The 288,358-nt window shown below is 43.7% G+C and overlaps 5 protein-coding genes across 6 annotated transcripts in view; 3 read left to right on the top strand and 2 right to left on the bottom strand.

The window, feature by feature from the left end:
• Positions 1–8,358, bottom strand: part of GNB4 (G protein subunit beta 4) — a 153,837-nt gene extending 145,479 nt beyond the window's left edge. Inside the window, exon 1 of one of the 2 annotated variants that reach the window (XM_077487924.1) lies at positions 8,230–8,358. The gene's annotated coding sequence lies outside the window, so the exon portion shown is untranslated. The remainder of the gene's footprint in view (positions 1–8,229) is intronic. The other variant, XM_077487926.1, reaches the window with a different exon arrangement.
• Positions 8,359–87,049: 78,691 nt separating this feature from the next.
• LOC143988391 (actin-like protein 6A) lies at positions 87,050–106,728 on the top strand. Its single transcript, XM_077487922.1, has 14 exons — positions 87,050–87,207; positions 92,182–92,258; positions 92,488–92,662; positions 93,321–93,421; positions 93,502–93,599; positions 95,946–96,040; positions 98,144–98,250; positions 98,336–98,425; positions 98,507–98,568; positions 98,731–98,845; positions 100,032–100,112; positions 101,848–101,943; positions 105,252–105,338; positions 106,240–106,728. The coding sequence occupies exons 1-14, from the start codon at positions 87,183–87,185 to the stop codon at positions 106,318–106,320; spliced, it is 1,290 nt and encodes a 429-aa protein (XP_077344048.1). The 5' UTR covers positions 87,050–87,182; the 3' UTR covers positions 106,321–106,728.
• Positions 106,729–129,038: 22,310 nt separating this feature from the next.
• LOC143988388 (actin-like protein 6A) lies at positions 129,039–203,305 on the top strand. The gene is made up of 14 exons (XM_077487919.1): positions 129,039–129,196; positions 141,004–141,080; positions 149,900–150,035; positions 158,140–158,237; positions 160,977–161,074; positions 169,236–169,330; positions 173,812–173,918; positions 180,940–181,029; positions 181,122–181,183; positions 181,362–181,476; positions 189,901–189,981; positions 193,821–193,916; positions 200,316–200,405; positions 203,220–203,305. The coding sequence occupies exons 1-14, from the start codon at positions 129,181–129,183 to the stop codon at positions 203,298–203,300; spliced, it is 1,242 nt and encodes a 413-aa protein (XP_077344045.1). The 5' UTR covers positions 129,039–129,180; the 3' UTR covers positions 203,301–203,305.
• Positions 203,306–204,521: 1,216 nt separating this feature from the next.
• On the bottom strand, positions 204,522–234,696 carry MRPL47 (mitochondrial ribosomal protein L47). The gene is made up of 7 exons (XM_077487920.1): positions 234,548–234,696; positions 228,626–228,771; positions 225,561–225,621; positions 225,386–225,482; positions 209,487–209,617; positions 207,988–208,083; positions 204,522–204,686 (listed from the first exon to the last, which is right to left on the bottom strand). Exons 1-7 carry the CDS (start codon positions 234,637–234,639, stop codon positions 204,578–204,580), a joined length of 732 nt encoding a protein of 243 aa, XP_077344046.1. The 5' UTR covers positions 234,640–234,696; the 3' UTR covers positions 204,522–204,577.
• Positions 234,697–234,884: 188 nt separating this feature from the next.
• NDUFB5 (NADH:ubiquinone oxidoreductase subunit B5) lies at positions 234,885–259,878 on the top strand. Its single transcript, XM_077487921.1, has 6 exons — positions 234,885–235,053; positions 238,563–238,648; positions 248,809–248,875; positions 252,008–252,069; positions 254,915–255,021; positions 259,628–259,878. The coding sequence occupies exons 1-6, from the start codon at positions 234,936–234,938 to the stop codon at positions 259,746–259,748; spliced, it is 561 nt and encodes a 186-aa protein (XP_077344047.1). The 5' UTR covers positions 234,885–234,935; the 3' UTR covers positions 259,749–259,878.
• The last annotated feature ends 28,480 nt before the right edge of the window (positions 259,879–288,358 follow it).

The raw sequence follows: 288,358 nt of genomic DNA, 5'->3' as shown, positions 1-288,358 counted from the left end.
AAAACCAATAAAATACTTTGACATAAATAAGGAGTGGCTACATAAAGAAACAAGCTTCTCTACACAGTAGAAGAACGCACACTTTTTAAAATGTTGTTATGTTCAATGCCTTGTCTCTCATAAAGTATGCAAACTGTGGTTTCTTAGAAAGCCATTATAATTACTAGCGGTCCTAAAGCATTCATGATTTCTCAAAACCTGGAGTCAAAGATTAAGCTCATTGGATGCTGTAAACCACAGTAAATTACATGTAAGATTTCAAAATTTATGCTACAGAGCCATTGAACTACTTAAACTTAGGAATCCGTTCCGTTGCACCACATAGATATCTTTATTTGGCAGATGACATAATTGTAGAACAAAAGGTTAAAATTAGAACTGAAGGCAAAACTGCCCCCAACAATTTTAGATATAATTTGGGAGGGTTGTAATCCATGTCAGGTTTTGTTTGCTGCCTGTGTCCCATTCGGGAGACTTCCCTTCACTTCCTGTCCCATAGCTAGAACAATAAATCCATCCAAAAAGAGGGAATCCACCTAGGGGCCCCCCTCAATTCCCGTTCAGATGACAACCTAAAATTAGGGATTTTCTTTCACCATCAGGATAATGGTAAACTTTCATGATAATTGTAAACATGACAAATAGGGTGAATCTTCCCAACAGGGACCAGTCTCCAAAAAAATTCTTATATATCAACACTTCTAAATGGCTACCAGACAACTACCCAATCTAATAATTGGAGAGTTGATTAGTAGATTTTCAATGGAATATTTTTTTAAAGCTTCAGTAGTTCCACATTAGAGCCATCCTAAGTCCTGGCTTAGGACTTACTAATAAACTCTCCAATTTTACATTAATGTATATAAGATGTGTAAACTTTGTTATATATAATATTCAGATATGCGAGTGGAGTTTGGGCAGCTGGTTGCTTTTAATACAATTGTGTTATTCCAGTTGTCTATGTGTATGAAGTTATGTATTTTTAAAGAATAAAGATATTGGTATACTTTTTCCAATTGGGAGCTGTCACTATCCATTACATTATATGTCCCTTTCTGGATAATATATTTTTTGAGACAGGTATAACTGATGGGGTTGAGCACATATCCATTTGTTCTTGGGTTTGTTATTATGTGCAGGTTGTGGAGGGGCCCCCCCCCCCCACCGGTTTGTATAATACAGAATAGGATGTGTTTTTTTTTTTTTTTCTCCTTTCATATCTTCCTAATGCTAGCCATACACTATATGAAAAAATGGCCAAAATTCAGTCAGACAGTTCGTTCGCTTTTCGGCCAGTTAATGGGCACAAATCGGTAATCGATTGGGACATTTGAGCCGAAATAACGAAGAACAAGTTTGGAAATTTTCTACTAAATGAACGATAAATTAAAAAGGTTAATGTGTTTCCCATCCATTTATGTCTATTGAATGATTTATTGTTCATTACATGATGGCACTATCGTTTGCTCTCACGGCCGAATGTTCATTTTTCAAAAATGGGTTCAAACGATTTTTTGTATAGTGTTTGGCCAGCATTACAGGGGCACAGAAAGAAATAAAAACCGACAGGTGTTCTAATCCCTCTCCACCCTGTATAAAAAAAAAAAAAAAAAATGCCTTAAAAAGTACACCCATGGTCAGCTTATCATAGGCTGATCAGATACAGCGAGTGACAGATGTGTAGGAATGATCCAAGTGCCCTCATACATTTGTGGTGGCAACTAGATCTTTTGGCCAGGTTCACACTGGTATGACACGACAGTCATGCCACTTCAATGAACAGGGATCCAACTCTGATCCCCAACAATACCAGGCACTGTGTCTGGTATGGATCTTTAGGGGGGAACAGCATGCACAATGCAACCCCCCCCCCCCCCCCCCCACACACACACACACACCACGCCATGGATTCCCCCTCCAAGAGCATACCAGGCTCATACGGTGTTGGGGTCCCCCCCAAAATTCATACCAGACCCTTTATCCGAGCACACAGACCAGCAGGTCAGGAAAGGGGGTGGGGACGAGCAAGGGCCTGTGCCCCCCCACCCCAAAGCACCTTGTCCCCATGTTGATGAGGACAAGGGCCCCTTCCTGACAATCCTGGCCGTTGGTTGTCGGGGTCTGTGGGAAAGATGCTTATCTGAATCCGGAAGCCCCCTTTAACAAGGGGGCCCCCAGATTCCGGCCCTCCACCCTATGTGAATGAGTATCAGGTAAATTGTACCCCTACCCAAAAAAGTGTCAAAAATAAAACAAAATTACTTTGAGAACATGTGTAATGTATTAAGGCAGCTCCTTTGTCTCTTCCGATCTCTTCTCCTCACTCCGGCTCTGCTGTGTCCTCTGCTGACGTCTTCTGCCTCCACCGGTTCTTCTCCACTCTCTCTCTCTCTCCGCTTATTCTCCCTCTGTCTTCTGCCGGGTCTCCTCCGCTATATTCTCGCTCTTTTGCCCAATCTTCTTTGCCGTCTTCTCCCTCTGTACTTCTTCCGATGTTGACTCAACGCTCTCTCCTGCTCGAATGCCAGGTGCACGGTGTGCCACTATTTATATTGGCATGGGGCGGGGTCACCGTGTGACATCCAGAAGCCCCGTCCCTTATGACCGTGAAGAAGACCAGGCAAAAGAGCGAGAAGATAGTGAAGGAGACCCGACAGAGGGAGAAGAAACAACAGAGAGAAGATGTCAGCAGAGGAGGCAGAAGAGCCAGAGAGGGGAGAAGAGATCAGTGAGAAGCCTGCCTAATAATTTTCTTTAAAAACATGTGTAATGTATTTTATTTTTGACACTTTTTTTTTTGGGTTAAATGGGTAAGGGTACAATTCCCATTAGGGGGGCAAGATCTTGGGCCCCCCTTGTTAAAGGGGGCTTCCGGATTCTGATAAGCCCCTGCCCGCAGCCCCTAACAACCAATGGCCAGGGTTGTCGGGAAAAGGCCCTTGTCCTCATCAACATGGGTACAAGGTGCTCGCTCATCCCCACCTCCTTTCCTGACCTGCCAGCTGTGTGCTTGGATAAGAGTCTGGTATGGATTTGGGGGGGGGGGACCGCAGCGTGGGGGTTCCCCTTAAAATCCATACCAGACTGACGTGCCTGGTATGCTCTTGGAGGGGGGGACCCATGTCATTTTTTTTTTCCTTTTCAATTTGGTGAGGCGTTACCCTTCAAGATCATCAGAGCACAAGTCACACGCCAAAGTCAGGTCAGTTAAGACGGCGATCTGACTTTAGTGATATTCAATGGGCTTAAGTAGGGCCAAAGTCGGACCAAAAGTAGTGCAGGGAGCATTTTCAAAGTCGCACCGACTTGTGTCGGACCAGTTAGGACGGCTCCCATAGGGAAACATTGATTTTCACACATCATGCGACATGAGCTCCCAATGTCGTACCAGTGTGAACCCGGCCTTTAACATGAATGGAAACCTCTAGAACTGGCCTTTAAAAAGGAGAAAAATACAAGTTAAAGGACAGTTTTTTTTTGTTTTGTTTTTCTTGTCTGATCATTATCTTCCACAATGAGCCTCAGCTGGTCTCAGTGGATGCCTCACAGACAGGCAATTTTATCCTAGTCCTGTTTTTGAGCCAAATTTGCACACGGTCTACGGTTCATGGATACTTATTGCGAAACTAACAGCATACAATATACAGACAGCCCATATCAAGTGCTACCAACCTCTACCTGCGTATAAAAAGAGTCTATACTGCTTGTCAAACTTGTCTACTTTCTGGGAAAGCCAAATGCTTATCATCTCACTGGCTAGGTCGAACAGCTGTTGTTTGTTCGACCAATGACCACCAGATGGCAAGATTCACATGGTACCCATGTTCTCCGTGATGTGTGTTGGACAACCTGATCCAGGTCACCATGCTGACATCAGAGAACATGGCAGCTTTCAGAGTCATTTTCTTTACAGCTGTGGCAACCAGCCCTTGGGAAACCTTTGATGATATCTAAAAAGCAGGATATGTTAAAGTTCCAGTTCCAGATCCATATGTTAAATATCCAGATCTGGATATAGGACTGCTTTAAATGGATCAATAGCACAAGAAAAAAAAATAGCTACCTAATTTGGTCTATTCGTTTCTCACAAGAAGTAGATTGTATACGTTGTATATTTATTATTCTGCAAATAAATTTTGAGAAAATGCATATAAATATCCGTCATTAAATTACCTTTGGGGGAAAGGAATCCTCCCTTAGAGTGGGGCTGCCCCCCACAGTGCAAGGGTTTTAATGCTCATTTATGTCTGGGGTACCAGAAAAAGCCATTTTGCTTACCCGATCCCCTGTCAGACCCATATTCTCCCTTACGCTTCTGCCTGTGGACTGTCCTTTTGGTGTCCTCATGTCCAATGTAGGCTCTGCATTGTACTTGATGACATCAGAGGGCCTGTGACTGCTGAACACTAGGGTAGAAGAGGCTGCATGCACTGGTTTTACAGCCTGGAGAGCAAGGGATCAGGCACGAAAAAGTGCTTTTATGATTTTATTTTTTTGGGCTGGAGCTCTTTTTTAAAAGGCAATATTCACATTGGCTTTAGTTATCTTGAGTTACGGAGAACTGGTCAACCTCTGTTCATCGCATTCCAACAAGCCCAGCATTTTTTTCAATACTGTCTGCCATACTTAAACACTCATCCGAGAAGGGCCTACATATTTTATGACTGGCTTTTATATAGCGCCAACCATTTTTGAACGGTGTAAATATATTTCAAATATGCATCAGTCCATGCTCTCAATGAACTTAAAATCTAAAGGTCACTATCACACATGCATACATACAGGTTACGGCCAATTTTAGACAGGAGCTAATTAACTTACCAGCATGTTTTCAGAGAGTGGGATGAAACCTGAAAGAAACCCAGCAAGAACAGAGAGAACATGCAAACTCCATGCAGGTAGCATGCTGGTTGGGATTTGGACATGGGGCCCTAGTGCTGCTAGGAAGGAGGGCCAACCACTAAGCCACTGTGCTGCCCTTTAATCTCATTTATATAGCTCCTACAAGAACATGACTACTCATATTAGCCCTCCAAAAAACATACAGTCTTATACCTTACCACACCCAAATACAGTCAGCGTGGTGATAAACCTTTCAACCTACCACCATGTGGAAAGAGCAAAATCTTAGCACCCAGAGGAAACCCCAAAAAATGTAAATACTAAATATGCAGACAACATCTCTGGTAGATATCAGTCCAGGGCCTCAGTGCTTCAAGACAAGAGTCTTACCTACTGTACTTAGCCCCCATGGTGCAGTACAGAAAAAAAAAAAAAAGCAAAATATCTTGTACATACAGTGGAAAAATTAAATAACCTTCACATTCTCCGAGGAATTCTCCTGCTTTCCGGTAACAACATAACTCTTACCATTAAATATTAATTCCTGGTAATGGCTATAGTATAATGCATTTAGCTAACAAACAGCGTTAAGTGATTTTAACTGGTTCATCTTTTATTATCTAGGTTTTTAAATGTACACCCAATTAAAATGTATGTAAACGCAAACAAATTTCCCTTATTTGCTCTGTTAAATGTGCCATTAAAGAAAAAAAAAAAAAAAAAAAAAAAGTGTTAATTTGAGTTGGTAACTTGTACTCACTGCCCCCTGAATGGTTTTCCTACTATCTTCATGGACTACAAAACAACCCCCCCCCCCCCCCATTGAATAAGAGAGGGAGATGTAGTCCTACCATACTCCCTGTCTTGGGGCAACACCACTGATCAGTACAGTGGTCACCCTAGGAAAAGAAGTGCATTAAAACGGCAGGATTACCAGGGTAAAATAAAGGAAAGAAAAGCGTAAAAAAAAAAAAAAAAAAAATACAGCCACCACATCCAAGAACTAGTAAGCTGCAGTAATATCAGATTTTATTTTTTGTTTTTAGATATACTTTAGGTTGGGTACACACTTGATTCGCATGTGGCTCACAGCAGGGGTCCGGCGCACCCCTGTTCCCCATTTCAGGGGCAAGTCAGGCCTGAATTTGGACATGAAACAGAGCCAAAGACGCACAGGACCCCTGTGAAATTCGCTCCGCAGCCGCCTTCAGATGTGTGAACCGGCTCCATTGAGGGCAAGTCGCAGTCTTCTGTCATGCCAATTGGATGCGTAGAAACCTGCATCCAATTCGCATAATAAGCGTGAACCAAGCCTAAAGTAGAATTCTGGGCTTTTCCAAACAACTTTTGAAGACACTCTCTTCCCCCCTCCTTCTGGCCATAAATGGATTGAAATTAGTCCAGTTCAGCAGGGACTGGCTGAAGTTTGATCCATCTATGGCTGGTCCTGTTCGACAGCAGTTGATCTACTGCTCAGGAACGGGCTTACTGGAAAGCATTAGTTCAATCAGCACTGCAGCAAATAGACTGCAGTGCTGATCAGTGTATTATGACAGCAGAGGAGTCTAGATGACTCCTCCCTTCTCAGAATACACTGACACAAAGGATTTATGCATTCACCTCAAATGTGTGGATTGGGAAATCAGTTCAGTTTTTCTGAACAAAAAAAAAAAAAAAAAAAAAAAAAAAAAAAACTGAGCTAGGTGTGGCCAGCTTAAGAAAGATCTGTGTATGTGGCTATTTTTAGCCCGCTCTGGTCTGGTCCGATAATCTCCCCTGTGTAAGCAGCTGCAGGGGAGAGGAACAACAGGTGGTTATGCCTGGGAGACGTGACATCACCCTTAGGCTCCTATGGCCCATCCATTGTTGGTAGCTCCCTCCTCTCCCTTGCAGCCGCTGCTGGCTGACACAAGGGCGCTGATCATGTGACCCGAGCAGTTAGAGTTGCCACTTCATCCCTTTAAACCTGAACACCTTTGAAATACAAAGGTTCTGAGACTAATTAAATACAGATAAGGCACCAAGTGAGTTTAATTACCACCTTAATCAGCCACAGAACCTGTGTAATTAATATGTGTTTGGGATTAAATGGACGAGGTGGCAACCATAAGACCAGAGCTGGCTAAAAATAGGCAGGTATACAGATCACGTGACCTGACCAGGCTTGCTTAAAAATAGGCAGGTATACAGATCACGTGACCTGACTAGGCTGGCTTAAAAATAGGCAGGTATATAGATCACGTAATCAGGCTGGCTTAAAAATAGGCAAGTATACAGAAAAGGGGAAGCTTTGCTTGTTCGCACCCTCCACTGCCACATTTGGCACTTTTATTATGGGGGATGGGGAGCGGGTACCACCTGGTTTTGACAGGTACCCGCTCCCACTTCCTAGTAAGAATGCCCCGGCAATCTATGAGCATTTCTGGCCCCTCCTCCTTTACTTGTCGCCTTCTGGGTTACACGCAGGTCCCAGAAGACCATTGAGAAAACGCAGCATGACTTGCGCATGTGCAGTAGCAAACCCGTGTGAATCCTGAAGGCTTCACAGCTGGTTTCCCTTACTCACAATGCCAGCGCCTGCACCTGAAGCAGATTGACAAATCAGCTCGGGTTGCTGACATCGCAGGATCCCTGGACAAGTAATTGTCCTAATATTAAGTCAGCGGCTACAAATACTGTAGCTGCTGACTTCATTTTTTTTTTTTTCCCAGACTGGAGCATTACCAGTCTTCCCCCTTCCTGCTGGCCATAAATGGATTGAAATTTATTGTGTGTGTGTGTGTGTGTGTATATACAAAAAGGAACTAAGTTATGAATATAATATTTTGCACCAAATGGCAAATAAATAACATGCATCACCAATAATATGGTTATCGTGAACCATAAAGCGTAACCTATTTAGTGCTTAGTTAGCCTGGCAACAAAAAGGATAAGCGTATGACTCAATATGGATCTCACATTCAGGGATGTGTTCCAGCCTCCTAAAGTGGCACCATCCACATAAGGCACACCCACAGCGACACACAAATATAGAGCATCTTCATGTTACTGTGATAAGCAGCAGGAAAGATTTCTCCCCCCCCCTGTGAGGATATCCTCCCCATTACATAAATCAAACCCAGCATTGCAGTCCCTCCCTGTAGAACATATCCTATAGCCTCAATGCAATCAATAGTATTACTGTGTAATCTGAATATCAGTAATAAGGCGGAGATGGGGGGGGAGCATAAGAAATGCATATATGTTTACAGACTATAATGGATCAGATGAAATACACATAAATGCTAATCATATAACATGATCAGTAAATGGTTGATTTATTAGCACCAGTGGATTTAAAAAATGTAAGAGGATTGTAAAGGAAAGCAGTGCAATGAAAACACTTACCTACAGGCTAAATGATGGGCTGTGGATCGCATGTAATTGTATTTTTTCCAGCTGAGATCCTTTTGTCCTCTCTCCCTGTCTGCTGAAGGGAAGCTGATGGAGGGAGGCTGTGGCTGGGGATGCTTTCATTCTTCAACCCACCCATGCTGCAAAGGATGCTGGTCTTTGTAGTTTCAAGACACACCATTCTGAATCTACATGGGTTTTCTTCACAAAGGCTGCACAAAATTCCTAGTACATTACCTTCATCTTCCAACTCTGGATTGTGAAATATATTGCAATCATCCAACTCATAACATTCTCAAAAGATATGGGCTCTCTGTCACGACACATCAATAAAACCCTGAGGTCCTATCGCCAGGGTTGCCAATAGGGTTGCCACCTTTTCATCAAGTCAAACCCGAACACTTTAGCGGCGCACAGCAATTATTATTTTTTTATATTATAAACAATATATATATTTTGTTATTAAATAACATTTCTAATGATATGTAATTAATAAGGGCCGGTTCACACTGCGGCGCGAGGCGAGGCGACACGGCTCGCCTCGCCTCGCTCCCGCAAGTCGTCCCCATTGAGTACAATGGAACCGTTCTGAGAGGAGCGACTCGAGTCGCTCCGACTCAGAAAAAAGGTTCCTGTACTACTTCGGGGCGACTTCGGGGGCGACTTGCATTGACTTCTATGCAGAAGTCCTCTGCAAGTCGCCCCTGACCCCCCCTGCAAGTCGCGGCGAGGAAGTCGGAGACGCCTCGCCGCGGCTCGCAGTGTGAACCGGCCCTAACAAGAGCCCCCTTTACATCAGAGTCCGCAGAGTTCCCCTTTTTACATCTGAACTCGTAGAGTTTCTTTTCACTGTAAGGGGGGACTCTGCAGACTCTGATGATAAGGAGAACTCTGATTTAAGGAGGAACACTGAGAACTCTGATGTATGGAGAGGAAACACTGTGGCCTCTGGTGTAAAGGGGAAATCTGATGTAAGGGGTGCTCTGAGAACCATGATATACCTTAGTGTACTCTCTCAGAGGCAGGAGAGAGAAGGGGGAGACTGGGATGGATGGTGAGCTCACTCACCCCTTGGCAATCAGCACCTCTCATCCAGATGTATCTGAGGCTTCTGGACTTCAAATTTCCAGCCCCCACTTTCCTTTTCTGAAGTACAGTGCCTGGGATTGGAGTGTGGGCAGACACAGAGGGGCAGGGGGTGGGGGGGGGGGGGGAGGTGCAGATCGAGCCCTCTCTCCTCTCCTGTCTGTGTGCGTGTTTGGGGGGATTGTTAGTGCTGGCTTTGTGCAGCGTGAAAGAATGTAAAAGTCACTCTCAGCTTAGACAACTGCAGCCAGCAACCCTGCTGGGAAGCCATAGTCCAATCTGAATAATGTGTCCGGGTTTCAGGCAGTCTGAAACCCGGACGCATGGTTCCAAACCCGAACTGTCCGGGTGAATCCTGGACAGGTGGCAACCCTAGTTGCCAACCTTCCGCAGCATTTTTTTACTGACAAAACATGGGGAATTTACTGACAGAGCACATTTTTTAACTGATAACCTGAGAAATGACAGAACTCCTATTAAAAACGAACACCGTGAATGTTTGAACAGTATAAACATGATATGGAAACAATGACAGAACCCATAACACAGGTGCTTGATTTACACTTAAGTCAACACAGCATGAAATTATCAATTAAAATCAAAATTAACCTGATATTTACTGGTAGTTGTAAAAAAAAAAAATCAAAAATTTATGCAAACTGTCAGTAAATTTAGTGGCAGTTGGCAACCCCGCCTATCGCTTCTCTACACTACTCAAAACAAACATTGTAGCTGGAGTTCCGCTTTAAATTAAATATTAATTTAACCACATGTACTTGGATTACTTATTGTTATAACACTACATTTTGTTTTAAATCTTCCCTTGCAGTGGAGCCCCCTGCAATAAAAGTACTTCTAAAGGCTCTACATTCTTACATTAACCCCTTGGAGCCCAGCCTCCCAGCCCTTTTAAGGGGTTTCAGATGCCACAAGGTGGGTCAGGGTTTATGATTATGTGACTGCTGTGAGTGGTGGTCACAGCAGTCACATGATCAAAAAACTCCAGATCGCTGGCAGCGATCAGGAGCTTTCCTTTAGCCATCGGCAACCATGCGCGCTCCCTTGGCATAGTTGTTTTTGCAATATTGCACGCATATTTGTTTGCTGTCAGCACCAAGAGGGTAAATTGGTTATAAACCTCAGACATGAAATAACAACAAAGCATATCCCTCTTTAGCAGGGATATGCAATTAGCGGACTCCAGCTGCTGCAAAACTACAAGTCCCATCATGCCTCTGCCTCTGGGTGTCATGCTTGTGGCTGTCAGAGTCTTGCTTTGCCTGGTGAGACTTGTAGATCTGCAACAGCTGGAGTTCTGCTAAGTGCATATCCCTGCTCTATAGTGTGTACTTTTCTCTATTAAGAGCGTTCATTTTAAAGCGGGGTTCCACCCTAAAGTGGAACTTCCGCTGATCGGATCCCTCCCACCCTCCGGTGTCACAATTGACACCTTTCAGGGGGGAGGGGGGTGGAGATACCTGTCAAAGACAGGTATTTACACCCACTTCCGGGCATAGACTCCCATGGGAGTCTACGCCATTTCCTGTCCTGCCGCGCTGTCTGCTGGGACACACACGGGTCCCAGTGACAGCGCGGAGATTTCCTATTGCGCTGCGCTACTCGCGCATGTGCAGTAGGGAACCGGGAAGTGAAGCCGATTCGCTTCACTTCCTGATTCCCTCACCTAGAATGGTGGCGGCAGCAGCCGAGCGATCGATCGGCCTCGGCTGCCGGCATCGCTGGAACCCGGGACAGGTAAGTGTCCATTTATTAAAAGTCAGCAGCTGTAGTATTTATAGCTGCTGGCTTTTAATATTTTTTTTTTTTGGTGGAATCCCTCTTTAATTTCTCTCTGCTGCGTCATTCCTCTGCTATCTGCATGAGTCACTTCTGACAAATTTGTCTGACACCAGGAAAAAAATGGTGACAGGGGAGGGACCTCCAGCAGATTTCTGTGATGTGTGGCGGGGGTCTCTTCTCTCCAATCAGCTCTCAGTGCTCTCCTCACTGAGCTCTGCAGAGTTTAACTTCAGCTCTCCACCAAATCTCAGAAAATATTAAAAATTTGTCACATTGAATGGATGTAGAGAAGAGAAGGCTGCAGATAGACAGGTACAACTTATGTAGCAGGATTTGTTTTATCTCTGTGTATCACCCGAAGCAAGTCACTTCACTGGGTATATGTAAGGGTTCACAACCACTTTAACTGCTTCCCGACCACCCGCCGCAGTTATACTGCAGCAGGGTGGCTGGATAACATGAATCGTCATAGGTGTTTGTCAGTCTGTGCATGTGATATAGCGGGAGCGCGCCCGTGGATCTGGCGGACTCTATGTCCACCGGCAACACATGATCGCAGTATAGAGGCAGATCCTAAACAAGGTGGGTCCCCCGTTCTGACCGGGGACATCATGGAGATCTGTTGTTCCCAGTGATTGGGAACAGGGATCTCTGTGGTGTTCCAGGCAGCCCATCCCCCCTACAGTTAGAACACACCTAGGAAATTTAACCCCTTGATCCCCCCTAATGTTAACCCCTTCCCTGCCAGTGTCATTTATATATTGACTAGTGCATTTTTATAGCACTGATCAATGTAATAATGTCACTGGTCCCCAAAAAGGGTAATTTAGTGTCAGATTTGTCCGCCGCAATATCGTAGTCCTGCTAAAAATTGCAGATCGCCACCATTACTAGTAAAATCAATAAAAAATAAAATAAAAGTCCCTAAATCTATCCCATAGTTTGTAGACGTGATAACTTTTGCACAAACCAATCAATATACGCCTATTGCGATTTTATTTATTTTTTACCAAAAATAGAAGAATATATATTGGCCTAAGCTGATGAATACACTTTTTTTTTTAAATAAATTTTTATGGATATGTATTATAGTAAAAAAAAAAGTAAAAAAAATTATTTTCTTTTGAAAAAAATCACATTTTTTTTGTTTATAGCGCAAAAAATAAAAACCACAGAGGTGATCAAATACCACCAAAAGAAAGCTCTATTTGTGGGGAAAAAGGGACATCAATTTTGTTTGGGTAAAGTGTTGCACGACAGCGCAATTGTCAGTTAAAGCAACGCATTGCCGTATCGCAAAAAATAGCCTCGTCGGGAAGTGGGTAAATCCTTCTAGGGCTGAAGTAAATAAAGCGGTATTAAGCCCAAAACCAAAATTGTAATATATTGCAGCTTACCAATCAATAGATGTGGTGGCTGCATTCGTTTTCTTTTTCCTCTCTATTTTTACCTGGTGATCTGACGAGTAACACAACTCCTGTATGCGTGCCCCCATTCTGACATAAAGGCTCACAGGGGCACCTTGGATAGGCGCATTGTCAGGATGGAAGAAGGGGAATGCTAGATGTACTAGCAGATTAAAATACACTAACAAATTGAAGCCAAACTCCAGTTCAGATTGCAGTTACACAAGCAGTCACAGCAACAGTTTTGTTCCTTTTAGGTTTTAACATAAATAAATAAAAACTGATCATTGTAAGCACCCTTGTCGGTAGTAAATGGTTTGTATTAACTCTCTAACTGATTTGAAGGAGAGCTTGTTCTTTTGGAAAAACAATAGACTTATTGGCCGCATCACCATGTAAAAATCAAGGAAAAACCTTAAAAAAAAAACCACCATATCTAAGAAATGGTAAGCTGCCTTATAATAAGTATTTGCTTTTGGGTTTAATACCAATGTGAAGAGACATACTATGTCTTTTCTACATTAACATTTTACCAGCCTGTCCGCACTGTACAGGAAGGTTCATTTTGCATAGAGCAGGGGAGGGTTAAAGCCACTGCCTGATTTTTCTTCAGTGTCCCATTGCAGAGATTTCCCTTTACTTCCTGTCCCAAAGCTAAACAGTAAATGAGTGGAAATCCCTGCAAATTAGGGACATTCCTTAGAGACCCCCTAGTCACCAGAACTAGTGTCCCCATTGGAAGATTTCCTCTCTATTAATTTTCTGGAGACAACCCAAAATTTGGGATTTTCTTTTACTTTCACTATGATTGATAATGGTAAACAGGACAAATAGAGATGAGGAATCTCCTTAAAGAGGAAGTAAGCACTGGCTCTTTTTTTAATTTTTTTTTTTGTGACCTGCAAAGTAAAGGCATACAGCCAAGACCAAAAGTTTTGAGAATTACACAAATAATATTTTTCACAAAGTCTGCTGCCTCAATTTTTATGATGGCAATTTGCATATACTCCAGAAAGTTGAAGAGTGATCAGATTAATTGCAAAGTCCCTCTTTACCATGAAAATGAACTTAATTTCATAAAAAAAACATTTCCACTGCATTTGTGATGAAGGCTTCAGGGCGCCCAAGAAAGTCCAGCAAGCGCCTGGACCTTCTCCTACAGTTGATTCAGCTGCGGGACCGGGGCACCACCAGTGCAGAGCTTGCTCAGGAACGACAGCAGGCAGGTGTGAGTGCATCTGCACACACAGTGAGGCGAATACATTTGGAGGATGGCCTGGTGTCAAGAAGGGCAGCAAATAAGCCACTTCTCTCCTGGAAAAACATCAGGAACAGACTGATATTCTGAAAATCGGACTGCAGAGGACTTGGGTAAAGTAATTTATTCTGATTAATCCCCCTTAGGATTGTTTGGGATATCTGGAAAACAATCTTGTCTAGAGAAGAAATGTTGAACGCTACCATCAGTCCTGTGTCATGCCAACAGTAAAGCATCCTGAGACCATTCATGTGTGGGGTTGCTTCTCAGCCAAGGGAGTGGGCTCACTCACCATTTTGCCTAAGAACACAGCCATGAATAAAAAATGGTCCAAGAGCTGTTTGGTGAGGAACAATGCTGTAGTGCCCTGCTCCTAATGAGCAGACGCTATTGTTTTTGTAAATTTAAGTTGTCTGAAGCTGCAGTTTGGCTCAGACTAATTATTTCAAAGTTCTGGTTTCTGTACCAATTCAGCTGGGTTGTGCTAGATCCATTTGACCGTATGTGTCACTGTCACCACCGGTAAGTGTTGGAAATGCAACAGGCTGAATGCATTGAATACCCATTTTACTCGGAAATAGCCCAGTGGGAGTGGTTCACCCGCTGTGCATTCTGGGTGGGGGTACTTAAGGTACTGACGCCACTTTGAGAGGTTATTTTTTGGGGTTCGTTATCCCAACCTCATGGCCCTCCTGGCCTGAGGTGTGTGCTGCCTGTTTCTGTGTCTCTGGGCCAGCTGGCCCGAGGCTTTGTAACTAAAAGGGTAGGCCCAGAAGTCTTGGGGTCTACTGATCCAGGGGTGATCCTGTGCTGTTATGCCTGCGGGGAGAAGCCAAGCGACTGGAGGATCCAGGGGAGGACTTTTTCAGCAGAGGACCGAGCAACAAGGCTGGTATCTCTGGAAGAGCCTGGAGACTTAGTTGGAGGACGCATCCCAGGTCACCTACCACACAGTATCGCCGGATCGGCAGAAGGAAACTGGTACTGTGTGACAATTCTTTAATTTCTTATCAAGTTGCTGGTTGTGCTTTCCTGTGGCAGAGGATTGTACAACGATTTAATTTAAATTGACAAGTCTGTGGCAGAGACTTTGTTTGAGCATCCCACCGGCTGCTAGATCAGTGAGAGGGGCCTATCCTGTGTTTCCTGGATCCAGTCTGTGGAGCTGTTTGTCCTTTGGATCAAGGAAATACCTCTAACCCGCAATTACAAGGTACCTGAATTTCCTTTAACCCTCTATTGCAAAACTTTATGTTTATCTCAAATAAATCTTTGGAAAGGGGACTAAGTGTCAGAGCTAACATTCTTTAATTCACTCTACAATGGGACCCCTAAGAAGGACACAGTGAGCAGGTGAGGTAACGGTAAGCCCAATAAAAATTCAGCAGCTCCTTCGGGGGTTAGTGCTACAATGCCTTTTTCAGCATGATGGAGCACCTTGCCATAAGGCAAAAGTGATACCTAAGTGGCTTGGGGGAAAAAAAATCAAAATTTTGGGTCCATGGCCAGGAAACTCCCCAGACCTTAATCCCATTGAGAACTTGTGGCCAATCCTCAAGAGGCAGGCGAACAAAAAAAAAACACAAATTCTGACAAACTCCAAGTATTGATTATGCAAGATGTCAGGATGTGGCCCGGAAGTTGATTGACAGCATGTTAGGGCGATTTGCAGAGCTCTAGAAAAAAAAGGGTCAACACTGCAAATATTGATTCTTTGCATAAATGTAATGTAATGTAATTGTCAATAAAAGTCTTTGAAACTTATGAATTGCTTGCAATTCCACTTTAGTATACCATAGTAACATCTGACAAAAAGATCTAAAAACACTGAAGCAGCAGACTTTGTGAAAATGAATATCTTTGTCATTCTCAAAACTTTTGGCCTTGGCTTTAATGTGCTAGTATGCATCGCATACTAGCAAATCATGTGAAATTTACCTGCAAATGAAGCCCTCGTCGTTGATCCTGGAGGCTGGATCTATCTTTGCCTGTCTTCTTGCCAGGTTTGCGGACCCGCCGGAGCCTTGTGACGTCACCCCCGCGCTTGTGCGTGACGGTCACAGCACATGGGTCTAAAGAAACAGAACAGACGGCCGTTCCTTCAGAGCACATGCGCCAATGATGTCATCGGCAAGGTACAAGTAAATATCTCATAAACTGTGCATGTTTAGGAGATATTTACAGTACCTGTAGGCAGGGCCGTCTTTAATTTTGATTGGGCCCTGGGCAAACATTTTATTGGGGCCCCCCTCCATTCTGAGACATACAAAAAATAGCAGGTAGACTCAAAATCATTTTACTGCAGCAGATCACGCAGTGATTGCAATTGTTTGCCAGAGGTTACAGCCTATCCTTACTGCTCATCGGGTGGTTGCTAGAGGTTACAACACATAATTTCTGCTTGCCGATTGGTTGCTAAAGGTTAATGCACATCATTACCACTTACTGATTGGCTGCTAGAGATTAAAGCAGATCACTACTGTTGGCTGATTGGTTGCTACAGGCTAATTCACATCATTACCTCTCACTGAGCAGTGGAGCAATCCTAAATAATTGAGCAAGTAAAGGGGCACATTAATGCACATACTACAGGAGAGTGTCAGAGAGTGCAGACATACTGCAGGAGAGGTTCAGAGACTGCAGACATACTACAGGAGACAATCAGAGACTGCGGACATACTGCAGGAGACAATCAGAGACTGGCGACATACTGCAGGAGACAATCAGAGACTGGCGACATACTGCAGGAGACAGAGACTGGGGACATACTACAGGAGACAATCAGAGACTGCGAATATACTGCAGGAGACAATCAGAGACTGGCGACATACTGCAGGAGACAATCAGAGACTGGCGACATACTGCAGGAGACAATCAGAGACTGCGGACATACTGCAGGAGACAATCAGAGACTGCGGACATACTGCAGGAGACAATCAGAGACTGCGGACATACTGCAGGAGACAATCAGAGACTGGCGACATACTGCAGGAGACAATCAGAGACTGCGTACATGCTACAGGTGATGGTCAGAGAACTTTTAGCAACGCACAGCTTGACAGTTGAATAACACAGCTCAGGGTTTAAGCAGTCAGGCATTTTATGGGTGCAAGGACATACCTGAGCAGCCAAACACACTACATACATTTAGAGGTATGTGGGCGGGGCTTCCATTCTCTGATCTCACTACAACACTGATGCTCCACTGATGCTTTGTAGGGGGGCCCCATTACCCGTGAATTGGGGCCCCAAATGAAGGTTTTGCAGAGTGCACAGAGGACACGGGAGGTTGTATTCCCGCGCTAGCCAGCTGAGAGGGGGCGGGGCCGGGAGCTCCACTGAGGCTCTGACCCCGCCCCCGTGCAGCCTGTATGCTCGGAACAGAGCGGCTGTAGTGAGAGCCAGTGATCGGAGTGGGAGCGTCAGTGGAGCTCCCGCCCCCTCTATACTGGCTGGGGAATACAGAGGTCCGGGGCGGGGCCGGGAGCTCCACTGACGCTCCCACTCCGATCACTGGCTCTCACTTCAGCCGCTCTGTTCTGAGCATACAGGCTGTACGGGAGCGGGGTCAGAGCATCAGTGGAGCTCCCGGCCCCGCCCCCTCTCAGCTGGCTAGCACGGGAATACAGCCTCCCGTGTCCTCTGTGCACTCTGCAAAACCTTCATCGGGGCCCCAATTCACGGGTAGCAGTGCGGGCCCCCCTACAAACATTGGGCCCAGGGCAAGTGCCCCGTTTGCCCTGCGCTAAAGACGGCCCTGCCTGTAGGTTAACCTTATTATAGGCTTACCTATAGGTTTAAAAATTAGAGGGAAGTTTACTTCCTCTTTACCAGGGGCACAGACAGCAATAAAAACTGACAAGAGTTCAACTACCTCTCCACGATATCCACAACTAAAAAAAACTTTCTTTCTGAAGAAGTAGAGACGAGACATCGCTGGACGTGGCAGCAGAGGAGGAATTAACTGGACTCTTTTTGGATATCACATATGGGCTTGAGAGCTGGAATCGCATGAAGGCTGATTTAAAGGCATAGTACCCCTGTAGGGGTGTATCTCTCAGAAGAACTATATCGCATATGGGCTTGAGAATTGGAATCGCATAAAGGCTGATCTAAAGGCACAGTACCCCTGTAGGGGTGTATCTTTCTGGTGAGTGGGGAAGCACGCATTCACCTGAAGAATATATTTCAAGCACCTTTTTTCTGCTGGATTTGCACAACTGAGGATTTTTTGATTTTTTTATCTAATTTTTTATTTTTCACTTGTGGACACTAAAGACTGCTTGCTTTTTCTCTCTAATTTTGTTTTATTTTCCATTTTTTTTGTTATTTTTTTATTTTTTATGCACATAATTATTGATATATTTCTTTGTTTATAATATAACAAAAGTTGTTTGATATATATCCCACACATATACATCCATATGGGATTTTTGTGATTTTGCACTATTATATATAGGAGGTTTGGAGTATATGGTTATAGATTCTATAGCCATACCGTGTTTTTTATATGTTTGCACTTTAATTTGATTATTTGATTGTTTGTAGTTTATTAGCGTTGAAAAATTCAACACATAATATGATTCGTGTGATTTTAAACGTCAGTCGCATTAAGTATCATATTTTGCACTTATTTTTGCACAAAAGCACTTCATATGGGCATTTATAGGCCTTTTTCAATAATTTATTGAATTTATATTGTGATAATTAGAACACTCTTAACTAACACAGAAATTGAGGTGACACTTGGTTTGTTGGAAACAACGGTGTTCCTCCTCTTTAACATTAGGTAGTGCCGGATACCCCATTTTTTGAGATTATTAACCACTTGTGAAAACCCCCTGTGGGGATTTCTTGGCTGGGGGGCTGCAACCTATATATACATATATATATATATATATATATTGTTTTATTTTGTTGTTTTTTTCTATTTCCTTTACTACATAAGCGCGGCTGTGTCCAATATTAATAACACTGTTCATTGATGCTGCGTTTGTATCGCAGCACTCGATTCCGCTGCAGCTGCGTGACACTCCACTTGCCATTGAGGCTCTTGACGGGAGACCTCTACAGCCTGCCCATGTGACTCAAGAGACGGTTCCGTGGTCCATGGGCTCTTTACTATGAGATAATCTAATTCCAAGTTATTTCTTGGTTACAGAGGCACAATCCTTCTTTTCATTGGCTCCGTCCTGAAGGTCTCTCCTGGTCACCACAATGCAGTGAGACATGCTTCCAGAAGGTAGCCAAGGTCCTGTGCACCTTTGACTCTCCTCCCTGCCAGAGGAGTACCGCGATTTTAGAGATGTCTTTGACAACGGTTGAGCCGGCGGTTTGCCTCCACACTGGCCTAATAATTGCGCAAATTGACCTTTAACCTGGTGCCATACCCCCTCGTGGCCGGGTTTACCCTTTGTCAGTTTTGGAGGATAAGGCTATGGAGGAGTATGTTGCAGACGCACTTTCTCAAGGTTTCATCTGCAAATCCTTGTCTCCTGCTGGTGCTGGTTAGGGATGAGCTTGGTGTTCAAGTCGAACATACGATCGACTCGAACATCGGCTGTTCGCACGTTTGGCGAATAACGAACGTTATGGGCCATTCGCCCCAAATTCGTGTGGCGCTCACGGCCCCCAATGCACTGTGCCATCGCAGTGCATTGCTGGTTCATGATTGGCCAAGCATGCACTGTGACCCCGCATGCTTGGCCAATCATAGTGCCGGCAGCGAGGAGAGCCATGATTGGCCACAGGCAGGATGCCTGTGGCCAATCATAGCTCAGGCTGTGTAGTACACGCCCCACACTATATAAGGCCGCCAGCGCGGCGGCCTTGTGTAGTATGTTGGCGGCTGTAGGAGTTAGTGGGTGTTCTCTGTGTACCTTCAACACAGTATACACCGTTCGTTATCGACCGATTTAGCGTTCTTGCTCTTGTGTAATTGAGCTTTCAGCCATCTGCAGGACATTGTGGGTGTTGTCTGTGTGCCCTGAGCGGCGCAGTATACACCATTATCCACCGATTTAGTGTTCTTGCTCTTCTGTAATTGAGCTTTCAGTCAGCTGTAGGAGATTGTGGGTGTTGTCTGCATGCACTGACCGCAGTATACACCATTATCCACCTATATAGCTAGCTATATTGCTCTTCTGTAATTGAGATTTCAGCCAGCTGTAGGAGATTGTGGGTGTTGTGTGCGTGCCCTGACCGCAGTATACACCATTATCCACCTATATAGCTAGCTATATTGCTCTTCTGTAATTGAGCTTTCAGTCAGCTGTAGGAGATTGTGGGTGTTGTCTGCGTGCCCTGACCACAGTATACACCATTATCCACCTATATAGCTAGCTATATTGCTCTTCTGTAATTGAGCTTTCAGTCAGCTGTAGGAGATTGTGGGTGTTGTCTGCATGCCCTGACCGCAGTATACACCATTATCCACCTATATAGCTAGCTATATTGCTCTTCTGTAATTGAGATTTCAGCCAGCTGTAGGAGATTGTGGGTGTTGTGTGCGTGCCCTGACCGCAGTATACACCATTATCCACCTATATAGCTAGCTATATTGCTCTTCTGTAATTGAGCTTTCAGTCAGCTGTAGGAGATTGTGGGTGTTGTCTGCGTGCCCTGACCACAGTATACACCATTATCCACCTATATAGCTAGCTATATTGCTCTTCTGTAATTGAGCTTTCAGTCAGCTGTAGGAGATTGTGGGTGTTGTCTGCATGCCCTGACCGCAGTATACACCATTATCCACCTATATAGCTAGCTATATTGCTCTTCTGTAATTGAGCTTTCAGTCAGCTGTAGGAGATTGTGGGTGTTGTCTGCATGCCCTGACCGCAGTATACACCATTATCCACCTATATAACTAGCTATATTGCTCTTCTGTAATAGAGCTTTCAGTCAGCTGTAGGAGATTGTGGGTGTTGTCTGCGTGCCCTGACCGCAGTATACACCCTTATCCACCTATATAGTTAGCTATATTGCTCTTCTGTAATTGAGCTTTCAGTCAACTGTAGGAGATTGTGGGTGTTGTCTGCATGCCCTGACCGCAGTATACATCATTATCCACCTATATAGCTAGCTATATTGCTTTTCTGTAATTGAGCTTTCAGTCAGCTGTAGGAGATTGTGGGTGTTGTCTGCGTGCCCTGACCGCAGTATACACCATTATCCACCTATATAGCTAGCTATATTGCTCTTCTGTAATTGAGCTTTCAGTCAGCTGTTGGAGATTGTGGGTGTTGTCTGCGTCTGTCTGTTCCTCAGTGGCAGGTCCCCAAACGCCACTTTTTCTCACGGAAGGCGATTCTGGCTCTTTACCGGCATGGGGAAGGCAATGTCCTTGCCTCGCTGGACAGGGTGGTTAGCGGTAAGGTGCATATTACCGCTGACTCATGGTCCAGCAGGCATGGACAGGGACGTTACCTGTCTTTTACGGCCCATTGGGTCACTCTTCTGGCAGCTGGGAAGGATGCAGGACAAGGTGCAGTAGCGTTGGAGGTTGTTCCACCACCACGCCTCCAAAATACTACTACTGGTTGTGACACACCTCTCTCCTCCACCCCTCCTCTTCTTCTTCCTCCATGGCCTCTTCCAGTGCTCTGTCCTCAGAACCAGCGGTGCTCCGTAGGCGTTGAAAGGGGCTATGCAAGTAGGCAGGCAAAACTATGCCATGCCGTGCTTGCGCTGGTTTGTTTGGGGGACAGGAGCCACACTGGGGCAGATATTTTGTCAGCTCTGCAAGGGCAGGCCAATAGGTGGATTGGTGGTTTGCGACAATGGCACCAACCTCCTCTCCGCCCTCTGACAGGGACAACTGACCCATGTGCCCTGTGTGGCTCACGTCCTTAACCTGGTGGTGCAGCGTTTCTTGGGCAGATACCCGGGCCTACAGGATGTCCTTAAGCAGGCCAGGAAAGTCTGTGTGCATTTCCGCCGATCATTTAATGCCTGTGCACGGCTGGCTGAGCTCCAAAAGGAGTTGAAGCTGCCCAAGAACCGCCTTATATGTGACATGCCCACCAGGTGGAACTCAACGTTGGCCATGCTGCAGCGGCTGCACATGCAGCAGAGGGCCATCAATGAGTACCTGTGCGACTACGGCACCAGGACAGGGTCAGGGGAGCTCGGTTTTTTCTCACCACGCCAGTGGGGCATGATCAGGGATGCATGCACTGTCCTGTCACCGTTTGAGGAGGCCACAAGGATGGTGAGCAGTGACAGTGCATGCATCAGTGACACTGTACCTCTTGTCCACCTGTTGGAGAATACGCTGCATGAAATAATGGACAGGACACTTGAGGCAGAACAGAGTCAGGGAGAGGAGGACTTCTTACCTCTCAAGGCCCCCTTTATCCAGACAGTGTTCCTGCTGTCCCACCCATCACACAGGAGGAGGAGGAGGAGGAGGATTATTGTGTCAGCATGGAGGTGGAGGCTGGCACTAAGCACCAGCAGCAGCACCAGTCTTGTAGGGCTGATTTACAGTCCCAAGAAACCCGTGGACTTGTACGTGGCTGGGAGGAGGTAGCTGCGGATCATGTTGTCCTTAGTGACCCAGAGGACTCCGGACCGAATGCCTCAGCTAACCTACGTTGCATGGCCTCCCTGATCCTGCAAAGCCTGCGGAAGGATTATCGTATTCTTTGGATCAAGAAGAGGGACCATTTCTGGCTGGCCACTCTCCTTGATCCACGGTACAAGGGTAAGGTTGCCGACCTTATCTTGCCGTCACAGAGGGAGCAGAGGATGAGACATCTCTGGGAGGCCTTGCAGAAAGGTCTGTGCAACGCGTTCCCAGAGACTGGGAGGTTACAAACTCCTGGTCCTGGACAACGTGTTGCTGAGGCATCAGTCAAAAGGAGCGGTGGAGAAGGTGGCCGTCTGACCGATGCGTTCAGACAATTTTTTAGTCCGCAGCCCCAAGGTATGATCGGTTCCAGCAACCATCGCCAGTGTCTGATTTACATGGTACAGGAATACCTAGGGGCAAGATCAGACTTGGACACCTTTCCCACTGAAAATCCTCTGGCTTACTGGGTCTTGAGGATGGATCACTGGCCAGAGCTTGCACAGTATGCAATTGAGCTACTGCCCTGTCCTGCATCCAGCGTTCTTTCGGAACGCACCTTCAATGCTGCTGGTGGCTTTGTTACCAATTACAGGGTGCGCCTGTCCACCGACTCGGTTGATCGACTGACCTTCATAAAGATGAATCAGTCTTGGATCACCCACAGCTACCAAGCAGCTGAAGCTGATGTAACCGAATAATTTTTTTTTTTTTAAATATCACATCCCTTCAAGACTGCCTATGCTGATGCTGAGTGACTTTCCTGTTATGTTGATTGTCTATCCTCTTCCTCCTCCGCTGATATGTTGGAAGAACATTTTTGGTTCTGGGTGATGCCACCAGCCCAATTTTTCAGCCCCTGTTTAACAGGGGGGTTTAATTACAATTTTTGATGCAATGCTTTGCAGCAGGGCTCATTCCTGCACCACAAATAGAGTATATGGGCGAGGTTGCAGTGTCGTGGCACCAGCACCAGTGCCTAAGGCCAAATTTTTCAGCCCCTGTTTAACAGGGGCGTGTAATTACAATTCTTGATATAATATTTCACAGCAGGCCCCGTTCCTGTGCCCACCAAGAGTAACTGTGAGGACTTATAGTGTTGTTGCACCAGCATCAGCACCACAACCACCAAAGGCCAAATTTTTCTACCACTGTTCAACAATGGCATGTAATTACAATTCTTGATATAATCATTCGCAGCAGGGCGCTCCAGCGCCCACCAAGTCACTTTGAGGGCTTACAACGTTGTGGCAACACCAACACCTTGTTCCGCCATTTCTGCAGAGCATATAGGGGAGGCCCATACTTTCAAACATCCAACTTACAAACGTCTGCTACTTGCAAACGGAAGGAGACAACAGGAAGGGAGATGAAAAAAGACGGATGGCAAAACAAATTATACAGGGGTGATAACCCTTCCCTATGTTTTCCAAAAAGCTTAAAAATTGATTTTTTGACTGGAGCTACAGTTTAAAAATGTATCAGTTGAAAATTACAAACAGATTCTACTTAACACAATAAACCTATACAGTCCCTGTCTTGTTTGCACCGCCTGTATACTGCTGTTCTGAGTATATAGGGCCTGGGGGCCCCACATCTTTCCTTTTTTTAATATGGGTACGGGGTTCTCCTTAATATCCGTACAAGACCCAAAGGGGCTGGTAATGGGCAGGGGGGGGGCTACCCATGCCATTTTTCTCAATGATTTTCATCCATATTGCCGGAACCAGATATTACATTACATTTGTGCAGGGACTGTTCTAAACACGGGAAACACGTGGCACTTCACAGGCATACTATAGACACCCCCCAGGCACGATATTTAAAGGAATATTTCACTTTTTTTTCACTTTAATCGTCATTAAAATCAGTGCTCCCGCAAAAACGGCCATTTTTAAAAACATTTTAGCCATTGACCCATGTCCCCTGGGGCAGGAGCCAGGTCCCCAGCCCCTTTTTAGGACAGTATCTTGCATATTAGCCATTAAAATTAGCACTTTTAATTTCGAACGTTCGAGTCCCATAGACTTCAATGGGGGTTCTAAAGTTCGTACGAATTTGCGGTCCGTTCGAAAAATTCTGATGCGAACCGAACCGGGGGGTGTTCGGCTCATCTCTAGTGCTGTTTTTTTCTTTGTGAAGAAGAGCGGTGAACTGAGACCTTGTATTGATTATAGGGGCCTCAATCGTTTTACGATTAAGAATGCCTACCCGATTCCGTTTACAGAGTTATTTGACCGCCTCAAGGGAGCAACAGTTTTCATGAAGCTTGATTTGATAGGGGCATACAATCTCGCACAGATTAAGGAGGGCGACGAGTGGAAAACTGCGTTTAATACCAGAATAGGCTAATTTGAGTACCTCATAATGCCTTTTGGGCTTTGTAATGCCCAGGCAGTTTTCCAGGAATGTATTAACGATGTCCTCGGAGTCATTGCAGTTATGCGTGGTGGTTTATGTCGATGATATCCTCATATTTTCCAAGTCCCTGGCGAGGCACCACACAGATGTCTGTCGTGTGCTTCAGAAACTAAGGCCGCGTACACACGCGGGGACTGTTCGCTCAACTTTGTCCGTCAAACAGTTTCAGCGGACAGTCCGCTCAAAATTAGCATGGACGGACTTGCCCACACACGACGAACGAACAGTCCGCTGAAACCGTGCGCGATGACGTGAACGGCACGTACGACGGGACTAGAAAACGACGTCCTATACACTGCAATGCAAACTTCGGCGTGTAAATCCTTTCTGAGCATGCGCGGAACTTAGTTTGACGAACAAGCCTACACACGAGGGGACTGTTCGCTGAAACCAAGTTTCAGCGGACAGTTTTTCGGAATTTCCGAAAAACTTTGTTCAGCAGACTGTCCGCTGAAACTGTCCGCTGAAAGCCCACACACGAGCGGACTGTCCGCCGAAACACTGTTCAGCGGACAAAGTTGAGCGAACAGTCCCCGCGTGTGTACGCGGCCTAAGAAAGAACAATCTCTATTGTAAACTGGAGAAATGCGAGTTAAATCGTGAACAGGTTAAATTCCATGTCATTTCCACTGCTGGTTATACGATGGACCCAGAGACAGTGACTGATATGACCAGAAAGGACGGTAACCCACAGAGTTGGTCTCCGGCGTCCATTAAGGCCTTTAAAAGTCTCAAGGCTGCCTTTGTTTCTGCTCCTGTGTTGGCACATCCTGATCCTACGTTGCCTTTTATCCTAGAAGTTAATGCTTCTCAGACTGGAATTGGTGCCCTTCTGTCTCAACGGCCTAACTCTGAGTGCTATGCATCCGTGTGGCTACTTTTCCAAGAAATTGTCACCTCCAGAGTGCAATTACGAGATTGGTGACAGAGAGCTGTTGGCGATCATTTTGGCCCTGAAAGAATGGAGACATTTCCTTGAAGGTATCACTGTGCCTGTTCTCATTCTTACTGACCGTAAGAATCTCACATTCTTGTTTGAGACTAAGCGCCTATCTCCCAGATGGGCGAGATGGGCTTTTTCTTGTCGAGTTTTAATTACATTGTCTCATTCTTACCCGGTACTAAGAATTTAAGGGCTGATGCCTTGTCACAACAATTTTTCTCCACTTCCAAGTTGGAGTTGGTTCTGGTTCCTGTGATTCCTCCTGATCATATTCTGGCTAGGGTTTGCACCAGTCTTCCTTCTCCTTTGGGTGACAAAATTCTTGCTGCACAGGTCCATGCTCCTCCTGAGAAACCTTGTGACCGCTGCTTTGTGCCAGAGAGCCTCTATACCGCCGTGCTCCAGACTTACCATTCTCCCAAGGCAGCTGGCCACCCTGGGAAGAATCAACTAGTTTGGGCCATTTTTCAACAATTCTAGTAGCCTAGTCTACAGGCTGATGTAACTGCCTTCGTAGCTGCCTGTTCCTTGTGTGCTCAGAGTAATGCCCTATACACACATGGCCGGACATTCCGACCACAAAATCCGTCTGATTTTTTCAGTCGGATTTTGGCTGAAACTTGTGTTGCATACACATGGTCGGACAAAGTTGTCGGAAAATCCGATCGTTCGTCATGAGGTGACATTTGTTCCGTATGACGGGACTACATAGAGGCTAGTAGCCAATAGCTTTGGTCTCGTAATTTAATCTGAGCATGCGTGACATTTTGTCCATCGGAATTCTCTACAAACGATCGGAAAAAGGCTGATCAGATTTTGTTGTTGGAAAATTTTAATCCAGCTTTCAAACTTTTTCCGTCCGAATTTCCAATGGAAAAAGTCAGATAGAGCCCACATATGATCGGATTTTCCGACAACATAATCCGATTAGACCTTTTCCGTCCAAATTTTTTCTACCATGTGTACAGGGCATAAGACTCCTCAACGCCTTCCAGTGGGCCTCCTACAACCCATACCGAATGGAGAGAGGCCCTGGACCCACCTGTCTATGGATTTCATTGTGGAGTTACTGTCAGAAACCATGAATCAGACCGAGACAGAAGTACAATTAAATCACATTTGTTTATTAAATAAAAATAAAAAGGTAAATAGAAAAAGCATAGTCAAAGCATAGCCAGAGTCCAGTAACCAGATAGAGTAGTCAGCCAGGCCAGAGTTCAATAACCAGATCGGGTAGTCAGCCAGGCCAGAAGTCAGGGATCCAAGTAGAGCAACATGAAGTTTTACAGAAAATCGTTTTTTCAACACAAAATAAATAAAGTATTATTGAAGGCAATTTTGTATTTAAAATAAAGTACCAAACATGTTATAATCATCTGATCTGTGCAATGGTATCTTCTCCTGCCCCCCCCCCCGACACCCTTGGCTCCTCCTCCTCTGTGTTTGCCCCATAGCAAGCACTTTCTATAGGGGCAGATGTGCAGGCACGCTCCCAAGTAGCCCCACCCCCTGCTCCCTCCTCACAGTATTTGATTGATTGTTGCCTCTGTGCCTATGAGGAGATCCAGCACATTGCTGGATCGAAAGAGGAGCCAGATAAGTATTTAAGGGGCATGGGGGAGCTGATACTGTTTTTTTTTTACCTTAAAGTCATTGTAAAGTCTTGTTTGTTTTTGTATAAAAATAACAAACATGTTATACTTGCCTGTCCTTTGTAATAGTTTTTCACAGATCAGCCCCGATCCTCCTCTTTTCTGGTCCCTCTTCTGTGCTCCTGGCCCCTCCCTCCTGTTCAGTGCCCCCACAGCAAGCAGCTTGCTATGTGTGCACCCGAGCTGAGTCACAGCTCCCTCTGTCCATTCAGACACTGAGACCCGTCCTGCCTTGCCCCCTCTCTCTCCTGCTTGGCTAGCTGACTTTGACAGCAAAAGTCTTCTGTGTGCAGCAGATCCCCTAATACTTACCTGAGGTCCATCTCTGTCCAGGGATGTCCACGGGTGTCTCAGCCACCCGAAATTTTCCCTCCTGATTGGCTGAGACACAGCAGCGGCACCATTGGCTGCTGCTGCTGTGTCTCAGCCAATCAGGAGGGAGAATCTCAGATGGCTGAGACACTCGTAGACATCCCTGGACAGAGATTGACCTCAGGAAAGTATTAGGCCGCGTACACACGGGCGGACTGTCTGACGGACTTGGTCCGCTGAAACGTGTTTCAGCGGACAGTCCACTCGTGTGTGGGCTTCAGCTGACTTTTTCAGCGGACAGTCTGGCGGACTAAGTCTTTCGGAATTTCCGTAATACAGTCCGTCCAACTTTGGTTTCAGCGGACAGTCCGCTCGTGAGTAGGCTAGTTGGACGGACTAAGTATGGCGCATGCTCAGAAAGGATTTACACGGCAGAAGGTTGCATTGCAGTGTATTGGACGTAGTATTTCTAGTCCCGTCATACGTGCTGTACACGTCATCGCGCAAGCTTTCAGCGGACTGTCTGTTCATAGTGTGTGGTCAAGTCCATTCATTCAAAAGTAGGACGGACTGTCTGTCGGATTGTCTGACGGACTTAGTTGGCCAGACAGTCCGCCCGTGTGTACGCGGCCTTAGTGGGGCTGCTGCACATAGAATGCATGAAGATAAAAAAACCTTCTGCCTTTACAACCACTTTAATGCATAGAATGCATTAGGCCTCATGTACACTATTTATCAAAAACTCTGCTTTTAAGGGCGGTTAACTTTTTTTTTTCCTGCCTCTAAACACCCCTCCATGCAGAAATAGGCATTTACAGGCATTTAGAGGCAGAAAAAAAAACAGGGTCAGCACATTTAGGAGAGGAGCATTTCACTGTAAAAAACACTTGACTTGCCAAAATGCGTGAAAACACATCTAAACATGCTTCAGCACTAGGTGCGTGTAGTGCTTGGTCATTCATTCTTTCCAGTGGCCAGAATCTGGCTAATGAAATTAATGAATGTCCAGTCACTTGTGAGCCTAAACGTATTTACAAAATGAGGCTTTAGGCACATTTTTTTTTTTTTACTAACTTTTTTATTAGAAAATTACAAAAGGTGGTACAAAGAGATCAACGGTAATAATAGCAAGTAATGTGGTGCTTACTAAAAATCAATGAATAATTAATAAAAATATAAAAAAAAAAAAATCAATGAATAATAATCAACTAAATGCTTAATTCTCCAGGTGCATGTGGTAAGTGCAAGAAAATATATATAATAATATTATTTATGTGCAAAATAACAATAAAAAGTGCTAATGATAATCAAATATATAAAATAAATCGATAAACATATATCCTATAACAATGCAAAAAATCTTGATAAACAATGTGTATCCATGACAAAATTTTCATGTGAATTGTTGCAAACAACAAATAAACCTATATAGTTTATATATTTAAAAAAATAAAAATATATACAGTTGAGCAAAAAAGTATTTAGTCAGCCACCAATTGAAACAAATCCAGACAATCACAGTGGTCAAACGTTTTCTGTAAGTCTTCACAAGGTTTTCAAACACTGTTGCTGGTATGTTGGCCAATTCCTCCATGCAGATCTCCTCTAGAGCAGTGATGTTTTGGGGCTGTCGCTGGGCAACACACACTTTCAACTCCCTCCAAAGGTTTTCTATGGGGTTGAGATCTGTAGACTGGCTAGGCCACTCCAGGACCTTGAAATGCTTCTTACGAAGTTACTCCTTCATTGACCAGGTGGTGTGTTTGGGATCATTGTCATGCTGAAAGACCCAGCCACGTTTCATCTTCAATGCTGATGGGAGGAGGTTTGCACTCAAAATCTCATAATACATGGCCCCATTCATTCTTTCATGTACACGGATCAGTCGTCCTGTTCCCTTTGCAGAGAAACAGCCTCAAAGCATGATGTTGCTTAAGCAGGGGGACACATGTGTCACTGCAGGATCTGAGTCCCTGGCGGCATAGTGTGTTACTGATGGTAGCCTTTGTTAGGTTGGTCCTAGATCTCTGCAGGTCATTCACTAGGTCCCACTGTGTGGTGCTGGGATTTTTGCTCACCGTTTTTGTGATAATTTTGACCCCACGGGGTGAATCTTGCCTGGAGCCCCAGATTGAAGGAGATTATCAGTGGTCTTGTATGTCTTCCATTTTCTAATTATTGCTCCCACAGTTGATTTCTTCACACCAAGCTGCTTGCCTGTTGCAGATTCAGTCTTCCCAGCCTGGTGCAGGTCTACAATTTTGTTTCTGGTGTCCTTCAACAGCTCTTTGGTCTTCACCATGGTGGAATTTGGAGTGTAAGGCCGCGTACACACGGGCGGATTGTCTGCCCAACTAAGTTCGGCAGACAATCCGACAGACAGTCCGTTCAAAATTAGCATGAACGGACTTGACCACACACGATGAGCAGACAGTCCGCTGAAAGCGTGCGTGATGACGTGTACAGCACGTACGACGGGACTAGAAAAACGACGTCCTATACACTGCAATGCAACCTTCGGCCGTGTAAATCCTTTCTGAGCATGCGCCATACTTAGTCTATCCAACTTGCCTACACACGAGCGGACTGTCCGCTGAAACCAAGTTTGGACGGACTGTCTTACAGAAATTCCGTAAGACTTTGTTCGTCAGACTGTCCGCTGAAAAAGTCCGCTGAAGCCCACACACGAGCGGATTGTCTGCTGAAACACTGTTCAGCGGACTAAGTTGGACAGACAATCCGCCCGTGTGTACACGGCCTGACTGTTTGAGGTTGTGGACAGGTGTCTTTTATACTGATAACAAGTTCAAACTGGTGCTATTAATATAGGTAATGAGTGTAGGACAGAGGAGCCTCTTAACCACTTCAGCCCCGGACCAATAAACACCTTAAGGACCAGAGGTCTTTTTCCAATTTCGCACTGCGCTGCTTTAACTGGTAATTGCGCGGTCATGCAATATTGCACCCAAACGAAATTTGCGTCATTTTCTTCCCACAAATAGAGCTTTCTTTTGATGGTATTTGATTGCCTCTGCGATTTTTTTTTGCGATATAAATGGAAAAAGAGCGAAAATTTTGGAAAAAAAAAGATATTTTCTTCTTTTTGTTATAAGAAAAATCGAATAAACTAAATTTTAGTCATACATTGAGGGCAAAATTTATTCAGCCACATGTCTTTAGTAAAAAAAATGTCAATAAACGTATATTTTTTGGTTTGCGCAAAAGTTATAGCGTCTACCAACTAGAGTACATTTTCTGGAATTTACACAGCTTTTAATTTATGACTGCCGATCTCATTTCTTGAGGTGCTAAAATGGCAGGGCAGTACAAACCCCCCCCAAATGACCCCATTTTGGAAAGTAGACACCCCAAGAAAATTGCTGATGGGTATGTTGAGCCCATTGAATATTATTTTTTTTTGTCCTAAGGGATTGAATAATGACTAAAAAAAAAAAAAAAATTTTTACAAAAAGTTGTCACTAAATGATATATTGCTCACACATGCCATGGTTATATGTGGAATTGCACCCCAAAATATATTCCGCTACTTCTCCCGAGTATGGGGATACCACTTGTGTGGGGCTTTTTGGGAGTCTAGTTGCGCACGGCACCCCGAAAACCAATCACCACCTTCAGGATTTCTAAGGGTGCAAATTTTTGATTTCACTCCTCATTACCTATCACAGTTTCGAAGGCCATAAAATGCCAAAATAGCACAAAACCCCCCAAAATGACCCCATTTTGGAAAGAAGACACCCCAAGCTATTTACTGAAAGTCCATGGAATATTTTATATTTTGCCACAAGTTGCGGGAATATTACAAACTTTTTTTTTTGCACAAAGTTGTCACTAAATGATATATTGCTCACACATGCTATGGGCATATGTGAAATGACACCCCAAAATACATTCTGCTGCTTCTCCTGAGTACGGGGATACCACATGTGTGGGACTTTTTGGGAGCCTAGCCGCGTACGGGACCCCGAAATCCAAGCACCGCCTTCAGGATTTCTAAGGGCATACATTTTTTATTTTACTCCTCACTACCTATCACTACCTATCACAGTTTTGAAGGCCATAAAATGCCAAGATGGCACAAAACCCCCCCAAATGACCCCATTTTGGAAAGTAGACACCCCAAGCTATTTGCTGAGGGCCATGTTGAGACCATTGAATATTTTTTTTGTCCCAAGGGATTGAATAATGACAAAAAATAAAAATAAATTTTTTTTTTTACAAAAAGTTGTCACTAAATGATATATTGCTCACACATGCCATGGTTATATGTGGAATTGCACCCCAAAATATATTCCGCTAGTTCTCCCGAGTATGGGGATACCACATGTGTGGGACTTTTTGGGAGTCCATTCGCGCACGGCACCCCGAAAACCAATCACCACCTTCAGGATTTCTAAGGGTGCAAATTTTTGATTTAACTCCTCACTACCTATCACAGTTTCGAAGGCCATAAAATGCCAAAATAGCACAAAACCCCCCAAAATGACCCCATTTTGGAAAGTAGACACCCCAAGCTATTTACTGAGAGGCATGTTGAGTCCATGGAATATTTTATATTTTGCCAAAAGTTGCGGGAATATTACAAACTTTTTTTTTTGCACAAAGTTGTCACTAAATGATATATTGCTCACACATGCTATGGGCATAAGTCAAATTACACCCCAAAATAAATTCTGCTGCTTCTCCCGAGTACGGGGATACCACATGTGGGGGACTTTTTGGGAGCCTAGCCACGTACGGGACCCCGAAAACCAAGCACTGCCTTCCGGATTTAAATATAAAATGCTACCAAAAAAACTGTTAGCGATCGCAGGGATCAGGCCTGACTCTGCGATCGCTGCAGTTATGTGTTTAGTGTTTTGTATGTGACAGTGATCGATCGATACTGCACTTGGGTGGGCTGGGCAGAGGGGCAAAACGCAGGTGCTAACAGGTATGTGGGCTGATCCCGCTAACAATGCGTTTTTTTGGAACCCTGAACTGCTGGGGACGCTAGTATAGATCTGATCAGATCAGATATTGATCTGTTCAGATTCTATACCACTACGGGAGGTGTATGCTTTGCGCGTGGGTGTTAGCGGTACTGGCACTAACCTAGCGCTGCCTGGGGCGACGCAGACCCTGACCCTAAAACCTAATTGATATCACCCGCCGGGAGATCAGGGGTTAAACCTTTATTGGGTAATAAATGGTGGGTGCCCTGATGCTATAAAAAGCAAACTAACCAGAGTCACCCGTAACACTTATACGGTGATCAGTGGTGAAAGGGTTAACTAGGGGCAATCAGGGGGTTCAAATTTTTATTAGGTAGTATATGGGGGTCCCTGGCGCTATATAAAAACCTGACGGGGAACCTAAATAACTAACTGGCTAACCAGCGTCACCAGTGACACTTATACTGTGATCGCTGGTGAAAGGGTTAACTAGGGGCAATCAGGGGGTTAAAACCATTATTGGGTAGTATATCGGGGTACCTAGCGATATAAAAACCTGGCGGTGAACCTAAAAAAATAACTAGCTACCTAGCGACAGTAGCGACACTAATGCAGCGATCAGAAAAATTATCGCTTAGTGACAGTGGCAAAAGGGGGTGAAAGGGTTAACTAGGGGCAATCAGGGGGTTAAAACCATTATTGGGTAGTATATCGGGGTACCTAGCGCTATAAAAACCTGGCGGTGAACCTTAAAAAATAACTAGCTATCTAGCGACAGTAGCGACACTGATGCAGCGATCAGAAAAATGATCGCTTAGTGACACTGGCAAAAGGGGGTGAAACGGTTAACTAGGGGCAATCAGGATGTTAAAACCATTATTGGGTAGTATATCGGGGTACCTAGCGCTATAAAAACCTAGCGGTGAACCTAAAAAAATAACTAGCTACCTAGCGACAGTAGCGACACTGATGCAGCGATCAGAAAAATGATCGCTTAGTGACATTGGCAAAAGGGGGTGAAAGGGTTAACTAGGGGCAATCAGGATGTTAAAACCATTATTGGGTAGTATATCGGGGTACCTAGTGATATAAAAACCTGGCAGTGAACCTATAAAAATAACTAGCTACCTAGCGACAGTAGCAACACTAATGCAGCGATCAGAAAAATGATCGCTTAGTGACAGTGGCAAAAGGGGGTGAAAGGGTTAACTAGGGGCAATCAGGATGTTAAAACCATTATTGGGTAGTATATCGGGGTACCTAGCGATATAAAAACCTGGCGGTGAACCTAAAAAAATAACTAGCTACCTAGCGACACTGATGCAACGATCAGAAAAATTATTGCTTAGTGACACTGGCAAAAGGGGGTGAAAGGGTTAACTCTAGGGGCAATCAGGGGGTTAAATCTTTATTGGGGGGGGGGTGATAGGGGGCTACCCTGGACCTAACACTAACTGCCCTGACAGTTTTTACTTTTACAACTGACACTGAATGCATTGATCAGTAAAGAAATGATCAATGCAATCAGTGACACTGTGACTGGGGGGGGGGGGGGGGCGGGGGGGATCGGGGGCGATCGGGGGGGGGATCGGGGGGGGTTTGTGTACCTATGTGTACCTATGTGTCAGTGTAGTGTTTTGGTGCACTTACTTTTAGTCTTCTCCTCGTAGTCCGGTCAAAAAGACCGCCCCGAGGAGAATGACATCACTTCCTCCTTCCTGTGTAAACAATACACAGTGGGAGGAAGTTCGTCATTGGCCAGGAGCGATCGAGAGGGGGTGGCCAGAAAACAACGGCCATCCCCTCATCACAGATCGCTCCCGGAGGGAAACGGACCGCCGTATCCAGCGGGAGGGGGTCCGATCGGACCCCCCACCCGCTGGAAGGCAGGCACGTACATGTACGTGCTTGTGCCTGCCTGTGCCATTGTGATGACGTAAAATGGCAATACGGCGGTCCTTAAGTGGTTAAAGAAAAAGATACAGGTCTGTGAGAGCCAGAAATCTTGCTTGTTTGTAGATGACCAATTACTTATTTTCCACCATAATTTGCAAATAAATTCTTTAAAAAATCAGACAATGTGATTGTCTGGATTTGTTTCGAAATTTTGTCTCTCATAATTATATAGAGGTATACCTATGATAACAATTACAGGCCTCTCATCTTTTTAAGTGGGAGAACTTGCACAATTGGTGGCTGACTAAAAACTTTTTTGCCCCACTGTATTGCTGCCAAAGTCTTAAAAAATCCAATGTGCAAAAAAGTGCAGATAATCATCAAACAATGTCTTTAAATCGTGAAGTAAAAAAAAAACATAAGCGTGCAAAGAAAATCCACATGAATAGTAAATCCACACTGTGTAGTTCGAATCATCAATGGTAAAGTGCAAGTGCCAATATCCAGGTAGTTACCACCATTCAATGTGCATCGCACTATTTCCCCCAGCCTCTCACCTCCTGTAGCAAGATATTAAGCCTCTCTGTAGATTCCCACACTGGTCGATCGATTCCCAAAAAAACACTCCTCAGCGTAGTAACACTCACAAGGCAATAGGTGTACACTCCAAAATGCATCTCAGGACATGTATATCTTATTATGCTTCCTTACATGACACGGGGGGGGTGCTGGGGGAAATAGTGTGAGGCACATTGAATAGTGGAAACTACCTGGATATTGGTACTTGCACTTTACCACTGATGATTCAAACTATTTTTACATTTTTATCAACTATGTAGGTTTATTTGTTGTTTGCAAAAATTCACATAAAAAATGTTGTCTTGGATACACATTGTTTATCAAGATTTTTTGCATTGTTATAGGATATATGTTTATCAATTTATCATATTGATTTGATTATCATTAGCATTTTTGATTGTTATTTTGCATGTAAATAATATTATTATGTATATTTTCTTGCACTTAGCACATGCACCTGGAGAATTAAGCATTTGATTGTTTATTATTCACTGATTATTAGTAAGCGCCACATTATTTGCTATTATTACCATTCATGTTTAGTGTAAGAACACCTTTATGTTGGCAGCTACTTTTGATAGGCTTATACAATCTTGTACCCTTGTGGTTTGCACATTAGTATTTCCTTTCTACAAAGAGATCAACACTTTGCAATATCAACATAATTTTTAGTACAGTCATTTGTCAAAAATTATAGAACATAGCTATAACAATACAATAATTGACAGCATAGAAAATTCAATGTGAAATGGGACCAATGATGTTAGTGATACCTATAGTGCAAAGTAGAGAATAAATGAATATAACATAATAGTGTAGGTGGAGTTCTGAATAGCCTATGACAAACATTCAAAAATTGTGCAATGGCTGGACCAAGGAGACCATTTCTTTCATTAAAAGGGGTAGTGTGGTAAAGGGTATGAAAATCTTTTTCCACCCTACTTATGGAGTCTATCTTAAGTTTTACTTGCAAGAGAGATATTAATTGAGTTTTCCAGTGCAGAGCAACTACTCACTGGATAGCCACACAAAGTGTGTGAATTAGTCTCATCTGTAACATTGGTAACCTTTGTGATTGGAGCAAATAATAAACAATGTGATGAAGTGAGACAGAGCTTAGCACCCACTATTTTGGAGGCCAAGAGGTTCAGTTTTCTCCAAATCAGTCACAAGAGAGCATTCCCAGAAGATATGTAGAAATGTACCAAGGGAGTGACAACCTCTAAAGCAGGGGTGAGCAACCTACGCAACCGGCCTGCCGCCACTAAATGTTTGGCCCATAAGTGCACATGATGAATTCACATGCACCCGGCCTGTGGACATTGTAACCCCTTCACGCTGACCGTACGCAAATATGCGGGCTCGGTTTGAAGGGGTTTGAAGCCTTTTTTTAGAGCCAGCGGTTGACTTTGTTGGGATAACAACCGATGGGGCTAAGAAGCCTCTCGGCTGTTATCCCAAGCAGCAGGAGGGGATGTCCCCCCCCCCTCCCACCACTTCCCCACTTACTCTCCAGGAGGCCTGAGTGACCAACCAGCACGTCCGCCGGCTGGCCGTAGATCTGAACGAAGCCAGAATTGGCTTAGATCAGATCTCGGATCTAGTAACCCGGAAGCGATTTCATAACATCAATTCCAGTTTACGGAAGACTTAAAGGTGGCAAATTAAAAAAAAATACAGTATTGGCGTTTGGAATGCTTTTAAGTGCAAAGGAGGGATTTGGGGTCTTTTAGACTCCAGATTCCTCCATAAAGATTACCTCTTACTGCCTATTACTGTCACAAGGGATGTAAAGGGGGGCCAGAGATGCAGGAACTGTGTAATGTAAAGGGGGCAAGAGGTGCATTCACATACATTAAATCCGGCCCTTAAGTGGAAAAAATTTTGCTGACCCCTGCTCTAAAGCATAGTGGTGACACTGGGGGAAAGATAGAATGGATTTTAACTTGGGTCTGGTACCATCTTGTATGGAGTTTAAGAGTTGGTTCTCTCATATTAAGAGACCTTGTACAATTCTTTAAATTGTCTAAAGGGACATTCCAGATACCATGCTCCAAGGAGCACTCAGTTTCCCATTTAACTCTGTAAGGAAGGGAATCTGAAGTGTTTTGATTGTTCAGGTCAGTATAAATTTCAGAAATGAGTCCTTATTAGGCAATTTTAACGCTGCTTTTTTATTTCATGAATGTCCAGTGTGCATGAGGCCTTAACTTGTTACTAAACCCTGGACCCTGCATTCACTATATCTGGTCTCCCACAGTACACAAATCATGGAACTGCAATAGTTTTAGTAAATATGCTAAATACCTTTTCTCATCAGCAGTTAGAGGAGTCTGATGACTTCTATCAGTATCTGGTTAAAGCTTGTAGGAGGTGTTTTCATTCTCCTCTGACTATCCTGAGGCTGCAGGAACCCTGACCCATCTGTCTGGACAGTGCACTCTCCCAAGAAAAAGAAACCTTCTAGCAATACACACCAAACTAAGCATGTGTAGCTTCCCCCCAAGGCTCTGTTCTATCAGGAGATGGTTTGGGTACTGTGGAAGAAGGGGAGGATCAGAGAAGAGAGGATCAAACAGCCTTCTTACACAATGCAGAGGATTAACTACTTAGGTTCCACAATGAGTATAACAAGCATGCTTTACTGCATATATACACTGATTTTACTATTGTGGGACCAGTAACATTTTAAGGTAAAAAAAAAAAAAAAAACCTTAAAGAGGAACTGCAGTCTGCTCACATAATTTGTAATAAAAACATTTTTTCCATTGTGAAGCTTCCCTCCAACCACTTTGCATATTATTTTACATATACTGTGATTCTGTACTTGCCAAATATGCTGCAGAAATCTCCCTCCACTCAGTCTGGCTGCATTGATTTTAACTGTGGGCAGCTGAAGCTGCTGCCTGTTCACTTCCTGGATTTACACACACAGGGGCATACCCTCCAGCTCTGCAGCTCTCATTGGCCCTCTTATGACTCACCCCCCTCCTTTCCTGGCAAACTCTCAGGAGAGTGAGGGAGAGAGCTGTGCATGATGTCATAAGCCTAGACTTTTTACCAGACAAGAAACAGGAAGTGGGCTGCATAAGGTATTTACTGTCAGAAAAAAAAACATGTTTTACTTGCCAAAGTTAAAACAGCAAGGGCAGAAGATTTAATAGATGGAAATATGAAAAAATTACTGAAGTCCCGCTTTAAGCCTTTAGAACCACTTTAATAATCCGAAGCACACAAGCAAGTCCACCAAGGAATGGCTCAAAAATAAAAAATGGAGGGGGTATTATGGACTGGTCTGGTCAAAGTCATGATTTGAATCCAATAAAATTATATGTAGGGATTGAAAATAAACAGCTCATGCAAAGAAACAAACAGATATCATGTAGTTAGCTGATGTTAGAGACTACTGGACAGTTATGCAAAACAGCTACAAGAAGTTGTCCTTAACAAAGGTGCAATACCTTCTTTCTTTAACTCAGAACATCATTCATTTATATTGATATTTTTATTAAATAAAAAATTGATGTAGCACTAACCCCCGAAGGATCTTCTGAATTTTTCTGGGCTTACCGATTACCTCCGCCAGCTCGCACTCATTGTTCTTGTCTAGTTGTTCCCAGGGTTGATTACCCAGTAACTGTAGAGACCGACACTTGCATTCCTTGTTAGGATTTTTATTTTGCATAAAACAGTTGAACAAACTCAGTCTCTAAGTTGGGAATAAAGTGTATCAGGGTAAAGTTTAGGTCAGGTGCTTGGAACTGCTGACTTCAAGAAAAGTTTCTGTATACAATTCAAGGAATAGCCACTCTCAACTGGATTCTTTAACTGTTGGATAAATCCTTAAGTTTTGGGTCTAGCAGCCAACAGGTAATTCTAGCTCACTAGTCTCTAGTCTCTCACACATACTTGGTTGGAAACTTAAGCCGCGTACACACGGGCGGACTGTCTGGCCTACTTAGTCCGCCGAAACACATTTCAGCGGACAGTCCGCTCGTGTGTGGGCTTCAGCGGACTTTTTCAGCGTGCAGTCTGGCGGACTAAGTATTTCGGAATGTTGGAAATACTGTCCGCTGGACTCGCATTTCGGCGGACAATCCGCCCGTGTGTGTGCCAGTCCGCCGTACTTTTGAAATGAGCGGACTTTTCCCGCCCGGAGAAAAGTCCGCTCATTTCGAGCGGGTATCCAGGTAGGCGGGGCCCGCGACGGAGACGTCGCTGGCCCCGCCGCCTGGTATGGACTTAAAGGGGAACTCCAACGCCGAAAAAAATCGGCGTGGGGGTCCCCCCCAAGTCCACAACAGACCCTTGTCCGAGCACGCTACCCGGCCGGCCAGGAAAGGGGGGCGAGCGAGCGCCCCCCCTCCTGAGCCGTACCAGGCCGCGTGCCCTCAACATGGGGGGGTGGACTATTGCACAGCTCCGGGGGTCTTCCGTCTTCGGGGGTCTTCTCGCCGGACTCCTCCGCTATCTTCCTGTAGCTCTTTTGCTAGCGGAGGAGTCCGGCTTTCTTCCTCGCCGCCGGCCTCTTCTCCCGACTTCGGGGGTCTTGTCCCCCTCTTCGGTTCTTCGACGGAAGACCCCTGGAGCTGTGCAATAAAATATTTTAACCCTGTGTTGTGTTTTTTTTTGTACTTTTTTTCACAGGTGAATGGGTAGGGGTACATTGTACCCCATACTCATTCACATAGGGTGGGGGGCCGGTATCCGGGGGCCCCCTTATTAAAGGGGGCTCCCGGATTCCGATAAGCCCCCCGCCCGCAGACCCCGACAACCAACGGCCAGGGTTGTCGGGAAGAGGCCCTTGTCCTCATCAACATGGGGACAAGGTGCTTTGGGGTGGGGGGGCCACGCGGCCCCCCCTTCCCCAAGGCACCCCCCCCATGTTGAGGGCACGCGGCCTGGTACGGCTCAGAAGGGGGGGCGCTCGCTCGCCCCCCTTTCCTGGCCGGCCGGGTAGCGTGCTCGGACAAGGATCTGTTGTGGACTTGGGGGGGACCCCCACGCCGATTTTTTTCGGCGTTGGGGTTCCCCTTTAAGTCCATACCAGGTGGCGGGGCCAGCGACGTCTCCTTCGCGGGCCCCGCCTACCTGGAGACACGCTCGAAATGAGCGGACTTTCCTCCGCGTGTGTGGGCGAGTCCGTTCATTTCAAAAGTAGGGCAGATAGTATGGCGGACTTAGTCCGCCGTATTAGTCCGCTCAAAAAGTGCCGTGTGTGGGCAAGTCCGTTCATTCGAAAGTATGACGGACTGTCCGTCGGATTGTCTGACGGACTAAGTTGGCCAGACAGTCCGCCACGTGTGTACGCGGCTTTAGTTATAACTGGAAGGATAAAAGTAACGAACCTTTCTTACTGTACCAGAATTTTTCAGCAGGTTTGGCGATACTGTAAGCCATTGTACACACGGTCAGAGAATCTGTCGGAATGAGTCTTATCGGACTGTGTCGTCAGATAATCCGACTGTGTGTGGTATGCATCGGACTGATTCCGTCCGAATCTCCGTCCGACCCAATTTTCCAACATGTTGGAAATATTTCCCGACCAACTGGGCCGGACGGACCTAATCCGATCATGTGTAGAGCATTTTCATCGGACCAAGTGCCACGCATGCTCAGATCAAATTCCTACATCAAAGCTATTGGCTACTAGCCTGAATGTAGTCCCATCGTAACGCAATTACGTCATCACGTTCTGAAAGATCGGATTTTTCGCCAACTTGGCCCGACCGTGTGTATGCAACAGTTTCGGACACAATCCGTCGGACTAAATCTGACGGGCAAAATCCAACGGATTTGGTTGGCAAAATCTCCGACCGTGTGTATGTGGGCTAAGAATTGTGAATTCATTCAATGTCCATGGCAGCTCAGCTTCCAGGCTCTTACTGAGCAGCAAGCCTTGTGCGTGGCTCTCTTACTGAAGGGTCCTCCCCTGGTCAGAAATGGATGGATCCGCACCATAGGCCATGAGGGCCCCTGGGGGCTGGTCAGGAGGACCAGGACCATGTAGTCAGCAACAACTTCTGGACCGGAACCTCGAACCACGTGACTTCGGCACCTTAAGTACCCTTATGCAGTGAGACAAATGCGCCCACTGATTGGCTCCGAGATGAAGATTGGTACCCAATGTGTCCAAACAGACTGCGTTCTAAAGCCTCCCACAGGTGTACAACCCCACCTATGACCAGGCAGAAAATCTATACAGCCCAGCCAAACTGATGCCAAAGTAAAATTTAGCACAATTAACCCCAAAACTTACTATCGTTTTGAGCAAAAACGAAATTTAAATACATAGCGTGTACTCGTTAGGAGTACCGGCACTACATTGATAAGGCATATTTCCCTTGTGTTTGATTGAACATCTATTTGCCTGTTTGAATTTGTTGAACAACAACATCTTCCAAATGGGCGTACCTACTGTCTCTCATGACTGTATACTCACCTACCTCCAGCTATGACAGTTTCAGTATTGTTTTGAATGCTGATAGGTATTCTTCCATGATTTCGGTGCAATGACTTACTACTTCAGGGACCATCTCAAACCCGGTAAGTCCCCCCCTCCAAGAGTTGGCTTCTAGTACAACAAGGGGCCCAGGTTGATCCCAAGCTAATCTACCAGTGGCTTGCAGACAGGGGTGGACTGACAACTCATGGGGCCCCCGGGCAATAGGAGATTATGGGGCCCCCAGGAATCAGAGATTATGGGGCCACACAGTATACACACACACAGTATACAATCACACAGTATACACATACATGTACAAACGGTATACACAGACATGTTTCTATTGGCTGAGAAGGTACTGGAGAGGTGGGGCAGCTATAATCTCGGGATTTTTAGACCAAAAGGATGTCGGTAAGGGACATTTCAGAGACAGATGTAAAAAAAAACAGATTTTTACATACTTTCCCTGGTTTTACTGAGGCTGGCAACCCTGATGGGGCCCCCTAGTAGCATGGGGCCCTCGGGCAGTGCCCGAGTGGACCAATGGTCAGTCCGCCCCTGCTTGCAGACAAACTATTTCACCAGGTTGGAGTACTTTTTCTTAAAAGCTAAGTTTCCACAGTTCCCCCACTTCTCCTTGGGGGACTCCCTAATCCTGTGTGACTCTCTAATAAGCCTGATGCAGCTGAGGGTGAAGGTTCCCTAGAGACACATCATTCTTCATGATCAACAAGTTCTGTTCCCCCCAGGAGGACAACAGAGGCACATGACTGCTAAAGCGTTGAAGGTCTCAGATTTCCCTACTACTGTAGAACCAAAGGTTAAAGCGGTGCTCCACCCAGGGAAGTTCAACTTGTTTGCCTCCTCCCCCCTCCACTGTCACATTTGGCATCTTTCGGGGGGGGGGGGGGAGCAAACACCTGGTTTTGATAGATATCTACTCCCACTCCTGGCTCACGTTGCTGCGGCGACCTCAGCCAGAAGTTCTTCCCCCCTACTCCTTCCCCTGCCACCAAGCCATTCACAAAGTACAGCACGCTTCACGCATGTGCAGTAGGGAACTGGCTGTGAAACCGCAAGGCTTCTACTTGAATGGGAATTCAATCACTGAGTTTGTTTGGGGCAGGTTCTGCGGTCCGTATATATGTACAACCTTCCTGCCTTGTGCTTGTCTCTTATGATTTTTTTTACTGGGCCTAACAGAATAATGTGCATCAATCTCCCATATGTGTTTTCCAGGGAGCAGATTACATGGCTTGGATTGTTCTTCAACAGTGTAATTAGGGGCAATTTTTCCAGACCCCAACTTCAATGTTTGGATTTCTTTGGTCCACACTGTGCTCTGAAGTGTCCTATTTCCCGCAACGATAACATTCCCTTGAGAGAGCGGTTAAGGCTCCCCCACTGTTAGCTGCTAGAGTGGATACAGTCTGTTTTTCATCTTTAGCAGGAACTTTTGCATGTTAGTGTAAGCTCCTGCCATTTGCCCCCCCCCCCCTTGTCTTCTGAGCCTCATAGAAATCTGGCTGTAAAATAATTTGTGCCTGGGCCATCCGAGCTATAATTTAAGTCAAAACATCCATAGAAGTGGAAGGCCCAATTTCCAAGTCAGTCTCTGCATCAGCACTTGCCTGAGTAGGATACATGACCATGCTGAGCTTGTGCCCTTTGAATTTTTGGGGTCTTTAGCTCTTGGCAGCATTAAGGGCTTCTTCCTCTATAATATTATTTATCAGTTTGGAGTTTTTGAGTGGATCATTCTGATCCCTTGCAATAAGCTTAAGCACAATTTAGTCTAAAGGATGTGCATTTTCTGGACTTGCGATAATAGGGCCTTGCATGCGGCCTCTGCTTTTATCCCAGTGTTAATGATGACTTGATGAAGGATCTTATCTACAGTATTTGCATGACAAGAGTACAATGTAACACTTTCTCATTCTATTTCTTATAGGTATGTTCAAAGAGGTAGCCTAAGTCTGTGCAGTTTTCAACTCCCCCATAGATCTCTGAGAGAGCCTCTAGGTATTTGGATGCAGTGCAATCTGGCTTGTCTCATTTCAGGTTCCGAATTAGATCTCAAGCTGGAGCCCATAGGCTCTCAATCACTCTTGGCAGCATCAGCTACTACCCACTCTTCGACTGCCTGCACCACCTGATTGATCCAGGTGTCATTCTCCCCAGAAGGTGTTGCAGTCTTGCCAGAAAATAATCCTAACTTGCTGTAATCATAGCTGGTTGGCAGGACTGTATTCTTTAGAACAATGGTTCTCAACCTCAGTCCTCAAGTACCCACAACAGGCCATGTTTGCAGGTTTTCCTTTATCTTGCACAGGTGCTTTAAATCGGAGTCAATGGCTTGGTATTTTTGGATAGCTATTTTATCTAAGGGAAACTCCCAAAGTATCTTTTGTTTGGGGAACTTGAGGACTGAAGTTGAGAACCACTGAAGACCTTCCACAAGCTTCCAAAAAGACCTCAGAAGACATTTCCGGTGCCGTGGTGACTACTTCTAACCTTGGCCTGTTCAGTTGGATCAGACAAACTTCAACTTCATCAATCAGCTGAAGATTGTCTCCTTGTAGGAGAGCAAGAACTCCTTTTTCCATTCTGTGAGGATGTAGGAATGAAGAGTACTTTGATTTGTCTTCATGTCAAGAATGAATGCTCGCTGTCCCGGGACTAAAGCTACTAGTGTCTGTTGGGCTTGTTCTTCACTCCACTTGCTCCCTGGTATATCAACTACTACACACAGTTTTAGTTGGCTGTTTTGCTCTTGGCACCATTCATAAGCCTCAGTAGGTTCCAAGTTGACTGCTTCTGGCTCGTTGTCTAGGTCACTGACACTCAGAACAGAAGAATCCTGGATGAGCCCCCACATGTAGCATCACCCCCAAAGAAGCCACTGGTTTTGTCAGGTCCTCTGTCCTTACCTTGACCTTGGCATGTGCCTCAGCACCACTTTTTTTGTTAATACCTTAGGGTTCATCCTGAAATGAGACTCAAGATCTTGTAGCAAATAACAAGGTGTACTGACAAGTAAATATCAGTTGAACAAGGAAACAGTGAAAAATGTAATGTCATACACAATATACAATGGGATTCCTGCAATATTTACGGTACTGCAATAAACTCAAATCTGACCAGCATAAACTGTAGCTCTTCTCACTAAATGAGTAGCAAAAGACAACCAAGATAAGTACCAAACAAAGCTATACTGTAGGCTAAGTTGCCAGTTGGCTCTTGTGATGAGGGAGCGAAGGCTAGTCCTTTTGTACAAGCAGATAGCAATGTAACAGTAACTACCCTCATTAGCGACCTATGTACAGTCATTAAATTTAGTCTTCTGATGGCTTTGTTGGGGCCCTTGAAGACATTGGTGTTCTTAATGAAAGATTTGATGTGGGGTATTTCTTCACTTAGTGAAATAGTTTTAGGAAACAATGGATTTCTTGGAACACTGGAGTGGGAAGGGCTAGCAAAGGGGTTAATGTTCTGCGGTATGGATACAGATGTGTACTCTGACCAACAGGACTAATGGTGCCCAGTAGCAGGCAGGTGGGAAGTAACAGTAGAGGTAAAGAACACTAAATCAAACTAATAAATATGCACAAAGTCAAGGAGGTTACTAATGGGTCTGTAACCCGCTTACCAGCTCCACTGTATCTGTTGTAGAAGCCTTTCTTCTGATAAAGGTGGCCCCCTTTAAGATGGTGTTGATTTCAGGCGGCTTCCTGCAGAGATCTGATATTTTTTTAAGAGGTGTTTATTTAGGATTTTGCATATACATATGTAGGGGCTGCTGCATCAGGATTACGGTGCCAAGCTGACCAGGACTCTCATTAAACAGGGACATGGCTGTCAGTTCTGCCAGTTCTGCAAGAGTGATTTCACCCCCCCCCCTCCTTTTCTTCTCACAGACATAACACAGGAGAGACAGCCTACTCCGCCCTTTCCCCTCATTATTTATTGGCAGAATGAACTCAGCCAATCAAGGGAAGACTGTAGGAGGAGAAAGGAAGTGTGGGATATGAAGTCCCAGCACAAAGCAGCCTTACTGACTTTTTAGGTGACAGGACTGCAAATCCTAGGCTGCACTGCAGAGAGTCAAGAGAATTGTGGGAGAGGCTATAAAAAGTGCAGGGCTGACTAGACCCAGGGCTCTTTGTTTCCTGGATCCCCTCATGTGTATGCCATTCTGTTGCTGTGAGAGAGGGATTGCAGCCTACCATTCAGTGTACCACGTTCCAACCTGGGTGAGAGGAGCCTGGCCTTATTTGCTGTTCGTCTGACATCCATCCAGCACCACTCCAGTCGCCTGCCAACCTGTGTACTGAGCTTATGTCAGAAACCATGAAATCAGGCCGAGACAGAAGTACAGTTAAATCACACTTGTTTAATTATAAAAGTAAAAAGAACAACCATAGTCAAAACATAGCCAAAGTTCAGTAACTGGAACGGATAGTCAGCCAAGCCAGAAGTCAGGGATCAATGTAGTGGAACAGCAAGCAGGATCTGCAGCCAGAAGGGATGTCAGCAAAGCAAGTCTTGAACAGGATCGCAGGAGATAGTTTCTGTGATGTGACCAAGACGAAGGCAGAGCTCCTCTGGACTGGATGGCTTAAGTAGGCAGGATATCAACAACAGCTGAGTAACTGTGGAGAGATAGGAGCTGGCAATTAGCCAACAGCTAAGCGGCCAGCTCAGAACAGAAAGGGCTGAGCCCAGCCCTGACAGTACCCCCTCCTCAATGATCCCACCCCCTCGGAGGACCACCAGGCTTGAGGGGAAAACATCTATGAAAATCACGGAGGAGGACAGGGGCATGTACGTCTGAGGATGAGACCCAAGAGCGTTCCTTCTGGACCGTACCATTTCCAATGCACCAGGTACTGTATGCGCCCACAGAACCTACGGGAGTCAACAATGGACTGTACTTTATACTCCTTAATAGTTCTCAAGCTGTACAGTGTGAAGATGTGGCACCGAGGTGGTAAAGCGGTTGCAGACCAAAGGTTTTAATAAGGAGACATGAAATGCATTCGAAATACGCATATTAGAAGGAAGGTCTAATATGTAAGCCACTGGGTTAATCCTGCAAACGGAAAAGCCCAATAAACCCAGGTGCGAACTGCAGTGAGGGAACACAAAGTTGGAGGTTGCAAGATGACAGCCAGACCCTGTCCCCAACCTGGTAGGAAGGCACAGGCAGGCGCCTGCGGTCAGCATGGAGTCTGTACCTATCGTTAGCATGTTGCAAAGCCTCCTGGACTTGTACCCAAGTGGAACAAAGACCACAGATATGCTCCTCTAATGCAGGAATATTCGGAAACAAACGAGTCAGGCAACATGGTAGGTTGCAAACCATAATTCGCCATAAACGGGGACAATCGGGAAGCAGAATTCAAGGCACTGTTGTGAGCAAACTCTGCCCACGGTAATAGGTCTGACCAGTTATTATTATGGTCAGAAATATAGCAACGTAGGAATTGCTCCAAGAACTGACTGGCTCGTTTTGAGGCCCCATTAGACTGTGGGTGAAAATGAGTACTTGAGCACTTCCTTTGCTAGTCCCGGCTACCTGGAGACGCGTTCAAAATGAACGAACTTTCCTCCATGTGTGGGCAAGTCCGTTCATTTAAAAAGTACGGCGGACACCCACCATAGTCCGGCGCACCTAGTCCGCCGGAAAAGTCCGGTTGTGTGTGGGCAGGTCCACTCGTTCGGAAAGTCCGGCGGACCTCCGCTTCAAAGTCCAGCGGTTTGTCCACCGGGCTAAGTCTGCCGGACAGTCTGAATATGTGTATGCGGCACTAGAGTCGATTTTGTGTCTCCTATAGAGGGTTTGCCCAGACAAAGGCTCTCTCAGAAAAGCAAAGATATCACAAAACCTGTCTGTGGGAAATGCCTGGGGCAGCATCTCAATGTACCTGGTTGAGTAACGTGGTTGAGAAACCCTCTGCATTGGACTGGATCGCCAACAAATCGCTGGGGAAGCGGAGCGGAACAGTCATGACTCTTATAGAGGTAATGGTTGAGGCGGGTGCCTGCACATAGACTGGAGCAGCAGCAGGGTCGGCCTGCAACATAGGTTGTACCGGGCAACCACAGTGGGAGATTCCAGGCCGTGCAGCTTAGGAGCATTGTAATGCCATGGCAAACTGAAGTTTATTTTGCATGCAATGGTGCTGGAATCCAAACTACATCTCCCAGCATTCAGTGTCTCATGCTTGAAAGAATCAGGAGCTCAAAGTTCAAGAGAAAGGGGAACTACATTCAGGGAGTGTTAACAATTATAATGCATTAAAAAAGCCTGCATAGTCCAGTGAGAGTGATTCTAGTAACAACCACTTTAGGAGGTAGAATTCCTCCTATATCAGGATCTGCCAGTCAGGACTGGGACAAGAGAGGAGAGAGGAGGCAGAAGAGGCACGTGCCCAAGGCACTTTCTTGAGGTGGGGGTGGGGGGGGGTCCTTTTCAGCCACTTGTCCCATTCCTCACTGATAGGAATGACTGCAGCATTACTCCTGTCAGGAAGAATAAAAGCTAATAGCTGCAGAAGGGAGGATACTTCTCTCTCCTCACTGGAAGTGAGCCAGTGCTGCTAGGGAGTGAGGGCAGACTGCCCTTATTCCTGTCTCCCCTTGTCATGTGATGAATCACATGACTGGAGAGGGGAAGAAGGAGAAGCTAGCTTTATTGTAGAAAGGCTTTGCATTCACTGTGTGATCTGTGAATACAATGGTGAAGGAGGGTTAGAACTGAACCCCAGATCTCCCCTCCTCAGACTCCCTTAGTCTCCTCCCTCTCTTAGGCTAGGTTCACATTTGTTTGTTGCTGGAATGTGTGCAAAATCGTGTGCGTTCCCGCAACACACGAAATGCGCAGCACTTCTGCAGGCGTGTAGTTCTTAATGGCGCCCCCATGTGCTTTGCTAATGTGATTTTTTAAAAAGGGTCATGCAATTTGGTATGATTTTTGATCGTAGGGCAACTCATTGAAATTGATGGTCTGCCCTAAATGTGATGAGCAAAAATGCACACCCTCTTTCTCACCTCATAGGTTTTAACAGATTCTTAGGGCTAGATTACACTTGCAGTAACCCTCTGAAAAGCGATATGAAGTTTGACAAACAGTAAGGAGGCATTATGTCACCTATTGAATGCCTGTTTTAACCCACAAAATCCTGCACCACCACACGAAAACCACGTGCATTGCATACGGTTGTGGAACAGTTGCAGCTCGCCTCATTTCACTTGCATGGGTCGCATTTAACGCATTTGACGGTACTGCCCATCATATATGACGGGAATAATTTTTTGCCAAACTTGAATATCACAATACTGCTGACTTTGTTACTACTCCATCCCAACCGCAAGTGTAGACAAGGCCACAAGGACTTAGAGCTTGTTCACACGGGCGGATGGAGGGTGGCAAAAGCAAGAGGTTGAGGTGAATTTTTAGGCCACCCCCCCCCCCCCCCCCCAACCACCCACCTAAACAAGGAGATGCAGCTGCTCAGGGCTGTACACATGCCATGGCCTGATGCTTTGCTTAGTAGCCACGGCAAAATGAATGGAATGCACATGGCTGTAGCGCAGTGGGATGGCATTTTCATGGGTAAAACAGGCAGCGAGGAGGTGAAATATTGTCTCCTCACCACCTGTCAAATGCCCTCTGAAAAGGTTGTTTTTCAGAGGAGCAATAATATTAGCCGGATGCCTGAACAAGCCCTTGGAAACCTTTCAGTCCCCTTCCACCCTCTGAGCCACTTTATTGCTACCCTTCAGAGCCCACCTCCCCTTCCTTCCTTCTTCCCACTGACAAAGATGCCAATCAGTCCTCCTCAGACTGACCCCAGCAGTGCAGTGGCTTTTTTCTTATTAGGAACACCATCAATGCAGGGATATCTTTCTCCTTAGTGAAAACATTGATGCAGGGCCATTTTCTCCTTCCAGTGACACCACCTACTAAGGGACATTTTTTCCTTCCAGTGACACCACCGACACAGGGACATTTTTTCCTTCCAGTGACGCCACCAACACAGGGACATTTTTTCCTTCCAGTGACGCCACCAACACAGGGACATTTTTTTTTCTTCGTCACTGTTAGCTCCATATTTCTGAATTGATTTTAAACTCTTCAGTTTGCTGCAGTGTACCACAACTATTGTTACATCTATTTCAGCGCATACCGCAGACATTACATACATTTTCTTCTATATGTTATTGCAGATACCTATGTTTTTACATTATGAAAAATGAAGGTAACCGTACATAGTATGAACAGGCCCCAGAGTGCAGAAAAACCCTACAGGGTGCCTTATCCTTCCTAATTCTCTTCAAACCTGAAAAAAAAAAAAAAGTGTTAGCTGGACATATATAAGGGAAGTCTGTCAGGCTGGAAACATGGGAACTGCTATTACTTAGTCCTCCAGAGGCGAAGGGTGAAGAATATCTATCTATCTATCTATCTATCTATCTATCTATCTATCTATCCTAAATATGGACAGTTGTCCAAGAAAAAAAGCACAGCGGAATTTGGGTTGCATAGGAGGGACAGTTATGTGATATGTATCCTACAGATAAAACAATAAAGAAAATGAGTCTGTAACAATAGACTGTAAACAGCGTTGCTATAGTCTTTCATTAGAATAACTTAAATATGCTGCCCTCTTGTGGTCTTCATAGAGCTGTACATACCATCCCACAGTATATTCATACGCTTCTATAAAACGTATAGAACAGGGGTAGGGAATCTTTTTGGCTGAGCCATGAACGCCACATATTTTAAAATGTAATTCCGTGAGAGCCATACAATATGTTTAAAACTAAATAAAAGTAAAAGTGTGCATTTTATGTAAGACCAACACTTTTAAAGTACAATACGTCTCTGAATTAAACAATCAGGTATTCTTTATTAAGGGATAAATCACAGAACAAAGAAATACGGCAAAGTTGCCAAACATGACATGACCTCTGAATTCTTTTTAATAATGTTGTTATACTGTTGCTAACCAATGACGAATAAAGTACTTCTTACCATTAATGCGACTTCTGGTGCTGCATGGTTTTGCTGATGGCTTTGTAGTCTGGTTGATAGGTGGTGAGGTTAAGCTTTATGCAGGCGTTGAGATTTCCATCCATTAAATGTGATCGTAATTTCGATGAATGATAACTGTAATGTCATCATCTCCCCCACTGTAATATCCAAGTCATCTCCCCACTGTAATATCCACATCTCCCCACTGTAATGTCCACATCTCCCCCCACTGCAATGTCCACATCTCCCCCCACTGTAATGTCCACATCTCCCCCCACTGTAATGTCCACATCTCCCCACTGTAATGTCCACATCTCCCCCCACTGCAATCCCCACATCTCCCCACTGTAATATCCACATCCCCTCCACTGTAATGTCCACATCTCCCCCCACTGTAATGTCCACATCTCCCCACTGTAATATCCACATCTCCCCCCACTGTAATATCCACATCTCCCCCCACTGTAATGTCTGCATCTCCCCACTGTAATATCCACATCTCCCCACTGTAATGTCCACATCTCTCCCCACTGTAATGTCCACATCTCCCCCCCCCCCCCACTGTAATCCCCACATCTCCCCCCTGTAATATCCACATCTCCCCCGCCTCCACTGTAATGTCCACATCTCCCCACTGTAATATCCACATTTCCCCACTGTAATGTCCACATCTCCCCCCACTGTAATGTCCACATCTCCCCACTGTAATATCCACATCTCCCCCACTATAATATCCACATCTCCCCACATCTCCCCCACTGTAATATCCAGATCTCCCCTATGACTGTCTGTTTACTTACCAATACACAAGCAGGCAGATCCACGAGCAGTTGAGGCGGGTGATGATGACGTCAGCATGCCACTCACCTAAGCCGCCACCGCCGGGTGTACCAAGATGGCCACCCCTCCGGGGCTAGGCTGAAGCCGCAGCCTTTCCTATGGGCTCACTACGTGGATCAGCACACCACGCGATCCGCGTATTGAGAGGTAAGAGCCAGTTGCGGCCATCAAAAGAGCCACATCTAGCACGTGAGCCATAGGTTCCCGACCCCTGGTATAGAATATATATATATATATATATATATATATATATGTGTAAAATATATATTTTTGTAGGAATATATGTATGTAAGTGTGTATATATATATATATATATATTAGCTTTTTTTCCAAGGTCTCCTGGAGGAGTAGCAGTTCATGATGGATCAAGTTCCAAGATGACAGTTATCACATAAAAGTATGACATAAAACCGTTTATATTCCACTACAGGGGCCAAGGAAGGCAACAGAGGAGGGAACCACAGGGGGGCCAAGGATTAGGGTTGCCACCTCATCCCTTTACACCTGAACACACATGAATTACACAGGTTCTGTGGCTGATTAAGGTGGTAAGTCAACTCACTTGGTGCCTTATCGGCATCAAATTAGCCTCAGAACCTGTGTAATTAATGTGTTTGGGTTTAAAGGGACGAGGTGGTAACCCTACAAGGGATGTCAGTACCAGGACTCAGGCTGTCCCATTAAGGCCTTATGTACACTGAGAATTTTAAACGCTGCTTCTGGAAGAATGGCTTTTTGTTCCTTCCTTTAAACGCCCCTCAATGTTAGCTTATGTGTCCATGTACACATAGATGTTTACAGACAAAAAGAAAAAACCCACTGCCAGCACTTAAGGAGCAGAAGCGTTTTGGCAGAAAAAACACCTGATGCACCTAAATGAGCTTAAATGCTAGGCACATCAAATGCTTTGGTGTTCATTAACCACTTTCAGACCGGACCAATTTGCTGGTCAAAGACCAGACCACTTTTTGCGATTCGGCACTGCGTCGCTTTAACTGACAATTGCGCGGTCGTGCGACGTGGCTCCCAAACAAAATTGACGTCCTTTTTTTCCCACAAATAGAGCTTTCTTTTGGTGGTATTTGATCACCCCTGCGGTTTTTATTTTTTGCGCTATAAACAAAAATAGAGCGACAATTTTGAAAAAAACGCATTATTTTTTACTTTTTGTTATAATAAATATCCCCCAAAAATATATAAAAAAACATTTTTTTCCCTCAGTTTAGGCCGATACGTATTCTTCTACATATTTTTGGTAAAAAAAATCGCAATAAGCGATTATTGATTGGTTTGCGCAAAAGTTATAGCGTTTACAAAATAGGGATAGTTTTATAGCATTTTTATTAATAATTTTTTATTATTTTTTTTTTTACTAGTAATGGCGGCGATCAGCGATTTTTATTGTGACTGCGACATTGTGGGGGACCCATCAGACATTTTTGACACATTTTTGGGACCATTGTCATTTATACAGTAATCACTGCTATATAAATGCAGTGATTCCTGTGTAAATGACACTGGCAGTGAAAGGGTTAACCAGTGGGTGGCAGTGTAGGGGTTAAGTGTTCCTAGGGGAGTGTTACTAACTGTGGGGGGGTTGGGCTTTCATTTAGTGTACACTGATCTCTGCTCCAATCACATGGAGCAGAGATCAGCGTCACTAGTTGCTAGGCAGAATAGACAAATGTTGTTTACACAGCATTTGCTCTATTCGGCCGCTCCGTGAGACGATCGCGGGGATGCCCGCGGCGATCGAGTCCGCAGGTCCCGCGACCGGACTCACGGGGGTCCCGACCAGCGCGGGAGCGCGCCGCCAGCGGCGCGCTCCCGATGGCAGGGCGGCATCGAATATTGGACGTACCTGTACGCCAATATGCCTGCCCGTGCCATTCTGTCGACGTACATCGTCGTGCGCTGGTCGGAAAGTGGTTAATTTCAATGGTCAGAATACATTTATAATTTGGCCATGAAATGAATAAACACCCATGCTTAAGTGCATCTAATACATTTGCAAAAAAGTGGCTTTAGGTGCAATTTTTATCCGATTCTATTTTTATTTTCACTTATTATAAAGCATTACACATAATTAAACAATTTTCAAACATATATATTACATACATAATAATCACATTTATTATTTTATTTCCTCTTCCCTCCCTCCCAAAAAAAAAAAAAAAAACAGAGAGGAGGAAAGGGGGAAAATGTACATCTAACCTCTCCCCCTCCCCCACTTCTCTCTCCTCTCTCCTCCACAGATCCCTCCCTCCCCTTTTTTCCCTCCTAGTTCCTTAATTTTTTACCAATTTCCTATGTTGTCTCCAGGGAGTCCAGACCAGGAGGCACCTTTCTAGGTGCATTTTTTACACAGCTTTTCCCCTGCCAGTAGAAAAGTGTTTAGAAGAGTTGGGCAAATGCCCAGCGTGCATGAGGCTAAAGCCTCGTACACATGATCAGATTTTCGGCAGGGAATTGTGTGATGACAGACTGCCTAAAATCCGACCGTTAGTACGCTTCAACAGCGGCCTTGTTGGGGGTCTTGGGGCTGGTATTGCCATTGACAACCATGCTGGTGTGGTGGGGTTGCTGTGGTGGGTGGGGTGGGTGGGTTGCCTGCGGAGGTTGTGTATGTGGGCCCACAAAATCACACAGGTGGGTGATGACATAGATCTCGTCCGTCGCCCTCTGTTGAGGAGCTTCAGGATTAGCACCTCGCACCTTCTCCTCTGGTTACCGACCACCCCCCCTAACCTATTGGCTGTCACCACGCCAAATACCTTGCACTCATCTGGGTCAGTACGGACAGTAGTAGCCTGGCTCAGGAAGGCAGCTTTGGCCTCATCCAGATTCCTGCTCTTCTGGGACTCTGTCTGGCTGCTGGCCATGGGCTCCTCCTAACTGACACTTTCCTTTGTATGAAAAAGGGACATAATTAAAATCTTTTTTAGGGTTTGGTCACCAATCACACACAATTTTGATCTCCTCACTGTTGCAAATAGAATGTGGAAAATAGCAAAGACTATCAGTCTGACCCCAGCATTTTTTATTCTTGTTCAAATCAGTTTTGGCCATTTTTGGCCACTACTGTCTATTGATATGGAAACCACTTTGTTAAGGCAGAAATATTTTATCATTAACGTTTAGTTATCAAAAAAACTGAGAAAAAAAACACTCACATTGCCTCATACAAAAATATTGGGAACAAAAAAAAAAAGAAGGAATTCAAAAGAAAACGTGTGGTCGGACTTTAAAGGCACAACAAACACTGAAAGTACAATTTTTTTTAACATTTATTGAGAAATACATATAGTATAAAGACCAGAGACATGAAGGAGATAATAAAAAAAACATATACAGATGTGAATCGATAAATGATATGAGCCCTAATGCATATACGCGTTTCATTGTACTTCTTCAGGTCCTGCGTTATGGCTTTATCGACTGTGCGTTATGGCTTTATATACACTGTGCATGCGTCAAACTCCACTCTCAATGCGTCATGACGCTGGGGCGTGACCATCGCTCTTCTGCATGCAACACACACGACGGAACATTTGAGAGGGACAACATCTAGATTTGACTGATTCCAGGCAGCCCCGTGGTGGTGGAGCTCATAGGAGGCATAAAGCAACCCCCATGAGCACACTTGAAGCCAAACATCCTCTCCACATATTACCAAAGTATGTAGTGCATTAACATTCACATGGAGAAGGAAGACATGGAAACACTTTCCTAATAATGTGAATTCTAATTTTTCAGTGTTTTGAAGATTATAAAACCCAAAATTTGAAGGTGCTCCCAAATTATGCCTTAACATTCTTATTTCCCTCATGATCCCATGCCTAAAATGTGTGTATTTCCATACATCTAGTTTGCCAAAAGCCACAAAACACACAGAGGAGGTTATTTACGAAAGGAAAATCCACTTTGCACTGCAAGGGGGCATGCAAGGAAAATAAAAAAAACAGCATTTTAGCTTGCACATGATTGGATGATAAAATCAGCAGAGCTTCCACTCATTTCAGATATACCCCTTAGATTTAGAACGACTGCACTTCCAAGTTCACTTGAAAGTACATGTCCCCCTCGGATCTACAGCGACTTTACTTCCATGTGCACTTTCAAGTGCACTTGCAGTGCAAAGTGGATTTCCTTTAGTAAATAACACCCACTATGTGTTTTCTGGGTTTAGGAAAAAAGTTGTTTGTAACTACAGACATTTGCGGCATTGGGATCATAATGGTAATTTAATTGTTATGCCTCTATGTGTACGTGGCTTCAAATTTGGGATTTTTAAGGGGTTAGATCACCCTATATGAGGAAGGCAACATCCACACAGCCTTGGGATATCAATGTCTCATTTGGCCATTTGGCCTTCACTTTACCAAAATCGAACTTTGTAGGTTCCTGAGTTTGGGATGTGTATCTAATGTTTTCGAACATGCCTGTTTTGCCCCAAAAAAGTGGAAATAATGCAAAATATAGATGTTATACACCAAGATATTGGTTTGTTTTAAAACCTTAAAACACACATGTGAATGTGCTTTGAGTAAATTATTTTTTACTAAACAATGTGTGGCTTATTATTTCAAAGCTCAATACCACTGTATTTGTTAAGTTGTTGTAGTTACAGTGAAAATATGCTCTTAAATGTGGCCTGCAATTTTTCGGTTTTCAAAAAATTATAAGAGTTGAAAAGGCATAATATTTTTGAACTCCATGCATTAGATCCATTAATAACAAAAACATTGTGTGTGTGTAGCAGACCCACAGCACACCATAATAGTTAGCTGAAGAAGATATTGTCACCTCATGTAGCAAATAAGGTGCATTTGCATTATTGGAGCAAGTTGCCAAAATAAAGCCCATTTGTGAACATAAGAATAAGATAAGAAACATAGACAGCAGTAGTTCAAATGAAATATGAGTTTATGATCTCAAAATTATATTAGGCATAACCCAAGCCACTGCTCCTCTAACCTCAAAATAATCAAGGTATTTCTGCCATAAATCTCTGGCAATTTGTGAGGGCAATCCAGCACATTTTCAAGAGCCATCAGTACGCCCACAGATCGCTGAGCTGCAGCCTCTTCAGCTGGGCCTGCCACTACAGGGTCCACGTCATTTGGTAGAAATATGTATAATGAAACAGTATAGGACAACATGGTTGATCTTGTAGAGTGCCAGGTTGATTAGAGTCAAAAACAGCCTGAAATGACTCGATTGGATGCCAAAGGCATTTTCAACCACCCTTCTGGCACGAGAGAGCATGTAATTGAATATTCTCTGCTCTAGCATGAGGTTCTCATAGGAAACAGCTTCATCAGATTTACCCCCAGAGCAAAGGCCTCATCTAAACAAACACAAAATTGAGGCCCTCAACATTTTCCTCAGCAGGTGGCAAGTTTAAGGTGCCATTCTGAAGCCGCTCTGTCTGCATAATCACTCGTTCATCAGAGTTGCGACCATTCTTCCCAAAATCCAGATACAAAAACTCATAGTTGGGAGACACTACAGCTAGAATGACTATGCTGCAAAAGCCCTTATCATTAAAATAATATGAGCCAGAGTTGGGTGGTGGAACAATCTGGACATGCTTGCCATAAATAGCACCACCACAGTTGGGAAAATCCCACTGATGTTGGAACTGGGCCGCAAAATTCTGCCATTGCTGTGGGTTGGAAGGAAACTGTGGATTAAAAAAAGAAAACAAAAGTGAACATAACATTTCATGCAGATTTGACACAAACATACATAGCCAACATAAAGAGAAAACTTAAATGAGTATTTAAAGACAAAAGGTCAACTTATCTGATTAATTTCCCCCGCTGGTGGCCCATTAGCAAAATTTTAGGGGGGGGGGGGGAAATGGGTCGATGTTTAGGTAACCCTCTCCACTTCCATAAGAGCTGTTTGCATATATAATCTGGGATACTTTAGCCAGCCCCCCTTACTTTATTATTATTATTATAAACATGATTTATATAGCGCCAACAGTTTATGGGGACAGCACAATTACAGTACAGTTCAATACAGAAGGGACAGGAGGGCCCTGCTTGTAGAGCTTACATTCTTGTAGAGCTTACAGGGAGGGGATGGTGGTAATAAAGGTAATAGATGCGGGGAATGTTTTGATGGGGGTGGCTCAGGAACAGTTGCTAGGTGGGTGTGGGATAGGCTTCCCTGAATAAGTGGGTTTTCAGGGATCTCCTAAAGATGGACAGGTTAGGGGCTGATTGGATGCACTGGGGCAGGGAGTTCCAGAGGATGGGAGAGGGTCTGGAGAAGTCCTTAAGGCGAGCCTGAGAGGAGGTAACAAGGGAGCTAGAGAGCAGGAGGTCCTGGGAGGAGCAGAGGGGATGAGTTGGGGCGATATCTGCAAATGAGGTTGGTGATGTAGCCGGGGGCGATATTGTGGATGGCCTTGTATGTTCTGGTTAGCATTTTGAATTTTATACGGTGGGGTAGGGGAAGCCAGTGAAGGGATTGGCAGAGAGGGGCAGCAGTCACGGATCGATTACACTATGACTTACACTATTGGCAGCCCAGTGGACAGGTAAGAATTGTCAAAATCTAGAAATTTGGATCCACACTGTCCAAATTGCAGCACATTTTGACATTCAGAAAATAACTATCAATATAACAGGAGACAAAAACTGGCTACGCTACAATTTGTAGGTAATTAGGCAGGCCCTTTCACTACATGGTTGGGTGAATTGATACATACATTTAAACACAAAAGAGGGATAGTGTGTATGGGTTTGGCAAAGTCAGCAGTAGCCTAGCTCTGAGGAAGGGGGTGAACCCCCAAAACGTGCTAGCTGTACCCTGTGTTCTGTGCATGTCCATGAACTGTTTATGACCTTTTTATATAAAAAATTCTTATTATTAAATTATCTTTGGTAATGCACTAGGTGTGTGCTCCTTCCATTTCTGTTTTTCTTAGAGTATTTGTATCTGTTCACTTTTTTCAGGAAGAGGAAGGTTTCCAAATGGGTATGTGCCCCAAAAAATTGTATCTTGCCCTCTGCCTGAATTTGAGGACAACAATAACATTTGTACAAATTTTGGGGGTTGTTCAGGGTAAGCCCCAAAATTTAGCTGACAAAAAACACTGTGGAGTTACTAGGCTAAGTGTGTATGGGCCCAGGATAGCATGCTGGCGAGGTTAGTTATGGAAAATATGCATGGAGGCCAACAAAGGAGCAGGAAAAGCTTACAGCATGCATGAGGACAAAGAGGACATTCACAGCATGTTAAAATATTGATAATTATGTAATCAACATAAACAATTAATATTAATACATAGAATGTGATCTTAAAGCGGAGGTCCACCCTAAAGTGGACCTCTGCTCATCCGAACCCTCCCCCCCTCCGGCACCACAATTGGCACCTTTCAGGGGGGAGGGGGGTGCAGATACCTGTACAGTACAGGTATTCTGCACCCACTTCCGGGATAGCTCTCTGCGGAAAGGGGCGTAGATTACGCCCCTTTCCGCAAGTGCCCGCCCCTTTCCGCAAGTGCCCCACTGCCTGCTGGGAAACACACAGATCCCAGAGGCAGCGGGGTCCGTCCTTATTGCGCAGCGCGATTCGCGCATGCGCAGTAGGGAACCAGGAAATGAAGCCGAAGGCTCCATTTCCTGACTCCCATACCCAAGATGGCGGCGGCAGCACCCGACAAGAGGATCTAGAGATCGGCTTCGGGTGCCGACATCACGGGCGCGCTGGACAGGTAAGTGTCACTATTTTAAAAGTCAGCAGCTCCAGTATTTGTAGCTGCTGGCTTTTAAAAAAAAAAAAAAAACGCGGAGTCCCGGCGGACTCCCGCTTTAAAGGGAAAAACATACCAGAATAAAGTCCTTCTGCAGTACTTAAATAACGGCTGAGCAGGTGTCTGGAACAATGAGTCCCAGAGCCTGGAGGGAGATCCCAGTGGTTAACTTGAGGTCCTGGAGTCTTCTCCCCATCGCCAAGTAACGCAAGGTGGTCTATGAGCCTTTGCTTTGGAGTGATGGCAAACCTCATGCACGTGTCCTGCTTCTTAATATAGGGGGTCACTGATGCCAAAAGTTAGTGAAAGCAGGGGTCCATCATCCAGAGATAATTCTGAAAATCATCTGGATTATTCTCCTGAAGCAAAGGCATATGACATACTTATGGAAGGACATGCAGTGACTAAAACACTGACTAGCGTCTCTATAGAGGTTACATGGAGAGGGCCATGAGTCTCAAGGCATGACTCTATCAGGATATACACAATATATGTGCGAATACTAATAAAATGATTTGCTATTATTTGCTATTCTAGCCATACAATAAGTATTACAAAAAAAGTATAATAATAATAATACACCGGTCCACATAACCATAAAAAGGAATTACAAAAAACAAACAAATATTGATTAAAAGATAGGTACTGTATAACTAGTTAACCAGCTGTGGTGCACAGAAATGAATGATACTGCATTCTGATAATGCAACAAAGTTGGAAGGGAAAAAAAAGTTCATAGTGCAATGTGTTTAAACACTCTTTTTTGCCCACAGTCACCTTCTGAACAAAACCATCCAAGGATGGCCCAAACAAATGCTTGCCCTCAAAGGATGTCATATGGTGTCCTCCAAGGCATCATCTGAGAAACTCAAAGCCCTCAGGAAATCCTCCATGTATTGTCAAATGGGCAGGTCCTTTGTTTGGGCTTCTCTGGAATGAAACATACACTTTGCCCAGACTTAAAGTGCTTGGCAAACATCCACTTCAGCCACCGCCAGCTGCAGCACTGCACCCACCAGAGAGAACGCCTTGAAGAGGGCCTAAAACCCCTTATCTGTAGCATTTTTTAAGTTCAGGCCTTCATTGACTGGGACCACCAGGGTCTTATCCAAATAGGAAATGGCTGGGTCAACAGATGAAGAACCCCATTTTTCTTTAGAAATCCTCTTTCCTGCTGTCCACCCCCTTATCAACCAACTGATGTTCCCCTAACACCTCATTCTCCCACAAAAGGGGGGGGGAGTGTGCTTCTGCTTTCATTTCTGATGTTCCAGCTCAGCGAGAACCCCTGAGAGTGTTCACACAAACCAGAAATGGCTGCTGAAAATGCCTCTGTAAACACAAAGGAACTGAATGACTGTGCCCATGAAACAGTGAAAATAAGAGATAAGGGCATTGATTTAGAATTAAGCTGACCCTTAGAGAGCCATTGCAGGGCAGACTATGCGGAGGGGCTTCTCTACCAGATAGAGGAATTCAGGAGTTCACCCCTCATCCTTCCCTCCCACCACTTTGCCATGGCTTGCTGATGTAATAGATTCATATGCCCCGAAATAGCGGCTAATATAGTGGCCCCCAGCTGAAAATAGTGGCTGGTAAATACCAAGACACCTCAAACCAAACACCACAGTAGGTTTTGTACTTGTGGATCCCTTATCAGCCTCTGTGCCTTTGTGTTGGATGGATTTAAAGCTGCTGTAGGAGAAGATGCTGTACTAAGACACGCTGGAATACACATGTCACACAAACTCAAGATGGTGCCCATGGATGCACAGGTGTGATGGTGTTAGAGAGCTGCTGATGTCTGGTGATTTCCTGACATTTTCAAACACTGTTACTGCTGTATAGCGCTTCATTGAGGGCACAGCCACCCAACAACAGTGTAACGTTTACCAGCCAGCACACATATAGCACCACAGTTACACTACTGCTAGGGTAATTTACCATCTGGCTGCAGGGCCATGTAGAGCCCAAACTTCACACATCACATCATGCTTTAAAGTGCCTTCAGGGACATGATTCCTTTGCAAGCGATTACCACAGTGGACCTGTACAGTACCCTGCCAGTGAGGTTGTCAAATATGCAGTATCCCAGTGATGGCTGCCCTTAAGGTCCAATTACAGGCTGAATCTCCATAGCAGGATCTGGGTACTGTCATTCTGGGCCCCAGGCTTGTTGCCGACTGATTTGGATAAAGCTCTTCTATTACACTATCAGGGGTGTACAGAAGAGGCAAGAACATCTTAGGAAAAAGCTCCCTGGAAAGGAATCCTCATAGAGACTTCACAGACTCATCCATCACCTAAGTAGGACAACAATGCCATGATATACAAGACTGGCAACCACCCCAATTTACAACAAGCTTTTAAAGTAAGCTGCACATGGAGGGGCATTGCATAGTACACACAAATAGATAATTTTTGAGCACACTTGCCAGCTAGCCTGTAAAAAAAATGTACCCTGTCTAGCAATTTATGTTAAAAACAGAGGTTTTAATTGCATACATTTGCAAATATACTGAATGTGGAATCTGCACTGGCTCGCCAAGGCTCCTGTGTAAAGTCTCTTAACTCTTAAATTTGAGAATCTCCATGATGGAAGCTGCACTGCCTCACCAAGGCTCCTGTGTAAAGTGTCTTAATCCTTAAATTTGAGAATCTCCACAAAGGAAGCTGCACTACCTTGCCAAGGCTCCTGTGTAAAGTGTCTTAATCCTTAAATTTGAGAATCTCCATGATGGAAGCTGCACTGCCTCGCCAAGGCTCCTGCGTAAAGTGTCTTAAAGTGGTTGTATACTCTTTTTTTTTACTTTAACCTACAGGAAAGCCTATAATAAGGCTTACCTGTAGGTAAAAAAAATATCTCCTAAACCTGTACGGTTTAGGAGATATTCCCCTCGGTATGCACCGCTGACTGCAGCGGCGCATGCGCACAAGGGGATTCTCGGCTGAAAATCCGGCAGTGGCCGACCGGGCGGAAAGAAATCTCCACAGCGCAAGCACGGGAGTGACGATATCGCGGCTCCGGCCACTCACAGCGCGGGAGCCGCGAAACCCGGAAGAAACGCAGAGGGAGCATGTCAGCTCCCTCGGCGTGGATCGGGGCCAGATGTCGGGGCCTCGTTCTAAGGTAAGTATTTCATAATGAGCTAGTATGTGGTGCATACTAGCTCATTATGCCTTTTGCTTTGCAGGTGGTAAAAAAATTAATAAAAACATTAGCGGGTTTACTACCGCTTTAATCCTTAAATTTGAGAATCTGGAAGATGAAGCTTATATGCCAGTGGATAAATTAATGGCAGGTACGCCAGGAGGGAGCCCATTTCAACTTAAAGGCACACGGAGAACAATCTGTCCTCACGTCAAATCCAACCAGCAAACTATACAAGAATGGCAACCACCCCAATTTCTAACTAGCTGTTGAAATAAAGTGCACATGGAGGGGCATTGCATAGTACACACAAACAGAAAATTATACAGCACACTTACCAGTTAACCTGCAAAAAAAAAAAAACACAAACAACACACAAAAAACTAAATAAAACAAATTGACACTGTCTAACAATTTAGACTAAAAATATAGGTTTTAGTTGCACACATTTGCAACAATACAATGAGCATCATTGCCTACTTGTGCAAGTGGAATTGCGAGGTGGGGAATCAAGGTGAAGAGGTGGATGGATGACATTACAAGCGTCTCTTCAGCCAATTAGAAAACACCTTATATTCATTGATTAAAAAAATGAAGCTTGGTGAGCCTGGGTGGAGAAGCTTGCCTTTTTTTGGCCCGTGTCTATTCACACGAAGGTGGCAGCATAACCCAAGTATTTATATATACAGTGCTTTGAAAAGTATTCACACCTCTTGAAATTTTCGACATTTTGTCATGTCACAACTAAAAACTTCATCGTATTTTATTGTGATTTTATGTGATAGACCAACACAAAGGGGGTTATTTACGAAAGGGAAATCCACTTTGCACTACAAGTGCAAACAACAAGTGCAAAGTGCACTTGAAATTGCACTGAAAGTGCACTTGGAAGTGCAGTCACTTTAGATCCGAGGGGGACATACAAGGAAGATAAAAAAACAGCATTTTAGCTTGAACATGAATGGATGATAAAATCAGCAGAGCTTCCCCTTGTGGCAGACCTAGCCGGGACACAGGCTTCCATCTGGGGTCTCCTCCTGTGTTAGTCTCCTGCCGAAAGGGGAGAAATGTGACAGACCTAGCCGGAACACAGGCTTTTTGAGAGGACTGAATGCGAGCCTCTTGCCGACTGATTATGGGCCCTGGATTTTAAGGGGCACAGGGTGAATGAGAACCCCACTAGAATCTGTGCTAGTCAGATTCAATGCTGTATACATGTATATATAATGTATGTTGCATCATGCTGTTGGGACACAAACTATTAGATGCTAAAGTCATCAATTCCAGCCATCTGTCTGTTATGTGAATGAGTCTAGTCTGGCTTGACACAGATTCTAAAGAGTATTTCACCTATTGTTGTTTTGTTGTTTGTGCTAATTAACCTGCAATTGAATTGTTAGTGAGCTAGGAGCCGAAAAGTCTTCTCCCTCAGTCTACTAGTCTGAGGCCGCGTACACACGGGCGGACTGTTCGTCCAACTTTGTCCGCTGAACAGTGTTTGGGCGGACAGTCCGCTCGTGTGTGGGCTTTCAGCGGACAGTTTCAGCGGACAGTTGGACGGACAAGGTTTTTCGGAAATTCCGTAAAACTGTCCGCTGAAACCTTGTTTCAGTGAACAGTCCGCTCGTGTGTAGGCTTGTTCGTCAAACAAAGTTGCGCGCATGCTCAGAAAGGATTTTCACGCCGAAAGCTATAATGCAGTGTATAGGACGTTGTATTTTTCGTCCCGTCGTACGTGCCGTTCACGTCATCGCGCACGGTTTCAGCAAACTGTTCGTACGTCGTGTGTGGCCATGTCCGTCCATGCTAAGTTTGAGCGGACTGTTTGCCGAAACTGTTGGACGGACAAAGTTGGGCGAACAGTCCGCGCGTGTGTACGCGGCCTTAGTGTTGATTTAGACAATTAGCTTATGCTAATTAGGTTAGGTTTTAGTCACCCCGCTGTATATATTTTGTGTGAGATCTCAAATAAAGGTCATTCCTGATGTCCTCCAAGACTGGTGTCGTCTAGTTTCGTGGGGGTTCCTATAGCCAGATCCATTGGACTTGTGTTCCAGGACTTAGGAAGTGGTATACTGACGGAAGCACTCAATCGGAGTGTGGGATCGGTTCCATCACACCCCTCATTTCAGATCTACCACTCAAATTTACAGTGACTGCACTTCTAAGTGCACTTTGGCACACATGGCAAGTGTATATTCATTTTTCTGGCTCACATAGAGAAGGAAGTTGTCCTCAACATTGTTCTTCAAGTCAAATCGGGCATCTCATAAATCCTATACCCTATCCAATTAGTTTTTCCAAATAAAATAACAAAAACATGTTGTTGGACTGTTTCCTTGTTTCTGAATGAGAGTAAAAAATGCGTGTTGCTTGGCTGTGCAGAAATAGGGGGACCCAAAATCCACTCTTGCGTGGGGAAGTGCTACAATTCATACCCCATGTGTGCTTTACAGACCTTGTCTCTTCAATACGCCATGTTCCACCATGCCCCCCTGGAATAACTTCAGACCAAGCTTAAAAACAGTTCAAGAGCTTTACTTCAAAAAACTGCATTTACATTAAAGCATTTACATGCATTTCAGCCCATTTCGTAGCTAACTACTTTATGACTGACCAGGCGTACCTGAAAACGTGAGATTCCATATAGGTAGTGTCCATGACTGGTAATGTCCTTGGACGTAGGTGAAAGCTATGTTCTTCTGGCTTGCCGGAACCTTTTGGCTACTATGTAGTCCTGCTCCAAAAAGCCCCTGTAGCCCAGCCTTTCCCCGGTAAATATATCAACTGGGAAGGAAGGCAGGACCCAAAAGCCTGGGAAAAAAGTATTTGATCCCCTGCTGATTTTGTACATTTGCCAACTGACAAAGAAATGATCAGTCTATAATTTTAATGGCAGGTTTATTTTAACAGTGAGAGACAGAATAACAAAAGAATTATCCAGAAAAAGGGATTTAAAAAAAGTTATAAATTGATTTGCATTTTAATGAGTGAAATAAGTATTTGATCCCCTATCAATCAGCAAGATTTCTGGCCTCCAGGTGTCTTCTATACAGGTAATGAGCTGAGCTTAGGAGCACTCTCTGACCCTAGGTTCACACCTATGCGTTTTTTTATTGCATGTTGCAGTTTGCATAAATGCACTACAGTCCATTTAACATGGTTTACTATGGTACAAGTTCTATGCGTTTGGTGCATTCTTGGAAAGGGTCGAGGACTTTTTTCCCGTGATTTGCGGTAATAGACTTTAATGGAACCGCACCAGAAACACAAGTGTTGTGTTTGTGATGCGATGTTTGATGCGTTTTGCATTTTTCAGTTTTTATTTTAACACTGCATATAGCCTGCCAACGCATCCTTAACAACCGATCAGTCATCAGCTGTCAGCAGGGTTCCCCGCTGACAGCTGAATGTAAAAGAAAAGAAGAAAATGTAAAAGAAGAGAAAAAAAATCACAAAAAAGACAGCCCTTCGGATCTAGTATGAATTCAGAGGGGACCCCCCCCCCCCAAATCCATACCATACACTTGCCTGAGCATGCCAGGCTGCATCCCCTCAACATGGGGGGATGGGTGCTCTGAGCCCCCCACCCCAAAGCACCTTGCTCTCATGTTGATGAGGACAAGGGCCTCTTTCCAAAAACCCTGACCTGCTGGGCGGAATGCTTGGATCAGGGTCTGGTATGGATTTTATTATTTTTAAAATTATGGCTTGGGGGGAGGGGCCCGAAGGGCCTGGTATGGACATGGACATTTTTTTCGCAAATATTTTTGCTTCCAATTTTTTATTTCTTTTTTACATTCAGGTAGTGGGGAAGACAGCCACAGAACAGCAGCTTTTTTTTTTTTTTTTACTGGGTAACCTGCGGTAAGGAAGAAAACAGCAGCGGGAGAAGATGGCTGTGGGAGAGATGGCACCGAGATAGATAGCGGCGGGAGAAGGCGTGGCGGGAGAAGGTGGCAGTGGGAGAAGACAGGACTGGGAGAGACGGAGGAAGGAGAAGATGGCTCGGGAGAGACGGCAGCAGAATACAGCTCAAAGCTATTAATAAAGGACTTGTCAAAAACCAGCTCTTGTTTTTTTTTTTTTTTACTATTAACAGATTTTTTGGTGAATGGGTAGGGGCCCAGATTCCAGAGCCCAGTGTGCTGCTCCCCCCCCCCCCCCCCACAGCTCTTATGCAGCTGAGAACAGGGAATGTGATCACTTATTAAAAAAAAGTATTTATAATGTATTTTTATATCTATACACAATAGTTTTGCGTGTTTACAAGGTGATCGTTTACAATCACTTTAACTCTTCCCCAATCTGGGCAGCCAAAACTCACTAGCTATTGCAGAACATTCCCCTTGTAAGCTCTTGCCTACATGCGCATATGGCGCAATTAGCAATCATTTACTTTTTTTTCCTTGCATGGTTTGCTCATGTTAGATACATTGGGTATTCATTTTGGGTTTTCTATAATACATTAGGTTATTGTCCCTTGAATTGTTTTCTGATCCTTTGGAGGGATCCCGGTGTCTGTTCCTGTAGTTTTTCCAATCTCCATATTGTGAGTTACTACATATGTATGATGTATCACATTTGTATATATTATATATATGTATTCATGAGATTTTTATCTCGTTTTGGCTTTGTATTAATTGTTTATATATATTTTGTAGAGAGCCATTCATTGCATCATTCCAAAAGAACCCCCTGATAAAGACTCAGCGAGTCGTAACGCATAGGAGTCCCTTCTGGGTTCTGATGTTTCTTTTTTGAATGGAGAGATTTTATAATTTACGTTCATCACAGAAAATGTTGTTTGTTTTATGAATTTTCATTTTCCAAATGCTTTTAATGTATACAATAAACTTTTCTACAATTATATGCCTCTAATATGTGCCTCTAAAGTCTCTTCCATATTTCTACAATTTGTTGTGGCATGTTGCATCTCTGACATTCAACTTATGAGGCATTTCTGATAAAATTTATAATTAATGGCACCCCAAGTGTGTCAGGTGTTTTCAGACTGCACATGAAATGTACGCTTTCTGTAAGCTAGGTTGCGTGTTCTGGAAATGCCGAGTGTGAATGAGCCTTTCAGCGCATTGCTAAAGGGATGAGGTGGCAACTAGGGTCGCACTGATACCACTTTTTTTTTTCTAGGACTGAGTACAAGTACCAATACTTTTTTCAACTATAGAGGCGGATCTTGGGACTTTGAATGAGACTGTAGACATTGTAAAGGTAAACTCAATAGAGGTACACATTCATTAATTATAAAAATGCATAATACATCTCAAAAACAGAAACCACATACAAGAAAGAACATTGTAATAAATGTGATTCTATAAATAGTCACACGCACATAAATATGCACGCAAGCAATAGGCATCAAGAGTACAACAGTGCATAACAACCAAGCGCCACATAGTGGTCTGAATTGATAGGTTATTGCACCCCCGGTTGGGGGAGTTACAATCACTGATCTTCCTGTATAGCTTTCAACAGTGGTGGTGCTTCCATTAAGGCTGCACGGGCGCCGCCCCCTCTCTCCAACCACCCCCCTCTGTGTATAATGGATAGATTCATGCATTGCATGAATCCATCCAAACCGGGGCCACCACCCGCTATTCAGGTGTCTGGCCCCTCTTCGGGTGCCTGAATTGCAGCGGAGAGGAGGTGTTTTTGAAGCACCCGATTAGAGCCATAGGCTCTAATAGGCTTCAAAAACGGTGGACTTGTGGCACAAAGCATTATGCTACGAGCCCACCCAGGTGTGTTAGAAAAGCGAATACTGAACCTCTTCTCCACCAATCAGGTGCGTGGGTCTGTTACCCGTCACCAGATTGGCGGAAACGACAGGCGCTACGATTGGACGCCTATAGGGAGGAGGGGAGGAGACGCATAGAAGACACAAGAGCCACTGCACAGGAGCTGTCTGACCCGCTGCAAGGTCCCACCGCTTGCCACAGTCACTTTCGTGCTGGACCTGCCACCGAGATAGGGTAAGCGATGGGCAGACAGCTAGCGGGCGGGGGGGCAGTGGCACTATTTTTCTTTTTTTTTTAAATATCTCTTTATTGGTTTAAACAAAACACAGACAGTTAAACATACATTGGTCTTACAAGGCAACAATTGGAGCCCCGTGGGGACTCTGTATTGGTTGTGCCTTACATGGATAGCAGGCAGATAACATACATTGCGATTGTTTGAACAGCTACACATTTCCCTGGGTCCCCGGGTACAGTAGTTAACATACGTGTGTGATGATATAACATCTCATGTATTTGATGTGCACAGTTGATACTCACTTGAGAGCTGTTTGGGCAGGTACTACTGGGGAGCCTCCAAAGCAGAGGAGGGATCCGCCAACCATTTAGACCAGACCTTGTCATACTTGCTGGGGCAACCTATATTGACGTATGTTAGGAATTTCCCTTGTGATCAGTAAAAAAACTTCAGGTATTCTGAGAAGCAGGAAAACTTATTTCTGATGTGGCCCACAACAGAGAGACATGCTTACAGCACGAAAGCTGAAGAAAAATGTCTCCCAAAAGACCGTGTTACGCCCTCACATACCCCATAAGAATAACATCTCTGTGCTTCTATTGGCTGAGGGAACATAAATAACGTTGTCATGGCACAGGCTGGCACTTTATAAGCTATACATGTTCCGTGCATTCTTAGGCTATCATATTTAGTTAAATCTAATGATTCTACAACTTACTATGGAGTTAATTAAGACAAAACAATACAATGAGTTAATACAATAATGTGCTCAGAAGTAAGCTTTTTAACAAATCAGTCTCAGGACTATTGTTTTTCTAATAGTCACACAATAAACATTTAAAACTTTTCTAACATTCCCTCCTCTTTGTGTGACTATTTTATCTCCACACATTTCGATGAAAGTCCCTGTGTTATACACTTTCGGACTGTATGTCATTAAGTTGAGCTTCAATGTCCACATAGGTCTCCTCAGAGGTAGAGAGGGTTTGATACATTGTTCTTGAGACTGCAATGAGTTTTTGTGAAAGTCCTTGAATACAGGGAATGCAGCAGCATCCGCAAGTGACCAAAACAGCCAAAGCCACAGCGATTGAGATCAAACATGATGTGATAAATCCAGTCCATTTACCGAACCATCCTTCAAGCCAAGTTGTGAATGGATCATTAATACCTGAGTTTTCCGCCAATTCATTCGATAGCGCAGTCAGTTCTTCCAAGGCTCTGGTCACGGTCCCTCCAGGAGCTGTATTGTTGGGGATAAAGGTACAACACATGCTACCAAACATTTTGCATACCCTCCTCTTTCAGCTAAGACCATATCTAAAACCATTCGGTTCTGCCAGGTCATTAGAGATGTGGGGGCCAACTGTTCTGCTAGGCCCTTCACAGCATCCCTAGTATAGTTTACAAATCGTTGTTGGTTATAATATATATATAATTAATCCAGTCAACATTTTTATTTATAGTCACCCACCAGAGAAGAGACTCAAACCCAGCTGTCACCTGATTCCTGGCTTTAAACTCGTCCGGCACCCCGCGAGGAACCCCAATCTCATCTATGTAGATCTGAGAGTCAAATGACCCCAAGGGAGAGGTGTCCCTACGATACTGTCGGTGACTCTTAGTCCACGGGTATTCTGACAGGATTCTCAGGGGCATAGCCAGCTGGACCATAGCGCAATCCCCTTGGGCATTGGCCGGTAGTCTAGCTCGCAGTTTCTTATCCCCACACATCCACCAGACATCAGCTCTCTGAATGTCATGTCCAACCCAGTCACCGTTGTCCGTGTTAATCCTCTCCACACAGTAGTCATCAGGTAGTGACCCAAGATCCACCGCGCTACGGGTCCCTGGGAGTGCAAAACAAGTAAAGTTGCCCGGATAAGCGGTAACCGCTGGAGGTATCTGAGGTCTCTGTACTGGGGGGAAACAACAAACTCAATGTGTGACAAGTAGAATTTGTTTCAGGTTTATAGCTCTTATTATACAATTGCAACATACATTTTAAACCTACTGGATCTGTATTGTGATCTAGAGGAAAAGGAACTGTTGCTAAATGTGGTCTGGCTCCGGCACAAACTAAACAGTTTTCCTTTTTCAGAGTTCTAACCGTGTACCTCAACCATTCTAACCACTCATTTTTTTTCTTGGTAGCCCGTCTCCAAAGCTATGGCATCTTCTATTGTTAGGTTAGTGAATCTTATAGTTATACTCAGAACTTCTATTTTAGTATGGCCTTCTTCTTTCCCTTCTGAGTCTACTTTTTCCTGTTGTTTAATTTTATTAGGTGGTAATACCTCAAGGAAAAATGTTCCTGAGGGGTCAGTTCCTGACATTCATGCTCCCATGGAATACAACCGCTGATCTTCCTTCCTCGGCTCCTTTAATGTTATTAATAGTTGGTTACAGTTCTTACTATTTGTGCAGGGGGAGTTGGCCGCTTTTGTGATTATGAGTCTCTCCTTTATACCACTCTTTTTAGCCCCTGGTTGATTATACCCCCAATCTTGATGTGCTGTAGTCCATAGGGCCTGATCCCATGCTTGACATCCTGCCTTATTCCAGAGCCAGCAGATATATTTATCTGCCCATAGAAGTCCTCTAGCCCCAGTTGTATCCCCACAATCTGCAATCTGACAGAAGTCTACCAGTATAGTGCTAGTTATTCCCTCTATAAAGGTTAGATTTAATGCTTTTCCTGTTCTTTCCCAATCCAAAGGTTCCTCTACTCTTCCATAGCGCCTACCCCCTCTTATGGATGCCTCTCCTAGAGTCACCAGTAACCCAAGGATAATTACTGTCCCTTTCATCCTAACCAGCTACAGAGTTCCAGCGGATAGGATAGGGGAGTTGGAAGGGGAGGGAGACTTCACCGGTTTGAGACAAGTCCCACCTTGTGTGAGACCTCCCTTTGTAGCCGGACTTTCTGGACCTCTTGTAGCCAACTGGCCCTACTCTGCCTGTAAAACGTTTTTACAATGGGACTGGTGAATCCAGGTAGACCTCTCTGCAATCCTTATCACAGTAGGGGTAGTTAAAAGGACTTTGAAAGGACCATCCCACCTTGGGGAGTTACCACTGCTTTTTTCTTATTACTTTTTATTGAGACCCCAATTTCCCACATGCACCTTTTTCATCTTCTTTTGGGGGTGTGATATACATACTGGTCACAGCTACTAGTAGGCAATACATCCAATTATTTTTACCTATTTCTTCCATAGCTTTTCTCAGTTTGCTTTTTAGAATGCCATTATGTCTTTCTACCAATCCAGCTGATTGGGAATGATAGGCACAATGGTATTTCCCTTTAATTCTCATCACTTCTGTCAAATGTTGTATATTTGTTAATTACAAAATGGGGTCCATTATCACTGTAAATCCTTTCAGGGATTCCAAATCTAGGAATAATATCTCTTAGTAATGCTTTGGCTACAGTCTGTGCATCTGCACTTCCTGTCGGGAATATCTCCACCCATTTGGTCAGGGTGCCTGGGTACCAAACAATATTTCTTCCTTTCACATTTGTCTAATTCAATAAAATCCATGCAAATGTGTTGGAATGGATATTGCGGTGTAGGGAACTTCCCTTTCAGTGGTCTTATACCTCCCTGAGCATTGTGTCTTGCACATATAAGACATTGAGAGCAAAAAGTTTTTTTAGTAATTTGTGAATCCATAGGCTGTACATACTTTATTTAACATCTCAGTCACCCCCCTGTTTGACACATGCGTTACTCCATGTGTCAATACTGCTGCATACCTAAATAAAGATTTTGGTAATACCGGTTTCCCTTCAGGTGATGTGTAAATGTCATCAATTATTGTGTAACCCTTTGTTTTCCAATATTGTTTTCCCCAGGGGGGGCATTTTGCTGCATATCAGTAAGGACTGTATGATCTATCACTATGATTTCTCGTCATTATTTTATGTGCAGCTTCATCTGCCCTTTTATTTCCCTTTGAGATGGGGTCCGTATATTTTGTGTGTGCTTGACATTTACAGATTGCAAGCTTTTTTGGTAACTGTATTGCATCTAGGAGTTCTAAAATGAAGTCCGTATGTGAAATTGGTTTACCACTGGAGGTGACCATCCCCCTGTTTTTCCATTGTTGTGCGAAAACATGCACTGTTGAAAAGGCATATTGACTGTCAGTGTATATGGTTACAGATTTTCCTTCTGACAGTATACATGCTCTTGTCAGTGCTACAAGTTCTGCAACTTGTGCTGAATAATGTTTTGGTAGTGGCCCCGCTTCCAAAATCTCATCCTGTGTCACTACTGCATATCCTGTTGCATTTGTGCCATCTGGATTTTTCTTACTAGAACCATCAACAAAAAGTATCATGTCAGGGTTAGATAATGGTACATCTTTTAGATCACTTCGTGGCAGTACCTTTTCAGTGATGGCAGCAGTGCAGTCATGTTTATACCCGTCAGTAGGAAGTGGTAGTAGTGTGGATGGTTTTAATGTAGTACACCTCTGTATTGTTAAGTGAGGTTGTGTCAAGAGTATTGTCATACAGGAAAGGTGTCGTGCTGGGCTCAAATGTGATATCTTTTGCTGTAACAGGATAACAAACACTGCATGTGGTACCTTTTCAGTTAGTAAAGTTGAATAAAGACACCAGTCCATCCGGTTCAGCCTGAGTGAGTGTCTAGCCTCTACCCCTGTACACCCACATCATTCTCCACCCCCAAGGATCCAACGTCCCCATTCATATACCAGGGCCAAACCGGGACAGAAGCCAATCAACCCACCTGCATGTCTCCGGAGTGCGGGAGGAAACCAGAGCACCCGGAGGAAATCCACGCAGGCACAGGGAGTACATGCAAACTCCAGGCAGGCAGCGTCATGATTGGGATTCGAACCAGTGACCCCCTTCACTGCTAGGCGAGAGTGCTAACCACTACACCGCTGATGCTACCAGTGCTTGTACACAGGGTGGAAGTACTCTCGTTGCACTGTCTATTTCTGTAGAGTAATCCTTCCTCTATGAGACCCCTCTGGTTCTGCCTCAGCAGTGTACTCTTCTGCATCCTCCTCTCCTTCATCACCTTGCATAAAAACCTTTACTTTCACATTCTTTTTTGCTTTTGCTTTCAAATACTTCTCAGAATGCTTAGCATATTGTAAAACATCTAAAACTGATGCAGTTCGGTAAGTAACCATGTTTTTAACAATGTAATCCTTATGATCCTGTTTCAATCCATTTAAAAAAGCAATCTTTAGCTGTTAATATGCACTATTCACATCCTCAGCTTCGGGGAGCCCGGAGAACACTCTAAAAATCTCTCGTAATTTATTTAGGTAGTCACTGACACTTTCTTTGTCTTCTTGTACTGTCATATTTATTTTTTTTGCCAATCAGTCCGTTGTACCCATCTAAGCTGGCATCTGTTCAGTAGGGCAGTCAACCTGTTTCCTAAGTCTGGGCTTTCTGGAGGCAATGGATCCCCCCGTCCCTGTGCATTTTCTGGGGCGCAGGGGTGTTCCTCACCGTCCTCCACACCATACCTAATAGGAGGTTTACTTAGTCTCTTGGCTCCTGCTGGGGCACCTAGTACATGAGTTATGGCGTCAGTTAATGTTTCAAGGATCGATCTGTTCATCTCCAGGACTGAACTACTGTCTGGAGAGATTGAGGAAGTGGAGTTGGGGTTTTGTTCAGAGGCGGTTCCTTTGACAGGGGTGGATGTCACAGGGAAGGTGTTACTCTGGGCAGTTACTTGCACCTGAGGGGGAGGACCATTATAGGGAGGTGGTCTCTGGGTGTAGCAGATGAGATCATCCTCTTTGTCCACTAGGGGCAATTGGGCTTGGCATTTTTCCTTTGTTCTTCCTTCTACCCTAATTCTAGCATGCTGAAGCCAATACTCCGCCATTTCCAACCCATACCTTTTTTGAACTTTGCCTTTTGACTTTATAAATGTACCCAAATATAAACAGCATTGCATCATCTACTCCAATCCAATATAAATATTTACTTTAAAACTATTTTTCAGACTCTTTTCCCACCAAAAGTCCTAATATTTTCACAGATGCACAAATTAACCTCTGTCAGGCAATCTGCATTTTCTTGTTTCCGAGAAACAGCTTCTTGACCTTCATAGCAATGAAAACATCCTCAGCCTTTTTTTTTTTTCCTTTTCACATTCATCAAGCCACCTGATAATTCTACAACATTCTATTTACTCCAAAATGCCATCTACCTTCTTTTTCTTTTATGCTAAGTTTCAATATTTACAATATAACCCTTCTGTATTGTCATAGCTAATCAAGGGTTAACTTTACAACTTCTTGCAGAAACCATCCTTCCATGAGGGGAGGGGGAGGGGGAGTGCAGTGCTTAGGTGAAGAATGACTTCTATATCTGCTTAGAAATATGCAGCACAAAAACCATGTAAATGAACAAAGCAGCAATACAAGAGAAAAAACATCAGCACTCCCCACACTATCGAGAGAATCAAAAAGGGTTAAACATGAACAAAGATAAGTAAACACACACAGAAAAAAGATAGCCTTGCGATCTTTGTAGATCACTTAACTAGACAGCGCTGAAATAGTCAGGCATTCAACCTCTGACATTCGGTATACCTCAAATCTTTTTGTTATCTGTCCGGACAGCGGGCAACGTAATTTTTTACCTTAGACAACATCCCCAAGTGTCTCTGTCTACGAGCACTGGATCATCTAGATATTATACGATCAATACCAATGTCGGCAATTACAACACATTAAACCAGAAGCAAAGAGAAAGAGAAGAAAAGACTCAGAAAGAATTAAGAATAATTTTAATTATCTTACCTCTCAAACACCTGGACTGGATCACACAAGGTTCGGAAACAGACAGTGGAATCCAGATCTTTTGCCCCTGCCCCTTTTTCACCAATAACTTTGATTGGGGGGACTTTAAATCGGTCTGTGAGCTTCAAAGTCCAATACTCACCGAAATGTTGTCGGGGCAGTCTGATCTGAAAACCAGCGTGTTGCTTCCGGCTCGAAGGACCAAAAATGTTAGGAATTTCCCTTGTGATCAGTAAAAAAACTTCAGGTATTCTGAGAAGCAGGAAAATTTATTTCTGATGTGGCCCACAACAGAGAGACATGCTTACAGCACGAAAGCTGAAGAAAAATGTCTCCCAAAAGACCGTGTTACGCCCTCACATACCCCATAAGAATAACATCTCTGTGCTTCTATTGGCTGAGGGAACATAAATAACGTTGTCATGGCACAGGCTGGCACTTTATAAGCTATACATGTTCCGTGCATTCTTAGGCCGCGTACACACGCGGGGACTGTTCGCCCAACTTTGTCCGTCAAACAGTTTCGGCAAACAGTCCGCTCAAAATTAGCATGGACGGACATGGCCACACACGACGGACGAACAGTTTGCTGAAACCGTGCGCGATGACGTGAACGGCACGTACGACGGGACGAAAAATACGACGTCCTATACACTGCATTATAACTTTCGGCGTGTAAATCCTTTTCTGAGCATGCGCGGAACTTAGTTTGACGAACAAGCCTACACACGAGGGGACTGTTCGCTGAAACAAAGTTTCAGCGGACAGTTTTTCGGAATTTCCGAAAAACCTTGTTCAGCGGACTGTTCGCTGAAACTGTCCGCTGAAAGCCCACACACGAGCGGACTGTTTGCCGAAACACTGTTCAGCGGACAAAGTTGGGGGAACAGTCCCCGCGTGTGTACGCGGCCTTAGGCTATCATATTTAGTTAAATCTAATGATTCTACAACTTACTATGGAGTTAATTAAGACAAAACAATACAATGAGTTAATACAATAATGTGCTCAGAAGTAAGCTTTTTAACAAATCAGTCTCAGGACTATTGTTTTTCTAATAGTCACACAATAAACATTTAAAACTTTTCTAACAACGTATGTATCTTTATACAGAGGCAAGCTATTGTTGATGAGTTGTTTCCACAGGGAGAGAGGAGGGGGGGGGGGGGGTTGGTTTGCGCCAGATAAGGGCTATGGCTTTGCGGGCATAAAACAGTAGGAGTCCCACGAGCGTACGACCCGCCACTGTAGGGATTAATTGCTCAATCAGGCCTAATATACAGATTGCTATTGTTGGTTGTAGTGGCACTGAGGTAATCTGTGTGATACAGGCTTGAATCTCTTTCGAATAACAGGTAATTGCTGGACAGGTCCAGAAGACATGGGTGAAGGAATCCCACCACATCTCCAAGACCCGGGAGGGGAGTCAGGGTTCATTTTATGTAACCTGTGGGGGGTAAAGTATGCCCGGTGAACAATCTTGAATTGGATCAGGCGGTCTCTCAGAGAGACCAGGGAGTTAAAAGGAAAATCCCAAATCCCTGGGTAGCTCGATCGGAGGTGTCTGAGTTGAGCCACCAGGCAGCTGTAACCAGCTGGGTGGCTAAATAATACTTATATAAATCCGGACAAGCCAAGCCCCCCTGAGATGTCGGGAGTATCAGTGTGGTCTAGCTGTATCTGGGGGACCGGGATCCCCACAGAAAAGAGGCAAGGAGGTGGTGTAGACGTGTGAAAAAAGATTTGGGTATCCACTGTGGTGAGTGACGAAATAAGTACACGAACTTAGGTAACGTTTTCATTTTAAACAAATGTATTCGTCCCATCAATGAAAGCGGCAGTGATTCCCATGCCTTCAGTCATTGCCGAGCCTCCTGAACTACCAGGGAGAGGTTCAGGGGTAGGTAATCAGAGGCCTGTCTGGAGACCACCACCCCCAGGTACTTAAAGGTCTCGACCCATTGAAGGGGAATATTAGAAGGAGCTGTGGCTCGGGCCACTGGGTCTATGGGAAACAAAAGAGATTTAGTCCAGTTGACGTTGAGGCCCGTGACAGAGGAAAAGGAGTCAAGGATCGGTAGGGCTCCCTCAAGCGATGGACCCGCATCATTGAGGAAGAGCAGGAGGTTGTCCGTGCAGAGGGCGACCCTCTCCTCCAACCAGCCAATCTGCAGCCCCTTGATGTAAGGGGAGGTGCAGAGGGCCTCTGCCAGCGGTTCCATTGCAATGGCAAACAGGGCAGAGGGCAGCCCTGCTGCGTACCTCTGGAAAAATGGAAGGATTGTGACAGCCCCCCCCCCCCCCAGCCTAATAGCAGAGGTGGGATCGCGGTAAAGGACCTTAATCCACTCTATGAAGATCAGGGGGAATCCCATTCGACGGAGGGCCTCCCAGACCTACTCGACTGTGTCGAAGGCCTTTTCAATGTCGAGAGAGGCCACCACCCTGGATCCCACATTAAGATGTTGCATGTGTATGTGTCAGGGCTGGCTTAGCCCTTCCTCCTCTAGGCTGGCCGCTCAGCTGTTGGCTAATTGCCAGCTCTCTTCTCTCTCCACAGTTAACAGCTGTTCCCGATGATGCTCGTCTGACCTGCCTATTTAAAGTCTTCCAGCTCATTTCTCCATTGCCTTCATGTTTGGTCACATCACTAGGAACAATCTCCTGCGGTTTGTTTCAAGACTGGCTTGCTGACATCCCTCCTGGCTTCTTATCCAGCTTGCAGTTGCTCTCCTTGGATCCCTGACTTCTGGACTGGCTTACCCGATCAGGTTTATGAACTTTGGACTGGCTGACTACCCGATCTGGCTACTGAACTCTGGCTATGCTTGACTACGCTTTTTTCTATTTACCTTTTTATTTTTATTATTAAAGCGGGAGTCTGCCGGGACTCCGCGTTTTTTTTTTTTTAAAAGCCAGCAGCTACAAATACTGCAGCTGCTGACTTTTAAAATAGTGACACTTACCTGTCCAGCGTGCCCGCGATGTCGGCACCCGAAGCCGATCTCTAGATCGTCTCTCGGGTGCTGCCGCCGCCATCTTGGGTATGGGAATCCAGAAATGGAGCCTTTCGGCTTCATTTTCCGGTTCCAATACTGCGCATGCGCGAGTCGCGCTGCGCAATAAGGATGGTCCCCGCTGTCTCTGGGATCTGTGTGTTTCCCAGCAGGCAGCGGGGCACTTGCGAAAAGGGGCGGGCACTTGCGGAAAGGGGCGTAATCTACGCCCCTTTCCGCAGAGAGCTATCCCGGAAGTGGGTGCAGATACCTGTACTGTACAGGTATCTGCACCCCCCCTCCCCCCTGAAAGGTGCCAATTGTGGCGCCGGAGGGGGGGAGGGTTCCGATGAGCGGAAGGTCCACTTTAGGGTGGACCTCCGCTTTAATAAACAAGTGTGATTTGATTGTACTTCCGTCTCAGTCTGTTTCATGGTTCCTGACAGTATGTTAGTGAACAGGTGTCTCAGGTTTACGTCTGTTGCTCTATTGGCCATGAAACCAGTTTGGTCAGTATCAGAGGGGAGTAGGGGCTGCAGTCTCATGGTCAATAATTTGGTGAGGATCTTAAAATCCGTGTTAAGTAGGGAGATAGACCGGTAGGAGGCACAGGATGTGGGGTCTTTGGAAGCTTTGTGGATGAGAATGACATGGGCATGGCCCATGGAAGCTGGAAGGGCACCATCCGCCAAACAATGGGTGAAAAGGTGAGCTAATTTAGGGGCCAGTAGGTCCCCATGAGTCTTGTAGAACTCGATTGGGGAGCCCGTCTGGGCCCGGAGACCTCCCAGTAGGGAAGGATCCCATCGCTGTCAGTACTTCCTCTGGGGTAATCGGCCTCACTAGGGATTCTCTCTCTTCATCCGAGAGCCATCCAAGTGCCAAGGGGTCCAGCCAGGGTTCAAGGTCCCATGACTGGAAGTCCGATGGTAGTACTGAGGTATAGAGGGAGGTGTAGTATCCGCGGAATGCCTCTAGTACGTCTGGCAAGGAAGAGACCGATTCTGCCGAAGGGGACACCACACTGGGGTTCACCGTCAAGAATTTGTCATGCTGTGCCAACATCGCCAGGAGGCGTCCGTTCCGATCTCCCTGCTCAAAGAACCTTTGCCTATTCCGGTAGAGGTCTAGTCTAGTCACTTCGGTGAGGTGGAGGTGTAGCGTGCGCTTTGCTGCATTGAGGGAGTCATAATTTGTATTCGAGGGGTCAGCAGCATAGATGTCTGACTGGGATTGCGCGGCGGTCTGTAAGTCAGTAGTGACAGCAGCCTGCTCCCTCCGGATCCCAGCAATAGAAGAGATGTATTGGCCTCTGGTGAAAGCCTTGAAGGCATCCCAGGTCACAGTTGTGGAGGAGGACCCAGTGTTAAGCTCCCAAAATTCTGTCAAACATGGTGGAATGGTATTTACTAGGTCTGCATGTGAGATCCAATGGGTCCCCAGGTGCCAAAGGGACGAGAAACAAGAGGGCCGAGAGCTAATGTTAAGGAGTAGGGGGCAGTGGTCTGAGAGTCCACTGGGCAAATAGGAAGTGGCTAATATATCTGTCAGCATAGTCGGGTTGGCAAAGGGAAGATCTATACGGGAGGAGGTTTTGTGCGTGTTAGAGAAACAAGTATATGCCCTAGTCGTGGGATGTTTTCATCTCCACACCTTGGACACTCCCAGTGCCTCTGCCCATGAGTTAAAGTCAGTGGAAAATTGTTTAGGAGGGATGGGTCTATCCAGGTCTGGGGCTAGAATGGCATTGAAGTCACCCGTGAGCAACAGTTTGGCCGGGCAGTATAGAGTGATTTTCTCTAAAATGGTATAAAGAGTGGTGGGGGAGAAAGGGGAGGATTATAAACACCTACCAAAATGTTTCGGATACACCAGACAGTAAATACTATTATCACGTATTTGCCCTGGGGGTCAGTGTGAACATGTTCTATTACACAAGGGAAGGATTTGCTGATTAGTATAGTGACCCCCCTGGCATACGTGGAGTAAGAGGCATGGAAGGCTCTCTGGATCCACGGTTTTCTTAATGCCAGTAGCTTGCTGCCCATGAGATGTGTTTCCTGCAGAAATGTTATATGTGGGGAATGTAATTTAAGGTATTTAAAGAGCACCGCCCTCTTAAACTTAGAATTAAGACCCCGGACATTCCAGGACAGTACACTGTAAGTGGGGGTGTCACCTCCCGCCATTGTGTGGGGGTTTGGTGGGGGAAGAGAGGAGGGCCAAAGCAGGTGAGTGTGTATATCTCAGGAGCAGCAAAGACCCTGGGGACCTGTGTCAGGTAGGATTGTGACCCATTGGAGACCAAAAAAACAACAAATAAACATAAACCTTAACAAAACTTATAAGCAATACTCGTGATGACACAGAGGTGTCAAACCTGCCCTCATCTGTTGACATCCCGAAAAACTGGGGAGTGATCAGATCGGACCTATACCCAGAACTTACCAACAGTAAACCCTTTAACTTTAGTTAGTATGGTCACGTCCTGGACCCGGCAAAAGTCTCCACCGGGACCTAAGTGGGGGGGGGGTGACTCGGTGGGACGGATCCCCGCTGGGGGTTGAGGACTAAGTCTGTATAAAGGTTGCTGGAGCTCCTCAGACAGGAGGAGCTGCTCTCAGTTCCATTGGCAGAGGATGTAGAGTATAGGGTTAAGGTGATGGTGGGGTACAGCCGTGGAGAAGGCCATTAGAACTGAATGAGAGGTGCTGAAAGTTAACAAGGGACCTAAAAGCGGATCGGTATAGGAAGGTAAGTTACTTAGCTGGTTTCAGCAGGAGGTATGTCAAACACAGTTGCAGTCGGCGTCAGGGCGCTAGTGGGTGTCCAACCACGCCGCAGTGGCCTCGGGGGTGTCAAAGAAGCGAGTGTTGTCGCCGTCAGTGATCCTCAGCCTTCTGGGATATAGGAGGCCAAAGCGCATTCCCTTTTCACGAAGCCGACGTCTGACATCTGTGAACGACTTGCGGTGCTGCTGCACCTCTTGAGAGAAATCCAGAAAGAAAGACAACTTGCCGTTTTCATATTTGATTTCCGGCATGGCTCGTGCCGCCGCCAGGATGCGGTCACAATCTCGCTAGTTCAGCAGGCGTAGTAGGAAGGGATGTGGAGGAGCCCCCGATCTAGGAGGAAGTGGCGTATCACCCAGATTAAACAGGGAGGACAATAGCTGTTCAGTAAACTCGACTGGTCTGGGGCCCTCAGCTCTCTCAGGTAAGCCAAGTATGCGAATGTTGTTGCGCCGGAGGCGAGTTTCGGTGTCTATGGCTCGCTCCTGGAGCGCCTGTACTTGTAGCTGTAGGGCCTTCACCTCCCTGGAATCCAACCGGACCACATCCTCTACCGTGGAGACTCTATCCTCCACCTCTGCTATATGGGAGCGGAATTTATCCATATCTTGACGGATAAGGCTGACATCCACAGTTAGGAAATCAATCTTGGTAGTTAGGGTTTCCTTGCATGCCGTAATGGCTGCCAGGATCTCTGCTCCCATGGGGGACTCCGCTGGCCCCGACTCTGCAGCTGATGATGTGTTCACCGCCATTGTAGCCACCGGCTGTTGCTCAGACAATGCGGCCACTGGTGGGGCTGTGTGAGAGGCCTTCTTTTTCTTGGAGTGTGAATAGCGGGTCTTGGGGGGGGGACCATCCGCGGTAAGCCCGTCTCCAGGACAGGTCCCCGCGCTAGGCAGGGGACAGCAGGCAGGCACTATGTACCAAAAGGCAGGAGAGATGGTGTGATGGGGGTATCCCCACTTATAGGGTCAGGTCTCGTCTCGGGGAACAGTTCTATGGAGATGGAGGAAGCACTGAGAGAACAGCACTGACACTCTGGGGCACAGTACCTGTGTGTAGAGGATGCACCAGGCACCTTAGGCCGCAGGGTTGTAGCAGCAAAGAAAACCCCCTGAATGACTCCTCTGGTGGTTCTTCGGGTCTACGATGCAGGATAGTCACCTCCTAGGATCACCTCTGCAGATGCGACCAGAGCAGCCGTCTCCCGCTCAGATGAGCGCAGCACTTGAGCCCGAGGATGCTGGAGGCTCTGTAGGCCTCAAGATGGCGGCGGGCTGTGGCGTCCGGGATCGACTCCGGCCGGGCCCTCTGCAGTCTCCCCGCTCCTCACACAGTGCAAGCACCTCCCGGAGACCACAGCCGTCCCTCTCTTTCCTCTGGCCACTACACCCGAGCCTGGGGACGTGTTAGGTAGGGTTGCCACCTTTTCTTCAAGCCAAACCCGAACACTTCAGCGGGGCTTAGCATTTTGTTTTTGTAGCATTGACTATGAGATTGTAAAATACCTGGGACACCTCTGTGTGCCCTAGGGAAGTAGTAACGCAAGCGCAGCGTTGACTTGTGGGTGTAGCCAACTGCAAATAGTGCAGGTGTGTGTAATGTACAATATAGTGTATATGTAGTGTGTAATGTTTGGTGGGGAGCCTCCCAGTGTAATTTTCCTGCAAGGCATTGGCTGTGCATGATACATGAGCCTAAGTATGTATGCGTATTGTATGGGGGGGGGGAGTGACTGGTCACCATAGAGCACCTTCTGCAGAGTGAATGCAATAAGGTAAGGTGGGGGGGGGGGGCTACTGATATAAGGGGTAACCTCTATATCAGTGCCCCTTTACCTTACTGTATTCACTGCCCCCTACATCAGTGATCCCCCTCAGACAGGCCTTGCTACGCTGTCACTGACCACCACTCAGGTCCACCATGCAGGGCTCAGTCAGATGGTCCTCTCTGAGCTCCAGCTTGGTGGCTCTCGTTTCAGTCTATATTAGACTAGGAGACTGCGCTGCCATAATACAAGAGATGATCAGAGGCTACAGACATAATACAAGAGATTGTCAGAGACTGCAAACATGCTGCAAGAGATTGTAAGAAACTGCATACATGATACAAGAGATAGAGAGTGTGCGGATATGGTACAAAAGATGGTCAGAGAGTGTGTGGACATGGTACGGGAGATGGTAAGAAACTGCAGAAGATGTTAAGAAACTGCATACAATAATACAGGAGATGGTCAGAGAGTGTGCGGAAATGGTACAAAAGATGGTCAGAGACTGCATACATGATACAGAAGATGGTCAGAGACTGCAGACATAGTATAGGAGATGGTCAGAGACTGCAGACATACTACAGGAGATGGTCAGAGTGTCTGAGCACATGGTACAGGGAATGGTCAGACTGCAGATATAGTACAGTAGATGTTAAGAAACTGCATACATGATACAGTAGATGGTCAGAAAGTGTGCGGACCTGGTACAGGAGATGGTCAGAGACTGCAGACATAGTACAGGGAATGGTCAGAGACTGCAGACATAGTACAGGAGATGGTCAGAGACTGCAGACATAGTACAGGAGATGGTCAGAGACTGCAAACATGATACAGAAAATGGTCAAAGACTACGGACATGATACAGGAGATGGTCAGAGACTACGGACATGATACAGGAGATGGTCAGAGACTGCAGACATGATACAGGGAATGGTCAGAGACTGCAGACATGGTACAGGGAATGGTCAGAGACTGCAGACATGGTACAGGGAATGGTCAGAGACTGCAGACATAGTACAGGGAATGGTCAGAGACTGCAGACATAGTACAGGAGATGGTCAGAGACTGCAAACATGATACAGAAAATGGTCAAAGACTGCAGACATGATACAGGAGATGGTCAGAGACTACAGACATGATACAGGAGATGGTCAAAGACTGCAGACATGATACAGGAGATGGTCAGAGACTGCAGACATGATACAGGAGATGGTCAGAGACTGCAGACATGGTACAGAAGATGGTCAGAGACTGCAGACATGGTACAGGAGGTGGTCAGAGACTGCAGACATGGTACAGGAGGTGGTCAGAGACTGCAGACATGGTACAGGAGGTGGTCAGAGACTGCAGACATGGTACAGGAGGTGGTCAGAGACTGCAGACATGGTACAGGAGGTGGTCAGAGACTGCAGACATGATACAGGAGGTGGTCAGAGACTACAGACATGGTACAGGAGGTGGTCAGAGACTGCAGAAATGGGACAGGAGGTGGTCAGAGACTGCAGACATGGTACAGGAGGTGGTCAGAGACTGCAGACATGGTACAGGAGGTGGTCAGAGACTGCAGACATGGTACAGGAGGTGGTCAGAGACTGCAGACATGGTACAGGAGGTGGTCAGAGACTGCAGACATGATACAGGAGGTGGTCAGAGACTGCAGACATGGTACAGGAGGTGGTCAGAGACTGCAGACATGGTACAGGAGGTGGTCAGAGACTGCAGACATGGTACAGGAGGTGGTCAGAGACTGCAGACATGGTACAGGAGGTGGTCAGAGACTGCAGACATGGTACAGGAGGTGGTCAGAGACTGCAGACATGGTAGAGGAGTTGGTCAGAGACAGCAGACATGGTACAGGAGGTGGTCAGAGACTGCAGACATGGTACAGGAGGTGGTCAGAGACTGCAGACATGGTACAGGAGGTGGTCAGAGACTGCAGACATAGTAAAGGAGATGGTTAGTGTCTGAGCACATGGTACAGGGGATGGTCAGACTGCAGATATAGTACAGTAGATGTTAAGAAACTGCATACATGATACAGTAGATGGTCAGAGAGTGTGCGGACCTGGTACAGGAGATGGTCAGAGACTGCAGACATAATACTAGGGATGAGCTCAGGTGTGTTTGCCAGGAAGTCGGTGCAGCACTGCGCTAATCACAGGCAGTGAGAGGTTGCCCGATCACTGCAGCCGCACATCGGGACAATGTCTCACTGCCTGTGATTAGCGCAGTGCTGCACCGACTTCCTGGCGGGCTCTGCACATGTTCCATGCAAACACACCTGAGCTCATCCCTACATACTACAGGAGACGGTCAGAGACTGCATATATAACTGGGCTGAAATTGCACCCGGGTATCATGTTAATCACACATCACGTTCCTGTGTTTTCATGGTATGAACCTGCCCTGTGAGCTGGAACCCACACTTTGCTCCACTAACTTGCCTGGGGGGGCACTAGTATGGGCACCTGGAGCAATTTTCCACATCTCTTGTGGGGTGCTAAGGGCCACCCCCTCTCTGGCAGGAATCATCTCTTTAATATTGGGAGGGGAAATATGTGCTAAGGGGGGTGGATTTCATATCCAAGCCCCCTTGTAGCACAGTTACTTAAGTGCCCCCCCCCTCCATCACACAAAGTGAACTGCAGGCTAGTTCCCCCCTCACCCTCTTGTTCATGCCCCCCACCTCTGGAAGACTCACTGTGTGGATTCGTTGACAGATCAACTCAGTCCAGCAGCGTTGTCGGCAGCGTGGTGAGCCTTCTTCCCCCTCCTCTGTGTACACAGGAAAACAACACAGCAGGAGGAGGAGGGGCGGGTTCAGTTCTCTCCACAGCACTCTCTCTGCACTAGTCCGTGGAGCTGGGGACAGCGGGGAGACATGTCGGCTCTGCCCTGTCATGAAAAGTGGAGGCAATGGACCTCAGTGGCGGCGTGCGGGAACCAAGATCACCCGCACAAGCTGCAGCAGGCATTCCGTTACTATGAATTACCGGTGGGGAGTTAATTAGCGGGCCGCCTGTCACTGTGTAGACAAGGCACGCTGCACAGGGAGCCACCAGCGGGTCTGAATAATGTGCCCGGGTCATAGGCGGGCAAAGACCCGGACACATGTTTCAAAACCCGTACTGTCCGGGTGAATCCCGGACAGGTGGCAACCCTAGTGTTAGGCCTCGCAGGCCTCAAGATGGCGGCGGGGTGGCATCTTGTGAAGCCGGCCACGGCCCAGCCAGGACCCGATCTTACTGGCCGAGCTCCGTAATACACAACAGGGCAGGTGCAAGTCCAGGGGGCTGCTGGAGGGAGTCTGAAGGTTGGCTGGTGGTTTATTAGGCAGGATGGTGGTGGATTGATTCAGGACAAGCGGAGCTCCACCGGAACATGTCCTACTCCGATTACATCCGGACACGCCCCCGACAGTGGCACTATTTGATGGGGCACAGTGGCAGCATTTTATGGGCACAGTGGCAGTGTTTTTGAACAGTGGCTGCTTTTGATGACACAGTGGCTGCGTTTGATGGGCACAGTGGCTGTTTGATGACAGAGTGACTGTGTTTTATGGGCACAGTGGCTGTGTTTGATGGGCACAGTGGCTGCGTTTGATGACACATTGGCTGCATTTGAGGACACAGTGGCTGTGTTTGATGGGCACAGTGGCTGCACATTTGATGACACAGTGGCTGCATTTGATGGGCACAGTGGCTGCGTTTGATGGGCACAGTGGATGCGTTTGACAAAGTGGCTGCGTTTAATGGGCACAGTGGTTGCATTTGATGGGCACAGTGGCTGCATTTGATGGCTGGCAGTCGCAGGAGAAGAGAAGTGTCTGTCAGAAAATGTATACAGGGAGATCGGTGCTTATAACTGCCCCCCTCCGCTGAGGACGCCGAGTGTACTGGCCTCCTGCTGGGAGGTATTGGATCATTTACATGAATACAAGTACTTGTGCAAATGCTCAGCATCAGCGATATCGACACTAGTGTCGGTGCAATCCTAGCGGCGACACCCTTTGCACTGGTTCCATTTTTTGCACACAAGTACAAAGCCAGCCTCCATTCAAGTCTGGCACTGTACTGGTGCCACCCACTGCGCTGGGGAGACTCGGCTCTGTGACTAGACGGAACGTGAGCCCATACAGACGTTCATTACAACACACACAAGGAGAAATAAACGCCCTATGGCTCTATAACACATAGAGAGAACTACAAGCACGGACTATTCATTCAGCACCAGCAGTGTAAGTGTTTACTCCGCCCACACCGAGACAACCATACAGAGCGCACGCAGCCAGCACGGCTCACGCTGCGACCTCTAAGCACCTCCCACACCCGGAGCCGGTCACATGATTGTGATGTCACCGCAGGTCCTTGAGCCCATTGTTGGCGCTTAGCGTGCGGCTCCCGGCTTGTGTGATTGGAGTGTAGGGTCCCGGTAGTGGCCGGTATCGGTATACAAGCTGGAGATGAGCGGAGGAGTATACGGTGGAGGTGAGAGAGAACACACATAAGCTCCATGCCGGTCCTTGTTCTTTTTTTTCTTCATATTAGAGCTGCAATGGAGCAGAACCCCCACCATGAGCCATGGTCTAGGTATAGAGTAGAGTGTCAGCTCTTCTGCCTTCCTGGTCAGTCACAGTGGGTGTAAAGGAGACCTTTCCTAGGGGATGTCCCAGCTAGCTCCTCCTCCTCCTGATAATGCTAGTTGCCTGGCTGCCATGCTGATCCTTCTTAGTACCTAGGTGTGCTGCCTCCACAAGTCTACTCCCCCCTGCCCCCTATTCATTCACATATCACTGATGATATGCTGCAGCACCTTATGTCTGAGGGTATGTTCACACCAGCCCATGCATTACAACACAATGGGGTTTATTTACAAAAAGTGGAGAGCAAAATGTGGTGCAGCTGTGCCTTGTAGCCAATCAGCTTCTAAATTAACCTTTTTCAATTAAGGTTTGGCAAAAAAAACAAAACAAAAAAACAACAACCTGGAAGCTGATTGGTTTCTATTGAGAGCTGCACCAGATTTTGCAATCCAAACCTTAGGTAGATCCACCCCAATGGCTGGTGTGCGGTTCAGTTCATCACAGTGCCCGGAGCGGGCTGACAGCAGAGATCTCAGCCCTCCCTTCTCAGAATTCTGTGCAGAGAAGAAGAGCTCCAGCGGGTCACGTGAGCACCCAGTGGCAGTGTAAATATGGTATTTTTGACAAAGTTACAAAAGGAGACACATAACGTTATATAAGCTTTTTACAAAATAGATTAAAACACAATGGCTGGTAAGGATGTGCGCTGGCGTGTTCGCGCACCCCACATGCAGAGCCTGTCAGTAAGCCGGCGCTGCGCTAATCACAAGCAGTGAGACATTAGCTGCAGAGATCAGGAAATGTCTCACTGCCCATGATTAGTGCAGTGCTGACTTCCTGGCGGGCTCTGCACGTGGGGTGTGCGACCATGCCAGAGCTCATCCTTAATGGCTGGTGTGCAGTCCAGTTTAATAATTACAGTGCTCATGTACCAATCTTGGATAATTCTTTTAAAACTTTGAGATGTCACACAGACATCGCATAAAATTCAACTGCTAGCTGCGCGGTGAAAGGCGGTGGATTGCATTGCGCTGGACTAGAAACAAGTAGTGCATGTCGGTTTTTTTTTGTTTTGTTTTTTACAGCGCACACCACCAGAGCGTAGTAGTGTGAACCTGGCAGATGAGACCAGGCGTTTTACCTTTTCCTGTAGTGGAATAGCCAGCTGCCTAAAGCAGCCCCACCTTATCTGGTGGGAATGGGCCCTGAATCATCTGAGCTGGACCTGTGAGCCGTATCTTTATTCGTTCCTATGGAGAGGTTGTGCTCCACCTTACACAGACTGTCTGCAGGAATGAATGGAGAGCACATGCATGGACACACGGCAAAAGATTCTGACAAGTGACTGTGGTATCATTGCTGATATCTTGCTGGATTAGGTTACATACGTGTTTCCCCCAAAAATAAGATCTAGCGTGATTTTTGGGGAGGGTTGCAATATAAGCCCTACCCTTAAAATAAGCCCTATTAAAGTCCCCTCTAAACACTTGTAATCCGTTTTTATATAAAGATTATATATCCACTGTGTTTCCTTTTGTAACTTTATTGTCAAATACCTTATTTACAGTGCCGCTGTTCGCTCACATGACCCGCTGGAGATCTTCACCTCTCCTCCTGGCTGGCATCAGTGGCCAGAATGGGGCTGCCGTCAGCAGGGATCTCGGCCCCTCCCTCTGCAGTATTTGGAGTGGGGAAGAGGAGCTCCAGCAGGTCACGTGAGTGCCCAGCAGTGCTGTAAATAGTAGGTCAACAATCTCATGAACATCCCTGCCTCTTTGTGTACATGCAACTGCAAGGCAGGGAGTGCTTGGAGGCCAAGGTGAATTATCAGGGGTCTAAACAGACCCCTAACATCTCACCTTTGAGACAGAGGAAATGAGGACACAGATTTCCTCAGTTCCTTTCTCTGTAGCCTCAGCTACAACAAAGGTGAATTAATAGGTGACAAGCTCCAGTTCATTCAGAAACTAAAGCATAGTAAACACATTTTATTACGTTTTTAGTTATTAATAGAAACGGGAGTGATCGGTACAGATTACCTTCTTTGTCCATTCAGAAAAGGAAGGGGCTGGCATATGACATATTTACCAGCTCCTTCACCTGCTCACCATGCAAGGCAGGGGGGCATCATGCAGAGGAGGGGGTGTGATTTGCATATGAATCCCAGCGGGTTTTTAGATGCCAACCCAATTTTACATACACATGCCCTGCGATTTACATATAAATGCCAACCATATTTATGCTGCCGTAATTTGTGCATGAGCTATCTGTACACTGCACACAGTAGGAGGGCAATTACAGGAATGATTCCCTGTGGGGGTCCCCCTCCAGCAGCTGAAAGCCAGCGGGAGTGAGATAGGGAGAAACCGGCTTTCAGCTGCCGTAGAGAGCCGCACAGGGCATTCTTCCTCTAAATAACCCCCGCTGCACCAATCCCCCTCCCTGTCTGTGCCCTTCTGTGTGTCGGACCCCCTACAAGACTGGTGGTACCCCTCTGTCGATGCCCTGACTGTAAGTAATCCTTTGGATCACGTTGGCCCAAACCAGGTTTCCTTTTGTCAATAAAAACGTAGAGTTCTTTATTAAAGAAAACTGGTGATTTAACCATACAGGGCAAAGTATCAGGTTGCTCCTTTTTGCAGCAGGCCATACTTGCCTTTCCTTCTGTGCCCTACATTACCATCTAGCCACTGCAAATAATCGGTACTTCAGAATATGACTGTGTGGCTCACTTTGCTTCGTTAGCCCTGACTGGGACAACTGTGAGCTTACACAGGGCTCCCTCCTGATGGCTGAATAGAATGGTGGGGAAATAAAGGAAAGATGGTCATGTGCTGCTGGGGAGGGGGGCAAATCTATTGCTGCACCCTGAAATCCCTTTGTAAGAGTTCACCAACTGAGCACAGGTAGCTTTATTTAGAAAGCGTAAATATAAGCATTCTTGAGTGAGACCTGTGTCTGTAAACCATAATACTTGGGTCACATTGGCAAAAAAATCATAGGACTTGGTTTTCAATATTTTAAAATAACTTCCAGAGATGCTTCTCTGTTCAAATGCTGTGTGTTGGTTGGTTACCAACTACAAATGTGTCATTCATGCTACCAGGTTTTTTTACTACATTGGATTCTGAAATCTTTTTGTTTGGCATGTTTTACAAGGTGTTTTAGATTTTGGCAAGCAACAAATCTGGCACAATAATGGATCAGTCCTTCAAAAACTGGTACTTTTGACTTGGGCAGGTAAACCACCCAAGGGCATCTTGTGTCTCTTGAGATCTATGTGGTTACATAGTAGGTGAGGTTGAAAAAAGACACGAGTCTAACCTATGTGTGTGATTATATGTCAGTATTACCTTGTATATCCCTGTATGTTGTGGTCATTCAGGTGCTTATCTAATATTTTTTTGACACTATTTATGCTCCCCACTGAGACCACCACTTGTGGAAGGGAGATCCACATCCTTGCCGCTCTTACAATAAAGAACCCTCTACGTAGTTTAAGGTTAAACCTCTTTTCTTCTCATTTTAATAAGTGGCCACGTGTCTTGTTAAACTCCCACCCCATTAATTTGTTCAGATCTTCTTGCAAGGTTTCCACACCCTGCAGAGAAGTTATTACCCTGCTTAGCTTAGTATTGTCCACAAATAGAGATTTAGCTGTTTACCCCATCCTCCAGGTCGTTTATGAACAAATTAAATAGGATTCCTTATGAATCCATGCTGATTACTGCTAAGGATTACTATTTTCATTACTAAAATCTTGTATATTTTAGTTCTATTTGCTGTTCTGTGCAGTCAGCTTGGCCATCACACTGTTTTATATTATGCAGAATGCAGGGGTGGGTTGTAGAAGAATCAGGAATTATGGCATGCAGACCACCTTGCTGGAATGCCAAAGACATTCTATTTGGGTTCACCTTTTTTCGGTCCGGTGCAGTGGATACATGCATTGCGTTAAGGCAACACATTCATTATGGTGCCAGCACGTTTGACCCTTTTTTTTGCCGTGGCATATGCATTGTGACACCCTGCTATGTGTGAGCATTGGCTTCCACTGCATACTGTAGGATCGCATCGCATTGCAGTGTAACATACTTGGACACGTGTTAATATGGATTACCACATTACATAAATACTTCTCTTGTGAGTCACATGAGTGCACTTACATTTGCTCTTCTGTGATCCAGAATCAGCTGACCATGTGCTATATCTCGCTCTCAGCTGATGCGGCAGAGCCACTCCAGGCTCTGGATGGATCCCGATCATATTGACAAGATCCACTCAGCTGCCTGATTGACAGCTGGCTTCAGCTTCCAGCGCACAGCTGAGAGTTGAAGCCAGCTATGTCTGCACCTCTCTAGCCCAGCACTCCAGTGAGTTCTGGAGGGGCAGAACAGAGAGCGGTGACTGACAGTCACTAAACTCTGCTCTGAGCAATCAGCACTCGTGATCACTCAGTGCTCCGTCTTAGAGCCAGCACGAGACAACTAAAGCATTGCACTGATTCTGCAGCATAGAGGCAAGTATGAAGGTTTATTTTCATACATATTTTATTTATTTTTTTTCAAATCCCAACTTCTTTCAAATATACCATTGAAAGCTTTTTGTTATGTCTGTTTTACATCTTCAAAAATGTTGATCCTGCCAGAAACCTTGTGCTCTCTGCCTTTACTGACTGTTATTGGGATTGTTCCCAGGTATCTCTGTGGGCTGCAAAACTCCTCCCCAGTGTTGCTTTTTCATAGATATGGTACAGTGCTTAGCAGCCCGGTGAGAGGTCTGATCCTTGCTTCAATGTACAACGCATTTTAGTTTTTGCTGCAGTTGGGGCATTTAAATTTTTTTTTAAAAATACTGTATGCTTCTGTTTTTAATTTAGATGAAGTTGGAGCCTTGGTGTTTGATATTGGCTCGTTTTCGGTACGTGCCGGGTATGCAGGAGAAGATTGTCCAAAGGTAAGTTGAAAAAGCAGTTATTGTGATCAGATATCTTTTGTCATGTATATCTGAAATCTTACATTTCAAACCCATCATTTCAAGGTATTTTCCACTCGGAGCCTTATTAAATGACTTGCATGAAGATATGTGCCTGCAGCTATATATTCTTCTGTGTCTTTCAACTATCTATATAGATATTTTAAATAAAGTTTTCCTTCGGTTCTAAAGCATAATATGATCATTGCAGGTAGATTTTCCTACAACGATTGGTGTGGTACTTGATAGAGAAGATGGAAGCACACAGATGGAAACTGATGGAGAACCAAATAAATCAAGAAGTCCTACTTATTACATTGATACAAATGCACTCAGGGTACCACGAGAAAACATGGAGGCTTTTTCACCTCTCAAAAATGGAATGAGTAAGTTATTGCTAGGTCACTGATGGTTTGCATCTATTTGGGTTACATGTACAGTATGTCATTATTTAGTGGTTGGGTGTTTGGAAGATTTTTGATTGCAAAATGTTGTTGCTGCAAGACTGACACATGGACAAGTTTGGCCAAATCTGTGAGAATGCTCAATACTGAGCACCAAAATCCTACCCAGATAGATTCTGCGGAATTGTCTATTAGAAAATGCTTTAAACAAAAAACATATATAGAAATGGAAACAATATAAAAATGTGGGGAAACAAATCTACTTGAGCAACCGAGAGAGCTTTTAGTAAAATGTCAAGTCTGGGGAACTCAAAACATTTACAACCATTTTCTACCAGTAGTTCCTTTTTAAAATCTAATTCAGGCAAGGATTTGCGGCGGTTTTGGTATCTGCACCGACGTGTGACAAACTCGGTTAGTTCTTACTACCGCCATTTGAGGAACCTGTTTAGGCTGCAACATATTATTATTATTTTTTTTTTTATGCATTCTTTATTTTGCAAAGGAAATTGGGTAGTGTTAGAGCTGCACGATTCTGGCTAAAATGAGAATCACAATTTTTTTTTTTGCTTAGGAGATCAATGGTATTTTTGAAAGAAGTTAGTTTTACCATTTTTTTTTCTTTTGTTTTTTCTCCTAGTTGAAGATTGGGACAGTTTTCAAGCTATTTTAGACCACACTTACAAAACGCACATCAAGTCAGAAGCCAGTTTACATCCGGTGTTGATGTCTGAGGCTGCTGTAAGTAAATTTGTCTGTAGTTCCAATTCTTCATGTGATGAAGAATATATTTTTTAATAGCTGTGTTTATTTTGTTTCAGTGGAATACAAGAGCAAAACGAGAGAAGCTGACAGAGCTGATGTTTGAGCATTACAATATTCCAGCGTTCTTCCTCTGCAAAACTGCTGTTCTCACTGCGTATCATTTTTCCAGTGTTTTAAAAGCTAACATTTGGTGCTAACATTTGATGCATTTCAGGGATGTTATTGAGGAACGGTGTTCTGATTTTCAATTTTTTATTTATTTTTTGCTAAGTTCAGACTGACGTTGAAAGCAGGCATTTTAATGCTCCTCAGACACCTATGCAAATGATACTATAGACAGCACATAGTGCTTTTCACATTATGCAAACTTGAAGCGTTGGTGTTTCTTCAAAATTGAAGCCTCATGTAGAGTCTGGAGGAGTTTGAAGCCTTTCAATTCCTTCCAAGTCTATGGTAACGCTCCGCATATGCTCTGGCAGGCATTTGCAGTGCGGTTGAGTCATGGTAAAATTATAAAAAAAAAAAAAAGAAATAAACATGCAGGAGGAATGTAATGTCCTGTAATGATAGAGGAGAGCATAAAGTATTGATGGGGACAAGGGCCCCTTCCCTACAACCCTGGGTGGTGGTTGTGGGGGTATTCGACATTTTAAAACTTTTTACGGGTTACCTGTTTAGAGTGACTGAGAAGGTCTTGGGTTAGAATTATTGCTCTAGCTCTAACGTTCACGGCGATATCTCACATTTGTGGTTTGACCCCCATTTACATATGCGGCCGCAACTTATGTATGCATTCGCTTCTGCATGTCAGCATGCGGGGACGGGGGAGCTTTACGTTTTTTTTTTTATTAATTTTTTTTTTATAAACCAAAGTGTAACACTTTTATTCCTATTACAAACATCCCTTGGAATAGGCCATGACGGGTTCTCTTTACATTAAGAGACCCCACATCTTTCCTCTAGGCTGGAAAGCCTCCTCTCTCCTCTAGGCTGGATCTAAAAATAAATAAATTAAAAACAAAGCAATCTCAGCTTTTCCAGGTTTCCGGGGTCGGATGTGACGTCATAACATCACGCACAGCCTCCGAAGGTCATATAAATGGCCGGGGACCATTTGATCCCCAGTCAGCTCTATGTGAAATGGCCACCGATCGCAGGGGCAAGCTGGTAGAAGCACCTAGAGGGGACCCTGAACAGCCACTATGATTGTTTTTACATTGCAGGTAATAATCATTCAGATACCTCAACTCCAAAGTCCATGACGTTCAGCGGGCGGGAAGTGGTTAAAGTGCTGAAGTCGGGGGTTCCCCTCAAAATCTGGTATGGTTTTGGGAGGGGGCAGTGTAAATGTTCCCCCCCCCTCCCTCAAATATCTAATTGGCAATTTTGCTGTACAGTGTGGACTGTTAGGGGTCATGCATACAGGATGTTTTTACAGCTGCTGTTAGGAGAGATTGATGTGTGTTTTTTTTTTTTTTTTTTTTTTTTTTAAACTGCCTCTAAAAGCCCCTATGTGTCCATAAACTGCCAGAGGTGTTTGGAGGTATAAGCGTTTAGGGGCAGTAGAAAAAACGACAGCCTGTGCTTCCAGGAGCAGTAAAGAGAGCTGTAAAAAACAAAAAACACGCCAAGCCGCGATTGGCGTTTCTAGGCGTTTTTACATTATAGGAAGTGTGTGTGCGTGTTGTTTGTGTTTTTTTTGTTTTTTTATTATGGAAAAAAATGCGCCTTGATGCAAAAACAAAACAAAAAAACCTGCTGTTTTTAGCGCTGCCATTTTTAAAACATCCTGTGTGCATGAGCCCTAAAATCGAATCTAAAGTCAGGGGAAAATGAACTATGAAAATCAAGACCGGCACCTGAGGTGGGGTCATCTATGGAACATATAGTACCTGTGCAATGTGCGCTGGCATGGCTGCTTGTAGTTTCCACTGGGAGAGGGTGACGAAATGGGAGAACATTTGGGAGATGTGGCCAAAGTGCCACCTTATAGCGTTAAGTGCCTGAACAGGGACCTTTATTATAGGCTCACCAGATATTATTTTAATGGTTAATTTAAAAAAAATTATTTTGAAATTGTAATTACATTTTAAAGTTACACATTTACAAATATTGAAAATGGCATTTGAAATGGCATTATAGTGGTAGTAAACCCACTTTTTCATCTTTTTACCTACAGGTAAGCCTATAATATTGCTTACCTGAAGGTACTGTGAATATCACCTAACCTTGCACTGTTTAGAAGACTTTCAGAGTGCATGCAGTCGGTGATGTCACTGGCACATGTGCTCTGAAGGTCCGGCATGTCGTGCTGTAAATGGCGGCTCCTGCACGCATGTGCAGGAGTGACGTCCTCGCACTCCTACCCACCTATGTAGCCGGAGGGTTACTACCGCTTTAAAATGTTGAACCTTTAATGAGATTTTAATGATTGGGTTTACATGTGTTTTAAGTTCATCTGTACTGTCTGCAACAAATAATTTCTTGACTCCAGAATTAGATTTGCTAATGGTCGATCTACAGGTCTGATTTTGGATAGTGGGTCCACACATACTACAGCCATTCCAGTCCATGATGGATATGTACTTCAACAAGGTAAGAGCAGCCAGTAGCAGTACTGTATCTGGAGACGGTGGAACGCCCTTGTATGTTGCCAGTGCAATTGTCCTGACCTTCATTAACCCACGCATGAGTGTGCATTTGCTTTCTCTATTTTTATGTATTAGCAAAATAACTGCTTGAAACTATTTATTCTGCTTATTATACACCTTCTAGAGGCACATTGGGATTTCATGCATGCCCTGTAATACAGAGTTACCGCTAGCGTGCGTTATTTGAATTCATGTTCTGAGATTTTCAAAGACTAGTTGGCAATAGAAATGCCTAGATTCCTATACTGAATGACTGCTCTGTTTATATACTATATGTCGCAGCATACACCATTTTATCACCAGACACAAGGATGTGGCTAGAGTCACTTATACAAAAAAAAATAGTGTCTCCAAAAATGTATAACACTATGGGACAGGTTGCTTGTCATACCTGGGATAATTTGTATGTCCTTAAAGCGGAGGTCCACCCTAAAGTGGACCTTCCGCTCATTGGAATCCCCCCCCCCCTCCGGCGCCACAATTGGCACCTTTCAGGGGGGAGGGGGGTGCAGGTACCTGTACAGTACAGGTATCTGCACCCACTTCCTGGATAGCTCTCTGCGGAAAGGGGCGTAGATTACGCCCCTTTCCGAAAGTCCCCCGCTGCCTGCTGGGAAACGCACAGATCCCAGAGGCAGCGGGTCCATCCTCATTGCGCAGCACGACTCGCGCATGCGCAGTAGGGAACCGGGAAATGAAGCCGAATGATTCCCATACCCAAGATGGTGGCGGCAGCACCCGAGAGACGATCAAGAGATCGGCTTCGGGTGCCGACATCGCGGGCGCGCTGGACAGGTAAGTGTCACTATTTTAAAAGTCAGTAGCTGCAGTATTTGTAGCTGCTGGCTTTTAAAAAAACAAAAAAAAAAAAACGCGGACTCCCGCTTTAATCTCCCAAAGATTCTTTAGTTAAGCGAGGATGGAATTGCTATCTTTTAACACTCTTTAGTTTTGTTAACTGAAAGAACTAAACTACACACTGTCAGGTGTGCTAACACAGAACATGTACTGACGCACACATGCATGGTTTAGTCACCCACACCTATTACAGTAGTACCATAATTAGTATATTTAGGCATTATACATATCAGGCTAGCAAGTCCCAATGTAAGGGGGGGGGGGGGAATCCAGTTCCAGTGTCGGTATGCCAGGCCACATTACCTAAGAACATCGATATGGGTTTGCCAGATCTTGCCACATTTTTTGGGACGCGCCCCACTATTGTATATAATTTGGGTAGATGATAGTCAATTTAACCTTTTTAGTTGAGTAAACTGAAGAGATGTTGCGCCTTTTCATTTCAGTAGAATCATTTTCCTTGCATAAAACAGGGCGGAGTCAAATTATGTTTTTATTGGTGAATTCCAAGCAGAATCACCCTGGGAGTTTCAGGCCCCCTGAAATATAGCTTAAAATGTAAGTTCACCTTTTACAGATGGTCCCGGTCCCACTGACCTGGAATCCCATGATCACCCGCTGTGAGACATTTGATCGCCAATTTACTGGTCTGGCGTTTTGAAAGCCCCGCTGCTTTCTCTCCTCTTCCCCAGCGCTGATAGGACAGGCTAGATGGGTTCTGATTGGTCAGCAACGTCCATGTGAAGGTGCAAACCAATTATAATGCCTCCTTTCCGTACATGCAGAGAGGTACGTTTGGGAGATTAAGCCATGGGGATTGCTAATTCCTGGACTGGTAAAGCGGTGATCCGATGTCTCACAGCGGGTGATCCTGGGGATCCAGGTCAGCGGGACCAGAGGTGTTGGGGGTCCAGTGTAAGTTCACCCTACAGATTTTCTGTAAAGGTGAACTTGCCCTTTAAAATCACTTCAGCCCCAGAAGGTTTTACCCCCTTTCTGACCAGGCCATTTTTTGCGATACGGCACTGTTGTTTTAACTGACAATTGCACGGTCCTACGACGATGTACCAAAATATAATTGATTAATGCAGTAACGCAGTGCCGCATTGCAACAAATGGCCTGGTCATAAAAGGGGGGTAACTCTTCCGGAGGGCAAGTGGTTAATCTTGTTTTTGCTTGTTTTGGCAGGTATTGTAAAATCTCCGCTTGCTGGCGACTTCATTACTATGCAATGCAGAGAGTTATTTCAAGAGATGAACGTGGATCTGATTCCCCCATACATGATTGCTTCAAAGGTAAAATAAACTGGTCACCTAATAGTCTTCTAATATAGAGATGGTGTGTGTTCATCAGGGGTCATCATGGCTTTGTGTTCTTTAGGAACCAGTACGGGAAGGAGCACCAGCCAATTGGAAGAAAAAAGAGAAACTACCTCAGGTCACTCGCTCCTGGCATAATTATATGTGCAGTGTAAGTAAGACATGCTTGTGTGGTCCCCATTATCTTAAGTTTACAGTATACAGCATTAAATCCATCTTTTACCCTTTTCAGAGTGTGATTCAGGATTTCCAGGCATCTGTGCTTCAAGTGTCAGACTCCACCTATGATGAACAGTAAGTTAGCAGTCATGTCAGTGGTCCAAAACCATTTTCTGTTTACAAGATACCACATGCTTTTATTACAAGTGATCTTCAAAAGAGGTCCCATGTCTGTCCTTAGTGTCTTAGTGGCGCGGACAGCCTTATTCAGCACAAAATGTTGTCTTGTTTCTCTAGGGTAGCAGCTCAGATGCCTACAGTCCATTATGAGTATCCTAACGGTTATAATTGTGACTTTGGAGCGGAACGTTTGAAAATTCCTGAAGGATTATTTGATCCTTCAAATGTTAAGGTGAGATTATTAACCTGTGTATGTTGCTACTTTTCAATCTTTTAGCCAGAGCTGCATAGCAGTAGTCTTTAGGACTGGTTCACACCAGAACGCGGTGGGGGAAACCCACGTTCTGAGCGTGTTTACCACACTGCATTCAAAACTGCCCTTGCGTTCTGCAGCGGATGTTAGTGCAGTGTTAACACCACCCCAAACCCAGGTCACAAACAGGCCTGCACTGGATTGCATGTTACAGAAATTCCATGCGATCTGGCTGCAGCGCGTTTCCAAATGTAGTGCAGCCTAGTAAAATGAATTGGCTGAAATTGCATTGCATCCATGATCAGCAGATTGTGGATGCAATGTCAGGAATCTGCAGACTGTCAGAATAGATGTCTGCCCGTACTTCCAAGAGCAGGAAGGTTATGAACTAGGAGAGCACTCGCCAGCACCCTCTTAGTTCATTGAGAAGTACAAACTGTCAGCTGCAATGGATGATGGTACTTGTAGTCTATTGATTTGCAGGAAACTGTGAATGAATGATGCAGCTGTGCGGGCAGAGTCCCACACTGCCATGCTGTTTTACAATTGTGACAGTGGAGAGGATCCCCCCGCCTGCTGTCACAGTAAAGTGTGGATTGGGGAGAGAAGGCGCAGACCCTAAAAATGGGTTGAACGGGTAACCTGTTCCAAAGGCGAACTTCTCCTTTAAGGCTGCAACCGGACACTTTGGTTTTCTCTGAGAAACTGTGCTGCTTTATTTAAAGTAGCCAACTGCTGTTTGTTAAAAGTATAGTTGCCTCAGAGTATAGTAAATGTAAAAATTGCATGCAGAAAAATCACACACTGTTAGGTATTGAAAATTGGGGATATTGAACAAAATACTTAATTGGAGGGTCCTATATTGCAAGAATCTGTGAAACACGCATACATTGGCAATACTGCAGCAAGACTTACACCCAGCATCTCTACTTTAGGCTGTGTAAATGAGAGTATATTGTTTTTACAGCTTAAAGCACGGCGTGGACTTCCAAGTACATATTTTTACATCCTAGTCTAACTTTGTCATTAGAGGACTGTGAATGTAGTTTGCATATTGGTGGAAAACCTATATTTGTCCATGTTTCTGGAGAATAAGGGTTTATCCTCCACAAAAATTAAATGCGGTTTATAAATATTCTAATATGGTTTGCAATCTATTCTATAGGGCTTGTCTGGCAACACCATGCTTGGTGTCAGCCATGTTGTTACAACGAGTGTTGGAATGTGTGATATTGACATCAGACCGGTAAGTATTCCAAAATTAAATTTCTTCTAATGCATACAAGATTAGCAACATTTTAAAAGGCCTACTGTGTTGTTTTTTAATGTAGTTTCCTTTCAGCAGTTTAGTACTGTTTCTTGGGTATGTTGGGGGTGTAGCAGAAAGGGGAGGAATTCAGCTACTGCAGTTTGACCTTGCTCGAAAACCGCACAGTGCCTAACCGGGGTTCTTGTACAGAAATCATATGCTGTTGGCTTTGCTGACATTTTCTTCTAAAAACAATAATGGGGGCCAAGTTGTCACAGTCTCACTTCCTGCATTTTGTGTCATTAACTCAAAGTATTGAATCCATAAAAAACAACTGTTTTCAATCGCTCAGTGGTGGCATTCTGCGTTTACTTTCAATACAGGGGCCCTTTAGAAATAGGGTAAAAATCAGGCTTATGGATGGGGTAAAGCTTAGGATTGGGGTGGAGAATTTAGCCAGACTGAGTACTAGTTACAAAGGGGTATCAACAATTGACGCTTGTTGACCTATACTGTAGAACTTATACCGTAATTATACAGAGATGCAAGCAATGAACATAGTTGTGTTCAAAATAATAGCAATCCAACATCACTAACCAGATCAATCACTGTTTTTGGTATAAATTATATTTCTACATGGGAAATAATTTACTAGTAGGTGTGGTAGAGTAATGGAAAACCAAAAAATCCAACAGTCATGGCATGCATGCTGCTGTTTCTGTATAATGAAATCATTAATTGAAAGGGGCACATTCAAAATAATAGCAATGTGGAGTTTAATTAGTGAGTGCATTTAGTCTGTGAAAAAACAGTTGTCAAACAGGTGGCCCTTATTTGAGTAGAACTCTAGGCAAAATGTTTCGTCATCTGTGTCCTTGGAGATACTTGGAGAGTTACTTTTGCTCCACTGCTTCAGAGTGGTTTTAATTTTCTGTTGGTCCCCAAATCTTGTGCCATGGATATTCATAGACCCAAACAGAAGTCTGCTGGTGCCAAATCTGTGGTGATATGGGACCTATTTTGGCAATGACCTGACTTGTGGCATTAGAGGTGTGTGTGTGTGTGTGCGCGCCAAGATATGGCATAAATGTCATTCTTCCTGATCCAGGTTTTCAAAGTGTACCAGTGTAGGTTTCATTGGTTGACTGTTGCACCTTTTATGCAAGAAGTCCATGAGAATGATGTCTTCATCATACCAGATGTATCTTTTTAACTCAAATGAGCCCATTAAGCCTGCTTAAGTTGTCATTGTTCACTGACATTGATGGATGACCATTCCCTTGCTTGTCAACAATTTCAGTCCCCCCCCCCCCCCCCCCCATTTAAAAAAAAAAAAAGTTCTTTACCTACCTTTCTCATGTCCATTATTACATCACCATATTCTTCAGGCTTGTATGGACCTCAAGAATCAAAACCACTTTCTTTCCTCAGAAACTCAATCACTGTTCATTATCTGAACCTCTCATTCATGATTCGCCTGGTGCAATATGAAAAATAGAAGTGCACAATGATGGAGTTAGACTATAAATGCATTAGACCCTTTTCTGTAAGTTCACATGAACAGCAGATAATGAAAGTCATTACATTTTGATACCACCTCATACATTGACAATGATGGACTTCAAGCTAATTCATAAGTACATTACTACTCTTCAGTTAATTGTGACAAAAATGATTAAATTAATTTGAGAATGTCAAATGTTGCTATTTTAACTTTTTTTTTTCTGAATAGGGATTGTACGGGAGCGTGATTGTAGCAGGAGGAAATACATTATTACAAGGATTTACCGACAGGCTTACAAGAGAACTCTCACAGAAAACCCCTCCGGTATGTAAATTGTGATCATTCTTTGTTCTACCCTAGAAGTTTAGTAAGACCTCTGATGTTAAAGCATTTGTAAACCCCAAAACAAACCTTTTATTTATTGCAGCTTACCAATACTTAGATGTATAATAAAGCCGCGCTAAACCATAAAATTAGCAAATTGATATATACAAATAAATTGATACCAAATTACATATACATGCAATTGCAAAAAGTCCATCAACCGCATGCAAGTGTGAATATCCTGGAAATTGTAGAGACTTGGGACTAATCCCATACACCTCCACAGATTAGTGTACCACCACCACATAGACTGCGTGCTTACCAAATGGCAAGCTAAGATTACCTTGTGGCTAATTACCCAGCCAGGGCCTTTATCCAGGGGGCAAATGGGTATCCGCTCACGAGTAGATTCCTTGCATCGCAGGGGCAGGACACAAATCGCAGTCATAGGATAAGGATACCGTGATCTCAGGTCTTAAACGGACCAAGCGGTTTACACAAAAGGAAAGAAGCTCGCCATAGTGTAAATCCAAAAACATACCTTTTGTTTTAAAAGGTAATATTGCACTTACATATGGAGCAGGATAAAAAGCAACACCGGTTAAAAAAAGCAGGCCGGCTAACAAACACCCGTCCTTCTGGGATCACAAGGTGATGACGTCAGCATGTCACTCCTCCGGACGCATTGCGTCGCAGCTTACGTCATCGTGTTGTGATCCCAGAAGGATGGGTGTTTGTTAGCCGGCTGGCTTTTTTTAACATGTGTTGCTTTTTATCCTGCTCCGTATGCAAGTGCAATACTATCTTTTAAAATGAAGGTATTTTTTGGGGATTTACACTATGGTGAGCTTCTTTCCTTTTGGATAAACCGCTTAGTCCTTGTTTATGACCTGAGAACACGGTATCCTTATCCTATGCATATGATTTGTGTCCTGCCCCCTCGATGCAAGGAATCTACTCGTGAGCTGATACCCATTTGCCCCCTGGATAAAGGCCCTGGCTGGGTAATTAGCCGCAAGGTAATCTTAATTAACCTACTTGCATGTCTTTGGAGTGTGGGAGGAAACCGGAGTACTCAGAGGAAACCCACGCAGGCACAGGGAGAACATGCAAACTCCAGGCAGGTAGTGTCGTGGTTGGGATTCAAACCAGCGACCCTTTTTACTGCTAGGTGAGAGTGCTAACCACTACACCACTGTGCCGCCCAAAGTTTGTACTCTACTTTACTTTAAAACTAAACTTTTTTTCCACTGTTAAAGTAAATGGGAAAAAGTTAGAAACTTTTTTTTGTGTGTGTATGTACACACACAGCAGGTAAAATAAGTATTGAGCATATCACCATTTTTCTAGGTAAATATATTTCTAAAGGTGCTATTGACATGAAATATTTACCACATGTCGGTAACAACCCATGCAATCCATACGTACAAAGAAAGCAAATAAGTTCAGAGATTAAGTTGAGTGATAAAATGGAATGAGACAGGGAAAAAGTATTAAACACATGAAGAAATTGGAGGTGCAAAAAGGCATAGAAAGCCAAGACACCAGCTGCAATCTATCAGTAATTAGAAAGCAATCCTGCCACTTGGAGGGGAGGTTAATATCTGCTGGTTCAGTCTCAACTGATGGCCTATAAAAAGGTGTCACACAAGAAACATCACTCGATGGGTAAAGGCAAAGAGCTCTCTCCATGAGACCTTATTGTTGCAAAGCATCCCGATGGCATTGGTTACAGAAGGATTTCTAAACTTCTGAATGTTCCAGTGAGCACTGTTGGGGCCATGATCTGGAAGTGGAACATCATTTCACCATAAACTGGCCACGTCCAGGTGCTCCTCGCAAGATTTCTGACAGGAGTGAAAAGCATTATCAGAAGAGTTGTCCAAGAGCCAAGGATCACTTGAGAGCTTCAGAAAAACTTGAATTTAGCAGGTACAATTGTTTCAAAGAAAATGGGCAATGCACTCAACCGCCATGGCCTGTATGCATACTCCACATGCAAAATGCCATTGCTGAAGAAAAAGCATGTATAAGCTCGTTTTAAAGTTTGCTGCACAACATTTAGACAAGCCTGTGAAATACTGGGAGAATATAGTCTGGTCAGAGGAGACCAAAATTTAACTCTTTGGGAGCCATAATACACACCATGTTTGGAGGTCGAGTGGCACTACAAATCACCCCAAAAATACCCCCATACCAACAGTGAAGTTTGGAGGTGGGAACATCATGGTGTGGGGGCGGTTTTTCAGCATACAGTACTGGCAAACTTCATATCATTGAAGGAAGGATGAATGGAAAAATGTACCAAGACATTGACAAAAATCTGCCATCTATCAGAATGATGAAGATGAAATGAGGGTGGACATTTCAGCAAGACGATGATCCCAAACACAAAGCCAAACTCTCAACTGGTTTCAAAGAAAGAGAAAATAAAGCTGCTAGAATTGCCCAGCCAATCGCGTGACTTAAATACAAATCTATGGAAAGAACTAAAGATCAGAGTTCATAGAACAGAATTTTATAAACAAAGGGCCGGTTTACTGTCTTTCAGACTTTGAGGGGGCCAGACTGTAGCCAGTGTGAGTAGAAGATTCCCTGGCGTCAATGGGAGTAAACCTTGCTACATCGTTTGTATTCAAGGGTGGAATTTTGCCCCTTTTGTTGGTATCGGCAAAAGGAATTCTACACCATAGTTTGTGTCAGTGGGAAGAACACTGTCCTCCTGTTTTCAGAGTGAGGAAAGTGCCCTATTGTTATCAATGGCAGTAATTATGCCCTGTTGTTGGTGTCAGTGGAAGGAATAGTGCCCCAAGGGCCAGGATAAAGTTTGAAGGCCACTTGTGTAGACCCACGGAATCTTCAAGATTTTGAAGACTGTTTTGTGTGGAAGAATGTGTCATTTCATTTTATTTCTGAACTTATTTGTTTTAGTTTATTTGTATCTATGGATTTCATTGGTTGTTACTGACCTGATGAAAATTTAATGTCAATAGCACCTTTTAGACATTTATATTTACCTAGTTTTTCCTACGTTTGCAGACCTTTCTAAAATTCAGTTTTTCACGTTGTCATTATGGGGTACCGAGTGGAGATTGAGGGGAAAAAAAAAAAGATTTACACTATTAGGCTGAAACATACCATCGAAAAATTGAAGGGGGTCTGAATACTTTATAAATGCACTGTATAAAAATATGTAACTTACCATAATGTTTCATATTAAAATGTTTGTAAGACTTTACCCTACTGTTATTATTGCTAAATTTTTTTAACTGTATTTATAATTACCACATGTAATGTTTTTCCCCCAGAGCATGAGGTTAAAATTGATTGCAAACAACACAACAGTGGAAAGGCGGTTTAGCTCATGGATTGGTGGTTCTATCCTTGCTTCTCTGGTGAGTGATTGATTGGAGGTGTGTGTGTGTGTGTGTGTGTGTGTGTGTGTGTGTGTGTGTGTGTGTGTGTGTGTAATACATTTTTTTTTTATTTTTTTATTTTTTAACATTGAAAATGTTTACTTAGTTTAAGATTTTAAAGTCAAACTTGACTTGGTTATTAAATAAATTAATTTTGTACTTAATTTATAGATTGTGTGTGTGTGTGTGTGTGTGTGTGTGTGTGTGTTGTTGTGTGTGTTTTTATTTTTTTTATTTTTTTTTTTATTTTTTTTTTTCCATAATAGAAACCTGTCCAGGTGTCTTTGAATATAGTGTATTTAAAAATGGCCAGGGTGTGCTATGATTGCCATTGTCTTGCTGAAAATAAAAATCTGCACGTGCTGTGTTAGTGAGTCATGGAAAGAAGCCTATAGATGTGTACTTCTCCACAGTTTGCTTCATTTGCAGATGACTTTGACCTGAGGTTCCAGTTCTATAGTGCTTAGGCTAACCACCAATTCGATTTTTTTTATTATTTGACCTGGGCAAAAAACGGGAACGCAAACTTTTATCTAAGGCTGCAGCAGACTGAAGCGTTGGATCGATCAACTTTTAACCAGTTGTCATTCTTTTTTTCTTGAAATAAGCTAGTTTTGCATGGTGACTGGCCATGCTTGCAGCTCCATCTACATAAACCTTTATGGTCAGGTGAGCCAAGGATACATGTTTGTGACACTCAGCCAATGTATGTGCCTTGTCTATGAGTGGCTTTAGACCTTCTCAGATCATTAGACTTTTCAAATACAAAAACAAAATCTCAGGCTAAAAGTAATAGTTGCCTAAAATTGGCACACTGCAGTTATAAACTGTATCTTCATGGATGATGTTGCTTTCAATTTGACTGCTGATTTTTACACAGGGAACCTTCCAACAGATGTGGATTTCAAAACAGGAATATGAAGAAGGAGGAAAGCAATGTGTGGAGAGAAAGTGCCCTTAGCCTGTTACAGATCTTTACTCTTCTTGTGCCCTTTTATAAAATAGCTTTAGTGTACTCAGGAAACCCATGGACTTCTTTTGTAGTTTATACTTTTGACTCCTCAATATACATTTGTCAGGTTGCCAGACACATGCATACAACATGCATGTGTTTCCAAGCAATAGCCTATATTTTTAAGCTTCTGTTGAAGCTCCCATTCCCCCCCCCCCCCTTTTTTTTTTTTTTTTAAAGTGCTGTTTCCGAAGACAATGATATATAGTAAGATTTGTTGGCCACAGGAATTGGTTAATAATGCCAACCTAAATGATTTTGTAATAAAATATTTAAAATGTTATTGCAGTTTTTTTAAGCGTATCGGTGCACATGCTAATGAATTGTTGAATATTAAAGTCACTGCCTAAACATAAACTGACTACTTTTTTTTTTATTGTAGAAAACTTAATATCGAAATTGTCAACTTTAGGCAACAGCTAAACTCCTAAAGTTTTGAACATTACAGCTTTTGATTGGTGTCTATGCAGAGCTGAACCAGATTTTGCACTCTCCAGTTTTAGTACATCAACCCCAACATGTGTCAACTTGTCCCTACAGCCTGTAGTAAAATGTCAATATGATGGGTTATTATTATAATTACAGAAAATAATCATTTTTTCCAGCCGCATGGCCTGCTGCTGTGTTTTCATCTATATAAGCTGTGTTTTGGACACCACAACTGGGTGTTTAAAGGTGAAAGGCCTGTTTTGCCCTGAGCTGAATCAGTAACTTGTCTCTGGGAGTAGATGGCTCACAAGATCATGACCACTCAAGTCGATGAGTATAATAGCACTTATACAAGGCTTTAGATCAGGGGAACTAGGCGTACAAGACAGATGCTGGAATGTAGAATATCATTTTATTTGGTATGTACTTTTTTTAATATTGGATCCTTGTGATATTTTATGTTTTAATCTGTTTTTGTATGTGCAATTACTTTGAATAAAAAAGTACAAATTAGAACATATCCATTTTTACAAGCAGGATTACATGAGGTATGTAATGGCTTATCTAGACAACATTATGTATCCAAATTAAGGAAAGTGAACACAAGGTATGTGTAAATGGAGTGCAACATTTCAAAATGGATAACAAATACAATGCCACAAAATTAGAAACATAGTAATACAAACAGTTAAGGTGAGTAGTGACATATCATGAACATCAGGGATTAATAGGCCCCTTTCACACGTTTAGCCCGCTCGGATCCACCTGTCCATTTTTTCAGGTGGATCCAACCGGGCCACTTATTGACTCCTATGGGCAGGCGGATGTCAGCGGAGATGTGTTAGCTGACACCTGTCTGCCATCCGATCCACTCAAGACAGACGCATGGCGATACGTTCACCATCCGTCTGGTGGATGGGATCTGAGGAAAACTGACATGCTGTCTGTTTTCGTCCAATCTTGCCATAGAAATCAGCAGGGTTCTGATGGGTCCCTCCCTGCTCAGTGAGCAGAGATGAACCTGTCATCCGCTGGCTCAACGGAGATCAATGGAGCGATCTCCCGCTGAGCTAGCGGAGTCCACTGTGTGGATCTGCTCTGCGTGAAAGTGGCCCAAGTTATAAGGGAGCATAATGAAGAACCAAATTTAAGATAATTGAAAAGCATTCAAAGGAGTTATGGTATATAGTTTTTTGGGAGAAATTGGCTGCAACTGCAATATGAGGCCAATTACATTCTCACACGACTAGACAATGGTAAGCAAGCAAACGATGGATGCAAAGAAAATAAAAGAAAGGAGGGAAGAGGGGGGTGAAGGAAGCCCTGAACCTGGAGCCCAATACCCCCCCCCCCCCCCCCCCCCCCAGAGCTTCCTTTATCACTTGGCATATAAACAGCTGGGTCATGGAATAGAGAAGGGCTCTTAAGAGAAGTATGTGGCGAATTCTGACAAATATCTAAAATGATTCCACACTCCACGTAATATTGTGTCTGATTTGTTTTCCCAGGAGACCATCTGTTCCATGTGATTTAGGGAGTCAATTTCACAGGTCCAGTCAACAAGAGGGGGGTGCCCAGTTTACACCAGTTTCTGGATATAACAGTACGTGCTCCGGCTAAAAAGTGGAGGAGAGTAAGCTTTTTTTTTTTTTTTTTTTTTTTTTTTTTTTAATCATAGATAACCGTGTAATTAGAGAATCATTAGGAATCTGATCTCTTACCAGTTTATGATGCAGTTGAATAATTTTGTCCCAGAATTAGGTGATTAATGGGCAGGTCCCCCATATATGTATCATAGTATCTGGGGCGTTCATGCACACTTCCAACAGACATTCATTTGGTATAGAGCAGGGATGCCCAATGAGGGCCACTTGAGCGACTTGGTCATGGGCCACAATGAGCAGAGTGGGCAGATGTCCGGTCCGTGGCCACTCTGGGTATGCAGACACGGACACAGCCCATTCTACTGTATTATGGGCCCTTTAATCCGCCCGGATCCCCTTCTGTGTTTGTTTTTTGTTTTGTTTTATAAGCGGATTGGAGTTATGCGGGTGTAAACTGACAAAAGGCAGTTTACATCTAACGCTCCATAGAGGTGAATGGAGAGTCTGACTTGGTCAGACTGGTCATGTGAAAGGGCCCTAAAGCTGCTTTCACACTGATACGATGAGGTTTCCCCACACCGTGGGTGCAAGGCAGTGCAGCTTTGGCTTTCCTGTGAGTTTAGCTGCATTATAAGAGAGTGCACCAAACCTGCATGTAATAACAGGAACTGGCTCAGTGCAGGTAACCCGCAGGTGCTTTATGCTGCAGCTGCGGATCAGTTTGAAAGCAGCCCAGTAACTACTGCGTAACAGATCTGCCCATATATTCACTGTGATTTTAGGAAGTACCTTAATAACAGTCTTCCATTCAGGTATCGCCAGCTGTTGCTGTTTCAGGCAGAGTGCATTTGAGATCACTCCGCCTGTGACAGAAGCCAGTGCTGTACTGGAAGCATCGGCTTATGCTTCCTCTACTGCCGCCTTTATTCACAACACTGATACTCTGGCAGGGTGGGTTGACAACTCATGATCTGGGCTTGCCAACCCGCCATCCCAGAGCAGGAGGTCGTGGACCACATCAAAGGGTTCTGTAGGCCACTGGTTGGGCACCCCTGGTATAGAGACATCAATGTTTTGCATGAACGAAGGGCATCGATCCCATCTGGATAAAAAGGGGGATACTGCAAAACCAGTCCTGACTGGTTTCAACCCTTTTCCACTCTTCAAAAATAAGTTCATTGCAACATTAAAGGGAAGTAAACCCTTCCAAACAACTTGGACCTATAGGTAAGCCTAGATTAAGGCTTACCTGTAGGTCCAAGCAATATCTCCTAAACCTATATGGTTTAGGAGATATTTGCCCGAAAATGGGCACCGCTGTCTACGGCGCATGCACCGTAGACAGCGGCGCGCAGGCGCACTAAATGCGGCAAATCCAAGAATGGATTTGCCAAATTTGTCGACTCCCGTGCGCATGCGCGGGAGTGACGTCATCGCGGCTTCGCCGTATGACAGCAACGGAGCTGCGAGGCGCGACTCCCGTGCGCATGCGCGGGAGTGACGTCATCGCGGTTGCGCCGCTGTCATTGGTCGGAGCTGCGAGACGCCACCAGCAAGATGGACGCGGCGGACTACAGGGATCAGCGGCGACTTCGCTGGCTCCTGTGTCAGGTAAGTGACACATAATGAGCTACTATGCGATGCATAGTAGTCCATTATGCTTTACCTTTGCAGGGAAAAAAAGAGGAAGTAAACCCATCAGGGTTTACTTCCTCTTTATATGTTCCTTATTGGTGTACAGTATATATCAGCATAATAAATTGTACAATACAAAACAATGTAAAGTCGGAAACCATCAGCATGGAACCAGAATAAGTCTTTAACTGTCATTTTATGTCATGGGCTAGTTCCTGGAGAACAGACCATTTTATATTGTTTTGAGACCACCAGAGACAGTTATAGGTTGGTGCTGGGGTGAACTGTGCCCCTGCAGATTTCAGTCATGTTCCCCCCTGGCTGCTGTTGACACTATGCCTGGTGCTCTGAGCTCCTCCCTGCACTGCCACACAGAGCTCCCCAGATCCTCCCAGACATAGCCTTCTCTGCACACTTCTGAAATGTTGCTTCATTCTTCTGCTATCTGATGCATGAGGAAGATTACCTCAGCTGTGCTGCCAGCGGTGTCAGCGCTTGCCTTGGATGCTGAGGTCCAGTGGCATCTGTGACAGATGCAAGAGGAAGAAATTGCAGGGCTGGGGTTATTCTGGTTGGACTGACTATACTGTAGGTACAGAAAGACACATAGGGCAGTTTTTAAAAATCCTGCTGAATTGCTCTATTCACATGGGCATGGAACACCTAGTGCTTCCATCAGTGACCACTGCAGGTAAATGCTGGCTGTGCAAACAGTCACGAATAGCTGCAGTCCTCAGAAACCAATTGTACGGGTTTAGTTGTTCACAGGTGTCAAAAGCATCAGCATGAAGGAGACTATTGCTGGCTAAAGTCATCCACCTGTTTTCTGTGGGCACTGTAGGTTATATTTATGATCACCATTAAGTGTTGGCAATACCTGAAGTGAAAACTTTCACAGTATAACATACTGTAGATTACAGAGGACAAATCCAAAAAAACCTGTGAATAAAGAGAAGTGTAGACCGCTTAAGGAGATACCAGCATGTACAGATAAAAATGTCCAAAAGTACACTATGCCCACAGGTCCAACTAGCTGCCAGGGCTACCAAGGCCAAATACAAAGAGGCAAGAGGGTGATACATATCCAAAAGGCAGATCACTGGTAAAATGACTACAAATTAAACAGGAAAAAAATTAATAATGGTCTGCAGGACTCAACTACTGCACTCAAATCCATAGTACAATGCCAATTTCCAGCCCTAAAATGTTCATCAGAACACAAGTAGAGAGGCGCCTCTGGGTGCAGTAATTTTTGAAAAATCGCTTTAATAATATATGTAGATCAACTCACATTTAGTAGAGATAAACGGGCATGGTATTTAGTAACACACTGACGTATTCCCGAGTCCTAGGCAGTGTGGATTGTTTGCTGACATCTGTGAGATCTTCCGGCAGATGGAGGACGCCGGCTCCAGAGAGTGGCCTTAGAACGAGGCGTGGAATGAACAGGACAGCTTGCTGTGGCAGATGACGTCGTCTGCCTGCAGCGTTCCCTCAAGTTGTAAAGCAATGCGTAAACTGACGGCGCTAAATAAATCATGTACAATAATAAATAATGATGAGAGGGAAGAGATTACGTCAATATCTCTTTTGATAAATATAATCTCAGCCAAAATAAAAGGAGGTTTAATCCCAGTTTTTAAAAAAAGGGCTTATAGCTCAACATATCAATAATCATAACTTCCCCACATGCCTTCATCAACTTGCGTTGTGGACATTCCTTGCAGCGATAAATGCCTTTCTTACATGGAATTGTGTCCAAATTTGGTTTACAATAATGGCTACATATCAACTTATCCTGTAGAAAGGATGCCCATCGATATGTGGAGTGTCATGAACATATGTGCCAATAGTCTCATCTCAAGTAAAGAAGTACCAGTGCTTTTTTTTTTTTATGATCTGTCTAACTTCAACATGTTGGTCAGAATATTTCGTAATACTTCTAACTGCATGGGATTCTTCCCATTTTTTTATTTTTTTTAGGAGTAAACAAGAGTGTATGTTCTGTTCTGGAGCACCGTGGTAGGCACTCCTCTAAGAATGCTTTTACTATATCCTCAAAGTAATTCGTCCTGAAGTTGGTCAGCGTGCAATTTAAAGTTATACTCCAAGGTATAATTATGGTGCAGTCTTACATACTGAGCAAAAGGAATGCTCTTCACTAAACTGGATAGGTGGGGGCTATTTGCGTGCACTATTGAGTTGCCAGCTGTGGGTTTCCTGAATAATGTGGCCAGTGTGCCATTGAGTTGTATAAACTAATATGAAAATGAAATCCTACAATGATAGAATTGCATGGTAAATTTCAATTTTGAATGTGTTCTTGCTCAATATAAATTGGTGTAGTTGAGTCGGTGGGCCAGTCCAAATGGCCAACACATCATCACTATGTCTATACCAACTGGCCATGAAGCTCCTGTGCATAGACAAAAATGATTCATCTGAAAATACAAATCTCTCTCACTCTTTCAGAAAAAGATTAGCTTAGGCTTGCACACAGGAGGTGCCCATGACTACCCCCTGTACCCGAAGGTAGTGATTCAGGAGAAAAATAAAATGATTCTGGACAAGAATGAATCTTAAGAGATGGAGAACTAAAGCATTAAAAGGCCTAATGGTCCGATCTTGTTAACAATAGTCTTCATGGTCCCGAAAATTTTCTCACGGGGGATGTTGAAATATAAAGCCTTAATATCAATAGCCTCGAGCAGGGCTGCAGGGGGTACACATACCTAATACAATACTTAAAAGTTCAGTGGTATCTTTGACATATGAAGGTAATCTAGTCACAAGTGGCATTAAATAGTTGACAAATTTGCTAGTGTTTTCCATGCATGAACCCATTATGAACATAATGTTGGCCCTTAGTGCTTTTATGCTTCTTTGGTGGCCAATAAAAAGTTGGTATCTTGGGGAATTTAACTCTTTAAATAGTTAACGCTATCTTTATTTATTAATGCCTCACAATAGGCATCCTTCAAAATTACTGCAAAACCCCGAATTATATCCCTCAATAAGAGAGGCCAGAATACCCTTGTACCTGCTGGAACTGCTCAGAATGTACAGCTCTTCATAAAATTGAGGAGTCATGAGGACAAGAATGAGGGCTTGATGATTATATCTTTTCCTGTTTTGTAATGGCAGAACTGCTCTCTAGTAAGATTATCTCTACAGTCAAATTTATGTAATGGTAAGGATTTCATCTGCTTGACAGTTTGAGATAAAAATGCACAATGCTGGAACTTCTATATAAAAAAATTGGAAACTTGGTGGACTTGGGTTTGAATTTAGGCTGGGATTCCATAGAAGGTTTTTCATTGTATTTTTTAACTGTTTTGTGTTACATCTTGGCATTTTTCAAATCTATTTCTTGTATAATTACTAACAAAGTAATTGGGCTGTCTTAATGCAACTCGGCATGTGTTAGTGCGCAGGCATGGAGAGGCGTGAATGGCCCTTTACTTTTCATCCAGCTTCTATATTTAATTTATTTTAAAAAGCCAATATAAAGGAAAAGTAGTGGCGGACTAAGAATGACGCATGCCCAGAAGAAAGTACGAGAAGGAAGCTATTGGCTACTGGGTATTTAAATTCCCTTTTCTAGTCCTGTCGTACGTGCTGTACGTCATCGCGTTAGAAATCGCCGGACTTTCGTAGTGTCCGCATGTGGCCAAGTCCATTCGTTAGAAAGTCCGGCAGATTGTTTGCCGGACTAAGTCTGCCGGACAATTCGATTGTGTGTACGCGGCATTACCCTAAATGGTGGACCCAATCACTTTAGGTACAATCTGAGGAGGGAATCTCATTTGCATCCACCAGATGGCAGTGTAGTGGTATTTGCATGCTGTCTCAAGGGCCACATCTAGCCGGCCTGATCTGGAGTGCAGTAAAAAAAAATAAACTGGTGAATGTGAGCTCTGGTGTATTCCCCTGCTGAGAACCAGTTGCCTGGGAGCTTGTAACTAGCACACAGACTAACGGATTGTCCGCTGAAAGCCAAGTCCGGCGGACAAATTTTAAATCGAAACTACTTTCTAAGGCCGCCGGACTTTACGATGAAAAAGTCAGCTGGAGCCCACACACGATCGAATTGTCTGGCGTAATGCGGTCTGGCGGACTAAGTCTGCCGGACAATTTGATTGTGTGTACGTGGCATTAGAGTACCCCACCCCCTTACCCCCTGAAGGTGGAGGCACTACCCCAGGTGTTATCGCAACTACTGATAATGTGTGAATATTGTACAGAAGATAAGGGAAAAAATACCACCGTCTTTTATACTATTTTGTATGCATGTTATGGCATCGTAATATCATGGACTCATATAGCTGTTTTCAGCTATATGTGGTGTATTTATACCATTGATTAATTACCTGGTGCGGTACATCCTTGATCACTTGGACCTATTATATTTGTATCATGAGTTGTATATCTTAGATTATACTTGTGTGATTTTACATTAAGTTCAGAAGCCTGATTATAACTTGTTTGTTTTTTCTAGAGCTACATTTAGTGTGTGCACTGATCACCTGCTAACACTGAAGTATTTACTTCATATTTTTTTTCATTTATATATGTTTGTGATTTTGTGCGATTTTTAATTGCTTATGCACTTTTGATTTATTCATTCACGTGTTTAGTTATATTTACACTATATGCGCTCCTTTCTCCGAGTGCTATGTGATTGTATTTGCCATTTTATATAGCCCCCAGACTTACACCTTGGTTAGGCTCCTGTGATATATATCATTAGCGCTACAAATTTATCTTGCATACCATTTTACAATTAGTCTTATTGTTGTATTGGCTGCTCATTTTTCAGGTTTGGCCCAGTATTTCCACCATTTTACACAGCCATTAATGTCTAAACCGCTGGCAACAAAAGTGAAAATGTCCAAATAGCGCCCAAAGCGTCAATATTTTAACCCTCTTGGGCATGGAGTTTACCAAAGCTTCACAGGTTGCCATTGGTGTCCTCTTCTATGACGACATCACGGAGCTGGTTGATGTTAGAGACTTTGCGGTCCTCCACCTTCCGTTTGAGGATGCCCCACAGATGCTCAATAGACCTGGAGACATGGTTAGCTAGTCCATCACCTTTACCCTCAGCTTCTTTAGCAAGGCAGTGGTCGTCTTGGAGGTGTGTTTGGGGTCATTATCATGTTGGAATACTGCCCTGCGGCCCAGTCGCCAAAAGGAGGGGATCATGATGTTCTTTGGTATGTCACAAGACATGTTGACATTCATGGTTCCTTCAATGAACTGTAGCTCCCCAGTGCCAGCAGAACTCATGCAGCCCCAGACTATGACACTCCCACCACCGTACTTGATTGTAGGCAAGACATACTTGTACCCCTCACCTGGTTGCCACCACATATGCTTGACACCATCTGAACCAAATAAGTTTATCTTGGTCTCATCAGACCACAGGACATTATTCCAGTAATCCATGTCCTTAGTCTGCTTGTCTTCAGTAAACTGCTGGCTTTCTTGTGCGCCATCTTTAGAAGAGCCTTCCTTCTGGGACGACAGCTATGCAGACCAATTTCATGCAGTGTTCGGCGTATGGTCTGAGCACTGGCAGACTAACCCCCACCCCTTCAACCTCTGCAGCAACTCTGGCAACACTCCTACGTCTATTTCCCAAAGACAACCTCTGGATATGACACTCAGCACGTGCACCCAACTTCTGTGGTCGACCATGGCGAGGCCTGTTATCAGTGGAACCTGTCCTGTTAAACTGCTGTATGGTCTTGGCCATCATGCTAAAGCTCAGTTTCTGGGTCTTGGCAATCTTCTTATAGCCTAGGCCATCTTTATGAAGAGCAACAATTCTTTTTTTTTTTTTTTTAAGATCCTCAGAGTTCTTTTCCATGAGGTGCCATGTTGGACTTTCAGTGACCAGTATGAGCGAGTGAGAGAGAGAAGTCCAAAAAACACACTAATGAGTCACATGACACTGAGAAGGAAAAATTACATTAATGGCTGTGTTGAGTTATTTTGTGGGGACATAAAATATACCTTATTATACAAGCTGTACACTCACTACTTTACATTGTAGCAAAGTGTAATCTCTTCAGTGTTGTCACATGAAAAGATATAATAAAATATTTACAAAAACGTGAGGGGTGTACTCACTTTTGTTAGATACTGTATTGGCCTAAATTGATGAAGAAATTATATTTTTTACATTTTTTTATTGGATATGTTTTATAGCATAAAGTAAATAATGTTGTTTTTCTCTTATAGCGCAAAAAATAAAAACTGCAGATGCTTTGTTATACAAGCTGTAGACTCACTACTTTACATTGTAGCAAAGTGTAATTTCTTCAGTGTTGTCACATGGAAATCTATAATAAAATATTTACAAAAATGTAAGGAGTGTACTCACTCTTGTGAATTACTGTATGTATTCTGCTACAGATATTTGGTAAAAAAAAAAATCCCAATGAATGTATATTGATTGGTTTGCACATAAGTTATAGCGTCTACAAACTATGGGATACATTTATGGAATTTTTATATTTTTAATTTTTTGTTTTTTTTTAAGGGGTTAATTTACTAAAGCAAAATCCACTTTGCACTGCAAGTGCACTTGGAAGTGCAGTCGCTGTTAATCTGAAGGGAAGATCTGAAATGAGGGGAAGCTCTGCTGATTTTATCATCCAAACATGTACAAGCAAAAATGCTGTTTTTAATTTTCCTTGCCTGTCCCCCTTAGAGCTACGACTGCCTTTCCAAATGCACTTGTAGTGCAAAGTGGATTTGCCTTTAATAAATAACCCCCCCCCCCCGTGACACCAATACAGTGATCAGTGCTAAAAAAAAAATACACGATCACTGTACTAATGACACTGTCAGGCAAGGGGTTAACATCAGGGGTGATCAAAGGGTTAAGAGTTCCCTGGGAGTGCCTTCTAACTCAGAGGGAGGTGCTTTGAATGGGGGAAGACAGAGATCTGTGTTTCTGCTTGCCAGAAACACAAGATCTCCATCTTCACCTTTCACAGAACCGTGACCTGCTTTGTTTACTTCCCCAGCCCCAGAACTAGTAATCAAATCACGTCACCTTTCGCCCAGGTATATATGCGTGAAGCGGTCTGGAAAAGGTTAACCTGCCAATGGGCTCATTGACTTTAACGTGCTCCTCCATTAATCCACCCACAGTTTAACCATCTCTAATTTTCGTAGACTAATCCAGAAATGCGGCTTATACAATATTTGGCATGTGCTACATCTGACAGATTGTCGCACACTTTTTTTTTTTTTTTTTCTGTAAAACTCACCTTCTGCACACTAGAATTGATTATTTTTTGCAAACGTACCAGTTCTGAGACTTAAAAAACATTCAATATTTTACCAATTACGTGGTCACACAGATCACTGTGTTTCTCGAACCTCTCACTACACTCATCAGACACCGACATCTAAATGACTTTTTTTTTACTCATGTCTGTCTTTAATAAAGAAAGCCTACTACAAGCCTTGGGTGCGTATTTTCAACAAATTCTGGACTCCATACTTCATATTACTACTCTTTTGGAAGCCCACAAAAGGGTTTTTAGGGGAATCTGCACTCAAGAACAATCCATGCTTAAAAAAAAAAAAAAAAAAAAAAAAATCTAGAACAATATAGACTCTTTTTACAACTGTTTAGAGCGTAAACAATGAGATCATCTTACATTACCTAATTTACGGAATGTAGTCTCTCTTCAAGCTCAGCTACTGGATACTGACCCAGTGAAAGTGGAGAAACGGATGGCAGAGGTGTTTAGTAAAATCTACCAAGCCCTTTACTCTACTGTAACTGACACTCAGAGACTTACCTCATCACCCCTAACACAGAATATAAATGACTACTCAACTGAAACTGCTATCCCTAAACTGAGAGTCTTAGATATGATTCAACTCAATGCCCCAATTATATTGAATGAAATTATAGATCTAGTAGTACTTCTCCCACTACATAAACCCCCAGTCCAAGATATTACACCAGTGGTCATCAACCCTCTCCTCAGGGCCCACTAACAGGCCACGTTTACAAGATAACTGAAATACATCACAGGTGCTATCATTTTCTGCTCAGTGATTGTAGTATTCTAGTCTGCATCGCCCCAAGGTAATACATAAAACCTGGCCTGTTAGTGGGCCCTGAGGACAGGGTTGGTGACCACTGATTTATAGTATCTCTACTTGTCTACCGTCTCTCATACGCTAGCTCCATATGCGGCGTCCCTTTTTAATGCCTTTCTCAAAGGGGACTTTTGATACCTGACCCAATGGGGGTTATTTACTAAAGGCAAAGCCACTTTGCACTGAAAGTGCACTTGGAAGTGCAGTCGCTATAAATCTGAGGGATAGATCTGAAATGAGGGGAAGCTCTCCTGATTTTATCATCCAATCATGTGCAAGCTAAAATGCTGTTTTTTATTTTCCTTGCACGTCCTCCCTCGGATTTACAACTGCACTTTCAGTGTACTTGTTGTCCAAAGTGGATTTGCCTTTCGTAAATAACCCCCAATGTTTCATGCCTTTTTTATGGTGTTTCCCAAGCCCCCAAAAGACCCTCAAGTAGTGGCTAATAATTGCCCTAAAGCACTACTAAATTCAGACCTAAAAATCTTTAAGAATTCTTGCGAACAGGCTGGGAACTCTTTTACCATCTATTGTACATAAGGAGCATGTGAGATTCACAGTATTTTGCCAAGCTGGGGACCGCACTAAGTGGACCATTGACATTACGACTCTTTCGCTAAGACTCACTCAGAAGCATCTTGGGTTGGATGTGAAAAAGGACTTTGCTCGCCTTAGTTGGCCATTTCTTTTTACCAATCCAATATACAGTATAGCCATCGGAGGCTGTTTCCTCCAAGCTACATGAGCACTCAATGATATCCCTACAGCGATGGTGAAACCTCCTCAGACTGCCTCCTTTTAGTTTTCAGTTTTAAATGGGTACCTATTAGCCCTTGTACACACATTCTGACAGCAAAATCTGTTGGATTTTGTCTGAAACTTGTGTTGCATACACACGGTCGGACAAAGTTGTCGGAAAATCCGATCGTTCGTGACGGGACTACGTTCAGGCTAGTAGCCAATAGCTTTGGTCTAGGAATTTGATCTGAGCATGCGTGTCACTTTGTCCAATCGGAATCCTCTACAAACAATCAGACAAAGTCCAATCGGATCATGTTATCGGAAAATTTTATAGCCCGGCTCTAAAACTTTGTCTGTCGGATATTCCAACGGAAACAGTCCGATGGAGCCCACACATAGTCGGATTATCCGACAACACAGTCAGATCGGCCATTTTCCGTCGGAATGTCCCACCGTGTGTACAAGGGCTAATGTCACGTACACAGGGTCGGAATTCCGGCCCGAAAAAGACCGATGAGAGCTTTTTATCGGAAAATGCGACCGTGTGTATGCTCTATCGGAATTTAGCTGTCCGAATTTCCGCCAGCCAAAAATTGATAACATGTTCTCAATTTTCCCGACAGAAAAACTTTCTATCGGTAATTTCGGTCATGTGTATGAAATTCCGACACTCCAAAAAAATCACGCATGCTCAGATTCAACTACGAGACAGAAGCTACTGGCTACTGAACTTCCTTTTTCTAATTCCGTCGTATGTGTTGTACGTCACCATGTTCTAAACTATCGGAATTTGGTGTGACCGTGTGTAGGCAAGACAGCTTGAGCGGAATTCAGTTGGTAAAACCATCAGAGCTTCTTCCAACGAGAATTCCGATCGTGTGTACGCGGCATTAGAGTTGCCTCCTACCCCTCTACTATTTGCACTTTCTATAGAACCTTTAGCTGGTTATTTACTAGAACTGGAGAGTACAAAATCTGGTGCAGCTCAGCAAAGAAACCAATCAGAGTCCATGGCTTTATTGCCGAAGCTTAACCACCTCAATACAGTGCACTTACACTTACGCTTTCAGGGCTCTCACAGTTTGAATGACAATTACTCAGTCATGCAACACTGTACCCATATGAAACTTGGGTCCTTTTTTTCCACACAAATAGAGCTTTCTTTTAGTGGTATTTAATCACTAATGGGTTTTTTATATTTTGTGAAACAAATGCCATTTCTTTGTTTCTGTCATAAAATTTTGCTAATTGGTAATTTTTCTTCATAAAGTTTGGCCAAAATTTATACTGCTACATATCTTTGGTAAAAATAACCCAAATTGGTGTATATTATTTGGTCTTTGTGAAAGTTACAGAGCCTACAAACTATGGTGCCAATCACTGAAAATTGATCACATCTGATCAGGCCTTCAGTACATCAGGTGTATCTCGTTTCTTGAGACACTAATGCCAGCCATACACGGTTCGAATTTCAAAATAATTTTCTTTCGAAAATCGTATCTAAGAATTTTCGTATGAATTTCGCACCATTATTGGGCTGCAGCATCAGCCGATTTCCTGCAGAAATAAAATTTGAGGAATCGGACATGTTGGAAATTTTTTGAAAAACGAACGATTTTCTAATCAATGATGGGAGAATCGTGGGAGAAATGTAATAAGAAAAGAAAATTTACGGAGATAAAAGAAGATTCCCGGCCAAGAAAATTATTTTCTGTAACAACATGCGGTGAAATTGAAGGCTTGGTCGGCCGAATTTCGAAAATCAATGGTGGCATCATCGGATCACAAAAAAACGAATTTTCGGATTTTGAAAAGAAAATTTGTCTGAAATTCGACCATGTATGGCCTGCATAACAAGTCAGGAAAGTACAAATACCCCCCAAATGACCCCTTTTTAGAAAGTAGACATTCCAAGGTATTAAGTAAGTAGCATGGTGAGTTTTTTTAAGTTGTCATTTTTTCCCACAATTCTTTGCAAAATGAAGATTTTTTTATTTTATTATTTTTTGTGCTATTAATAAAAAAAAACGTAAATTTTGTGAAACAAATGCCTTTTCTTTGTTTCTGTCATAAAATTTTGCTAATTAGTAATTTTTCTTCATAAAGTTTGGCCAAAATTTATACTGCTACATATCTTTGGTAAAAATAACCCAAATTAGTGTATATTATTTGGTCTTTGTGAAAGTTACAGAGCCTACAAACTATGGTGCCAATCACTGAAAATTGATCACATCTGATCAGGCCTTCAGTACATCAGGTGTATCTCATTTCTTGAGACACTAACAAGTCAGGAAAGTACAAATACCCCCCAAATGACCTTTTTTTTAGAAAGTAGACATTCCAAGGTATTAAGTAGCATGGTGAGTTTTTTTAAGTTGTCATTTTTTCCCACAATTCTTTGCAAAATGAAGATTTTTTTTTTATTATTTTTTTTTTTTTTACAAAATTGTCATATCGTTTATTTCTCACACGCATATGCATACAACAAATTACACCCCAAAATACATTCTGCTACTCTTCCCGAGTATGGGGATACCACATGTGTGAGACTTTTACACAGCTTGGCCACATACAGAGCACCAACATTGAAGTAGTACCTTCGGGCTTTCTACGAGCAAAAATTACACATCTCATTTCACAGCCACCTATTACACTTTAGAAGGCCTTGGAGTACCAGAACAATGGAATTGCCCATAAAATGACCCCATTTTAGAATGCAAACACCCCAACATATAATCTGTGAGGCATAATGAGTCTTTTGAATGGTTCATTTTTTTCCAGAAGTTTTTGGAAAATGTGGAAAAAAATGAAAACGCATTTTTTTTACACAAAGTTGTCAATTTATAAGATATTTCTAACATATAGCAAAAATTACACCCCAAAACACATTCTTCTACTCCTCCCGAGTATGGTGATACCATATGTGTAGGACTTTTACACAGCCTGGTCACATAGGCCGAACATTGAAGTAGTACCTTCAGGCTTTTGAAGGTCCTGGAGCACCAGGACAATGGAATTACCATCAACATGACCCCATTTTGGAAGCAAACACCCCAACTTATATTCTATGAGGCATGGGCTGCAAATAGGAACTCGCATACTCTGATGGGCTGCAGATAGGTACTCTGGTACTCTGATGGGCTGGTGACAGGTACTTGAGTACTCTGATGGCCTGGTGACAAGTACTTGAGTACTCTGATGGCCTGGTGACAGGTACTCGGGTACTCTGATGACCTGGTGACAGGTACTTGGGTACTCTGATGACCTGGTGATAGGTATTTGGGTACTCTGAAGGGCAGTGATAGGTACTCAGGTACTCATATGGACTGTGACAGGTACTCGGGTACTCAGATGAACTGGACAGGTACTCATATGGACTGTGACAGGTACTCGGGTAGTCAGATGGACTGGGACAGGTACTCGGGTACTCAGATGGACTGTGAGAGGTACTCAGATGGACTGTGACAGGTACTCGGGTACTCAGATGGACTGTGAGAGGTACTCAGATGGACTGTGACAGGTACTCGGGTACTCTGATGGGCTGTGACGGGTACTGGGGTACTTTGATGGGCTGTGACAGGTACTCGGGTACTCTGATGGGCTGTGACGGGTACTGGGGTACTTTGATGGGCTGTGACAGGTACTCGGGTACTCTGATGGGCTGTGACAGGTACTCGGGTACTCAGATGGACTGAGACAGGTACTCGGGTACTCTGATGGACTGAGACAGGTACTCGGGTACTCTGATGGACTGTGACAGGTACTCAAATGGACTGTGAGTGACAAGTACTATGATGGGTGGTGACAGGTCCTCTTTATTGGGGGGGCAATCAGTGTGATTGGTGTACACTGTAAGCAGTAATGAGATGTTACCGTAATCTCCTCCTCGGTAACATCTTGTTACCGCGGTTTGTTTACATTTAGTGATCGGCTGTGTTCCCGGGAACACGCCGCCACCGACGTGCATGCACAGCGCGCACACGCTGTGCACAGTGGGGGTGTAACCATCGGTGATCCGTTGGTAAACAGCCATACCCAATGGCTGTTCACCCCCCCTCGGTGGCAAGCGGTGTCTCCATGACACACTGCCACCGAAGGAACAGGGATGCGCGCGCATTCCCTGTTTAAATGGGAGGATGTCATATGACGGCCTCCCGCCACAGGAGCCGTGCCGCCTGGCCATCATTTGCCGGCCGGTGGTTGGCAAGCAGTTAATTGAACAAGCTAAGGTTAGAGACTGATTGGCTACCATGCACAGCTGCACCAGATTCTGAGTGTTCCAGTTTTAGTAAATCTAGTGTCTCTTCCATTTGTTGTCGATGGGGATAAAGTTAGATGCAGAGAATTTCTAATATCTCTACATGCAGATGAAATTATTCTAACAATTACAGACTTGCTTATATCATTACAGAACCTCTATAAAGCGCTGAAGGAGTACAGCATATTATCAGGATATAAAATGAACACTATCAAGACTTAGACCCTCCCAATTACTATTCCAGAACCTCCTCTTGCTCAACTACATGCGATTTTCAATTACAACTGGAGGTCGGAATCACACCCATCTACCCATCTTTATACAAGTGGAATTTTCCCCATGTATATACAGGCAGACATTACAAAGCAACTTCCCACATGGACATCCAAAACTTTATCCCTACTAGGATGTATTGCGACTATTAAGATGCCAGTTTTTAGTACATCTGTTTGAGACCCCCCCCTGTTAGGGTACCCTCCATGGATCCTAAAAAACTTCAGACATCTTTTCTAAGTAAAGACTCTGTAAGTTGCTGCTGTGTTCACTGAGATCCCAAGCGGGACTGGGAGTTCCACATTTGTATAATGAAATATTATTATGCTGCCCATCTATGACATTTGGTCTTATAATTGTTGGAAAGAACTTGAGACACTGTGGTTGGCTCCCATCCACCTTAAAGTGTTACTAAACCCAGGACTCTTTATTCCGTATATCTGTTCTCACACAGTACACAGAACATGGAAATGCAATAGTTTTAGTAAATATAAACTGCTAAATACCCTTTCTCACCAGCAGTATATACTGATAGCAGTCTTGTGACTTCTATCAGTGTCTGGGTAAAGCTTGTAGGAGGAGTTTTCGTTCTTCCATGTTTGTCCTATGAGGATGCAGGACCCTTGACCCTGTCTGAACAGTGCGGAGTTGCCCTGTGCTAATCACATGCACTCACCCAAGAAAAAAAAAAGAAGCAATACACACCAAACTGACTATGTGCATCTTGTCCCATAGCCTCTGTACTATCTGGAGATGGACAGGGCACTCTGGAAGAAGGGGAGGATTAGAGGTGACAGGATCAAATAGCCTTTTTTAACACAATGCGGAGGATTAACCCCTTAGGTTTCACAGTGAGTATAACAAGCATGCTTTACTGCATATACACACTGATTGTACTGTTGTGGGTTTAGTAACCCTTTAAAACTCCTTCCTTTGGCACTTGGGGTACCTGATCTCAGACTCTGCTCTCCTTGCACCAATGCAATTCATCAAATCTATTTGGAGAAACACTAAAGATAAATTTCATCTAAAATCCATGAAATTACCGCTGACTTCCTTTTAAGGGACCCAAAGATTTTCCTGAGAGTTTACAAACAATGTTTATCAATCCCTAGAAATTATGTTTCTGGGTGGCATTGCTGTACACATTCAGTGTAAAGAACACCTCCAGGTTGCCATTTTGCATTGCATTTTATAGAAAATTACAGAGCTGCAGTTTGAAAAGGAAAGGTCATTTTTAATAACATTCAATTACAATATGACTTGGGTTACAATTTCTATACACTATATAATTTTTTATTTGCTTTTTTATTTTTTTGCCACGAAAGTGGAGTTACCCTTTAAGCAGAACAATTTGATTGACAATAGTGGAATACAGAATTCCCTCTATTGTCTGCTCTATAAACCTCTACTTTTAATAACAAAATAAAAAATAAAAAGATCAGCATGTGAATCTCAGCCAATTAGTTTTACACTAAATACTGTACTGATAACTGAAAGATTTGCTTACTGAACTTGCACTATAAGTGAAATGTATATAAATGTTGCGCTATACTGATACTTATTGATTAAATCCGTGTTAGTACAATTAACCAGTTCCCGACTGGCGCACGCCGATGTACGTTGGCAGAATGGCACGGGCAGGCATATTGGCGTACAGGTACGTCCATTTTTATATGCCGCCCTGCCTCGCGTGCCGGTCGGGACCCCGTGAGTCCGGTCGCCGGTCCCGTGGACTCGATCGCCGCGGGGATACCCGCAATCGTCTCAAGGGGTGGCTGAACGGGGAGATGCCATTGTAAACAGCATCTCCCTGTTCTGCCTAGCAACAAGTGACGCTGATCTCTGCTCCATGTGATTGCAGCAGAGATCAGTGTTCACTAAAACAAAGCCCAGCCCCCCACAGTTAGTAACACACCTCTAGGAACACTTAACCCCTACACTGCCACCCCCTGGTTAACACCTTCACTGCCAGTGTCATTTACACAGGAATCACTGCATTTGTATAGCACTGATTGCTGTATAAATGACAATGGTCCCAAAAATGGCCGATGTGTCCACCATAATGTCGCAGTCACAATAAAAATCGCTGATCGCCGCCATTACTAGTAAAAAAAAAAAAAAAATTAATAAAAATGCCATAAAACTATCCCCTATTTTGTAAACGTTATAACTTTTGCGCATACCAATCAATAATCGCTTCTTGCGATTTTTTTAACGAAAAATATGAAGAAGAATACATATCGGCCTAAACTGAGGGAAAACTTTTTTTATATATATTTTTGGGGGATATTTATTATAACAAAAAGTAAAAAATAATGATTTTTTTTCAAAATTGTCGCTCTATTTTTGTTTATAGTGCAAAAAATAAAAACCGCAGGCGTGATAAAATACCACCAAAAGGAAGCTCTATTTTGGGAAAAAAAAGGACGTCAATTTTGTTTGGGAGCCACGTCGCACGGCCGCGCAATTGTCAGTTAAAGCGACGCAGTGCCGAATCGCAAAAAGTGGTCTGGTCTTAAGCCAGCAAAATGGTCCGGGGCTGAAAGTGGTTAATAATATACGTGAACAAATAATTATAAAATTATAAGTGAATAAAGTGCTATAGTACTTAACACAATGCAATAATGTACAAAATAAATCAAAATTGCATATTAAATCATAAAGTCCATTAAACATGCTCCAAATCTTGCAGTGGTGAATATAGTGCTTGTGACACTATACAGTAATGTTCAAAATACAGTATCTCACAAAAGTGAGTACACCCCTCACATTTTTGTAAATATTTTATAACTTTTTATTTGACAACACTGAAGAAATTACACTTTGCTACAATGTAAAGTAGTGAATGTACAGCTTGTATAACAGTGTAAATTTGCTGTCCCCTCAAAATAACTCAACACACAGCCATTATTGTCTAAACTGCTGGCAACAAAAGTGAGTACACCCCTAAGTGAAAATGTCCAAATTGGGCACAATTACCCATTTTTCCTCCCTAGTGTCATGTGACTTGTTGGTATTACAAGGTCTCAGGCTTGAAATGGGGAGCAGGTGTGTTAAATTTGGTGTTATCGCTCTCATACTGGTCACTGGAAGTTCAACATGGCACCTCATGGCAAAGAACTCTCTGAGGATCTGAAAAAAAGAATTGTTACTCTACATAAAGAGATTAATGCCAAGACCCTGAAACTGAGCTGCAGCACAGTGGCCAACACCATACAGGACCGGTTCCACTTAAAACATGCCTCCTATGGTCAACCAAAGAAGTTAAGTGCACATGCTCAGTGTCATAGCCAGAGGTTGTCTTTGGGAAGTAGACATATGAGTGCTGTCAGCATTGCTGCAAAGGTTGTAGGGGTGGGGGGGTCAGCCTGTCAGTTCTTAGACCATACTCCACACACTGCATCAAATTGGTCTGCATGGCTGTCCTCTCCGAAGGTAGCTTCTTCTAAAGATGATCACAAGAAAGCCAGCAAACGGTTTGCTGAAGACAAGCAGACTAAGGACATGGATTACTGGAACTGTCCTGTGGTCCGATGAGACCAAGATCAACTTATTTGGTTCAGATGGTGTCACGTGTGTGTGGCGGCAACCAGGTGAAGGGTACAAAGAATAGTGTGTCTTGCCTACAGTCAAGCATAATGGTGGGAGTGTCATGGTCTGGGGCTGCATAAGTGCTGCCAGCACTGAGAGCTACAGTTCATTGAGGGAACCATAAATGCCAACATGTACTGTGACATACTGAAGCAGAGCATGATCCCCTCTCTTTGGAGACTGGGCCGCAGGGCAGTATTCCAACATGATAACGACCCCAAACACACCTCCAAGATGATCACTGCCTTGCTAAAGAAGCTGAGGGGAAAGGTGATGGACTGGCCAAGCATGTCTCCAGGCCTAAACCCTATTGAGCATCAGAAAGGTGGAGGAGTGCAAGGTCTCTAACATCCACCAGCTCCGTGATGTCGTCATGGAGGAGTGGAAGAGGACTCCAGTGGCACTTTGGGCCCAATTTGGACATTTTCACTTAAGGATATACTCAACTTTTGGCGCGTGTTCGTCACGATCTTCAGGTTCATCACGTGATCGTGACAGACGCGCGTCGGAGAACGAGACACTGGAAGTGACATTTTACGAGCTTGCCGCTCGTCTGTGTTTCTGCTTACTTTTACTATTTGAATGCGAGTACCGTGTGAATTATTTTAATAAAAGCCTGAAAAACTTTATCGCACTATCAAGCATCCCTCTTTGCCCTGTTCATGAGGTTCACCCACTTTATTGATGAGAAAGGAGAGGTTGTCCCAGGTACATCCAGAGATGATGAGCTAACAGTATAATCACCCAGGGGATACCCCGTGTGGGGACACTCTTTTGCTGTAACCTTACAGCAGTAAGGTAAGGGAACATCTATTCACCCAAACTGAAAGAAAAAGAATATCACACTCTCCTCCCCCTTCTCTTTGTTGGGACACCATTTGGAAGCACCAGCACTTTATGGGAAATATTCCAAGGCATTTGAAGGACTCTATAATATTTTATGCTGCTTACACGGACACTTATAATCTCCATATTTTGTGAATTCGCACATTGTTTGCAGTGTTTACACGTTTATTACTGGCACTTTTGCACTTTATCACAACGTAACACTTTATATGTACCAGTGCACATGAATTTTGTTGAGTTTCATATGAAATGATTTGTGATTGGAGACTTTTTATTGCATAGATTTTTATTTATATATTGTTTTTGCATTTTTGCACTTGTGACATTTATACAGACAGGTAGTGAATGGTATACTACCCTTATTATTGATTTTGAATTAGCCTCTGATTTGTCACATTATTTTTCATTTCCCTCTTCCCTCCCCCCACCCCCCCCCTCCACATTCTTTTCCTACTTATTTTAACCCCTTCTGCTCACTCTATCACCTTTTTCGTTTTTTTTTCTTTTGCGCAGCACTATTTCACATAATAGTTTATTTTTTAGTTTGAATAGCTCTTTCCGGTGCATGCAGCAACCAACCCCCCCCCCCCCCCCCCACCCATCCATCTAATTGGCCAGCACAGAGATACTTCTATCTGATACTATAGCACTTTATTCACTTATAATTTTCACATTATTTGTTTGGGTATATTATTGTACTAACACGGATTTGATCAATGAGTACTCATATAGCGAGGCATTTATATACATTTAATTTAAAATCCCAAACTGTACTGTTATTTTTTTGCTCTATTCATTTTGAAACTCTATATTATGCATTATATTTGTATATTCTAACTGTCAAATAAAACTTTTGTAAACAAATATATACATTTAATTTAAACAGCATGAACGTATGGGACATGATCAATGCCAGCAGCTGAACATAGTTTACTAAGCAAGATTTTTAGTTTACATGAACTTGCACTATTCTTTCCATTTAAGGACTTATAGCTGAGACTTGACTGTGCAAAAGGCAGTCGCATTAGCAAAACACACACGCCCTCACAAGTATATTTATTTATGCTGAACTCTTTTCATGAATTGTTCCTATCTGTCCTATCTGTGGTTTGGCTTTATTATTGCAGTAAAGAACAGAGTTGCTACCATAGTCCCATAGTCCATATACCTTCCTGCCAACGCCTGTATGGGGCGTGTCACTGTGTGCCCTGAGATATGACACTCACTGCCTGCAACTGAGCTCAACACAAACGTTTGCTGTTCTGCATTGACTTGCTACTTAAAGAATACACAGATATGAGCGGGACTGCAGGTAAGAGACCAATTCTTTGCATGTCATTTTAGAAACAAACTATTTTAGAAATCTTTGTGTTACTTGTCACAAGAAGGGAGTAAGAAAGCCGTTTAACGCTAAAAACAATATGAACCATTTTACATCAGACATTTTAGTATCTATTTACAGGAAATATTCAATATAAAACTGTAAAAAAACATGTTCATAAGAAAATATACTGTATATTGCCAACATGCAGAAATTACAGCTGTGATTTGCTTCTACTCTACAACTTTGCTTGTAATACATTTTGTAGAATAAATGGGGTAAATCAGTCTTAATCAGTCAGAAATACTGTATAAGTTTAAGTGAAATGCAGTACACAGTGCAAGCAGTTACAATTAATCTTTTGCGGTTGCAAAATGTCATATTAATGTATATATCTCATTGTTCACTAGAATACAAAGCAGTGAAGCATTAGGAATATCCTTTTTGGTCGTCCTTTTGCAGATAAAAAATCAGCACTCACCAAAACCAAGTACTGAGCAATAATGAGTTGCATTTTCCTAAACATGGATTTGGTCAAAACACTAACAATGCATTATAAAAGATAAAGCTTTTCCATGTTTTTTTTTTTTTACTTTTTGGTTGGAATCAAGCATTTTGCTATAGCAACGGTGCATATTTTTTAACTGAGTTGATCAATAAACTTACAGACCTAGAAATTACAGTGACAGCAGTTTGAGTAAGCGCATAATGCCAGACATAGAGAGTTAACATTGTACTTACAGTAGTCAGATAAGGATGGCAAAGCCATACTGAGTATGGTGTAAGCCCAATTGGTGTAGTTCTATTGACTACAGGCTGTATAGGGGTTACTTTGAGTTGGTATACACAAACGTTATAGCGCCTACAAACTACTATATACATAGGCGCTACGTTATAGTGCCTACTACTATATACTGGAATTTTTATTTATTTTTTATACTAGCAATGGTGGCAATCAGCGACTTATAGCAGGACTGCGATATTGCGGTGGACAATCTGACACTCATGGACACTTTGTGAGAACCAGTGGCACTAATACAGTGAATTTATGTCCATATGTCCATTGCATGCGCAATTATGTTCTATGATGAAAGGAAGGTAAGCCAATACATTGAATCTCAGTTAGATGGTTATGGCACCACAAAAGTTTTGGCTGTTGCAGAGAAACAAGCCAAAGAGGCTGAAGGTAAAAGGGGGTAGGTCTAGGGTTCCGATATTGTTTTTTTTTTTTTTTTTGAGAGAGAGAGTATTATGTACTTTAGCCAATGGGAGCTCCATGATTTATAGCTCCTTAAAGCCAATGATCTTTATCACAAATGTATACTGGTCCACCTTGGACCAATGTAATTATCCATATCTTTTACCTGCCATCTTTGGAGGTTCCAAGTAATTTTCTACCAGATTTTTACGTTTATGTGAGAAATATCAGAGTTGGTCTGGTTTATAAAGTGGTTAAACCTTTTTTATAAAGAAAAAAAAACATTGCTGTAACTTTCATGTGTTTGTACCCTAGTTTTTTGACAAACTAGCCAAACATGGTTAGATTTTCGTTGAAACATTTGTAGAAAAATTGTTGGTCAGAACATTTTATTTATTTATTTATTTATTTTTTAGCCACCTGACCTCTGGAAGATTTATGACCAGGCCACCTTTTGCGATACAGCACTGCATTATTTTAACTGACAGTTGCGCCGCCATACAATGTGGTACTCAAACAAATTGTATTCAATTTTTTCCCCCACAAATAAAGCTTTCTTTTAATGTTATTGGTATTTAATAACCATTGCAAGACAGACAATTTAGGGAAAAAAATATATTTTTGACTTTCTGCTATAAAACGAAATTTTAGAAATCTAATTTTTTCATATATTTAGGCCAATATGTATTTTGCTACATGTTTTTGGTAAAAAAAATCCCAATAAGCGTATATTTATGGGTTTATGTGAGTGTTACAGCTTCTATAAACCATGGAATATATACTGGAATTTTTGTTTATTATTATTTTTTTTTTTTTACACTAGTAATGACGACAATCAGCAACTTATAGTGGGACTGGGATCTTGCGGTGGACAATCAGACACTGACACTTTTGACTCTTTGTGGGAACCAGTGTCACTGATACAGTGATCAGTGCTAAAAAAATATCTAGTGAGACCAAAGGGTTAACTGTGTGCCCAGCCAGTGTTTGTGTTTACTATGTGTGCTGCTTTTACTAGTGGAAGAGATGGATTTTAGTCCTTGCTTTGCAGGGACACAAAAGTTATTCCCTCTCCCCTGTCAGAATGGAACTCTGCCTTGCTTACATAGGCAGCGTTCCAATCTGAGTCTCTGATGAGTCCATTCTCATTTGGGTGGGGACAGTGTCCTTCTCCTGCCAGAGGATCTGTTTATTGTGAAATGGAGTGGTCCCTGTCCACCTGAGCCTTCCACCCAGCCTTGTTTTCTGGCCCCAGTCAGCCTGTTCTCGAGTCCTGGGAGGTCTTTAGAGCTCCTCTACCTCCAGGACAATTGATCCTTGCCGTCCTCACTACTCACCAGGCCCCGATGGGGACAAAAAATAGGCCCGGGCCTTTTAGACTGAGCAGCCCTGATACTGGTCCCTTCCCACTCTCCAGCCTGACAGACCCACTGCATCAGCCAGAGGCGGGGGAAAAAGAAGGGGGAACCTAGCAGAGCTTCCGGGGAGTTGAGGGGGGGCAAAAAGAGCACAGGGGTGGTGGAGAGCATGGGAGCAAGGCAGAGAGCAGTGGAGGAGGGAGCGAGAGTGTGGGGTGGCCAAAAACACTGGGGGAGTGGAGAGCAGGGGGCAGAGAGCACTGGAGGAGCTGGAGAGCCCTAGTGGGTGCACTGGCAGAATCTGAGAGCAAGGGGGGTGGAGAGCACTGTGGGGGGAGAGCACTGGAGAGAGCCAGTGAGCACGGGAGGCCAGAGAGCACAGAGGACAGAGAGCACTGGGGGGAGCTGGAGAGCAGTGGGGGAATGTGGAACTGGAAAGCACAGTGGGGGGAGCCAGGGAGCACAGGGGGAGGACTTGAAAGCACTGGAGCGGGGCTGGGGAGCACTGGGGGAGAGCCGGGGAGCAGGAAGAACTTGGAGGGACCAGGGAGTGGGGGGCGGGGAGAACTGGGAGGGACCAGGGAGCACTGGGGGCTGGAACTGGACAGCACAGTGGGGTGGAGAGCACTGGGGGGCTGGAGAGCACTGTGGGGGAGAGCACTGGGGGATAGCCAGGGAGCACATGAGGCCGCAGAGCACAGAGGGCAGAGAGCACTGGGGGGGAGCTGGAGAGCAGTGGGGGGGAATGGGGAACTGGACAGCACAGTGGTGGGAAGCCACGGAGCACAGGGGAGGGCTTAAGAGCACTGGGGGGGCTGGAGAGCACTGGGGGAGAGCCGGGGAGCAGGGAAAACTTGGAGGGACCAGGAAGCACTGGGGAGAGGGGCAGTAAAAGAAGTTGGATAAGAGGAGTGGTGGGGACAGCTGCATATAGAGGAATTGATCTTTCCATATTCCTTCTGCGGCCTCTGAACACCTGCAGAAGAAGCGGCCCAGCTATCTCAGCTGCTTTAGGGCCTGCCCCCACATGGACATGCAGCCCACCCGGTGTACCCTATGGCTGCCTGTATACCTTGTACAGATGGCACCTGGAGCCAGTTGATCAGTCTGCCCCTGGGCCACAGAGTCCCAGCAGGTAATCAAGCCAATATTATTGATTGAGCACAGGCAAATTAAGCAGCCGCAAAGCCCCGTGAGAGTGAGGCCTTAGGCGACCACCTAATTTGCCTAATTAGATAGCCACCTCTACACAATAAACACAGGAACAAGGGAAGACATAAAACACAGTTGCAAAAGGAGGAGAAACACATGTTATCACCCAGCCTCTAAAGGGGAAACCATGGCAGGAGTACCTTCAGAGGGGCAAAGAATCCAAAAATAACGGGGAAAGGGGATAAAGGGACAATGGAAGGGGGGAGGAAGGAATGGGAGGGGGGTGGACAGAACAAAAAAATTTCTTGCCATCATTCAATTAGTTTTGCTTGAAAGACCTTAAAATTTCATCCAGACATGCTATTTCAATAGAATCCCAGATATATTAAAGAGGAAGTAAACCCTGATGAGTTTACTTCCTCTTTCATTCCCTGCAAAGGCAAAGCATAATGGACTACTATGCATCGCATAGTAGCCCATTATGTGTCACTTACCTGACACAGGAGCCAGCGAAGTCCGCCGCATCCATCTTCTTGGTGGGGTCTCGCAGCTCCGCCGCTGTCATTCGGCGAAGCCGCGATGACGTAACTCCCGCGCATGCGCACGGGAGTCGACACGCGCGGCAGCTCCATTCTTGGAAATGCCGCGCTCAGTGCGCCTGCGCGCCGCCGTTTTCAGGCAAATATCTCCTAAACCATATAGGTTTAGAAGATATTGCTTGGACCTACAGGTAAGCCTTAATCTAGGCTTACCTGTAGGTCAAAGTGGTTTGTAAGGGTTTACAACCACTTTAAGTAGGTTTCATTACAATATGTACGATTTTTCCAAAGCGAATACCACATTCACAGAATTTCGATCATTCAAGCAAAAATTTACTTAGAATTTTCTCATCACTACAGTCAAAAACAACAGTCCATTTGACCCCAGTAAACATTAGAAAACAAAAAGAAAAAGTGCTAAAAACAAAAATTTTAAAACAAAATTTTACTGTTGTATGACCAGCTTTAAAGTGATACTAAAGTCTTTTTTTTTTTTGTTTGTTTGTTAAAAACAATAAACATGTCATACTTACCTGCTCTATTATAGTGGTTTTGCATACAGCAGCCTAGTTCCTCCTCTTCTCGGATCCCTCTTTGGCCCTCCTTGCTCCTCTCTCTTGCCCAGTGCCCCCACAGCAAGCAGCTTGCTATGGGGGCACCTGAGCCATGTGCTTCCATTCAGACACGTAGCCTCAGCACGGCCCTCTTCACATTGGTTCACTGACTTTGACAGCAGCGGGAACCAATGGTGCTTCGCTGCTGTCTTGGCCAATTAGGGGGGAGTCCTGGACAGCCGAGTCTCTTGTGCAGCATCGCTGGATCGAGATGGGGCACAGGTAATTATTAGGGGGGCTGCGGCACACAGAAGTTTTTTTTTATCTTAATGCATATAATACATTAAGATAAAAAAAAAAACTTTTGTCTTTACAACCACTTTAAAGTTAATTGAAAATTACATGTCCCTGTGTTTTTGGGGATGAGGTCAACCTGGTACGATGTTCCACATATGGTGGACCTGTGCCAGGGTTTGCTCCCTAATTTATTCTGTGACAATGGTGAATATAGTTAAAAACCCTAAGGTGGCTGTTCTTGATGAGCATGCTGTCCATTCCCCTCAAGCATGTTCAAACTTTAATCCACTTTATGTTTCTTGTGGCAAAAAAATCACTATAGCGACTGCTTGGAAGAAACCAGTGGTAGATCTAGCTGTTATGAAAAATAAAATGACATGGATCATGCTCAATGAAAAGCTGGTCAGTATCTTGCAGAATAAAACTTCTAAATTTGACCGTGTTTGGGATTGTTGGATTAAGTATCTCCAACTTCCAGTTGACTGAGGAGTGTGGGCAGTGGACGTGGGCGTTCGGGCAGTCCTTCTTTTTTCCTTTTGCTTTGTCTCATTCTTCTTCCCCTCCTCTTTTTTTTTTTTTTACTTTTCTTTTCTTTGTTATTTCATCCTTTTATTTCCTCCCCCCCCCCCTTTTCTTTCTTGGGTTCGCACTTTCCTTTTTCATTTAGATGTGGAGCTTCCACTTGTGGTTGCATATTATGTATACCCACGGCCTATGCCAGCGAAGTTTGGGTTCTAATGTTTCCCCTGGTGGGGGGTTTTCTGAGTGGGATTTGCCGTTTGCTCTATAAGAACTTTTTCTTTATGTTAAATTTCTACTTCATCTGGCATCCCTTTGGTGTTGGGAATAGTTGGTGGTATAATATTTGATTACGCTTTTATACATATTCTTAATGTTTTGATGTGCTCCACCTGCGTTGTGGGTCCTATTCTTATGCCGCGTACACACGACTGGACTTTTTGCCGGACTAGGTCCGACGGTCTTCCCAATGGACTTTCTGCGGAGGTCCGATGGACTTACTGAATGAGCGGACTTGGCAACACATGACCGGACTGTTCGAAAGTTTGTTTTGAACGTGATGATGTAAACGGGACTAAACAAGGAAGTTCAATAGTCAGTAGCCAATAGCTGCCCTTGCGTCGTATTTGGTCTGTCAGACTAGCACACAGACGAACGGTTTTCCCGATTTTTAGTCCATCGGATAGATTTGAAACATGCTTTATTTATAGGCCCGTTGGACTTTTGGGAAAAAAAAGTCCGCTGGAGCCCACACACGATCGAATTGTCCGACGGATTCCGGATTGCCAGACCAAGTCTGCCGGAAAGTCCGATTGTGTGTACGCGGCATTAGATAATAGCAATAAATATACAAAAAAATGCTGCAGCACTAATATATGAATCCAAAGAGTATAAAAACTTTTTGTGAAATAATAATAAAAAAAAAACAAGTAAATATATGTGTAATCAAGCAATCTCAAATGTGCTCGTGCTACACCACCCAGTGTGAGATGGATTGTTACCAGAATGAAAGGACTCAAAAACAGAGTCAAACACCTTCAATGAATAAATCCTCAGCAATTAGGCCACTATGAATCTTCCAGGAACAGATGCTATTTGGTGGTTCAGATAAATGCAGGACAAGGATGTGCCTCGTATATGCAATAAAGGAAACATCCAGATAGTGTAATACCATAGACACTCTTTAATGGTGTAGACCAGGGGTCTTCAAACTTTTTAGCCTGAGGGGCACATTGTAGATTTTACAAACATTCGCGAGCTGAAAGAAATGTGTTCATTATAAATAAATGAATAAAATAATTAAAAAATCTCATCATAGCCTTTCCACACGTCTTTGTCCCCTTCAGAGCCTTTGAACACCTCTGTCCCTCATCAGAGTCTCCTCATCATCAGTGTCCCCATCAGTGTGTTCCCATCAGAAGTGTCCCTGGCAGTGTCCCCATCAGCAAGGTCTCCATCAGGTTTGTCCCCAGCAATCTCCCCATCAGTGGTGTCCCCATCAGCAGCCTCACCATCAGTGGTGTCCCCAGCAGTCTCCCCATGAGCTGTGTCCCCATCAGCAGTCTCCCCATCAGTAGTGTCCCCATCAGAGTGTCCATAGCAGCAGTGTCCCTATCAGCAGTCTCCCCAGCAGAGTGTTCACATCAGCAGTGTCCCCATCAGCAGTGTCCCCATCAGCAGTGTCCCCATCAGCAGTCTCCCCATCAGCCGTATCCTCATCAGTCTCCCCATCAGTAGTCTCCCCATCAGCTGTGTCCCCATCAGTAGTCTCCCCACCAGTAGTCTCCCCATTAGTGTCCCATCAGAGTGTCCCCATTAGCCATGTCCCCAGCAGTCTCCCCATCAGCTGTGTCCCCATCAGCCGTGTCCCCAGCAGTCTCCCCATCAGCTGTGTCCCCAGCAGTCTCCCCATCAACCTTGTCCCCATCAGCCATGTCCCTATCAGCCGTGTCCCTATCAGCCATGTCCCCATCAGTAGTCTCCCCATCAGTGTCCCATCAGAGTGTCCCCATCAGAAGTGTCCTCATCAGTAGTCTCCCTATCAGAAGTGTCCCCATCAGTAGTCTTCCCATCAGTGTCCCCATTAGCTGTGGTACTGTACATGTACATCTTCAGCACTTGCCTCAGTACTAGAGCCGAATTTAGCTCTCCTGCATCTCCCGACTCCCCACTGCTAGACATGCAGAAGGATATTTAATAGAAACAGCGAACGGGTAGCCGGGAGGTGCTGCACCAATGATGTCACTGGCTGCTAGGACATCGGCAGTCCCAGCAGCCAATCCTAATGCACAGCATTGCAGCATGGGCGGGAGTGACAGGAGCGGCTTTCTTTGCTGGACCTGCCAGCTGTGGGCTGGACAAAAGACACAAGCGGGCCTGGATGTGGCCCACAGCCAAGGTTTGGAGACCCCTGGTGTAGATGAAATACAGTACATTTCACAAGGCAAAAATGAGCACATAAAACTCCAAAAGCTGTAAACCATGCATGGAAGTCAATGGTGGTGTACACAACACATCAGGCATGATGGTGGCACATACATAGGCTACGCCTACGCCCTACATGTTTCACCACAACTGACGTGCCCCCGATGACGTTAGTTGTGATGAAACATTCAGGACGGAGCCTATGTACATGCCGCCGTCATGCCTGATCCGTTGTGTACACCACCATTGACTTCCATGCATGGTTTACAGCTTTTGGAGTTTTATATGCTCATTTTTGCCTTCTGAAATGTACTGTATTTTGTCTACACCATTAAAGAGTGTCTATGGTATTACACTATATGGATGTTTCCTTTATTGCATATACGAGGCACATCCTTGTCCTGCATTTATCTGAACCACTAAACAGCATCTGTTCCTGGAGGATTCATAGTGTCTTAATTGCTGAGGATCGATTCATTGAGCGTGTTTGACTCTGTTAAAGAGTCCTGTCATTCTGGTAACAATCTATCTTACACTGGGTGGTGGAGCACATTGGTGATTGCTGGATTACACATATATTTACTTCACTATATGGACTTTTTTCATTCACTTGATTTTATTGGGACTTTATTATTGTTTTTTTTTTTATTTTACAAAAAGTTTTTATAATCTTTGGATTCATTTATTAGCGCTGTAACATTTTTTGCATACTTATTTAAAGTGGAGTTCCACCCAAAAGTGGAACTTCTGCTCATTTGTCTCCTCTCCCCCTCCGGTGCCACAATTGGCACCTTTTGGGGGGATACCTGTCTTTGATAGGTATCCTATTCCCACTTCCAGGAGTCCAGGCCATGGCATGTGACATCTCCGTGGGCACCCCTCCTCCTCTCTCTGTCGCCGGGCTAGTAGGAGAGAGGAGCGGGGCCTCACGCATGCGCAGTAGGGTTTCTGGTGTGAAGCCATAAGGCTACACTGCCGAGTACCCTTAGTGACAGCGGCAGCACCTGACAGCTGATGCAAACATCAGCTGCGGTGCCGACATCGCTGTATTCCAAGACAGGTAAGTGCCCTATTGTTAAAAGCCAGCAACTGCAGTAATGTGTAGCTGCTGGCTTTTAATTTATTTATTTTTGGCCGAAATACTATGGTACTTTAAGCTCAGTGACTCAAGCTATGGGATCAGCATGACAGTCGGCATTTTTCAGAAGGAGGTCAGCAATGGCAGCCTCTATTTCCTCAGTACAGGTGTCCTTTCCTTTTCTTATACATTGGCTTATCCATGTTTCCTAAAGTGGAACTGCAACATAGTAGTATAGTCCTCAAAACCTGCAAATTGTTTATGTTGCAAATGTGTATCAATATACTGATCCAATCCCCTCTGTCAGAATGCAATAATGCAGTGGGGTAGATCCCTACACCCACATCGCTTGAGTGGATGCAGGGATCTGTGAGTTTCATTTCTTTCATTCGCTGGTTGAACAACAAAAAAAATCTCTGCGTGTATACCCTGCTTACTGCTTACTGAATGAAGGCCTTTGTAAATATAGTGGTCAGTGTAGAGCAATTATATCCTTACATGTTCATACAATACTGGGCAAATAAACAGAATGCATGCTGCATCATAGACAACTTTCTCTTATAACTGGTCTTTCAACTGTATAATAAGATTGTACCTCCTGTTTTTTTTTTTTTCAGGTTATTTGTAGCACTGACAATTGATGTAGCACTTTACATATTGTACATTCACAAAAGTTCCTGTCCTTAAAGAGGAAGTAAACCCTGATGAGTTTACTTCCTCTTTCATTCCCTGCAAAGGCAAAGCATAATGGACTACTATGCATCGCATAGTAGTCCATTATGTGTCACTTACCTGACACAGGAGCCAGCGAAGTCACCGCTGTCCCCTGTAGTCCGGCGCATCCATCTTCTCGGTGGGGTCTCGCAGCTCCGCAGCTGTCATTCGGCGAAGCCGCGATGACGTCACTCCCGCGCATGCGCACGGGAGCCGACACGTGCGGCAGCTCTGTCGTTGGAAATGCCACGCTCAGTGCACCTGCGCACCGCTGTCTACGGCGCATGCGCCGTAGACAGTGGTGCCTGTCTTCGGGCAAATATCTCCTAAACCATATAGGTTTAGGAGATATTTCTTGGACCTACAGGTAAGCCTTAATCTAAGCTTACCTGTAGGTCAAAGTGTGTTTTAAGGGTTTACAACCACTTTAAGGAGCTTACAGTCTAAGGTCACTACCTCAAATGCATACTAGGGCCAATCTAGACAGGAACTAATTATCCTACCAGCATGTCTTTGGAGCATGGGAGGAAATCCATCCAAGCATGGGGAGATCTTGCAAACTCCATGCAGTTTGTGTCCTGGTTGGAATTCAAGCCATGGACCCTTTGGTCCTTGGCTTGAATCCCAAACAGGACACAATCGGTACAATGGTAAATGAGAAACTCACTGCAATACTTAATAACACCCAACCAACATTTCTCAAAATATGGTCTCTGTGGCTAGAAAATAGCCATGCCTCCTTTTCACTCTAACTTATTGTCCAGCGTAATACAGAAACCATGCCCCCCCCCCCCCCCCCAAAAAAAAACCTGTCAAATTTACTGCGTTCCTATCAATTTCTCTCCCCCAGCACCCCCACCTCCTCTCCATCTACAGTACCTTTCTTTTCTTTCGCTTTAAATATCCCTTATCCTCTCTATCTTGTGAATAGAACTTGCCTAGTCCACACTTGTCCCCCCCCCCCCCACACTTTAGCTAATTGTTGTGCAACTTCACAATACAAATACTATTGCTATCCATATAGTTTCCACCAACATTTTCAATGCTTGGTAGCCTTCTATTGTCAAGCAGAGCAATCATTTGTCCTTCAGATTTGCTACCTACATTGATGTGGCTAAACAGGAATTATTTATGGCACTAACCCCTCTCTCACTTTTTTTATCTTTTTATGTGCTGTTTTGTTTTTGATGCCTACCTATGACCCTTGCATTGTTGCTTGGTACTTCCAATGTCATTCAAACATTTGTAATCCTTTTTAAAAATTATAAAAAACCTAATAACATTTTTGTAAAACAAACCAAGGACCCTGCATGGCAGAAGTTCTAACCACTAAGCCTCTGTTTCTATTACTTTGAATTGATGTTATGTTATCTTAATAATATGTAATGCTCGTTGCAGGATTTTCAACAATTATGCCCTGTACACACGGTCAGACTTTCTGGTGACAAAATCCGTCTGATTTTTTTCTGATGGATTTTGGCCCACACTTTTCTAGCATACACACGATCGCACAAAGTTGATGGAAAATACGAGTGTTCTGAACACAGTGACGTAGAACACGTATGACGGGATTATAAACAGGCCAGTAGCTAATAGCTTTAGTCTCGTAGATTATTATGAGCATGCGTGGCACTTTGTCCGTCGGAATTGTTTACACATGATCGGAATTTAAACGATTGGATTTTGTTGTGGGAAAATTTTAGATCCAGCTCTCAAACTTTGTGTGTTGAAAATTCCGATGGAAAAAGTCAGATGGAGCCCACACACGATCAGATTTTCTGACAATACGATCCGATCGCACATTTTCCGTCGGAAAGTCCGACCACGTGTACAGGGCATTACAGTTATAAACAAATTGAATATTGTTTCACTGCTTCATCTGAATAAGGTAACCCAGATAAGTAAAAATTCAGAACCTTATAGAAATGTAATGTTATCTTTTTGATGATTCTTATTTTAATGTAGATGAAAGTGTATCCTTGGTCTTTGATATTGGCTCATTTTCAATTCGTGCCGGCTATGGAGGAGATGACCTTCCTCGGGTAAGAAATAACTGAGAATGTTGGAGTATTTTATGTTGTCCTTTTTTATGTTTTTGCAGCTATTGAACGAATAACTGCATAAACCTGATCTGCCATAAGCTAAAGAGTACATAAAAAATCTCTGAGCTATTAAAATTAGAAATCTAAAAGAATATATCTGAATTTTAAGATAACTTGAAGAAATTCTTGGTTTCCTCCCCAAAACAACAGGTGCATTGTGCATGTAAATGAATCACAACCCCAGTGTCAGCTTATGTGTAACTTACCTCCTTTAGCTGTATAAAGCAGGTCTCTGTGTCTGTGATGTCACTCCTTCTCCTGGCTGAATTTAAAAGTTCCTGTTGCATTCCTTTCCCAGTCCTGATACTATATGTCCCATCATCCTTTGAGCCTCTAGCTTCAGGGCAGGCTGTGGGAGTCACTTCTACCAGTTCTGGGAGTTTGTGTGGATGGGTCCTAGGGTTACTGTGGGTGTTTCTGGGCCTTCACATGGGTGGTGAATGGAGAGTATTGGAATATTGCTCTCACCAATCACTCCAATCATCTGTAGTGAACAGAGTGCTATCCAGCAGGAAGTGTAACCTTACAAACCACCAAGAAATATACTATTCTAGCTATGAAGGGCACACAAATATAAGACCGAGCACATGATCAAGAATTTATTTTCTGCTCTGATCTCATTTTTTTTAACAGAGAAAAAACAATTGGCTTGTTTTAAGGCAGGATTTGTAATGTGTATACAGTGTCTGCACACACAACACACACACGAAACTCAATTTAGTCACACACTAATCTTTGGTTGTTGTAAAGTGTATGTGTAGTCACCACACTAAAATTATTGTGAGCAGAAACACACACTGTGGCGGGAGTCACTTTGGGCAGGGGAGGGCCCATGGAACCCAGAATCCCTTGGAGAGGTTGGGAAACCCTTGTTTCAGCTCCCCATGCACCTTCTACAGTGCCTTGCGAAAGTATTCGGCCCCCTTGAACTTTTCAACCTTTTGCCACATTTCAGGCTTCAAACATAAAGATATAACATTTAAATTTTTTGTGAAGAATCACCAACAAGTGGGACACAATTGTGAAGTGGAACAAAATCTATTGGATGATTTAAACTTTTTTAGCAAATAAAAAACTGAAAAGTGGTGCGTGCAAAATTATTCGGCCCCTTTACTTTCAGTGCAGCAAACTCACTCCAGAAGTTCAGCGAGGATCTCTGAATGATCCAATGTTGTCCTAAATGACTGATGGTGATAAATAGAATCCACCTGTGTGTAATCAAGTCTCTGTATAAATGCACCTGCTCTGTGATAGTCTCAGGGTTCTGTTGAAAGCGCAGAGAGCATCATGAAGACCAAGGAACACACCAGGCAGGTTCGTAATACTGTTGTGGAGAAGTTTAAAGCTGGATTTGGATACAAAAAGATTTCCCAAGCTTTAAACATCCCAAGGAGCACTGTGCAAGCGATCATTTGAAATGGAAATGGAAGGAGTATCAGACCACTGCAAATCTACCAAGACCTGGCCGTCCCTCTAAACTTTCAGCTCAGACAAGGAGAAGACTGATCAGAGATGCAGCCAAGAGGCCCATGATCACTCTGGATGAACAGCTGAGGTGGGAGAGTCTGTCCATAGGACAACAATCAGTCGTACACTGCACAAATCTGGCCTTTATGGAAGAGTGGCAAGAAGAAAGCCATTTCTCAAAGATATCCATAAAAAGTCTCGTCTAAAGTTTGCCACAAGCCACCTGGGAGACACACCAAACATGTGGAAGAAGGGGCTCTGGTCAGATGAAACCAAAATCGAACTTTTTGCCCACAATGCAAAACGATATGTTTGGCGTAAAAGCAACACAGCTCATCACCCTCAACACACCATCCCCACTGTCAAACATGGTGGTGGCAGCATTATGGTTTGGGCCTGCTTTTCTTCAGCAGGGACAGGGAAGATGGTTAAAATTGAGGGGAAGATGGATGCAGCCAAATACAGGACCATTCTGGATGAAAACCTGTTGGAGTCTGCAAAAGACCTGAAACTGGGACGGAGATTTATCTTCCAACAAGACAATGATCCCAAACATACAGCAAAATCTACAAAGGAATGGTTCACAAATAAACGTATCCAGGTGTTAGAATGGCCAAGTCAAAGTCCAGACCTGAATCCAATCGAGAATCTGTGGAAAGAGCTGAAAACTGCTGTTCACAAACGCTCTCCATCCAACCTCACTGAGCTCGAGCTGTTTTGCAAGGAAGAATGGGCAAGAATTTCAGTCTCTCGATGTGCAAAACTGATAGAGACATACCCCAAGCGACTTGCAGCTGTAATCGCAGCAAAAGGTGGCTCTACAAAGTATTAAACGCAAGGGGGCGAAATAATTTTGCACGCCCCGCTTTTCATTTTTTTATTAGTTAAATAAGTTTCAAAAATCCAATAGATTTCGTTCCACTTCACAATTGTGTCCCACTTGTTGGTGATTCTTCACAAAAAATAAAAATTTTATATCTTTATGTTTGAAGCCTGAAATGTGGCAAAAGGTTGAAAAGTTCAAGGGGGCCGAATACTTTCGCAAGGCACTGTATGTCTAATTCACCCTATGTCTATTAGGGGCACAGGGTGACTGAGAAAATGATGGAACATTGTAAGAGTTTTGTAGACTGTTGCCATGCCATCTGCAATCCCTGATTAATCAAAGCATTGCTTAGATATGGATTTCATGGTCTTCAATGTGGGAGCCGGTCCGTCTGCTACTGGGGGCTCCTGCTAATGTGTGAAGGTGTTCTGTATTCATACTTATTATAATGCGTATTGTGTCTTCTGAGCTAGAAGACAGCAAGTCCGACCTAAAAGGTCAGACCTTTCTGAGTCTCCTAGGCTGGTTAAATGACTAGTTAATGAGCTCATGTTAATTTATGTTTCTGGTTACAGTTTGTATTGTTAGGGTAATATGATCAGGAGGGGGTACTTCCTTCTCAAGTGTATAACAGCCTGTATTCTTGTTCAAATAAACGGTTCCAGCTTTGCAGCAAAATGAGTCCTGCCTAGTTCTTGGTTGTAATATGCACCTATAATGTCTAATATCTATATTCAGACTGGAGGAAGTGGTATATGATGGAAGCACTCAAGCGGAGTGTGGGATGTTCCGTTACACACACTCCTTCTACACAAACTATGAATGGGCTCTTAGATGCAAAGAATCACTACCATACATGGATCATTGCAGTCTTAAGGCTTGTTTAAATTAATGGTGTAAAAATGCAGCACAACCACAAAGTTTTACCAACCCCTAACTGCCCCCTCTTTAACTGAATGCTCAGTGGCTGGGGGTGAACACATGCCTTTACTGCAATACTATGCTTCATGTTTGTGGTGGGAACTATACCTCCTGTTGTGCTTGGTGGCCACTACTGCCTGCCAGACACAACCAATTCTAATGAATGGAGCTACACTGCAATTGCACACAATGTGCATGTTTGCAGTGCAGCATTTAGGGGGTTAAAATAGGTGATGAGGAGGTGATACAACTCCTTCTCAACGCTTGTTAAATGCTCTTTGAAGAGTGATCCGAATGCAGATCACTCTTCACTCTGAAAAGCAGGTTTAAATGTGTTATACCTTCTCCTGTTTCATTCCTGTCTTGCAGCATGCCAAAGAATAATGGCTTCCTGCAAGACTGCAGAGGTAGGGCTATGGGAGGTTATTATGAAAGAGTTTCCTTCATATGTAAATTAGGGCTCTGGGAGGGTGGGTTCTGAGGGGCGGGACTCTCCCTGTTCATACTGGTCAGCATATTTAATTGGGCCAAATTGAATTCTAATTGTGATCCATTCAAGCCTGTCCAGCAGCAGCACAGCCTGCTTTCAGAACAGACTGTGTATGTGTGCATGAAGGGGTTTCCTCCTTAAATAATGCTGCAATCTGTGAGGCAGAACTTGGGAGGTTTGGACTCTTCCTGTAGGTGTGACTGGGCTGGAATGAATGGTATTTAGGATGTATTCAATCCCACCCACCATTAGAGCTGTGAAGGAAGTTACATTATTTGCAGAGTCTGAAAGACTATAGGAAGTGGTTATGGAAGGGTCTCAGACTACATCAGACTATACAGCATGTCACAGAGTACAAAGCCACAACTAAATCCAAAACATCAGATCTGCAGAAAACAGAGCAACATGGTAGCGAGCTATAATCTATGCTGGCACTGATGATTCTATTCAGTTCTAGAGTTCAGCCTTAAATTTCCAGGATATCTCTTAGCTCTAGTCTAGAATGATGACGTATAATTTCAGTGTATTGTTTGCATAGCATATCACTTACATTTGATTATGTTCAAGTTGACATTGCATAGATGGCGTGAAAGGTGAGAGCAAGAGCTCTAAGTTGCATGCAGTGTAACTAAAGTGGAATTATGGTGTAACCTTTGGACACGCACACGTTTCTAATTGTTTGCATTCAGGAAAGTGTGCTGCAGCCTCTCCAGAACAGATTTCTTGTTGTTGTGAAACTTTAGGTTCCAGCATGCTGTGCCACCATTCTTGGGCATAACTACAGGATTTGCTGGCAGGACATACTAGAATATGTATTTTCAACATCTGGGAATAATCCCAAATGAATATATAAAATTTGCTTTAGAGCAGGGATCTCCAAACTATGGCCTGTGGGCCACATCCAGCCCACTATACAATTGTATTTGGCTAGCAGCTAGGGTCAATTGCAAGTCCTTCATGTACAAAGATTGAGAATAAAGGTCAGCAGAAGTTGCCTATGGTCTCCACATAAATTTCACTCTCCCCATTACGAGGGACTCTGATGTAAGGGGGATTCTGATGGGGACTCTGATAGGGACCCTGATGTAATGGTGGACTCTGAAGTAGACCCTGAGATATAACGGGGGACTCTGAGGTAAACCCTGATTTTATGGGGGAATCTGAAAGAGATTCAACAGACTGAGAGGATTTCCTTTAGACAGTTGTCACTGGATTGGTGTTCCTAGTACAAGTTTTCCCCTTGCATTTTCCTTTACTAAGAGCTCATTCACACCATCAAATTGTGGTAACGCTTAAATGTGTTGGTGCAATGCAGTCTCATTCAGCGGACTGCACAGGCATGCATTTTAGTGTATATGCTATAGAAAATGCTGCATGCACAATTATTGGTCTGTTGTGGTGCTTTCAACAGCCCATTAAAATGAATGGGCTTCCTGAGTACATTACATGTTAATGCATGACACGAAGCCCAACAATATGTCTGTCTTGACACTCACTGCGGCAGACCAGGCTGGTGTAAATGTGCACTTATTTTTTCAGTGACAATGATCATCAGTACAAATAGAGTGGGGAATTGCTCCAAAAGAGACATCAACAATAATAACAAGAGAGCAGAGAGCCCAACCCTTCTCCACTTAATCCAAAACTAAAGAAAATAATTGATCTAGAGATACACTTTACATGCACCTCTAAACTGCACATTCTGTATGGACACACTTAGAGCAAGGTCAGCAAGGTAGTGTTCAATATATAAATAATTTTTTGTCTAAAATTATCAATAACAAATGTGCAACCACACAAGCAAATGAAGACTAAGCTCTAATATGTATTTATCCTTCTCTGCTATACATTCTAAGCATAGCAAGTATATTTATCTCTGTTGAAGAGCACCCATGCATCCCCTAACAATGTAGCATCAGTCTACCCTGATCACAGCTGACTACATATTTTAGTTGAGCAGATGATGCAAACCCATTGCTGGAATACATTAACCAAACATTCTACATGGAATATGCAAAGCCAGCTGCCATCGTGGTAGACATCACTGATGTCTCAGTGTGCATTATAGGAAGATGACAGGTGATGGGAAAGCAAAAGGAGCAGAGAACCAAGCCAATCCTTTAATCAGCTTAGGAATTTATTCAGTATATAATTATAAAACAACACTAAAAGCCTGCGTGAAAAATGTTGGAGCACCCTCGTGCAGCGTCACAGAAGGGCCGCCAGGAAGTCTCTATTGGGGGATCTACGAAGCCGCAGCTGGAACCTTGGTAGGCCTCATGGAGAAACAGCTGACGCAAGTTTTTACTGTTGTTTTATACTTATATACTGAATAAATTACTAAGCTGTTTAAAAGATTGATTTGGCGCCACTGTCCTCCTCCTTTTGCTTTCCTTTTGTTCACAGTGATTTGGTTCCTCAGCCCACGCCTGAAGCATCCTCACTCCCTTTACAGCCTCCATTTAGAGACTTTTTTAGAGACTAATTTTTAGGGGTTCATCCCCCAGAACTTTCAATCCACTCACCATTCACAGGGTTGCACCTTCACGTACGTTATCTGCATGCAGATGCATGCCCTTTCATTTAAATTTTAAACTTTAAGATTTTTCATCAGATGGTTTAGCGTTGAACATTATACCAATATTGTGACAGGTGATGGAAGGCTACCGTTCCTTCTCCATAATATATAGGTTGCCAATGGCATTGCTGATCTATGAAAATACTAGTCATTTGCAAAACTTCAGTGACCATCCTGGAACAAGCATATTACTAAAAGAGTCAAGGGGAGGAAAGAATTAATGATCTTTACATACAGTAGCTCACAAAAGTGAGTACACCCCTCACATTTTTGTAAATATTTTATTATATCTTTTCAAGTGACAACACTGAAGTAATGACACTTTGCTACAATGTAAAGCAGTGAATGTACAGCTTGTATAACAGTGTAAATTTGCTGTCCCCTCAAAATAACTCAACACAGCCATTAATGTCTAAACTGCTGGCAACAAAAGTGAGTACACCCCAAGTGAAAATGTCCAAATTGGGCCCAATTAGTCATTTTTCCTCCCTGGTGTCATGTGATTCGTTAGTGTTACAAGGTCTCAGGTGTGAATGGGTATCAGGTGTGTTAAATTTGGTGTTATCGCTCTCACTATCTCATACTGGTCACTGGAAGTTCAACATGGCACCTCATGGCAAAGAACTCTCTGAGGATCTGAAAAAAAGAATTGTTGCTCTACATAAAGATGGCCTAAGTTATAAGAAGATTGCCAAGACCCTGAAACTGAGCTGCAGCATGGTGACCAAGACCATACAGTGGTTTAACAGGACAGGTTCCACTTAGAACAGGCCTAGATATGGCCGACCAAAGAAGTTGAGCGCACGTGCTCTGCGTCATATCCAGAGGTTGTATTTGGGAAATAGACATATGAGTGCTGCCAGCATTGCTGCAGAGGTTGAAGAGGTGGGGGGGGGGGGGGGTCAGCCTGTCAGTGCTCAGACCATACGCTGCACACTGCATCAAACTGGTCTGCATGACTGTCATCTAAGAAGGAAGCCTCTTCTAAAGATGATGCACAAGAAAGCCCACAAACAGTTTGCTGAAGAAAAGCAGACTAAGCACATGGATTATTGGAACCATGTCCTGTGGTCTGGTGAGACCAAGATATAAACTTATTTGGTTCAGAGGGTGTCAAGTGTGTGTGGCAGCAACCAGGTGAGGAGTACAAAGACAAGTGTTTCTTGCCTACAGTCAAGCATGGTGGTAGGGTTGTCATGGTCTGGGGCTGCATGAGTGCTGCCGGCACTGGGGAGCTACAGTTCATTGAAGGAACCATGAATGCCAACATATATTGTGACATACTGAAGCAGAGCATGATCCCCTCCCTTCAGAGACTGGGCCACAGGGCTGTATTCCAACATGATAACGACCCCAAACACACCTCCAAGACGACCCCTGCCTTGCCAAAGAAGCTGAGTGTAAAGGTGATGGACTGGCCAAGCATGTCTCCAGACCTAAACCCTATTGAGCATCTGTGGGGCATCCTCAAAGGGAAGGTGGAGGAGCGCAGGGTCTCTAACATCTACCAGCTCCGTGATGTCGTTGTAGAGGAATGAAAGTGGCAACCTGTGAAGCTCTGGTGAACTCCATGCCCAAGAGGGTTAAGGCAGTGCTGGAAAATAATGGTGGCCAAAATATTGACACTTTGGGCCTAATTTGGAATTTTTCACTCAGGGGTGTACTCACTTTTGTTACCAGCGGTTTAAACATTAATGGCTGTGTGTTGAGTTATTTCGAGGGGACAGCAAATTGACACTGTTATACAAGCTGTGCACTCACTATTTTACATTGTAGCAAAGTGTAATTTCTTTAGTGTTGTCACATGAAAAAAGAATAAAATATTTACAAAAATGTAAGGGATATACTCACTTTTGTGAGATACTGTACACACTGTAGTTTCCTTGAACCAAAGAATTAGCAGCTGCTTGGAGTTTGTCTGGAACCCGAGGAGCTGCATGTGGGTTTATATTTTAACTTGTGTAACTAACTAGACTCTGAGCACTTAGATTATAAATTTGTTTTCTGAGAGACTAAATCTGATATCGGAGACACATGTGCATGTGTGCTCCTGTATGGGACTTGAGTCAAGCTGTGTGCATGCACAGATACACGCAGCGCCAAGCAAGCTAACCCCCCGGATCCCTCCTCCTCCCTTCTCCCAACAAATTATATAACAGCTGCAGAAACCTTCACTCCCCTTATCCTCAGCAACTCTCTAAACCTGGAAATTTGGGGGAAGCTGCATAGTGGGGGAGAGTGTTTAGGGACAGGGGGACTTGCAAATGTTCTGGGGCATTTTTTACAACATTTTTTTCACTGTTCTGCCTCCATGGGACAAAGTACTCTGCATTTCTCTTGTCTTGGGAAAGTGCAAGGGCTGGAACAAAGTACTAAATGTACACTCATATTGTATTAATAGTTGCTGTGAGTTATACTTTGAACTTCATTTTTACTCTTTTCATTCCATTACTAAATAAGCCATATGTATTCTGCAGTTAGATTTCCCTACAACAATTGGCGCAGTGCTTGGCAGAGAGGATGGCAGCACCCCAACATATTACATCAATACTAAGTCAGATGAGCTACCAGTGGAAAACATGGAGGCTGTATCACCACTTGAAGATGGACTTAGTAAGACTTTTTCTTAATTTACAATATTTTTGTTATTATTGGAGCCATTTAATGCCATTATTAGTAGAAGTAGTAGTAATATTCGTAGAGGGTGGAGTAATACTGATATTAATATTTTAAGTATTATTCAGTGTTATTACTTAATAATAATAATAATAATAATTACTGATACGCTGCTATATAGAATTTTTATTTGAGTTTCTATAACAATACAAAGAAAAAACACACAATACATTTAAGATTAGCCAATTTCACAGCACAGCTAACCCAAAGCACTCATGTATGCAACGCTGTTTTGGCCAGAACGGCCCTTGTTACTAGATGTACCGTATGTATGCCTACTATGTATGTCATCTTCTCTGTTTCCTTCTTTTATCAATAAAGTTTGTTTTTTCGATTAAAAAAAAAAAGATTAGCCAATTTCCAGGTGATATATAACATACTCAACATACAACACTTCAGCACTAGGCCAGTAGCATAGCTTCAAGGCTACTATACATCTATAATAACAGACACATCTACATCACATTTATCCCAGACTAATTTTCATGTAATGTGACTTCAACTTTTTCCCAGATCGAATAGTATTTGATGGATCCAAACAAATACATTTCATAGACCCCAAATTCGGTGCATAAGTAACCAATTCCCATCTAGGGAATCACAAAACCAAAACCCACAATAACAGTAACAACTTTATATGTAAAGTATAAGTTATTGCTACTACTAGGAGTCATACATCATACCTAATTATTCAGACACTGTAGATACACTGTTCATCCACCTGCCCCACACCTTCTCAAATATGTTGGGTATTCCTCTACTAATATATATGGCATTATGCAAAGGTAGGGCTTTATTGATAAGTGCCTTCCAGGTCTGAGAAACAGGAGGTGTAGGTTTTTTCCAAGAGAGAACTATCATCTTTCTAGCGTAATAAAATAGTAATGTCAAAAGGGTACGTATTACTCTCTTAAGGGCCAGGGAGTCAACCAGTCCCAGGAGACACAAAAACATGCATAAAATCTGCCCTGAGTGAGGTACACCACCAACAGGGTGACTGGGAGGGAAATATCCTAGCCAATCTGGCCAGAGTAAGGTATATGCGACACAGGAATTTGTATTGAATAAGATGGTCTCTAGCTGAAACCAATCTGGAAAAATGCATTTCCCAAAAGTGCTCCCAATCGTCCCCATCCAGCTGAGGGAACATCTCCTCCCTAGCTACTCTGCAAGGTGTAAGGACTCTGTTCACATCCACAAACAGACATTTGTAAAGATTGGAAAAGACCCTGTCTAAAGAATTGTCCTGAAGCACGGACTCTAGGTCCCCCTCCTGCAATGTGAGTTCCGCAGTACCAAACTGAGAATTGTATGCATGGCGGAGCTGCAGATAGCGAAACAAATACGATTTAGGCAATTTTAATTTGATTTTCAGAACATCTAACTGCAGGAGTGTGCCATTCCCAAAAATATCTCCCAGCCTTTTGATAACAAATTTGGTCCATATAATAGGGTCAGGGTATGTATAGAAATGTGATAACTGGAGATTGTTCCATAAGAGTGTGTGTGGAGAAATTACCCGGTGATCTACTGACTCAGCCTTAGTGGTCACCATCCATGCTCTAAAACGCCTGGAAATTGTGATGGGGTATGGAGCCCTATTTCCTCAGAAAAAAAGATCCATCAGTGCCTCATAGGAACTATGACAAACCAGGTGCTGGTGGCCAATGGAGAGAGGTCTTCCCTTACGGCTATGTTCTGGACTCCCCTGAAGGTGAGACAGGAGGCGTCAGGCACAGAGTAGCACGGGTCGCCTGTGGAGTTACTTTCAGAAGGACTCAGGGATACTGCAGATGCATTGAGTAGAGGCTGCAGGAAGATGGCGCCTGTGAGGTGTGGCGGGTCTGCAGAATCACAGTGTCAGAAGGATATTGGGTACAAGCCAGGATCAGGAGCCAGGTGGGTAACAGAGCAGACAAAGTCAGGTGGAAAGCTGAGGTCAAACACAGAAGCAGGCAGAGGGTATCCGTCAGACAAGCCAGGGTCGAAGACTGGAGCAAGCAGGAGACAGGTCGAGAACAAGCCGGGTCAGTAACTAAGGATCACAGGAGCAAGGGAACACAGGTAACAAGCTGATGAGCAAACACCACTTCAGCCAAGGCTTCCTTATAAAGGCTCATGTAATTTGCTGGTGGAGACGCTGGGTCCTAGAGCCGTCTCCTGCCCTGACAGATGCTGGGTTCAAGAGTCCTCCTCCTGCCCTGACAGGAACCAACTATAGCAGCCTCTAAAGCAACTGCTGCATCGTTGTCCTGGAGGGTTAGCCACCTATGGGCGAAAACCAGTTGGCCTGCCAGGAAATATCAGACAAAGTCTAGAACCACTAGCCCCCCCCCCCGTTTCCATGGTTGCTGGAGCAACTGCAGCTTAATCCTGGGATTTCGTCCATTCCACAAGAAGGCTAATACTAAATGATCTATGTTCCTAAATATATATTTTTGTATCCAAACAGGTGAGTTCTGAAATACATACAGGAAAGGGGTAGTAATTTCATCTTCAGCAACCTTACCAAAGAGCGTTAGAGTGAGGTTTTACCAAGCTTGCAGCCTGCGCTTTAACAATAGCAACAGTGGAATGACATTCAAAGTAATGAAATCAGAGACTGCGTTAGTAATATGAATGCTTAGGTACTTAACCCTATCCACTTGCTGTAATGGGCAATTGCCCAGAACCCTGCAAGATGGAGAAGGAATTTTAAGTGAAAGAATCTTACCTAACCTTAGACATACCACGGTTTACTTTCAGACCAGAGAATACAGTAGGGAATTCAGAATAGACAGAACTGCCAAAAAGGACATATCAGAATCACATAAAAATAAGACCATGTCATCTGCATATAAGGTTGTCTTTTCTATCAGGCTTCCGACTTGAATACCCCACACCTCTGGAGAGGCTTGCACAGCCAGGGGTTCAATTAAAAGAGCAAAAAAGCCAGGAGACATGGGGCAACCTTGACGGATACCCCTGCCCACTGAAAAAGACTCAGATGGCAAACCATTTAGTTTAATGGCTGCAGTAGGGCTATGGTACACAATACGGATCTACTGTCTAAACCGAGTGCCAAACCCATATGCTTCCAACACTGAGGTCATATACTGCCACTCCACAGAATCTAAAGCTTTTTCTAGGTCTAGAAAAATGAATATGCCTCAACTAGAAATATCCGGTCCCAGCTGAGTGTGGTTAAAAACCCTACGCAGGTTCATATCGGTGGCTTTTTTCGGCATAAAGCCTGTCTGATCAGGGGAAATCAAGTATTTCTAATTTTCCAGCGTACTTAGTCCGGCAAACAATCCGGCGGATAGTCCGGCGGACTTTCTACCAAACGGACTTGGCCACACACGGACGCACGGAAAGTCCGGCGATTGCTAGCGCGATGACTTACAGCACGTACGATAGGACTAGAAAAAGGAAGTTCAACAGCCAGTAGCCAATAGCTTCCTTTTCGTACTTGCTTCTGAGCATGCGTCATTCTAATGCAGGCCATACACGGTCGAATTTCAAATGAATTTTCTTTTCAAAATCAGAAAATTCGTTTTTTTGTGATCCGATGATGCCACCATTGATTTTCGAAATTCGGCCGACCAAACCTTCAATTTCACCTCATGTTACTACAGAAAAGAATTTTTTTGGCTGGGAATCTTCTTTTCTCTCCGTAAATTTTCTTTTATCGCCGTACATTTTCTTTTATCGCCGTACATTTTCTTTTCTTATTACGTTTCTTGCACGATTCTCCCATCATTGATTAGAAAATTGTTCGTTTTTCTAAAAATTTCCAACATGTCCGATTCCTCAAATTTTATTTCCGCACGAAAATCAGCTGTTGCTGCAGCCCACTAATGGTGCGAAATTCATACCAAAATTCTTAGATACGATTTTCGAAAGAAAATTCTTTCGAAATTCTAACCGTGTATGGCCGGCATTAGTCCACCGGACTAGCATACTCACGAACGTATTGTCCACTGAAACCCACTTTACGCTGAAAAAGTCCGCTGAAGCCCACACACGATCAGATTGTCCGGTGAAATGCAGTCCGGCGGACTAAGTCGCCGGACAATTTGATCGTGTTTACGCGGCATAAGTCTGGTGGCTATCAATTTGGTAAGTATTTTGAAATCCATATTGGGTAGGGATATAGGTCTGTAGGAAGAACACTGGAGGGGATCCTTATCAGGTTTGGCCAACAACTCTATGGGGTTTATTTACTAAAGGCAAATCCACTTTGCACTGCAAGTGCATTTAGAGGTGCAGTTGCTGTAGATTTGAGGGGGACATGCAAGGGAAATAAAAAAACAGCATCTTTGCTTGTACATGATTGGGTGATACAATCAGCAGAGCTTCTCCTCATTTCAGATCTTCCTCTCAGATCTAAAGTGACTGAACTTCCAAGTGCACTTGCAGTGTACTTGTAGTGCAAAGTTGATTTGCCTTTAGTAAATCAACCCCTATATGTGCTTCGTAAAAGGAAAGGAGTCATTCTGAACACAATCATTATATAACTAGAGCAGTCTTGGTGAAAGAATATCAGAGTATTGTTTATACCATTCAATCGGTGGTCCATCTGGACCCGGTGCTACCATTGGCAAAGGAGCCTATTGATTTGGTCACCTCCTTCTCTCCTTCACATCCTTCTCTAAAACTATAAGAGCTATATAAGAGCTATAAGATCCTCTGTATTATAAGAGGCTATCCATAAGTATAAGTCTCTTTAAAATGAGGCAAACATCTGTAGGATGCCCTCTCTATCTGTGAATAACACTCCAGATGATGAGAAAATACAGGGGATAACTGTCAGGTTTAGCATCAGCTGTTAATAATGCTACACATTTTTGTCCCCTTTCTGAAATATACGTTCTTTACTCTGTCTCAAAAAAACAGTAAGCAATGTCCTGGTAATGGAGGTATAAAGCCCTCCTAGCAAATTGTAAATTCGTCAACGTCTCTAGGGAAGGTGTGTTAGCGCCTGTGCACATTCCTGTTCTCTATCTTGCAGGGTTGTTATTATGTGGTTATTATATACCCCCCCCCCCCCCCCCCCCCATACACAGCAGAAACAATACTCCCTCCTAGAGATTAGAAAGAACTACATTGGCTAATGTGATAATTTTCTACCCCTCACTTAATTTTTGAAGTGCCCTCCCTGATCCATCATTATGCATCATCCCTATTATCCAGGAGTGTGAAACACAACACTCTCGCTCCCCTCGATTTCTGACTCCTTTTCCACCACTTCCACCATCCTCCCCATTCACATGACCTGACAAGGCTCAGAGCGTGAAACAAGTCATCATGGTGATGGGACCACACACATGGCCTGCCTCTAAGTGCCACACTCTCCACCTTTTCCATTGGATACTGTCCTGTCTACTGGCGCAACGAGTAATGTCATCGTAAGTCACTGCCCCTGCATGCTGTTACTATCCGCAGTAAGATCCGCACAGTTACTAACCATTCTTATACCATCTCTCACACCTTCCCACCTGCCTTCGGATCTAACAAGCCATCAACACCAACGGCTCCATTGGCTAGTGGAAAGACACACCCAGGACCCTTCCATCTGAGGACAGGCATGGTTTCTCAGCCATTGGGATTTGTGTATAGGTACTGGTTGTCAAAGTTGGCAGATTTCATGTAAATTTTTACAATTGATGTTTTCAATAAACAAATTTTAACTACGGAATTTTTAGAGGCTGTCATCTACATGCAATATGAGAGACTTTTTGCTTTCCGCGGTATCTACACCGGAAAATACACTTAGTTCAAGCACATTATGGATTTTTCTGTTGCAACTCTCTCTTGATACTCCCTCCCAGTAATTATTCCCAGCAGCTAAGAACTACAGGTTTGCCATAAATCCCCCTGTATAGATCTCCTTAGCAGGCGCCTGATCTTTTTTGTTGTTTCTACCCCATGCACTCTGCAGAAGGAAAGGGGGGAAATTCCAAGTCCTGAAGTTCCACTGCACAAAAGGACTCCTGAAAAGAACTCTGGATCCCTCATATTAGTCTATGACAGGATAGATATGTAAATAGTAGCAATAAGGTACCAATATAAAAAATTAAGAGAATAGTTCATCTCAATGAACAACATATACCAACTGACCAATCCTGCGGGAACTTGCAGGGCGTTGACCTCCCCCATTCAGGCAGCAATGTGTACATTAACATGGTCATGACAGGAACAGTACCAAGGAGGGAGAAATTCAGGCCAGGGTATCCAGCCACTTTGAGGCATCCGATTGTGATTCAAAAAATTTCCCAGATCCCATATGTTCCACTCATAGTTTTTTTGGGTACAGCATACTGTATGTAAGCCCATTCTCACGCAACTGCTTCCTCACCTCCACAAATGAGCGCCGACACCTCTGAAGCTCAGGAGAAAAATCTGGGAAGAAGTGGAGAGTGGTATTTTCATACCTGAACTGGGGTTGTTTCCTGGCTTCTGTGAGTATGAGGTCCCGGTCCCGATAGTTAAGTAAGCGGACCAGAAATGGTCTGCATGGTGCACCTTGCGGTCTGGGACCCGTCAGTACTCCAGTGCTCCACTATATAGGCAAGTGTGCATCAACTTTGGGATATATTTAAAAAATTATTCCACAAAGCCAGCAGGATTTGCACCCTCTAGTTGGCCCACCACTCGCCCATTATTTATGCACAGCCGGTTTTCTGTGTTTTCCGAACGGACCATCAGCATCTTTATTGTTTGCTGTAGTTCTGCATCATTGTGGCGATTGGTGAATGGCAGCGCCCTCAATATCAGATATTCGGGTCTCAGCAGCAGATATTCTGACCCCTGAACTTATCAAGGTCTTGCACCTTATGAGGCCACACTCTATGGCCACCGTATCAATCCAGCCCATGAGGGTAGTTTTGCTGGCCTCTATAGCATGGCCGAGGTGGAGGAATCTTGCCCTGGTTGCTCTGTAACCACTGACTGCAATTAGAGATCTTGAAAGGCTACTGGTGCAGGAGGTAGGTAAGGAAGACCAGTTCTCTCTTACCTGGACTGCATGGTCCATGTTTCGCTACTCCTCAGATTTCCAAACATGGTCTGTAAGCGACATTGACTCTAGTTAGGTGTACCAATGACTGTGTATTCCTACCTGATCTTACTTTTTCCTTACCTTTTGTTTCTCGCCCTGCCATATACCCTTCTTCTTTCTTCCTCGATACACTAAGCATCAGTTACAGATAGGGAGCATGCAAATGACAGAAAGAAGCCTGAAAACATCAATAAGGGGTGTAAAAAAAGAAAGAGCAATGGTAAGCTTGATAGTTCAGAATGATTGATTTAAAAAAAAATTGTGTTTGGTGTCACTTTAAGTTTAACCCATAATTTACGTTCCTAGATTTTCACCTCTAACTCTTGACACTAAACGAACACTAAATTAACTCCCAAATGTAGGCCCCTACTTTGCCAGATTCCAGTACTATTGGTGTCCAAAGCTCACTTTTCTGTGCTGAGTATAGAGGAGCACTGACCTGCTCTACTGACCTGTACTTACACTCTACTGTAAATGTGCAATATAATCAGGAGACTTCCAAAAAAGGTAAATACAGAGCTGGATTCACTGCTCAATTAGTATGACATCATTTATATGTAGTCAATAATTAGATGGGAAACAAATCTTCAGTTTGGAGGCATTATACTGTACAGTTATAATGGCTAATAATGTGCTTTAGTTTTCTCCAAAAAAGGTGAGCTTGAACAAATTAACTTCCTTATTGAGATTAGATGAGATCAGCCTCAGGTACAGGATACAATCCTAACCATATATAGTAGTCGGTAATGTATACCTTGTTCATGTGATCTTTATACTTGCACAATTTATGACAGCTTTATCGTAGTTTCCTGAATGTTTTTTATGACTAAGTAGTGGACTTTAATCTGTCTTCTAGTTTTAAATTTTTTTATGGTTTTAAAACTCTCAGTCTGTGAATAAAAGAGAATGATGTAATGTCATCAATAACATCAGCATCAAGAAACAAAGATACGTTGTAAAGAATTTACATTTTTATAACATTGCATCCGTTCCTTGCAGTTGAAGATTGGGATGGCTTTCAGGCTATTTTAGACTATACTTTCAAAGCTCTCAATGCAAAGCCTCGTTTACATCCAGTGCTAATTACTGAACCGTTTGTAAGTAAAAATTATTATTTTTTATTATTAACAGTGTTATTTATTTATATGTCACACTAAATGATGACTATTCATGCTTGGATACTAAGTTAAAGAACATTAGCAACAGCCCAAAGACATATTTATCAACACATGGGATTTCGAATGTAAAGTTAGGTCCTCTTAAATATAATAAAAAGAGCCACCTCCTTATGTCAGGAGGCCCCATCAGAGCCCCCACCCTTACATCAGATTCTCTATTGATGTCCCCTTACTTCAGGAGCCCCCCCTTACATTAAGAGGTCCCATCAGAGTTCCCCTATACATCAGAGTTCCCATAAAAGCCCCCTCATATCAGAATCCTCATCAGAGACCCCCCCTTACATCAGAGCCCCCTTACATCAGCGCCCCCATTAGAGCCCCCTATACATCAGAGCTGCCTTACCATCTGGCAGCAGGGTTGGAGCGGGACTTATGAGGTGGAGCAGGTTCATACAAACCACAGCCGCTCACTGCTTCTTCCAGATACTAAACCTTTCTCTCTCTTCTTCCAAAGCAAATACACTTCCTGTAAACATCACACCACCATTGTGTTGTGAACGGGGCACATAGAAATCAAATGTCTGTTTCTAGTGCAGAAAAACAAAGGTCCCTGTACATGGTGTGAATGAGCCCAAAGGTCCTGTGTAAACGTGCTCTGGGCTTCTGTTAATGTCAATAGTTTGACATCAGTTTGAGATGCTTCTGAGATCATTCAGAATTCATTGATGGGTTAATTTGACCTGCATTCGACCTTCTTCTGACTTGCATTTGACCTGATTCACGTGGCACAAACCCTTTAAAACAAAAAAAAGCCCTCCAACACATCCACTAAACAAGATCCTACAGTTTTTTCAAAAATTCCTTCTTATCCATTTGTTTTTCTTTCATTTATTAAGATTACTTTGCGTCATAAGCAAGGAAGCTTAGACCTCTGAAATGTACTAATGTGCTTTTACTAAATGAAAAATGGTGCACATACAAAACTATTACAATTATAGGAATGCAATACCATACTGACAGATATACTTATAACACGCAAAATGCCTAGCAAATAGGCAGAAATTATGGTCTGTGAACAGTAGAAATATGCTTAAAAGTTACTTAACTAAGGTTACAGTGTTCATGATCTCCATAGGCAAGGAGGATCCAGTTGCTGGAGATCAGGCGAAAGTGTCTTCAGGTATAGCTCCTTCTGGCTAATACAGACCTTCTTTGGTGTTAAAGCGGGAGTTCTGAATGTTTTTTTTTTTTTAAAGCCAGCAGCTACAAATACTGCTGACTTTTAAAATAAGGACACTTACCCGCCCAGCGCGTCCACGATGTCGGCACCCGAAGCCGATCTCTCGATCGTCTCTCGGGTGCTGCCGCCGCCTTCTTGGGTATGGGAATCAGGAAGTGGAGCCTTGCGGCTTCATTTCCCGGTTCCCTACTGCGCATGCGCGAGTCGCGCTGCGCAATAAGGATGGTCCCGCTGTCTCTGGGATCCGTGTGTTTCCCAGCAGACAGCAGGGGACCTGCGGAAAGGGGCGTAAATATCCGTAGATTCTGCGGATATCTATGCCGGAAGTGGGTGCAGATACCTGTACTGTACAGGTACCTGCACCCCCTCCCCCCTGAAAGGTGCCAATTGTGGCGCCGGAGGGGGGGAGGGTTCCAATGAGCTGAAGCTCTACTTTAGCGTGGAGCTCCGCTTTAAGTCATTATGGAGTCCTCTTGAAGATTCTCCAAACCGACCTCAAGATGGCACTGTGGTATCATACATGCTATAGGTCATATATGTCAAAAAAGCCAAGCTATTGTTTTGTCCAGAGACACTAAAATCTAACTGTCAGCTGAAATACAACAATAGTTCATTGTTCCCATTGTATCAACAGCATTTGTTTGAAAAGTATCCCCTCAAACAAAGTTGATGTCTGTTTCTACTGTAAGCCAAACTTCTAAATCAAACATATTCTTCTTAAGCAAGTCTGAAAAAAAAATCATATAAATATATATATATATATATATATATTTATATCGAAAGCAACACATCATTGTCATTTGGATATGAGATAATTGAGTGTCTCTTCCTGGTATTCCTCCAAAAAGGAACATTTGATATGGTTGTAAAGAAGAGAAAGGCCAGTAAAGACAACATAGAACATATTAGGCTCAATTAACACAAGGATATTGATCTTTATTTTGGCCAAGTAAATGTAACTTTCAAATATTAATGGACCCAGCTGAAAATAGCTGTAATTTTAAAAAATAAAGATGCTTATCCTGCTGTGTTTGCTTTATGATTTGTGCCTAATTTAAGCAACCCTACTTGTTAAAACTTGGTGCTTCATTTATGAACCTGCTGTCCATTTTCACCAGAGACGTTTCATGTTAATGGGAAAGTCTTATGACATACAGCAGGGATATGCAGTTAGCGGACCTCCAACTGTTGCAAAACTACAAGTCCCATCATGCCTCTGCCTCTGGGTGTCATGATTGTGGCTGCCAAAGTCTTGCTATGCCTCATGGGACTTGTAGTTCTGCAACAGCTGGAGGTCCGCTAATTGCATATCCCTGATATACAGTATGCTATACACAGGCTAAATGAAGTTCCCCTTCCAGAGTGGCAACTTAATATGAATGATCTGCTAATGGAATTTTACAGATTTATGGAGGGAAGTGTTGAGTACTATAAGACACCCTGCAGGGAATGTCTGAATTTATTATTTATTATTTTAGTGGAATACCAGAGAAAAACGTGAGAAGTTGACCGAGTTGATGTTTGAGCATTACCATGTTCCAGCATTTTACCTCTCTAAAAGTGCAGTTCTCTCAGCGTATCCTTTTTGTTGCTTGCCATATTCACTTTTTTTAATGGCCACTAGCAGGTGAGTGGACTGATCTGTCAGGTAGGAGATTATATATATATATATATTTTTTGGTATGTCTTTATCTCACATTTGGCTTCTTTAATTCTTTTACATTTTACTGCTTGTTTAGTGTTAAAAGAGAAGTGTGGGTTTTAACCACTTCAGCCCCACAAGATTTGGCTGCTCAATGACCAGGCCATTTTTTGTGATTCGGCACTGCGTCGCTTTAACTCAAAATGCACGGTCATGCGGCTCTGTACCCAAACAAAATTGATGTCTTTTCCCCCACATATAGAGCTTTCTTTTGGTGGTATTTGATCATCTCTGACTTTTAGTTTTTGCACTATAAACAAAGAAAGAGCAAAAATTTTGAAAACACAGTATTTTGTACTTTTTGCTATAAGAAATACTTCCAATTTTTTTATTTTTTTAAAGCACATTTTTTCCTCAGTTTAGGCCTATATGTATTCTTCTACATATTTTTAGTAATTAAAATTGCAAGCGTATATTGATTGGTTTGGCGGAAAAAGTTATAGCAGCTACAAAATAGGGGATAGATTTCTGGCACTTTATTATTATTTTTTTTTTAGTAGTAATGGTGGCGATCGGCGGGACTGTGACATTATAGTGGACACATCGGACACATTTTTGAAACCATTGACAATTATACAGCAATCAGTGCTATAAAAATGCACTGATTACTGTGTAAATATCACTGGCAGGGAAAGGGTTAACACTAGGGGAGATCAAGGGGTTAACTGTGTTCCCTGACTGTGTGTTCTAACTGTGAGGGGTGGGGACTGACTATAGGATATGCCAGATCATGGTTCCTAGCTATTAGGAACTCAGGATCTTCCTCACAGAACAGGTATTTGTGTGTTTACACACACAAGTCCCTGTTCTGCCTCTCGTGTCCGCGATCGCACGCAACTGCCGGCCATGAGCATCGGCACCTCCGCAGCACAGCGCGTGCGTGCCGGCTATCCGGCTTAAAGGAGCCGACATACAGCTACGATGGTTTGTGGAATCGTGCCGACCTGCTGCAGTATAGTAGTAGTAGCTGGTCTGTAAAGGGGTTAAAAATAAACTAACAGTGATACTTGCCTAGGGGATTGCAGCATTGGTCCATTGCTGCATCTGTCCTCCACTGCCTCTAAGACCAAGAACAGAGTAATCCAGGGGCGGGCTGACCGGCGACTGCTGTCATCTGATGTCCTGCCTTCTGGCTCCATTGAGAGACATCACACTGGTCCAATGATGGGACGTGTGACGTCTATCAAAGGATGACAGCGGGAAATACCAGTTTTGTGTGATCCAGTGCCTCTTCTCTCTAACCCCCATGCACTGGTGTGGCTGCATTGAGGGGAACTGGTGAGGCTATATTCATGAGCACTGGTAAGGCGGCATAAATGGGTACTGGTGAGCCTGCGCTGATGGGCACTGGTGATACTGTATTGAGGGACACTAGTAAGGTTGCATTGAGGGGCACCAATTAAGCTGCGCTGATGGCACTGGTGAGGCTGCATTGATGGGCACTGGTGAGGCTGCATTAATAGGCACTTTTGAGGCTGCAATAATGGGCACTTACTGGGCTGGGCAATAACCACTTCCATACCAGGCCATAGGTATGTCATATGACATCATCCGGTTCTTGCCACTCCTACGGCCTCCCAGGGGGGGAGAGTGCAATGATGGGCACTAGTGAGGCTGAATTAATGGACACTGGTGAGACTGCATTGAGGGGACCCTGGTAAGGCTGCATTGAGGGGACACTGGTGAGGCTGCATTGAGGGGACACTGGTGAGGCTACATTGATGGGCACTGTTGAGGTTGCATTAATAGGCACTAGTGAGGCTGCATTGATGGGCACTGGTGAGTCAGCATTGAGGGGCACTGATGGGGCTGCATTAATGGGCACTGGTGAGGCTGCATTCATGGGCACTGGTGAGACTGCATTGAGGGGCACTGATCAGGCTGCATTAATAGGCACGGGTGAGGCTACATTAATGGACACTGGTTAGACCTCATTGATGGGCACCATTGATGGGCACAGGTGAGCCTGCATTGATGGGCACTGGTGAGGCTGCACTGATGGGCACTGTGACGGACCTAGCTGGGACAGAGGTTTTTGGAGAGGACTGAATGCTAGCCTCTAGCCTTGCGATTATGGGCATTTGGGGGAACGGTGGTCTTTGTGAGCTGTATGCCTGGGGCCCCCTGAGGTGGTTTTACTTTGGATTCAGGTCCATGTCCCCCCAAGACACACAGACTCTGGGAACCCTGTATATGCCATATTAGAAATTGTGGCTGCTTCATAATGCTGGGACATATACTGTTAAGAGATGCTGATGTCAACTCCAGCCACCTATCTGTCTGTTAGCTGCTATAATGTAAATTAGTCTAGTATGACTTGTCATAACTTCTAAGGGTCTTTCACCCATTGTTGTTTGTGCTAATTAACCCTGCAATTGTATGAAGGAGTTCTGTGTTGACATGTATGATAATGTGCATTGTAGTTAGGGAGTCAGATCTGCTGCTTTAAGGGATTAGTTGATTAGCTCATGTTAATTTATGTTTCTGGTTTCAGGTGTATTGTTAGAGTAATATTAGCAGGAGGTAGGAACCTCCTCTTTAACTGTATATAAGACTTGTATTCTTGTTCTAATAAACTGTCTGATGTTTTACCCTACACTGAGCTACGGGAATGAATGGGAAAGCTAAGGGGTCTTGGATTGTGTGGTACTGGACAGAGGAGCGATACGGCGGTTAGACTCATCTTGAGTACGGGGGTCTGTCACAATTGGCTGGCAGCTGTGGGATGTCTTCTGCAGTCTGGGACATCCAAACCACCACCAGGATTCAAGACCCAGACAGCCGCCAAGGAGCGATACGGGAGGAGTTCGGGAGGAGGCTGCAAGGCACGTGGAAGCAACATCAGGGACCAGCAACAGAGCACACTATGCTCGGCTGGGGGGATGTGATCCGTTGGCAACTCTGGCAAGAGACACTAAGCCACGAGCCGCACCATCAGGGGAAGATCCTTTCCTCCTCCACAGAGATGTACTGGACGCAGTACCGTGCATGAGAGGTGTGAGAGTGCACTACCGGGAGATGAGTGGAAGTCAGAGCTTTGAAGATTGGTCCGGGAGGAGAGGAGGCTGGACGCCAGCTACAGAGCCCTCTGGTGGTTCGCGACTCAACTATTGCCAGGTACAGCAGATGGCAGCCCGACAGACGGCATTGGCTATGGCGATGTGGGGCTGCTCCATCAAAAAATATATGGAAAACCAGACTTTGGGAGTGACGAAGAGTGGCGGCTGGAAGACATCCTGGACTTCCGAGATGAGGTACTGAACCTCCACAAAGAGGCTTGTGACCTAGAAGAATTGGAGTTCCTGGTTGAGCAGGAATGGGAGCTTGAGATTGCTGTTTGATGGTGATCAGCAGCCCGGCATGGCTCCCATTGCCTGGGACTGTCCGGGAGAAATAGCAGACAGTCGCGACTTGTCACACCTTCTAAGAGTCTTTCACCCATTGTTGTTTGTGCTAATTAACCCTGCAATTGTATGAAGGAGTTCTGTGTTGAGATGTATCATAATGTGTATTGTAGTTAGGGAGTCACATTGGCTGCCTTAAGGGATTACTTAATTAGCTAATGTTAATTCATGTTTCTGGTTACAGGTGTATTGTTAGATTAATATGAGCAGGAGATAGGAACCTCCTCTTTAACTGTATATAAGACTTGTATTCTTGTTCTAATAAACTGTCTGATGTTTTACCCTACACTGAGCTACGACTAGTGAATGGGAAAGCTAAGGGGTCTTGGATTGTGTGGTACCGGACAGAGGAGCGATACGACAGACAGACTCATCTTTAGTACGGGGGTTCATTCACAGGCACTGATGAGGCTGCATTGAGGGGGCACTGGTAAGGCTGCATTGAGGGGTACTGGTGAGGCTGCGCTGCTGGGGACTGTTGAGGCTGCATTGAGGGGCACTGGAGAGGGTGCAATGATGGGCACTGATAGGAGCTCTTTCTAACATAGACTCTAAAATGGATACAGAGAAAACCCGTACACACACGTGTTGTCATTACATGCTGTGCTGCACGCCACCACGCACTGGGCATGCTGCAAACCTTCTAGTTCTACCGTCCCGGATAGGGCAATGGCCACCGCCTCCCTCCAAGTCCCTCCCTTGCCTTGGCAAACAGAGCCTGGAATGGTGGAAGAGGAGAGGACACAAGCCAGCCACAGCAGGGCCAGGATGCAAGCTCACCAGCCACCCATGCTGGTGACCCTCCCACAGTAGGGCCAGGGTGCCAGCCAGCCACCCACGTGACCCACTCACAACAGGGCCAGGGTGCCAGACAGCCACTTACAGTGTCCCACCCACAGCAGAGCCAGCCAGCCAGCCACCCATGGTGACCCACCCGCACCAGGGAGTCAGCCACAGCCAGGTGCTAGCCAGCCACCCACAGGAGCCAGCCACAGAGGATGGGGGAGCCAGCCAGCCAGCCACAGAGGACGCGGGAACCAGCCACAGCTACAGTACCATAGTTAAAGTAAATGGAGTGCTACAAAGTGCCATATTTATTTCTACTTTGAGAGAGGTTAGGGCAGTGGTGACATTCATGGCACAAGGAGGGTGTCCCGTGAGGACCAGAATAAATGAAGGTGTTCATTGTACACTCTGTTAGAAAGAGGCCCCCCTCCAGGTTCCATTATACTCCGTTGTAGTCTCTAATGGATTTTGGAGGGGGGGGGGGTCTCTCTCTCTAATAGAGACTCTCTAATGGACACTGTTAGAGAGAGACCCCCTTCCAGGTCCCATTCGACCCTGTTGTAGACTTTAATGTGGCCTGAAGAGGACACTTTCTAACAGACTGTATAATGGACACTGTTAGAGAGAGACCCCCCCTCCAGGTCCCATTAAAAAGGCAGAAATTGTACTTTGCAAAATGTAGGGGCGGGGTCAGGCGCGGGTCATGGGTGAGGTCAGGGGTGGACCATGGGCAGGGCCTGAGAGGGGGGCCCTTGCTGTATTTGGTCCAAGGGCCCTGAGTGTTGTCATTCCACCCAGGGCTCAAGTCCTGCGGGAACGCATGGGAACGGAGTTCCTGTACTTTTTCCACATCAGGAACTCAGTTCCCTTTAGCAGCCATGTCCTGCATATGCCTGAGTAACTGGTTGCTAGGCTGAGCAGCGCCTCCGAGAGAGAGCAGCCAGCCACAGACACCACACCAGACAGAGCCACACTTACTGCTGATAAGGATCCAGCCTGTGCCCACAGCCCAGTCAGTGCCAGACAGTCCCGGGGCCGCCGCTGACTACTCCCGCAGCCGCTGTAGCACAATTCCAGCAGTGCAGCCCAACTGCCAGACTTCTCCAGTTCAACTTCTCCTCTCCTGAGCTGAGCCTCCGAGTCCTCCCGCCCCCACGAGGTCCGCCGCCCGCCAGAGTCATTGACAAATTTCCAGGTTAGTGTGTTACACACACTTTGTTAGTTACAGTGAGCATGCTCCCCCTCTGTTCTGCTGCTGTCCCCCCCACTCCCCCTCCGTTCTGCTGCTGTCCCCCACTCCCCCTCCATTCTGCTGCTGTCCCCCTCCAGTTTTCCTCCGTGTCCCCCTCCGTTCTACTGTTCCCCTCCATTCTGCTCCTGTCCTCCTCCAGTTTTCCTCCGTGTCCCCCTCAGTTCTTGTGGTGATTATTCTGTTATTTTGCAAGTTAACTTATTTTGTTTTTGTAAACTGGCACTTTCCAATAAATGTTGCACTGTATTTTCTGTGAAATATATATGCATATGAGCGTTTTTTTTTTTTTTTGGTGGGGGAGTGGATCTTGGGTGGGAGTTCCCACACTTTTTTCCCCAGGACTTGACCCCTGATTCCACCCCTGGAGTAATCAAAGACCACTGATTGCTCAGTTTTCAGGCTGCAGTGATTGCCAGTCACCGGCTCTCTGCTCTGCCCCTCCATTGATCACTGGAGCACCAGGCTGTGCAGGGGATCAGGAATGGCTGGCTCTGGCTCTCAGTGGCGTTCCGAGAGGCTAAACCAGCTGCCGGGTAGGCATCTAGGTGAATCCAATCTGGATCCCCACAGAGCCTGGACTGGCTCTGGGACATCAGCCGATATCAGCCGACTGCTAGCTTTAGCCCACTGTGTGGTGAGTCTGGGTCACAGGGGTGCACTCCTGTGACCCACAGTTGAAGTATGGCTATAATAGCTTTGGCCATACTTCTCCTTTAATGTGCAATCCATTTATAGACATTGTTCACATTTTCTTTAGCAAATATTTTTTTATATTTTGCAATAACTGCTGCAACCCTTCCATTTTTCTGTTTGTACAGGACTTTGCCATGAAGCCATATTGGTAATGTTAGGCCCTAGAACTGTTTGTTCTATAAAGAAATTAATTTAATTACAACTTTTATCACTAGTTCCTATTTTTTACACATTGATAAATGAGGCCAAGGAAACCATTGTAGACATAGCTTTCCAATATAAAAAAAGGCATCTACTGCTTGTGTCTCTTCACTGATGACAATGTGAAAAACTTTTTAAAAGGACTTTACTTAATTAATCCCACTTTTTAAAAAAAAGATTTGCCTTTGGTGCTTTAGCTATCAGTGAGCATATGAAGTTAATATTTGGTAAAACGATAAATATCCTAAAATAAAACTATTTACACTTATTTATTCTTTACAGTTTTTAAAATGAAAGTTAACCTTTGCTAAGAGAATTTTTTTAGGCTACCATCACTGACCTCCCCAGGCTTTACATCCAGAGAAAATGCCACCCAAATAAAATATCTTTATTTTAAGTCTAGTACATGGTTTACATTGTTATTAATATTATTATACAGGTCCTTTGGTGCTTTAGCTATCAGTGAGCATATGAAGTTAATATTTGGTAAAAGGATAAATATCCTAAAATAAAACTATTTACACTTATTTATTCTTTACAGTTTTTAAAATGAAAGTTAACCTTTGCTAAGAGAATTTTTTTAGGCTACCATCACTGACCTCCCCAGGCTTTACATCCAGAGAAAATGCCACCCAAATAAAATATCTTTATTTTAAGTCTAGTACATGGTTTACATTGTTATTAATATTATTATACAGGATTTATATAACACCAACAGTTTATGTAGCGTATCTCATGAAACCCTAATACTGCCAAGCTTGTGTCAGTTTAGCATCCAGTCTCTTTTTTGATTGCATTGTAAATGTCATTATTAGTGTCCCTAGGTGTTTGAAAATCCAACAGTGGCGCCTAGTTAAAAAAAAAAAAATTGGGATAGTTGGGCAATAAACAGACTTCAGGAAGGGCAGCCGACACATTTCCTGCAGTTCCCTCTTGAATTTGACACGGTGGTAGACATATTTTTTCTCCATATTTGCACCACCTAAAATAACTCAGCAAAATAATACATACTTGTCTCATTTGATGTTATAACATTTCTGCTGAATTAAAAAATAAAAATCAGACAAATATCCACTGAGGATCTACTCTCTATTAGTATTCTAAGGGTCAATACTTTCAGCCCTTGGTAGAGAAGATATTGCTTCTCTGCCACTTTTATTGCTCAAGGTCATGTATTTACATGTCATTTTCCTAAATGCTATGATGTACACATTGTGCTATTTTTTTTATTGACAACATTTTTTTTTTAAAAGACAACAAAAAAGGTCCTATGTAAAGTCCGGCTTAGGTGGCAACTATGGCTTCATCCATAGATACAATGGAGAGTAAGCATAGCCACCCTAGGATAGAAAGTTTGTTTTTTGCAGAATTATCAGGTTAAATTAAAGAATCAACAGCTTAAAAAAAAAGACTATTACAACCACCACCTCTAAGGACAGGTTATTGAAATATATTACATGTTTTCTACTGAGTTTTGGCATGCTGTGTCTTTGAAAATGAAAGAGATTCATATGTTCCTCTTTCAATTGTCATTAATTTTCCTTTGGTTTAAATATGAATGCCTTTAGACAATAAAGACAACGTCTTAAATGATAACTATGTTTTTTTACTTTATAAATTACACTTTCTAAGCTGCCAGTAATTAAAATACAAAGATATCACTGTCACAGTACAAGAATTCCTTTACTTATAAAATCAGATTCACTAGTGGAAGGAATACTGGTTTGATTTTGGATAGTGGATCTAAATATACAACAGCCATTCCAGTGCGTGATGGAATTATAATTAATAAAGGTAAGCATTACTTATTTATTATTACTAATTATGTCAAGATCCTTTTTTTCTTATGACCAATACTTTTAATTAAAATGGCCTTTGTGTGTTTAACATTCTGTAAAAAGACTTGATTAATGTTGGTAAATTTTAATGATCTAACAGATCTAATCTAAACTGCATGTGGCCAGCATTATGTCCTCATGCATTTGTATTAGATTTATTTTAACTTTTTTTTTTCTCTGTGTGGGAGACTTAATTTATTATACTGTTTAGTTGTTTTTGTTTTGTTCCCTTCACTTCCTGTCCCATAGGCAAAACAGGATATAAGTGAAAATTCCTTGGGGTCCCCCAGGTCACCATATCTAATATCCCCATTGGAAGAATTCCCCTCTATTACTTTTCTGGGGAGAACTCAAAATTTGGGATTTTTTTTCACTTTCAATGATAATGGCAAACAGGAGAAAAAAGGGTGAATCTCCTTAACAGGGACCCAGACAGCAATAAAAACTGACAAGCATTCTCATCCCTCGGTACGCTATCCAAAATTCAAAAAAGTTTTGCCTTTAGTTATACTTTAAGTTGAAGGAGAAGACAGGGTGTTTGTGTGACAGCGTAAAAAGAATTGAAATGAATTAAATAATGAATGTAATGTGTGTAGTCAACATTAGAAACAATAAAAAAATTTGAATTCTAAAGATGAATTCCAGGCAAACGACTAACACACAATTGAAACAAATCTGAATGCTCTAACCCAGCCTTTCTCAACCATTTCAACACAGAGGGACCCCTGAAATAGTTGTCCGGTCTCAGGGAACCCCTGCTAAAAATAGGAAATGTACAACTCATGATACATTAGTGTGATGGTCAGTGGGAAGAATGGTCCTTACACTTGTGGTCATTGGGAAGAATTACCTCCTTACAGATAGTTAAAAAGATCAATGGTGTCAGTGGGAACTTGTCTGAGAGGCAGAAATTGCCCAATGCTGAAGGAAACCCTAGCAACCTCTGGAGGAACCCTAGTTGAGAATCACTGCTCTAACCCATCAGACCCTGGACCTCACTACCTGTGACTGGACAGTGAATGATGAATTATCCACACTCAACTAAATCTTGCTGTGGGGCCTGATTGTCTTTTTTTTTTTTTTTTTTTTTAATCTTCAGGACTGCGTGTTGCTCCTCCAGGGCATTAATCTCTATTTAGCAATAAACTATTGTGTAAAAAGTCCACAATTTGATAATAATGTCCCAGAATAATCCGTAGTGTGACTTGGGTATCCACTATGTGTTGAAAGGATCATCCAACAGTAAATGTAGTACATGTATGCACCAGAAACAAGGGAATACACAACCTTAAACTGCCATTATTCTCCACCTGGTATTGTAAACACTGAATCACCATCTGTGAGCCTCCACCAATATAGGCACTCACCAGAAGTAAGGTAAAAATATGCCTTTAACTGCATCTATGGAGTGAGGGATTCTTCCAACTTTTCTTGCCAATTGGATGGAGGGATTTGTAAAGTTCTTTGAACTATATAAAAAAGCTTACCATCGGGAGCCCAAAAAGTACTTGAAGCAATGGGAGTAAAGTACTTGCTTCAACTACTCTTTGGGTTTTTTGGGCAGAGAGCTTTTTTATATAGTTCAAAGAACTTTCCAGAAAGAGCACTGCACACCATTTTTATTATTTGTCACTTCAGGGAGTTGTGTGATCACCCTTTTGTGCCAGCTGTTATAGTTTACATAGTGCTCACTTTCTATAATTGCATATTAACCACTTAAGGACCGAGCCTCCTTCTGAGATTTGTTGTTTACAAGTTAAAAACATTTATTTTTGCTTGAAAATTAGAACCCCCAAACATTATACATTTTTTTCTAACAGCCTAGAGAATAAAATGGCGGTCATTGCAATACTTTCTGTCACACTGTATTTGCGCAGTGGTCTTACAAGCGCACTTTTGGAAAAATACACTTTTTTGGAATTAAAAAATAAGACAACAGTAAGGTTAGCCCAATTTTTTTTTTTATATTGTGAAAGATAATATCACGCTTTAAAATTGCGACCGCTCGTGGAATGGTGACAAACTTTTACCCTTAAAAGTCTCCATAGGCGACGTTTAAAAAAATTCTACAGGTTGCATGTTTTGAGTTACAGAGGAGGTCTAGGGCTAGAATTATTGCTTTCCCTCTACCGATCACGGCAATACCTCACATGTGTAGTTTTAACACCGTTTTCATATGCAGGCGCTACTTACGTATGCGTTCGCTTCTGCACGCAAGCTCGTCGGGACGGGGTGCGTTAAAAAAAAATGTTCTTGTTTATTTTGCCATTTTTTTTTCACACTGTTTTTAAAATAAATAAATGAATTGTGTCATTTTTATTCGTTGTATATTTTATACAACGAATGAAAACATCCCTTATAATAGGGAAAAAAACATGACAGGACCTCTTAAATATGAGATCTGGGGTCAAAAAGACCTCAGATCTCATATTTACACTAAAATGCAATAAAAAAAAAATGTATTAAAAAAATACAAAAAAATGGCCATTTAAGAGCTATGGGTGGAAGTGACATTCTGAGGTCGCTTCTGCCCTGCAATGATATGGAGACGGGTGGGGGCCGTCTTCCTCTCACTTGTCTCCATGTCAGGCTAGGAAAACATCCAATCGCCTCCACCGCTGCCAACGGCTCAGCTAACCGGCGAAGCGCACAGGAGGGTGGCGGGAGGGGGGCCCCTCTCCCGCCGCAGAGACCACTTTTATCTGAAAGCGGACCGCCTGCTGAATGAATGAATGAATGAAATACTTATATAGCGCACAATGCGAACTGAATCGCCTCTAGGCTGAAGAAGAGGATACCGGGGTTATGGCAGCTAGCTGCTGTTATAACAATGGTATTCCTCTTTAAAATACTGACGTATAACGATGGTGGGTGGTCCGGAATTGGTTAATATTTATTTGTTACAATGGACAGTTTGTATTCTTGTCTTCACAGTCCCAAAGTGTTTTTTGCAACACGTTGATTTCAGAGTAGTGTTAATATTAATCCCATTTTAGAAACATTTTTAAAGGAGTTGTAAAGTTTCAAGTTTTTCACCTTAATGCATTTTATCCATCAAGTTGAAAAACCTTCTGTGATGCAGCTTCCCCCCAGAGCCCCCCTTTTTATTACCTGAACCCAATCGTTCCAGCGATGAGCACAAGCCTAGCAGCTCCAGCCGATGTCTCAGGTCCTCATTGGATAGATTGATAGCAGCGCAGACATTGGCTCCCGCTGCTGTCAGTCAAATCCAGGGACACGGGGCGGGGCTCATGAGCACACCTGCACGAGTGCCCCCATGGAATACGGCTCTCTGTGGGGGCACCTGATGTGAAGGTGGAGCCAGGAGTGCCGCAGAAGAGGAGGATCAGGGCCGCTCTGTGCAAAAGCCTTGCACAGAGCAGGTAAGTATAACATGTTTGTTATTTTAAAACAAAAAAACCCCAAAAAACCCAAATCTTTACAATCTCTTTAAAAAGACAAACATTAATGATACATTTGCCAACCACTTGTTCTGAAAATGGTAGTTGCCAGACTGTCATGTGTCCAGTGCTGGATTCAGATCTTGGGAGGCCCAGGGCATTTCAAGTTCGGGAGCCCCTCTACTCTCTACCGATTTCATCCAACACTCTACTTTGTCATTCTGCCAGATTCTGATCCAGGGCCAATCATGTCCTGAATTTAACCAATCTGGAAAAACTTGCTAACAAAGTCTTACCCTATTTGGGACCACGAGTGTCGTATTCGCCCCTTGACCCAATCAGGGTCAATCAGGGAGTGAGCTTCTCTCTCGTGTTTCCCACTGCAAAAAAATGCTAGTCATTAACTTCACTCTCATACGATGGATCAGGGCTGTTGCCAGACACTTTCCAACATTTTTTAACTTATCCCTACTTGTTTCTCATAAACAAGGCAAAAATTCTGCGACACAGTCATGTTAAAACAAACATCTCGAAAGGTAAAATAATATGAGAAATTGAAATGTAAAACATCTGCCAAGAAGCCCTCATCCTTTTTTTTGCCTTTTTAAATCAGGCTTAACTGTTCCATATCCTGACACCCACACACACTTTGCTAATTCTTTTAAATAATAGAACAAATTTTACGATTATTATATATTTTTTTTCTAAAGGAAGTCTGGGGCATCCTCTGGCAGAGGGCCTGGGGCAATTTTTCCCTTTTGCCCCCCTATAGATACGGCACTGCATGCATCAGTACTTTTATGTTAGTGACCTGGAATATCTATACAGATAAGGACTTTTAATTTATCTGGTCTGTATACTTACTGGCCTTAGTGACTCAGAATGAATTGAAGCCAGAGGGTCAGGATAACAACCAGGTAAATTGCATTTTCTGAAGGTCAGCAACGGCCCTCTTATTTTCCTCAGGACAGGTTTCCTTTACTGAAAACATGACTAGTTTTATAATTCTCTACTTTGTGTTATTGTTTTTTGGCAGGTATTGTAAAATCTCCTATTGCTGGAGACTTCCTTACTACACAGTGCAGAGAGTTATTTCAAGAGATGAATGTAGACCTGATTCCTCCATATATGATAGATTCAAAGGTAAGATAAACAAGCCAAAGAAAAACAGGCCTTTATGTAGTAGAAAGGTTTAACATTTATGTAGACCCTAAATCTATTATTCAGTATGGCAGCTTGCCTCACTATACAGCTTTTGTAAGCAAAAAGTTTTTACCTGGAGATCCTGAAAGTAACAGCATTTCCTGTTGCAGGCTGACAACGCTAAGCTACTGAACCCCCAATAGCAGCAGCCTTTCCGTAATTTTCCTTTCCTGGTGCATCTTCATGGCAGCATACACACATAGGTTGTGCCCCCACAACCTGATAGGACTGGTTAACTATAAATCAAAGACAGACCCAGCTCACAGCATTCTCTGTAACTCTCGTCATTTGGGTGAGCATCTGTATGCTGCCATGAAGATGCACCAGGTGGATCATGGCAGCACACACATGGGAACTAACTCGCCATACGGGAGGGTGCAAGAAAATTTTTATAATCATCAGTAGCGTAAGTATGCACCATGAATTTCCCAAATTTTACTGTCAGGTCCACCTGTTAAAAAGTGTAATGAAAGTGTCCTGGGAGGACCAAATTCCTGACTTGCAAATAGCCTTATGAGCCTCAGCACAGAGGTGTCCACAGAGCTGGCACTGCCCTAGTTGAATGTCTTAAGACCTTCAAAACAGGAAGGCCTTGTGAAGAATAGGCTTTTAATTGTCTCAACAATCTAGGAGATGACTGAACGTGTTGATGCTGACAGACCCTGCCTTAAGCTATGCTGGAACCAAGTACAGATTTCAGCTTTCCTGAATTAAAAAGGTAGCTGTCAAGCAGGTAAATTGATGTTGTGGTTAAATTGGAAGGAGAAAGACACCCTATGGATAAAAGCAGTCTGGAGTTTGACTATTCTATCCTGGTAGAACGTTAAGTGAGGCTCCTTGAGTACAAAGCCTGCAGTTCTGACACCCTTTTTCACAGAGGATGTAGCAACCAAAAATAAGGTCTTTAGGGTTAGATTGCAGAGTGTAGCCAACTCTGTAGGATAGAAATGAGGCCTTGTTAGAAATGAGAACCATAAGCAAGTTCCACATAGGAAACAATGGTTTCCTGGGAGGTCTATAACTTAATGCAAGCCTTTTAAGAATTGCATCACTGAAGGGTTAAGGACTCCTTAAACTCTTGTAAGTGAAGGTAAGGCTGAACTTTGAACTTTAAACATATTTGAACCTATGTCCCTGTTCAGCCCCAGTTGTAAGAACTGTAGAACTTTGGCTGGTTTAGGTGATAAAGGACTCCAGGCTTTTGCTGTGTGAGATCTGCATAATTTTCCCATATTCTTTGATAAGTCTTATTCATGAAGACCTCTCTGGTCTACCTGCACCCTTGACTTGGTAGCCACCGCCTCTCAAATTCCATGCCATCAAATGTATTCTCTTGGAGCTGGATGGCAAAACTGTCCATGAGAGAGCAAATCATCATTGGAAGCGACTCAATGCTTAAGAGTAGGAGAGAGACACTAGAGCCTCCTAAGCCAAAATTGTATATTTGCAATTGATACAGGAAGCTCCACTGACAGTTTAAGAATTCTACCCTTCCCCTGCTGTCTAGGCACAGCACAAATCTTGCTCCTCTTTCTAAAAGGAGTGAATGACAGAAGTGCTTTGAATACTACTCTCAGTTCAAGAGCTTTCAATACTATGCTTAACATCCCATGACCTTGAGCAGCCTGCTCTTTGAAATGCATCCCCCAACCTTTCTAGATGTGATAATGTTCCAAAACAATTGGTCAGTTACGAAGAACCTAGGATACTCCAACACTGTTCTGCTGGAAGAAACTTCGCTCCCAAAGCACCTTTGGCTTTCTCTATCAGAGGAGGGATATTCTCGTGTGAAAGTTCTACTGAATTTTTTCCAGTCGCTATTGCAGACAGTAAGACCTTTGTGAATGCCCTGGGGGAGATGTACAGACCGAAGGGGAGGCATTCAAACTGGTAGAGGAATTGAGGATGAATTGGGACAAGTAGGTGTCTGATCAACCTACAGAGCACCCAGTCTACCAGATTTAAAAATATTATAATTAAATAGAGGTTTTCCATCTCGCACAACTCCAACTTACTGTGCTTGTTGAGTATTTTTTTCTTCAACTTCAGCACTGGGCACAGATCACCTGATTTTTTTTTTTTTTGCTAGGAACAGAGGTGAACCAAATCCTCATTTCCTCTGGGCAACTGGATCCTTCACGATTGCTCTTTTTTAATTTTATTTAATCCAGCTACAACTGGAATAGGTATTTTTTACTTTTCCATCAACTCTGGTAGTCTGGCTGACTGGAAGAGATTGAAAGGTGGACTTCCCACCTGTCCATGTCATATGATCGTCATGCTCATTGAATTACACCCCTGCATGGATGAACATTTGTCATGATGTTATACTTTTTCAATAAAAATTATTTTACCAGAAAGGTGGACCTCCCTTAAACTTCCACCAATGTCATGCCAATATAGCTGATATGGCCCACTGATCCTGAATGTTTTCCATCCAGGTGTGTGCGCAAAGCTTCACACAGGCACCCCCTGGATGACTGCCCCCTTAAAACAACTTCTGCTGTTCTCCCAAGACAGGTGCCTTAAGCCCCATACACACTATCATATTGTCTGCTGATTTTTTCCTTCAGGTTTACCAAAACCATGTAGTTGAAGGGCCTGCCTGATTGCATACACATTGAAACCCCTAAGGTTTGACCTCATATTATATGGTTTTGGTAAATCTGATGGAAAAAATTAGCAGAAAATCTGATAGTGTGTATGGGGCTTTAGATGTTTAATGCCCTGTACATATGACCGTTTTTCCCGTTGGAATAAATAAAGGTTTTTCCAACGGAATTCTGCCGAAACTGTCTTGCGATCACACAAAATCCGACCGTCAAGAACACGGTGACGTACAACACATACGATGGGACTAGAAAAAGGAAGTTCAATAGCCAGTAGCCAATAGCTTCCGTCTCGTACTTGCTTCAGAGCATGCATAATTTTTAGTCGATCGGAACAGCATACAGACGAGCGGTTTTGCCGATATTTATAACAGGTTCTATTTCTAGGGCCGTCAGAATTTGACGTAAAAAGTCCAATTGGGTCATACACACGATCGGAATATACGATGAAAAGCTCCCGTCTGACTTTTTATGTCGGACATTCCGCTTGTGTGTACGCGGCATAAGGCTTTAATAATGAAGATTGGGTACTTCTCCAGTTCCTTTACTAATCTTTTTCCCGGTCTGTAGGATTTTGCCTCCTTGTATCTACTTGGGAGTTGCCACCTGTATGCTGGACCTTTTAGAATTTTCGGTTTTTGTCAGATGATTTTCGCCCTAACCTGTTAGTGGTCACCCTTGATATGGCTGTATTCTGTCTACTCCCAAATAGATTGGATCCGTTGCCTGGTATCTTGCTCGTTTTTTTTTTTTCCGGTGGGATTCACCAACCATGGCTTCAGCCATAATGCACTCCTTGCCGTGACCACGTGGAACACCGCTCTTGAAAAAAATCAATTGATGTCTGACACATCCACCACAGAGAATACTGCCAATTTCAGCTCTTACAAAGCTGTTACTACCTTGTCTAGTCACTTCTTCCAGAAGGGCTTATTTAAAGGGTTACTCAGCTTTTCTTTTGTTATTTATTTATTTTCAATCTACAGGGCTGCAATTTTCTGTATAATGCAATGTAACCTGACTGACTATCTGGAGGTGTTCTGTACATAGAATGTGTACAGAGCACCCCCCCCCCCCCAACATAATTTCCTGCTTGTATGACTGGCTCACTGATTTTCCTAGAAGTCTGCACCAAGATACAAGTCAGATTTTTGGCATTCACTGCAACAAAGATGTCATTTTTGATAAGATACTCCCAATAGGAAATCACGTCTAAAGGGGTGCAGACTGTGCCACTTTCCTCAGAATCCTGCAGGCGCATCAGCTAGTTGATAATTATGAAACCCCTCCCATTAGACTTACTCAGCACATGGGCTGGTTATTGCTGGTATGCTAGCACTGGCAGATGCTACAGTATGTAGGAGCACTTCAGATCTAGATCTAATTTTCGGACTAGTGCCTCCTTGAATGTGACAGCAAGGTGACATGTCTTGCTAGCTATATTAATGATGCATCCATCATCAGAGGAGACTGCCGCAGAGGTGAGATGATGACATTGTCTGCACCTGAATGATGACTGTTCTGGCTTTTAACAGGCTCCCTCCATCTTGAGGTGCTTGCAGGACTATAGATATTGGCACTATTTTTCTCAATCTTCACTACTTACCTAATCCCTATAACATAAAAGCAATGGGTGGTCTGTCTGGGCAGCGTTCCCCATAGAAACAGAGCAAAGCAACAGACTGAAATGAAAAACAGCATAAGGCTCAAGCCTCATAGATATGGTTTGATTGTTGTCAAGGGATTGTCTGTTGACAGACTGTTGTCCTAAAATCTTACAGTTAGTACGCTCCTTTTGAGAATTGTCCAATTTTCCACCAACAAATGTTGGATGACAGGCTAGTAAATTTTTGGCGGACAATGGTTTGAAGTCAAATTTTCGTATGGTCAGTACACAAATCCGTCACACAAAAGTCCAATGTACAAACATGCATGCTCGAAATCAATGCTCAAACATGAAATTAGCAGAAGGGGCCCAAAGGGTGGCGCTCAAGAGCTGAACTTCCTTGTAGTACTTCACTACGTTGGTGTTTGTGGCACGATAATTGTGTACCGTTAGTATGCAAGACAAGATCCTGGCATGCTCCCTTTTGACAAAAATCAGATGCTCGGTTGGCCAACAATCGTACTGTGTGTATGAGGCTTAGGTCTGCACTATTGCGACCTGAAAGTCGCACGATTTTGATGCGAATTTGATGTGACTTGAAGCAATGCCTATGTATTTTTGAGGTCTATGGACACAGATATGAACGGTACTCATTGGAAATCATGGGATATGACTTGTCATGCGACTTTGCAGTGACAAGTCGCACTAGTGGAAATTGAGCCCAACACAGTGATCCCAGAGCAAGCATTGAGAAGGAAATCGGAAGAGCCCAGGTGAATGCCATAAAGAACACAATGATCCTAGAGCAACACTGAGCAGGAGATAGGAAAAGCCCAGGTGAATACCATAAAAAGGGAAAACATACCTGCAAACAATGACCACATAAGCATCCAGCATGCATGAGTAGAGAGCTCCACCATTTGTTGCCCAAAAATTCCATAAGCCATTTAAAACCCACATTTGCCATTAGTGATGATATCAGTGCCCGAGCATGTGCAGATCGCCATCCTGGAAAAGCTCTAGCCAGGAAACTGGTCACAGAGGCCGCATCACTTCCTGCCTCTCATGCTCAGAGTGTACTTGCTATCGCCATCTTGGAAATGGAAAACGCCCATAAAACAGAGGAAAGAAGTTAAAAGCATATGGAAAGCAAAGGGAAACACTGTCATTTACGTCAAAGCTTGTTTAAAGCTTTCTTTGACAAGCCTGCACCACCAGAATGAAGCTCCAACCAAAGTGCTCATTAAGAGACTGTTTAGGAAGGACTTTCACCCAGGAGAGGCTGAACCTGGCTGGGACGATAAACAGTAAGGAATACCTCGAGATTCCGGTCCTGATCAGGTGAGGGGAAAAAAGGAGAATTCTGTGAGCCGGGTCTGTGTTTGATTTATAGTTAACCAGTCCTATCAGGTTGTGGGGGCCGAGCCACAACCCATGTGTGTATGCTGCCATGAAGATGCACCAGGAAAAGAACACACAGAAGGTTATCAGCCCAGCAGCTAACTGCAAGACAGTGGTGTAGAATTGTCAGTGCTGTTGCAGGTAGAGTCCAGAAAAGAAAGTTTGCATCTAAAAGTTCTGCTTAAAAAGGTTGTAAACCTCAGAAAAACCCCCAAAAAACTACAAGACAAAGGCATAATGAGCTAATATGCATCGCATACTAGCGCATTATGAAATACATTCGATAGATGCCCTGAATCGGCGCTGACACGCAGCCAACATCTTTTACCGGTGTAACATATGGGTTTGCGTGCTCCAGCGCTGTGATTGGTCAGAGCCGCAATGATGTCACTCCCACGCATTTGTGTATGAGCCGCCGGTCATGGCACGGGCCCTGAAAAAATGGCACCAGCCGGTTGTTTCTTCAATGCGCATGCGCCGATGATGAGCAAGTTTAGGAGATATTTACAGTACCTACAGGTAAGCCTTATTACAGGCTTACCTGTAGGCACAAGTGGTGTAACAGAGTTTACAACCACTTTAAGAAGACTGTATATAGTGTGGTGTGTTTGTAAACGTACAGAAAAATTGTTTTAGGCTGGGTTCACATATTTTTCCCCGGTGCATCTAATTTGCATGTGAGGAGATTGTGACCGGCTCTTTATGGAGCCGGTTCACACATCTCTGGATCGAGTCCGGTGCAAATTGCACAGGAGTTCTGTGCGTTTTCTGGTCTGTTTCAGGTCCGAATTCAGCCGAAAATTCGGGCTAAAATCGATCCTGAAACAGTGAACGGGGATGCACCGGACTCCTGCTGCAAGTTGCTCTGTGCAGTGGCGTGAACACAGCCTTTAGGCTACTTTCACATTGGGGCATTGCGGGCGCTGGCGTAAAGCCGCGTTATATTTAGCGGCGCTTTGCCAGTGTTTTAGCAGCACCATTCGGCCGATAGCGGGGCAGTTTCAACCCCTGCTAGCGGCCGATATAGGGTTAAAACCTCCCGCAACAGTGGCGCTTTGCAGGTGGGTTTGCAGCATTGTCCCATTGTTTTATATGGGAAGGGGTGCTTTAGAAGCGCCCCAGTGTGAAAGGGGCCTTAGGGTTTACATATACTTTAGGGACATCTATCTGTTGCCTATAATCACCAATTACATTAGACTACATTGTGCTTCTGACCAAAAAACTTAGAACTGGATGTGACTGATTGCTGTGCATAACGCATTCACTTTCCTTTTATACATCATAACTGCTTTGTTATTTGACTGTATGTGCGCTGTGTTCTCATTATGCTTTTTATAACTTGTAGGAAGCAGTACAGGAAGGAGCACCAGCCCAATGGAATAGAAAAGAGAACCTGCCTCAAGTCACTGATTCTTGGCATAATAATATGTGCAATGTGAGCAAACTGAGATTGCAATGTTACATTTATAGTTAAAACTTTTTTTTTTTTTTTTTAGATTCAATATATCTGTCTTTTTATTTTTATAGCGAGTAGTACATGATTTCAAGTCAAAAGTTCTTCAGGTTTCGAACACCGTATACCATGAGAAGTAAGCTTGAATTTTGTATCTTTATTCTGCACCTGTGGCTCGCATGGCCCTATAAAATACTGTGTGTTTTGTAAGATTATTTTCATATTCTTCACCTCTATACTGTGTATTACTGATATTCATGAAGATTACCGTACTGACAATATTTTAATATGACATGTTCTCTTGATTTTGCTAGTGTGGCTGCTAAGAATCCCCCGGTGTCTTATGAGTTTCCTAATGGATATAACTGTAAATTTGGAGTGGAACGTTTAAGAATTCCTGAAGTATTATTTAATCCTTCACTTGCCAAGGTCAGGTTATTATGATATTGATTGTATCCTTATGATGCCTTATCAAATTTTTTATAATACAATTACTTTTTAGTTTGTAACACAGCATTAGCTGTTGTTTTTCTTTCCTCGAGAGGAGCTGGTACATTTTTAGAACTAGATTAAAGTGGAACTACACTTCTGAACACCACAACAGGGTCAAAACTATGGGGGGGGCAAGGGGAACATCTGCCCCGGGCGCTGCTTTGAGAGGGGCATCGCGGCTTCTCTCGCTCCATCCAAGATCTCTAAGATCCTGTTAGGGAAGCCGCTGCCAGCTCCTATAGTTGAAGAAAGTAAGCATGTCCCGCACCGTGCTTAGCCTAGTCAGCAGATGCTCAGCTGACTCCACCACTAACACCGGGGGGATGAACTGGGATCTGCACACACAGAGGTTTGTGTAGCTGCAATAAAATGCAATAAAATCCCCCTCTCCCACCCCATGCAGTCCCGTGGTCTGTGCGGCTGATGCAATGTAGAGGAGGCATGGGTGAGGGGGGCCGCCTGGCATCCATACCATCTCTCCAGTCTGACTGCTGCCTGTGTAATGGAGCCGAGGAATCTTCCTCTAGGCTCCTCCTTGGCTCTACTCTATGTCACAGCAAACCAGGAGAAGGAGGCTGACAGGTCAGGAATAACATCTCCTGCCCGAATCGAGCAGCACTGTATATGAGGTCTGTGATGAGATGAGAGGGGACATTTGAGGGGGAATCAAACAAAAATGGTGGTAGCATTTGTGGGGGGGGGGGGGGGTGCAGGAGAATGGGATTTACACTGGATGGTAGGATGTTAAGGATATGGACACCCCTGCACACCCCTAAACCTGGCACGCAGCACACCCCTGAACCCTGCACTCTCTACACAGCGTACCCCTAAACTCTGTATGCAGCATAGCCCTGAACCCTGCACTCTGTATGCAGCACACACACCTAAACCCTGCACTCTGTACGCAGCGTACCCCAGAGCCTTGAACTCTGTACGCAGCGTACCCCTGAGCCCTGCACTCTATACGCAGTGTAGCCCTGGGCCCTGCACTCTGCATGCAGCTGAGCCCCGTATTCTGTATGCAGCTTAGCCCTGAACCCTGCACTCTGTACACAGCGAAGTCCTGGGCCCTGCACTCTGTACACAGCATAGCCCTGAAACCTGCACTCTGTACGCAGTGTAGCCCTGAACCCTGCACTTTGTATGCGGCTAAGCCCTGGACCCTGCACTTTGTATGCAATGAAGCCTTAAACCCTGCACTCTGTATGCAGCTCAGCCCTGAACCCTGCACTCTGTATGTAGTGCACCCCTAAACCCTGCACGCAGCACACCTTTGAACCCTGCACTCTGTACGCAGCACACCCCTAAACCCCACACTCTGTATGTAGTGCGCCCCTAAACCCTGCACTCTGTATGCAGCACACCCCTGAACCCTGCACTCTGTACGCAGCACACCCCTGAACCCTGCACTCTGTATGTTGCAAAACCCTGAATCCTGCAATCTGTACGTACCGCACCCCTGAACCCTGCACTCTGTATGTAGGGCACTCCTGAACCCTGCACTCTGTACGTTAGGAAAACATCCAGGGTTGGGGAGAAGAGGGGCCCAGACTGTAGCCAGTGGGTAATGGAAAGGCACACAGGGAACTGCAGGATGAGGAGCCCAGCTGCAGGGAGGAGTGGGAGAAGGAGGAAATCCTCCATGATTGTACAAACCACTGTTTCACCCATCATTTATCTACCATCCCTGATCACCAGCTTGGCATGGAGTAGATAAGGGGTCCTGTCCATCCTGCCCAGTGATTGGGAAAAGTGGACTGCAGGGCGGAAGGGTGGGCTTTTTTTCTACACAGGTGAAAGTGCAATTAGCAAATTCAAGTCTCGCCTCTTCAGCAGATTAGGAAGGTCGTGACTGGGAAGGAAGAGCAAGCTTTGCAAGCTTTGTGTTCCTCCTAATCCGCTTTGGAAGTGAAGCCTGAAATCGATCAAACCTCACCTACGCCATGATTGTGTAGGCCTTCTCTCTCAGGTGGAGGGTGCTGCACCACAAATCAAAAATGCTATTTAATTAATTTTTTATATTCAAAGCAAACTCACCCATCCATGCTTTATTTTGATAAGAGGTCACTTTGAAAAACACCCTCTAGAATTTCTGGCCATGGCCATCTTGAGTAAGGGCAGATGATTCATGTAACATTTAGTTCCTGGAATCCACCTGCCCTTAGCTCAAGCGTGCAAGCAGGAGAGGGAGTGCTTAGCTAAGAAAGCCCCTTCTCCCCTCCTGAAGACTCCTGGGTTCTATGACCTCATTTGCCTATGCATGGAAACCAGGAAGTAACTGAAGAAATTAAAAAAAGTTTAAAACAAGCAAATATGATCTACTTTCCTATCTATTTACTCATGCTAGCAGCATAAGGATTAAAAATAATCAATGTTGATTGAAAGAGTGAAGTTTTGCTTTATATATTCTCATTGTTAGTTTGACTGCAAGTGCATAGTATAATAACAGTGTTATTAGGTGTCTATTTTTAGGGACTTTTAGGAAAACAGTTAGAATTATGCATTCCATATTCCATACTTTCCTTATCACAGCTAAAGCCTATTACCAATATGATTGCTGTGACCTCACCCTTTACTAATGGGGGCTGACTTATCCAAAAGCCCCCTTATTGGATCGTCTAAGCTAGCTGACCTACACTATATGGTCAAAAGTATCTATGGGAATGTTTGACCATTCTTCCAGAAGTGCATTTGTGAGGTCATGCATTGATGTTGGACGAGAAGGCCTGGCTCGCAGTCTCCGCTCAAATTCATCCCAAAGGTGGTCTATCTGGTTGAGGTCAGGATTTGTGCAAGCCAGTTAACCACTTCAGCCCCGGAAGATTTTACCCCCCTAACGACCAGTGCATTTTTTGCCATATGGCACTGCGTCTCTTTAACTGACAATTGCGCGGTCGTGTACCCAATTGACGTCCTTTTTTCTCACAAATAGAGCTTTCTTTTGGTGGTATTTGATCACCTCCTGCGGTTTTTATTTTTTGCTCTATAAACAAAAAATACTGAAAATGTTGAAAAAAAAAACAATATTTTTTACTTTTTGCTATAATAAACATCCCAAAAAACATATAAAACAAAACAAAACAAATTTCTTCCTCAGTTTAGGCCAATATATATTGTTTTACATATTTTTGGTAAGAAAAAACAAAATGTGTTTATCGATTAGTTTGCGCAAAAGTTATAGCATCTACAAAATAGGGGATATATTTATGGCATTTTTGTTATGAATTTTTTTAGTAATGGCGGTGATCTGCGTTTTTTTTTTTTTTTTTTTTTTTTTTTTTAGGACTGCGACATTGCGGCAGACAGATTGAGCACTTACTACACTATTTTGGGACCATTGACATTTATACAGAGATCAAAGCTAAAAATAGCCACTGATTACTGTATAAATGTCACTGGAAGGGAAGGCGTTGAACACTAGGGGGCGATCAAGGGGTTAAGTGTGTTCCCCCAGTGTGTTCTAACTGTAGGGGGATGGGCTACCACTGACATGACATAGATCACTGTTCCCAATGACAAGAAACAGAAGATCTGTCATGTTATTAGGCAGAACAGTGTGCCATTCTGCCGACGTATATCGGCTTGAGGCCGTCGACAAGTGGTTAAGTTCCCCCGCCCCAAACTTGCTAGTCCACATGTATCGAGTGTTTTGTTTCTTCCGTGACCCCGCCAAGCTGGCCGCCTCAATGTACACAGGCCTTCCAGCCTGAGAGAGGGAGAAAGCTGCCTGTCAGTGTCTACATTGGCTTTTTCACCACCCTCCTTCTCCTTGTCTTAGCTGACTCACATAGAGCTGCTGTTCACTCTGCAGATTCCCCTTTGTTCCTATTGGCAGGAGGAAGAGAGACAAAGGAGCAGTTGCAGAAGCCAATAAGGTGAACTTTAACAAGCTACAGGAAGCAGCTGCAAAGGACTCTGAAATATGAAGTTACAGCCCAGAGCGGCCCCATAGCCTTGTATAGTGACAGAAACTACAGAGACTAGCATTCTCTGTGGGCAGGAAAGTAAAAGCCTCCATTTTAATTCCTGAAGAGATTTTCAGTGACCATGAGGCGGTGAAAGAGATCAGACCTAAAGGAGAGATGCTGTCTCTCAGGTGATTTCCCTGAGCAATTCAGGCCTCCACCCCTATTTGGGACATCCAGCCTGAGAGAGGGGGATTCCAGGAGCATATAGAACCCTACGGTTACCAATCCAAGTCCTCACATAGGAAAATTGTAAAAATGCAAAAATGATACAAAAAAATAATACTTGTGCAAAAGAACACTACGGTTAGCAGTCCAAGTCTTCACATAGGGTGAATTAAACCATACAGAAACCATATATCATATACAAAAAAACTGTGAACCAGACAGATAATGTAATGTGATTAGGTATAAATTCAGTAATCTTCAACCATCAAGTTTGAAAAAATCGTGAAAAAGTGAAAAAAAATAAAATAAAGTTATATATAAAAATGGTGCTCAATATGTAAAGTTCAGCTGGTATCTTGTAATTTTCATCAACATTCAGGACTCCAGCTCAAGAAAGAAACAGAAGGTGACTTTCGTGATCAATGTATATCTGGTGACTTCCGTGCTCATTCCCCCTTTAGGTCCCCACTCACCAGATCCACATCCCCCTAAGGGGTTATAGGCATATAGATTCTCCACCACTGTGCGCCTTGCTCCTAACGCTTCCACCTGCCAGCTGTATGCATGACACTCTGCCGATATTCCTTTTTTCCAAACGAAGATTTTCCTTTTATCAAAACGATCTATGGCGGACAGGGTCATTCCTCAAAGGGGAAAAAGATTGATTCTCATAGTGTAATACGTCGGTCACCATGAAATTTTAAAAAACTTTTAACACATATTCCCAAACGCTTAGTAGGACTTGTTATGGGATATGTAATGCTACAAAAAAGGATCGTCAGATGCACACAAAAAAAAGAGGAGAATCTTTCCAGGATAGTACAAAAAATTGGTCCTTGGGCCAGTGTTTATTAGAAAAATGCCATAACAGCAAAAAAACTATTAGATAAAAAAGTTAAAATAAAATTAAAACATAATAATAAATTGTACAGGACAAGATACATTGCCTCACAGGTTAGTATATATCATAAGCCTGCTTGGCAAAGCTAGAGAAGGGACCATTGACAGTAACCCCACTAGTATAGCATCCACCTCAAAGAAATGTGTATAGGGGCTGGGTGGTTGCTATCAACTAGTTTCCGGATCGCTATGGGGGCTGGTAGTCATTAACTCTAGACCGGACAAAATCGCACCTCAAAAATAGGTGATGGATATACTAAAACATGTAGATGAAGCGCCGTAGCACTTGTAAAGATGAATTGCCATCTCTGACGAGTAATATCGCGGGTGAGCGGCGTGCGTTCCAGCTGCGCTCCACGAACTCGACAGACCGGAAGTAACGTAGTGTGCGTGGTTCCGCTTATAATTTCTACTGTAGCATTAATGCATCATACTGGTTTACAACCTAGATATGCACTTTATTAGTTTGCAATTTTTGTACATGTATGCCTAAATCTTGGTAGTACTATATGATAGAGACCCGAAACATCCCCTGCGTTTACAGAGGAGTGGGACTGTGCACTGGGGAATATTTTTGGGCTCTTGTACTGTGTGCGGGGGAACATCCTTGGGGTCTTAATGCAGAGGGTGGCATGTTGTGCACCTTATAAATCTATTTTGTTATCTACCCTTCATCTACCAATTTTTTCTTTTTTACCCTTTGTCTCATTCGCTATAGCCTCTGGTCCCTCCTCTTCTTCTTTTTTCCCTACCCTCTGAGGGCCATTATCTTAGTGTATGCTATTGAAATTATTAGTATATACATATGGCTGGCATGGGGTTGTATGCTCTTTGATGTCATCTATTTTTTACAAGTATTTGATAAATATTTTGGGTCACATGATAGAGGTAATAAAAATCCAGTAGAGGTTAAAGTAATCCAACAGAGGTAGCGCCAATAGCCCATACCAATACTTTAAATACTACAAGCCACAGACTCCTAACAAAGTCTGAGGAATCAAAGGGCGGCAGTAACCTTAACGTTTGTTTCCCCTCTTTCCTAAGTGCGGCTATCTGTAAACGCATCTTCCATCTCTCATGCATACTTGCAACTACACCCCAAAACACATTGTTCTACTCCTCCTGAGTATGGCAATACCACATGTGTGAGACTTTTTCACCTAATTTAACCTAGCCACATGCAGGGAGCACTGTAAGGTGTTCTAGGGACATAAATTGCACATCTAATTTCCTGACTACTTATCACACTTTTGAAGGCTCAAGAGCACCAGGACAATGGAAACGCCCACAAAATGACCCCATTTTGGAAAGAAAACACCTCAACATATATTCTGAGGCATATTGAATCTTTTGAACATGTCATTTTTGTTTTCCACAAGTTTTTGGAAAATGTGGAAAGAAACTTAAAGTGCATTTTTTAACACATTTTTACACATTTTTATGACACTGACGAGGATCTACTGATAGGGTGGTACTGAGCACTCACTGATGTGCACTGTAGTGGCACTGATGAGCGCTGTAGTGGCACCATAGGGCACTGTAGTGGCACCGATGAGCAGTGTAGTGGCACCGTAGGGCACTGATGAGCACTGTAGTGGCACTGTGATGGCACTGATGGGACACTGTAGTGGCACTGTGATGTCCCTGATGGGGCACTGTATTGACACTGAAGAGGCACTGTAGTGCCACTGATGGCACTGTGATGTCACTGATGTGGCACTGTATTGATACTGATGGGGCACTGTAGTGGTACTGTGATGGCACTGATAGCACTTTGATGGCACTGTAGATGCACTGATGGGACACAGGAATGTGCCAGCTCGCGCTTCTGCTGTGTTTCTCTCTCCTCCCCTTACACCGATACACGAGGAGACAGAGACCCCGCAGCACTGCGAGCTGAACTGGCAATGACCCCAGTTTGTTGACAAGTGATCACTCCGTCATTGGATGAGCGATCACGTGGGGAAGAGATTCTGTCATTGTCCCTTTACTCCGATCCGTGATGTGCTGGGTCTTGGGGACCCAGCCATCATGGACACTTCTGCACGAGAAGCGGGAGCACAGGAGATGGTCATGTGTTGACCTCCCACAACTAGCTGGCCGCTCTGTAGCCATCAATTGGCTATAGCGTGGTCGACAAGTGGTTAAAATAATTAAAATATATTTAAAAATAAGAAACGTGTCCCCTGCCCTCAGGTGCATGTACATACAAACAGAAGTGCAAGCATATGGTGAACACTGGTACCTATACATGAAGATTGCACAGAACATATTTGGTATTGCCACACATGCTGGAGTAAAATGAATAATTCTAAGGCTGTTTATTGCTAACTCCAAACTGATTGATGGTAAATGTTTTTAAAGTGACACCTATGGAAAATTTGAGTCGTAGTTTGCCACCGTTTTGCAGCCACGTGCAATTTTTACGTCTTCACAAATTTGCAATCCTTTTATTTTCACCCTTTAGATTTTACAGTTTGCCTTCACTATAATCAATTTGAGTTTTTACTGAAAATATACTGTACTTTTAATAAAGAGCTGAGCTAATATCATATGACATAAAAAAATGCACATACCATAATTCTATTGTATGAGTCCTCTGCTTTTAGAAAATATAAACAGTTTTGGAGTTTTAAGCGTGTTTTCATGTAAAAAAATAAATAAAAAAAAAGTGCATTTTAGCATATGTGTGAAAAACCAAAAATAAATGAATGAATAATTAAAAGAGGTATATAAAATGCCCTAGCTTCAAAAGAATTAAACAGTCATAGCACTTTTGCGACACTAGGAATAAGTTCAGTGTAGTTTTTCATTATTGGTTAGAATAAGCTGTATATTTAAATATCATAAATTATAACACCTGTGTGGAAAAGCTCTATTCTTTTTTTGTCACAACAATCAACAATATTGCCACATAAAACCAGAACATCCTATACAATTGCAGTATGCTGTCTGCTTTTTAGGCAAAGCTGCCAAAGGCTTGTACACTCCAGCCTCTGAGCTGTCAAGTTACAAGGCTTATACAAGCTTGTAACTGAGGTACAAAAACTATATACAAAAAGTAAAAATCGTTCTTTGACGCTGCCCTTTATTTGGTAGTGACGCATTCCTGGGGAACAAGTCTAGTAGAGAAGCAAAGGCAGGGCTTTAGAACATTATAAAGCCTGTAATAAGGGGTCAGCCTACATAAAATCTTCGCTATAGATTGTAGTAGTTTGCCATTTTAACAAGATTGTTTTTCCTTTGTCTTATTTAAATGTGTGAGTATTTGATAATTAACGCAGCAATTAATGATCAAATATCTGATTATAATGTCCTTCCTTTTCAGGATTCACCAGACAGTACTATGCTTGGGATCACTGATGTTGTATCCGAAAGTATAAAAATGTGCGACGCTGACCTTCAGCCGGTAAGCATGCAATAAGAATACAAATTAGACCTATCTAATTGCCTAACTCACTCTGGATAGATATGTAGCACCCTCTAGCTAGTGTGCTAGATGTGCATAGTGGTTAAAGTAGGTAAATTGGCTTGGCTGAGAGCCAGGCCTGGGCTGAATCTGGGTCAGGGTTGAGTGACTTGGAAGCTGGATGTCTCTTCTGACAGCTCTTCTGGTGTCTCCCCCTGTTTTCTGGAACCTTGGAGAAGGTTCTAGATGTAGTGGGGGAAAGCTAGGAGGGGCTGTCATGCACATTTATGAGGCCTCAATCCTGAGCTTTGGGCCGTCAGGGGGCAGAGCTTACCTCATAAATAGTCATGAGCCATGCCAGCAGGGGCAGTCAGATGGATGATGAAGATGGAGTTCTGAGAAGGCTAGCAGAATCCCTTGCAGGGTGCCCCCTAGTATGGGGGGGGAGGTGACCTCAATGCTGGAAGGATCCCCCAAAAGCCCCTCCGGGAGTCACGGGCAAAAGCAGAGGACAGCAGGAGCACGTCTGGGAGATATCCTGAAAAGTCAGCTGGGTGGGCTGTGAGTGTGCAGCTTGAGAGGACTGTGGAGATAGTGTCAGTCTGGAGGACGTCATAGAGCCGGTTCAGGTCCATATGGTCGGAATCCACCCAGATTCCTGGACCGGTGTTCTGCCTAATACAGTCCGCCCATCAAATGGTGTCCGCTCCGTACTGCGCATGTGCAGTACGGAGCAGACGAAGCTTCGGAAAATCTCCGAAGCTGAACGGCGCCTGCGCCGTGAGTGGAGGTGGTAGCCCCACCATCCAAGCGGACATAGGGTTGTGAATTTTAGAGGGCCCCTCGTGGGCGAGCTTCGCTCGCCACGCTTCGGGCTCGGCCTCGCTGCGCTCGGCTCTTTTTTATTTTAGCTCTATGTCAACTTGGATAGTGGGGATAGAACCTGGACTCACGGCGCAGGCGCCGTTCATCCTCGGCAATTTTCGGAATCTGTGTTCCTGTGTACTGCGCATGCGCAGTACACAGGGGATACTATCTGATGGAGGACGCTATTTGACAAGACACCGGCAGCCTCTTAGCAAGCCTCTGAGAGCCTGAGCCAGCTACTCTTTCCCCCTCCACAGCCCAGCACTCCAGTGAGCTGTGGAAGGGCAGAGCAGAGAGCTGGTGACTGAAAGTCACCAGCTCCCTGCAGGCTGAAGATGGCAAGGACTGCTGATCACTTAGTTCTCAGTCTTAGAAGTGGCAAGGTATGGATGCTGCATCCACCTAGCTGAATATAATTTTTTTTTATTCTGTTTTGATGGACTAGAGCTTATTGACTACTACACATGCTTCCTTTTTTTTGGGGGGGGGGGGCTCTGGATGAAACATATATGCAGATTTGAGCTTGCTATGATTATACTTTTTCCTATTATGATTGTTTTGCTATGTGGCTCAGTCAACAGTGGGACAAATTGCCTGAAATATGTCTTCAAGGGATCATAATGTCTACTAAAGGCCACAAGTAGTGAAATTTCAGAAATTGACTACAGTACTTATAATTTCTTAAAGTATTTACTTTCAACTTTTATCAACTGGAGAACAGATGGGGCCTCATTCAGTTTGGTCTACCAGCTTTTCTTTTGTACCACCTTGCACCACCAGGGTCCAATGGGCCCTGTACTATAGTTTGCTACATATAATGAATAAATGTTGCATCAAGTTTTAGTATAATTATTTTTATTGTGAAACAGGGTAATTATGAATTTTGATTATCATTTTAGCTAATAAAATATTGAATAACCATGAAATACTAAGAAATGCTTACTCATTTGGTGATAATAAAGTGTATTCACCATATTTTCAGCACTAACTGTGAAGAGTATTTAGTCTTATTATTATTTTGCACATAAACTCACAAATAACGTTAAAAATTATAAAGAAATTGTCAGTTGCGAGAAACATGACATTTTGATATGTAGGTGTAGGGCATAGGTAGTTAGAAACATTATGGTAATATGATGAAAAAGTTTCACTGTCCACAGTTCAAACACACCACTTTCAGATGTTCTTGACATACAATTTTTTTTTGCACACACAACGCACTGTTCGAGTTTTTCTGTCTTTGCTGTTAGGGCAGATACTGCAAAGTGCTTTTTTCCTTGGTGGTTCTTCTGAGGTAGAAGTTCAAGGAATGACAGGCTCCTCAGATACTACAGCCAGAGCTTTCCTAAGATGTGTAGGGAAAACCTTCCTTTTGTGGGATTTACGGTACTTGCATTCCAGTCTGGTTTAAGCGACATCCAGATAATGTAGGCTTTGATAGCACTAACATCCAATATGTTATAAACTATAACCATTGGCCATCTTCTGGTCATTCGTTTAGTACTATAAGTACGAACCATCTGATCCAACATATCAACGCTTCCTTTTGTCTCATTGTATGACTGAATTATCTTAGTTTTTTTGTCTTCTCGGTTTTGAACAGTAGGTTGGGAATGCATAGAGCTCCAGAAGGTAACGACTTTGTTTTTCTTAGGAAATAGTAGTATGATACAATCATCACGTCTTTCTGGAAACCAAACAGAGTAGAGTAGACATTTCGTTTTTTTGTGGTCACAAATTCTTGGGGCAGTTTTTCTTTTTTTTTTTTTTTAGGAATTGTTCCAACAACTGATTTTCTTCAGTAATTTTTTAGCTAACTGCAGGCTTGTGAAGAAGGTATCACAAGGGATGTTTCTTCCAGAATGTTAAATTCCTGGAGCCAAATCCATTACCACTTGCTCCGCCTGCTTCGCTTCCCTTGAATTTACAGAAAAAGTGTAAATACAAAAAATTCATGCTTTCAGAGTTATGTCTAGTTAGCAGTAAAAAAATTCATAAGCTCTTATCAATTAATAATAATAAATTCCATTAAAAAAACACAACACAAACTACCTTCAGGGACCCTGCTGGTAGACCGAGGGTTAAATCCTAAAAGCAAACTAAACCCAATAACAAAAATGGAATATATTGCTGCCTACAAGTCCTGCGATGTGGTGGCTGAATTAGTTTATTCAGGCTATGTAGAGTACCTGTTGATCCTGATAGAACTCTAGTGTCATAGTAACTTGGACTGAACTGAAATCTTAGCCACTGTACACACGGTCGGAGATTTCCACAACCAAATCCGTCGGATTTTGCCCGTTGGATTTTGTCCGTCGGATCTTGTCCGAAACTGTTGCATACACACGGTCGGACAAAGTTGGCGAAAAATCCGATCTTTCAGAACGTGATGACGTAATTTTGTTACGATGGGACTACATTCAGGCTAGTAGCCAATAGCTTTGATGTAGGAATTTGATCTGAGCATGCGTGGCACTTGGTCCGATCAAAATTCTCTACACATGATCGGAGTATGTCCGATCAGCCCAGTTGGTCGGGAAATATTTCCAACATGTTGGAAAATTTGGTCCGATGGATATTCCGACGGAATCAGTCCGATGCATACCACACACAGTCGGATTATCCGACGACACGGTCCGATAGGACACATTCTGACGGATTCTCCGACCGTGTGTACAAGGGCTTAAACAGTTTTAGCGGCTTTCTCAGCTATCTTCTGTGAAGTACGCAATCCATCCTACCTATGTATGAGTAGAAATGAGTTGAGGGAAAGATGAAAATAAAAAGTCATAAAAAAGGAAAATAATCAAAGACCGGTAGGCTGCAATATATAAAATTCTTAGTATTGAGTTTAAATATGCTTTAAACAGGCTTAGGGAGAGGGATGCAAATGCCCCAAAGATCACCAGTTCGACATGCCAAATCTACAATATACTAGGAAGAGTCAAGTAACAATGCATTGTACTTTGCAGAAAATGTCTGCCAGCGTGGTTGTAGTTGGAGGAAATACACTACTGCCTGGTTTCACAGAAAGACTGACAAAATATCTTTTCCAGAAGACACCAAAGGTATGTTTTTGTTTTTTTATTAATAATATTTTTTTGCAAAGCTATATGCTCTATACTTACTAAATGGTGGCCCGCGGCCCGCGTCCGGCTCCAGCTACTGCTGTTTCCAGACTGCCCCATCGCGCTATTTAGCTGCCACTTTTGTCCCCAGCCTCCGCTGCTGTTATTAGCAGAGCAGAGTGGACAGTGGGAGGTGGGACAATTCTGGACTGGGGGCGGCACCAACACTGCGTGGAGAGAGGCAGCTGCCTGAATAAACTTTTTGCGTTAACCAGGCAGTGATTGGCTGCTAAGAGGTGGTCCTAGCAACCAATCACCAGTGAGAGAGTAAAGGGAGGAAACGACATGGCTGTGAACTTGTGAAGGATGGCGAGCGGGGAGTCATCTACTGTGTGTTTGTGAGGTGTCATGTAAAGGGGAGCAATACTTTAGGAGGATGTGAAGGGGGACAGTGCTGTGGGGGAATGTGAAGAGGGACAGTGCTGTGGGGGAATGTGAAGAGGGACAGTGCTGTGGGGGGATGTGAAGAGGGACAGTGCTGTGGGGGGGATGTGAAGAGGGAAGTGCTGTGGGGGGGATGTGAAGGGGGCAGTGCTGTGGGGGGGATGTGAAGAGGGACAGTGCTGTGGGGGGATGTGAAGAGGGACAGTGCTGTGGGGGGGATGTGAAGAGGGCAGTGCTGTGGGGGGGATGTGAAGGGGGCAGTGCTGTGGGGGGGATGTGAAGGGGGCAGTGCTGTGGGGGGGATGTGAAGGGGGCAGTGCTGTGGGGGGGATATGAAGGGGGCAGTGCTGTGGGGGCGATGTGAAAGGGACAGTGCTGTAGGGGTGATGTGAAAGGGACAGTGCTGTAGGAGTGATGTGATGGGGGACAGTGCTGTGGGGGGCATGTGAAGGGGGCAGTGCTGTGGCGGCATGTGAAGGGGGACAGTGCTGTGGCGGCATGTGAAGGGGGACAGTGTTGTGAAGGGATGTAAAGGGGACAGTGTTGTGAAGGGATGTAAAGGGGGACAGTACTGTGGGGGGATGTGAAGGGGCAGTGCTGTGGGGGTGATATGTGAAAGGAGACAGTGCTGTGGGGGGGTTGTGAAGGGGGCAGTGCTGTGGAAAGGATGTGAAGGGGGCAGTGCTGTGGGGAGGATGTGAAAGGGGACAGTGCTGTGGGGGGGATGTGAAGGGGGCAGTGCTATGGGGAGGATGTGAAAGAGGGCAGTGCTCTAGGAGGATGTGAAGGGGCAGTACTGTGGGGGGTGTGAAGGGGGGGATGTGAAGGGGGCAGTGCTGGGGGGGTGTGAAGGGGGCAGTGCTGTGGGGGGGGGTGTGAAGGGGGCAGTGCTGTGGGGGAATGTGGAGGGGACAGTGCTGTGGGGAGGATGTGAGGAGGGCAGTGCTGTGGGGGGGGATGTGAAGAGGACAGTCCTGTGGGGGAGATGTGAAGGGGGACAGTGCTGTGGGGAGGATGTTAAGAGGGCAGTGCTGCGGGGGGGGGGTGTGAAGGGGGACAGTGCTTTGGGGGGGAATGTGAAAGGGGCAGTCAGTGCTGTGGAGAGGATGTGAAATGGAACAGTGCTGTGGGGGGGGGGGGGGGGGAATGTGAAGGGGACAGTGCTGTGGGGAGGATGTGAGGAGGGCAGTGCTGTGGGGGGGGGATGTGAAGAGGACAGTCCTGTGGGGGAGATGTGAAGGGGGACAGTGCTGTGGGGAGGATGTTAAGAGGGCAGTGCTGTGGGGGGGGGATGTGAAGGGGGACAGTGCTTTGGGGGGGAATGTGAAAAGGGCAGTCAGTGCTGTGGAGAGGATGTGAAATGGGACAGTGCTGTGGGGGGGAATGTGAAGGGGACAGTGCTGTGGGGGGAATGTGAAATGGGACAGTGCTGTGGGGGCGGAATGTGAAGGGGGATAGTGCAGTGGGGAGATGTGAAGGGGGTAGTGCTGTGAGGGGGGATGTGAAGGGGGAAAGTGCTGTGAGGGGGGATGTGAAGGGGGACAGTGCTGTGAGGGGGGATGTGAAGGGGGACAGTGCTGTGAGGGGGGATGTGAAGGGGGACAGTGCTGTGAGGGGGGATGTGAAGGGGGGCAGTGCTGTGAGGGGGGATGTGAAGGGGGACAGTGCTGTGGGGAGGATGTTAAGAGGGCAGTGCGGTGGGGAGGATGTGGAGGGGGGACGGTGTTGTGGGGGAGGGATGTGAAAGGAATAGTGCTGTGGGAGGGAATGTGAAATGGGACAGTCAGTGCTGTGGGGAGGATGTTAAGGGGGCAGTCAGTGCTGTGGGGGGGGGGGGGGATGTGAAATGGGACAGTGCTGTGAGGGGAATGTGAAATGGGACAGTGCTGTGGGTGCGGAATGTGAAGGAGGACAGTGCTGTGGGGGGATGTGAAGGGGGACAGTTCTGTGAGGGGGGATGTGAAGGGGGGGTAGTGCTGTGAGGGGGGATGTGAAGGGGGACAGTGCTGTGAGGGGGGATGTGAAGGGGGACAGTGCTGTGAGGGGGGATGTGAAGGGGACAGTGCTGTGGGGGGACTTCTAAAAGCACTGAAATACAAGGTGCAGTTTCTCGAACATGGCAATAGCATGGTACAAACACACCATGCAGTTTTCATGCGGCTGCATTTTTAAAAAGGTGCCAGGACCTTTTCACAACAGAAAATGCAGGCATAGCAGCCCATTCAAATGTGATGACTACGGCTGACTCGTTTCTCCGTAATAGACATCCTCTAGAGACTAGCTAATTAATAATATTATCAATTATGGGTATTGATTCACATATTTTATAGGTATATGATATGGAATTTTTTCTCTGATTATTCAACTTTTTGAATCACGTGCATGGATTGGAAACGTTTTTAAACCAATTGGTGTTGATTTATAATCTTGTTTGATATTAAAAGAGACCGTGCACTTTTTTAATTAAGAGCAAAGAAATGACCTGACAGGTAATCCTCTGCAGCTGTCTTCTTGCTCTGTTCTCTGTCCCGCTGTCTGTTCAGGTCCCCTATTAGGACAATAAATTTTAAAAAAAGTGGGACTTTAGAGGCGTTTAATCCCTTCTCAGAGAATGACTCCCAATATACAAATATTTAATTAACAAAGATTCTTTATTACAAAATATGGTTAAAATTGAACATAGGGGATATATATTGCTAAAAACATGAAAAGGTTCCACAACCCATATTTCAACCAAGACACCCCTATAGGTAGAGGTATTTCCCTATGAACATTTGAAAAGTGTGATTAGAATGATATACAAACAAATAATACATCAAAGGATTTTTCACATATGGGAAGGATAACTCAACTGACGCGTTTCACTTTATCAGCTTCCTCAGGGGTTCATGTGGTTTGGTTGAAGCAGATTGCTAGGAAAAGAGAGAAAGAATATACATTCTGTACATAAAATATTTGTTTTATCACAAGTGCCACTAATAGTGATAACAATCATTTAGCTATAGTATCTTACAATGGATGTGAAGCAAAGCTAATCACTGGTGGGTCCAGTGAGCAAGCATAAACTCTCCCAATGTGGTCAGGTGCAGAACAGGTATATGATGCTATGCTGAGCGGATGACAGAGGAGCCCCACCCGTGAGCCACAAACACAGCCCAATTTAAGAAAGGGAGAGAGAGATGGCTTCAAAAGTAATCAGATCCAGAGTGACACTATTGGAATATCGAACTAAGACCATAGAACCCTAATTGAAAAACACACCTTGATTCTGTAGGCCACCTCAAGTCAAAAAAGCCACAGCGGTATATTAATCTGGAACAACACACAAATAAGCAGGTTGCTGATGTAATTTCTATGGGTTATAAATCCGAACCTGCTTATCTGTATGTTGTTCCAGATTTATATACTGTACCGCTGATCTGAGGTGGCCTACAGAATCAAGGTGTGCTTTTCAATTAAGGTTCTATGGTCTTATATATTTTTCTTATTTATGGTGGCTCATTAGGAATATCTTTGATTTTCCAATAATGTCACTCTGGATCTGATTATCTTTGAAGCAATCTGTTTCCCACGTTCTTGAATTGGGCTGTGTTCGTGGCTCCCGGGTGGGGCTTCTCTGTCTGTGTCATCCACTCACCATCATATACCTGTTCTGCACCTGGCCACATTGGGAGAGTTTTAGCATGCTCACTGGACCCACCGACTAGCTTTGCTTCACATCCATTGTAAGGTACTATAGCTAAATGATTATTATCACTAGTTAGTGGCACTTGTGATAAAACAAACAATTTTTTTTACTAAAGGTACATTATGTATATTCTTACTCTCTTTTTCTAACAACCCCCTTTAACCACACCCCGAACCCCTAAGGAAGCTGATAAAGTGAAATGTGTCGGGATGTGTTAGCTTTCCAATATGTGAAAAATCTTTTTAATGTAATATCTGTGTATCATTCTGATTATGCTTTTCAAATGTTCATCGGGAAGGACCTCTACCTATAGGGGTTTCTTGGTTGAAATATGGGTTGTGGAAGCTTTTCATGTTTTTAGGGATATATATATATATATATATATATATATATATATATATATATATATAATCTCCCCTATGTTAAATTTGAACTACATTTTGTAATAAAGAATCTTTTTTTAATCGAATAATTGTATATTGGGAGTCATTCTCTGAGAAGGGTTTCAACGCCTCTAAAGTCTCAGTTTTTTTAGTTTCTTGTCCTATTTAGCATGGGGTCGTGGTATTGATATCTCAACTGAGCTCATTTTCTTTTATCAGGTCCCCTATCACCCACAGGTCTCCAAGTTCATGATGGTGGAGTGATGGCCACAGGGCTTAATATCAGGGTCTATAATTTTTCCAGTGGATTAACGAACAGACCATCCCTTAAACTCCTAATGCCGCGTACACACGGTCGAACTGTTTGACGTACTTAGTCCGTCATACAATCCGACGGACAGTCCGTCGTACTTTCCACTGAACGGACTTGACCACACACGGATACCCAAACAGTCCGACGAAAGCTTGCGCGATGACGTGTACAGCACGTACGACGGGACTAGAAATAGGAAGTCCAAGACACAGCAAAGCCCTGCAAATCCTTTCTGGGCATGCGCCATTCTTAGTCCGCCCGACTAGCATACTGACGACCGTATTGTCCGCTGAAACCAAAGTGAGACGGACAGATTTTTGGAAAAACCGAAAATCTTAGTACTCCGGACTGCACGCTGAAAAAGTCAGCTGAAGCCCACACACGAGCGGATTGTCCGCTGAAATGTGTTTCAACGGACTAAGTACGTCAAACAGTTCGACCGTGTGTACGCGGCATTATACACACAAATGGCAATGCTCTCAAAGTAGACATATGTAGGGAGTTGTTTTACAAAATTCTCCTTCTAAGACCACTTTCACACTGGGGCTGTTTTCAGGTGCTTTAGCCCTAGAAATAGCCTCTGCAAAGCGCTTGATAACCACCTCCAATTCATTCCTGTGTGTCTTTTCATACCGGGGCGGTGCGCTTGAGGGACGTTCCAAAAAGTCCTGAAAACAGCATCTTTGGTGCAGGTTGGGAGCGCTGTATTTAGCACTCCCAAGATGCCCTGCCCATTGGAATGAATGGGCAGCAATTTCAAAGCGCCCTAAAAGCCCTTTGAAAGCGCCACAAAACGGGAGTTTTAACCCTTTTGGGTAAAATGCGTCCCGCTAGCAGCTGAAAAGTGGCGCAAAAGCACCACTTAAATAGCGCTAACGGCTGGCACTTTCAATGTAAAAGCAGCCTTACTGAAACAAATCTGTGAAATACAGTTGTTTCCTATGGAGAATAGCTGCCGTCAGTCTACTGTGGTATGTCATCCACCATTATTCATCAAGATGTTGCAGTTCCTTTTCTTAATAACTGGAATAGCATCAAACTGGCGCTCCAACAAGCATTACCTGAGCTTGGGTGGGCTGCTCACATGTTTTAAGCAACCTTGAGGAACAGAACTGAGACAACTGTATTGCGCAACTCACCTCACAGCCTCAACTAACATAGGCAATTACCTAAGGAGGGCCTGCAGAGGATTGCTTTCTTTCCACATGTACCAATCCCAGGACAGATCTTTCTAGAATTTCTGGGCAGACAAGCTCCCTATAAAAAATAATTGTTGCCTTAAGAGAAGGGATCCAATCTTCAAGTGGAAGCAGCCATGATAAATGGGGGATGATGGCAGAGACTAAGACTGGCTGCTCAGGAAGATTGTACTTGCAGGCACTGACCACTATTGCTGAAAGAACTTTATCAGTTGACCAATACATGGCATTTGTAGAGCTGGTTAACCCATGTTTACCAATACTGTTTAACTTTAATCCACATACAGTATGTTGTACTCTCATTCCAACTAATAAATTACATTCCTGTTCTATGTATTGTGGGCACCTTCTGTATTGTGCTTTTTTTTCCAGAACACAAGGTTAAAGTTATTTTCACATAGCTTAGTACCGGAGAGAAGGAGGCTTAGCGCATGGATTGGTGGTTCTACAGTAGCTTCTTTGGTGAGTAAATTTAGTTTTATAATGTCCTTTTGCTGAATAATAATAATAATAATAGTTTGCGGCTTTACAACCTGGTTCCCTACTGCGCATTCTGAGTGGTCCCTGTTGTCTTCTGGGACCTGTGTGTTTTCCAGAAGACATCGGGAGAGATGGAGGAGGGGCCAGACTTGGTGTAGATCACCACGGATACTGCAGCGATCTTTCACTAGAAGTGGGAGCAAATACCTGTATTAGACAGGAATCTGCTCCCCCCTCCCCCTTGAAAGGTGCCAAATGTGACACCGGAGAGGAGGAGGAATCCGTATAGAGCTTTGCAGGCTGTCCATTGATTTCAGTGGCAGGGGCAGTGCCGCACCACCTCAAAAATGCTGCTTGCTGGACTTTTTTTTTTCCCGCCCTGCAAGCGCTTGGGTTTTCACACTGGGGAGTCAGTTTACAGGCGCTATTTTTAGCGCTAAAACGCCTGTAAAGCTCCTTCAGTGTGAAAGGGGTCTTAGTGCTTGTAGTCGCTCCCCGTGATTGAGTTCTTCCAGCCCCATTATTAATTGCGTTGTCCTTCTTTGGACTCTCTCAAGCTGCAGCACACTGGTGACCAGAACTGGAAGTAATACTCCAGATGTGGTCAGACCAGATTATAATGGGGCAGGATTATAGTTTTATCTCTTGAGTATATCCCCTTTTTTATGCTTGCTAAAATTCTGCCAGCCTTGGTAGCTGTCACTTGACATTGCATGCTATTGCACAGTCTGTCATCGACCAGGACCCCCAGATCTTTCTCCATCCTTGATTGCCTGGAGGTTCTCACTCGTTTTGTTTTTAGCCTCAAGTGCATTACCGTACATTTCTCCACATTAAACCTCATTTGCCATGTAGTTGCCCACTCCGTTATTTTGTTCAGGTCTTTCTGTAAACATTCTATATCCTGATGTGAAGTTATTGCCATGCTTATTTTTGTGCCATACGCAAAAACAGAGATTGATCTATTTATCCCATTCTCTATATCATTTATGAATAAATAAAACAAAATTGGTCCCAAGACAGAGCCTTGGGGTACCCCACTAGATAAGTCTGTGCACACGTTATTTATCACCACCGTTTGGACACTCCCCTGTAACCATTTTTCTATCCAAGAACAAACCTTATGGTCCATGCCTGGAGACCTCAGCTTGTAGATTAAGCATTTATGGGGAACTGTATCGAATGCCTTTGCAAAAAAGTGGCAGCATAACTCAAGTAGTCATATGTATGAAGTCCTCCGTGTCCTGTAATGTACAATCAAGAAAAGGCCAGCACTATAGGATTCCTCGTTTACTCAGCAAAGTACAGAATAAATTGCCATTTTAGGCCTCCTATAACAACACTTCCATAAAAGTGGTATGCATGTCTCTGAAATAACTATTTAACCACTTGCTTACTGGGCACTTAAATCTGCCTCCTGCCCAGACCAATTTTCAGCTTTTGGCGCTGACGCAATTTGAATGACAATTGCGTGGTCATACAACACTGTACCCAAATGAAATGTTTATAATTTTTTTTCCCCACAAATAAAGCTTTCTTTTGGTGGTATTTAATCACAGCTGGGGTTTTTCTTTTTTGCTAAACAAACAAAAAAAAAAAGATGGAAAATTTTGAAAAAAATAAAATAAATCATGTTTAACAGTTTGTTATAAAATTTTGCAAACAGGTAATTTTTCTACTTCATTGATATGTGCTGATGAGGCGGCACTGATGGCCACTAATAAGATGCCATTGATGGGCCCCGATAGGTACCACTGATAGATGGCACTGGTAGGTGACACTGATGTGCAGCACTGTCCAGGCACTGGTTGTGGGGACTGATAGGTGGTACTGTGGGCACTGGTAGGCAGCACAGGTGGGCACTGAGGATCTGGCAGCACATTGCAGTGAGTAGGACTGAAGTCCTGCTCACTGCCGGCGGTGATCAGCGCAAGGAGAACAAATAGCCGATTACCGGCTGTGTTGACATCACGTGATCAGCTGTCATTGGCTGACAGCTGATCACGTGGTAAGGGGTCGGGACCGACCCCTTACTCCGATCTGTGATCAAGCGAGTCTCAGACTCACTGATCACAGAGCGTGCGCAAGGGACGACGTCAATAGACGTTGTCCCGGCAATGCAGATCCGCTCTGTAACAGTCATTCGGCTATAGCGCGGATCCCTAGTGGTTAAACAATGCTTTGCTAAGTAAATGAGAAATGGAGTGCTGGCCTCTTCTTGAATTGAAGTCCATATGGTACTGCTGTGGCCATGCACACACTTTTACCACTGTAATTAAAGTGATTGTAAAGGTTTGTTTAAAAAAAAAAAAAAAAAACATGTTATACTTACCTATTCTGTGCAAGGTTTTTGCATAGAGTGGCCCCAATCCTACTTTTCTGGGGTCCTTCGGTGGCACGTGCCCCCCACGGACAGCTGCATTCCATGGGGGCACTCGTGCGGGCATGCTCCCGAGTTCTGCTGCTGCTGCATCCATTGATGCAGACAGCAGGACTCGGCCCCACCTCCTGGCTTCTGTGTCACTGGATTTGATTGACAGCAGCGGGAGCCCATGGCTGCTATCAATCCATCCAATGAGGATTGGAGACAGCGGCTGGAGCTGCTGGGCTCAGTCTTGTCGCTGGAACAATCAGGTTCAGGTAAGAAAAAAGGGGGGCTCTAGTGGGCAGCTGCACCAAAGAAGGTTTTTCACCTTAATGTATAAAGGTGAAAAACCTTGAGACTTTACAACTCCTTTTAAGAGGAATACATTTCTTCTCTGACTAATGTTTTTTTTTTTTTTTTTTTTTCCCCAGGGAAGCTTTAGGCAGATCTGGATTTCAAAACAAGACTACGAAGAAGGAGGGAAACAATGTGTAGAGATAAAATGTTCTTAATAGTTTACACAGATGTTTTTTCTTTTTTTTTTTTTTTTAAAGGTTACAAAACTTAAGCACTAGGAAGTTACAGCACTTAAGTGTTGATACTATACTATGGGTCACTTATTCTGGTGACAGCTGTCAAAACGGGGATGTCTCCTCACTTTGGGCAGTCATGTTTTTGGCACAGAGGATCCAACTCTTCATCACTTTATTTAATACAGTTCAAATTTTGTACACCTCCAAAAGAAAAAAAAAAGGCTCAAGTTTTACTTTAACGCACTGAATTGGAGAACATCTTTAAAATGAAAGTACATTAAATTTTTAATAGTATTTCTTCAGCATATTTCAGTTGTTTTACCCCTTTAGAACCCATGTAACATGTTTGCTTTTCTAAGTCAATAAAAATGACTGAAACTAGAATGTGACATTTTTGTGAAATTACTGCAGCTATTGGTGTATTTACTCGTATTGTATGACCATTTTAAACATCCACAGCTATGACACTAAATATCTGGATCTTAGCATTTTTCAAATCAGTCAGTCAATCTGGACACCCAAAAGAATTAAAAATAAATCAGGCTTTCGGGCCTCCTGAGATGAACAGAAATCACATGCACTTGCACTCTTAAAGCTGAACTCCAGGAATGTGACAGAAACAACCCTTGCAGTGGAGCCAAGCCCCTAGAGCAGTGATGGTGAACCCTGGCACCCCAGATGTTTTGGAACTACATTTCTCATGATGCTTATGCACGCTTCAGTGTAGTTGAGCATCATGGGAAATGTAGTTCCACAACATCTGGGATGCCAAGGTTCGCCATCACTGCCCTAGACTTAACAAGGATTTCATCTATGCAGTGGGGGTGGCCACTGAAAGGGTTGCTTTTGTCACATTCCTGGATTTCAGCTTTAACATGCAGCAACATTTAAAAAAGAAGAGGGGGGAATGTGGGTTGAACATTGTAAAAATTGGAAAGAATATCATTAGATCTGCAGACTGTAATGCGTTTTGGAACTGTACACATCCTGCATAATTTCAGCAAGTGAGATTGCACACCCAGGATTCTTCATGAATGTACAATCCATTTCATAAACCACCACAACTTTGTAAGAAATGTTTACTGCTGTGTAAGGTGACTTTGCATGAAAACATCTTACAACCAAACAGGTTAACTTCAGAAGAATGAACACCACTGTAAGTTTCAATTTGCTACCATTCATAGTATAACAAACTTTCCGTAGGTACAAACACAGAACAGTTTATTTTTTTTAAACAAATATTACAACAATTGACTTCATGACTTTTTTGCTATATGTGGGAATCGCTTTTCCAGATCGAGTTGTTTCTTTTTGGCTGCATTCATTTTTCTTGCTTCAGCTCGCAGCCGCTGTTCTAATCTCAACCTGCAAGAAAAACAAAGCCGAAAAACACTTTATACTACTAAAAATATAGGTAGATGCATTCGCTCATTTTATTATTTCAAACCTAAAATTATTATTTTATTTATTACAAGTATTGCGCTGTTACTTTACATATATATAAAAATTGTACATTAACATCAGTCCCTGTCCTCAAGAAGCTTACAATCGAAGGTCACTAACTCGCATTCATACATACACATACTAGGGACAATTTAGACATGAGCCAATTACCCTACTATCGTGTCTTTGAAGTGTGGGAGGAGATCGGAGGAAAAACACACACACACGCACGCACGCACGCACGCACACGGAGAACATGCAAACTCCAGGCATATTGTGCCATTGGGATTTGAACTAACCACCCTAGTAATGCCAGGCGGAAATTATAAATACTTAGCCACTCTGTGGCCCACAATTATGACATTTATCCAGACCTGGATTTCCCATTGAAAAAAACAAACAAAAAAAAAAACTGAAATCCGAATGCATCCTAATTCAGTAGATGCATGTGAAGTGCTTAAACACAAAAAAGAAGAATGCCTTCTACAGCCTCAATACACCTAAGCATTTTCCCCTTTAGAAGCTGAAAGGTTACACAGATGTTGCTTAGGATATACACTTAAGCCTCACACACGGTACGATTGTTGGCCAACCGAGCATCTGATTTTGGTCAAAAGGGAGTGTCAGGATCTTGTCTTGCATACCAACGTTACACAATTGTCGTACCATAAACACAAATGTAGTGACGTACTATGAGGAATTTCAGCTCTTGAGCGCCACCCTTTGGGCCCTTTCTAATAATTTCGACTTTTGTGTGATGGATTTGTGTACTGACCATTTGAAAAATCAGACGTGGAGCCGTTGTCCACCGAAAATGTACTAGCCTGTCAGCCAACATTTGTTGGCCAAAAATTGGTAAACAATTATCAAAAGGAGCGTACAGACGGCAAGAATTTAATTAAACAGTCTGTCAACAGGCAATCCCCTTCCAACAATTGTACCGTGTGTACAAGGCTTTAGACTAGTGGTCTCTAAACTGAGGCCCGGGGGACAGATGCAGCCTTTTGTTGGCTTTTATCCAGCGATTGGGGCATATTTTTTTTTGCTAGAAAATTACTCAGAACCCCCATATACATGTATACAACACACACACACACACACACACACACACACAAGATAGATAGAGATAGATATATCTCTATCTATCTAGATAGATAGAGAGAGGGGAGAGAGAGAGATGGATATATAATCTCTATTAATTTTTATAGCAGAGCGCCCAGGGAATTAAATGGCAGTCGTTGCAATTTTTTCTGTCACATGGTATTTGCGCAGCAATTTTTTAAAATCAATTTTTTGGGAAATAAAAAACAAAAACAAAACACTAAAGTTAGCCCAATTTTATAATGTGAAAGATGATGTTACGCCAAGTAAATAGATACCCAACATGTCACGCTTTAAAATTGCGCACACTCTTGGTTACTTAAAAATCTCCATAGGTGACGTTTGACATTTTTTTTTTTTGGGGGGGGGGGGGGTTACTTAAAGTTAGAGAGGAGGTTCAGTAATAGAATTATTGCTCTCGTGCTAAGTATTGCGTTGATACTTCACATGTGGTTTGAACTCCATTTACGTAAGAGGGCAAGACCTATGTATGCGTTTGTTTCTGACCATGGCACGACGATGTACATCGGCAGAATGCCACAGACAGGCATATGGGCGTACAGGTACGACCCTTTAAATGTGCCACCGGCGCCGCGGATGGAACCTCCCTTAGTCCGATTGTGGGTCCCGTGGACTTGATCGCCACTGGGATACCCGCGATTGCCTCACAGGGCTAAAGTAAAACAAGCATCTCCCCGTTCTGCCTAGCAACAGTGACACTGATCTCTGGTCCCTGTGATTTGAGCAGAGATCAGTGATGTGTAAAACACAGCCACGTTCCCTACAGTTAGCAACACGCCCCTAGGACACACTTAACCCCTACATTGCCACCTCCTGGTTAACCCCTTCACTGCCAGTGTCAAAAATTTATAAAAAATGGCTTAAAACGATCCCCTATTTTGTAAACGCTATACCGTTTGCGCAAACCAATCAATAAATCGCTTATTGCGATTTTTACCAAAAATATGTAGAATACGTATCAGCCTAAACTGAGGAAAAAAAAAAAAGTTTTATACATTTTGGGGGATATTTATTATAGCAAAAAATTATGTTTATTTTCAAAATTGTCACTCTTTTTGTTTATAGCGCAAAAAATAAAAACCGCAGGGGTGATCAAATACCACCAAAAGAAAGCTCGCCAATCCTGCCATCTGTAAAAGCCATTAAGTGGCTAAACAGCCACAATGATTTCTTTTATCTGGTAAGTTATTTGGACAAACCCAGGATTATCAAAGAAAATATATGGCACTGACATCCCATAAAATGTAGTACTTGGGACAGGGATAAGAGATTTCAAGACTTTGCAGGTGCTTGATAGATAGTAATTTTTCTTAAACCACAAAAATAAAGTTAAAAACCATTAGTACAACCATATATTGCCATCCAAAAGTAGGTGACATTGCTCTTTAGTTACATTGTTGTTTCCATACTTATGTTTTGTTTTAACATGTTTCGCCATACAGGCTTCTTCAGAAAAAGGTGTGGTATAGTAACTACTGAACAAATAAAAAATATATATCATATATGTTTTTTATTTATAGGATTGCTTTTACTTTACAGGGAATCGCTGGCAGCTGCAGGCATCATTCAGATATCTCCAATCAAAGTCCAGGACATCATATGACGTCCTTGGGCAGGAAGTGATAACAATGGGGCACAATTCCTCCCACTGACACCACGGGGACACCTCCCATGGACACCAATAATGGGGCACTTGAATTGAATTGAATTGTTGAATTCCTTTCATTGACACCAATGATGGGGTATTGTTGCTGACACCAGGACACTTAATACTGGCCACAGTTCAGCTCCTCTAAAGTCTGAAGGATAATAAACTGGACCTTTATTTATAAGGTTTGGAGACTGCTGTTCTAGACAAAACTTCCAGAGGACAAGAATATTCGGCACCTGGTGTCTAGCTACCTAAAGAAGTTAAGAGGTTTGCAAACATGATCATATATTTGCTTACAGACCATACTAAAACATATAAAAATGATGCAGATTCCAGGGAAAGAGGAGACCCACTTGTTTACAGCTTTGTCCTTTCCATAGAGAATAAAAAATCCAATCATAACTCCCATGACACATTATGAAAATATTTAAACAGCCCCGTTTATGTTACCTGTCATAATGGTCCACATATGGCAGCGCATAAAAACTCGATTTCATGTGACGTTTATTCATGTACCAAGGAATTGGCCACTCCTTAAATACGTGCCTAAAAAAGAAACACAGAACAACCAACAAAGATCTTTAATGAGTATCTGGGTGCTTTCACATGAACACATTTGAATTAGTAAAGAATACATTATAATAAGAGAAGAGAAATGGGGGGGTGAGCTTTCTTTTTCTGTCCTAAAAAGATCCTAACATCTATGCTAAATTTAAACTTAGCAAAATGTTGAATTCCTTGTAAAAAATTATTATTGGTGTCTTTATGTCTCCGAGAGCCTAACATAGGTGAAAAAACTTAAATATTTCTTCCTGCCAATTGCTGCTTCCCCACCTCAACGTATCTTATCTGGGCTAGAGAGCTCAGTGGACTATGCTGTCAGTTACAGGGACAGGGCAGCAAAGAGACATGTAGCATGAACAGCATGTCAGTGATTATATCCACCAATTCCAAGGCTTTTTTAAATAGATTTTTAATCAAAGCACAGTGAATACATCATAAGCAACCCATTATATTATTATAGGGAGAATATGCTATTAAAAAGTGTTTTTTTCCTGAATATCTGGTCAGTTTTTACATTATATAGGCAAGATGCATAGTGTAACAAACCCCTGACTTCTGCCATTTAAATAGCAGACAAACAGCATTTGGAATACAGGCATACCCCACTCTTAAGTACACAATGGGGTTTATTTACTAAAGCTGGAAAGTGCAAAATCAGGCTCACTTCTGCATAGAAACCAATGAGCTTCCAGGTTTTATTACTAAAGCTTAATTGAACAAGCTGGGGTTAGAAGCTCATTGGTTTCTATGCAGCAGTGAGCCTGATTTTGCACTTTCCAGCTTTAGTAAATAAACCCCATTGTGTACTTAAAAGTGGGGTAGGCTTGTATATTTTAATCAACACTTTTTACAGGCAACGTAAGTTTAAAGAAAACCCAACATTTCATATTCCTGATATGTGCCTGCTGTACCATGTACTTTTCTAAAAAAAAAAAAAAAAAAAAAAAAAAAGTATACATTCTGTTTATATTGCTTATTTGGGGTAAATCCCTGGAATTCTGCCAGTCCTGATTTTCTGGTAAAAACTGACCACGCTAAGCAGAGGAACACACCGTGGTCAGTTCTCTGGCTATGCTGGGAGCTCAGTGTACTCTCCTCCAATGATCAGACTTGTCCTGACACTCTCCCCCCCCCCCCCCCCCACAGCCTTTTACTGGGAGGCTCAGTGTACTGCTGTTTCTTCTTCCCTAGCTCTTACACAGCTGAGAACAGAGAAAATGTCATCACTTATAAAATATAATGTGTTTTCTATATATACACATAAATGTTTTGCCTTTTATTTTTTTAATTGAACGTGTTGTTTTAGAAGGCGAGAGTTTATAATCACTTTAACACACACTAGCATTACAAAAATGTTCAGACTGAAATACAAAAGGAAAATATACCACGTTGTTTCCCCAAAGCAGTCCTTCCTCCATTCTCCTGGGCGTCCCTTTTCCTGCCCAGTCTGCAGGAGACGAAGGGCAGTCTCTCTTTCTGTAACTACCTCGTCAAGATTTTTCATGGACAAGGTTACCTTTAGGAGAAAAAAACATCAGCAAAAGAAATGTTGGTCTTACTTTAGCATTTTAAACTTTACATTCACAAATTGTTAATTGAATCTAGAAACAAACACAATGACCTGTGATGAAATGACTATGTGGCTTTCAGTAGAAGCATGGCAAACATTTAAATAAAGTGGGCCTCCAGGTCATGCGGCTATATAAACAGTTGAAGCGCGGAGGAGTTTTAAACTATTAAAAAAAAAAAAAAAAAAAAAATGGAGAAGAAACGTACATGCCATTGTGATCTGCCCATAACTGCTATGTGGCTACATAAAATACAGGAGGTGACAGGAGTCTTCAAAAGCCAGCAATCCCGAAGACTCAAAAATATGTATAGCAACACCACGCTACAATGTCATTTTTCAGGGTGCAAAAATACTTTAAAGCCCAACTCCAGGAGAGGTACACCTGAGTGAACGAGACCTTGAACAGGTGATCATTCTTTCTGCTGTGAACTCCAGTCTATTAGATGGGGGAATGCACCTAAATTACTGAGTGATACACATAGTGGATTGTTTTACTACCGAAGACTCTGCACATAGGAAGAAGAACTATGGTTTTATGTTTAATTTTGCTTGAGTCACAGAATTTATTGTTACATGTTATGATGTGCGTATTATTTTCATTCAAGTCCTGCAGACTACCTACCTTTGCCCTGCCCCTGCTTGCTCTGTGAACTACACTAAGGCCTCATGCACGCTGGAGGTTATAAAACCGCCAGTAGATGTAGCTGTAGCAGGAGTTTTGCAGCAGCGTTTTTAGAATTTTTTTTTTTTTAGTGTTTGCGTTTCTTAGGAAAACTATACTCCCACAAAAGCTTATGGCTCAAAAACGCTCCTAAAAAGCAGACTAGCCACATTTTTCTGAGTTCAAGCTTGACTCTTGAAACCTACTAGTTCAGGTTTTTTTTTTCCCCAGCCAGAAAACGGATAACAGCCTATGTGTCCATGGATGGACATGAAGGATAACATTCTGGGGAGTTTACTAGATGCAGAAAAAACAACTGAAGCCAAAAACAGCAGCTGTAAAAACATCCAGTGTGCATGAGGCCTAAAGCAAACTACTTTGGTGAAGTCCAAATCCCCTGTAAAGGAACCCAAGTAGCAAACAATCAACTATAGGTGGCAAGGCACTGTCAAAAGATCTCCGGGATAAAGATGTGGTCAGGCACAAGTCAGGAGATGGATACAAAAAATAATAATATTCAAAGGCTTCATCAATGCCTAGAAGCACAGGGAAGTCTATTATGAAGAAGTGGAAGGCATTTTAGTATAACATAGACCCACCCTGGATCACGATATCGCTCCAAACTGGATGAAAGATCCAGGAGGCATCTGATCAGAAGAGGCTACCAAGAGGCCTACAGCAGCTCTAAAGCAGTTAAAGGAATTTATAATAAAAAGTGGTCATTGTGTGCATGTGACAACAATATCGCAAATGCTACAAAAATGTAGCTTGTATAGAAAAGTTGTAAGATTAATGGAAAAAAGGTGTTATGGTTAGAGGAGACCAAGATTAAATAATTTGGCCTCAACACCAAACGATATGTCTGGTGGAAATCAAATACAGCTCACCATCCAAATTACACCACTCCGACAGTAAAGCACGGAGGTGGTACTATCCTGTTATGGGGGTGTTTCTCTGCAGCAGGGACTGGAGCACTTGTCAGGATTGAAAGAAAAACGGATGATGCAAAATATCATCAAATTCTTGAGGAAAAACTGCTGTCCTCTGCCAGGAAGTTGTCAATAATAGAAGGTTTACTTTCCAACATGACAAATTACCTAAAACATACAAAAAAAGTGACCACACAGTGGTTGAAGGAGAAAAGGTGAATGTCCCTGCATGACCTAATCAGAGCCCAGACCTAAACCCCATCGAAAATCTGTGGAATGACTTAAAGACTGCAGTCCACAAACAGTCGCCATCAAATTTAAATGAACTTGAGCAGTTCTGTGGAGAAGATTGGGCAAATATTACAAAGTCTAGATGTGCAAAGTTAGTAGAGACAAATCCCAACAGACTAAAGGCTGTAATTAAAGCAAAATAATGACAAAAAGGGGAATCCTTTTTCCAACTCAGTGATTCTGTTTTTTTACTTTATTATTTTTTTTACACGTTGGCGTTATATCTTTCACGTGGATGTTACAACTTGCACTAGTAAATACAGCAGGGGAAAAAAAAAAAAAAAAGCACCGAAAGGGTTAAATATCAAATTTATTCTCCAGTCATTTCTAGAAAAATAACGTCCCCATGAAATATCTATTGAATAAGACTGTAAAATCGTTTCTACTGAGAACTGGCTCTCCAGCTTCCCTTTTGTCCATACTCTCCCTGCTCTGGTGCTTCTATTGGCCTCTTTAAAGGATAAAATAGCTACATTTAAATTAAAAATTGTGGGCTCCCCCCCCCCCCCTCCACTTCTAGGTTTAATTTTTACCCCCTGAGCAAATTTTAAGTGATTATTTTGAAATATAGATTCCCACTTCTAAGTTTGAGTGAACTAAATTAATTTTATGTTACTTCATTCTACTTGGTAATGTGTGTGGTTATTACCCTCGGCGATGGGAATACCTCCCTTCCCATGGAGAAAGGATCTCCTAATGCTATTAATATGCCATTGCACTCACTAAATAGCTTTTGCTGAATTTCTGCTATGTGAGGAGATTTGGATGACATCTACTGGTACAAGATAGAAACTACAGGACTATGTGACTACTTAAACTCACTCACCCTGCTCCTCCTTGCTCTGAAGAAACCAGCATCCATTGGCTGGTGAAACGCGTCAACATGACAATGGGGAACTGTTCGTTAGCCGCCTGAGTGAATTGCACAGGATACCATAATCTGTTTGGCCATCTCCAGCCTGAACGGGAATGATCAGCATAGCATTAATTGCATGAACGAAGAGTGTTAATTTCGGTCTATAGCCTGAAATGGGAACGATTGGTATAGCATTGACTGTACGAACGAAGAGCGTAATTCCGGTTTACAGTACTAGGCTAATATTGAGCAGAACTCTTAGCCAAAGATATGTCTGGGGTAGAGTGTAATTAGAAGGACGACCACAAACATGGTGAAAGTATATTTAATCCACCTATTTATGTATATGGATGCGCCCAGTCTGTCCCTGTATTACCTCCCCTGCAGACACTTCTAGGAGACACACCAGCACTACTAAAGGTTTATGTTCTTTTGGAAATAACTAAACTATGCTTTACTACACCATCTAGTTTATCTAGTGCTACCCGTTTTGGTCACCTACCTGACACCCTGAGGGTTTCTGAAGTTACTTTAAAATTGACTTCTACTTTTTGACTTAAATTCTTTGGCTAGTTCAGGATAGCAATTCACTCATTCATCCACTCAATATACCCCACATATGCCATAAGACCAAGCACACTTACCAGCAGGAGTTCCTTTCTAAACACACTGCACTATCTAAAGGTGAATATGATCCGTCTATATTGATCTTTGACTCCGTGTTCAAACGGATATACTGTACTATTGTTCATGTTTGAAAGTGGTGACTGTGGGTTGTGTATGTGTGATGTGCAGCTGCGGATCCCCATGTTTAACAATTTGACAACATTGTCTTATTTTTTAAATTAGTCTGTGTAACAGTCAATCTGCCCTTTTTTCAAATTGTTGTGATTTTCTAGAATTAATAAAGCCTGTTTGTATCATTTATAGTGTCCTGATTTTGCCCTCTTAAGAGAACTTTATTCTCAAATTTTTTGACATCTGGTGATCTGGCCAGTAACACACCTCCTGTATTAAGAGTACATCCACCCCTGGATAGCAGCATTGTCAGTCTTGGGGTGGAGAGTGCTAGATGTACTAGCAGATTTAGATACGCTAAAAGTAACTGAAGAAGCCAAAACTCCAGCGAACACTTTATACGTAGTTACAGCAAACAGTTTTGTTCATTTGGAAGAGTTTTCATAAATAAAAGCTGATCATTGTAAGCACCCAAGAAAGAAAGAAAGAAAAAAAAAAAATAACGAATGTAGCCACCATATTTAAAGCGGAGGTTCACACAAAAAAAAAAAATTGAACCTCCACTTTTCGGAACCCCCCCTCCGGTGTCACATTTGACAACTTTCAGGGGGGAGGGGGTGCAGATACCTGTCTGAGACAGGTATTTGCACACACTTCCAAGCATAGACTCCCACAGGAGTCTATGCCTCTTCCTGTCCCGGCACGCTGTCTGCTGGGACACACACCGATCCCAGAGACAGCACGGACCATTCCTGTTGCACGGCTCATGCATGCGCAGTAGGGAACCGGGAAGTGAAGCCGCAACACTTCACTTCCCGATTCCCTCACCTAGAATGGCACCGGCAGCAGCCGAGAGCCGATCGATTGCTTGGCTGCTGACATCGTTGGACTCCAGGAAAGGTAAGTGCCCATTTATTAAAAGTCAGCAGCTGCAGTATTTGTAGTTGCTGACTTCTTTAAAAAAATAAAATAAAAAATTTCGCCAGACTCCCTCTTTAAAAATTGGTAAGCTGCAATATAATAAAATGTTTGCTTTTGGGTTTAATACCGCTTTAAAGGAAACCTGTCAAGAAAAAAAGAAACTGAGCCTGCCATTTCTACAATCTTCTTCATCTCTTATGTTTTACCGCCCACTGCATCTCTGTTGATGCAATATATCCTAACTTTTTCTCAAGTCACAAAGACAAGAAGTGGTGGGAAATCTCCCCAACTGGGACACAGCAATAAAAACAAACAAACACATGTTCCAAAACTATATAAAAAAATAAAATAGGGGGGGGGGGGGGAGTGGTCTGAGCATGGCTGAGTGAGGGTGTGCAGAGTCTGTACTCCTAGCTGAACCGCCAGTCATAGGTGATTTGCACCTGAGGATCCCGGAATGAGTGCACCTAGACAGAGAGAAACGAAAACCTCGCGCAGAGCTGCAGGGTGAAGTGCCCCACAACCCGCTATACAGCAGTATTTCTCCCCGAGGCGGATGTCAGCTGCCGGGCACATCGCGGAGACTACGGACGTAGCTAAACCCCGCGAGGTGGCGAGCGCTCGGACAAACAGGGGGGGAGATGAAAAGCGCAATCGAGGCTGGGAACGGCAGAGAGGAAAACGAAGGAGCTACCCCTCGCACTAAACGATCGGAAGTGGAGGTGAGCGTGCGAGCGAATAGGGGGGAGATGAAAAGCTCAACCGAGGCTGGGAACGGCAGAGAGGAAAACGAAGGAGCTACCCCTCGTATTAAACGATCGGAAGCGGAGGCGAGTGCGCGGATGAACAGGGGAGAGATGAAAAGCCCAACCGAGGCCGGGAACGGCAAAGAGGAAAACGGAGGAGTCACCCCTCGTAGTATACGATCGGAAGCGGAGGATCTGAAGAGCTTAATCCAGGCTCTACCAACGAAAGCCGATATAGAGGCTCTCATTAAGAGAGTGGAGGAGACGCACCGTGCTGAGATTCAGCAAGTACACACTGAGATCCAGGTCATTTCCGACCGCTTGATAGCGGGGGAGGTAAGAGTGTCCTCATTTGAAGGAAAAATAGAGAGAGTGGAAAGGGAGAGCAAAGAGCAGGGTGAGATGTTGGTGGAGATGCAGCTTCAGATCGAGGAACTTTAAGATCGCAGTCGCCGCTGCAACTTGAGGCTCCGAGGTGTTCCAGAAGTCGCTGAGCAGGAGGACTTACAGGAGAAGGTAATGAGCATTTTTCACATGATTTTAGAGGGTAATGTCCCGCCCAACATGGACTTGGACAGAGTACACAGGGCGCTAGGGCCTAAACCAGCAGACCCGCAAAGGCCCAGGGATATAATTTGCCGCCTCCATAGATATGCGCATAAGGAGACTCTGCTGAGGAAGGCATGGGTGGCTGGCAATATTGAGATAGAGGGTTCAGTAGTGAAGCTCCTACCTGACTTATCCCGGGCCACATTACAGCGCAGAGCACAGTTGCGTACGGTCTTGGACTGTGCACGGCGGGAGGGACATGCATAGATGGAAATACCCTCTTGCTGTGGAAATAAGAAAAGGAACATCTACATGCACACTGAGACTATACAGCGATCTTCCAAAATGATTCGCCTTTATAGGTGTAGAGCCGTTTATGGTGCCGAACTGGAGACTCCCACTCTCTCAGCTACAGAGAAAAAAACCAGAAAGTACAGGAGGGAAAGAGAGGGAGTGGGAAAGATGAGAAAGACATATTACAGTACAATGAGACTTGTGTTAGAAACTACGCTAAATTAACTCATATCCCTGAACCTACCTTTTTTTTTTCTTTTTTTTTTTTTTTTTTTGGTGCGCCTGCTGGGGCTTTTCCCCTTCTTTGTTTCCTTTTTTTTTTTTTTTTTTTCTCGTAGCCTCAACCCATAGGTTTTCAACTTGTCTAATCACTCTTGAGAAGTATGGGAGGAGAGAGATATGCTCTTAATTTCTTTTTTTCGATTGGGATGAATGGAGATAATGGGAGGCGAGGTGGGGGTAGCGGGTGGGTGGGGGGACGGGGGGGGGGGTACAGGTGGAGAGTCTAAGATAAATACACAAATAATAAGATTAGATAATTATAATAAAGGGGGGGGGTTCGGGTCCCTGGGGGGGATTTACATGACCTAGGTTCCTAGAAGAGGTGGTTACTTAGGAAAGTATTATAATTCACTAGGGATAAAGAGAGATAAAGAGGGGGGAAATGGGATGATAGGGGTTGCAGTGGTTTTTCCTTTTTTTTTTTTTTTTTTTAGATGTGTTGGGAGGAGGGTGGGATTTAATATATAATACATAATTTTTTTTTTCTCTTGTTTTTTTTGGGGGGGGGGGAATGGATGTGGAGGGTCAGTAAATGTATACGTGTATGATGGCGCACAGGGGATGGTTTAGACTTGTGAGGGATGAGAGGGCGGGATAAGGAGGGATAATGAGCAGGGGGGGAGAGAACATAGAATTAGAACACCAGAAACTGTGGGTTCTTTTTTTTGGATAATTAATTAATACGGTCAATCACTAATCACTAATATCAGTAACCTTTAATATCACCACTAATAAAATAAAGCACATAGCTAGGGACCTGGGGGAAACAGAGGGTTTACGGATTGGGACCAGACCCCCCTACCTGAACCTAAGGATGAATAAAATAACTTTATAAGATGTGGCCTCCGGCTCCGTCCCCCCCCCCCCCCTTTTCCTTTTCTCCCTCTCCCTCTCCCCACCTTGCCTCTCCTTTTTTTTTTTTTTTTTTTTTTTTTTTTTTTTTTTTTTTGGGGGGGGGATGAGGAATATAAGGTACTATATTGTATTGTTGTTTTATTGTATTAATGTACGGTTCTTTTGGAACAATGTCAATACACAATATGGCTCTTGGAGGAAGGAAGAGAGAAACGGAGAGGAGACATGGAAAATAGGAAAGGGGGGGGATTGATATAAATTATATTATATATATACAGGGGAGGCTTAAGCTTTGGATAAATAAATATAGAGGTGGGAACATGTATGAATTTGCAAATACAGGCGCAGCTGTGGATGTGTGTGCCCATATATGTATATGCAAGGGTATAGGTGTATATATGTAAAAGTATATACGTAGATGGGAATGGACAGACATAATTAACTTTGCCTATATTATGGCCTCTGTCTCCTTTTTTTTTTTTTTTTTTTTTACCCCCCCTCTTTCAAAAGAGCCATGTTGGAGTAGACACAATTTGTGTAGAGAAGTAACAGGTGATAGTAGAAAACATGATATTATAAAAGACTGGCGGAGGGCACGGGGGAAGCTCGCCCAGGAGCAGCCAAGCACAACCACAAAACCCCATTAGGTAAACACTCATAACCCGGAGGGTCCGGAAATTGAGTGGTTAAAAGCAGTAGAGCTTTGAGATTCGTGGGGAGACCGTTGGTAAACGGCCAACCCAGGGATTGGTAGTTAGGGAGGGAGGGAGTGGTAGACTAGACGGGAGGGAGGGGGGTGGGGCTAGAGGGGGCTCTCCCCCCCCTTTTTTTTATTCCTTTTTTTCTTTCCCCCCCCTTTTTTTTTTTTGCACCTTTATTTGTCTCTGCCTCTTTCCCCGAGGAGATATGGAAACTTTAAAAATAATGTCCCTGAATGTAAAGGGACTGAACGTTCCGGAAAAAATACGAATGTTATTCCATGATTTAAAGAGACTGAAGATAGATGTAGCGTTTATTCAAGAAACACATTTTAGAGAAAATAATCTCTCTCTGCTGAGGTCTACGGGGTATCCAATGGTTTACCATGCACTTAACCCGATTTCCAAAACTAAGGGAGTCACCATCATGATATCAAAAACAGTAGCATGGAATCATAGGGATTCCATGATAGATGCAAAGGGAAGGTATCTCTTTGTAAAGGGGACCATAGGAGGGGTAGGAGTTACATTAGCAACATATTATGCCCCCAATATACAACAAGACTTCTTTGTTAAAGAGATACTTGACAAACTTATGGAATTTGAAGAAGGACAGTTGATTATGGGGGGAGACCTTAATATCCCATTAATCCCCAGTGAAGATGCCTCATCAGGGACATCATCAGTGACACCTAAAACAAGAAAGAGGATAGCCCAGGCATTAACAGAAACAAAACTGGTAGATATATGGCGATTATTACACCCCAAGGAAAGAGATTACTCTTTTTTCTCCAATCCGCATAGAGTGTACTCACGGATAGATATGTTTTTTATCCCGCATAAACGATTATCCTCAGTTAAGGAAGCCACTATTGGTCTAATTACCTGGTCAGATCATGCCCCAATTTTTTTAAAATATAACTTAACGGGGAAAAAACATTTAACCTCTAGGATGTGGAAACTTAATGAGAGCCTTCTTCAGGATCCTTTAGTCCTGGAGGATGTTAGAAAGGAGATAAAATTCTTCTTTCAGGAGAATGAAGGCCCAGAAAGTTCCTCGGGAACAATCTGGGAAACGCACAAGGCAGTAATCAGAGGAGTATTGATTAAGCATGGAGCAAGGATTAAGAAGGAAAGAGAAACTAAGTTAACAGAATTATTAGTAAAAATGCAACACCTAGAAGCCCAACATAAACATGCCCAGAACTTAGAAGTTGAACAAGAACTAATAAGTATACGTAGGCAAGTTACAGATCTGCTACAGTACAGAGCTAAAATGGCAATTCAGATAGGACGTAAGTGTAGCTATGAATCCGGCAATAAATGCGGAAAACAACTAGCGAGAGCATTACGGGAAATACAAACCAAGACTTACATACCTATAATTAGAAAAAAAGGTGGGGAGGAAGAACGGTTGCCAGAACAGATTGCTGGTGTGTTTGGCGATTTCTACTCCTCATTGTATAATCTGAACTTGAGGGCATCAGATCAAGCTAAGATAAATGAATACATAAGTTCAAGTGAAATGCCGACTCTGACAAGTACTGCACGGGAGGAGATGGAATCCCCAATCACACTAGAAGAAGTACAAAACACGATAAAACAGATAAAAAGTGGGAAAGCACCTGGTCCAGATGGACTAACAGCCCAATATTATAAGACGCTTATGCCGGAATTATGTCCATATATGGTTAAATTGTTTAATGAAATAGGAGACATATCGACTTTCCACTCAGATACACTTAAAGCTACAATTACAGTGATACAGAAAGAAGGTAAAGACCCGAAACAATGTGGAAGCTATAGGCCAATATCTTTACTGAACGCAGATTTGAAAATATTTAGCAAACTACTAGCCTTGAGGATACAACAGTATTTGCCCTCTTTGATTCATCAAGATCAAGTGGGATTTGTCCCAACAAGAGAATCAAGGGACAATACTATTAAGGCCTTAAACCTAATACATACAGTTAACTCTACCGAGACCCCCTGTATATTTCTGGGAACAGATGCAGAAAAGGCTTTTGATCGGGTGGGGTGGGGGTTTATGTTCTCGGTACTCCGACATATAAAGCTAGGAGGGAAAATGATGGGCTGGATAACAAGCCTGTATGAAAAACCTACAGCTCAAGTAAGAGTAAATGGAGTGATATCTACATCTTTCCCAATAACAAATGGGACCAGAAAGGGATGTCCATTGTCCCCTTTGTTATTTGCGTTGACCCTTGAACCACTTCTATGCAGAGTAAGGCTCAACAGGGATATCCAAGGAATAACCATAGGAGAAACCCATAATAAAGTTGCAGCATATGCAGATGATATGCTTTTTACAGTGACGAACCCGATAATCTCGCTCCCAAATCTATGTAAGGAAATCGAGACATACAGTACACTATCCTACTTTAAAATAAACTGCTCCAAGTCAGAAGCCTTAATGATAGCAGTCCCAGAGAAAATGATGAGACTAATAAAATTTAATTATAAATTTAACTGGACGGACTATGGCTTGAAATACTTGGGAATAACGATCACAACAGACCTCAATAAGATATATGAATTAAATTTCGCACCAGTATTGAAGATGGTACGAGGATGCCTGGAGAGATGGCACAGGGGAATACATTCCTGGTTTGGAAGAAATAATATAATCAAGATGAATATTTTGCCAAAACTCCTGTACCTCCTCCAGGCAATCCCAATGTTAATACCAAAGAAAATTTTTCAGAACTATACAAACATTACTTATGAAATTTATCTGGGCAGACAAACAACCAAGGATACGGAGGACATTATTAACATTACCAAAGCAATACGGGGGGATTAGCAACACCAGACATATATAAATATTACCAGGCAATACATCTAGGTAGATTACTAGACTGGTGTCGACATGGAGATCAGAAAATATGGGTAAAATTAGAGCAAGCACAATGTAGGGAGCTATTACATAGAGCACCTTGGTGCTACAGAAACTTGACCTCAGACACGAAGCTACACCCTACAATAGGACCCACATTACAGATATGCTACCATGTCTTAGCTAAGAATAAGATATCGACACAGAACTCCCCTCTAGTCCCTATATTGGGCAACCCCCGATTTATACCAGGCATACAGAAAGGACCTTTTGATAAGTTGATTAAAAAAGGAATATACCAAGCCTCGCATTTCGTGAAAAAGGGTAAATGGCCAACAATGCAGGAGATGATAGATAGAAAAGGCCCCTTTCAATTAGATTTCTGGCAGGCGGCACAATTAGGACATTTTCTAAGAACAGAGATAGAGCCAGAGTGATTAGATCGAGACTATATGCCATTCGAGAAACTCTGTACGGAAAAGGAACCAATTACGCATGTAATCTCGAAAATGTATGCGTTACTGATTAAACCCGTAGAAAATTTTCAGTTACCCTTCTTTCGGAAGTGGGAAATAGACTTAGGAAGGATTTTCTCCGAGGAGCAGAAGAAAAAGATGATACAATCAATTTTTAAAACAGCAACATGCACAAAATTGCAGGAAACTAATTATAAAATTATTGCACAGTGGTACAGAACACCAGAAAAACTCCAAAAATATTTCCCTCATATATCAAATAAGTGTTGGAGGTGCCAGAAAGAAGTGGGAAATTTTTTACATATATTTTGGTCATGTCCAAAAATTAAGAAATACTGGAAAGATGTACGAGAGATCGTTCAAAAATTTAGCGAAGTAGAAATACGGGAGGACCCAGCAGTATTCCTTCTGAACTTGTCAGAGACCTCAGGAAATATAGGTGGGAATTCCATCCTGTGTCACTTGGTAAATACAGCCAAGTCATGTATAACACTTAGGTGGAAACAAATACAACCCCCCAGTGTGAGCATGTGGTTGAAGAAAGTTGAGGAGGTCAACAGGATGGAAGACCTAATATGGACAGCTAGGAAAAGAAGGAAAACTTACCGTACTTGGAAATATGGACACCATGGAACCTCTATATCTCCTTGGGGGAGGGAAGGAGACGGATCAATGCGATTTAGGGGGGTGGGGGGGGGGGAGATTTTGGGGAAGGAGATGGGAACTCCCCCTCTCTCCCCCCCCCCTCTCTGTGGCTTGGTTTCCCCCCCCCCCTTTTTTTTTTTTTTTTTTTGGGGTGGGGGGAGAAGAATAGGGGGGAAAATATTAGGGGGGGGAAGATGAGAAAGAAGAGGATAATAATACAACTCTGATCTGATTGGGAACAGTACCAACCTAGGATCAGACATGGGGTATGTGGGACTGAGAGAGAAGTTTCTATGATACTGTCCCGATATATTATATATATTACCACTAACCTTGCCTGTTCTCTCTGTGGATTTATACATTACACTATAAGGGGAGTAAGAAGCGAAGGGAATAGAATGAATTGTTATGCTATTTTTGTTTATTATGTATGAATATGGAAACTTGATGTATGACTCTTAGATTGTTTATGTAAAATTCTATTCTTGTTTACTTGAGAAAAAAATAAATAAAGAAAGAAATTGAAAAAAAAATAAAAAAAAGCAGGGTTTGTTCAAAGTGTGTCCTACCATTTACCTGAAACTTCTTAGTAGTGGAATTTCTGTGTCCTGAATTAGTAAAGTGAATGAAAAAAACTCCACTGAGCCATATTTCACTGAGCAGAAAATACTGCACGGCTCTGTTCATCTGAAAGTACTTTACACTCTCCCATCAGGAGAATAATCAGGTTCCCTAAAAATTCATTGTAGCAATCTAAATGATCAGAAGATAGTTATTTAGCTAGCATTTATGGCCAGTAAAATTATGCACAGAATGCTTGGCATTCAGTATGACACTGAGCTATGCCTCAGCAAGACAGATTTCAGTGCCTGCAACAGATTGATGTACCTGTTGGAATCAAGCACTTTAAAATTATCACATGGAAGCATGGTTGAAGGTAGCACTGAGGCCAGAGTGTGCATACTGTGGACATTTCATCCTCCATGTATGTTCAACCCCTGGACTACACAGTATCACTGGTTACTAGGACACTGTCGGCTTTGTAGCTGACAGTGTCCTAACAACCAGTCATGCTGTGTAGCCAAATAGTATCCTGGCAACCAGTGGGATAGTGCACGCAAAGTTTTATGCCCACTGTGTCCCCACTATGACCTGTCTTTGTTGACATATGATCTCCATTGCCTCCAGTTTTCTTATAAATGAACTGGAAGTATTATTTTTTTTAAACTGTTGCAGAAATGGCAACCCTTCGTAAAAGAGATGCAAAAAATAACTACCTAAATCTGTTGCATGTGTCAGAACTCTTAACCAAAAACAGTTTTTTGGCTTTCATGCATTAGTTGGGGAAAAAAACAAAAACAAAACAAACAAAAAACCACAACTTTAACCCCCCACCCTGCCTATTGTGATAATACGATCTCGCCTCACACACACCCCACGGGCCGCGGTGGAGCAAAATCTGTCACTCACTGTGTCCACCAGACACAGCCAATGACAGATCACTGTACAAGCCTGCTATGGCCAATCACAGCAGATCACGACAGTTGTACACAATGAAAGGCTTTGATTTATGCCTTTCATTGTTTACTATGTGATTGGTCATCATGATCACTTGGTAGACAGGGCAATCACAAAATATATATATATATATATATAATTACATTTTTTCCCCACATACTGTCACCAGTCAGTGTCCCTGATCACCACCACACCAGTTATAGGATGACCCTGTACTGCACTAGTGTACTGTGAACAGTCATTTTTTTTTATTACTTAATTTTCCCCAAATTTTTTTTGACAACTTCAAAAAAAAATTGTCATGCACTTGCTAAATACTTTAGACTGTCTACTTTTCAAAAAGGGGTAATTTTACCCAAATTTTTACTGTCCTGCCATTTTCATACCTCAAGAAGTTAGATCGGCCGTCAGTACATCAGGAATGATCAATTTTCATTTTATATATACACGAAGGCGTGTCTTCACAACAACTCCGTGACTGTTCTTGAATGGCCCAGCCAGAGCCCTGACTTAAACCCAATTGAGCATCTCTGGAGAGACCTAAAAATGTCTGTCCACCAACGTTTACCATCCAACCTGACAGAACTGGAGAGGATCTGCAAGGAAGAATGGCAGAGGATCCCCAAATCCAGGTGTGAAAAACTTGTATCTTTCCCAAAAAGACTCATGGCTTTATTAGATCAAAAGGGTGCTTCTACTAAATACTGAGCAAAGGGTCTGAATACTTAGGACCATGTGATATTTCAGTTTTTCTTTTTTAACCACTTGAGACCCACGCTATAGCTGAATGACGGCTACAGCGCGGACCTCCTTCGCCGGGACTACGTCTATTGACGTCGTCCCGTGCACGAGCGGCCTGCGCGCCCTGTGATCGGCGAGTCTATGAGACTCGCCTGATCACTGATCCGAGCAAGGGGTCGATCCCGACCCCTTATCACGTGATCAGCTGTCAGCCAATGACAGCTGATCATGTGCTAAAAAACAGAGCCAGTAATCGGCTATTATTCCTCCTCGCGCTGACAGCGCGAGGAGAAAAAAAAAAGAGCCGATCACCGGCGGCCGTGATCGGGACATCAGTCCCGATCACGGCCAGCCCTGCCAGTGCCCACCTGCCCCCTGCCAGTGCCACCTCAATAAAAAATAAGTGCCCCCATCAGTGCCACCCAGCAGTGCCCACAATCTGCCTCAACAAAGGTGCTGCACCCCAGTGCCACATATCCGTGCCCATCAGTGTCATCTACCAGTGCCCATCAGTCCCATCTATCAGTGGTACCTATCAGTGCCCCTTAGTGCCACCCATCCATGCCACCCATCCGTGCCATCTTATCTGTGCCCATCAGTGCCCACCAGTGCAGCCTATCAGTGCCGCCTCATCAGCGCACTTCAATGAAGGAGAAAAATTACCTGTTTGCAAAATTTTATAACAAACTATTAAACATGAATTTTTTTTTTTTTGTTTTTTGTTTGTTTAGCAAAAAATAAAACTCCCAGCTGTAATTAAATACCACCAAAAGAAAGCTCTATTTGTGGGAAAAAAATGATAAAAATGTCATTTGGGTACAGTGTTGTATGCCCGCGCAAGTGTCATTTAAAGTGCATCAGCGCTGAAAGCTGAAAATTGGTCTGGGCAGGAGGGGGGTTTAAGTGCCCAGTAAGCAAGTGGTTAATAAATCTGCAAAAATGTCAACAATTCTGTGTTTTTCCTGTCAATAAGGAGTGTTGTGTGTACTTTAATGAGGAAAAAATGAACTTAAATGATTTTAGCAAATAGCTGCAATATAAGAGTGAAAAATTTAAGGGGGTCTGAATACTTTCCGTCCCCACTGTGTATATACATACACCGTAGTTTGTGGACTTTTCTACAGACTAAATATACAAAGATTTGGATTATTTTCACCAAAGAAATGTAGCAGAATACATTTTGGGCTAAATTTATGAAGAAACATTTTGCAAATAAGTAATCTAACAGAATAAAAAGTTGTTTTTTTTTTTTCAAAATTTTCAGCCTTTTTTTCCCCATTTATTAGCAAAAAACCCAGTGGTTATTAAATACCACTAAAAGAAAGCTCTAGTTGTGTGAAAAATATTATGAACATTTCATGAGTACAGTGTTGCATGACTGGGAAATTGTCATTAAAAATGTGACAGAGCTGAAAGCTGAAAATTGGCCTGGGCTTGAAAGGGGGTAAAAGTGTCCAGTATTGAAGTGGTTACAAGGACCATACCAACAGAAAAGTAGTGTCGCAAACATTTTATTGAACTGCTCCCACTATATTTTAACCCTAATTATGGTGCTTGCACTATAACAATAATTAGGCTAAATTCTGAATTGAAAGGCATTTCATATCAGGTTATACTGTGGTAAAAAAGCCAGATATAGATTATGCCGTATTCTTACCTTGTAGAGCCGATTACTACCAGGCATGGCTACTCTCTGTCGTTTGGACTCCTGTTCTAAAGTCAGCAACATGTTCTTCTCTTTCAATAACACATACCTGAAAAAAGACAGAACTGTAGTAAGCCTGAAGACTATGCGTGCCTCTAAAGATGATCACTTACTGCTGATCACTTACCAAAGCTTGTGTAAATCTTCACTACTTTTGCCTCTCAGCTGGTTAATAGTCCATGCATCACCTATATTCAGGTAAACAGCCATGAAAAACGCATCAATTGAATTATATTTTTGTAAGCTTTGGATCTAGACTTAGTTCAAAGATAATATCCAATCAGAAAAATATCCAATGCAGAACACGTTTTGTTCATAGAATTTCATCCAATATTTAAATGATTACGGAGCTGAAGATTTGCTAAAGAGATCTCAAACAACATATCGAATCGTTTTATGCTCTGTTTTAGTAGTTACTGCAGTTCCTTAGTGGAAAACTCATAACTATTGTACTGCATAGGCAGAGTAACCAGACCTGGAGACTTGTGATTAATAATGAATAACTGCTTTGTTACTTCCTTTACCTTATAAGTACATCTACCCTGTTTCCCTGGAAATAAGACCTATCATGATTGTCGGTGATGGCTGCAATGTAAGCCCTACCCCCCTCCCCCCCAAATAAGCCCTAGTTAAAGTCCGTGTTGGTCTTATTTTAGGGGAAACCGGGTAGGGCTTATTTGGGGGGTAGAGCTTATATTGCAGCCATCACCGACAATCATGCTATGTCTTATTTTCAGGGAAACAGGGTAAAAGGCAAAACCTTTTGGGAAAGGTTCCGTTTTAGCCATCTGTATCCCACTGGGGTGATTTCCCTTTATTTTCTGTCCTGTAGGCACAACAGGAAACATGAGGAAATTCCCTCTGTCACTGAAACAAGTCTGCCCAATCGGAAGATTTCCCCTTGATTAGTTTCTGGTGACAAATTAACCTTTTTAAAAATTCTCCCCACCTTTAGGCAAGCTTTATTTTGTGTTCCGATTGATGTGTGATGCAATCAAAAGAACTGAATCCACAGACAGAATAACCTCCCCTTTCAGTCTATTTAGAATTGAATTATATCACAAACGATCAAACTGAGATGATTGGCCAAATGGCTGAACTACAGTTTTACCCCCCCCCCCATCCAACCTTGACAGCCTACTCCATATTACACAGCAGCCAGAGGGGATTGTACACATGTTGCAACAAAAATGGCATTTGGCAAGCTGGAACCCGTTTAAGTAAATAGGGGGGAGTGCCAAAACTGGTCTGCACCCGCATGCGGCAGCACAGTGGTGCAGGCTTTACAGTGTTAAAAAAAGGCAGTTAGGAGGCGACATACCACCTCCCAGCCGCCTGTCAAACACTCTCTAAAAAAGCAATCCACTATGGATCACTTTTCCAAAAGGAATTCAACAAATCTAAAATTACACTTTAGCTGAAAAAGTTACTTGTTATTCTGTTTATTACAGCTGAACTCCAGGCTTGCCTGATATATATCCTCAAATAGGGTGAGTCACCCCTTTTGTATATTGGTGTAACTTCAAGGAGAGGTGTCACGGTGGACTCCCAGTTATCAATAGAAGTGAATACAGCAGCAACTGTACAGAGAGAGAGAGAAACAACTAGGAAACCTTTTCTTCTATTGATAATTGGGAGCCCACTGTGACACCTCTCCTTGAAGAGGGGTGTACTCGCTTTTGGGAGAGATAGAGATAGATAGATTACTGGCGGTAAACACTGCCCTCTGCAACAGCTGCAGGTGTCAATGCAAAGTTAAAGTGGAAGGCCACCCTAAAATAAAAAAATTGCATTAATATTCTTTAAAAAAAAAATAAAATAAAAAAAAAAATAAAATGTTTTAACTTACCTGAAACCGCTGTTGCTAGGCAATCTTCCTAATCTGCCTCTTCCTATTCTGCGGCGCTTCCTCCTCTTCGGCGAGCGCCCCCCTTGCCTTCTGGGACATGTGTGTGTCCCAGAAAACAACGTGCCATTCACAAAGTGCTGTGCAACTCACGCATGCGCAGTAGGAAACGGGCAGTGAAGACGCAAGACTCCACTGCCTATTTCCCTTCGTTAAGATGGAGGCGCCGATCCGATGGACATTGCGGGCTTGCTGGACAGGTAAGTGTCCCTATTAAAAGTCAGCAGCTACAGGGTTTGTTTAAAAAAAAAAAAAAAAAAAAATTGCAGCCAGAACACCACTTTAATGACACCCCCAGATTGGTTTGCAGATCGCAGTGCGAACTGTGAATTCGGACAGGTATGTCCTGTACGAGTTTGATCCGAATGCGGTGCAGATTCAGCCAATTTGTAAGGCTGAATTTGCATCGCACAGACATCGCATGTGATCTGCACAGCAATGCAGTGTGAATTAAATGCGATGTCTGGCACCGCACAAGTGTGAACCCAGCCTTAGAGCTGAACCCCTGCCTTAACCTCAGCTCTGTGCAAAACCATTACACAGAGCAGGTGGGTATAACATGTTTGTTATTAACAAAAAATTATATATATATATATATATATATATATATATATATATATATATATATATATATATATATATATATATATATATATATATATATATATATATATTTTTTTTTTTTTAAATAATAATAATAATAAATAATAAGTTCCTTTACAATCACTTTAATTTGTGTCTGTTATATCTGCCTAGAGTTCAAGGGTAAGCTGTTGATGTAGGCTAGATCAAGTTTTCAAAGGTCTGCGATGTAATAATGCTAAAGCCCTTTCATATAGCCTTAAAAGAGAAGTATTTACCTAGGTGGATGCAGCATCTGTCCCCCACTGGCTCTGCACTGAGAACCGAGCGATCGAACATCGCCAATGGCTCAGTTCTCACAGCTCCCCGAGCAAAGAGCTGCTGCCTGTCAATCAGCATCTCTCCTGCTCTGCCCCTCCATGCTCATTGGAGCTCTGAGCTGTGGAGGGGCGGGGGAGCAGCGGTCTCAGGCTCTCAGTCAAGGCACCTGGTGGATCCAGACTTTGTCAGGATGATGCGATATCTTGACTGATTTCAGCGACGTCAGACCACTGTCCGCTGAAAATGGGTCACAAGAGTGCAAAACAAGCTCAGGCTGGACTTCTCCTTTAATAGCATAACAATGTGTAAGCGTGTGTGTGTGTGTGTTGAAAAAAAAAAAACACACCTGGCTACAAAAATGAAAAAGCATTCCAGTTACTGACCTGACTTTATTGACTTCTCTCCCCAATTATTTGGGTCATCAAAAAACTCCTCGAGCCCTCTTCGTGCTGCTGATGAATGGAATGATGTGCACTGCTGCAGAGAGCCGATTTCTGGAGTTCTTTTACTCAGAACAGTAAGAATCACACTGAAAAACAATGAATGACAGAACATTGAATATTGAATTGTAGTAGAGAGGTTTCATTTAGTTCTTTGGTGGTCCTTAAAGCTGAAATTTAGTCAGGAAATTAAAGTCCTGCTAGATCTCCTTAGGCTGGCCCCTTTGCAAGTATAGATATGTAAAACATTAAAAATAAGTGTCTATACTGTTTAAAATCCAGTAATCTGTTGATAGCCTAAAGTTTTACTGCTGCTCAGGGGCACTGGGCTTCAGCATTGTTCCTGTTCTTTCTTGTTTACAGCACACACTAATTTTGGTAGCATAATTAACCACTTCCCATCCAGGCCAATTCTGACACTTCTCTCCTACATGTAAAATTCATAATTGTTTTGCTAGAAAATTATATAGAACCCCCAAACATTATATATTTTTTTTTTAGCAAAGACCCTATAGAATACAATGGCGGTTGGTACAGTATTTGCGCAGCAATTTTTCCAACGCGTTTTTTTTCAGAAGAAAAAAAAAAAAAAAAAAGTTTAATGCTTAAAAAAAAATAAAATAAAAATAACACAGTAAAGTTAGCCCAATTTTTTTTGCATAATGTGATAGATGAAAATACGCTGAGTAAATAGATACCCAACATGTCACGCTTCAAAATTGCACGCGCCAAACTTTGGTATTTAAAAATCCCCATAGGCGACGCTTAATTTTTTTTACTGGTTACATGTTTTGTGTTACAGAGGAGGTCTAGTGCTAGAATTATTTCTCTCGCTCTAATGTTCGCGGCGATACCTCACATGTGGTTTGCACACCGTTTTCATATGTGGGCGGGACTTACGTATGCGTTAGCATCTACGTACAGGGCGCTTTAATTTTTTATTTTTTTTATTGTTAATTTTACTTTTATTTTTTTAGTTTGACACTTAAAAAAAAAAAAAAAAAATTGATTACTTTTATTCCTATTACAAGGAATGTAAACATCCCTTGTAATAGGAATATGGCACAATCGGACATATTTACAGTGAAATCTCACCTCTAGGCTGGGAAGCCTAAAATCAAACAAAACAAAACCGATCCTGGCTTGCTAGCCAAATCGGCGCCATTATTTTGAATGCAGAGGCCGGGCGTGACGTCATAGCATCGCGCCCGGCCTCAGAACGATCATAGAGACTCCGGGGACCATCTGGTCCGCTGGAAATCTCTATGGTATTATCCGGGGGCCACCGGATCCTGTGACTGACTCACCGATGGAAGCGGTGAGTCGGTAGAAGCACCGGAGGGCAGCAGGAGGGGGGGGGGGGGGCGTCGTCCCCTTCCGCCTCCCATAAGAACGATCAAGCAGCGGAACAGACGATATGATCGTTCTTATGGTGCAGGAAATCGCCGGCTGAAAACGCCGATATCTGAATGATGTCTGTGGCCTCAGGCATCATTCAGATATAACCACCGAAAGCCGAGGCCGTCCCAGGACGTCCTACCGGCGCGAAGTGGTTAATGGGGATTATCAAGTTCTTTAGGGTAATGTTCCACCTTAAAAAAAATAAAAAATGATTAAAAGCCAGCAGCTACAAATACTGCAGCTCCTGACTTTTAATAAATGGACACTTACCTGCCCAGGGTGCCCACGATGTCGGCAGCAGATGATGAGCAATCGCACGTCTTTAGACTCCCCCCGCCGCCATCCTCGGTCAGAGAATCAGGAAGTGAAGCATTGCGGCTTCACTGCCCTGTTCCCTACTGTGCATGCGCGAGTTGCGCTGCGCATCTTTACTGGTCCCCGTTGTGTTCTGGGCGTACATCTTCGGCTATCTATGCCCGGAAATGGGTGCAGATACCTGTATTATACAGGTATCTGCACCGCCCTCCTCCCTGAAAGGTGCCAATTGAGGCACCGGGGGGGGGGGGGAGGGGGATCCGATGAGCGTAAGTTACACTTTAGGGTGGAGCTCCGCTTTAAGAACTCTCTAAGGCAGAGTTTAAGGAAGAAATAAAGGCAAAAAAAATCCTTTTCATTTTAGAGAGAGTGAGGACTGACTATGTCAGTTATTTTTGCCAGATGGGTCCCATTGGGATGATTTCCCTTCACTTCCTGTCCTATAGCCACAACAGGAAGTCTCTCCAAATGTGAGGGAATCTTGCAGTAACACCAGAGCTAGTATCCCCATTGGAAGATATACTCTCTATTACTGTTCTGGTGACAAACCAAAATTTTGGGGATTTTCTTTCACTTTCAATGATAACAGCAAACAGAAAAAATAGAGAAGGTGAATCTACTTGGGTGCCCAGAATATTGAATTGTGTGTGTTCAGTAAAATACGCCAATGCTTTTTTGGGGGTTTTGAAGCTCTACAGTTGTGCTCATAGGTTTACACACCATAGTAAATTTTATGATTTCTTGGCCATTTTTCAGAGAATATGAATGAAAACACAAAAACTTTCACTCATGGTTAGTGTTTGGCTGAAGACATTTATTATAAACTGTGTTTACCCTTTTTAAATTATAAATCACAAAGGAAACTACCCAAACAACCCTGATCAAAGTTTACATACCCCAGTTCTTAATACCGTGTAATTGCCCCCTTTAACATCAATGACAGCTTGAAGTCTTTTGTGGTATTTGTGGATGTTTGTTGTTGTGTTGTGGCTTTGTCTGCTCAGATGGTAAAGCTGCCCATTCCTCTGAACTTAACTGCACATTTGAGATCTCCCCAGAGTGGCCCAATGATATTGAGGTCAGGAGACTGAGATGGCCACTCCAGAACCTTCACTTTATTCTGCTGTAGCCAATGACAGGTCGACTTGGCCTTGTGATATTTTTTGATAACATACTGCATTCATCTTGCCATCAATTTTGACCAAATTTTCTGTGCCTTTGTAGCTCACACATCCCCAAAACATCAGCAATCCACCTCCATGTTTCACAGTAGGAACGCTGTACCTTTCATCATAGGCCTTGTTGACTCCTCTCCAAATGTAGTATTTACGGTTGTGGCCAAAAAGCTAAAATTTAGCCTCATCACTCCAAATGACTTTGTGCCAGAAGGTTTGAGGCTTGTCTCTGTGCTGTTTGCCGTATTGTAAGTGGGATACTTTGTGGCATTTGCATAGTAATGGCTTTCTTCTGGTGACTCAACCATGCAGCCCGTCCTTCAAGTGCCTCCTTATTCTGCATCTTGAAACAGCGACACCACATGTTTTCAGAGAGTCCTGTATTTCACCCGAAGTTATTTGTGGGTTGTTTTTTTTTTGCATCCCGTACCAATTTCCTGGCAGCTGTGGCTGAAAATTGAGTTGGTCTACCTGACCGTGATTGGTTTCAAGAGAACCCCCCCCCCCCATTTTCCACTTCTTGATTAGAGTTTGAACACTGCTGATTGGCATTCTCAATTCCTTTGATATCTTTTTATATTCCTTTCCTGTTTTATACAGTTCAACTACCTTTTCCCACAGATCCTTTGAGAATTCTTTTCTTTCCCCATGACTTAGAATCCAGAAACGTCAGTGCAGCACTGGATGAAAGATGAAAGGGTCTGTCAGAAGTCCAGAAACTCATTGGCCTATTATACACACACACCAATTACAAGCACACAGATCAAAAGGTGAGGATGGTTACCTTTAATATCCATTCAAACCCCTTTGGCCCCTTTCACACATGCGGATGGTATGTCCGTATTTCATCCATCCGTTTGCAGATGAAATACGGACATACATTCATCCCTATGGGATAGCGGGTGTCGGCAGATGAGCATCCGCAGACACCCGATTTCCTCCGCCTCCGCAACAGTCCGATTCTGCAGACGGAGGAAAATCCTATTTTTCTATCCGTCTGGAGAGCGGATCGGATGAACACGGACAGACGGTCCGTGCTCGTCCGATCCCCATAGAGGAGAGCGGAGAGCTGACAGGGCGGTCCCTGCACAGTGTGCGGAGACCGCCCTGTCCGCCGCCGGCTCAGCGGGGACAACGGAGCGATCCCCGCTGAGCGAGCGGATCTTCACGGGGCAGATCATTACTGATCCGCCCCGTGTGAAAGAGGCCTTTGTTTTTGTTTTTTTATTATAGATTTTTATTTCTTTTTTCCAAGCATATTCATTTACATACAAATTCAATATAATATGAATATATATGAATCATTCAAACCCCTTTGTGTGTCAACTTGTGTGCATGTTATCAGGCCAAAATCACCAGGGTATGTAAACTTTTGATCAGGGTCATTTGGGTAGTTTCTATTGTCATTATGATTTTAAAAGAGTAAACACAGTTGATTGATAATAAATGTCTTCAGGCAAACACTAACCATGAGTGAAAGAAAAAAGTTTTTGTGTTATCATTCATATTCTTTGAAAAATGGCCAAGAAATCATAAATTCTGCCAGGGTATGTAAACTTATGAGCTCATATGTATCTTAAAATGGGGCTGGAGTACAACGGGTTAGAGTCTGGACTAGGAATTGTTTTGCAGAAGCCGTACTACAGCTTCTATGAATGAAAAGTGACCTACAAACAAAGGAAATAGACCTTTTAATTATCCATTCATAGATCACATTTCCTTCATTGAAGCTTTAGTATGGCTTCTATGAGTGGAGGAGATGGGTGGAAAGGGCGGGCACAGCTGGGCTCTCTTGATGGGTGCCTGTCACAGCTACCTCAGGTCTATTAATCCCTGCCACACCATATTAGTAGCGTAATGGGGGTAAATGGGGGGGGGCATTGGAGGAGGAAGATTTCAAGAAATGCAGGAGCAAGCAGCACAAGGGACACATTGGAATAATAGTAAGTAATGCCCTGTGTGCTGATTTTTTCATAACTAAACTTAGGCTTTGAACTAGTGTACTGCTGAAAGTTTGTTTGCACTCTAATACTGGGAATCAAAAAAAAAAGGATTATATTTATGAAAAAGCAGGGGGAGGGGCCAGATGCATCGTCCTAGGGCAGTGATGGCGAACCTTGGCACCCCAGATGTTTTGGAACTACATTTCCCATGATGCTAAACTTGATTGCAGAGTGCAGGAGCATCATGGGAAATGTAGTTCCAAAACATCTGGGGTGCCAAGGTTCGCCATCACTGTCCTAGGGATACTATGCTGCTGAGCTGCAGTACAAACATAACGCTTTTGGGGTTCATAAATGAAGAGTGTGCTACAAGAAAACTTCTTTATGCCTACAGCAAACAATCAACCTGTATCAACCAATCAACTTGTTGCTGTCACTTCTGCTTGCAAGAATCAATCAGCTGTCAGCTTCTGCCAGCAACAACCAATCAGCTTGCTGCTACAAGAAGATTGATTGCTGTAGGCAGAAATTATAGCTGCAAACTGGTTGGATTTTGCAGGCATAAGCAACAGCTGCAGGCTGACTGGTTGCTATTGAGAAGTGACAGCTGCAAGTTGATTGGTTGCTGTAGACAGAAGCGACAGCTGCAAGCTGAATGATTGCTACAGGCGGAAGTGAGAGCTGCAAACTGATTGGCTGCTGTATGCAGAAATAACAGCTGTAAGCTGACTGGTTGCTGTAGGAAAACATGATAGCTTCAAACTGATTGGCTGATTCAGGCAGAAATGACAGCTACAAACTGATTGAGAGCTGCAACCAATCAACTTGCAGCTGTCACTTGTCTGCAGGAAGCGATCAGCTGACTTTTGTGCAGTGCAGGATGGTGCTTGGTATTCCTGGGTCCCTGATCACATGGTATATGTTCTATCTAGGCTTGTAGAGCCCACCTGACATAGAAGGTCAGGGATTTCCTATGCCGTGTGTCCCCCAGTCCCCGGGTCCCCAGCAATGCAGTACACGTCTCCTCTTACCCGGACAGGCCGCCCACAGTCCTCCTAGTGAGTCCTCCAGAGCACAGCCGCCCGCAGCCCTCTAGCAGCACCCTGACTGTGGATGCCGCCATCTTCCCCGGCACCGCTCCCACAATGCAGCGCGGCCGACCGGAGCTGCCACTAGAGCGCTGACTTTCAGCGCTGTCATCCGTATATATTCGGCTGTGGTTACGAAAACATGGTGATAATAATACAGGTGTGAGTAGGTCCTAATTGGCGGCTATGAAGTAGATGGTTTCTCCATATTTTCATTGCTCATTGAATTAGCCAGTAAGGGCAGACTTGCCAGTACTAGACGTGTCGCCGGCGGCTTCATCGGCAGGCTCATCCCAGGCCCCACAATCCTCCGCGCCTGTTCTAGGTGATCATGGCGGGGATGAGTGTCCTCCGGTCGGCGGGGTCAATGATCAGCCGGTTGCAGTGTGCTCAGCGCTGGGCACTCCGGACTAACGGGCTGCTCGGGAGAGGAGCGCCGGTTGCTGCGGGTAAGGGCGGCCTGGTGGGGCCTGATGTCCCAGGTGACCTTGTATGCGGGCACCATGGAGAGAAGTCCACCTACCTAGGGGTCATTGTACCCTCCTAGAGCCACGATTGCATGGATCATTCACATAGGTGTAACAATCATTACAAGAGTTTTTATTTACAGATCCGAATGCAGCTGCATTGTTTTTGAAGCAGAGGTTCAAATGGGTCACCAAAAACCTGCAGTGTATATGCTGCTTCATTCCTCAGCTCTTACCTCTTTTTACCTCTTTTTTAGCTCTCTGCCCCCCACCCTCTCCTCCTTCTTTTTTTTTTTTTTTTTTTTTTTTTTTTAACCTCTTAGACAAGCTTTATAATTATGGACATTGAGCCGATGTAGAGAAGACTGCAGATAAACAAGTACAACTTATGTAGGATTTATTTAATTTCTATGTATCACCGGAGGCCAATCGCTTCAGTGGGTGTACAACCACATTAATGTCCAGGAGGCAGTGCAGCTTCTGTATCATGTGATCATTGTGATTTTCTGTCACACTGGTCACATGATTAAGAGCCTGTCCCATGGGCTCCCAATCAGAAGTCTTGACCAAAAGCTGTCCGTGGCAAGTCATTCAGTGTGCTAGGAGCACATTCTCAGCACAAAACTTCACGCCACCATGGATGTATATGTGTGGTGGCTGAGTGTTAACCACTTCATCCCCGGAAGGATTTACCCCCTTCCTAACCAAGCCCTTTTTAGCGATACAGCAGTGCGTCACTTTAACTGACAATTGCGCAGTCCTGCGACGTTGTATGTCCCTCCCCCCCCCCCCCCACAAATAGAGATTTCTTTTGGTGGTATTTGATCATCAATGCGGTTTTTATTTTTTGCGCTATAAACAAAAGGAGAACGAACCTTTTGAAAAAAACATTTTTTTTTGCTTTAATATATATCCCAATTTTTAAAAAAATATATATGTATATCTTCATCCGTTTAGGCCAGTATGTATTCTAAATATTTTTAGTAAAAAAAAATAAAAGTTGCAATAAGCCTATGTTAAATGGTTTGCGCAAAAATTATAGCGTCTACAAAATAGGGGATAGATTTATGGCATTTTTATTTGTTTTTTTTTTTTCACTAGTGATGGCGGCGATCTGCAATTTTAATCAGGACTGCGACATTGCAGCGGACACATCAGACACTTTTTTTTTTTTTGGGACCATTGACATTTATACAGTGATCGGAGCTAAAAAAATAGCTATTGATTACTGTATAAATGTCATTGGCAGGGAAGGGGTTAAATATGTTCCCTCAGTGTGTGTGTGTTTCTAACTGTGAGGGACTGACTAGAGGAGGAGCCAGATCATTGTTCTTACTTAGTAGGAACAGACAATCTGTCTCTCTGCTGTCAGAACTGGCATTTGTGTGTTTACACACACATACCCATTCTGGCTCTCGTGATCACAAGTGGTCGACGGCGATCGCGCCCTCCGGCCACGTGCATCAGGTCCCCCGCTGTGCAGCGCATGCCTGCTACGCTTCTTAAAGGAGCCGCCTTATGTATGTGCCGATTCACACAGGAGAGCCATCCTGCCGCTGTATACATACAGGAGCCGGTCGGGCAGTGGTTAAAGTGTTCCTAAACCCAGGACCCTGCATTTACTATATCTGGTCTCACACAGTACACAGAACATGGAGATGCAATTATTTTAGTAAATATAAACCTCTAAATACCTTTTCTCATCAGCGGTATTTAGCAGTCTTGTGACTTCTGTCAGTGTCTGTTTAAAGCTTGTAGGAGGCGTTTTCATTCTCCTCTGACTGTCCTATGAGGCTGCATGATCCCTGACCCTCAGTCTGGACAGTGCTGATTGGCCCTGTGCTGATCACATGCACTCTCCCAAGGAAAAAAAACCTCTTTAGCAATACACACCAAACTGAGCATGTGCAGAGTGCCCCCCAGGGCTCTGTTCTTTTAGGAGATGGTTTGGGGACAATGGAAGAAGGGGAGAATCAGAGAAGATGGGATCAAGCAGCCATTTTTAAACAATTAAGAGGATTAACCCCTTAGGCTCCACAGTGAGTATAACAAGCATGCTTTACTGCATATACAGACTGATTTTACTGTTGTGGGTTTAGTAACACCTTAAAGTGGATGTAAAGATAAATGGTGTGGAAAACATTAAACTGAGAACTGTTGCTTTCTAATAACTTTTTGTTTCTGTAAAATGGCTATATTATAATCCCCAGCATCTGAATTGCAGGTCACGTTATCGCTGTGGCTCGCTGAGCGATACACTGACCTGCGGGTGGGCGTGTTAAGAGAGGGGTGTGACATTATCGCTGGAAACGACGTTGCCCCCGCGACTCACTGTGTTTACCTGGTGATGAGACACAGTGGCATAATGTCACTTCCCCAGTGTAGTGCAGTGAGAGGAAGGGAGAAGTGACTGGAAGGGGCACGCTGGCAGATTACGGAGGATACAGGCACACGGCGAGCTTGCATTAAACCGGTTGAAAATAAATAAAAACCCTGTAAGGCAATGGCATAATGTGCTAGTATGCATCGCATACTAGCACATTATGGAATACTCACCTTAGAATAAAGCCCTACAGTGCTGTAATGTCACCGCTGAGAGGGCTGACGTGTTCCCCCGGTCTTCCGGGTTTGCACGTGCGGCTATGCGATTGTCTGGAGCTGCAATGACGTCACTTCTGCACATGCGCACGGGAGCCTTTGGTTCGGGCATGAAGCTCTGAAATGCCGGCTTTTCAAAGTGCATGTACCAGTGATGTTACCAGCTGCATGCAAAGTGAATATCTCCTAAACCCTGTACGTTTAGGAGATATTGCTTTTACCTACGCGTAAGCCTTATTATAGGCTTACCTGTAGGTGAAAATTACCCAGCTGGGTTTACTACCACTTTAAAATCTTGATGACACAACATAAACTCACCACGCTAGCATGGATCGACAGCCATACTAGTGTGGTCAGTTTACTCTCAGCAGGTGGGATATTGGCCGGATCTACCAGATATTTTACAACACAGGCAGGACTAATGGATATAACATTGCTTTTAGGCGGCAGTAGCATAACTTTTTAGGTTTACAAACACTTTAAAGTTCACCTTTTTTGCTGCCTCATACATCTGTTATATGGTCAGTAAGAGGTTTAAATGGCATTACCTGTCAAAGTTCAGTGATGCCTTCCACATATAATAGAATACCATTTGAAAATCTCTACCCTGGCAATTAGACAACAATTCACACCATTAGCCACAAACGCAGAGTTCCTGACACCAAGGATAGGACTAGATGACTGGAATAGGAAGGTTCCATGGAAATCAACATCGGCACCATTCATGGTGAATGGATTAGGTGTGTGCATCAAGTGCAGGCTGGGGTATCTTCCTGACAATCATTAGACTTGGAGAAGCTACAATCATTACAGAACAATGCCAGATATGACTTCTACTAGATATACCATAACTAAGAACCTTCACAGACTCTTCACTTTTGTTTTTCCTTTAGTGCCTGTGCGGTTTTCCGGTGGTGGAAAGAGGATCTTTTTCATCCGGCCTTCAGTTTACCATGATGATAAATTCAAAAAATACGCGGTAAGTCTTCTCCCAGTTTGGTTATGAGACATCGACGTTCTCGTTTTGGTTATTTCCTCTTGGAGCAGTACAGTTACCTCCTCGTGTCTGTAAATCCTTCTTTAGAACATCAGAACTATAAGCTTAGACCTCTTTGTTACAAGATTTTAGGATTTGGGGAAAAAATATAGTTTTAGTGTATTTATCTCACTCTAAAGTATGCTTAGGAGTCACTGATTGCTGTTATAAATGTCACTGGCAGGGAAGGGGTTAACACTAGGGGGCGATCAAGGGGTTATCAGTGTTCCCTCACTGTGTGTTCTAACTGTGGGGGGATGGGGCTGACTTGGGGAGGAGACTGATCAGTGTTCCTATATGCTAAAAACACACGATCTATCTCCTCTCCCCTGACAGAACGTGGATTTGTGTATTTTCACAAACAGTTCCACGTTCCTGCTCTGTCAGGTGCGATCGTGGCCGACAGGCACACGCATCAGCTCCTCAGTGATGTGTGTCCCCTATACCGACGTGAAGTGGAGGGCGTTATGACGCCCGCTCCCTGGGATGGGAGATCCTATCTGCGGAAGTCGTTTGACTATATTCCGGGAATGAAGTGCTTAAAAATAACTTTTTTGTTGTAGAGAATGCCTAAAATCTGACTTGTATCTTAGTGCAGACTTCTGGGAAAATTGGTGAGCCAATCACATAAGCAGGAGATGTTTCTGGGGGGTGTTTTATACACATTCTATGTACAGAACACCTCCAGGTAGCCATACTGCATTGCATTTTCAGAACATGACAGAGCTGCAAATTGAAAAGGAAACTGACATTTTAATAACATTCAATTACAACATGACTTGTGTTGCAATTGTATATGCTATATTTTTTATTTGCTATTTTGTTCCCCCCCCCCCCATGAAAGTGGAGTTACCCTTTTGGACCAGCACAGGCCACGATCCGCGGAGCGCTCCGTGGTCTTGGCCTCAGGAAAAGCCGTGGCGGCGGCCATCTTGGTGCACCCGTCGACGTTTACAATGTGATCACTCCGTCAAATGACTGAGCGATCACTTGTAAACAAACCGGCATCATGATGGCTCCGGTTCCTCTCTCCCCTCTGTGTACAGATCTGTACAGTGGAGGGGAGAGATCGGATGGCAGCAGCACTCTGGGCTGCATCCTTAGTGCCCACAGCGCTGCTAATGTGACAATTGCAGTCATAGCCATCCCTTCATACCCTGCCAATACTCGGTGATACCCAGCCATGCTCGGCCAATACTACAGTGGGGGAGATGACATGGATATTACAGTGGGGACTATATGGTGGTGGAATTATCACAGGTTTTTGAAAATTCAGTTATTATTTGCTGGTCCGAAAAATTATCCGATCCGTGACTCTGATCTGAGGAACGATCCGATCCGTGAGTTTTTTGATCCATTGCACCCCTACCTTTAACCAATTGCCTACAGGGCTGTAACACCTCCTTCCTGCCCAGGCCATTTTTCAGCTTTCAGCGCTGTGGCACTTTGACAATTGCGCGGTCATGCAACACTGTACTCAAATGAAATGAACATTTTCTTCACACAAATAGAGCTTTCTTTTGGTGGTAGCTAGCTGCCATAACCCCAGTATCCTCTCCTTCAGTGAGCACTCTGGTTTCCGATAAAAGTGGTCTCTGCAGCAGATTGGTCTCTGCCCCCCTGCCGCTCTCCGGTGCCCTCCGTCGCTTATCGGAGCCGTTGGTAGCGACGGAGGCGATCGGGTCTGCTCCCTGGCTTGGTATGGAGACGATTGAGGGTAAGATGGGCCCCCACTCGTCTCCATACCATTGCAGGGCGGAAGTGGTGTTTATTTTTTATTGCATTTTAGTGTAAATATGAGATCTGAGTTTTTTTGACCCCCCCAGGTCTCATATTTAGGAGGACCTGTCATGCTTTTTTCTTTTACAAGGGATGTTTACATTCTTTGTATTAGGAATATAAGTGACACAATTTTTCTTTTTTTTAAAAAAAAACAATGTAAAAATAAAATGTAAAATAAATGAGAAAAAAAAAAGTAATTATTTTTTAAACGCACCCCCTCCTGCCGAGCTTGTGTGCAGAAGCGAACGCACACGTAAGAAGCATCAGCATATGAAATTGGTGTTCAAACCACACATGTGAGGTATCGCCACAATCGGTAGAGTGAGAGCAATAATTGTAGCACGAGACCTCCTCCTCTGTAACTCGAAACATGCAACCTGTAGGAAACGTTGCCTTTGGAGATTTTTTTGCCATTCCATGAGCGGGAGCAATTTTGAAGCGTGACATGTTGGGTATCAATTTACTCGGCGTAATATTATCTTTTACAGTATAAAAAAGCTGGGCTAACTTTACTGTTGTCTTATGTTTTTAATAGAAAAAATGTATTTTATCCAAAAAATTTGCACTTTTAAAGACTGCTGCACAAATACGGTGTGACAAAGTATTGTAACGGCTGCCATTTTATTCTCTAGGGTGTTAGAAAAAAAAAAAAAAAAAAAAAATATATATATATATATATATATATATATATATATATATATATATATATATATATGTGTTTTTTAACTTGTAAACACCAAATCTCAGAGGCTTGGTCCTAAAATTAATAATTTTACCATATTTTATTTTTTTTTTTCACTGAAAAAAAAAAATGGAGCTCTTTTATTCCTATTACAAGGAATGTAAACATCCCTTGTATTAGAAAAAAAGCATGACAGGACCTCTTAAATATGAGATCTGGGGTTAAAAATACCTCCGATCTCATATCTACACTAAAATGCAATAAAAGATAAGACCTTTACATTATTATTTTTATGTCTCTTTTAAGAGCTATGGGTGGAAGTGACGTTTTGACGTTGCTTCCGCCCTGCAATGGTATGGAGAACATGGGTGGGTGGGGGCCATCTTTCCCTCACTCGTCTCCATACCAAGCCAGAGAGACACGATCGCCTCCACCGCTGCTGGCGTCAGAGGGCACCAGAAAGCAGCAGGAGGGGGGCCTCTTCCGCGGCCGAAAAGTGATCTTGTGGCGAATCCACCGCAGAGACCACTTTATCTGAAACCAGAGCGCTCACTGAAGAAGATGCCATAACAACGATATGCCTCTTCAAAGTGCCCACGTATATCGGCGTTTTTTCTCAAGTCATCTTCCAGGACGGCACACCTGAGAGATGAGAGGCTCCTCCCTACAGGAAACACAATCAATCGACAGCTGTTTTAAGTCCCCACCCTTCCCCTTGATCCTCAGTTTTTGATTGTGTTTCTCCCTACACAGCGAAACTGTTTGTTTTTTTTCCAAATGACCCGAAGCCTGGGGCTGGTGGTCTCCCCCTGGGAGCCGGACCACAAGCCTGGGAAGCCTCTGGGTCTGGTAGGATATTCTTGTCCTTCCTGGGGGGTTCCCCTATCTTTTCCTCAGGGCGGGCAGCAGAAATTGGAAGAGCCCCCCTGAGAGCTGAAGGACCCTGGGTACAGTGGTGTACCCAGAACTTCAGGGGCCATTATCCTGTCTCCCCCTCCTTACCTGTACAGGTGGCTGTTCAGACGGGGGTGCTGGCCATCGGTTCTTTCCAGGGGGCTTGTCCCCGACTCCTGGGTCCCCGGTAGCTCGCGTGGGCTGCCGGAGAGGGCGTGGCAACAAGCACCCGCGTCATTTTCAAACTTCGGGAAAATGGCAGCGGCGTTCTTACCCAGGAGGGAAGGCTGAGAGTCAGTAGGAGCAGGCGCCCACATCCTCCTTTCTCTAGAGCGAGGAGGCACCAGTTTACTACGGTGGATGTCTGCCTTAACCACCTCAGATATGAAGATAGGAATGAGGAATGGAAGGCATTGCCCCCCCCCCCCAATGTATATAGACTGACTGGTACAGTGCAGGACACAGCCTAACCTGGCACCTCCCTATGGGGACAGCAGTTGGGGGGGGGGGGGGGAGCACTTTGGCGGCTATCCTCCTTGCGTGTGGACCATAAGGATGGAAAAGCAAGCCCGCTGGCTGTGGCAAAAAGAGGAAGACGACAACGGTGAGTACTTTACTTTCCTTTTGCCTTGGGAATTTAGCTGCAAAATCCCCAATTCCAGCCAGAGGGTTCCTGGGCATTTGAGATCTCACCTGGGGTCTGGATTCAAATAGCCCTTAAGCTTCTGCTAAAAACACCAGCCGCAGCTCCCTCTTACATCAGAGAAGCTGTATGGTGGACAGGTGGTGCAGAGGAACGAGTGTGCCTAAACCACCTCAGATGAGAAAGAGGTAGGTAGGCCATTGCTCCCCCTTCCCCGTGTATATACTGACTGGTGCAGTGCAGAACCTGGGGTCGGGATACAAATAGCGCAGACGCCACTGCTAAAACCACCAGCCACAGCTCCCTCTTACAGCAGAGACACTGTGGTTATCGCAGCAGTAGGTTGCCAGCCTCTCCCTACATGCCCAGTTGTGGTACATTAGTAGGGATGAATATAGCGTACAGAGGGGACCTGGTAGATACAAAGTTACTTACAGGCCAGGTATACCACTGAACAGGTTATTAATTGGGCAGTGGTTGGTGGATTCAGAAGCTCCCCTGGTCAGCAGGTGCACTAGGTTACCGGCCCTATTAGCCCAGCTGCTAGGAATCTGAAGTTGCTTCACAATGTTTAAAAGCTGACCTAACATTCAAGGATGGGCAGAGACCAAGCTATTGTGTGGCACAGTAGGGGTTCCCTTGTCACAGATCCTCCTTTTGGGGGTTGCCTGCTATAGTTAACTTTCATAAGCTCCAACCTCCCACTCCACCTTTACACTGTGTTTATATTATAGTGTAGGAGGTAAGAAGAAACTTTTTTTATTGGTTTGGGCTACAATCCACTCAGTGGCAGATCTAAAGGCGATTCACCATAGATCGCTCCCTACATCCTTTTAATTGAGGATTTTCTGTGCAAACCTATGCAAGAGCTACATAATTAATTGTTTGAAGCCTGCAAATAGCTATTTACCTCCCAGGCTAAACTGGTAACCACCTCTTCTAGAGAGGTCTTAAATTGGTCTCTAGGGCTGGGCTCATTGAGACTTTAGTTGCTAATCAGCACCACCTGGATATGTGCTGGCTAGCGTTTGCTCAGTCTATGGAGGTAAGGTAGGACAACAACTACTACTAATAGTAGGGTGTCCAACCATTTTAGGATCTGTTCCTTCTCTGGTGGTGAAGGTTTAGTATCTACAGCCCAGGCTATGCCTATGAAATAAATTGCCTGTTGGTTATTTCATAAAGGGATAGACCATGACGACTCATTGGCTGCACACCAGTAGACCTCAGTAGTGAAAGTTTGTCCTTGCTGGGATGTTTTTGTGGCACAGCAGAAATACACATTGAGATTTGTGACATCTCTGCTTATAAGGGCTATATTGCTGTACATCAGAAATGCACTGCACTGAAGCTTGTTTGCTGTCCTTTATATACTAAAGGTACTGCTTTGTTTGGCTACAGATCAGAAAAATACAACAGTGAAGGTGGTCTGTACTTTCTGGTTTTGTGTTGCACAGCAGAAATGCACATCGTTGAGTCAGGTGACATCTCTGCTCATAATGGTTATATTGCTGCACATCAGACATACACAAGATTGAGGTCTGTCTGTGGGGCTTTGTGTCCTGTTTTACTGCCTTGTTGGTTACTTATCAGAAAGGCAGCAGTGAAGTCTGATGATCCTGATTTGCGTGGCGCTGTGCTGATTCAGACAGTGCTATTAACAGCAATGGCTGCCGAGTTTAAACATGCGATTTGACATGTTGAGTTGCATGACAAATCATTTCAATATTGGTGTGCTATCTCTATTCATAGTGTTTTATTGTTGCACATCAGATTTATACAGCATTAAGGTCTGTGAGGTTTTGTGTCCTGTATTACTGCCTTATCAGAAAGGCAGCAGTGAAAATTGATGGTTCGAATTTGTTGGGCTACATAGTAGAAATACAAATTGAACCCCTGCCAGGTGTAGTACATATACTGCCTTTGGTAATCCATGTAGCACCACAAAGTGGTGTTGTGCTGATTTTAGCCATGCGATTTGACATGTTGAGTTGCAAGGCCAAATCGCTTCAATATGGATGTGCTATCTCTATTCAGAATTGTTATATTGTTGCACATCAGACATATACAAGATTGAAGGTTGTCTGTCCTTTGTCTTGCATATACTGCCTTATTGGCTGCATATCAGAAAGGACACAGCAGTGAAGGTTGCTTGTCTTTTTCTGATTTTGTTTTTGCTGCTCAGCTGAGAGACACATTGAGGATGCTGGTCTCTCTGCTCAGTATTGGTATATTGCTACACATCAGACATACACAAAGATTGAATGTTTGTGTCCTGTATGTCCTATATTTACTGCCTTATCGTTTGTATATCAGGCTAAGCAGTGTTTCTCATGGATCTACCTTTCTGCATCTTAGGGATACACAGCAGGGGTTTGTTGGCTGCAATCCTCCAGGGAGTCACAGCATTGGGGACCCCTTACTTGTTCGACCTGAAAATTGCTATTTGTTTTTTTCCCTGCGACCTGTGTAATCTTGAGGTCTGTGGATCCAGGAATCAGGGACTGCTGGTGTTGCACAGACACAAATGGTACCCATTGGAAGCCATAGTATATGACTTCTCATGCGTCTTGCAGTCCCAAGTCGCAGGTTGGGTCGCACGGGTGTGGGAACCCTAAACTTATCTGTCCCTTCTGATTGAGGTTTTGCTACACAGCAGGAATACTCATCATGGCGTTATTATTTTATTTTGCAGCAGACCAGAAAGATTGCAGCTGTAAAGGCTGTCTGTCTTTTTCCTCAGTGTCTGCTTTTATGTTGTTGCACAGCAGAAATACTCAAGATTGAAGCTTGTTGGTGCTTTCTGTTTCAGAAAAACACAATGCTGCAGGTTGCTTGTGTCCTTTCTCAGTGTTGGTTCTATCTGAACTACACTACAGAAGTGCATGACAGAAAGGATTGTCTTGTGTTCCATATTTTTCCCTGTGGCATAGCAGAAATGCACAACACGGGAGTTGGTGTTCATATTAATCTTATAACTGTGGTGGTTTGTCAGAAATACACAACATAGAAGTTTGGGTCTTTCTGTCTTTATAGCCTTATTTTGCTGTACATAGGTAAAGCACAACAGTAAAGGGGGTTCCTGTCCTTTCCGTATTTATATATCAGTTATGACCTAGCTAGCTGCACTAAAGAAATGCGCAGCATTTAGGGTTTGCTTGAGTCTTAATGTTTTTACGTCTTGGCAGCACATCAGAAAACCAGACTATGAGGACTGTTTGTCTACGTTGAGGTTCAGATTTGGGTCTCTTCCCATATTTGATATATTGGTTTAGCTAGTCACACTCAGGCACACAACATTGTTGTCTATGCTTGTGTCCTTTCTGTCTAAATCTATTGTGCCGTGCCCACAATCTATGATCATTTTATTTGTGATATTATTAATGCATGTATCACCTTTTTGTATTTCAGCCTTCTTTTCCATGGAGGGGCCAGGAGTTCGGGCTGCAGCTGCCACATGTCAGAAAACCTTGACCACTTGCATTCAGGGATGCCAGAACCATTTCCTAGGGTTGAAGCCCTGTAGGGTTATGGGACACTGGAGGAAGGGGATAATGAATCGCCCTGTTTAGTAAGAACTTGGAGAGTTCTGTTCAGAGGAGTATTAGGGCCTGAGGATGAAGTATAAAGATGTATACCCGATCGAATAGGTTTCGGCTCGGTGCATGGCCTTCATTTTGCCCTTTTAGCAAAACTAGACATAGCAATATGGGTAGTCTACTCCTGCTAGGGACTTTAATCTCCTGAAGAAGGCTCTCAGGCGTAAGTAAGGACATAGATTGGGCGTGCCTTAAACCCAGGGTTCAAGCTTCTGTTAATCTATTTCCCTTAAGTAGGCTTCCCTTTAGTCTTTTGCTAACATAAAGATAAAAAGGAAGCAGTTTTATTTCCCTCAACAGGATAGTGTTAAGACAGGCCCTCTTATTGATGTAGTGTCCTTGTCTTACACAGGTCTCTTATTTATCTTTTTAGTGGTTCTAAGTAGCACCTACAGGCATAATAGGCCATGGTTGTTAGATGTGTGAGATAGGCAACATTGCTAACCTACAAGTTTAACATGTTTTCTGATTCCATTTTTAAGAGCCCATTTCACCTAGATACTGCATCTGAAGCGGAAAAGGCAGGAACATCTGTGGAGCAGACCTGCAGATCAGCCGCATGATCCAGCTAACATGCCTTCATCAAGCATATGAGCGTATGGAGTGGAGGTAAAGCTCACTGCAGAGCCAAGGTTCGCCAAGAAGGTTTTGCAGTGGCCCCACCCTAAGGTAGGCCTGAGGTACTTGTTTATCCTCTCAGGTGTGCCGTCCTGGAAGATGACTTGAGAAAAGTACCAGTTACTTACCGGTAACTGTCTTTCTGGGAAATCTTCCAGGACGGCAGGCCTACTTCCCGCCCGTTGGAGGAGGGAAAATTCTAGAACACTAGAAGGTGAGTACCTATGAGGAATGATTTCCCTTGTGAACCTGGTTCAGGAGTTACTTCTCTACAAACTGAGGATCAAGGGGAAGGGTGGGGACTTAAAACAGCTGTCGATTGATTGTGTTTCCTGTAGGGAGGAGCCTCTCATCTCTCAGGTGTGCCGTCCTGGAAGATTTCCCAGAAAGACAGTTACCGGTAAGTAACTGGTACTTTTCTTAGTCGCATCCTACAGCAAAAGCCATGGCCCGCAGAGAGCTTCCAAAGCATCAGAGGGATCTCATTGTTAAAAGGTATCAGTCAGGAGAAGGGTACAAATATGGCCCAACAGTGACATTACCAAAAACTGGACATCCCTCCAAATTTGATGAAAAGACTAGAAGAAAACTGGTCAGGGAGGCTGCCAAGAGGCCCTACAGCAACATTAAAGGAGCTGCAGGAATATCTGGCAAGTACTGGCTGTGTGGTACATGTGACAGCAATCTCCCGTATTCTTCATATGTCTGAGCTATGGGGTAGAGTGGCAAAATGGAAACCTTTTCTTATGAAGAAAAACAAGCCCGGTTAAAATTTTTGCAAAAACACATCTGAAGTCTCCCAAAAGGACGTAGGAAAATGTGTTGTGGTCTGATGAAACCAAGGTTGAACTTTTTGGCCATAATTCCAAAAGATGTTTGGCGCAAAAACACTGCACATCACCAAGAACACCATACCCACAGTGAAGCATGGTGGTGGCAGCATCATGCTTTGGGGGTGTTTTTCTTCAGCTGGAACAGAGGACTTAGTCAAGATAGAGGGAATTATGAACAGTTCCAAATACCAGTCAATATTGGCACAAAACCTTCAGGCTTCTGCTAGAAAGCTGAACATGAAGAGGAACTTCATCCTTCAGTATGACAACGACCCAAAGCATACATACAAATCAACAAAGGAATTGGCTTCACCAGAAGAAGATTAAAATTTTGGCATGGCCCAGACCTGAACCCGATTGGAAATCTATGGGGTGATCTGAAGAGGGCTGCGCACAGGAGATGCCCTCGCAATGTGACAGATTTGGAGTGCTTGTGCAAAGAGAAGGCAAGATGTGCCATGCCTAAAAAGACAAAGTGCTGCAACCAAATCAAAAGGCGCTTCAACAAAGTGTTAGTTTATGGATGTGTACATTTTATGCAACCATATTTTATTTTTTAATCTTTACTCCCCCCCCCCCTTAAAAGATTTCAGTTGTACAGTTTATAGGTCACATTAGAGGTAGAAAAAGTTCTGAAATGATTTGTCTCCTTTTTTTTTTTTTTTTTTTTTTTTTTACATCACAGAAACCTGACATTTTAACAGGGGTGTGTAGACTTTTTATATCCACTGTACAGTGCACTGAGACAGCCCATTTATTTAAACTCATAGTTGTGAAACGATTAGGACCTTTATCTACAGTCTGTAACCTGTGGGCCAAGACCCCAGATTTGAATATATAATCTCCCCAGGTTTTTAAATGTACAATTATTTCATATTAAAAATTACATGGTGTGTGCTCTCAAAACCCCAACTTAAAATAGACTTCCAATTTCCCTACAACACCGGGGCCCCAGCGAGCCAGGAAATCTCTGTCCTAGTGCTTTTGTCCTCTTCTGTAATTCCAATACTCAGTCCTGTACTTCCAATAAAATTTTTTTTTTTGCTTTACAGAAATTCTACATACTTCTCGGTGTAATACCTTTAGGTATCTGCATAACACTCATCAATATTTTTATTGGTAAGTAACAATTTTTAATGTGTGTTAGAATTTTAAATAAAGTATTCCTTTTTAAAAGTAAAAAGTTACTTATGTTACCCAGAAGTACGTTTATGCACTTGTTCTGGGCAATATTGCATAATATATGGAGTAGTAATTATTAGTATTTGTTTTATATATATATATATATATATATATATATATATATATATATATATATATATATATATATATATATATATATATATATATATATATATTCTAGAAATCTCTCTCACTCACACACACACACAGTGCCTTGAAATAGTATTCATACCCCTTCCCTTGATATTTTCCACATTTTGCCATGTAAAAACCAAAAACATGTATTGTATTGGGATTTTATGTGATAGACCAACCCAAAAGCAGCACAAAATTGTAAAGTGAAAGGAAAATGATAAATGGTTTTCAAAATTTGTTACAAATAGCTGAAAAGTGTGGTGTGCATTTGTATTTAGCCCCCGAGTCAATACTTTGTAGAACCTTTGCAATTACAGCTGCTTGCTGTTTGTTTTGTTTTTTTTTGTTTTTTTTCCTGCAAGTCTTTTTGGGGATGTCTCTACCAGCTTTCCACATCCAGAATGAATTTTTTACCTATTCTTTGAAAAGTAGTAAGCTCTGTCAGACTGGATGGAGGGCATCTGTGAACAGCAATTTTCAAGTTTTGCCACAGATTCTCAATTGGATTTAGGTCTAGACTTTGACTGAGCCATTCTAACACACATGCTTTGATCTAAACCGGGGATCTCCAAACATTCTAAACAAAGGGCCAGTTTACTGTCCTTCAGACTTGAAAGCAGCTGAAAGGGAGCTGGACCGTGGCTATTAAGAGTAGGTACAAACAATACTGCATCTTTTGTGTCACTGGAAGGAATTGTGCCCTATCGTTGGCACTATATTTGGTGTTGGAAGGAATTCTGCCCCTTCAGTGGGGGGGGGGGGGAAGAAATTATGTCCCATTGTTTGCATCAGTGGATGAGAATAGTGCCCCAAGGGCTGGATTAAAGCATGCAAAGGGCCTCATCTGGCCCCCGGGCCACAGTTTGGAGACCACTAATCTAAACCAATTGTAGCTCTGGCTGTATGTTTAGGGTTGTTGTCCTGCTGGAAGATGAACTTCCACCCCAGTCAAGTCTTTTGCAGACCAACAGGTTTTCTTCTAAGATTGCCCTGTATTTGGCTCCATCTATCTTTCCATCCACTCTGACCAGCTTCCCTGTTTCTGATGAAGAAAAGCATCCCCCCCACAACATGATGTTGCTACCACCATGTTTCACGGTGGGGATGGGGTGTTCAGGGTGATGTGCAGTGTTCGTTTTCCAGCACACATAGAGTTTTTTGCTTTTAGGCCAAAAAGTTCAATTTTGGTCTCATCTGACCAAAGTCCCTTCTTCCACATGTTTGCTGTGTCGTCGCCCCCCCCCCCCCCCCCCCATGGCTTCTCACAAGCTTCAAACAGGACTTCTTATGGCTTTCTTTCAACAATAGCTTACTACTTGTCACTCTTCCATAAAGACCAGATTTGTGGAGTGCACGACTAATAGTTGTCCTGTGGACAGATTCTCCCACTTGAGCTGTGGATCTCTGCAGCTCCTCCAGAGTTACCATGGGCCTCTTGGCTGCTTCTCTGATAAATGCTCTCCTTGCCCGGCCTGTCAGTTTAGGTGGACGGCCATGTCTTGGTAGGTTTGCAGTTGTGCCATACTCTTTTTTTTTTTTCTTTTTCAGATGATGGATTGAACAGTGTTCTGTGAGATGTTCAAAGCTTGGGATAATTTTTTTTATCACCTAACCCTGCTTTAAACTTCTCCACAACTTTATCCCTGACCTGTCTGGTGTGTTCCTTGGCCATCATGATGCTGTTTGTTCACTAAGGTTCTCTAACAAACCTATGAGGCTTTATTTATACTGAGATTAAATTACACACAGGTGAACTCTGTTTATCAATTAGGTGACTTTTGAAGGCAATTGGTTCCACTGATTTTTAGTTGGGGCATCAGAGTAAAGGGGGCTGAATACAAATGCACACCACACTTTTCATATATTTATTTGTAAAAAATGTGAAAACCATTTATCATTTTCCTTCCACTTCACAATTATGTCCCACTTTGTGTTGGTCTATCAGATAAAATCCCCAAAAAATACATTTGTTTTTGGTTGTAACATGAAAAAACGTGGAAAATTGTCAAGGGGTATGAATACTTTTTCAAGGCACTGTACTCTCAATTGTGTACAACAGTGTGCTCCCTTATCATTGGAACATTCAACTATTTTAAAGCATATTAATGCACATCCTTAAAGGGGTTGTAAAGGTAAATGTTTTTTCACCAGGTGAAAAAACATCTCACACTGCTGGCGCCCCCAGTCCCCCCGTTTTACTTACCTGACCCCTCGAAAATCCCACGCTCGCCCCCGCCGTCCTCTTCGCCGCTCAGCCTGGCCGCTGATTGGCTGGAGTGGATGGATTGAAAGCAGCGCAGCCATTGGCTCGCGCTGCTGTCAATCACATCCAATGACGCAGCGCGCTGGGGGGCGGGGCCTTGTGATACAGCGAGCGGCTATAGCCGCCGGCTGTATCACGGGAGCGCGCCCGCAGTGCTTCTCACCAATGCGAGGGAGCTCGCATTAACGTGAGAAGCACCTGCGGGAGGAAGCAGAGACAGCCGCCGAGGGACCCCAGAAGAGCAGGTTCGGGGCCACTCTGTGCAAAACGAGCTGCACAGTGGAGGTAAGTATGACATGTTTGTTATTTTAAAAAAATATAAATTTTTACTTTACAATCCCTTTAATTTCAAAAGACTTTAGACATGGCCGCCAATGTCCCGGGGTCTTCTCCACTATGCTTCGGAGGTTGTGGTCAGGAGGGGACAATGTTTTACATATTGTGACAGTGCCCCAGAGTGAGTTTTTTTTTTTTTTTTTTTTTTTTTTGGATCAGAGTAAATCGTATCTTTTTTTTTTTTTTTAGTTAATCTGATTAAATCCCCGAAACAAATTGTGAAGGATCCAGCTCACCTGCTGTCCCACTCCACCATACGCTAACCCTGTGTAGAAGTAAAGTATCTTCATCCATCTTGTACTTTTGGTTTTTGAGTTTGTGTTTCATCTTACTAGGTCCAGCTGAACTGGCAGAAATTCCAGAAGGTTATGTTCCTGAACACTGGGAGTACTATCAGGTAAGTTGGGGTAGGGAGGCAGTATAGCACTCAGTACAGTAGAGCACAAAAATAGAAAACTACTGCAGGTATAAAGTGCAGGAGCATAGAGGTAAGGATAACCTGTCAGAATAGAACAGCAATCTGTAGTATTTGTAGGTTTAAACCTGCAGCCGGTATGTGCAAGGACCTGGAGCAGTTTGCAGCTTTTTTTATTTTCCACCACTTCTATTCCCTTTGCAAATTGAATGTTCTCTTAAGCTGGCCATACAGTGATCCATATTCCAACTCCATTGGGAAAATTTTGATCAGTGTGTGGCCACATCTGCTGTCGAAAGTACATCAAGGAAATTTTCAGATGATCAGCGGCTGCAGCAAATCAGTTGAATACATTGGTCAGTGTATTGGGTGCCATTGTCTGAATACGATGTCCTGGCGGGGGATTTTCCTTTATACACCTCACTTATGTGACTAAACAAAATAAAAATATGTATGGCCAGCCCTAGCCTTGAGATGGCCACTGCAGAACCTTTACTTTATTCTGCTGTAGCCAATGACAGGTCGACTTGGCCTTGTGTTTTGGATCATTGTCATGTTGGAATGTCCAAGTACGTCCCATGTGCAGCTTCCTGGGTGATGAATGCAAATGTTCCTCCAGTATTTTTTGATAACATACTGCATTCATCTTGCCATCAATTTTGACAAAATTTCCTGTGCCTTTTTGTAGCTCGCACATCCATAAAACATCAGCAATCCACCTCCGTGTTTCACAGTAGGAATGGTGTACTTTTCATCATTGGCCTTGTTTATGGTTGTGGCCAAAAAGATATTTTGGTCTCCTCACTCCAAATTACTTTGTGCCAGAAGGTTTGAGGCTTGTCTCTGTGCTGTTTGGCATATTGTAAGCGGGATACTTTGTGGCATTTGCGTAGTAATGGCTTTCTTATGGCGACTAGACCATGCAGCCCATCTTTCTTCAAGTGCCTCCTTATTGTGCATCTTGAAACAGCCACACCACATTATTTCAGAGAGTCGTGTATTTTATCTGAAGTTATTTGTGGGTTTTTTTTCTTTGCATCCCAAGCAATTTTCCTGGCAGTTGTGGCTGAAATTTTAGTTGGTCTACCTGACCGTGGTTTGGTTTCAACAGAACCCCTCATTTTTCACTTCTTGATTAGAGTTTGAACACTTTGATATCTTTTTATATCCCTTTCCTGTTTTATACAGTTCAACTACCTTTTCCCGCAGATCATTTGACAATTCTTTTGCTTTCCCCATGACTCAGAATCCAGAAATGTCAGTGCAGCACTGGATGAAAGATGCAAGGGTCTGTCAGGAGTCCAGAAACTCATTGACCTTTTATACACACACACACACACACTAATTAGAAGCAAACAGATCAGAGGTGAGGATGGTTACCTTTAATAGCCATTCAAACCCCTTTGTGCCAACTTGTGTGCATGTTATCAGGCTAAAATCACCAGGGTATGTAAACTTTTGGTTAGGGTCATTTCTGTTGTCATTCTGATTTTAAAAAGGGTAAACACAGTTGATAATAAATGGCTTCAACCAAACACTGACTATGAGTGAAAGAAATGTTTTTTGTGTTATCGTTCATATTCTCTGAAAAATGGCCAAGAAATCCTAAATTCTATTGGGGTATGTAAACTTTTTAGCACAACTGTGTATAAAAATATCTTGTGCAATGTGTCCTTATTTATCATTTCCAACAATTTCTTGATGAAGAATTTTTGTGCGCTTTACACACTGTGCCAAATACCACCACCATTAACAACTTACACCTTGACCTATGAACAATAGGTCATGTGCGCCTGTCCCTTTTTTTTTTTTTTTTTTTTTTAGGAGAAATTTCCCAGTGTATTCGATTTTGAATAAAAGATCTTCTTTAGCCCAACCAAAGAATACACATCTCCGATCTTTCACAAAAAAAAGCTCAGGAAAAAACCAGCATAGCACTTTCCATCTAATTATGTACAGTATATTTATTAAATGCGAAACACAAAAGGAAATGCAATCAAGGTGCATAGGACTGGTGCACCACAGATACACCGCACATAAAAAAGACCCCCGCCAGGGGCGCCTGATAGGGGTTGCAGCTTGTGGAGGAAATCCCAGGGTTTACTATACATAGAGGTTTAAGGGGAATGGTATAACGAAATGTAGCTCGGCGCAAAAGCGTTCTTCTCCTCCTACACTATGCCCAGATGCATCCAACATCTTGTGTCATCGACTCTGCCCCTTACGCATTACACCACAGGCGTGTCTTCCTCAGAGGGAAGGAGTAAATCAGCAATGGCGCCTCCATATTTTTCTTTGGCTGGCTGATTTTTCTCTTAAATCCTTATGTAAAGAGGTCCATTCAGTCAAAACAAATGTTAGCAATTAAAAAATAATCTATGAAAGTTCTCATTAATTTCCTTATTCATACAGGAAATGTAAAGGTCCTTCCTTGCAGCGAGGATGCACCTGCATTGCAAGGGTTATCTCCCATTTTATGTCTCTAGGGGACTGGGTAAAGCGGTTTTACTCACTGGCTCCCACAGATGACTCCTCTGACATCCTCAAGATGGGTGTAGGGACTAAAGCCCTACATTGGACATGCAGACACCGAGGAAAAAGTCCACTGTCAGAGCATGGGGGGCACTGTTTTCCAGGGCAGTGGAGGATCAGAAGTGTATAAAAGTGCTTTTATCATCCCCTAGACTAAATGAGCCATTAACCCTTGCAGTGCGGACGCAGCCCCACTGCAAGGAAGGACCTTTTTATTTATTCTTGAGCTGGGTCTTAAGTTTTATAGTTATGATTTTTTTTTATTTTTTTTTTGTTTTTTTTTTACCTTTTTCAGCACCCAATCACTCGTTGGCTATCCCGCAATGTGTTTGAGCCTATTGATGAGTCTTATGAGCGGGGAATGGCAATACTCTACACTGAAAACGAGAAACGTCAGCTCAGGTAGACAAATAACTAATACTTTATAAGTTATTTTAAAGCTCTTTTACAAATGTATTTTTTAATGTACCTGTGACTATTTTGTTTTCTACATAAAAAAAAAAAAAAAAAATAAAAAAAACATTCTAGTCTTAGTAAAATAGATAAGCTACATACAGTGGCAATAAAAAGTATGTGAACACCTTGGTATAAACCCTCAAGGTTTTTCACCTTAATGCATTCTATGCATTAAGGCGAAAAACCTTCTGTAGTGCAGAAGCCTCCCTTTTACTTACCTGAACCCGACTGTTACAGCGATGGGGATGAGCACAGCAGCTCCAGCCTCCTCATTGGATAGATTGTTAGCAGCAGGAGCCATTGGCTCCCACTGCTGACAATTAAATCCACTGACACGGGAGCTGGGGGGAGCAGGGCCGTGTCCGGCTGTCTGTGTCAATGGACGCAGCATCGGGACTCGGGAGCGTTACCCCATGGAATGTGGATCTCTGGGGGGGCACTCAAGAAGAGGTGGAGCTAGGATCGCCGCTGAGCAAACCCAGAAGTGTAGGATCGGGGCCGCTCTGTGTCAAACACCTCCCAGAGGAGGAGGTATGACATGTTTGTTTAAAAAAACAAAACAAACCTTTACAACACCTTTTTAACTGCTATACTGCAGTAATTTCCCATAAAAGGTGATCTGATCCTCATCTTAGACCCCTTTCACCCCACACTGCCCATTGCGTCGGTGGCACTATTTTTAGCGGCATTTTACCGCCGGATTTGCAGTGCATTTCGGCCGCTAGCGGGGCGCTTTTACCCCCCGCTAGCAGCCACGAAAGGGGTTAAAACCGCCGGCAATACACCGCAATAGCAGCGTTTTGCCGGCGGTATTACAGCGCTGCTCCATTGATTTCAATGGGGAGCAGCGGTGGAGGAGCGGTAAACACACTGCTCCTTCACCGCTCCAAAGAAGCTGCTGGCAGGACTTTTTTCTGATGTCCTGCCAGCGCACCGCTGTAGTGTGAAAGCCCTCTGGCTTTCACACTACATACAATGGTGCAGCTTATTTAGGGCGGATTGCAGGCGCTATTTCTAACGCTATAGCGCCTGCAAAACGCCCTGGTGTGAAAGGGGTCTAAGTTACAACAATAGACTCGCTAACACAATGTGCTTAAGCTGATCACACACAAACCATTCTAATTTCTCATGTCCTTTTTGCACACGACCATTAAACATTCACTGTGCTGAAGGGAAACGTAAGTGAACCCATAGATTTATTATGTCAATAAAAACAAATTGGAGTCATTAGTTTGCAAACCTGGAGTCCAGTTAATGACATGAGTTTGGAGGTGAGGTTTAGAGCTGCTTTGATAAGATACTCAAACATTTTAAGTTTGCAGTTCAGAAGAAGCATCAGTGGATGTGAACCATGCATCACAAAAAGAGCTCTCTGAAGACACACAGTCAAGATTAGTTGATCTGCTTTAAGGCTGGAAAGGGATACAAAGGAATCCCAAAGTGTTAAGGCATCCATCACTCGACAAATTGTCTGTAAATGGAGATGGGTTAGGGCTACTTTTCCTAGAAGTGGGCGCCCAGCCAAGATGACTCCCAAGGCACAACATAGAATCCTCAATGAGATAAAGAAGAACCCACAAGTAACTGTTAAAGGCTTGAAGATATGATTGAAACTGGGAAATGTTCATGAGCCTACTCTACGCAAGTCTAGGAATAGGCAGGGTGTCCATGGCAGAACACCAGGAAGGAAGACGCTCTCCAAAAAAAAAAACATTACTGCACATCTGAAGTTTGCCGAAGAACACCTTGGAAAACCAAAACGAACTGCACTCCTGTGACCCATAGGAGAAGCCCAGGCTGGACTTCTTTTTTTAAAAGCCTTTTTACAGGTTAACACTTTAAAGTTAAAACCTTAGTGAAGTTCTGGTAGCAAACCACTAAAGGGGTGTCCCTGTGCAGGATTAAGTCATAATGTACTGCACTGACAGGTGGGGGGGAGGTTTATGATGGAGACCCCTAGGTCTTTTAGGTATTTACACTCCTCTATTAGGTTTACTACCACTTTAACTGTAAATGAGCTCAAGAATTATTGCTTTCATGCCATCCATTGAGATGGCTGTACCCACGGCTGTGACTCTCTTGCGCATATGCAGGAGTGATGTGAACCTGGAAGAACGACCAGGTGAAGATGGAAGCCTTGTCAGCAGTGACAGTGTGAAGAGATCCCTTTTACAGGTAAGTCTTTCATAATGTTCTAGTATGCGATGCATACTAGCACATTAAGACATTCCATTGCAGGGGGACAAGAAGTTTTTATTTTTTGTTTTCACCTTTTTATTTTTTTAGGATTTACTACCACGTTAACACAAATATGCACACTTACATGGGTAGAAATGTGTGACACATTTGCAATATGACTTAAATTACAGTAAAATAAATCAAGCAAAACCCTTTTGAAATAGGCTAAAAAAAAGCGTATCGCTATCGCTTAATGTTTACTTGTAAGTACCCAATAGTCTGAGGGGGACATTGTGGTGAATGGCAAAAAACAAACAAACAAGCAAACAAAAAAAAAGGTGAACTTACACTTTAACATGGCCTTACCATAATCGCAGTATAAACTCCATGCACAGAAGCCAAATCTATATATACACTGTGGCTTATTCACTTAACAGGACAAAGGAAGAAAGTGCTGTACCCAGATGAAGCAGTAAGATTAAGCATACTTTCACACTGGGCAGCGGGTACCTTGGCACTAAAGCACCGATAGTTTTAGCAGCACTTTTTCAGCCACTAGCGCTGCCCATTCATTTCAATGGGCAGGGCATTTGGGAGCGCTGTATACACCGCTCCTGCCTCACCCCAAAGATGCTGCTTGCAGGATTTTTTTTTTTCCCATCCTGCAAGCGCACTGCCCCAGTGTGATAGCACTCGGGGTTTCACACTTTGAGAGGCGCTTTACAGGTGCTAATTTTTAGCGCTAAAATGCCTGAAAAGCACCTCGGTGTGAAAGTAGCCTAAATCTTTGGCTTTTGTTTCATTAAAGGGGAATCTAGGCTGGAAAAAGGACCCGGGATGATGGGCTCAGCAATGGTATGCAATGCCAAGCTGCTGCTAACAAAGCAAACAGAATATTGGCATGCATTAAAAAGAGGATTAACTCCAGAGATAAAACGATAATTCTCCTGCTCTACCAGACTCTGGTCCGGCCGCACCTGGAGTATGCTGTCCAGTTCTGGGCACCAGTCCTCAGGAAGGATGTACTTGTAATGGAGCGAGTGCAGAAAAGGGCAACAAAGCTAAGAAAGGGTCTGGAGGATATTAGTTATGAAGAAAGGTTGCGAGCACTGAACTTATTCTCTCTGGAGAAGAGACGCTTGATAGAGGATATGATTTCATTTTACAAATGCTGTACTGGTGACCCCACAATAGGGATAAAACTTTTTTTGTGGAAAGGAGTTTAATAAGACATGTGGGCACTGCGTAGATGGTTCTTTACTGTAAGAGTGGAAAAGATGTAGAATTCCCTTCCAAAGGCGGTGGTTTCGGCGGGGAGCATTGATAATTTCAAAAAACTATTCGATAAGCTCCTGAACGACCGCAACATACAGGGATATACAATACTGATGTATAATCGCACACATAGGTTGGAATTGTGTCTTCTTTTTTTTTTTTTTTTTTTCAACCTCACCTACTATGTAAACCCTCGTGTTTTTTCACCTTAATGCATCCTATGCATTAAGTTGAAAAAACTTCTGACACTGACCAGCCCCCACATTTTACTCACCTGAACCTGCTTGATCCCACAGCGGAGACGCGCTCTACCTATTTCTCCCTTGTCTTGACTATTGATTAGATTGATGGCAGCGCGCCATTGGCTCCTACTGTTGTCAATCAAATCCAATGACACAGGCACCGGGGGTGGGGCGGAGTCCAGCATTCTGTGTCTATGGACACAAATGCTGGACTTGGGAGTGCGCCCACATGATTACCCCCTTCTAGGGGGGCTTCCCGATGCGGGGAGATGTCGCGAGCGCCGTTAGGGGACCCCAGAAGACGACGATCGGGGCTACTCTGTGCAGAACTAATTGCACAGTCAAGGTAAGTATGTTATGTTTTTTTTTTTTTTTAATACATTATAGGCTACTGCACGTCACACTCGTTTTCAAAACCTACTGAACTTTCTATCCAGAAACCCAACAATATCTGTATACTTGTAATCATCCTTTTAAAACAAGACATACGCTAACCTTGCTACTAGAAGAGCGAGGGGGCACGATCTTCCTCTGTGACTCACACTGCAGCCTTTGCAATTTGATCTCGCTGCTCTTCAGATCTGTTTCACATAACAGCTGTAGAATAAGTTGGGAAAGTCGTTGCTCTGGTATAAAGTTTGCCACCTACTGGCTGTCATTGGTAAATATTCAATATTTCAATTATTTTTGTACTTGGCATAATAAAAAAAATGCTTCAAATTCCTAAAAAGTGACTATAGCTTCAGTTAGTAGAGGTTTTGCTCAATAAATTGTCTATTTTATCCATGGTTCAAGCAGCTTGTTTTTTATTTTTATTTGGTACAACTTGATATAACTTTTGTCTGTTTTTGCTTTAGGTTGTATGAAGATGTTGCCCGTGCCTCTATGAGAAAGAATGGAGATGGTCCATGGTATTATTATGAAACGCTGGATAAAAACCTCATTGACCATGAACCTAAATCTACCCCCGATCGTTAATGAATCTGCTCACTTAGGACTCTTGTAAATCATTTATCACAAAAGATTATTGTATATGTCAGTTTCAGAAATATTCACAAGCTTCAAGTTTGTACCTAATAATAAAATGACTTATTTACTTGGAAAACAAGCCTGTAAACATTATTTAATATAAAGAAAACTAGGTGATTTAACTAAAACCAAAAAGAAGTTTGCAAACTTCATAATTAGTAAAAGGTGTTTACCTATGCGGGGAAACCTGCATCCAATTTGCATAGAAACCAACCATCATCCAGGTTTTATTACGAAAACGTAATTAAACAAGTTGAAATTAGAAGCTGGCTACCAGATTACGAAAACTCCAGTTATACCGGTAGTAAATCTCCCCCATGGTCTCCCATTATTACCAGGAAAGCTTTGATGTTATACAGAATGTATAGTTGATTCGGTCTCTGTGAGCTGTCCATGTCCTAAAGGAGCAAAGTAACTCCAAACGATAAAGTTTTCTACCGCCTTGCTTCATAGCTTTAAGAGATTCTTTTCATCAAATGCTATCGTTTGGTTTGCACAAAATATGTCTACTATTGCTGTGACCAAACCGCTCTATCTTTTATTCATCAGTCCACAACACAGTGTTCTAGAAAGCCTGGTCCTTGCGTATATGTTCAATGCAAAACCGTAGTTTTGCTTCAGTTTTTTTATTTTTGGACAGCTGAGGCTTTTTCCTAATGCCCGGTACACGCAATCAGAAAATCATACGAAAAATGCAGATTTTGGAGTGATCGTACAATAATCTGATCGTTAGTACAGAGCTTTCGAGAGCTGATCAGGACAGTTCATCTGATGTTGTTTGATTAGACGTACATGAAAAAAAAAGTGTACGTGCGGTTTTCATTTAATCAATACAGCTGTCGAAAATGAAATACAAACGCATTAAAACACATGACATCACTTCCGAATTGTTATTCTGTCGTACGAGAATTTTCGTGACTTTAGTAAACTGATCAGGTTCATTTTGAAATGATCATGCAAAAAAAAAAAAAAAAAAAAATCATTCGTCCTATAATCTCATGTGTACGGGGCATAACGCATCTGTCGTGCAGGTTAAATAATTATTTATTTTTTGTTTTGTGGATGCGTGTGTTTTGACCCTGGCTGTTGTATGAGTTACTTGCGAATCCCACAATTAAATTTTGGAGTTCTTGCAGATGTCTTTTAGCATCAAACGATCAGCTTTTGGGCCAAGTCTACTGTGCCAGCCAGGACTGGACAAACAATTTTATTCATTTGAAATCTGAACCACGTGCAAAAAGTTTTCCTTACAGTACAATTTTTGATATGAAATATTTTGGTGATCTTCCTTTTCAAGGCCAGTTGCATGATGACCCTGCATACATCAATAACAAAGAGAACACCAAATTGTAGTTGTCTGAAGTTTACTTTTTTTTCCCCCTGCATACTCCCCAAGGAGGTTAGTCTGAAACCTCTAAATCCAAATGTAAATGTAGGGGAAAGTTACTTTTTCACATGACGACAAGTCTGCATTTTTGCCAATGAATACATTATATCAATTATTTGTCATTTGCTTATGTTTATATGACTTATGTGTAGGCATTGTTTGAAAGAAGGTACAACCTTTTGCCTATTTAAAAAATTAGCAAAAGTTAACGAGTGAAGTGTTCTTACATTTTATACGTGACTGTATGTGGAATGCATCGCCTGTACAAAAGAGATGTTAACAAACTTTAAAAAAAAAGCTGCATGTTTATTTTATTCATAGTCTGCTGTATCCCCCTTATGTATATGGGAGTTGTACTTAAAGCGGTTGTATACCCGCTGATGGGATTTTTTTTTTTTTTTAAACTCGCCTGCAAAGGAAAAGACATAATGAGCTAGTATGCACCGCATACTAGCTCATTATGAACTACTTACCTTAGAACGAGGCCCCCGACATCTGGTCCGATCCACACCGAGGGAGCCAACATGTTCCCTCGCCGTTTCTTCCAGGTATCGCGGCTCCGGCGCTGTGAGTGGCCGGAGCTGCGATATCGTCACTCCCGCACATGCGCACGGAAGATTTCTTCCTGGCAGGGTCCGGAGTCTGCCGGACTTTCAGCTGAGAATCCCCTGTGCGCATGCGCCGCTGCAGTCAGCGGTGCATTGCGAAGGGAATATCTCCTAAACCGTACAGGTTTAGGAGATATATTTTTTTTTACCTACAGGTAAGCCGCCTTATAGGCTTTCCTGTAGGTAAAAGTCCCAAAAATGACTATATAACCACTTTAACATATTTGTAATATACTCTATTTATCTGCAATGGAGTCTCCATAATGGTTGGTGAGGGCAGTTTACACTGTTAAACCAACTTTGTTTTTATTTTGTGGTAATACAATGGTTCTCCTGTAAAGTAATGTTAAAATATGTCAAAGTCCAAAGTGACTTGTACAGAGGGCAGTATAAAGGCTTCTACCACTGACCTCTTTTAAGCGGTAAAAAACTTCCAAAAAATAAAAAACCTCGGATAGTTTGTCGTAATGTGCTAGTATGCACTGAATACTAGCACATTGTGACAGACTTGCCTTAGAATGAAGCTATCCAGCGGCACGCTGACGGTGCTTCCATCTTTACTCTGTATTCCTTACAGGTTTCTGCTCTCCAGCTGTTTTAATGATGTCACTCACGCAGCACAGCATTCTGAATGGACAGCATACTCCAGTAGTAGTGACTTCACCAGCTTCTAATAATATGAGTTGTAAACGGTACCCATATTCACTGTACCTACAGGTAAGCCTTATTATATAGTTGTGAAGTGGACTTTACTAGCGCTTTCAGAAAATATTAGCTGGTGATCTCTCTTTAATACATTCTATGACTCGTAAAGTACAGAAGCCTTGGGATCAGCATGATAGCTAAGGCTCTAGTATTTTAAAAAGGGGATGTAGGCAGTGGTAGCCTACACAATTTTCAATACAGGTGTCCTTCAAGTTTCTGAGAAGTCACTATAAGCTAACTGGAACCACTTACCAGTTTATTTACCAAGTGATCCATCTGCTTGGCACTGCTGTGAACTGAATTGCTTATCTCAATCAATTCTATCCAGGCTCTGCTAATAAGCCAGACCCTTTTGTCTCCCCAAGGGTAGTTTGTCAGCTAAATAACTCAAATTTCTCTTTTACGTTCACTGACTGACACAGCTCCTTTCTTAGACCATTGGGTCGTTATGCCACCTTCAGGAGAGGACTAGGCAGAACATGTTATAACAAAACCAGAACTTTCTAGTTCCGCCCAAGGGGCGGTCCCTTAGGTAACACCCCCCAAGCCTCCATTTTTTTTTCTTCTGCCTAGTGAAGAAGGACCTAGAAACCCTGCGGGCCCATGGGCCTGTGGATTTTTTTCTGCAGAAGTTTGCCTTTTGCGCAAGATTAAGATCCTGTGATCTGCTATCAACAGCGGGTTGGGTGACAAGCTGGATACCCTTATCCTTGTAGTCTCCCCAGCCTAGCCAGCGAGCATGTGCAGACCAGAGCTCCGCGCTGGGTCAGCCACGACATGCCGCCCAGGCTCCAAGGGCGGCCGGTGAGCATAATAATCCGGGGCACACATATGACCTGGCTATTGATGTCTGCGTCACAGGGTGCCGGGCCAGCAGCCACCCCGTACTGATTGGAGAGTGGGTCTGCGATGGAATGTCTCCCAGCCCGTCAGGACTGGTAAGTACAGCTCTCCCTGCCTCGGTGGGGCTGAGCAGCTGGACATTCCCTGGGAGGTCGATTCGGGGGGTCCCTCGCCTCCCTCTCTTCTCTCTATGTCCCTATCTTCCCCCCTCCATGTGGGGGATGCTGCATTAGCTGCTGAGCGGTGTGTGTCATACACAGGGGCTCCCTGGGGGGGGGGCTCTCACCTGGGGTGGGGACTGTGCTGGGTAGGTGTGCCCTGGATGTCTGTAGGTCTCTCCCCTGGGTGTCTGGAGGCTGTGTCTGCTGATCGCTGTAGGGCTGTTTACCGCCATTTCCTCTGCCTGTTTTCACGGTCCCTCCATTTATACTGGATGCTTGGTGGACATTTTGTTGAAGCCTGAACACGTTTTTCATGTTCAGCGCTGTACAGTGGGGCTCAGCACAACGCGTTTTTTTTCTTATAAGCATCTGGGAGCTGACACGGGTACACCTAGCTGGACAGCGCAAAACTCTGTCAGGGTGGTGAGTCCTGCGGTGGGGGCCCCTCAGCCTTCAGCAGTTAGAAGGGTGGGGCCATCACTGTCCTAAGTCCCCCACAGGTGCCAGACAAGGTAGGGCCAGCATGGCTTCAGAAACTGGTGTTTCTTCCCACGAAATCCAGGCAATTGCAACCGGTTCGCCTGTAGACAGTGCAGTGCCTCTGGACGCTTTGTAGGCGGTCCTTAATACCTTTGTTGCCAAGATGGAGGCGGTGGTAAAAAAATGGCCCCTGCCCTCCCATCCTCCGGGGAGACCTCTGATGCAGACTCGGGCGCCTAAGCTCATATACAAGGAATGGGGTCGACTGCAACTGACCTTTTCAGTCCCCAAATACGTGGTGATGTGATACCCCTTTGAGGAGAGCCTTCTCAAAAAATGGTCTGCTCCTCCGGTTGTGGACCCCCAAGTATCCAGGTTAAACAAAGTAACCACGATCCCGGTAGAGGAGACTGCTGCCTTTTAAGGACCCCACGGACAGGAATGCTGAAGCAGTGGCTTGTTCCTTGTTTACGGTTGTGGGGTCAGCAGTGCAACCAGTACTGGCATCCGCACTTGTGTCGCGGACACGTACTGAGTGGGCAAAACTTTTGCGGCGCGAATTGGGGGAGCAACGGGCTTCTTCCGTCTGTGTGGAACTAGCAGACCAGTTAGTGAAAGGCCTTAAGTATGTTTGTGACACGGCCCTGGATACCCTCCCTCTGTTATCCAGGGCTTCAGTGTCAGCAGTGGTGCTGAGGCGCCTGATTTGGCTAAAATGCTGGTCGGCTGACCAGGCATCTAAAAAGGCTCTGACGAATCTACCCTTCCTTGGCGAGCGGCTCTTTGGAGTCTCATTGGATGACATTTTTAAAAATATCACAGGTGGTAAGAGTACACTACTCCCACAGGCCAGGAAGGCTAAGGAGCCACACCGTAGGCAAGGGCCCTCCTTTTACGCTCATAAGCGTCTTTTTCGTCTGCCCAGGGCTTCGGCTAAACATCCCCAGCCCGACAGGATGACCTCTGAATGACAAAAGCGTCCCTGGAACCTCAAGCCTGCAAGCAAAAGTGCTACCAGATGAATGTTTGCCCCCGTCCGCAACACGGGTGGGGGAGGTCATCTTCGGGAGTTTGCAGCCCGGTGGGCCTCTCGGCTGTCCGGCCAATGGGTCTGCGATCTAATTCCCTATGGCAACAAGATAGGGTTCCTCTCTTGGCCGCCAGATTCTTTCCCTCCAGCATATCCATACTCCCGACTCGCTGGGAGGCCCTAATGGGGGTGGTAAGGGACCTGCTGAGTCATGGGGTGATAGTACCTGTTCCAGAAAGATTCCAGGGGTTCTACTCCAATCTGTAGTCCCCAAAAAGGAAGGGGTACATCCAATCTTGGACCTAAAAGCCCTCAATTACTTTGTAAAAGTACAGAGATTCAGAATGAAATCAGTTCGCTCAGTAGTCGCTGTACTCCATCAACAGGACTCCCTGGCATCTTTGGACATCCATGATGCGTACCTGCACATACCCATATGCCTTCATCATCAGAAATTTCTGCAATTTGCAGTTGGGGAAGCCCACTATCAGTTTCTGGCTCTCCCTTTTGGCTTGGCATCAGCCCCCGAATCTTTAAACAGGTATTTGCTCCTGTTTTGGCATTGTTGTGACAACGCGGGATTGCGATCATAGGTTACCTAGATGATCTCCTCCTGAGAGCATCTTCTGCCTCAGAATTAGAGGAGGAGCTATCACCATGCAGACCCTGCAGGAATTGGGGTGGCTGATGAACCTAAAAAAGTCAGTTATTGTACCGACTCAGGCTTACTGCTGGACTCCATGGAAGCGAGAGTTTTTCTCCCTTCAGACAAGCTGCAGACTCTCCGACGTGGTAAAACTGCTGATGAACCGCAGGTGGTTGTTGATACGCTTCTGCATGCGAGTCCTGGGGCTCATGGTGGCCTCCCTCGAGGCAGTACCGTATGCCCAGTTTCAAACCGGAGTCTTGCAGAAGGAGATCTTTGACGAAATGGGACAAATCTCCGTTATCCCTGGATCGGCCGATTCAGGTGATCCAGTCAGTCAGGGACTCCCTGCTCTGGTGGCTGAGGTCCCTGGCACTTCGGTCCGGGAAGTCGTTCCTACCTCTACATTGGACAGTGATCACAATAGACGCCAGCCTAACCGGCTGGGGTGGACTGATGGGAGTTCAGTCGACCCAGGGCCTCTGGTTGGAGGAGGAATCCAAGTTGCCGATCAGTATGCTCGAGCTGCGAGCGATCAGGCTATGCCTCTCCACATGGTCGATAAGACTTCGAGGGCGTCCGATCAGGATCCAGTCAGACAATGCCACGGCGGTGGCATATGTCAATCACCAAGGAAGAACAAGGTTGGTCACCGCACGGGAGGTCGCTCACATCCTTCAGTGGGCAGAGCGACATGTACCGGCCATTTGCATCCCGGGAGTGGAGAACTGGCAGGCGGACTAACTAAGTCGCCAGATGCTGGACCCAGGAGAATGGGCGTTGCATCCGGAGGTGTTCAGGCTGCTGTGCTTGCGATGAGGCACTCCAGACGTGGATCTTTTGGCCTCCCGTCTCAATCGGAAGGTGCCGAGATTTGTGTCCAGGACAAGAGATCCGTGGGCAGACGTGTTGGACATAATGGTGGCTCCGTGGGGTCAGTGCTCTGCAAAGGCATTACCATGTCTCTTCCGCAGAGTGGAGGCCGAGGGGTTTCCAGTAATACTGATTGCCCCAGCATCCCTAGTGCGCCTGGTGGCGGACGCCTCATGGCGACTGCTGTTACAAGAGGACCTGCTGTCTCAAGGTCCGATTCTCCATCCTACTTTACCATCGCTGGTTTTAATGGCATGTCTATTAAGAGCCAGGTGTTGAGGAACCAGGGTCTTTCGGACTCGGTGATTCCAACTATGATGAGAGCACGGAAATCTTCTTCTAAGAAGATATATCATCATACCTGGGGAGTAGACCAGAAATTGGCCTTAAGCACTATTAAAGGACAAATATCAGCTTTGGCTGTCTTTTTTTTTTTTTTCAGCGACCCCTGGTGTCTCACTCTCTAGTGAGCACTTTTGTTCTGACATGTAGTTCCTCTGGTGCCTCCACCTTTACCCCCATGGGATCTGAACCTGGTGTTATCGGTGCTTCAGAAACCATTTGAAAATATCAGAGAGATCCCGCTGTTGACTCTCTCAGAAAGTGGTCTTTCTAGTGGCCATTACATCGGCCAGGAGGGTTTCGGAACTGGCAGCCTTGTCTTGCAAGTCCCCTATCTGGTTATCCACAAGGATATCCCCTTATCCACGAGGATAAGGTGATGTTGCATCCACAACCTTCTTTTCTGCCGAAGGTGGTTTCGGCGTTCCACATCAATAAAGACATTGTGTTACCATCTGTGTCCTAAGCCAACGCATTCTAAGGAGGTGGCCCTCCATTCCCTGGATGTTGTCCGGGCTCTGAGGGTGTATTTATCTGCTATGGCTCCCTTTCGGAAATCTGACTCCTTTTTGTTTCAGTGGCTGGTCTGAAAAAAGGCATGGCGTTCTCGTCGGCCACCATTTCCAGGTGGATCAGACAGATTGTAGTACAGGCCTACGCCTTGAAGGTGCAGGTGCCCCCCTTTCCAGTCACGGCCCACTCCACCAGGGCAATTGGAACGTTTTGGGCCTTCCGACATCAAGCGCCTGTCTCTCAAGTGTGTAAAGCGGTGGCTTGGTCGTATGTTCACACCTTTACAAAATTCTACAAGGTAGATGTCGGTGCATCGGCTGATGCCTGTTTTGGCCGCAAAGTTTTGCAGGCGGCCATGTAATTTGCACTTACATTTTCCTGTTTTTTTGGTAAAAAACAGTTACTTTTAAGTTAATGCACTGTTGCATTTGTTACCGCAGGTAGTGACTCCCAGATTGAGGAGCACTCTATTATTTTTTTTTTTTTTTTTTTTTGTGGGTAAAAGTTCTGTGCTGTTCCCACACTCTGTTTTTTGTGTGTGAAGTTTTATACTGCTTCCCACATGCCAATGTGGGTGAAGTTTTTATGCTTTTTCCCACCCCTCATTTTGGCACTGCCTGATTGGTCTAATAAAGAAGCTGTGTCAGTCGGTGAACGTAAGAGAAAATAGGATTTTTTGTACTCACCGTAAAATCCTTTTCTCTGTAGTTCACCGACTGATACAGCACCCTCCCCTCCTATTTTTTTTACTTTATACTGCTTGTTGATGTACTGAGGCTGCTACCTAAGGGACCCCCCCCTTGGGTGGAACCAGAAAGTTCTGGTTTTGTTATAACATGTTAACATGTTCTGCCTAGTCCTCTCCTGAAGGTGGCATGATAACCCGATGTTCTAAGAAAAGGAGCTGTGTCAGTCCGTGAACTACAGAGAAAAGGATTTTACGGCGAGTACAAAAAATCCTATTTATTTACTCAACGATTGAGTCCTGGTTCACATCTATGTGGCTTCAAAGTTGCATGACTGGCAAAGTGGACATCCTGCATGACTTCTTTGTGACTTCGTTAACAGAAGTCAATGCAAGTTGTGATGAAGTCGTCCCCAACCTTGTTGATGCTGCAGATGTATTTATAGTTGCTTTTTTATTTTCCTTTTTGATACGTTTGTGCATGTTTTTTAACCACTTAAGGACCAGGCCTCTTTTTCAGACTCGGTGTTTACATGTTTAAAACATTTTTTTTTTGGTTGAAAATTACTTAGAACCCCCAAACATTTTATATTGTTTTTTTTTTCTAACACCCTAGAGAATAAAATGTCGGTCATTGCAATACTTTTCCACACCGTATTTGCGCAGCGGTCTTTCAAGCGCACTTTTTTTGGAAAAAATTCACTTTTTTTTAATAAAAAATAAGACAACAGTAAAATTAGCCCAATTTTTTTTTATATTGTGAAAGATAACGTTACACCAAGTAAATTGATACCCAACATGTCACGCTTCAAAATTACGCCCGCTCATGGAATGGCGTCAAACGTTTAGCCTCAAAAATCTCCATAAGCGACATTAAAAAAATTCTACAGGTTACATTTTTTGCGTTACAGAGGAGGTCTAGGGCTAGAATTATTGCTCTCGCTCTACCGATTGCGGCGATACCTTACATGTGTGGTTTGACCGCCATTTTCATATGCGGGCGCTACTCACGTATGCGCTCGCTTCTACGAGCACAGGGTGTTTTTAAAAACTTTATTTTTTTTCTTGTTTATTTTAATTTATTTTGTTTATTTTTACACTGTTTAAAAAAAAATGGATCACTTTTATTCTTATTACAAGGAATGTAAACATCCCTTGTAATAGAAAAAAGCATGACAGGTCCTCTTATATATGAGATCTGGGGTCAAAAAGTCCTCAGATCTCATATTTGGACTTAAAGAGGACCGTTAAAAAAAAATAAAAATTAAGTCAGCAGCTGCAAACACTGCAGCTGCTGACTTAATAAGCCGACTTGCCTGTCCAGGGCGGCCGCCCGAGGCCGACCCATCCCTCGTCTCTCGGGTCCCGGCGCCGCCATTCTTTCTAAGGGAAACAGGCAGTGGAGCCTTGCGGCTTCACTGCCCGTTTCCTACTGCGCATGCGTGAGTCGCGCAGCGCTTTGTGAATGGGATGCGCTGTGTTCTGGGGCACACAGTTCCCAGAACACAGCGCGACCCATTACCCAGAAGACAACGCAACAAGGAGAGAAGAAAGAAGATCTCCGCGGAGGAGGAAGAGGCAGATTAGGATTATGTGCCTAGCAACAGGCATTTCTGGTAAGTAAAAAAAAAAATATATTTTTTAATTTTTTAGATATTTTTTATTTTTTTATCAAGGTGGCCCTCCACTTTAAATGCAAAAAAAAATAAAAAAAGTAATTTGAAAAAATTACATTAAAAAAAATATACCTTTAAGAGGTATGGGCGGAAGTGACGTTGCTTCTGCCCTCCTATGGTATAGAGACGAGTGGGGGCCATCTTAGCCTCACTTGTCTCTATACCCAGCTAGGAAGAGGACCTGATCGCCTCCGCCGCTACCGACGGCTCTGGTAAGCGGCAGGAGGGGGGGTGACACCTCTCCCGCCTCCGATAGCAGTGATCTTGCGGCGAACCCGCCATGGAGACCACCGTTATCGTACAGACGACCAGCGCCTGAAGAGATGGATATCTCGGTTGTGGCAGCAGCTGCTGCCGTTACCGAGATATCCCTCTTCAAAAATAGGACGTACATCGGCGTGCGCTGGTCGTTAAGTGGTTAATCTGGCTACACAGGCCATTTACTTTCAGTTAACCGCTTGCTGACCAACCGCCGCAGTTGTACTGCGGCAAAATGGCATGGGCAAGCAAATCGCTGTCATATGTCGCTCCTTAAGGCGGCCACTAGGGGCACGTGCCCACAGCTCACCCTCAGAGCCGATGGGAGTTGCCTCCTGCGATCGCTCGTAACACGGCAAGAACCGGGATCTCTGTGTGTGTAAACTCAGACAATCTGTCATCTCCCCTAGTCAGTCCCCTTCCCCCTTTAGTTAGAACATACACTAGGGAACACAATCCCTTGATCGCCCCCAAGTAGTGTTAACCCCTTCACTGCCAGTGACCTTTTTACAATAATCAATGCATTTTTATAGCATCGATCACAGTATTACTGCCAATGGTCCCAAAAATTAGTCAAAATTGTCTGATGTGTGCGCCATAATGTCGCAGTCAGGATAAAAATTACAGATCGCTGCCATTACTAGTGTAAAAAAAAGTAATAATAAAAATGCTATAAATATATTGCCTATTTTGTATACGCTATAACTTTTGCGCAAACCAATCAATATATCCTTATTGCGATTTTTATTACAAAAAATATGTAGAAGAATTACATATCGGCCTAAACTGAGAAAAAATTTGCTTTTTAGGAAAAAAAAATGGGGATATTTATTATAGCAAAAAGTACAAACTATTGTGTTTTTTTTTTTTTTTTTTTTCAAAATTGTTGCTCTTTTTTTGTTTTATAGTGAAAAAATAAAAACGGCAGATGATCAAATGCCACCGAACATAAACATAATGGTGCCAGGAACCCAAAGACGAAGTCTGAGTTAGGATGGAAAGGTAGAAATGTGGAAAAACAGAGGCAGAAGCGTTTAGCACTCTTGCCATGTAGCACCTGTCCTGGTTGTCAGCACCCACCCCCCCACCCCCCCCCCAGGATAACCATCTGTTAGGAGGTTGTGTTCTCCTGGGTTTTTATGGTTTCCTCTGCTTTCATCCAGCATTTAAAAAAAAAAAAAAAACCCAGGCGGGTAATCTAGCTTCTTCACAACAATTGGTTCAATGTGACCAACATGGGATTTGGACACAGAGAGGCAGACTTCTTATATTCCAGATGATACACATTTTGATGTTGAATGTATGATGCTGAGATGCTGTACTATTTTGGCCCCTGGAGCAATTTGTTTTTCCTTTTCAGCTTTGTGTAGAATGAAGAACAAAGTCCCATTTACACAAGAAACTGTGTGTTTAGGTGCGTTTTTCCCTAAGCGATTTTCCTTTGAGGTCATGTCCTTTCTTTGGCCTTTTTTAATCACAGCGGTGCGTAAAAATGCAGCTTGCTGTACTTTTTTCACTGCGCTGTAACGGTGCGCCTAGAATAATATTTGGACTGGCCATTTCTGAAAACGCATGGCAGTGCGTTACACCTTTTGAGGAGAGTTTCCTCAAAAAATGGACATCTCCTCCAATTGTTAACCCCCCGGTATCCAGGTTAAATAAGGTAACCACGATTCCGGTGGAAGGGACTCCTGCTTTCAGGGACCCTGCCAACAGAAGGGCAGAGGCGGTTGCCCGGTCCATGTTTACGGTGGTGGGGTCAGCATTGCGGCCAGTGTTAGCCATGGCCCTGGTGTCACAGATGCTTACTGAATGGGCAAAATTGTTGCACCGTGAGTTGGAGAAGCAACAGGCTTCCCCAGACTGCATGCAGCTGGTGGACCAGTTGGTGCAGGGCCTTAAAGTGGTGTTGCCACCAAAAAATAAGTGTTCAAAATTCTTTAAAAAAAATAAATAATTGGGATAAATGTTTTTTTACTCCCCTCTAAATACCTGTTGCTAGGGGGTCCCTCGCAGTCTGCCTTCTTCCGTGCCCGGGCTGGTGACATCACTTCCCCTCACGCCGCACAGTCATCTAGGACCTGTCACGTGTCCCAGATGACTGTGCGGCGTATCACGGTGCCCAGTGCCGCTCGCGCATGCGCAGTGGGTGCCCACAGTACAAATGACGGCACCGCGAGCTGAGCGTGGAACGGAGGGGGGGCTTCATTCCCCCGCATCGCTGGACCCTGGGACAGGTAAGGGTCCAATTATTAAATGTCAGCAGCTGCAGTATTTGTAGCTGCTGACTTTTAATTTATTTTTTTTTTTTTTTTTTTTAGGGGCACCCCACTTTAAGTATGTCTGTGATGCGGCCTTAGATAAGGTCCCCTTGCTCTCTAGAGCCTCTGTATCAGCAGTAGTGCTATGTTGCCTGATTTGGCTGAAATGCTAGTCTGCGGATCAGGCATCTAAGAAAGCACTGGTGGACTTGCCAGGGAGAGAGGCTATTTGGCGCCTCGCTGGATGACATTATTAAGACTGTTACTGGGTGTAAGAGTACGTTGCTCCTACAGCCCACAAAAGGGGAAGGAGCCACGCCGTAGGCGGATTTTTCGTCCACCCGGGTCAGCAGGTAAGCGTTCCCAGTCTGACAAGGTACCTGCTGAGGGACAAAAGTGTCCCTGGTTTCACAAGCCAAACAAGCCTGTGAGCAAATCTGTTACCACATGAAGGTTTGCCCCCCCCCCCAACTCTTGGGATGGGGGTCGCCTTCGGGAGTTGTTTGCAGTGCGGTGGACCTCGCTACTTTCCGACCAGTAGGTCTGCGAACTGGTTTCATCAGGATACAAGATAGTTTCTTTCTTGTCCACCAAACAGATTTTTTTCTCCTCGAACCTTCATCTTCTTCTGGCTCATCGGAAGGCCCTGTTTGGAGCAGTACAGGACCTGCTGCTGCGCGGGGTGATACTACATGTACCAACGCCGGAAAGGTTTCAGGGATTCTATTCCAATCTGGTTGTATGCCCAAACAAGGAAGGGGTCCATCCAGTCCTGGACCTCAAGGCCCTCAACAGCTTTGTGCAGGTACAAAGGTTCAGGATGGAATCAGTTCGCTCAGTGGTTGCTGCACTCCATCAAGGGGATTTTCTGGCATCCTTGGACATCAAGGACGCATATTTGCATGTTCCCATATGCATCAAGCATCAGAGGTTTCTGCGATTTGCGGTTGGGGACGAGCACTACCAATATGTAGCTCTCCCTTTTTGCCCTGGTGTCGGCACCGAGGGTTTTCACCAAGGTGCTAGCCCCAATTTTGGCTTTGCTAAGGCAGAGAGGGATCGCAATCGTGGGTTTCCTGGACAACTTCCTTATGAGAGCAGCTTCCACCTCAGAATTAAGGGAGGATGTGGCAATTACTATGTAAACTCTTCGGGAGTTTGGTTGGGTACTGAACCTACAGAAGTTGGTGTTGTTGCTGACTCAACACCTGGAGTACCTGGGCCTGCTTCTGGACTCCTCAGAGGCAAGAGTCTTTCTCCCTTCGGACAAGCTGCAGACTCTTGAAGCTGTGGTGAAGTTGTTGGTGTCCCGCAGGTGGTCGTCTTTGTGTTTTTGAATGCGAGTCCTGGGTCTCATGATAGCCACTTTTGAGGCGGTACCGTATGCTCAATTCCATGCTTGAGTCTTGCAAAAGGAGGAGGAGGAGATTTATACTGGTTTTGACGAACTGAGCTGCTGGATGCAGTGCGAGGGGTTAAAGCCAGTAGGACCGCCCCCTGGGTGGTACTGTGCAAGTGTTGCTGTTTTTAAGACTTTCTGCCTAGTCCTCTCGTAAAGGGGCAATATAACCCTAAGGTCAAGAAGAAGATGCTGTGTCTGTCAATGAACTTCAGATAAAAGGCTTTACGGCAAGTACAAAAATCCTATTTTTTTTATTAATTACATAATATTGAATTTATAACATCCATGTATTATACACAGACTACTTCAAGAAGTGACTTGAAGATCTGTCTCTCTGATTGTCTATCAGGGTCGAGAACATTATTCTCCGCTCAGTTTATCTTATTTCTTCTCTTTTTTGAAAAATGGAAGTAAATACTTGGTTACAGCTATATCTTTATAATGACAAGTTCCCTATATAATGCCCATTCATCCAACAATCCAAATGTTACATGCGTTCCCATATCCTATGCCAAGGTCTGTCACTTTTTTCTGTTTTTTTTTTTTTTCATGTTTTTTCTTTTTTGTGGCAATGGTGTTGGTGGGAGGTTTCTAGCTGGGGTGACTGTCTGAATTGCCAAGGTCACTGGGGCAATAATATTATACATTAATGTTTGATATACACGTAGAATGTAATGAACTTATGCAGATCTTTTCGTTCATAGAATACGCCAAAATCTCCTGAAGAAGCGATATTGAACGTGCAACATGTAGAGCAAGCTGAATTTTTATGACACCCTGCCTCTTCAAATTTCCATATTATTGTTAAAGTGAATTGCTCGGTTTTCCGAATCTTTCAATAATAATCTTGATTATGTAGATGGTGTGTTAAATATGCACCTAGGCACAATCTGTGAATATATGAATTTTTTTTTTATGTATTTGTTTTTTAGTTCTATTTTTGTAATAAATCCCTTTTAATATACCTGTGTTATGCCTACAAAGTCCATCATCCAAAAATTAATCTTTCAATATTCTCAATTATCGGGACAGGACGTGGCATTGTTTATAAGTGTGTCGTATCCACAGTACCACTCTGTGGTGATACGAATTCTTAAATTAAACCATTATCACTTACAGCCTTTGAGAGACATTTTGCGATATTGTGTGATTTGGGTGTGCTGGAAGTTGATTTGAAAAAGCACCAAATTGAGGTATTTAGTATTAATTAGTAATCTTGGAATTGTCTGGACAATTTTTAATCTTAGGAGAGGAGATGAGGGTGAAGTCGGCAAGAGGAGGAGGGGTACCTAAATCACCCCGTACTAGCCGAAGTCCCAGTTCTGGCCCAATAAATAAATATATAACTTAGGGAGGGGACGGAGAAGGAGAGAGGCAGATAATAGAAAAACAACGTACTAAGTCATGGAGACTAAGGGAAAAAAGGATACGAAGGCTCAGAATAAAACATTGCTAGAAATTAGCATACCCTCAGAACACAGAATAGAACAGGAACCTGAACCAGATTTACATACAAGAAAAGAAGAGGAACAACAAAAGGCAGCCCAATTACCAACTAAAACAGACATGGAAATAATGTTCGCAGCCCTAGAAAATTCTCTTAAAACTGAAATGGCAATAATTCACAAGGATTTGGGCCATATGCTCTCAAGACTAGAGGAAGTAGAAAAAAATGGACTCCCACACATGTATAATAAAAGAGCTAAAAGGAGAAATAACAATTGAAAACAAAGATCAACAGCAACAGGCATACAGACTTGAAGATAAAGAATATAGGGATAGAAGGAAAAATTGAAGAATGCAAGGTCTTCCTGATTCTGCCCAAACAGAGAAGTTAACAGAAAAAATAGGAGGGTTTTTTAACTCAACACTTGGAAAAGAAGAAGAAGGCAATCCAATAAAAATTGAAAGCGTGCACAGATTGAGAAGACCACAAGGTCTCCTGATGGAAAACCCAAGAGACGTAATAGGTTTGAAAATTGGGAAGAAAGAGGACATTAAAACCTTTACTGAAAATTTTATAGGAGCAAGAGGTTTCCCTGCATGCTCGCTTCTAGAAGAAACTACTGAATCTTGCAAAAAATTGGAAATTCCAATACCAGAAACCATCACGGAGTCAACCCCAAGTCTGGAGGGAATGATACAAGACCTGATGGAACAGGAGACCAGAAGGGAGTTTAACATAGTATCACAGGAGAGATATAAATGGGGCAATAAACCAGGGAAGCACCTTGCAAAAATCTTAAACAAGACAACAGATATTGCATTGGCCTTCCAGAAATATTACAGCACACTTTATGCAATAAAGAATCAAGAGACACAACAAGAAGAAGAAACAAGAAAAAGAAATGCACAAGAATATTTAATAAAGGCCAAAAATTCAAGCAGAACAATTGACAGAGTTGGAAAAATGAATTATGCAAGATGACATTAAAACAGCTTTGAAAGAAACCCCTTCTGGGAAAAGCCCAGGACTAGACGGGTTTACGCTTAAATACTACAAAAAATTTCAAGATCAACTGATTCCAAAGCTTTGTGATTACTTGAATAAGATAGGAGAAGACGAAGAAATAAGACAAGATTCATTATTAACCCACATTGCATTAATACCTAAAGACGGGAAAGACAAAACCATTTGTTCTAGTTATAGGCCTATAGCCTTACTAAACGCTGATAGGAAGATTTTTGCAAAAATTATGGCAATAAGACAAAAAAAATTGATACCATTGTGGGATCTGGGTAGAGGGCAGGGATAATAGTATAAAAACACTGCTAATGCTTCAAAAGGGGAAAAATAGGGAATCCCCAGCTCTTCTCCTGTCAGAAAAAGTGTTTGATAGGGTAGACTGGGGATGCATGATGGATACGCTTCAACATTTGGGACTGGGAACTAAAATTATGCGATGGATTAAAAATCTATATAATAGGCCCACGGCAATGGTTAAAGTTAATGGGAAACTATCTTTTGAGATGCATAACGGAACAAGACAGGGTTGCCCGATCTTGCCACTCTTTTATATTTTTATATATATATATATATTTATTTATATATAGTTGGTAGCATTGCAAGGAATTGTTCTACTAAATAACTGGGATATAGGAAGGGCGGGGGTGGGAGAAGAGGTACACAAAATTGCGGCATATGCAGATGACATCTTAATGTACGTGACTAATTGAAGGAGGACTTTGCCAAATATAATCAAAGAAATAAAGTACAGAGAACTCTTGAATTTTAAAATAAACCTTATTAAAACAGAAATTTTAAACATAGGAGTAGAAAAAAAATGAAATACTCGCACTACAAAGGGAATTCCCATTTACGTGGGTAAGGCAAGAACTGTCATACCTAGGAATTAAATTGGCATCAACGGTTGAGAAGTTATACGTGGCAAATTTACATCCCATTATTAAATGAGATTAAAGTTGAATCAAAGAGAAGTTCAATGCAACCGATATCTTGGATGGGAAGAATAAATATGCTTAAGATGGTGATCCTACGAAAAATTATATATAAAAATTCCAGATACTGCCAATAGCGACACCACAGAATAATAAAAACGATGATGATAAAATACATTTGGCAAAACGGAAAACCAGAAAATAAAATATGTACTAATCACTAGGAAAAAAACAAAACACGATGCTTAACAGTACCAGATATAAATAGATATAAGTCAGTAATTATTTCATGAATGGTAGAATGAGTTAATTTAAAAAGTGGGTAAAGATGGAAAACACATTGAGTAGAAAAATATTGCACAAAAATATATGGGTACCACAGAAGTTTAGAACATTAGACTTGGAGTCACATGAATTGACTATTCAAAACCTGGGATGTAGTACGTCAGTACACAATGGGTTAATCTCTTCCTCCAGTCTCTCAGTACTACCTTCTCTTAGCTGATAAAAGGGAGACCCTCCTCCCCCGACCTTGTTCCATTAAATAGCGGACAGGCTTGTAGGGAGGGGAAAAAGTTTGTGCTGACGTGAGGGCAGGCCAGGAAAGGAAAATTACAGTAAGTATTGGTAACAATTTTCTGTTTTCCTGGCCAGCCTCACGTCAGCACACAATGGGATTTGATTTAGCTGATATAGGGTGGGATAACAAAGAGAGTCGAAAAACAACTGGTAATACTGCTTTAGTGAATATTTTATTTTGCTTGGAAGGGTGCTGACACCACTGCGTTTCCAAAATGTGATGCACTAGCCGCTGTGACATCTAAACTGTAATGTCTTGCGAAGGTTTCACAGGAGCTCCAACTAGCGGTCCTGCATATGTCTTCAACCGATATTTTAGCAGAAGCTGCCCATGAGGCTGCCACCCCTCTTGTAGAATGAGCTCTAATAACTTGTGGAGGCATCAGCCCGTTTCTCATATGTGAGGCTTATCACTTTGGTGATCCAGGTAGCTATGGTTCTAGCTGATGCCGCTTCTCCTCTTCTAGGTCCTGATGGCAGGATGAACAAGGTATCTGTTTTGCGCATCTGTAGAGAGCGGTTTAAGTAGGTTGAAAATAAGTTGACCATGTCCAACGGTCTGAGATCTAGTTCCTCCGCTTGTCTCGGTGGTTGCGTGAAGCTGGGTAGGACCGCCTCCCAATTTACATGGAACTTGGAAACCACCTTAGGGGTTAAGGCTGGCGAGGGCCTTAGGATCACTTTATCCGGGAGAATGATGCAAAAGGGATCTTTGCAAGATAGAGCTGCCAGCTCTGAAACTCTCCTTGCTGATGTTATGGCTGTGAGGAAAATCAGCTTGACTGTTAGGAACCATAGTGGGCATGTCTCCGCAGGCACGAATGGATGTTGGAGTAAAGCTTTTAGCACTGTGCCCAAGTTCCAAGCTGGGAACAGGGACTTCCTTGGTGGTCTTATTCTTATGGCCGCTCTAAGAAATTGTTTTATTAGCGGCTCCTCTGCCCATTTGTGGCCTGTGAAGCAAGACAAGGCTGACACCTGCACCTTTATGGTGTTGTATGCTAAGCCCATACTTAAAGCTGACTGTAAAAATTCCAGCACCTGCGCAATGTTTGCAGACAATGGGGAGGAATTTTGTTGTAAAGCGAAATCTGTAAATTTTCTCCAAATCCTGGTGTATGTGGCATTAGTTGTGGCCCTTCTTGACTTCAATAGTGTCGAGATTACCTCCTCTGAGATGCCCTGACACTGCAGTCTGGCTGATTCAACAGCCATGCTGTCCGTTGCAATCTGCCTGGGTTGGGGTGACACCATTGGTCCTGCTGTAGAAGGTCCCTTTTCAGCGGCAGCCATATTGGGGGAACTACCGCCATCTGCTGGAGCAGTGGAAACCATGGCCTTCGTGGCCGGAAGGATAGGATTGCAATTGCATGGACGTTCTCCCTCGCAATTTTTAATAGGGTTTTCATTATCAGAGGTACCGGTGGGAAAATGTAGACTAGGGGAAATTCCCACGGGATTGAGAAGGCATCTTGAGCTAGCGCTTAGTTGCAATGGAATCTTGACACAAACTGGGGTACCTGTGCATTCCCTGGGATCGCCATCAGATCTACAGAGGGTGTACCCCACCTGCAAAAGATTGTTTTCAGATAGTCCTTGTTGAGTGCCCACTCGTTTTTGTTGGGGAAATCCCGACTCAGATGGTCTGCTATGTAGTTTTGACTGCCTGGAATGTAGTCTGCCGTCAAGGCTTCCACATGTACCTCGGCCCAGGCGAATATCTCGGCTGCCAACTGCAGCAGCGGCAAGCTCTTGGTTCCTCCTTGATTGGTTATATAAGCGACTGCCGTCCGGTTGTCCAACATAAGCTTGACCCGAGCTCCCTGAATCAGGTTCTCGAATGCCAGTAGGGCTAGGTAAGCTGCTTTTAACTCCAAAAGGTTGGAGTGTCTGGTCTCCATCCTGCTCCATTTGCCTTGAACCCGTCTGCTGAGGCAGTGAACACCCCAGCCCCGGAGACTGGCATCCGAGGTTATTTTGATCCAATCTCCGGGGCTGAGAGGCATGCCCCGTGACAGAGTTCCTGGCGCTATCCACCACACCAAGCCCTGGCAGATGTGTTGGTATGAATATTTTTTGGTGGAGTGATACGCCATCCCACTGGTTCAGAAATGACATTTAGAATGCCCTTGTATGGAATCTTTCCCAGGGAACAGCTGGGGTTGCTGCGGTAAATATTCCCAGAAGCGTCATACAGTCCCTCTCCTACAGTGATGAGGACTCCATCACGCTGTTCACGCAGGCTACTAGCTCGGCTATCTTGGGATGTGGTAGCAAGACCTGCCCTTTGTTTGTGTTATAAACAAGGCCTAGGTACTCTATCTCTTGGGAGGGAATCAACTGGCTCTTCTGCTTGTTGATAATCCAGCCAAATTCAGATAGAATTTTCAGCACCACTTCGCCTTGTGCTGTTAACTCTTCGCTTGAACGGACCACTACCAAGATGTCGTCTAAGTAGTGGAAACTTTTTATGCCCCTCAAACGTATAACAGCGACGGTAGCTAGCAAGATCTTGGAAAAGACTCGAGGTGCTGTGCTGATTCTGAAGGGAAGACATTGGAACTGGAAATTATCTTCCCCTACCATAAATCTCAGGTATCTTTGGTGATGCCTGTTGATTGGGACATGAAGGTAGGCATCTGCTAAATCTACTGATATTAGCCAGTCCCCTGGTTGCAGAATTGATATAATTGTAAATATTGATTCCATCTTAAATGTTGGGATCGATGTAATGGTTTAGAGATCTTAGGTCTAAGACTTTGAGATCTCTGGATGCTTTGGGCACCAGAAAAATTGGGAAGTAAACCCCTGTTCCCTGCTGCTTTAGAGGAACCGGCGAGATTGCCTCTTTCTGAAGTAATTTGGTCACATATTCTTGCAAGCACCTTCGTTTCTTCTGATCTTGTGGCCATTCTGTCTGGACAAAGATGTTTGGTGGTTTTTCTCAGAACATTATCTTGTACCCTCGCTTGACTGTTTTCTGGACCCATTGATCCTTGACCTTCTCCGCCCATACCTTCCAAAAGGATGCCAACCTGGCACCCACCTGGGGGTGATGGGCTGTCAACCTGTCCAAGGGACTTCTCTGGTTTCTTAGCGGTCTGAGCGGCCTTAGCCTTCACGTTCCGAAGAAAGGAGCTTTGTGAGCCTCTCCATCGGGGTCTTGTATATTCTCAGCCTGGTCTATATGACCTGGCCTCCTGTGCCCTTCTGAACTCTGATTGGCCTGACCGAGGGGTTTGCTGTCTCCTTTTGGGTCTCTGTGGTAACAAACCTGACTTCCCTCCAGTAGCTTGTTTAATAGCTTCCTCCAGGGTGTCCCCGAAAAGCATCTTGGCCTTGCATGGAATGTTACAAAGTGCCTGTTTCTAGGTACTGTCTGCCACCCAATGGCGTAACCATAGGGCCCTTTTTGCCGTTACTGAAAACGTCATTCTTGCAAGTAGTTTTACTAGGTCTAAAGAGGCTTCTGCCAAAATGGCAGCTGAGAGATAAAGTTCCTCCATTGCTGAAAAGATTCTGGCCTCTACGTCAGACTTCAGGGCCGTCTCCACATTTGTGACCCAGACCGAGGTTAGGGGTATGGCCGGGCGACAAGCTGCTCCAGCAGTTAAATAGATCTTCTTTAGATCTGTGTCTGTGAGTCTGTTCATCGGGTCTCTGAAGGTTGTAGAATCCTGCAATGGCAGGGACACCTGCCTTGCTAGGCACTGCAAGGCAGCATCTACCCCTGGAGGTGACTCCCAAAAGGCAGCATCTGGGGTGTTAAATGGGTATAATCTTTAAAAGTGATTTTGTTGGCAGAAAATCTTTTGCACTATTAGCATATTAACCAATACCACAGCCCTTCCTAACCCTAATGTGGCTCTCTTTAACCAATACATCCCCAAAATAACCATACATCAACAGAAACTAGCTTTCTTTATCTTGCTGTGGGCGAAAACCACGATAGCGAAAGCCTGGAAGAAGCCTACGGTCTCATTCCAGTGCTGCAGGAGAAAAGTCTCTTGGATTATGTCTCAGGAACACTTAGTAGCTAAATTGCATGATAAGGTGGAGAGTTTTTATGTTACCTGGAATCCCTGGGCGACCTACTGCAACTTACCCCTTAGACCTGGAATGAAGATTTGATTCTGGATCCACAAGTCCTACCCTCTCTGATGCTTTCCTCCTTTGCACCTCTTTCCTTTCACACGTTTTCTTCTTTCTTCTCTTGAGACGATCAAGTCCCTCCCTCTCTATTCTTTCCACAAAATCTGTAATGGCACCCACACATACTATGTGGGTAGTTGAGGGTCAGAATGTCGAGGGTTTACAGTTGGATCTATTATCTCTTTGAATTATTTCTATATTTTGTTTATCGTTGCTTTTGGCGAATGAGAACCCTGCTGTTCGGACAGGTTCTTCCAGTGGAGAGCAACCCTGATTGAGGGGTCGGGGGATGGCCCATGGGATTTCTGGGCTTTCCCACAGTTAGCTCCCAATGGGGTGGGGAGCCTGGATTCTCCGGGGTCACTCTGAGGCCACATACTGGGTCACCCTTTTCATTTTTATACTTCTTGTCTTCTGAGTCGGGTTGCTCTGGGCTGGAAGGGTTCCACTTGACAGACCAGACCTCAATGTGGGTGTTTAATGTAAAATTTTTATCCACAGTGACTGGATCACTGTGATCTTTGTGTATGACTAGCACTAACTGCTCCTGTATGGATGTACATTTGTACCAGTTGACTTTTTGTTATATGATACATCATTTTACTCGATTCATTGTTCTCCTGTATAACTTCGAAAATTCAATACAAAATCACTTTTTAAGTAAGATTATTTTTATGTTCGCCTTCCTTTCCGGCTTTCCCCATTCCTCATCTAATAATTTGCGGATCTCCATCATGAACGGGAAGGTTGCCCCTTGCCTTTTCAAGTTAGGGAAATATGTTTTAATTTTTTTCCGGAGGCTGAGTCTCTTGTTCCCAGTCTATGGCCTCCTTCACTGCTACAATATAAGGGTCTATGTATGAGTTGGAAGTCGAACAAATATTCAGATGGTTCATTAGTGTCTGAAGAATCTCCTGAAGATATTTCAAGCCCTGGTGATGAGTCTTGCTTCTGCTTAGATGCGTTCTTGGCTCTGGGCTTAGTCCTGGAGGCACTTACGCCTGCGACCGCCTGCATAATCTCTGTCACCGTCTCCTGAATATAGTCCTATCCTACGTGCCTCCGTTTCTCTATCTGTGGCTACATCTCTTATGCATTCTGCTCAAAAGAGCTTTTCAGGGGCAGATGGCGTTGAACAAACCCAGCAGAGGCCGTCGGCGGGACAGCCTCTTGTCACACTTGGCTGTGCCGCCCTAGCTGCCTGAGCATTTTTGCGGCTTGGACTGCCCGTTGCATGGGGTCTATGTCCTGTGCGTGACCCAGATGCATACAGAGATTTTGAGCGATTTTTATTTTATTTTATTTTTTTATTTATTTTTTTAGGACTTCTGCTCCTATAAAGACAAAACACCTTATTAGGCTGGTGTTGCACTCTTTTTTGTTTTGTGGCCCCCGTAGACCCTTCCTACCTTTCCGATGATCTCCGTGCACTTTGGGGCTGTGGTGAGCTCATACTACAGCAACAAAAGACAGGATATAGAAATAAGAAAAAAGAAGTCCTATTCTATCCATTTTTTTCCCTCTTTAAAGGAAATAACTTTACCTTAATACTGGATATGGAGTCACTCGGGGTGGCAGCAGATTTGTAGGGTCTCTCAAAAGCTGTAAACACATGGTGTAATGCATTTTGTGATCATGGCTCAGTAAACACAGACACAGCCCTGCCACCCCTCCCCCTCTGTGAAGGAGAACTCACCAGTACGCTTCCCTCACTAGCTGTGGCAAACAGCACTGGAGCTTCTGGCTCTCCAGGCTTTATAGCCCCATAGCATAAGCCCCATAACATAGGGGAGGTGGCCCGCGCAGCTCCTAGTAAGCAGGAAAGGAAAGCACAATACTACAGCAACACCACAGCCTAAAATGGTAAGCTCTTTAAAGAGGAAGTAAACCCTGATGGGTTTACTTCCTCTTTTTTTTCCCTGCAAAGGTAAAGCATAATGGACTACTATGCATCGCATAGTAGCTCATTATGTGTCACTTACCTGACACAGGAGCCAGCGAAGTCGCCGCTGATCCCTGTAGTCCGCCGCATCCATCTTGCTGGTGGCGTCTCGCAGCTCCGACCAATGACAGCGGCGAAGCCGCGATGACGTCACTCCCGCGCATGCGCACGGGAGTCGCGTCTCGCAGCTCCGCCTCTGCCATTCAGCAAAGCCGCGATGACGTCACTCCCGCGCATGCGCATGGGAGTCGACAAATTAGGCAAATCCATTCTTGGATTTGCCGCATTTAGTGTGCCTGCGCGCCGCTGTCTACGGCGCATGCGCCGTAGACAGCGGTACCCATTTTCGGGCAAATATCTCCTAAACCATATAGGTTTAGGAGATATTGCTTGGACCTACAGGTAAGCCTTAATCTAGGCTTACCTGTAGGTCAAAGTGGTTTGAAGGGGTTTACTTCCTCTTTAAGCCTTAGTATGCCCGCATGGTTCTTGCACATAGAGCATCCAGTGTGATAAAAGGAACTACCTTTATTGTTCTGGACCTTTCCGATCCCAGGAGAGGCTTGAACCTGGGTGGGTAGGTTCAGTAGGGGGATGTAGTCTAATCCATGAGCATGGTGGCCTGGAGTCCGACCAATAAAAAGGGAACAAGGGCGGGGGAGGAGGGGCTGCCTTTTATCAGCTAAGAGAAGGTGGTACTGAGAGACTGGAGGAAGGGGTTAACCCATTGTGTGCTGACACGAGGCTGGCCAGGAAAACTGGGTACACAACTTACCATTAATTGTACTCACTGGAACAAATTTTTTTGTCCCAGGGAAAGGGAGACTTTTCGGTTGTAGAATGTGGAATGCACAAATAAGGGACATTACTATAAATGGGAAGATTAAATAACTAAGTAAAGTAGTAAATGGGTAGAAGATAAGTGAATGGGAATATTTTCAAATAAAAACACTTTGTAAACACACTACCTCAACCAATCAGAGATGGAAAGAAACTAAACCTACTGGAAAAAACTCTTTGGCGTACAAACTCCACCTCAGCACGCATTATCTAAAGTATATGAAATATTGACAGACCTAGAAGGACAAGAAAAACCCTCCTATATTGGGAAATGGGTATGGAAATAGAGGACCAACAAATTGAGAGAATGATAGAAGCAGTGGAAATAAATATGAAATAGAAATAAACTATAAGCTCCTGGCAAGATGGTACTTGACACCGGAAAGAATTCACAATTACCAACCAGATAAATCCCCACAGTGCTGGAGGGAATGTGGACAGAGGGCCAGGATGATACACATCAGGTGGGAGTGTCCAAAAATTAGGGATTATTGGCAGGAAACTCTGGAATATATAGAAGGGATAACTGGAGAAAAGATCATTAATACTCTACAGATGTGTCTATTTCATGACTCGAAAGTCCCAAATAAGCAATATGGAAAGACATTAACTCCAGGGAGGGATGGGGAGGGAGCGATTTAGAGGGGTGGAAGGATAAATATGTGTTAGGGAAGAACAGAATCTGTATAAGACAGGAATAGCATAGGTACTGTGGGTAATATAGCAACTAAGATTTTAATGTTAATTTGCGGGAAGTGTGTATATTTCTTTTTTCTCTATCTCTTTCCCAATAAATTTTAATTAAATAAAATAGTGATCATGAAGATTACCACAATGATGTAAGACCAAGAACGAAACAGAAAATTAACTTAAAAGTTGATTGTCTCTTGACAGAGTTTTTGCTGAGGTGGAAAAAATAAAAATAAAACACTGACAGGGCTTTTATTCCATCCGCACTCCATCTAAAATGAAATATTATGTTTGGACTAGAGCTTTTTTCTTTTTATGGTGTGTATATGCATACAACAAAAAATTGGCAACTGGAACCTGTCCAACCCACCTATGATTTCAGCTGCTGTATGGAGCTGTAAACCGGAATTATTAACTTTTATGATCTGCGATGTGCTTTTACGTATCCATGTTTATACAGATATAAGGCAAAATATACAGCTTGTTGGGTATCTATAGGCCTCATTCACACAGCCACAGGTGGCTGCACTGCGCACAAAGCAGCTTCATTTCTGTGCCTCAGGAACTCAGCACTGCTCAAAGTCCTTGCATTCATGTGCTGGCCTGCAATCTGGCTAGGCACAGTCCCAGGAGAGCTTGTCCTGCATTCTGCGTCTGGGAGTCACAAGTGTTTTTGTACAGCCGTAGGGAGCAGCCTGTACAAACTAATGAGACACTAAAGTTGTACATTTTTACCTGCCCCCCAAGTTACATGCATGGGATGGATGAGAAGGCCTGGATGTAGACTGCTTTCATCCAAGGCCACTCCTCTGTTCCTATACAGATGGGAACACTTGGATGTGTCTACATTTTAAGGCAAGTTTAAAGCATTTGTTAACCTAAAAAAAATAAAGATCTTTTCCTTTAACCACTTCCCGCCTGCCATATAGCAAAATGATGGCTGGGAAGTGGTTTCATTATTCTGACTGGGCGTCATATGATGTCCAGCAGGATATAACACGATGGCACGTGGCGAGCGGTGGTGTGGTGTGTCAGTCTGACTCACCGCATCTCCAGTCGAGGTAAAGAGCCTCTGATGTAGGCTCTTTACCATGTGATCAGCTATGTCCAATCACAGCTAGACACAGCGTTGTAAGGAAGAACTGTATATCAGCTTTTCCTACACTGGAGCTGACAAATGCAAGTAGAGGAGAGCCGATCGGCTGCTCTCCTAAAAGGGGGGGTCTGCGCTGATTGATTATTAGTGCAGTCCCCCCTGAGGATGCTCACCCATGGCCACTAGATAAACCCATCAGGGATAGCACCTTGTGCCTATCAGTGATGCCTGCCAGTACCTCTGATCAGTGCTGCCTATCAGTGCCATCTATAAGTGCTGCCTATGAGTGCCCATCAGTGCTTTATATCAGTGCAGACTCAACAGTGCCCATCAGTGATGGAGAAAAACGTATCGTATTTATCAGCATATAACACGCACAGGTGTATAACACGCACACACATTCTAATTTTAAGAGCGAAGTTTCAGGAAACAACTTAAATTTTTGTATTGGCGTATAACACGCACACGCTATTTGCATGCGATTTTCATGGGGAAAAAGTGAGTGTTATATGCCAATAAATACAGTACTTATTTACAAAGCTTTGTAACAGAAACAAAGAAAACTTTCTATTTTTCAAAATTTTCAGTCTTTTTTTTTTATTTGTAGCGCAAAAAAAAAAAAAACCCCAGGAAGCGATCAAATACCACCAAATGAAAGCTCTATTTGTGGGGAAAAATTGTTTGGGTACAGCGTCGCATGACCACGCAATTGTCATTCAAAATGTGAGAGCGCTGAAACATGGTCCGGCAGGAATGTGTATAAGTGCCCTGTATTAAAGTGGTTAATGCATGTTATACAGAGCACAGTAAAGTCCTGATAAGAGCTGTCACAGGAGGGCCCTCACACAGGACACATGTCAGGCAGGGTGGTGAGATTGGCACACGCAGGGTGCTGAGGTTGGCACCCGCAGGGTGGTGAGGTTGGCACACACAGGGAGATCAGGTTCCTGTTCTTAGTAGAGGTGGGGTCCTTTCCCCAGGGGAGATGTTGTTCCTGCTCCCAGGTGAGATAGTATCCCAGTGCCCAAGTGAGAAGGGGTCCCACTCCCCAGGGGAGATAGGATGCCAGTCCCCAGGGGAGAATGTGTGTCCCTGTCCCCAGGGGAGAAGGAGGGTCCCTGTCCCCAGGTGTGTGGCCTAGAGGGTCCCTGTCCCCAGGGGTGATGGAGTGGGCTATGGGATGATGTGAGGGATATGCCACTCTGTGACTTGGTCACTCACCATGACCAAGTCTGTAGGGTACTCATTCATGGTCACCTGGGCTCCTTCCAGCAGCAGCATGGATGGGTGATCAGCATATCCTCAGGGAGCACAGTTATTGCTTGACATTCTCTATCTAAAGTACATTTTAATGGGCTGCACAGTGGTGTAATGGTTAGCACTCCCAACTAACAGTAAAAAGGGTCACTGGTTCAAATCCCAACCACGACACAACCTGCCTGGAGTTTGCATGTTCTCCCTGTGCCTGCGTGGGTTTCCTCTGGGTACTCTGCTTTCCTCCCAAACTACAAAGACATGCTGGTAGGTTAATTGGCTTCTGTCCAAAATTGGCCCTAGTATATGAATATGAGTTGAGGACCTTGGATTGTTGCAATGTATGTGTAAATTGATAGCACTATATGGGTACCTTAAATGAATAATAATATAATAGATGAGCATCTTAATGAGATTCAATGTACAGGGGATAGGGATAATTGTAGACATGCACACTCACTCAGGTTGAACTGGTGTCTTTACTCAACCTTACTAACTATATGTAACTTGTCAAAAAAGAAAAAGAGTAAACAGAGATAAGCTTTTAATAGATTGCAAGCTCTTGGGAACAGGGATCTCTGATGGGCTTTCTTAAACTGCAGTGTAGGTCACTTACATATACATAGCTATTCACGGCCCAACCCCCCTGTGTCAATCCAAGTTGCCCTGACAAATACACTGCTTATGCATGGGGCCAGCCTCCTTTCTCTAGAGCAGCCTAGAGGCGGGGCTAGATG

The sequence above is a fragment of the Lithobates pipiens genome, unplaced genomic scaffold (assembly GCF_037356315.1).
Source record: "Lithobates pipiens isolate NorthernLeopardFrog02 unplaced genomic scaffold, aLitPip1_a1.2 Scaffold_18, whole genome shotgun sequence".
In the NCBI taxonomy this organism is placed as follows: Eukaryota; Metazoa; Chordata; class Amphibia; order Anura; family Ranidae; genus Lithobates; species Lithobates pipiens.
This window is presented reverse-complemented; position numbering and strand designations above follow the sequence as displayed.

Excerpts from the sequence above, each read along its gene's own strand:
- LOC143988391 (XM_077487922.1), top strand. The coding sequence starts at position 87,183 with ATGAGCGGAGGAGTATACGGTGGAG. Across the intron at positions 87,208-92,181 it reads CGGAGGAGTATACGGTGGAG|ATGAAGTTGGAGCCTTGGTG; the intron begins GTGAGAGAGAAC and ends TTTTTAATTTAG. Across the intron at positions 98,846-100,031 it reads TTGATCCTTCAAATGTTAAG|GGCTTGTCTGGCAACACCAT; the intron begins GTGAGATTATTA and ends TCTATTCTATAG.
- LOC143988388 (XM_077487919.1), top strand. Across the intron at positions 169,331-173,811 it reads TGGAATTATAATTAATAAAG|GTATTGTAAAATCTCCTATT; the intron begins GTAAGCATTACT and ends GTTTTTTGGCAG. Across the intron at positions 181,030-181,121 it reads GGCATAATAATATGTGCAAT|CGAGTAGTACATGATTTCAA; the intron begins GTGAGCAAACTG and ends TTATTTTTATAG.
- MRPL47 (XM_077487920.1), bottom strand. The coding sequence starts at position 234,639 with ATGGCGGCATCCACAGTCAGGGTGCTGCTAGAGGGCTGCGGGCGGCTG. Across the intron at positions 225,483-225,560 it reads GAAGATTTACACAAGCTTTG|GTATGTGTTATTGAAAGAGA; the intron begins GTAAGTGATCAG and ends GTCTTTTTTCAG. Across the intron at positions 209,618-225,385 it reads GTAGTAATCGGCTCTACAAG|GTAACCTTGTCCATGAAAAA; the intron begins GTAAGAATACGG and ends TTTCTCCTAAAG.
- NDUFB5 (XM_077487921.1), top strand. The coding sequence starts at position 234,936 with ATGGCGGGGATGAGTGTCCTCCGGTCGGCGGGGTCAATGATCAGCCGG. Across the intron at positions 235,054-238,562 it reads AGGAGCGCCGGTTGCTGCGG|TGCCTGTGCGGTTTTCCGGT; the intron begins GTAAGGGCGGCC and ends TTTTTCCTTTAG. Across the intron at positions 255,022-259,627 it reads AACGAGAAACGTCAGCTCAG|GTTGTATGAAGATGTTGCCC; the intron begins GTAGACAAATAA and ends TTTTTGCTTTAG.